General features: G+C 37.7%; 3 protein-coding genes across 4 annotated transcripts; 2 read left to right on the top strand and 1 right to left on the bottom strand.

Annotated features, from left to right (window-relative positions):
* Positions 1–66,133: 66,133 nt before the first annotated feature.
* LOC108720044 (unconventional myosin-X) lies at positions 66,134–203,258 on the top strand. The gene is made up of 41 exons (XM_018269415.2): positions 66,134–66,535; positions 97,126–97,224; positions 119,914–120,072; positions 136,131–136,318; positions 140,379–140,513; positions 141,127–141,251; positions 142,053–142,066; positions 142,156–142,240; positions 143,418–143,521; positions 145,053–145,182; positions 145,923–146,041; positions 146,904–147,050; positions 148,025–148,125; positions 149,289–149,355; positions 151,201–151,293; positions 151,511–151,579; positions 154,236–154,318; positions 155,960–156,068; positions 159,321–159,401; positions 172,895–173,019; positions 174,397–174,511; positions 175,607–175,713; positions 176,778–177,086; positions 177,234–177,273; positions 178,494–179,360; positions 180,432–180,555; positions 180,988–181,231; positions 182,665–182,760; positions 187,618–187,711; positions 188,831–188,886; positions 190,440–190,582; positions 191,233–191,427; positions 192,451–192,608; positions 192,861–192,984; positions 194,106–194,403; positions 194,837–195,044; positions 196,450–196,586; positions 197,187–197,307; positions 199,565–200,020; positions 201,061–201,252; positions 202,268–203,258. Exons 1-41 carry the CDS (start codon positions 66,515–66,517, stop codon positions 202,367–202,369), a joined length of 6,240 nt encoding a protein of 2,079 aa, XP_018124904.1. The 5' UTR covers positions 66,134–66,514; the 3' UTR covers positions 202,370–203,258.
* Positions 203,259–214,204: 10,946 nt separating this feature from the next.
* retreg1.S (reticulophagy regulator 1 S homeolog) lies at positions 214,205–275,490 on the bottom strand. Of its 2 annotated transcripts, XM_018269414.2 has the most exons (9): positions 275,169–275,490; positions 262,463–262,569; positions 261,189–261,219; positions 226,450–226,573; positions 223,068–223,152; positions 222,095–222,232; positions 220,591–220,655; positions 218,967–219,093; positions 214,205–215,864 (listed from the first exon to the last, which is right to left on the bottom strand). In XM_018269414.2, exons 1-9 carry the CDS (start codon positions 275,333–275,335, stop codon positions 215,392–215,394), a joined length of 1,317 nt encoding a protein of 438 aa, XP_018124903.1. In that variant the 5' UTR covers positions 275,336–275,490; the 3' UTR covers positions 214,205–215,391. The 2 variants fall into 2 exon arrangements, with proteins under 2 accessions (XP_018124903.1, XP_041423577.1); XM_041567643.1 differs by lacking the exons at positions 261,189–261,219; positions 262,463–262,569; positions 275,169–275,490 and adding an exon at positions 235,757–235,928.
* Positions 275,491–278,228: 2,738 nt separating this feature from the next.
* znf622.S (zinc finger protein 622 S homeolog) lies at positions 278,229–287,462 on the top strand (the record flags this gene model as incomplete). Its single annotated transcript, NM_001086032.1, is given in 6 exon segments — positions 278,229–278,857; positions 279,185–279,451; positions 280,924–281,086; positions 283,507–283,619; positions 283,992–284,135; positions 287,013–287,462. Coding segments are annotated over 6 exon segments (1,416 nt in total). The 3' UTR covers positions 287,141–287,462.
* Positions 287,463–288,358: the final 896 nt, after the last annotated feature.

The following is a 288,358-nucleotide window of genomic DNA, read 5'->3' as shown; positions in this document are numbered from 1 at the left end:
GGTATGTTGTGCATAAAAGTTTGCATATTAAAAAGAAAAATGCAGCAAGAGAGTGAGTGAAAGTGAGAGGTTAGGCCAGAGAGTCATAGCTCCCATAATATAGCATACTTACTTCAGAGTGTTCCCAAAAATAAAATAGCAGAAATCGTTCAGAAAATGTACAAGTCAACTGGTACTGAAAGGGTTAAACAAAGGAACAACTAACTATGATAAATTCATACTGGAAACTACCCTTGTGCTTGTGGCAACGCACCTTTACATATGGTAATACAAAGACTTTCAAAAATGCAAAAATAACATTGACAGTAACTTAAATTCACAATTTGCTAAAAAAAAAATTCCAATTCTGTTTGCATTCACTGTGCAAACCAATCTGACCCAGTACGTTTAATAGTTAAAAGTGGATTATTGTAATTACCACATATGGTCACTAGATGTCAGTGTTGGACACAACATACCTGTAATACAGAAGGTTCTAGAAAAGGTGGTCTCAGAATGGAATGGAATGGAGGGGACAGGGACGGAGAGAAAATTATATGAGAAGGCATTAAAAGGACAGGAAGGAAAAAGTGCCCAAAGTCTCTTTGTAGTCATAAAGTTACAAAGTTACCACGCATCTTGTGATATTATCAATTGTAGGGATGCACTGAATCCACTATTTTGGATTCAGCCAAACCCCTGAACCCTTCACGAAAGATTCGGCCGAATACCGAACCAAATCCGAATCCTAATTTGCATATGGGAAGGGGGAAACATTTTTTGCTTTGTGACAAAAAGTCACGCAAATTAGGATTCGGATTCGTCCAAATCCGAATCCTGCTGAAAAAGCCCAAATTCTGGCCGAGTCCCGAACCGAATTCAGGATTCAGTGCATCCCTAATCAATTGACAATGATTGACACAGATTGGAGACTGTGCAGATTTTCCTGTAAGTGACAAATAATTAACAATACAGAAGTCACCCTACAATCGCCTTAATTTGGTTAAAGTGATATTGACACTAAAAATTTTCTTTTCAAAATATTAATCTACATTAAAAGTTACATTTAGGTCACGTTGATTGTTTTTTGCTGATATTCTACTTTTGTAAGTAATTGTTACCTGAAGTTCCTAAACCTGACTGTCCCATCTCAGTCTTGTCAATTAGAGTTTCTAATGCTAACCGGTTACTGCTGCACAAATATGGCAGCCCCCTCATAGAGAAACATGGGGCTAAGAAAGGTAATGTAAAAGCATCAGCCAAATACTTTAATGGCAAAATTATAAATAGCATTAGATAATGTTATGATATAAAAAAAGGTTATTTTCTGGTGTCAGTAACTCTTTAATACTGCCAGAGAGAATAGCAGTTTCAGTATCATTGCTTTTAGCTGCAAGAATGTTTCTCTGGTAACACTAATAGGTTTCTGCAACTATGTGGAATGTACCTGATACACAGAAGGGCAGGGACAAAAGTAAATGAACTATTTTGTATGCTTTGGAACTAAAACACAACATATATTTGTGCAACACACTTTGTTTGCGAGGTTTGTAGGAAATCTTCTGACTCTCTAATTTCTAGGTCAAGAAGACAAACTGTTACAAAACACATTTTTTTCCCCATCTGCCAACTTGACTTTTGATATATCTGCATGTTAGTAATCAATCAGCAGGGAGCAAGTACTGGTTACTAGAACAAAGCTATTTTGCCATTGGGGTCACTCGAGATGGGTTAATTCAGCCCTACATCTGGAGCACTAAGGACTAGGCACACAGGCAATTTTGCCTGTTATTTAAATCTACATGTGCCCTGTGCCCCTATGCTTTTTCTTAGGAACAAAGGATGCTCATGCACGTAATCCTGGGAGGTGGAGGCAGTATGGGTGGTGTTACAGAGGATGCCAGCCTCCAGGAGGCCTAAGAAGAAACTAATTCTTTATTTGTAGTGCTGTATGTTTACCTGGCCGACTGGCCAGGCCTCCCTGCACAAAAACCTCAGGGGGGCCTGACACACATTTGACCCCCTTCCAGAGCCAGGCCAAGCGGGCAGGTGCCGGCTGGTTGCACGCTTCTGCGCATGCGCGAAAAGACGCTTCTGCACATAAAGACGCTTTGGTGCATAAAGATGATTCGGGCATATGCGAAACTAAGCTTCTGCACCTGCACGAATTGACGCATGCGTACTAGCGTACTCGCACAGATGGGAACAAGTGGGCAGTCGGCAGAGAAGGCACCGGACTAGGGGTAGGCGTAAGTACGTGCCTGGCGCCCCTCCACCTTTGCACACTAGGCACGTGCCTACTCTGCCTACCCCTATTTCTGGCCCTGCCCCCTTCCCCAGCAGTGGTGCAACTACCATGCAGCAGACCTTCTCTGTGATAGTTAGGCCACTGCACTTTGGTTGCACTGCACAGTTGGTACAATAACCACTAAATAGTCACTGTAAAAAGCTGTTGAAAATAAATGGCGACAGTGTGTGTAATTTTACACCATGCGAACACCAGATTTTTCATTGTTATTTTACACCGTTTTTTACATGGCGAAGTGTGGCGATGTGTGATATATTATCTTACTGTTTTTTTAAACACCATAATAAATGTGCCCCATAATCCAAAGCATAAATAGAGTACATTAAGTTTACATACTCATTAATAAGTGCCACTAAACCTTTCTTTCTCCTATTGATTGTATGCAGAGTTATCTTTGGTTTTTGATGTTTTTGCACTAATAAAAAATCTGAAACTGAAAGTAAAGTTACCTTCTAAACTTAAGACTTGCAAACTTTGGCAGTATAAGAGAATGTCTATATATTAACCTGAAAAGAGGGGCTTTTTTATACAGAGGTTTCTCTGAATTGCTGATTTGTTTTGATTAAGCTTATACAACCAAGAATCTTTAGTTTAATTTTCAGGTTTTGCCCTGTTTAGTACAATAGATATCAAACACCATATAAATTTCAGACAATGGTCAAAAATATGCCTGACACACATTTGACCCCCTCCCCCAGCAGTGGTGCAACTACCATGCAGCAGATCTTCTCTGTGGTAGTTAGGCCACTGCACTTTGGTTGCACTGCACAGTTGGTACAATAACCACGATATAGTCACTTCAACGATACTCCTGACAATTGAATCACCTGGATGGTATTCATACAGGCATAGTGATGGCAACAATGGGTAGTACTCACTGAACTGGTCCCCAGCGTAACAGATGCTAATAGCGGTGCTTTATTGAGTACTGAGCTATTACAGATCTTTCCTCACACTAACATCTCCTACTGAGGTCTACCAACCATCTAGCCTGTGAGGTCTAAAGAGAGCCTGTGGTGACTTCTCTTTTTAAAGACTAGAGAAACCTGACACCCCTAGACAACTACAGAACTGCCAGAAAAACACTTAAAAAAGTGAAGCAGCTCCCTCACTACTGTAAAACAGGCCCAACCATGGCTGGCTTAACCCTCATGGGGACTGCTACAATTAATGGTGAATAAAGCCTTTACCCTCCTATATTAGAGATGCAGCTACTTTGTACCTGTTAATAAGTAACCCTTTTGTACCTTTATTTAACACTCACTTTACACTAAATAACAATTAGTCCTCATTTTACAGTATAAGTAGAGCAGCCCTCACAGCAGTTTTCTAACTAATAAATGGTCACTGCTGTAATCTCTTAATAAGAAAACCACACCCTAACTTGCAGGTCAATAGAAATGTAACACCTTCAATTAAAGTAGACATTTACTGTTATACTTACTAATATTCCTAGTGTTTTAAGTGAGTAATAGAAAACAACAATATTTTAAAATTAGAGCTCCAGTTAAACATAGGAAGAAAGACAGAGATATTCAACAGCATAACTGCATCAGAGTGAAAGTAATTGCACTTGTTTGTCTACATGTGTATACGATCACCAGACTATCTGGAACAAACGCTGGTTCTGCAATACAAGTCATTGCCTAAAGTGACAATGACTTGGTTGATCAGTACCCAAGAAATGGAGTCAGTCAGTCCTTTGCAAGTTTTTATAATCAACCAATTTGATTTACCAAACTCATGGTCCATGTGGAGCAATCTTAAAGAGTTCTAAATCCAAAAATCTATTGAATTCCACTTGCTCATGGTGCTACTCTGAGCACTTATACAATATACATTAATGCAATACACATTAATTTTCTATTTTTAGTGGTTTCTAAAAATATTTTAGACTGTTAATAGCAGGTTTTTAGCTCAACTGAAAGTCAGCGACCCAAGGGTTAACTAAATCCAAGCAGTGAATAAAAAGTGCATAGACATTATTTATTGTGCTGTGTAAAAAGTTGAGTACAACATTACCAGTGATGCTGCCATTAGCAACCAATCAACAATGAGATTTCAACAGTTAGAAAAAAAAACAAAGATCTGATTGGTTGCTGTGAGCACCAGTAATGGTTTACTCCACATTTAACACAATATGATACATAGGCCCCTTATAGTTTCTGACACTCTTGGCCTTCCAAAAGCTGTTGAACTGATACCTGCCTATTAGTTTGAATATATGTAAAACTTTGCTAATGTCTCTGAAACTTCTTAAAATAGAAAATGAATGTAAATTACAAAAGTTCTCTTAAGACAGCTATAAATAACTTTACACAATTTGTTTGGGGGGGAGTTTAGATTCCCTATAAACATAACATCAAACCTATATGTGTAAGACTGAAAGACAGAATGCTGCACTCTGCAGACCTCAGGCTGTAGTATCAGGAGGTACTGACAAGTACTATCCTTACCCCTTGACATAAGGGCAGGGCCCAATTGCGTCTTGTACATCTGTATGATGGGTAGGTAGCTGGCGGGGGGGTCACCTATATGCCTCCCCACCTACCCCTTACCAATACAGGGATAACTAATGCAGTCAGCACTGAATTTATGGAAAAAAAACACCATGTATCGGTCCAATTTTGTTTACCCTAGTGAATTTTGAACGTTTTTTGCTTACAGATACCTTTGCAATAAAACATTTAGCCAGGGTCCATAAAACTTATCTTGTTACAGAGATATAAAACAATTGCTGCATAAGTAATAGCTCATAAAATAAGAGCTTGTCCAAAATCTTCTCTTAGTGGACCTTCAAGGTATGCTTCCAGAACTAAGAAAACAGGCATTATCCCCAAACACCTTAACAGGCCTTCCCTACACAGGGTCTCCAAAGTTTGGGGATCTTTGCTATAGTTGAATACAGAAAAAAATAGAACACAATAAATGCAGTGGAAGAGGGCTGAGCTCAAAGGGAGAACAACATGTAGAAAATATAAAAGAAGGAACTTCATTTTCACATGACCAGAGAAAGGGGACTGATTATGAGACAGAAAATAGGAAATATAACATTGAGGCGACAAGAGGGGAACAGAATATGCAGATGGTAACAGAAAAGGATATACATTTACTACATTTAATATTATTTTTTAATATTTGTATGCTTACAGTTTCAGAATTATGCCACAATATTTTCAAGAGTGTTCTTATATGACAGGAGTACAGAAACAGATGCCTAATAAGATTACATTATTATAATATTGTTTAAACATCTTAAATTGGTTAAACACTATGGGGCAAATTCACTAAGATGCGAAGTTGCGCCAGGCGCAACTTCGCCGCACTTCGCCAGGCGTAGTTTCGGCAGCGCTCCGCAAATTCACTAAAATCCGAAGTTGCGCACAGGAGTAGCGTAAGGTTGCGAAGTTGCGCTAGCATTGATTCGCTATATAAAGCGAAGTTACGCTAGCGAAGGCTAATTTGCATACGGCGCGAAATTCAAATTTCAATGGAGGAACACGTATCTGCACTACAAATGCCTAGAAAACCTACAAATCAGCAAATAAAATTTTTATTTTGCCCTACACATGTGCCCACTGTCTAGGTAAGTTGCCATGAGTCAGGAAATGTAGGGGGGAGGAAGGGGAGCCCCAAAAAATTTTCGATCTTTTTCAGCCTATCAGCCATCATGTAGAAAACACGCCAGCGTTTTTTTGGGACTTAGAAAAAAAATTGACTTTTTTTTAAACAATCCCTATCTACTCTATTGCGCATCGCCAGGTCTGAGGTGGCGAAGGAAGTCTAGCGTAAAAGGTAGCGTTCGGTACACTGCGCAAGTTAGTGAATTTGCGTAGTTTCGTCGCTAGCGAAAATTCGCCTGGCGTAAGGTTGCGAAGTAACACTAGCAAAACTACGCCAGCGTTCGTTAGTGAATTTGCGCAGTAGCGAAAATGCCAAACGCTAGCGAATTAACGCTAGCGTTCGGCGCTTCGCGCCTTAGTGAATTTGCCCCTAAATGTCCTAGATTCACATTGGCAAAGATTGTTATTCAGCATGTTCAAAGCTTTAAGATATTTTAGGTAAAGAGACACTAAGTGCATTTTTTTTGTCAGGCGAGGAGTCATTGGGGCTCATGAAATGAAAATTTTATTAAAAAACTTATTGTTAGCATTGTCACCAAGCCATAGGATATAAAGCCAGTTCAACCAAAAGTGGAATTTGTACATTAAATTGCATTACTCGCTGCCGCTGACAGTTATAGTTTCTATGTTTTAAGAGCTGTAATAAAATACATTTAGCTATTCATGAAGGCAGTTGTGACTTTAAGTAATGTCTGCAAAATTAGCCAGTTTAATTAAAGCTATTAAAAAAGGATTATTGATTTGACATTAAATGACAGGTGTTTAAGATGCAAAGGAAATTATACAGTGATGAACTAACTTTGAATAATAAAATAAAACACAGGTATAGGGAGAATTTTAGCAGTCCAATTAGATTAAAAACTTTGTATAGAGAAACTAACAAATGAGGCAAGGGGGACTTTGTCCCTCCCTTTATATTTGTGTACATGTATGTACTTATTTAATATATATATATATATATATATATATATATATATATATATATATATATATATATATATATATATATATATATATATATATATATATTTATATATACACAGAACACTTCTACAGAATTACATTATTCCTCTGTTTGCATAGTTATCTGATGAATGCCATAGGACTGAATTATTGACTCACTTCTGAATTAAGTTTTTGGTCAGGGCAGGACATTCTCAATGTTTTTTTGCAGGTTATGGATCCTGCCTAGCCTTCTTGTGATAATGGAGAATGAAGAGCTGTTACCACTGAAATGACTTCAGGATTCTGGGTTTTCCTTGACGTGGTATGTTGGCATGGCAATTTTATCATCAGAATTCTGTAAATAGAAACCAGTTTTTAAGATGGTAATTGAATATAGATATATTGTGTTAAACAATTATAATAAGCAAAATGTGGGGTTTATGCTATTCTGATATAGATTATATTTCGGCCACAAGATGGCGCATGCACTGCTAAAATGCATTATACTGCTAAAAGGCTCCATATATCACAAGTCTTGGCAGTTCCTTCTAAAGTACAAGGGACAAGGATATAATGAACCTCTGCTTATAGCATGCATTGTAAGATTCTGATTACAGAGTTGCCCATCCAGTAGGAAGCCTGGTCATCCATGTCATTACTGTAAAGTCTGTAGACTACTGGTTGCTGTGTGCTACAGCTTCTGGACTCACCAGCACCTAAAGGATTTTCGAACTTCAACTCACAGCAGAAGGGAGCAGTATATTTAACTTCACTGCTATCAATTAACAAAAAGTTTTAGATTTTGCAAACTACTAGTATCATTATACAAAAGTCTCAAAATATAAATGATCATTTGTGTTATGTAAAGGTCTAAAAGTTATGTATAATCCATAGAAACAAAAAAAGACAGAACCAGACCAGACATGTTTTAATCATATATTTTACCTATTTATTATAATGCTTGCCCTATTCGTGTGTACTTTTCTATACTGGAAAATTGCACAGCCCTGTATATATCTCAGTAACATTGTATAAATAAACGTACCGGTATACATGTATTCTCGTTCACTGAGCCTTCATGTGTTCAGTGATATCCTTTAATCTTTTTTTAACTTCATTTTTATATTATGGTAAATATGTTTTTTAACACATAAACATAAAAGAAAATTATATTGTAAACCAATACAAATGTAAAAGGCACACAATAAAATGTTTCTGCAACTAAAGATGTCTAACAATGTATTATATGATACTTATTGACATTAGAAAAAATAGTGAATCTCAGACATAAATCTTAAATTACATTCTGATCCCTGTAGGGCAACCAGATTCAAGTTTGAGAAGTAGCGGGGGAGGGGTATTAGGAAGTATATGTGCTTGAACTTTATTTTGCACTTGTGCAATTGCATCTTCAAATTTTAAAATTCATATAACTAATCAATCCCCTATGCACTTCTATTATTGGTGGAGGCTTAGAGCTTGTCCAGTTTGCTGCTATAGCTATTCAAGCAGATGTTAGAACTTGATAATTTAATGCTTCAATAATGCAAATACTTTTATTCTCTATAGTAATTTTGTGCATCAGTGAAATTACATACCTGTTAAACACATAAGCCCCAATGCAAAGTAAAGTTTTAGGAGGGATATAAAACTTTTCAACATGCAAATTTGCTATTCACCCACAGATGACACTATCTGACTTACCTAATGAACCTTTGCCTCTTGCCAGCAGTTTTAGAAGTGTAATTCTTTGGATTCCCAACTCAAAGGTGACACAGCACAGGTCCAAATGAACACTGGGCACTAGAGTTAAAAATCAATCTTATTGTTTATCATAATACAATAGAACTGAATGCTCATGCATTTCTATGCATCTTAATATGTATATATTTGTATAACCTGGATATGTTGTCATACTGGTTGCTCAAATGGATATATTCTATATTCTATAAACTATAATGAAAAAGCAACGTCCAGGGAACAAATTGTCATGAAAAGTAGGGTGCTTGCCTGACTTTATCTAGTTATGGATGGGGCTTGGCTCAGACAAGAAAAAGTACAACTTTAATCAGCAAGAAAAGTCATACAAAACAATTATTGTTGTCTAAATCATAATTGTTTGTACAATTTTCCTTTAAATAACAGGATGCTGGGAGCACTATCTGATTAACTGCTGGACAGTGTCCTAGCTGTGTTATACTTTGGGCTAGGGACACAGATCTTTGTGGCTTTATTTCGGTATGTGTCTAGTGTCTGTGGGCCAAAAAAGAAAAGAAAAATATTGCTTTTTAAAAAAGTTATTTTTTTATAACTTTTCATATTATTTGCTTGAATTTTTTCGTGACAAAATGCAGTACATTGCTTGTGAAATGTACAAACAGGAAACAGCAGTAAACAGATAAGTTTAAAAATAACTGAGCCAGATGAAAAATGCCATGAAGTGTGCTTAGCGTCACAAATACAGAATTCCACATGTCTCCAAAAGGAAATGCTTTGAAGAAACATTCTATAGATTGCACTGTACACTCACACAATTGTGAAACGTCGAACATTATACATTTGTGCACAAATGCCATTTCATTAGTAATGACATTCACAGTGGGTGCACTGGGTTCAGTTATCTTTATACTGATTACACGTTTGATTTCATTTATATACTCTACCAAACCATACCTTCTTGCATTTCTCACACTAGAGCTGGCCTTTGAGATCTGCTAATTTTTTTAAGGATCTTTGCCTGATTTGTGCTCCTATACTCTCAACCCTATCGTGTTGATCCGGGCAAATGATCAAATCATACGTCAGGTCTTGGTAAATACTGTATACCAATGCACTGCACATTTTTTGTTGTACAGAATTTCAAACCTGCCCATTAAACAGTTGGCCCCATACTCTGGACTCCAAACTGAGTCAGCAACTTTTACCAGCCTGGGTATGGCTGCATTGACTGCATTCTCAAGAGTAAGTTTCTAGAGGAAGTATATCCATGGCCGGATTTACATAGTGGGCGCCCCTAGGCCCACTGCCATTCATCGCCCCTGTCCCGACCCCTTTATTCGCGCACATTTTTATCATCGGGACCGGAGCAATGGCCATTGGCGCACAGGCAATTTAAAAAACAATTGTATCTCCTGCGCATCCCCAGTGCTTTTAAGCCAATGTGGGTGTGGCTGGGCAGCATGCAGCCCCCTAAAATCCTGCTGCCAGAGGCCCGGGCCTTGGTGGCCTTTCCACAAATCCAGGCCTGAGTATATCAGTAGTCTTCTTCTGCAACAACACATCGCTGAAATATGCATTTATTCCCCTCCACATTTTCTTTCTGTCTCCTCTTCCTCATAGAGTGTAAGCTTTTAAGCACATGAACCTCATTCAAACTGTATTTGTTTTCACTTTTTACTTTAGCAAGGCATTTGTGGGGCTATATAAATAATATAAAATAACTAATGAATATAATACAATTCTTTTATGGCCATTTTACAATGAACCAACTTGTAAGTCATGTCACTCTATAAGTGAAAGACACTATAAGGCATTATTTAATGAATTGCCAGAGGCTCAGACGAGGAGGCCAGGAGGGTTACTACCCTGCAGTGACAAGGCCACCAGTTTAGGGACTCAAGTGGTTAGGCTCAGGGATAGAGAGATCTGTGGGACCCCTGTGAGATTCACCTTCAGTGAGGATTGTGCACCTCAAAAAATCAGTGCTGGATTTCTTACAGTAGCAGAAAATGGCTACACATCCATAGAAGTACCTGTCAGTGGCATAACTATAGAGGAAAGTCAATGCAGGGGATGCAGGTATATGGCACTGGCCTAGCCACACGCCACTAGTGAATTCAAATTGAAAAAAATGCCAATACCTGTGGTTGCAGCAAACGGGGTGATCCCAAATTTATTCCATGGTGCTATACGACACTTTTGAAATGATCAAACGTTCCTTTGGCCCTTCCTCAGTGATACCCAACTAAAGAGATTGTGCACATTTATAGACAATTAAACAGCGACCTCTAGTGGTGGTAAATGATATACAATTCTTAAAGCAATTGTGTAACAATGTTCTTTTCCTAATAATGTATCAATGTCCATTTTGCAACGGAAGTCCATGTACAAATTTAACACGGTTAATCACCTCCTACTAAGAAAAATATTTATAAAAATAAAAATCGCCTACATTTTTACCTCTTTTATAAGCAAACAAGGGAAACTAACTGAAGACCCTCAACGTGGTGGGATCATTCATTAAGTATTTTCTGACCACTTTTCTTACCCTTTTTGAGTGTGTGTCATAGGTGGTAACAAAAGGTATCCTTTGGTAACTTTCTTCCTTTTTCTTAATGGACAGCAATGTTTCCCATGATAGCTTATCAACTTCATCTTTGGCTTTTTGTAGGACAGACCTGGGGTAACCTTTCTTTCTGAACATGTCTAACATCTTTTCCTTACTGTTCAAGTAATTATCATTGGTAGAGGTAATGCGCTTACAACGCATCAATTGGCTTTTCGGGAGGCCTGACATCATGTTAGGAGGGTGAAAGCTGTCAAATCTTAACATACTATTTTTATCCACAGTGTCAGACTTACCGAACCAGGAGGAACCACGGATGTTGAGGAAGACAACCCCTACAGCTCCCCCACCAGTGCACCCTCGACTGGATACAAAGGGAAACTAGTGAAGGCGTAGTATGGGAGCCTGTGATTACTAGCAGGATGCGCCGACCTGTGGAGGAGCGGGTCTTGTGGCTGTAAATACAGGAAGATATGGCGTCAGCTGTGGAAGTAGTTGAGGGCAAGGAGGACTTCGCAGGATACTAGCACGGCAGTCACCTTAGCGTCAGCTGCAGGCAGATGTTGAAGAATAATCAGCAGATATGACAGTTAGCGCAGGTGATGCAATTAGCCGATTCACTCCGTAACACTGGTGGTTCAGGTGGCGTCTAGTTGAAAGTAGTTGTTCACAGGATGAAGGTTCCCAAAGAAGTAGCTGAGGCGTAGTCGGGTAAGGCAAAACTGGTCGCATCGGTAATCAAGAGTTCAAACAAGTAACAGTGGTCAAGGCAGGGAAGCGTAAACCAAAACAAGCAAAGTTCGGCAACATGTAGTCAAATCCGAGCAGGGTTCCAAAGGTTAAACATAGAAGCGTAGTCAAATAGGCAAGCAGAGTTTGGCAACAGGAATTCAATATCAAGCGGAGTTCCAAGGGTTAAACACAGAAGTGTAATCAGACAGGCAAGCAGAGTTTGGCAACAAGAATTCAATATCAAGCGGGGTTCCAAAGGGCATAATTGCCCAGGCGGCACATCGCGCATGCGCAAATGGAGCTAGGCACGCATGCGTAAACGGCGCTCCGCGCGCATGCGCAAACGGCGCTGCGATGCGCCGAATTTTTTTTTATTTTTTTAAAAAAAACTGGTTGGGAGAGGGGGTCTGGCCCGGCGGGGGCCCACTAGGGTCGGGGCCCACCGGGTATTTTCCCGGTATCCCGTCCGGGCCAGTCCGACACTGCCCTGTTAACATAGTCTGCAAATTGTTGTAATTATACTCTTGAGCTTTTCCACCCATAGAATATATCATCCACGTAACGGCAGTACCAAAAAATATACTGGGAAAACAGTGTGGTCTGTAACACAATTTGCTCCTCGTGATCATATATGAATATGTTAGCATAGTTAGGTGCCATATTAGCACCCATACTGGTACCTTGTTTTTGTAGATAATATTGTGTACCAAACCTGAAATAATTCCTAGTCAGGACTATCTCTAATGTGGAGCATAGCAACTGCACCAGTAGTGGATCCTGTGCATGTTTTCTGTGTAATTATTTTCTCACTGCCTCTATAGCTTCCATGTGTGGAATACATGTATATAAACTTGATACATTCATTGTGCAAAGGAATACCTCCTCGTCTGTGGTGTCTCTAAGGCACATGGGTAATTCCTGTACATTGGGCTCAAGTAGCTGTCTATGAAGATCGCCAGTGATTGCAATAGTGAGTCATTCCCTGAGACGATGGGCCTACCTGGAGGCTTAAATGGATGCTTATGGATTTTGGGCAGTAGGTAAAAAATGGGAACCCTTGGATGTGTCACTGTTAAGGCTGCCTTTATTTCTGGGGTTAAAATCCCTTCCAATTCTGCCTCATATAGAAGACTATCTATTTCTTTCTTGTATTTGAAAGTTGGATCCTCTGTTAATGACTCGTAATGTTCCTCATTGTTTAACTGATTGTTTGCTTCCTGTACATACATTGTCTTGTCCATAACCTCCGTAGCACCTCCTTTATCTGCTCTTTTGATGACATGCTCTGATCTTTACTTAGAGCTGTTAAAGCCATTTGCTCAGATTTGGAGAGGTTACGGTTGGTATTAGGCAGAGTTCTATTATCCCATAATTTCTGACATTCAGTTGTAACCAAGCTTTGAAACATGTTAAGTGCCCTATTTTCAACAGATGGATCATAAGTACTTTTTTTTGTACAATTTTTTGGGGGCAATAAGTTTGGTGGATTGCTGCCCTTATCCTGAAACTACAATTCCAAACGTAAGTTACGCATGAATTTGAAAATATCAACTTGGAAGTCAAATAAACCAACACTGTGTGTGGGTACAAAAGATAGTCCTCTATTGAGTACACGTTGTTCTGTAGGAGACAGTTCCCTTGAGGAAATATTGTGTATTAGCTTCTCACCTATTACTTGTGCTTCCTCCAGGTTACTGGGGTCTGCAATGCGTTGTCCAGTTGATGTGTCTTGTAAGTGCTGCGCGTGCCTCCTTTCTCCCCGGCCTGTGATGAGTCCTCGTTGCTTATTCTGTTTCTTCTGTTCTCTTCCTCTCTTGTGGATTCTTGACCCTCGCTCTACGGTATGCTCGTGGCTAAAAAAAAACTTTTCTTCTCCTCGAGGTGCCAGAAGAGGCTGTGGAAGATAGCATGCGCTGGTCTCTGGTGCTGGTCATTGGAGTGCTCAGTCCTCGGCGCCATCGCTCCTGGGTCCTAGTGCGCTTCCTTTCTGCTGCCCAAGTACCGTATATACTCGAGTATAAGCCGAGTTTTCAGCCCCCAAAATATGCTGGAAAACTCTACCTCGGCTTATACTCGGGTCAAGCGCAAAAACGGTCGTCGCCGGCGTCTAAGAATAGTCGCCGGCGTCTAAGAATAGTCGCCGGCGTCCAAGAATAGTCTCCAAGAATATTCGCCGGCGTCCAAGAATGGTCGCCGGCATCCAAAAACGAGACGCCGGCACCTCCGATGGGAGCAGAAACCCTCAATTTTTTGATTGAAACTTACCAGAAGCTGCTGCATTTCTCACCCTCGGCTTATACTCGAGTCAATAAGCTTTCCCAGTTTTGGAGGTAAAATTAGGTACCTCGGCTTATACTCGGGACGGCTTATACTCGAGTATATACGGTATACACACAATCAGATTCGTAATCAAGGGTGTCATGCTTATACTTCTGCAGCTTCTTTTGCACAAGATCGGTCCGGAAGTCATCGAGGGAGACTTGTAGTTCGGTGTTGAACTTGTTGAATTCTTCAGAGGTAATTCTTGATTTCAATTCAGGTGTTGCACTCATAAACTCTTGCTGAGTATTCTTGACACTTTCGCATATTCGGCTAGTGTACTGCAATGTAGATTGAGGCTTATTTCCTTTTTTGCCAATGATTTAATCCTCCTCCTTACATCTTTATCAGGAGTAACGAAGACTTCTTGCAAATCTGTAGGGATTCACTTACAGACAATAGAATCTCTGCTTTTTCTTGTTGGGAGAAGCTAAAAGTGTCAGCACTCTTTCTTGTAATAGTGTTAATATCTTCAAAATACATTGTTTGTAGTTCAAATCCCCAATGTGGCAATGTTACTGAAATCATGCAAAGTCAATGCAGGGTATGCAGGTATATGGCACTGGCCTAGCCACACGCCAGTAGTAAATCCAAATTAAAGAAAATGCCAATACCTGTGGTTGCAGCAAACGGGGTGATCCCGAAATTATTCCATGGTGCTATACAACACTTTTGAAATAATCAAATGTTTCAGGACCGCATGACCCAACCAAAGAGATTGTGCACATTTATAGACAATTAAACAGTGACCTCTAGTGGTGGTAGTTGATAAACAATTCTTAAAGCAATTGTGTAATATACCCCCTACTAAAATAACTAAAATATAAAAGTTACCTTGGATTTCTATGACCTTTATAAAAGCACTATCAATGCTGCTATTGGCACTGCTCTTAGCACACCCAATGCCTGATCTGTAAGTGTTGCTATAGGTACTGGTCTCTCATAACCATAGGAGCTATAGCCACTGGCTGAGCTTGTAGATTATAAACGATAATACACAAATCAATAAATGTAAATAGTTATTTAGACATAACGTTGTGTCTTCAACCTTGTGTGAGTTTAGATTGAACAATAAGGTCAAGTGCATACAGAGTTGTTGTAGTTATAAATGTTAATCAATGATTAATCAGAAGGATGCAGTGATTGTTTTAAGACAGGCGGTATCCCGTGACAGCACTACTGTAAAGACAGGCTGTATTATGAGGGTTATAGAGTAAGAATTTTCTCTTTTTTTTTTTTAGAATGTTTTTGTCCAGTAGTTACATAGTTAAGTATACCATGTTTAACCAACTATTTAAAACTCAGGGCCACTGTGTACAGTTCTACACACCTGGAATCACTCTGTGGCACCAGTCTCTGTTTGAAAACATCTTTGAAGTTTCCCCTTTACCATTACATTTACAGAGGGTAAATGAGATAAATGATTCTTCCTATGCCCCTAGTGTACACACCACATTCAATGATCCTTTAATCTGTTACTTCAGGAAATTTAGGAGTTGTATTTCTTCCTTCATTGTGATAGAAGTTTAATTGAACCATGCATCTTATTCACTTTTTCAGTCTTCAAGCATGTACTTTGCACCAGTTGAAATAGTATATGTTCAATTTCAGGCTTCTGATAATTTTAACCTTTAATATATAACTGATTGTTCTCTATTACTGACCTGTCTAGAAAAAAGCAGTAACACCAACCAATAAATACATTTCAACTGGCATATTTTCTTTCTTTTTGAAAATGGTCTTAATTTTATGTCAGTAAGTTTGTTATTAACTCTGCTTTTTACAGACATCATTTGTCTGTTGTCCAAACAAAGCCCTGCTCAATCATCTTCTGTATTTTGTGGAGTAAGTGAGACCTGGAATAACCATCAGTCATGACTAATGGTGTTTTTGACTTCATGCACAGGATGATGCCATTACCACACAAAAGCATTAAGAAAAACAGGTGGCAAATTTGCATGCAATTAAGATAACCAGATAGTAATTTGGGTCCACATTGATGAGTCACAATGCAAGAAGCACACATCTGATGCTAACATTCTACAAGTCAGTAGCAGTCAATAGTTTGGTTTAAAGGGATACTGTCATGGCAAAAAAAATTTTTTTTCAAAATGAATCAGTTAATAGTGCTGCTCCAGCAGAATTCTGCACCGAAATCCGTTTCTCAAAAGAGCAAACAGATTTTTTTATATACAATTTTGAAATCTGACACGGGGCTAGACATTTTGTCAATTTCCCAGCTGCCCCAAGTCATATGACTTGTGCTCTGATAAACTTCAATCACTCTTTACTGCTGTACTGCAAGTTGGAGAGATATCACCCCCTCCCTTTTCCCCCCAGCAGCCAAACAACAGAACAATGGGAAGGTAACCAGATATCAGCTCCCTAACACAAGATAACAGCTGCCTGGTAGATCTAAGAACAACACTCAATAGTAAAAACCCATGTCCCACTGAGACGCATTCAGTTACATTGAGTAGGAAAAATAGCAGCCTGCCAGAAAGCATTTCTCTCCTAAAGTGCAGTCACAAGTCACATGACCAGGGGCAGCTGGGAAATTGACAAAATGTCTAGACCCATGTCAGATTTCAAAATTGAATATAAAAAAATGTTTGCTCTTTCAGTGCAGAATTTTTTGAATTTTTTTTTTTCCCATGACAGTATCCCTTTAATTCTCTAAATTGCAGTTGACTTTAACATAAGAGTAAAAAAAACTAAGCAAAGTAGGAAGGAAGGGGGGGGAGATGGTTTTGGAGTGAATACAAAGTTGGGATGTCCAGTTGTATTAAAAGTTGCCTGGTCTCGGGCAGTGATGTGATAAGCTGTCCATAACCCTCAAACTTTATGGAATTTGTCAAGACAACCCCTGCTTAGGTTGGTAAGTGTGTAAAAGATTTTTCCCACTCTAATCCTCTGGATCCTCTGGGAGTGAGGTGTTACTGTACTTTGTATACTGTTCTGAACAGGACATTTTTTTGTGTATTGACAGAGCCGGCTTCTTCTGTTGAAATGGAGAAACCAGTGTTCTAAGCCAAGGGGGAAAACCGCCTTACCATGTATGCCAGCTATAATGCCGGGTAAAACAAGAAGTATGGGTGCGCCAGACCACTTTTGTACTTAGGAACAGTGAGCGTTTAAGGCTACTCTCTGGTTGATCATGGAGTGCAACTTGCGAAGACACTGAGCGGATGAGCAGCAGTTATGGAAGCTATATTATAGTGTCGTTTTGGCAGTACCAGCATTTTTAACACATTAATTCACTAGAGAAACTAAACCTGGAATCCATCATCCACACCAGCAGATCCATATTCATATTTATAAATTCGCTATGGTTCCCAGCAATGGGCCCAGATCCCAAGGTGCTTTATTGATTTCACTGGCTTTAGATCAGTCTGGCACATTGTTGGCAGAGAAATAGAGCAGCTATTTGGCGTAACTGTGGATTGTTGCCAGTTCACCTGACATCTGCAAATTGATCCACTATCTTTGATATGCTGAGAGTAACTGTTTTGCATCCAGATATATCAGTGTACCTCTTCACTTGCCCATCTATAGATATGGTCCCCACTAATCCACACTTATATCAGGGTTACCTGGTCTTTTATAGCTATTATGAAAAGCCAAGGGAAAAGTAAACATCCCTTTTGTGTGTCTCTGCCTAGTCCAAACCATTATTTTCCTTACCTTGGGAACTGGTGCCTCTCAACTGCTCCCAACCAAACCCATTTCAACCTCAGTGAGATTAATTTCTGCTTAAACTTAGCATCAATCTTACATCTGCCAGAAGTCTGTAAACTAGACAAGATCCATAAAAAATCCCTAAGTCCATGGATACCTAAAGCACTGCATGTAGTTGTATGGAGTCGCTACCTTCCTCCCCATGGTATCATTGCAAAATATATAATAGAATAAAAATAAAATGTATAACAAAACCTAATGTCCATATTGTTTTTTAACAGCATAAAACATTTATTAAAAGTTCAATCAATGTAAATATAAGAGAAAAGAGGAAATTACAGTTAATTCGTAGTTAGTGAAGCCATCTGGAATACATTCTTCTTTTGTATAAGATTAATGGGAAACTTTAATTTTTGTTAATATTGCACCAGGTAGCATATTCCTCCCAGTCTCCATAACTATTCCAACAATAACATCCAGATCCAGTATTTTCAAATTTACTGTAATGGCTTCATGTTCTGTAACTTTATAAGAACCAGAAGAGTAATTTGTATATTGCTTTTAAATTGCAAATGTTTAATGACAAGTGATTGGCTTAAGTACTCGTTAAAACCACATCTGACAATGCTGACTCTTTACCTTGCTTCTTGTTGAAGATGAAAGATTTTATGAAGGCTGGACCACACAGAAGACCTCTAGCTTTTTTATTTCCCATGCAGGGGATGTAATTCTAAGCAACTTTTCATTATATATTCATTAAATGTAGGATTTAAAAGTTATTTGGAGCTTAAATTGCAACTGAAAACTGTTTCTGTCTCTCTCGTCCACTTCCCTCCTCTCTCTTTCACTGACTGCTCATATCAACCTCACTTGCATCACAGTTTTTAGTCCTACAGCTAAGACTCCCACAATGCCATGCATGCAATCTCATAAAACAGGATGTAAACCCAAAAATAAACCTTGGTCCAAATTGTCCATATAAGAAGCAACTTTCCAATATACATTCAATAGAAAGTGTTAATGGCTTAACGTTACTTGTAAATCAAAATGCTGTTGAAAACTGCATTTGCTTATCTCTTTCTGGCTTTGACAGTTCCTTTATACCAAATATTTGATTGTTAAGCTGGCCATAGACACAAAGATCCAATCACTCGAATTCTCGCACAATCGGACTTCCCCAACGCCAGACCTGCCACTAACATTCAGTTTAAATAAAGTAGTTCTGCCCCTGACAGCAATTGTACGAAAGTTTATGTCCAACAAAGCACTGAAAATCATCTGATCGGCAATACAGGTGGAGATATTATCAGCAGCCAACAGAAATCCTTTACCTGTCCGATCATCCAAACAACCGATCTCCGTGGGACGAAAAATGTCGGGACTCTCCAAACATGGTCCAAAAATCATACGCATCGAGGATTCGTACGGTCAGATCTTTGCGTCTATGGCCTGCTTTAATCAGCTGACTTCTGCTATTTTGTTTATCTTGTAGAGATTTAGACAGAGGTTTTTAGTACTGCAACTCTCATAAAATGATTACACTAATTTCCTGCATATCACCTAGTAAAGGGTATTTTTCTGCCCCTATCTGCTTGGCACATCAAGTCATCGATACACATATATGTCATTTGTATGCTTCGTGTAAACACCCTTCTATTATTATTATAACAATAATGAAAAAAACTTGATGTTATGATTTGATTAGGTTATAGAAAAACCAACTGATTGTTATATTTAAATGCTTTAGTCATTTTAAATAGCCCAAAAAAATTTGCTCAGAGGGGTTAAGTGTTAAAGCAATGACTACTGCAGAGAAAGTCATTTGGCATGTGATTTCTCATTAACATTATCTTAAATCCATCAACTGCCAAAAATTCCAATATATGTTAATTGTGATTCTTCTGAGAAGGCAGGATTTCACCCTTAAATGAAAATGCCCAGAGGTATAACAGCTGTTGGCACCATGTTAAATAATTTAAAGGGAACTCCACCCACAAACAGTTTTTTACATAAAAAAGAAACGTTAAAATATACACTGAATATAAAGTGGTTTTAAAGTTATTTATAAATATAATTGCAGTTTTATTTTGAATTTGTTTTCTTCTTCTCTTCTGGTTCCATTCTTTTCCAGGTCTGTTAATCACCTAGCTTCTGATACATTGTTTTATGAGCCAAAAAAAATAAAAGCGATGTGAAAAAAAAGTAATGTGATTTCTGTAATTTGTGGACCTGAACTGATTTAAACTTTTTTCATCAATAAATTCCCACATATCACCCATACCCCCATCTAGTAGTAAATCCTAACCGAGAAAGGCTGGGGATCAGTATTTATTTTTCATACTTTTGGATGAAACATTATGTTTGCTGAAATTTATTTTATTTATGTATTATGATTAATGCTTGACATCCTATCAAATCAATCATTGAAGCTTCTTGTGACCTTGTGACAAATTACTCAATTTCCTGGTGTCTGTAGATATCATCTCCTAATGGCAGTATCCCATCTGGCTGATCCAAATTCCTTGTTAGCATGATATTTAGAATTATATAATTTACATGTCCATTAAATTAAACTAATTACATACCTGGTTACAGGCATGTAGATGGTATTTAAACTCCCTCCTGAGGCTGTCTCTTTGCATTGACACTTTCAAGCAACATTCTGTCACCTAAAATTTGCATTTCAGTAGAAAATTCTAAAATCAGTTCAGCCTTTATAACATCCTTTTACTGTCACTGTCAGAATCACGTGACCGCAAGCCCCAAAACATAGTTAGTATTCTCATAAAAGGCAGTATAAAAATGGCCACCTAGCTACCAAACTGTCAATTCCGAAAATAATGCCAATTCCCAAAGCAATTCCATTAACTTTTAATTGTTTGGTCTCCTGTTAAAATCATTGTATAGTTCAACTTCTAATAACAAAGTTCTTAGGTCACCCTCATCAGTGGGAGATAAACAGTAAATTACCTGCAAATATTATACCTGCCTTATTCTCACTCTGCAAAGGACCATCTGCATGTGGTGCCTTAAACCCCTATATCCAGTACATTTCTTGTGCTGCATGTACCATCTCGAATTCCCCAGAGCAGTCTTTTAGGGTGATATTAGTGGGAAGTTTCCTCAAATTAGTGGAAAGTACCTACAAAGGGGGATATTACTAGTTAAAGCCAACAATATCATAAAAGTAGAATAAACACAAATGGCTTTTATATGCTGTCTGTGTAGATATAGGTGAATATCTTTATAGTTACCCATACTAACAGTAGCCTGTTAGCCATTTCCTGTTATCAAAATTTTTTAAAGAAGCTTACTGCAGCTTTTCCAAAAAATTCGCCCATCCCTAATCAAGATCACCTCTCTCATGACTTTTAATGTTTCCAAAAGACACTATCATATTTAAATTTTTTGTTAAATTTGCTTTCTTTTGTATAGCAATACAAAATAAGTTTATTATTTAGAAATAATGGATTGCAGTAAAATATTTAGCCTGCACACCAGCTATTAGACTGGCAATACAATATCTATGTGTTAGATCAGCACTGCCTACCAACTAAGAGTATGAAATAGAACATCAATAAAGCATCGGAATTCAAAGTATTCACCCTTGTTAAGGACTACTACCCCAAAGGTTGGATGCAAGAAAGGAGGAAGTAAGAACTAGAATACAGATGAGACAAGTACATGAAAACAGAATACCAGGTTTGGTACCAGAACAGTACAACAGAACAGGGTAACCAAGGTGGGCTGACTGGCAATAGCTGGCAGAACTTCACAAAATGGCACCAGAGGGTTTTATAAGTGAGAATTGAGGACAGGCAGGCTAGCATACTAAGAAGGTAACCATGAATATGTTTCATTGTGGAGTTTGCTACAGGGACTGCTGTAAAGGGACCAATAAGAAGCACATATCTATGATGGTCCAAGAGAAGCTTTGTTAAACTGTTGAGCAGGCCACTAGTCTAATATCTTTCTTTAAGGTGCCAAACACACCATATGAATATGGCAAGGTGAAAATGATAGTACATTACTAATTTTCTTGTGTCATGTTAAGAGGAACTCCTCTGTACATACTGTAGTTATAAAGTCCACAGTACTTCAGCATTGGTATTTCCATGCACAATTCAGCAAGGGCATGCTTGCTTACTTTGGCCTTTTATTTACTCATATTCATTACTGCATAAGAAATGGGTAAAATACAATGCTTGTCTCACAAGGAAACATATTTTTATAAACATGATCAAAACCCCATTCATATGCAGATTGCCTAGTCTTTATTTAGCAGCAGACAGCCAAACCAGTCACATTTTGCGGCTAAGCAGCTGTTCAATTGAGCACAGTCCCTGCTTTTAATGTTTTCTTTATTGTTAGTGCTACAATATGTCATTGTGGGTACTAAAAATATGTGTCCCAAGGAATTTTCTTTACATACAACATAATTATTAGCCATAAGTCATCTTGAAAAAAAAATAATCCTTATGTGACTAATTTCTACTGCTTGGCAATTTTTTTGCTTTTTCTGGGCAAATATGTCACACTACAGTATAGTCCTGACGCTGTGTTGTATTCAGTTGCCTGTTATAAGTAATGCTCGTTTAAATTAAACTCTGGCACTTAGTCAGTGGGAATCAAGGAGAACAGGATTCCGGAACAGGTGGACTATACACAGTACATTCCCTCAATATATAGTATTGTAAACTTTTTGTTTATTTACAGCTAATATTCATAAGGAAACATTTTAAGCTGAATGCTATTCCTGTTTATAGATACTGTACACTGCATCTGCCCTGGGTGCAAGGTAAAACTGTGACCCCCTGCCATGTGACTAAACAATTAAACCTGAGGCTATAGATCAAAAACTCCTATGTGAGATTGCACATGGGAGTGCAAGTCTTTAATTGCCACAGGACTATAAATGCATGCAGTTGCAGTCAATATTCCACCTTTGATAAATGCTCGTCAACAGCTTAGCAGAATAAGACAGGGTTTGGTAAAATGTTCTCTATTGGGAAATTCCCCATATATGTACTGAACTCTTCTAAGTGAAATGTAAATTACTAAGTCAAATGAACTAAATGAAGGGATGGGGATGTTTTCCTTATGAAACCGGTTGCGTTCCTTAGGCAAACAGGCAGAGTAGTTAGACCAACTGTTTTATCTGCTGCCAGATACTATTGTTCTGTAGATGCAGGTGCACCCAGACACTGTAAGAGGCAGGGAGCCCTATGTAACTGTTAAACTTCAAGCTGCACTAAAAGAGCTCTGTCGCATTAAAGGATGAATGGAAATGTCAACTGTTTAAATGCAAAAAACATGAATCAGAATACTCCATCATTTTCAGTGTACAGCCTCCTCTGTTTCCTATTGGCAGTAGAATCGTTAGGTTCAAGACACATATTTTTCTCTACATGCTGGCTAGAGATTACAAGTAATGCTTTTAATGAAAAATATTATGTACAGTGTGATACCAAGTAGGTAAAAAATATTAAATCCAATATGCAAATGAACAGGAAAATGCCAGGCAGACCCAGACTATTCTGGCAAATACCTGAGGGCTGGTATACAATGCCATAGGCAGTCACTATTTATTGGGTATGTTTGGGCCTCTGTGTATCTGAAATGTCAGGGCCTTTTTTAATCTCAGCCTGGATCTGATGTAAGAAGAACTATCATTGTATTCAAAATACAAGGGATGTAACGGTGTAATGATAATGGGCAAAAGTCCAAGGTCTGACAATACTATCATATATGTGAATTATACAGAAAATGGATTTGGCAGTGACAGTGTATACTTTAGTGAGAATTCCCCCATTGGGTACCCTGTGAGTAGCCCAGCATCCCTTGGTAAACAGCCCCAGTGTCCTGATATGAGCTTGTGCAGGAGGACCCAGATATCTCTACATAAAAAACAAAAAAAAATTGGGCCCTCTACAGCAATCCTGGCATTTCCCTATGATTCAAGCACTACCTTAAAGGCAAACTAAACCCTAAAAACCAGTATATGGCTAGAAATGCCATATTTTATATATTGAACCAGCTTAAATGTTCAGCTTCTCTATAGTAGCAATTAAAGTTATCACAGGAATTTCCCATCTTGGATTTGTGTCTGTGTCACACACATGCTCAGTGGGCTTTGAGCGGCTGTTGAGAAGCTAAGCTTAGGGAGCTTCACAAATAATAAAGCAAAAAATGAAGTTTGCCTGTCATATAAGCTGAAGCTATTATTAAATTCTTATGTCAATTGTTCTGCTTTCTGAGCTGCCATGAACCAATAATTATTTAGTAATACGCCTTATATTGTTACATTCATATTATATAAATATTCAGTATCTTGTCTGTCAGTCCCTAAGCTCAGTAACTGACAGCAGCACAGAGCATGTCCAGTGAATCAGCAGAAAGAAGATGGGGAGCTACAGGGGCATCTTTGAAGGCACAGATCTTTACTACTAAAGGGAAGTGGTTGCCCTGGGTTGGTATAGAAGCCCACAACAATGTTCAACATTTTTTCCTTACTTCTATAGTTAAAGGAAAACTATACCCCCCAAACAATGTAGGTCTCCATTAAAAGATACTGAGTAAAACAGCTCATATGTAAAACCCTGCTTCATGTAAATGAACCATTATCATAATAATATAGTTTTAGTAGTATGTGCCATTGGGTAATCATAAATAGAAAATTGCCATTTTAAAAAATAAGGGCCGCCCCTGAGATCGTAAGATTCACTGTGCACACATAAAAACCACATGTAAGGTCACATGAGCCAATTAACAGACAGAGTTCTCCTCACTTCTTCCTGTTACAGTTAGTGTTTCTGGTCAGGTGATCTCTGAGGCAGCACAGATAGAGTCACGAAATGGTGGTTCAAGGCAAGAGATGTAAAAGGGCAATATTTATGTAAATATATATTCCAGTTTGGTAAGATTCTTTAATATGTCATTCAGTTTGATATAAACTATCTGTTGCTTAAGTATTCATTTTGGGGGTATAGTTTTCCTTCATTTTGGGGGTATAGTTTTCCTTTAAGCTTTAGTCCTCCTTTAAAAACATGGTGGTAGTGGAGAGGGTGATGTAATAATACTGTCTGACTGTGGCCAGAAGTGAATTTTAGGATTGAGCTAATACTTTCATATAGTAAATAGATAGGCTAGTCAAGTTTTTTGGTTGAGATGTTTAGATACATGTGTCAGCTGTCAAAATGAAAACAGTGCCAGGTGGCTAAAGGTAGGCAAAAGGATATGTTTACATCTCTTTTGGTAGAAAATACACTTTTAGGGCAAGTGGATACATAAACCATTTTTGTTTTTTTAGCCTCTTTATTATCATGGCAGCAACATTACAAGGGCAGATGAACCAACTATTTGCATTTGTTCTGCACTCATTCATATCTTAAATGTATGACAAGCCCCAGTCAAAAGCAGCACAATAAACTTTTCATGTTTCTTTTATTGAATGGATAAGTTGCAGTGTGACATGTTTGTGCAGCTGCCTAACTGTGTTTAGCAACATGTCTGGAATTATTCAACACTTCCTAAAACCATATTGCTAAAGCCACTTTAGAGTTTCTTAATTATGCCTGAATGAATTGATTGTTTGTTTACTGTATGCAATGTAACAATTTTTAAGCACATGTATTAAACACATGAAAAAAGTCTGGTTTTTATGTTTAGACTATTTTAAAAAATTTGGAATTGGTAAATCTTGCAGATTTGGTGAATATATACCATATACATCCATGTGATATAATGTTATTTAAGCAGATACCATTTTCATGGTCACCAGATTACTGACATCAGAAAAAACATTTTAAAAACTTGTTTAGTAAATTTAAGCCCAGTTTAAATCCCATGCCTGCAGATAGATCTCCATGTGAAAATGGCAGATGGTGTTTTTCATACGCAGGGATTATTTAAGTATCAATAGGACAATTAATAGTTTTTCTGCGTTTTGTAATTTCAGCCCTTTCATAATTAAATAATATTGATCACTGGCAGGCAAATACAGGTCACATAATTCCAATGCAAAGGAGGAAAAGGATGTTAATCCATATGGCAGTCCTGTTCAGTAGACAGGGGGGGATATCATCCCAACAGATTCCCAAGTCAGTCAGGCACTGAAAAATAACACTATTATTTATTACTATTATTACAATAATTTATTAGGGGCATGTTTCTGTATGTGTCAGTATCCCTTTAATGTAATTGTTACATATTCTTTGTTGTTACCACTTATTATTATGCATACATATGAAATGAAACAATATCTAAACATTCCTTTATAGAGAATGAATTGTAAAAGAATACGTGGAAAGCATGCTCGGAATGTAATGTCTGCATTCCTCTGTTTGTAACTGAAGATTTGGGTTTAAATAAAACACTCTGTGCCAGCAGGACAGATGGTAACAATACACTGGAATATGTCAGCAATTCACCATAGAATGGAGAACTGTGCATGAGATGTGAGAATGCTGCATGTTACATACATGCAATAAATATATGTCAGCTGAAAAATAACTAAAGGTGCAGCAACTTTAAATATGAAATATATCTAATATAGATCTCTCTTTTGTGTAGTCAATTGAATTCACTTATGGCCCAGAGATTATTTTACAATTATCTATAATTTCATTTTTTAATATTTTCAAATGGAATTTGAAAAATGCACTAAAGAAAGCTCAACCTTTATAGTCATTTCATTTGTTTCAAAACATAAAACAATTAAAAGTAGCACATTTTTTTTTCACTGGTTATGTGCAAATATCGATGTGCAGTTAAAATTTTAGTTCATTTTAGATCTGAATCCCAGAATAATGGATTGTTAATTGACTACATGCCAATGGTAAAATATTGAAAAAGGCATTATACAGAAATATTATAGGAGATTTCCATACACATTCGTGGTCAGAATACTGAAGTTCCAAACACAAAAGTCCATCACGTTCCACAAACTAAACCTATTAGAAAATAATCCACAGGATTACTTAGTGACCCTATAAGAATTCTGCTTTTTTTTCTTTTTTGTTGAACAAACCTTTTCACTTTTCTCACAGCCAATCTCTGCCGTTTAAATATAACATACTAAAATTTACCTAAAAGGTGCCTTTTAGGTAAATTTTGTATGTTATATTTAAAGGGGTGAACATGTCATTTTAAGAGGCTTATTTACTAAGGAAAAAGCACAAAAACCTTTATGTCTGATGCAGGCTACAATGTTTACCATATTTGTGCATTATTTACATAGCTAGTCTTACATGTGTCAATGTTAGTACTTACAGCTATCTATGGGTATTCAAAATGTTTTTGCCAAAATGTAAATATAATGAGTCGACAATAATTAATAACAATTGCATTTGTATACAATTTCCAATATTTAGATCCGTAATATGGCACAGAACCAACAGAAAGTGATTGGTACAACTGCCAATTTGTATAGTAAAAAAACTTGGGACATTAGAGACCAGCATTCTACGGAAAACATGTATCAATCTATAATAAAAGGGAGAGAGATGACTAGACTTAGTCTGAATTTCTGGGGTCCTATCTGCACTATATATCCTGGTACAGCTAGACAGTGACATGCATGCTAAGGGGTACTTTCTGATCAGTCATAGCAGTGCCGTAACAACACTGTTTGACCTTAGAACTTCATAGTTCTAAGGTCAAACAGTGTTGTTACGGCACTGCTATGACTGATCAGAAAGTACCCCTTAGCAAGTGTCTGGCTAGTTTTAGGGTTGTGTCATAAAGTAAGCCCACGTTTTGTGGGATTATTATTCATTTATCAGATTAATGGTTGCTATGAACCCAGTAAAATTAACAACCAAAGTGTTTGTAAAGACACTAAAGATCTTGTTTACAAGTCATTCTGAATTGAGAAAGCCAGTCGTATGACTGGTGAAAAATCTTCAAGAAAAACACATCAAGTCCAGTTGATTTGACTTATTACAGATACTGTATAACAAGCAAGGTATTTCAGCAATGGATTATCAATTATTACAGGTCAGTAATATACTAGAATCTCATAAATTAAAAATCTGTGTTGAACCATATCAGATGGAATAAAAATGTAATCAATTTTAATTGGGGAGTGGAAAGAGTTTGCTGATTATAGGTGTCATTCGCTACTTGATTTTAGATATATAATTGGCCTGTAAACCCCCATTATTTATCATATAAAAACTATTAAAGTGTAGGCAGCTGCAAAATTCACAGTCAAACTTGAGAATCTGTAGATTTGAGCATACACAGAGTTAGCACAAGTTGACCAATGCAGTAGGTGTAGAAGATTGTAGTGGTCCAAGGCAACATAGATTTGCATAGTGGTCAACATTTTTTTGTATATAACCTGCCTAACTGGTAGTTGATCCAGAGGAAGGCAAAAAAAACCAATTTGAAGCCTCTCCAATTTGCCTCAGAGGGAGAAAAAATTCATCCTGACTCCAAGATGGCAATCAGACTAGTCCCTGGATCAACTTGTACTATGAGCTATCTTTCATAACCCTGTATTCCCTCACTTGCTAAAAAGCCATCCAACCCCTTTTTGAAGCTATCTAATGTATCAGCCTGTATGACTGATTCAGGGAGAGAATTCCACATCTTCACAGCTCTCACTGTAAAAAAAACCTTTCGTATTAATTAAGAAGGAACTTCCTTTCTTCTAATTGGAATGGGTGACCTCACATCAGCTGGAAAGACCTACTGGTAAATAAAGCATTAGAGAGATTATTATATGATCCCCTTATATATTTATACATAGTTATCATATCTCCCCTTAAGCGCCTCTTCTCCAGCATGAACAACCCCAACTTGGCCATTCTTTCCTCATAGCTAAGATTTTCCATAACTTTAACTATCACTATAGCCTTGGATATTATGCTTGACCAAGCCCCTCTTAATAGATGTGAGTGAGTGCAGTGTCAGACTGGCAGACCGGAACACACCGGGAAAAATCCCTGTGGGCCCCAGTCCATGTGGGCCCCTGCCCCCCCCACAACTACTTGACCACTTACTACGCTATTTTTTTTTTTTTTAATTTTTTTTCTGGGCTCGGATTGTGTACTCCGGTTTTGTGCACAGTGCACTCCCACAGCTTTATGGCCCCCTTCCCCCCACTGGAACTAGTTGGCCCTGCTGCACTGCTCCACCTGGGCTGGCATCTGCTCAATGCTGTTATTCTTCCAGATACCTGAGTCCCTGCTGTGCTCTGGATTGGTTGTGCGCATGCTTTCAGTTGTGCCTGATGATGTCACTTCCAGGCAAGTGAGAGGAGCCAGAGAGCTGCGTGTCAGGGAGGTAACAGCTGCATAGATATAGCACTACTAGTGTGGTGGTTCCTGGCTGTTCATCTGTGCTGAATCGATCTGCTGGGCAAGTTTGGCTCCTGGATTGACTTCTCCACTGCCAGTTTGCTCCAGCTGAATTTGATCTGCATCTGCCCCTGGCTCCTACTGTGGTTAGCAAACAATCTGGGGAGGGGAGATTATATGGAACATGTGGCCCTTAAATACTAGTGATGCAAATTTTGCACGAAATTCGCAAAACGGCTAAAAATTCACAAAACTTTTTTTGACGCCGGCATCTGTGCCGCCGTCCATTTTTTTTACGCCGTTGAATTTTCCATGGTGAATTTTCACTGCCGTATGGTGAATTTATTCGCCGGTGGCGAATGGCGGAAATTGTCACCTGCCGAAAAAATTCGCCCATCACTATTAATTATCCCTATCACCCACATGGACTGAGTGCCACCACCAACTTATTTAATTAAATTTTACATGTAACCCATGAGGTCTCTTTTTCTCCACCACAGTCACAAAAAATACAAATACAAGCTTCCTCCTATATATACATTTACATGGCTTATCCAACCAATTATTCTCTTGTGCCTATTTAATGAATTTTGTACCCCCTACTGTAACTGATAAGGATAGTAGAAGTCACTAATGGGTTCTGTGAACATATAAAGGGGGGAGGGTGGTTACATGGAATATGTGGCCCTTAATTACCCCCTCACCCACATGGACTGTATAACCCTGAGTGCCACCAACAACTTCTTTAAAGGGATTGTTCACCTTTCATTTAACTTTTAGTATGTTATAGAATGGCCAATACTAAGAAACTTTTCAATTGGTCCTCGTTGTTTATTTTTTATAGTTTTTGAATTATTTGCCTTCTTCTTCTGACTCTTTCCAGCTTTCAAATGGGGGTCACTGACCCCATCTAAAAACCAAATGCTCTGTAAGGCTAAAAATGTATTGTTATTGCTACTTTTTATTACTCATCTTTCTATACAGACCTCTCCTATTCATATTCCAATATCTTATTTAAATCGGTGCATGGTTGCTAGGATATTTTGGTATTTTGTTTAAATAGCAATCTGGTGACCATAACTTTTATTTAGGATTACACATTGTTTTTGAGAATGAATGCATTTTTTATTATAGAATCCATTTAGGGTTTGTATTGTAGCAAGCTGACCTTACAGCCACATGAATCTATAACTGACAGACAAACCAAGCAGGTTAAGCTAATTGCAACAACTATGAATTTCTAGTCCCCAGTACACGAGCCCTACATTTTTATTTGTATCTGTTATTTAAGCTATTATTATAATAAACTGAAATAAAATAACAGGAAAAGGAGGAATGATGTCATGATTTCTTTGAAGGCTCAGAAGCAGGAGTGCCCTTAACACAAGTACCAGCCTAAATTGATACATACCTAATGTAGAAACAAATTACAACTTTGAAATTTCTGTTTGTTCCTTAAGGCCTCAGATCAAATAAATAAACAGACGATTTAGACATAACAATCCATTGAAACTAGAGAACTCATTTGCTCAGAGTTAATGGGAGTGGATGCATTATGTTTGGTAACAAGCACAGGAAGGCACAGCCAAGGAATTATTCACAAAAGACAATTTTGTGAATGGTGCTGGTGGATCTAAAGGAAGGAAATCTTGTTTCCCCTCTGTGCTGATTAAACGTCTAATGCTTGGGCCATTAATAGTAAGGGAAGGAAAAGAGATTGTATCACAGTTCTTGTAAAGTATCCAAGTGTTCTAACAGTAAATCAAACTCTCAGAAAAGTCAAACTACTCTTTTTGGTCTGGTTTATGTTAGCACATTGTTTCCTAATTGTCAGTTATTAAAAGCCCCCTTTCTGGAAGTCTGCAAGTCTGGAAATGGGGATATAATTTTACTGGATGTTATTTAGTTGTAGTCACATTTTAAACTGTGTACAGTATGATACCGAACAGTATTTTGGAGAGCAGCAAATGTCTGCCTTTGCAATACATAGGGTCTGCCTTTATCTAGTTGAGAGTACCGACAGAAATGCTTTCAAACCTAATATAATTAAAATGAACGAACCTAGGGTGAATTCAGTGTGCTCTTAAGATAGTTTCAGATGGGAAGTATTTCCATAAAAATTAATTACTGTGGGGAAATTGAGCTATAGTGCCTCTTAGGTGGTATTGCTTGGAAGCATCATGCTCATGTGTACACATACTAAGTTTGTGGCTTGCACACAACCAATTATGTGCAAATATTTGCATTTACTTTCCTTGCTGTCTACTTACTATTGTCAACTTAAGATTGTTCCTGAGTTAGGTGGGAAAGTCCCAAATTGCAGTCCAAAAAGGCACATGCTTTCTAGGAAAATGGACACGATTTATGGGTTTACATCAAACAGCAAAGGACCCATTTCAATATTCTAAATCACATTTATTTCAGGCCTTGCAGTAGTACCAAGTTTTGTCAAATACTGGACTTAAGTCAAACAAATAATCAGATTTGCCTGGCACAGCCTTGCCTGGAATGCTTCATTTTGTTTGATTGTGTATTTTTTCTTGTAAGTAATTATTTTGAGTTTTCCTGAAGATCTTTATGTGAATTTGTACCACATTAGCTGTTCTCAAGTTTATTATGTACTACTACTTTCAGAATATATCTGTTCATATACTGTATCTATTATTGATTTGGAAGCAGGTATTCAACAGTCTAGGCATGGTATACTGAAACATATAATTATAACATCATTCTTTATAGACATTTCAGCAATTCTGGAGGCCTAAAGATTACCACTGTCTAGAAATAAAAACATAATGTCTACATTTCTAGATGTCTAGAAGTACAAAAGTATTTTTATGGTTTCAGTAGATCGGTAGTTTATTAAAGTAGATTATTATACCATGTCATTGGCACTAATTGGCATTTCTTTAATTCTCTGTGCATGAACATGTATAGTTTAAAATAGATAGAAAATATTTTTATAGGTTGTTGCCCTAGCAGGAAGCCTCTTTGACTTGTGTATCAATTTTTGTATGTAATTTGTATGTTTCATATATACCTTTTTATTTAAAGCCACTACCTCATAACTACCTCAACTCAGTGCTGGTCTAGTGACTCTACACCATGGTCTGTGGGAGGTAATGATACCTTGTATGTACTAGCATATATATTATCTTTACCAATAGTCAGAAATGGAAACAGTAGAAATCTTAATAGTGGCCATACAAACAGAGATTTGGTAGGGCATTTGTGCTACCAAAAATGACCGGGACATGTATGGCAATTTGGGGGTTCGTTTTAACAGACCCTTCTGCTCTGTCTTGATTTTGATTTGTATCCTGTGAGTTATGAACCAGGGTCATCTGGCTGTTCATGTTGATGCTCCGATCTGACATTACAATATACTACAGCCTGCAGCTTGATTTGTCAGGGAACAGATACTTCAGCCCATGTATGGCAACTCTATAAACCTGCTATCTAATCAACACAATTTGGTTGAGTTTAGACAATTACATAAACCTATTCAGTTGCCACTGTAATTCCTAGTTACATCATCTTTGGGTTTGAGGTTTATTCCTTCATGTCAGGATTGATATAAATTAGCCTGCACATTCACAATAAGATCTAGTATTTGCTTCTATAGTTCATCAGCAAAAGGTCTGACTTACTCGGCTTAACAATTTCCAAGGATACAAAACAAGAGCTTGGACCAATTGAATTCCTGGGTTTTGTTTTAGCCACTAAACTTTATCATGCCTGGACTAGAGCCTCACTACCCACACCGTCTTGCCATAATCTATTAGCTCAGTTGCTAAGAGCTATATTCATTTGGGGGTTCTTTTAACAAGAGAAAAGGGTTATGTTCTGTTTCTTGGCAACACATTAAAAGGCCACTCGTTGCTCTCACTGACAAATAATGACACCCTGAAGCAGTTAAATCACAAATGTATCTGGTTACTATTTCTTTAAGTATCCCTTTGTAAGAAAATTCCAACCTCCAGTAAGCCCACTATGCTGCTGTTGCAAATACCAAACAGGAGGAAATGACTTCCAGCCTAGGCATTGTGGTCCTTTAAAAGGGGCACACTCCTGCCTGCTGCTTACCAGATGCTGAACTAGTAATATGACACACAGTCCATTCTGGAGAAACTATTTCTCTAATAGTCTCATTGGGCACACAGCCTGCCAACCAACGTTTGAGTCCTGAATAAGAAGTCCCTTCAAATGTCGGTCAGAGTCAGCAATTTGATATGAGCAGTTTTGACTGCTGTTCATGATCTGGTTCCTTTCAGAGAAAATGATAATTGCTTCTGTGTTGTTTTCTAAAATGGGTAGAAAAATCAGAAGTGCAGGCATTATAACTGCAAATCTTTTTTTTTTCTTTTGACTAGTGTTGACTGGTGTTCAGTTATATAGGCATGCAAGATATGTTTTCATACAAAAAGGTTATAAAAAAGGAAGAAAAAACAATCCACCTTATTTTCTTGATAGAGTTTTTGAACACCTGATTCATTTTTCCAACCCAGGCAATCTCTCTTTTTCTCATGAGAATTCTTTTTTTTTTTATAAATAAAGCAGTTAACTTTTAAGGACAAGGAAACCTCAGATCCCACTGCTCTTCTTTGTTGAAAAATGCACCAGCCTAGGGTACTTGCACTACCTTGTGCTGATGCGCAATGGAGTAAATGTTTGGAGTTTACTGCAAAAGTTCTGTTTTTACTTTGATGTGCATGTACAAAGGCAGCTGCAAAGAATGCTTGTCCTTTAAATTAACTTTAAATACAGCATGCTATAGAATTTACTTCAGTTTAGGTTTCTTAAACATTTCATTTGCTCCTCATTTTTTATTTTTTTTAGATTTTGAATTATATCCAGAAACTCACTGCACAAAAAGCTTTGAGAAACGAGAATGCCATTCTTACTGTTTGACTAATAAAACAGTTACTGGTATTGATGGCAATTAATGGAAAACATAAGGTAGAATCGGTAATAGGGGCCAAGCAACCCCCCCCAGATTGAACAAATATATATAGAGAAATAAATATATATAGAGCTTCTTTCAACGTCTGTTTCAGGTGACATGATCAAGAGCTTTGGTTATCTAAGGCTTAAGGTGGACGTGTAGATTTACCTTCACAATGAACGAACGATCATTCGGTGCCATCTCCCGACCTGCCACTAACCATTCAGATCAAATAAAGTAGTAAAAGTTCTGCCCCTAACAGCAATGGTGCGTAAATGTCCGATAAAAGCTGGTGACAGTCTCCCACTGATATCATCACATCAGCAATACACGCAGAGATATTATCGGTAGCCGACAGAAATTTTCTAACCTGTCCGATCGTCTGAACAACTAATGCCATGGCCTGAAAAATGTTGAGACATTCCATACACAGGCCAAAAATCACACGGAACGGAGATTCATACGATCAAATCTTTGCATCTATGGCCAGCTTAACTAAGTAATTTCTAGCACTTTCTAGTGCCCCATCATTTTCTCTCTCCAGCAGAGGGGTACAAAACTCCACCAATTCCCCCTATTTAAACTGAATGATAAGCACCACAAAAGGACTGGTTCTTTATATTGACACTTGCTTCTCCACTGGTAAATGTAAATGCCTGATTGGCGATTGTCTTTGTGCAGGAAAGATTTTGCACGACTTTTGATTCCAAGCGATTTATATCCCATAGTGCTTTGCGATACATTCTCCTCCCACGCAAGTTGTCTCGGTGTACATTCTCTCTGTGTATTGTCTCCACGTCATTACGCCAGCTCAAGAATTTACATACTATCATGGCTACTAATCCCTGTGTGTGTGTGCTTGTAGGAGATTTCAGTACTTCTCTATGTACATGCTATTTCTGACAAATTGCTCCAACAAGGGCCTCTGTGCGTTCTGGAGCTACAGGCGATCTCAAATCTCAAATCTCTGTGTGCATAATAGCTGTCGATTTTCATGTAGCTGCATGCAAAGACAAAACTAACGACTTGTCACTAGAACTCACTTTTAAAAATCTTGGACCGCTAATCTCCCCATGTGCCCCTACCCTTACAGAATGAGAAGAAAGAATAAATTAGAATCTGCATGAGCCCTAACATGCAGCCTATTGATTTTCTAAAATGTGAGCCAACAAGATAAAGTGATCTTATCACTTAACAGATTTTCTTCACTGAAACCAGAGTCAGCGATATTCAGTGCTGCCCTTAAGTTCAAGAGTTAATTATCTGAAATCTAACAGAATCGTGGGTTGGTTTCCTGTTAGGAATTCTGCATAAACTCCTTGTGGAAAGTGGAAAGTCACTTAAAGAGGCAGTATACCCTTGTTCAACCCAAGTTTAGTGAATAAAAAATTGTTGTTATTACTTGAGTATACCAGGGCAAAACAGTGCATCTGTGCACTGTAAGGACCAAACATGGGTCCAGTGCATGAGCAGCTTCAATTTCACTTTTTGGCATGTTTATCTTAAGAATAAAAAACATTAGACCATTAGAACACAGGCTTTATGGTGCATTATCTCGCAACTTTCCTTGAGCCAAAATGCAAAGAGTTGCTCCTAATAGAAGTATTTATAAGCAAACATTACCTCCAACAAAGATATCAATATTTCCAGTTGCATTCCGCTTGTGTGTGCCACACACCAGTTTTTGACAGGATTCTGTTCAACGCACTCTGTGCCATAACCCCTTTCAACAAAAACAGATAATATAGCAAACAAGAATGAAATAAATTGTATTCATATTACATATGTACACATTTTGTTACACTTACAAGTATTTTGTACAATGTATTCTGCTGGGACGTAAATGTTCTTATTTTAGTCACTTTGTTACGCTTACAAGTATTATGTAGAATGTAATCTGCTGGGACGTAAATGTTCTTATTTTAGTAATTTTTTTTATCCATTGTGTTACTTTGCTTTACATTTCTTTTCTATTTGTTCACTCAATAAGTGAAAAATACAGGACCTAAAAGTTTGCAATGTAGAGTTCCACTCTATATATCCTGAAAGCTAGACAAAATGCATGCTTATAAAACCAGTATATACATTGAACCTAAAAGATTACATGCAAAAACAACCAATAACTGATAGTAAAGAGGGACCTGTCCAAAAGAGCTTTTATATGTTCCATTTAACTTTGAATTGTATTAATGCACAATTACAAATTTGGACTTTCTAAAGAGTCTTTCTCAAAGAAGTTTAAAGGGATACTGTCATGGGAAGAATTTTTTTTTCAAAATGAATCAGTTAATAGTGCTGCTCCAGCAGAATTCTGCACTGAAATCCATTTCTCAAAAGAGCAAACAGATTTTTTTATATTCAATTTTGAAATCTGACATGGGGCTAGACATATTGTCAATTTCCCAGCTGCCCCAAGTCATGTGACTTGTGCTCTGATAAACTTCAATCACTCTTTACTTCTGTACTGCAAGTTGGAGTGATATCACCCCCTCCCTTCCCCCCCCAGCAGCCAAACAAAAGAACAATGCAATGGGAAGGTAACCAGATAACATCTCCCTAACACAAGATAACAGCTGCCTGGTAGATCTAAGAACAACATTCAATAGTAAAAACCCATGTCTCACTGAGACACATTCAGTTACATTGAGAAAGAAAAACAACAGCCTGCCAGAAAGCATTTCTCTCCTAAAGTGCAGACACAAGTCACATGACCAGGGGCAGCTGGGAAATTGACAAAATTTCTAGCCCCATGTCAGATTTCAAAACTGAATATAAAAAAATCTGTTTGCTCTTTTGAGAAATGGATTTCAGTGCAGAATTCTGCTGGAGCAGCACTATTAACTGATTCATTTTGAAATTTTTTTTTTTTCCCATGACAGTATCCCTTTAATGTATACTGTGAGCTATAGGTCCGAAACTGGGTGCACAGTAAGGGTTATGGCACACTGCCTGCAAGGCCCTTTTCTCTCTGCCTGCATTTTGTAGACAGGTAAAGAGAAGCAGATTTGCTTTTTGCCTATATGCTTTTGTGTGTAGCTGCATTGACAGGCACAGTGTCAGTCTGAATGTGTGAATTTTGGCCCAATCTCCACTACGTGTAGCTGCCTGTCCATGCAACTAGACTCAGAAGTGTATAGGACCAGAGAGGCAGGTATGGAGAAGCTGACCATATGCCCAGTGTGCCCTCACCCATTAAGTTGACCATGCTTTTGTTAAGATCTTAGGCAAGCAGGGCAACATTAGCCAACCAATATTCATGGAACAGGATTCAGGCCAGGATCATCTTCCCAAAAAACACATATCAAAATTAACATCAGACTTCATTTTGTACAATTGTATTGGCATGTTTATGGCTAGCTTAATTTTGCTTTTTTGCCACAAAAAGGCTAGACTCTGTCATTTCATATAAATTTGCACGTGTGTTTCAGGAGATGTTTGCTCCTAGGCAAGGGGCCCTATCACGAACATCTGTTTATCATTATTTTGCTAATAAAAGGCATACTTTATCTTAAAGAGCCGTTATTGTGGCACATTGTGAATCTTCTCAACTCTGAAGGAACCAGGTATGCATGTCTGTACATCCAAGGCAATGATTAAAGGAAAAGAAGACAAAAAAGGGCGAAACAGCTGACAATTTGTGACAAATGTTTCAGGTTCTCTGAACCTCTGCTCTAAACTGCAAACATATATAACTGTTATTAAACTGTTATTATTTCCTGAGCTCTGTTGGTTCCAACTTGCAATTCTATGTCTAGAATTCATTTCAGAAAAGAAGGTTCAGGGTACTCAACACTTCCAAATACTAACAGGTGGGGACTTTTATCCACCTCTACCACCCATAAGGATTGCAAATAAAATCAATAAGAACAGTTTATCAGTATTCAGAATTAATGCTGTTATACAATCATTAAAAACTGGCCAGTCGGCCTACCTTTTCATATACCTTACATCTTAAAACAATAAATAGCTGTATTAAAAAAGTTGCATCAAAAAACTAAAACCATTAAATTATAAATCAACTATATTGTACATATATCAACATTGATTGTATTTAGTTTAAAATTCATGTGTGGAGTTTGACAATTTAAAAGTCCAGTACCATTAAAGTTAATAACTGGAATTTATGCGGATTAATAGAGCTGCACAGTCCCAGGTCACGTATTCATTTTTAGGAGCTGAATCCAGGGCAGGATGTTTAGCCAGAAATAAAGGCACACCTTGTTAATATTCAATAGCACCAGCAACCTGCACAGGGCGTCCCCTTGTTACTATATCCATGCAAACAATTCAGGGTAAATTAGAAACGATCTCGCCCACATCCAAGGTTAGAACTGTGCTCCTTCTCCTGTATATTCAGCGACCTTTCTCCACTCTGCACCTCATTCTGCCGATCCACAATCACCGATGCACAATTAAATTACTTTGATACCTTACATTAATGCAACACAGTTAGAGCACAATACAGAGAAACACACAGAGGAGAACAATGTACTGTGCACCATGCCAAATGGAATCTTGACATCTGCTCTACAGATGCCACCAGCAGCTAAGTCTCCCATCTTTAAATGGCTGATGCATGTTTTCTATCTACATGATTCTCTATTATTGTTCAACAATTGCTAGCTTAAAATGTTGGCATGACAACTGCCTGTCTGCTTCTTTGGTGATATAACATCTGCAAAAGTAATTTTGTATTATTTACCTTTCTACATCCCCTCTGTTTCCATTAGCAGATTGACGGCTGACACACTATAGCTGCCCTCTTGTCCCACCTGCAGAATGTCATTAGGCAAACAGTACCAGGTGTCTGCATAGAAAACAGGGAAGGCCTTGTACCTGCAACTGTTTTGTTAATTCACTTTGCACAATTTGTTCTGAAACAGAAGGGGCCTTCATAACAAGCATACAGAGCCTGCTGTTATCTTAAACCCGTCAGTTAGTTAATCTCCCTCAGTGGATAAAATTATAGTATAATTCACAAAGGAAACCAAGAGTAAAAGTGCCAATGGCAGGGTAACATTTTGGCCACATAGAAAACAAATTTGCTAAAGGAATATAATATTTGAATACATAAATTGTAAAACATGATGTTTTCCAGAATGGGTGGTTTGTTATAAGAAAGGCCCATAAAGAAGGGTTGGCTGGATTTTGTTCTGTGCTCCCCTGCACACCCATGGTAGCACAGATTTAACTGCGGGAAACAAATCTTACTGTGTGCAATCACTCTAAGGGGCAGATTTGCTAAAGGGCGAAGTGACTAACGCTGGCGAAAATTTGCATGCGTGATGTCATTCAGCCACTTCGCTGATTTACTAATGAGTGCAGGAGAAACTTGACTAGCAAAAGAGACAGACGCTAGCGATCATTCGCACTCTATCTGCAGGCTAATTTTCGCTCCGGCGAATGGACGTAACTCCACCAATTCACTAAGATGCGGATTTTACTGAACATTACCTCTTTTGCCAGACTTGACTTTGCCAGTTCAGACCAGAACTTGTGTAATGTAATGTATTTGCTGCAACATATACGTCCATATAACTTTATCATTTCCCGGTGCATGCAAATTAGGCAATGTTAGTGCATTTTCGCTTTGATTCGCAACTTCGCATTTTATTGCCCTAGCAAATTTATGCCTGGCAAAGTGTTGCGATGGCTGCAAAGCCGTCACTGGCGAATTTTCACCAGTTAGGGAATTCGCCCCTAAGAGTTAAGGCCAGGTGTGCAATAAGCTAATTAAAAGCAACATGGATTGTTTGTTGATGAGCCCATAACTGAGCATCTAAGCCAAACCTCAAAGTTTTTACATCAAAAGAGTTGAAGGCCAATTTCTCAGAAGTATGATTATATGTACCTGTTAATTATATGATGTCAAACATTTATATACAAGCCAATAAACAGAAGTGAAACAGTATATGTGTGGGGTTGTTTTCTTTTAGGATAGCCATGTGCTGGCCTATGTGTTTTTGTTACTTTTTTCTGGATGAAGCCACAAAACAGAATTATATGCTTTCAGTCTAACATCAGCTTTCATTAGAGATGTTCAGGCCCTCCTGCTGCTGTAAACTTTGAGTACAATAGTACTTATGTAACACCTACTTGGGCCACTCGGGGTTAATTCACCAGCTAGAACACTAGAGCATGGGTTACACGCGACTTACACCCAGGGCAGGGCCTTCGCTAAGTGGAAGTGTTCCCTCTATGGTGTAGTGCAACTACATCCCCCAGGCTACTGTGCACACAAAAACAACTTGGGCGCCAGGAGGTTCTTAACAATCAGGAACGGTTTATTATGCCAAAAAGGGCAAATAACCACAGGTTTCAGTACTCACGCAGGAGCTTGAGGAAAACAGCATATTGAGAGTTCACACAGATCAAACGCAGGCTCACACAGAGAGTACACAGGCAAATGCAGTACAACCTTTCCCTCCTGGAAGTTGTCAGGCAAGCAGCTTCTACCCTACAGTCCCTCCTCACTGAGGTCCCTGACTGGAGGCAACACACAGAGCCTCTGGGAAGCTACTCCCTTACTGCAAATCCTTGTTGGAGCTTCAGCTGCTCTTTCTCTCTATCCTATCTACCTTTCTCTCCTAGAGAGACTATGACAAGTCTGCCCTAGTATATCTGTTCCTCATTCACGGGGTTGCCTGGTCCCCGACTTGGACACATGCCTTCTTCTGGGCCTATTGCACTCAGTCCCCCTGAGCACATCCAGCTGGAATCACATCCAGAGGCGGAGGAGGCCACTCCCTGCTCACACTATATGTATATGTATATAGTGTGTCAGAGCAATGTCATCAAATCTCTCAGCCTATCACTGTAAAGGTAATTCTGTAACAGGGATTCTGCCCAATAACCCAAGGAAATGGTGAAAAGATTAACTCTATAGGGCCTGTATCCCTAAAGGGCCCTACACTTATACTGTATATATACATACACAGGCCCGGACTGGCTATCTGTGAACTCGGGCAATTGCCCGTGGGGCCGCTCTGTTTCCTGTTCAAGTGGGCCGCTCCTGAACAGAGAAATCAGTGTGTTTCCCCCTCCGTCGCGTTGAATGAAGGCAAGACCAATAGGGCAGCTTCAATGTGGCCCAGCTTGAAGCACTCGGTTGCCGTATAATCAGGAGGGAGAGAGAGACTCTGCTGCTGTGCTCTGTTACAGCACGCCTCCTCCCCCCTCGCAGCTTCGCTGGCCTGGCTGGACTGTGCGGTTGAATAGGAGACGTCACAGCTCGTCATGTGACTCGTCTCGTCTAGACCTGCCTCTCTGCATTGTGATCCGTCGGCATGTCAGCTCCTAGTAAGAGGTACTGCTCAGTAGGGGAGGTTAAAGCTATAGACACGGGAAGGGAGCGTGTGAGAGGGATCGCTGACTGTTTATTGCTAAAAATATACTAGCCACAATCTGATACAATCTGGACTGTTGAGGAGGGGGGGGGTTGGGGAGTTCTAGTTCAACAAGTGCTTTGTTTTTTAGTTTAACTGTTTATTGCTAAGAGTGTTTCGTGCTGCGCAGGTACCAGCCACAATCTAGACTTTGGGGGGGGGGGACTTTGTGAGTTCTAGTTCAGCGAGTGCTTTCTTTTTTGGTTTAATAGTCATTAAACCAAAAAACAAAGCACTCGTTGAACTAGAACTCACCAAGTCCCCCCCCCCCAGATTGTGGCTGGTACCTGCGCAGCACAAAACATTCTTAGCAATAAACAGTTAACCTGAAAAACAAAGCACTTGTTGAACTAGAACTCCCCAACCCCCCCCAACAGTCCAGATTGTATCACTTGCATATCACGTATCACTTATTATTATTATTATACTTAGCATATTATAAGAAGTAATATACCCCATACTATAATGGTGAACTATTGAATTCTTGTAATTTTTAAATAAAATGTTCAAGGCTTATAAATAAATGGCAAATCAACAAAGTGGTTAATATAGACACACTCGATTTATGTGGTGCCATTACATATTTTACTGTACTATAATGTAATAATAATAATAATTAATGAATAACCATAATATTTTACATTAATTACAGTTAAGTGAAAAAAAGGCAGCCCTATATGCACATCACCTATAACCATTTTTGCAGTTTTACCCCAATATACTGTATGTGTGGATGAGTGCAAAACATAGTGTCTTTACATGTGGGCTGCTTTGATTATTTTGCCCGGGCTGCTTTTTACTCCCAGTCCGGCCCAGTACATACACAATAAGTATAAAAAAGTATATACACAATAAAAGTTGCAGCACTTTAAGTCACAAGTCTTAAAAGAGTGCTGTCATTCTTTTAATTTACCAAGTATCCCGGCCCAGTACATACACAATAAGTATAAAAAAGTATATACACAATAAAAGTTGCAGCACTTTAAGTCACAAGTCTTAAAAGAGTGCTGTCATTCTTTTAATTTACCAAGTATCCCAACTTTTCAGTCACAGATAGTGACCTTTCACTTTTTCTCTGAGTTCTGTACTTGTACTTCTGTCTGGACTTTTATCAATGCTTTTTACCAGCAACCAGTCTATTATCCTATTTCTAGTATGCTCCTTTTTGCAATATATATGGGTGAAAATTCTAACTGTATCAAATAACTCTCTGAACTTGTTTTAAAATAAGCAAAACTGCAGTTCACTTGATCGAAATTTCATATACAGTCTCATACTTCTGATTACATGTACCATTGAAACAGCGTTAACTATAACCAAGACTCCATTTCCCAAAATACCCTGCAAACAGGTAATTCACTTTTACAGGTCTGCTAATCATAGAACATGTATGCAATTGCAGGATTTCAAATGTTGGCTGGAGGTTTGGTAACTGGCATCTGGTTTCTAATACTGTTGCCCAACTATTCATTGATAGTGGGGGGGAAGTAGGGGGTTGGGTGGGGACAGGGGTCCTCTGTGGAGGGATACATTAATAATGGGTGGTAGAGGTATTGTTTCCTGTGATTTTTAAATCACTAAAAATATAAAAAGTTGATTAGAACTTATTTTGCTTTTATTATACAAAATTCATCTTGACCTTAGTGGTGCTCTCAACGAGAACTTATTTTCCCATCTGCCACCACCTCTCATTCAAAAGAAGCACTTCTTATTTCTGTCCTAGTTTTTTTTAGCATTATATTAGGGTAAGTTTCTTCTTATAGCCATTTTATATACAGTATCTGTAACCTTATTTAAGAGTGCTTGGCAAAAAAATCTGACTGCAAAGGGTGCATAACAAGTCAGGCATCAACTGGTGTAATTTAAGACCCTTAACGGCACACAGAGACACTCTGAGCACTTTTACAAAAATACTCAGACCTCCTCCCTATGCAACAAGTCCTGGAACTGAGACTGTCCTGTCTCCGTGGGGGTCTCACTGTCTATAAATAAAGATTTCAATTTCCATTTTCTTTCAAGAGCTGGGTCAACATGAATAGCTTCAACCATATAAATATATATAAACCTAACCTTGATCCCCAATATAATACTCTGTTTTTAAGAGGAATCTTATGAGAAGACAGCTTCAAGCTGAGCATGTTTTAGACATTCTTCACAAAGAAAAAAAGACAATATCCTCTTTGTGTTGTATTTCACAAACCGAAAGTCATCATGTCTGACTGTTTCCTGCCAGCATACTCTCTGACACTCAATTGTTTCTTTGTTAAGTTAAGAAATCAGGCATGCATCATGGATAAAATCTGTGAATAAATCCAATGTGGTTTGGACAAAAGACGATTTGAGTTGATGTTGAGTTAATGCTTTTGGGTGGGGAAAAGGAAGTTCAGTTGAAAAAGAAAAACCTTTAATCCAAGCCATGATATAACATACTGTAGTAATGATGTCAACTATGCATAAATGCTAATGAATTTCCTTTGCATTTGTGAAGAAGAATTTTAGAGCAACCAGTTCAGCTTTTTTTATTAGTAAATCAGATGGTAGCATACTGTATGTGTTAAACTGTACATTATTGATACTAAGAATGATATGATGATGCTCAGCATATTGCACATAATGCTGGCAAAAAAAACGTACTGGCTTGCTGTCACGGCTAATTCAAGACATCTGATGCTAAAGAAATGTTTCATGATTTATTTAATGATACAACATTCAGTCTTTGAATACGGTTAGCACAACTGCACATTTAATCACTGTAAAAGCCCTAAACATAACATTACAGCTGAACATATCATTATATGGTGTCTTGTGTTTTCTAAACTTAAAGTGTACCCTTGCTCCCAACAACCACCACCCCTCGCATTTACATTCAATTCTGGCACAGGGAGTGAGGCATCCTGGTGTGGGAGGCAGAGTGTCTGTTAGTATGGGTGGCAGGGGGACTTTTTTTGCAGTTTATGCCACAAGCCTCTTATTTGTTTCACTGGACAAGTAGAGTTCATGTACTGTTACTAATTATGTACCATCCATCACTAACATTGGATACCCTCACTCACTGTATGTCTCACTTCCACTCCCTCTTAAAATATAAGCTCTCGCAAGCAGGGCTCTATCCTTACTGTCTCCTAATAATATTCACTTGTACCTGTGAATCAGTTCTGATGAAACTGTAAAAAAAAACTATGGGGAATGATGGTGCTATATAAATAATATTTTTTTTTGTGGTCCCACCACTTTATAATGCATTTAAATGGGTGGTTTTCCTTGATTTCACATAATGTTTTCCCTTACTTTACACATAGGGGCACATTCACTAAGCTCGGGTGAATGAATAGAGGGGAAAAAACTCGCATTTCGAGGAGTTTTTTGTGCGCCTCGACTATCAAATTGGTGTAAATTCGTCTGAGTAGAATGATTCGAATAGATTGAGCGAAAAAACGCTTGGACTATTCGTCCATTCGATAGTCGAAGTACTGTCTCTTTTAAAAATCATTCGACTGCCTACTTCGCCAGATTAAACCTACCGAATTGCTTTAAAAGCCTATGGGAAAGTCCCATAGGCTTTTTTTCTACGTTTTTGATCGAATAAAAAGGCATTCGATCGATCATTCGATCAAATGAAAATCCTTTGATCGAATATTCGATCGCTCGACTATTCGCCGGGCAAATATTCGCCTATTCGACTATTCGCCAGCGCATAAATTCGCCCGAATTCCCTATTCGATTCTATTCCCCAGTCGAATTTCGAGGTCTTTAACCCCTCGAAATTCGACCCTTGATACATCTGCCCCCAAATGTTGTCCTGATGTTCCCAATAATGGCTGTTTGACCTCAATGTTATTATTAGTACAATATTATTAGCACAATTAAGAGGTTTATAATACTAACCAGATGCATATTTTGCAATGGTTCTGTCTGTAAATAGTACATTTCAATTATTCTGTACCTAATACAGCCATGTACAAATCACAAATCAGGTTGCCCATAGTGTTATTTTAATGCCGCCACCCCATAGTGTAACATTAATGCTGTAATAGTTAACCCTTGTCATTAACACAGTAAATATTGTATTTCAAAATTAAACAGGCTCCCGTACTTATATTCTTTGAATACTTGAAGGTTTCAACACATTTCCCCTATTTTACAATATTTACAGATTTTACACTGTTTTTTCCTGGTCCCCTGAGAAATGGAAAAAAGGGGTTCTACTTTATGTTATTTGTTAACCAAATAATTTTTGAACTATAATCTAGTTTTCACATCAGTATTTTATTTAATATGGTTATAATTAGTTGTAATTGCAGTTTGGCTGGACATAGTGCCCCTCAGTTTTGTTAAAAATAAAGCAAGTGTAACTGAAACAATAAATTCCTCCATCTTACCTGAGCTGCACATTATACTTTTACTGCTGGAAGTCTAATGGAGATTTCATGAGACAAAAGTTTAAAATGATACTAAACTTCTAGTATTTTAATCCCCTGACAAGTATAAAAGAAGCATTTACTGTACTAAGAACACTTAACTGCTAAAACTTACAAAGCTGTATCCCACAAAACAATGCTTTTATATATAACTATATAGTCCATTAGATTGGATCAGAACACAGGCTATGACTAAAGGTTTATAGTCAAAACATCATGCTACTGTGTATACAAGGAACATTCTTCAAAAAATACAACATTCCTTCCTAAACATGGGGTTTTGATTCACATAAGCTCCAGGTGCATGTGCTGGAGCATGAAGGGACACAACCATGGGGGGATGCATCCATGGCCCACTTCTCATAAATATGGCACTGCTGAACATAGGTAGAGCTGTATTCATGTGAGTGTACAGATCCCTGCACTTGATTTTAGAGTACAAAGACCTGCAACTATAGGTTTATCCACAGTGCAGGATGCAAAATGCAAAAACCATGACCACTTGAACCTGTTATTTTCACTTTGCACCCTGTTTTGGCCAAAATAAATTACCCCTGTGCTGTTTTGCATAAGTAACATGGGTGAAATGGTTTTCACAGTTTGTGCTCTACCATCAGGCACCCCATTCAGTTTACTTAACAACTGACTAAGTGGTTTTGCACAAATGAGTAAGGGCTGAAGCAATCTGCAAACTAAAAAAAAAAAATGATTTCACTTCCAAGTCCCAGCAACTTCAAAGCTTATACTCAGCTTATTTGCTGATCTTAAATAAGATTGGGTCAGAAGGTCTTTGCGCTGATGTTTTTTTTATTAAAGGAGGGTACTGTTTAGCACATGCCCCAGTTATTTTTCAAAACACTTGTGTTTTCACACTGATTGCAAGGAATATTGAAATAAATTGTGACGTATGGTATCACAAAACCCAGAGTAAACCCCAAGGTCCCAGTCTAGGCTCAGACTTCTGCCGTTAGCAGCCACCTTTGGCTTCAGAAGGAGCCCTCCGCTTCTCAGATGCCGCCAGGACTTAACATGAGAGGACCAAGGGGAAAGCTCTGGGCAGCAAGGGAACTGGAATGTATAACTGGAATGAAGAACAAGGAGTGTGGTCAAGGGACAGGCCGAATCAGGAAGCTGAAGTGTAGTCGAGGTCACAAGCCAAGGTCAAACACACCGATATCGAGGTACAAAGCAGGATCCGAAGGAATAGTCAAAGTTCAGGCAAGGGTCAGGACAGGTAGCAGACAATTCAGGAACAGGGACAGACAAGGTCACACACAGCTTAAACAATAACAGATCACACCCAGAAACTACCAAAATGGACCTATAATGAGTCAGGGGTTTTTATAACCAGTCAAATGGCTTACACAAATCACCTGTGGCCAAATTGGCCACAGGTGAAACAAGCCATTCTTCCTAGCAATAGCAAGCATAGGCATAGGAGTTAGCCTCGTATAGAGAAATGGTAACTACGGATGGTGGAATTCTTTCACCTTGTTTTGATACGGAAATGACGCCCATAGACTTGATGGTGTTGCGCGTCAATAAAAAATGACGAGTCAAAAAAAAAGACTTTAATGGGTGCCGTCGACATTTTTGGCGAAATGAAACAGGTCAAATGTGTCTGTCCCTAATGGTAACACAGACAATGTAGATAAAGTGTGCTTCAAAAGCGGATTAGGCTGTTTGCAGCCCCGGGTGCACGCCGTACCCCCTGCCAGGGCAAAGTATACATGTAGCAAATAAAGCAGCAGCACTCCGGTATTTTTGAAAAATTTGTAAAACTTTACTCAAATGCCATAGGCAACGTTTCGGGCTACGCAGGCCCTTTGTCAAGCCATGAAATGAAAAAAAATGACGAGTCAAAAAAAAGACTTTAATGGGTGCCGTCGACATTTTTGGCGAAATGAAACAGGTCAAATGTGTCCGTCCCTAATGGTAACACAGACAGCACAAGAACACTAGGTCCCTGGTTCAACTCCAGGCAGGTTATCACATTACTCCCCTCTCTAAGGGGGGGGGGGGGCACTGGACACCTTAAACCTGCCAGAGAATCCCGCCTGAAATAGTCAGCATGGATAACAGAGGCTGGTACCCAAGATCTTTCCTCATAACCAAAGCCTTTCCAGTGTACCAGATATTGTAATTTACCTCTGGAAATGTGAGAATCCACTAACCTCTGTACCAAACAAACAAGCTGACCTTCAACAGAAATAGGAGGAGGAGAATTCTGTAGAGCAGGTGTGGCTGGCTGACACTTGGGAAATACTTTATGATGCTTACCAGCAGCTCTCTTTTGGGCAGCTACCGCAGAAGAAAAGGGGCTTTGAACCTTCTGACAAATCTTATAAAATTTACTGTGGCCCGGAACAAATAACTTGTCTGGAGGCATATTAGATGGTAAATTTATCTGGGCTTCAGACAACTCTGGAAACTCTGGGCTCAGTGCTGCCACCATTACTCCCCCCAAGACAGCGGGATCAGACACAGATTTCTCCTGAGGACTAGAGTCAAAACTCCTCGGAAGAGTATCTGCCTTAAGATTCCTTTTCCCCCGGCCTATAGGTTTTGTAATGACACAATCCACTTGGGGATTGAGTTTGGGTAACCTGGGGCAGCCTGAATAGCATGAAGATAACTCTTCTACAGACAAATGTCTTAGACCAGAAGCCTCACAGCCATCTCGCCATTGAAGTATCTTATTAAAAAAAAACAATCCACTTGGGGAATGTGTTTCTGTAACCAGGGAAGGCTTAAGATCACAGGAGTATGAGGACAATCAATAATGAAAAAGAAAATTTGTGGTTTGTAATTAGAACTCATGGACATAGAACAATTTTGCAGACTTGAAAGACACTAGTCCACATATCATGGAGCTTCCAAATACGTTGACCAATGGGACCAGGGGTAGTATGGTATGCCGTGTCTTTGGGCACAATTAATATCTAGAAAGTTCCCCTCTGCCTCAGAATCTAAATAAGCAGAATTTTCCTTATCCCACTTTAAGCAGACCAGGAAAAGTACTTTAGAGTAAAGTGATTGGGGACTAGAAACAGCAGGACCTAAACAGAACTCCCCAGAACTGATTAGGTTTCGCTGTGTTGCTGGTCTCTTGGGACAGGTATAATGAAAATGCCCTTTATCCCCACAATATAAGCACAACCCATTAGCCCACCTATGACCCATTTCTGCAGAGGACAAATGGGTAAAGACAATTGCATTGATTCCTCTGAAGGCCTAGGGGCTAAGACTTCAGGTTTGGGTGCTAATTCTAAGGGATATCATGAGGGGTAAAAAAGAATGTTCTCTCCTGGCACCTCTCCCTATGCCTCCTATCAATTTGAATAGCAAGGTGCATTAGGGAATCAAGGGGGGAAGGAGCAGGAAATTAACAAGGCTATCTTTAATAGCATCTGAAAGGCCCACTCTGAACTGACTGCATCAGGGAGTATCGTTCCAGTCCATCTCTACTGCGCAAGGGTTGAATTCAGTACAATAATCCTCAACCATCCATTTGCCTTGCATGAGGTTGTGGATTGCGGCATCGGCAGAGGTGGACGGTCAGGATCATCATTAATAATCACCATTGCCATGAAGAAGGCCTCTAGAGAGAGACGGCTGGGTCATAAGGGGATAGACTAAATGCCCATAGCTGAGGATCCCCCTGGACAAGGGTGATAACAAAATTTACCTGTGATTCCTCAGTAGGAAAGGAGTGGGGTAGGAACCCAAAATGTAACTTGCATGCCTTCTGGAAAGCAAAAAACCTGCGGGGAAATGAATCTTGGGTTCTACTGAATAGTTACCCGAGAGGAAAGCTGGAGCAGGAGTGCCTGGAGAGGCTGGAGCAGACGGTTGCTGCGGAATAACATCCAGCGTTGCAACCAATTGTTGGAGACATTAAACAACTTGTTCCTGCTTGGATTCTTGTTCCCCGACACGTTGGAGGAGATATTGGCCACAGGTGAAACAAACCATTCTCCCTAGCAATAGCAAGCATAGGCATAGGAGTGAATCAGGGCCTTAGCTGTCTGCTTGTATAGAGCAATGGTAACACAGACAGCATAAGAAACACCTGGTCCCTGATTCAACTCCAGGCAGGTTATCACATAAATGCTGTACAAATGGGCATAATTAAGGTTAAAAATAGCACCATACTTCATCAGATGCAAAATTACAGCTCCCTGTTTTATTATAGCATATAATCAGAGGATGAAAATAAAGCAAACTTTTATTTCATATTTTAATTTATTTTTTGAAAATTATCCACCTAAAATTCCTATATCAGTGAATCTGGGGTATCCCACTCTAGTAAACTTTGGTGCACTTTGATGTTCATTAAAATATGACCTGCTGATCATATGGTATTGCTTGATGGCAACTGCAGTCCTTCTATATAATACAACCCTACACTATGCTTTCTTTTTGTTACAAGTATTTATTGTTCCCTATGTTTATGTTAACAGATCACACCAGTATACCTGTGGGAGGAGGAAAGTGTTGACCTAAATGTTAAGTGATCAGCTTTTGAGTCCCATGGGAGAAAAGCACTATGTAAAAATAATTTCCCTTTCCCTAATTGTGACCATCTTTAGTGGGTATTGCTCACAGTATTTTCGAGCGTGTGCTGTGGAATAAATGGAGGAGCAAATGACTGCCTGATACATATACTGCCTTACAAACTGATTAAAAGCAACAAAGTGCCTGTCTGCATAAAAAAAAACTATAAATGGTCACGTTAAAGGATTATCAAGGATTGTTGCAAATTCCTGGTATAAAATGGATCACATGCAACACTTTTGTATTGGACAGAAAATGCTTTCCAAATTCCATAATAATTTAGGCCACATGAAAAATATTAGACTGAGGGATCAAAGCATTTAAGTCTTATAGTCACCCTTAGACTGCCTGTGACTTTCCTGTGGGATTCATTGAATCCATATGTCAGCAGATCCATACTTCTTAACCAGTAAAATGCTGAATACAGTTACTCCAAATAATAGGGCATAGTCACACAAACAGACACATTATTAAATCACTGTATATGTTATTCTAGCACTGGCATACAGCTTTATGAACAATTATCATTAGTGACAATATTATGACCCATTTATTGTTGTCTGGTATGAGACTAATACTATATGATGGAGCAAAGAGTAGAGAGCGACACAAACCCCAATATGTAATAATAGGCATTAAGTTTGCTCAGGAGCAGTACGCCATAGCAAGAAATAAGAGGTTGGCTTCTAAACAGGTGAGCAGAAAAATGCTGACTGCTTTGAGTTACCGTACCTGCCCAAAGTTTTTTGAAAGATTGTCTTTATTGCATTTTTTTGCATTATTGATTAGCTTTTTCCAGAAGCTTTAAGTCGGGGTGCTGTTGCTTTCCAGGTCATCAGAATTGCTTTTTTGGCAAAATGAAGAAGTTGCAGAAAGCATACCCGTTGGCTGGAGCTCAGGAGATAATCCTTCAGTTATTCCCAATAGAGTTCAGGGGAACATACGCATTGTAATGGTGGATCCTAGAAGGTAAGAGACAAGATCGAAGGAGGTACTGTCTTCCAAGGCACAAAGCATTGCAACCCTTTGCCATAATAGGACCTGAAATAGCCTTCCTGATACTCACAGATGGAACATTTTACAAAATATTGTTGTTAGCAGGTGATGAAAAATTATGTTTGCATTGAATTCTTTGGGCTGAGATTTTGTATCCCATAACAAGGCAAAAGGAATGGAACATAATTTGTTTTATCAGTTTGCCCTCTGTCTGTAAATGTCCTTCCTAAACTCAAAACACAACTATTACAGACTTAAAAAAGAATAATTTATGAAATGGAGTGTGAAGTGTTTTTCGGGTAAGATCTTTTTGTAACGTAGTCTATAAACACAGGCCTCTCTAATTCCAGTCTAATTAAATGCAAGTGTTTCATGTTGAGAAAAAGCTATAAAGGAAGGCTGCAAGTGTCGTGGAAGATGAAATGTCTATGGTTTTCTGAGAAGAATTTTACTTGTGAGGGAAGGCTATTATAATCCTTGCTTGCTAAATCATTTGTAAAGAAGAGATTTGCTCAGACTTAGGTACAAAATAAATTAGTAACTACAGACATAAACTATCCACCCCTATGAGAACAACCTTATGTACAGGGTATGTAATGTTTCAGCAGATTTCACTATTGCAAAATTGGCCACTTGTTTTAGAGCATACCTATTGACTGTTGGAAGTGTAATGCCCTTGATATGGTGCAAAAACACAACTAGCTAAATACAATCTGAAGTTTGTATAAGTTTGTATAACTATTGTTCACAAAGTACAGCCATGGTTTTAAAACTGTGAGGCTTGCTTGCCAATCAGAAAAGCTCTTATACATGGCAACAAATGCTCGTACACAAAATATTAAAAATGGCAATGCAAAATATTCAGGATTTAACAGTATTATAACAGATAAAATATAGTCCAAATTGTAATTTTGGGTGTGAAAGTGAAGATTGGCTGCTAGATATGTAAAGTGTGGGACAGGGGTAAACATTTCCAAATTAAAATAATTTAACTTAAAGAGTTGTTCACCTTTACATTAACTTTAGTATGATGTATACAGTGATATTCAGAGACAATGTGCAATTGTTGTACATGTTTTATTATTTGAGGTATTTAAATTATTTACCTTTTTATTCAGGAACTCTCCTTATTATCCTAGCAATCAGGGGGTAGTTTGAATGATAGGCTGAAGAATGAATGGGAGAGGCCTGATTGGCAATATACAGTACTGTAATACAATAATAATAATAATAATAATAATAATAATAATAAAAAGTAACAATAATAATACAATTGTAGTCTCAGAGAGCAACAAATGATCCTAATTTGAAAGCTAGAAAAAATCAGAAAAAGATATAATAGATAATTATAAAAGGTTAAAAATTAAGACCAAGATGCTTAGAATTGGCCATTCTATAACAAAGGTAAAGTTTAGGGGGAACTATCGCAAACATTTTATATTAGCGTCAGCATACTGAAATAAGAAACTTTCTAAATACAATTAATTTAAAATTCTGTACAGTTTCTGAGATAATCAACTTTATCTTCACTGTTCCTCTCTATCTGTTTCTCTTCATTTTGTCTTCATGCAGGAGTTGGGTGTCAGATATTCATTGACAGTTAGATCCAATATATCTTATAGGGGGGCTCCTTTTACCTATAGGATGTATTAGGGCTCACTCTTTTAAAATCACCAGACATCATGCCTCTCTACATGCAGAATTTGTGCAAAAAGCAGTTACAGTATTTTGTTAGATTTTGTTTGTACTGGAATTGGTTATTTGAGTGAGCTCTAATACATCTGCTATGAAAGGGACTCCCCCCTATAAGATATATTGAATCATTCATCTGACACACTGTAAGGGAAACTATTCACCAACGCTATTCTCTTCGCCATTCCTCGATCCAAGATGGCGGCGTCCAGTCCTCCTATGTGGTTCCTCCTGGTCGCAGCGCTGTGATGCCAGCGCCTTCTCGCCCGCTGATTGGACGCCAGCGCCGGAATGGACGCCAGCGTCAGAATGGGCGCCGGCGTCAGAACACCAGCGTCATGATGCCACTGCGTCCGTTTTGGCGCCAAAGGATGCCTATTTAAGGAGCCTGAGGACTACAAACATCACCCAATTATAGGTTCTACTTCGTGTGTACCTGTGTTATTGTGTATTGATTCTGATCTTGACCCTTGCCTGTTTATCATCTATTGAACCCTTGCAGCCTGTACTGACCTTATTGCCTGGACTTTGACCATTCTTTTGCCTAATCCTATTGTACCTCGAACTGTGCTGGTGTGCAGCTTCCTCTTTGGTCCGCTACTCCAGTTTGAGCTTTCGGGCCCTTACACACTCAACTCCTGAATGAAGACAAACAGATGCTGAGAGTGGAATAGTGAATGTAAACTTGATTATTTCAGAAACAATGCAAAATTCTTTAATTGATTGTATTTAGAAAGTTTCTTATTTCAGTATGAGGAAGCTTATATTAAATTTATAAATCATTTTCGCGATAGTTCCCCTTTAAAGGTGAGCTACCCCTTTAATATGGCTACCCTTTTTATGTGGTGAGCAGAAGTGCACAAGTGCAACAGTCCTAAGGGCACCACCAGGATTTGTTGCAAAGTGCAACAGATTAAGGCATTCCCTAGTGTTTTGCCAAATGCAGGCAGAGCTGCATACATGGAAATTCTCATACGATAAATAAATAAGCTCTTTTGTTTTGCTTATTGGGAATGCAGAATGAATTCACTGAAAGTGAATGAGGTGATTTTTGACATGGGGTAAAGGTGCGCATTAAAACACAATGCAAAACATTACTAAATAAATACAAGAAAATACACTCATGGAATATATAAAAGTCAGTATTTAAATTCCCTTTCTCAATTTCAGTTTCACTCCAAGAAAATCTTAAACCGTTAATTTTCTCTGCCAATCAAATACAGATTTCTGAGGCATCTAGAAACCAAAGGAAAGTGCCTGTGGTTATTATTGCTAAATATTCCGCAGATTTAACTTCAAGGAATGTAGTAAAAAAACACATAGAAAAGTGAAACATTCTTTCTGTTGATAGGCTGTGCTTTACTGTGAGAGTCCTTTCCTTTCCAAATTGTTTGAAGCTCAGAACATGCTACATTTTATGCAGGGGGAGTAGTAAGAAAAGGGAAGAGATGTACATGCAGAAACAAAATGCCAGGATAATCTGTTTGAAAAAGCAATGGCTGTAAAACAAAAATTGTAAAACAAGGAGCATGAGGAAAAAAGGAGCTCTAAATCACACTGAGCCCAGGTGGAGAGGCTGCGTGACATCAACCTTGATGCAATACCTATATTAAAAGTTTTATTTTGACATAGACTAGGGTTGCCAATCTGAAAGCCAAGGAAACTGTTCTTTAGTGATGTTTTAAGTGTCCCAGTCTGCTTAGAGTCGAATTTTGAATTTGAAATACTTTGAAATTCGAATTCAAAAAGACCAAAAAAGACCAAAAAATAGTTGTTGTTTTTGGCTGAATAGGTGTGTTTTCGATCGAATAGGTCAGTTTTCAATCTAATTTGAATTGTACGAATCTAAGTAATAGGGCATTCGATCGATTGATTATATGTTTTCCAAAAAAAACCTGAAAAATTTACTCCAAATAGGTGCTAGGAGGTTCCCCATGGCTAAAACAGCAATTGGCCAAGTTTTAGATGGCGAATGGTCGAAGTTGAATTTTTAAAGAGACAGTACAATTTTTTTTTTCAAATTCAAATCTAATTTGGACTATTCCCTAGTTGAAGTACACAAAAACAAGCTTGAAATTCAAATTTTATAAATCTGAATTTTCACTTCGACCTTTGACAAATCTGCCCCTAAAAGTGAGGGGAAGGGTGCAAAAGTGCAAAAATGATTGTGTCATGGTGGATTGCACTTTGCACACTCCCCTGCATTTTGTAAATGTTTTTCTATATCAGCCTATATCTATTCACAGCTTGGTTTACTGCACAGCAGTTGCAATCTCATATTCATAAAAAAAGAAAATAACTGCTAACTTTGATCAAATCCTTCAAAGAGTCACAGTGAGTTTTCATTATTCCCTATATGGCAGTCTCCTGAGATACTTGTTCCAGTGTGCTATAATCAAAGCAATTCCCATACCATATAATGGGAAGCAGCTGTCATTGGTTCCAGCATTCTGATTGTAGTGGTCTTTAAGACTTTGTTAATTAAAACACCTTGTGCAGTATAAGCAGGAAGTAATTACTTTCTTCCCTCAGACTCTGAAAAATAAATAGAATGTATTTTTTTCCCTTGCAATAATATAATCTTTTTTAAAAGTAACAATCTTAAGGTCCTTTAAGGGCTCAAACTGGCAAGAATCTGTACCTGTGTTCCCCTGTGGTTAGTTTTAACGATTCCCACCACAGGGGAGCACAGGTCGAAACACAATCTATTCTTTCTTGTTGGGCTGTACTCACACAGACTCATGTAAATGCCAAGCGCAGGTACAACGCAGACATGCTATAACAGAGCATCATACGAGTTGCAGATCAATGAAAAGTATGATACTTCTAGCTTGCCTGTCATGTAAAGGTGAATGCCTGATTGAAAGGTAGTGATATGTGATTCATTATCCAGATTGCTAGGACCCTTCAGATTTTGACCAAATTGGATGACCATTAATAAAGTAACAGAGAAAAAGCATAAGATAAAGATTAAAAATTATAAGCTAAGGCAAACCATTAATGGCATCACCTTAGATACGATGAACAATTTCCAGAAAATATGGGATCAATGGACAGTGTCGGATTGGCCCACCGGGATACCAGGAAAACAACCTAGTGGGCCATCCTGCTCCTAAACATTTCATAGTAATTTCTGTATTAGAACAAAGGTGATATGTCCAGGGCTGGAAGAAGCATGTGCTGGGGTAGGCAGAAGAAGCACATGGCTAAGGTGCAAAACTGGGGGGGGGGGTGCCAGGCACATACCTTCTCTGTTGCCTTCCTCTAATCAAGTCCCATGTTCCCTCACCATGTCCTGTTCTGCTCCTGAGAGAGTGTATGGGCCTATTCACGCATGTGTTGGTTCGTTGGGCACCCTGTTGGCCTGGTCCAGCACTGGATGGTGCACACATGAACAGTGGCAAATCAGGGGCTTACTTCCCTTCAGTTGCACCAGTAAACCAACCAGGTGGCCACAATAGACACATGAGCCTGAGGCCTAACCAGAGTCAATCTGAAATTTTCTGGTGCCTAGGTTGGCCAGTATAACCATGCATAGTATTCCTGGTGTTTTCCACATTATTTGACCCCTGCTGCAATAGAAGTTGCAGTGCAGAAGTAAAGACTGAAGTGTATCAGAGCACAAGCCACATGATTGGGGACACCTGGAAAACTAACATCATGTCTAACCCCATGTCAAATTTCAAAATTAAATATAAAAATATGTTTGCTCTTTTTTTTCATTCGTTTTCCGAAGCCGTCCAAAGTTTCCTCGTGAGGCAACTTCGGGCAACTTCGGAAAATGAATCGCCGCGTGTGATTAGCGCCGGTGATTTTTCATTTTAGCCAGGCGCAGAGTGAGGGAAGGCATCAGGGAGATTGGTCGCCGCAAAGTCAAGGCGATTAGTCGCCAGGCAACTAAATCTCCCCGAATCGCCCAGTGTGCCCTTACCCTTAAGGTGGCCATAGACTCAAAGATCCGCTCGTTTGGCGACATCGCCAAACGAGCGGATCTTTCCCCAATATGCCACTAACGGCATGGCTATATCGGGGGTAATTTGAACGTTCGGCCGTATGGCCGAACGATCGAATTACGATGCACCAAGGGGCTCCGATGGGTCGGTCGGTTAAAAATCCAACCTTCCCGATCGATATCGTGGCCAGATATCGATCAGGAAGACCCGTCGGAAGCCCCCCATACACGGGCAGATAAGCTGTCAAATCGGTCCAAACGACCGATATCGGCAGCTTTATCTGCCCGTGTATGGCCACCTTTAGACTCTTGGTAAGAAACAATTTAATCTAGCCTCGGGGAACTCAGAGATAACTCTTTCTGGTAAGATGCTTATAAGCCATTATCATATGTTAAAAAGTTTAGTCTCAACTTGTTGGATAATATATCAACTGATAAATGTGCCAGTGTTTTGGACCTATGTTCTTTGGTCTGTAAGAAGCATATAAAAGCAGTTCATTAGATATGCATCACTGTGTGAACAATGCCTGTGGTATAGATCTTGTGATACAAAAAGAATGCATGCTATGTACATTGTTTAACAAATAAACCTAAACCCATTTCCATAGGCTTATTTAGGCTTGAAAGTTATAAATGGCAACGAAATGAATGGATACTCTACTGTACAGCAATTTAGATAATCTCTACCGCTGGCAGTTTCTGCAAGAGTACTGTTTATGCCACAGTGTCCTTTAAATCATTGGGCCATCACCATCAATAACATTAGACAGCACTTTCAAAATATTTGTAATACCTTTAATAAGCTCAATAAAAAACTGCACATGACTTGGGAGAAATAATGGTGGTGTCAACTAGCAGTTAGGCATGTTATATATATATAGACAAAAAAGGTTGAATTTGATGGACAAGGGTCTTTTTTTCAACCTCACTTATTATGTAACTATGTCATACTTGCAACTATATTGGCACAGCTAATAATAGCCTTTAAGGGAGGGCAGCAGGGGTATGCCAGAAAACGAATTCCAAGGAAGCCATTACAGATATTCCATGTGGATATTCCATTGGGTTGGGTTTTCAAGTCTGACACTGAGAAAGATATCGTACTCTGAGTTATACTTTATATGTTTTGAGAATTTTTTTTATAATTACTTTGTCCCACAATGAGATTGGCAACAATTTTTTCATATGAAGTTCTGTTTCTGTTGGTAGACAAAGAGCTACGGCAACGTAAACCTATATTCAATACATGCAAATTGATAGTGGTTGCTTTGTGCACTTTTTTTCTGTTTACAACTTCTATCACACCCCACCCCCCAATATATTCATTGTACTTGTCAGATCTTATTTGTGTTTCCAGATGACCTTAGGAACTATAGTCTTTGCTGAAGGCCCCATCATCTTGTATGCCAAGAATGCTTTGAAAAGAGAAGCAACTCTTTTGCATACATAAATTTTAGTGTGTTGGGCCCTGACTGCCAGTCCCAAGGTTACTAATAATTAAGTGGAAGTCTTCCCCCCCCCCACGTCTAAATAATAAATAAATAAATACCATTTGAATTGTTTCTTTCAGATAGGATTTAAAGGGGACCCGTCACCCAAAAAAATTATTCAAAATCCTATTTTATCACATTAGTCAAGCAAAATGAACTTTAATTACACTATATCAATTATTTGAATCTTGCTTCCTTCAGTCTGGGATTTCAAAATTATAGCAAACAGGCAGCAGCCATTTTGTGGACACTGTTATTAAGACAGGCCTTGCATCATCTCAGAATCTTGTTTGTGCACCAGAATGGGGGACCCGATGTCCATCCCCATGCCCTGGCTACACAATTAAATGGTAAAAAAAACCGGGGGGAATATATGGAGAGCAGTGACATCTAAGAAGTGCTGAATGGAAAGTGAAAGTAATTGTCTGCCCCGCCTCTATGCCACGGGCATAGAGGAGGGGCAGACAATATTTGATTGACAGCTGAGATTTTTAAATGAGTTTACAACAGCTAGGAATGCTTTAATAAAAAATAGAAATTGGATTTCATGTTTAATTTGAAAAATACTTTTATTATACAGATTTTTGTGTCTGGGTGACAGGTCCACTTTAAAGGGCCTAAGTCACTTCATCAACCCTGATTAGGGGATAGGCAGCAGCTAACCAAAAGTAACCTTCAGAAACATGGAAGGTTTCAGGTAAAGTTTTTTTGTACACATTAGCCAGCTGAAAATGTTATAGGGTAAAACTTTTTATATAAAGCACAACAATAGTGGTGTAAGGTGATATTGATAGTGGTGTAAGGTGATATTGGCTAACTAAGATGATAATTACAAGAAGCTTTCAGAAAATTTCAGTTCCTTTTTCAAAGTTGATTACCTGGAACATAGAAGGTAAATCTAGCCTTACTGTTTTTTCTAGAACATGGAAGGTAAATCTAGTTTAATGTTGTTTGTGTTTTTTGAGATGGATTGATCCCACAAAACTGAAAACTTCTAATATTTGTCCCTGCTTTCATGTGACAGAGTTGCTCTTCCTGTGGAGTGACAATAACTGATAAAAATAATTATGTATATATAATTATGTGGATATATGTATTAAAATAGTATTTTTTTTATTTATGCTGTTAAAATGTCGTAATTGACCCCATTATTTTAAACCACCTTAAGACATGGAGTAATCTATGCAAGTCAATGGGTAAAATTAAAGGTAGAAAATCCTGTATTAGAAAAAGGTGTTACAAATAGCATATAGATATTATGTTGGAAAACAGAATTTTCACAACCGCTAATTCTAAAATTTGACTTTATGTATGCTTAAAATCAACGCACAACTGGATTTTAAACTGGCGAAATTATTTTATGCACCTTTGGAGAAGTTGTAAATCCAAAAATAAAATTTTGCACAATGAAAAGAAAATTAATTCTAAGCAACTTTCCCATATACATTCACTGTGTAGCAGTGAAGCCAGCTAATTAAAAGATCTGTAACAAAGTAAACATGCAAGGAATTGTGGGAAATTGAATCTTGGCTAAAGGATTGGTGGATTCTGCTGGATTATTTTAATAGTGTGAACCAATGTTTCGAATAAGGTGCACATGCACACAAATTTTGAGGCCACCACACACAACAAATTGTGATGCGCATTAAGAATGTTTTTTGAAAATACAAATTCTGACCTGTGCACACAGTTTTTAAAAATGCACTCACAAGTTTAAAATGTGCACACAAAATAATTATTTTGTGCACATAGTCAAGAAAGAATTAGAGGGAACACTGGCCTGAACCAGCAGGAGAGAAAGGGAACAGAGGAAATCAAATACATATTTCAATTGCAATTACATTTACAAATTTATATTGCAAACAAATTACAATATCTTATTTAGTCAATATTTTATGTTTGAGTTAATGTCCGCATTAATAATTAGGCAACTCAGAAAATAAGGACCAATGGTCCAACAAGTTGTTTGATTTCTTTTAAACACAATGGGAAGCAACAGTGGGTGTTTTCCAGGCATTTTGAAAACTGATGTCTACTAAAGATTACATTTAGTCATGACCTTCAAAAGACTACCATATGTGTGGTTTCCTGAACGAGTTTAGCATAGAGTAACAATGCACTAAAACAATTAGGAGCCAGACACTCGTGTAGTTAACACAATACAAAAACACATTGATTATATACATATCGGTAATACAAAAACTTGCTATACTTGTTGTTGCAGAATCTTACTGGTTTCATGATTCCTAGAATAATTGATTAAAAGCTAAGTACATTTTCTATAATGAACCCCACTCCATGATTTGCTGTGATACATTTGACAACTTTGATAGTTGCAGTGCTCAGGGTTTCCCCCATTGTCAAAATGTCATTGATTAGACCCATGAATGCCAAGTCATCATTCCTATACAGTGCCCAACTGTCACAGCAAGGGTTTGCCACAACAGAAAATGTCTCTTTGTTTTTAGAATAGAAGCAGCATTTCAGCCTGCATGGTTCTTCCTGAGAGCACCACAGCACCACTGCCCTGAATGCATCATATGTGCCATAGAACTAACAAAACTATTAATCCTTAGTTAATCCTTAGAAAATAACCTGTGCTGTGGATCATACTCAAGCTGATTATAACTGTTTCTGTGCAATCAGTGGCATAACTACCAGGGGTCTACTACGCGGGGTCTGCTGGAGCCATGGAAAAGCTAAATTGCAGGCCAGAGATATTTTGCATAAGCACATGTGCTGCACAAGGGCAACAAGAGGGCTCCAGCCAGCGAGCATGGGTGGCTATACTGCACCTGAGCGGCTACAGGCTACATTAGTTAACAGGAAAGAACAGGGCTATCCGGCACTCAGAGGAATCCACAGGGCCAAAAAAATCTGTTAAAAAATGGGTTTATATTAATCAAAGTTAAAAATGAACATATATCTCCTAGGGCCCTATGCGTTCCATACCTCTGAGGTACTTAATCATGGGCCCTAGAGGTACGAAACTGGGGCTGGTGCACCTGGACCACATCATCAACTTGGTGAGCTATCTACATTGCGATATTCTGGACAGACCCAATTTTGATAGCTCAGCCCGCAGTCCTGGATTGTTACTGAAATGTCCTTACTTTCTCTTTGATCTCCTGCACTGAACAGCCAGAAAAAGATACAACGTTTCATAATAGGATTTTGGCAGAGAGCCCAGAATACATGACAGGTGCACTTAGATACTTTTGTAACAATTTAAGGTAAGCAAAGAAACAGTTGTAACAATTTAAGATAAGCAGGTCTCTTGGATGCACAGCACTGACCTTTTACAGGAATCTATAGTGGCATGCATCACATACAATAGTGTGCACCTGCTAACAGCATAATACACAGTGGGAGCCTTTATGCACAGCTTACATTTCTGTAATCAGAGAAATGTTATACCTTAAATATATTTGAAAATATATGTCAACAATTCTCAAGCCCTCATTGTAAGATATGTAAACTACAGACTTGCATGCAATTCTGGTTTCAAGGTGGCCATACAGGACACAATTCCTATGGTGTCCCAAGAGACAGATAAAGTGGACCTTTAGCCTTGGGCTGTGCACAAGACATGGACCCACCTAGCCTTCCAGAAGTGACCACTGTAACACAAGATTGATACTGTGCTACAAGCTTTACTTTGCCCTTTGCTGTAGGAACAGATAAGCAGGAAAATGCAGGCACTACCAAAAACATTACATTACAGTGCTGTTAGGTTAAATGCATACAAAGGAATGAGTTACACAGCGAGATATTGCAGTACAGGTGTGGAACCTGTTATCCAGAATGCTCGAGACCTGAGGATTTCTGGATAACCGATCTTTCCGTAATTTGGATCTTCATACTAGATTTTCGTCTACTAGAAAATATTGTAAACATTAAATAAACCCAATGGGCTGGTTTTGCTTCCAATAAGGATTAATAATATCTTTTTGGATCAATTACAAGGTATTGTTTTATTATTACAGAGAAAAATGAAATCATTTTTAAAAATTTGGATTATTTAGATAAAATGAAGTCTATGGGAGATGGGCATTCCGTAATTCAGAACTTTTTGGATAATGGGTTTCCCTGTACAAATATTATACGACAAGAAAAGAGGTCTCAACAAGAAGAATATACCCAAGTATATTATATTGTAGGCATTGGCACCACAACCAGTCTAACACTGCTGGCAATTCAAGTACAAGATGGAGTGCCAGTGGCTTATTGGCATCACAGATACATGATGCGCTATGAAAGAAAACAGTGATCACTTAATACTTGTCAACAGTTCTAAAGTACTTTTTAAAGATTTTTGATGTTAAAATTTTAATTTCAAATTTCCAAGATTGTATTATAATATTATAAATTAAAATGTTATATACAAAAAGAGCTTCAGTGAATTGGTCTCAACAGAAAATATTTGCTGCAAAGGGTTGGTTCAGCCAAAGAGATTTGCAGCTTGTCACTCTCACCCAGCAAAGAGCTGCTGCAATGTGTGGGGTCCAGCAAAGAGAGCTGCAATGAATCAATTCTGGCAGAAGCTTCTGGCACAAAGCAATGCAGCGTGTCTAGTCCACAAATTTTTAATATTTTAAAAATTGATGTTATCCTTTTTTTATGAGTCTTTAATGAGCAATGATCTTTTTTTGGCCAATTTTATTATTTATCAAGATTATTTCAATTTTTCTCAAAGGGAAAAGTTTTTTCCCCCTTTTTGTCTCCTTTTTTTCTTTGTTTAATGAGTCATTCCAATATTTTTTCTTTTTTACTTTCTCAATAGTTATTCTGATGAGATTAAGGGCAGAACTTCACGGGGCAATGTTATCCGTTTTGTCACTCTGAGAGGAAACGCAGTCGACCAGTCTGAAAGCGAGAATATAATGTAAGTTATAGAAACATTGCAGCTACAAACTACATGTATCCTACTGTCGGATGAAGACGCAGCATGTGGCATTCATATCTGACAGTCATGTAGTATGCATGTAGTTTGTAGCTGCGATGTTTCTATAACTTACATTATATTTGGCGCCTTCCGACTGGTCTCCTGTGTTTCTTCTCAGCGAAACGAATCGGATAACATCGTCCTGTGGAGTTCTGACCTAAGATATCACCTTAATCCAGGACAATTTTCTGACTGCGACCAAGGACTATCACACCATTGTTGTTTTAACAACCATGGTGCTGTCAAAGAAAATAAGTTCTAAGTCATAAAGTTCTCCCTTAAAGCACAACTGTGGGAGAGCCATAGCCTTTAGGACTCAAAAAGGTTTTCCCCAGTTTTGACAAATTGTGGCGTTTTTACCCTTCCTCTAGATAAAAAGACAAAGGTTGTTGCAGGATATATCTATACAGGCATGGGGTCAGTTATCCGGAAACCCATTATCCAGAAAGCTCTGAATTGCAGAAAGGCTCTCTCACATAGACACCATTTTGTCCAAATAATCCAATTTTTTTTATAATTATTTCCTTTTTCTTTGTAATGTAATAAAAAAAACAGTATCTTGTACTTGATTCCAACTAAGATATAATTAATCCTTATTGGAAGCTAAATCAGCCTATTGGGTAAATGTAATGTTTACATGATTTTCTAATAGACTTAAGGTATAAATATCCAAATTATGGAAAGATCCATTTTCCGGAAAACTCCAGGTCCCAAGCATTCTGGATAACAGGTCCCTTACCTGTATTAGAGCATTTGGACCCCTGAAGCAGGGCAACTTTACCATATATTATCCATGTTTTCTGCTCAGGAAACTTATTGAGGCTCTTCTTTTTTTCTTTTTTTTTAAGAAAAAGTGTTACTTAATTTATTACAACTTTGAATATTGTTTATGTGGACTATATGAAAACTACTATGCCTAAAATCATATGGATTCTTTATACCAGAAAGTTTCAACGTCTTTGCAGAGATCCTGTCACAAACCTGGGTTTTTTTTTAAATTACTCGGTCAATTATTTGACTTGCCAGATGTTTGTGCTGCATTGTATTAAACAATAATGTTACACAAAAAAAGTCTATGGAGCCTGAGAAAAAAGTTCAAACTAGGGGGGAGGCAGAAGAGGCACTTATTTCTACCTCCCCCTAGTCTTGGACCTTGTGCCCTTGCCCTGTGCTGGATCTGTCTGATGAGCATCCCTCCACCGCCTGCTCACTTCATCCCCCCATTGCAGTCCTCACTGCGCATATGTGTTTGGTGAGGGCGAGGTTGTTGGCCAGATTGCCTAGGGTACCCCATCATCTTGGCCCACTACTGCCTAATAAAGAGGCTGGCAGCCAAGCCCATAACAATAAACCCTGGAGAGCCACATTCAGGTCAATGACCTTCAGTTGGACAGTTCTACCCTCCAAGAAAGAATAGTATGAAAAATAAAAATGGAACGCGGTTGGCAACCCTGCAGATAATCACCTTTATCTTAGATGCATTAACAAACTTATTCATCAATCAAGTTGTATTTAAATTATTGGGATCTGCCAACTTCCTCAGTTGCAATAAGGTGAACTCTGTTTTATTCTGCTCAGCTCAAGGAAATCAAATAAAAATATATATTTAGTCATAGGCATCTCTATATATTGTATATGCACACACACTATATATATATATATATATATATATATATATATATATATATATATATATATATATATATATATATATATATATACCTGTATATATATATATATATTGAATAAAGTACCCCCATATAAAAACACGAGGCCGACAGGTCATGGACAGGTCATGGAACTCCGAGGTAACTTCTAATATCCTCATATTTTGCAACTGGAGGTACTTTGTTTATTATAATACACACATTTCAGTGAGTCATGTGACAGAAATGAAATAACTACTCACCGTTTATAAGGATATAATTTACAAGATATTCTTGTTTTTTACAAGATATTCATGTTTTTATACAGGTCATGGAGCTCCGAGGTAACTTCTAATATCCTCATATTTTGCAACTGGGGGTACTTTGTTTATTATAATACACACGTTTCAGTGAGTCATGTGACAGAAATGACATCACTACTCACCGTTTATAACTGATGACATCAGAACTCATCGTTTATAAGGATATAATTTACAAGATATTCATGGCTTTTGTGTATGATTTATATATATATATATATATATATATATATATATATATATATATATATATATATATATATATATATTGTACTTTTAGTACAGTTGTAGTGCAAGCAGTATAATTTAGTAGTTGGTGTGCCTCTCCAAATGAGCTCATGAAAGCAGAAATGTGGAAATTAGATAACGTTTTATAAGCAGAAGGCACGATATAGGTGTACATACTAACCTCTAAAAGTGATTTAAGCTCCCACGTCTAATTACAAATAATTGTCAGTAACTAGAAATGTCAATCTTAAAGGGCATCAAATCATGGTTGAAGAATTCTAGTAAAGGGTTAATCCCCTCGCAGCATGCACTGTATGCACAAGGTAGAAGAGAGCACTAAGCAGTCCAGTAAGGAGCAGATGGGGGAGGGATTTAGAGCTGGAAAGAGTTGCACTGTTGTTAGCAGCAGTCAGAAAGTGTTGTACTCCGAAGTCACAACTGTCTGGCACGGAGCGGTGGCTACTAATGTGAGAAGGGCACTTGCACTTTCACTCTAACCACTAGCCCCAGCCTGGCACAGACCTCTCCTGTCACACACACGCACACAAACAACTCCTTTGGATTTTTAGCTCCGATCTACCTGGTTCCATGTGCAGCTGCTCGCTAAGGACTAACTACAGATGTGAGCCGGTGAAACAAAGGCTTGGCTGAGGTGTCCAGTAGTTGATTGTATGCTGAGATGGATTAACCCCACCGTGATAAGGAGCCACCCATAGGTTTAACATATAGTTGGATTAGAACACTCTAGCCTGAATTCCACTTAGTACAATGGATCATTTCTACAGTGAGGTGAGTTATTACAGTGTTTATTGTGTTGGATACCTTGCTGGGAATGGGACGTGTTGAGAGCTTTTTATCACGGATTTGCATTTCCCATGTGCCTTTGCTTTCTACGTACCTTGGGATGGTCCCATTGCAGCCTTACATAAAAGCTGAGGGCAGTCAGTCAGTATGAATGGAGCTGCTTGCTGTGGTCACATGGTAGGTGAGCATTTGAGCCTGGTATCCTGTTTGGGCTCAAGCTCACACACTCCTGTCAGGGGGATGGCAAGTGATGCATTCAATGGTGATAGCAGAGCAAATCAGTACTCCCAATTCCCTATTTATAATCGTATCTCTTAGTTTCTGTTGAGATCTGACTTGAGTCAGGAGTAATGAATTTATTAACTAGTGATTTCTCCAAAGGGGAAATGAAAGCACCCCACAGAAACTTAAATCTTAAATCTATAGTCACACGTTACCTTCTCCTCTACCCACCACTATGATACATACAAATTGGGGATTAGTGTTTTATATTGCGGCCTAAACCGTGGTGTATATAATTAACTAAAGAATAATAGTTTTCCTTTTATACAGTGTGGTGTAACTTGTATGATTTCCTTAATAGGAAACCGACGATGATTCTCTAATAATAAAGTGCAGTGGTAATAAGTGAATAACCCAAAATTAATTATAAACTTAAGAAGTACAATTTAATTATTGCTTATTATACAAGTTCATCCCCAAATTCATCCGTATAAAGTGCAGTGCAATAAATACGCATATAATAAAAATCCCCAATTAAAAATACAAATGGTAGTAGAAGAATAAATATATCAATGTGACCAGCACCAATATGAGATATATGAGATACAACTACCACTTGCTCCAGTTCATGAAAATAGATTGGAAATGGAAAAGAAAGAGAGGTGAAGTTGTCCCAAAGTTAAACCACCTGTATTTTTTCTATCAAGGGACATCACAAAGCAAAGGCAGGCAGGATAACCATGACTGTGGTCTCAAATGTTAACACTAATCTATGCTAGAATGAGACTGTCTAAGGCTACAAAAACACAAATCAGGGCCCCTTGTAAATTCAGTGCAGTAAGGACAAGGATTAGAGCTGAGCAATAGGTTATAAAAAAAGCCCCCCCACAAGACTGGTTACAAGACCGACTGGGCATGAGGAAACTGTCACTACAAACATTTTGTGCACTTTTCTTGGGAGTATCCTGCAAAGTTAATTCCTGTTGCTTTTCCTGTTTTTTCCCCTCATGCAACAAAGAAATGACACCACTTTTGCTCTAGGGAGGATGTAATAAAATTTGCTAATGCAAATACTTATGTACATAAAGCATTTTTGACTGGCGGCCCTTCAACTGTTGATGAACTAGTCATTCCACCACACAGCTTTTAGGCAATCTGGGAATTGTAGTTTGACAACAGCTAGAGGGGCCACAGGTTGGACATACAGTACAGTATTTGTTTTGCATGGTCATTTTCAAGTCTTTCTGATTACATACCACCACTTGTTCCTGCTTTAGTCATGCTACTTATTACTTGTTTATTGTGGTTCAAGTAATAATTTCTGGTTTTGCGTGACAGTGCTTCCTCCATTTGGACTAGCAATAATTGATTGCTGTTGTGTACATACACAAATATGCAAATGCATTATGTACACAATAACACACACGTTTGCTGTGTCTAAAACAAGGACATGGCACTATGCCTAATCTCACACAGAGAGGTCTGGTATTTCCTTTGAACAACATTTGGTTTTCCTGTGAGGGGTACCTTGGTGGCTGAAAGCTGCGTATGGGATCTGTTTCAGACCATGCAGTAAGATGATCCATGTTTAGCAAAAAAAAAAAAACTGAATGGCTGGAAGAGAAGATGATTTTCCCCCTTTTGTTGCTGTACCTTACACTCTGCATCCAGATAGAACACTCAGCGTGAGTCCAGGTCAGAACTTATAGTGAGAAAAGGATCAGATGAAAGTTACCTCATTTACTTAGAACAGTTCTTTCAGAATCTCTACAGAATGCCATAGAACTGAGAGCTCTGGTCTAGAGCAGTAGTAAATTTCAGTTCCATGGGGCTAGTAATTGCTATGGTCAGATGATTTCATGCTTTTCATGCTGTACAGAGATAATTACATTCCCATGACTTAGAGAGGGTGCAAACTGTTAGATATTCCACAGAATTTTGGAGCAAATACGACTGGCCCGGTCTGGTACATACTGTATGAAAGTGTTTTTCACACAGCAAGCAAAGCAACTGTACTTGTGACCAGAGGCAACTGGAGCATCACATTTGGGATCGTAGGCCTTTTTCTTATTCTGCACATCTTCTAAAGACCCTCTTGCAAATTATATCTATGTAGCAGGGTGTTGACTAATAAAAATAAGAGAATTAAAGACATCTGTTATAATAAGTTATAGGCAAGTTGAAGCCCTCACTATTTTGTACTACAACTCTATGTATTCACATTGAATGCTATCGAGAGTGGTGTTGGTTGTAGTTCAACAAAATCTTGATGGCGTCCACCTCACCATCACTGTTTTATAGCAAAGCAAACAAATTGACAGTATATGTAAAATGAAAACAGTCTGATTGCTTGCGTTGGGAAGTCCCTTTGAGGGAATTACCATTTCAAAGTGACCGGTGGAGCAACCCATCATGGCAGAACACATTTATGCACACAGGCATGAGGTATGATTATTTTTCATGCATTTGGGGGAGCAGCAGATCCCCCCACATGCCTTGACTATTAAAGTCATTGGTACTTGAATGAAAATCTTTCTTTTAGATAAATCTTTCTTTTTTTCTTTAATATAAATCTGGAGATATTTGATTCTAGAATACTTTGCTGTTGCTTCATTTTTTTTTTAAATCTATGTTCAGCATAATGTTTATGTAACACCCTACAGTTTAAAAGAGTCCCCTCAAGTGCAGTTTCAGGTTGTCCTTCTTATATATAAAAGCTAGTGAATATGTCAAACATATTTACTCTGGGGGCTGAAAACTCTTTATATTTCTTTACATTGCATTCTTTAAATTATGTAACACCCTACAGTTTAAAAGAGTCCCCTCAAGTGCAGTTTCAGGTTGTCCTTCTTATATATAAAAGCTAGTGAATATGTCAAACATATTTACTCTGGGGGCTGAAAACTCTTTATATTTCTTTACATTGGTGTAAAAGGGATGCTTTTATGTTATTTCCATTGGTGTTATATTTGTAAGTTATTTTGTTATACTAGAACAGAGCTGTCAAGTTGAGGCCTAGGAACTGTATGTGACCTTCAAAGTCATTTTTATAACATCAGCCCTTCTACTGTTTACCTGGGGGAGAATATCCCCGTTTTTAGGATTAGCTTATTCTACTTTTATTTTACAACAAAATAGTACATGGATGAATATGTTGTCGGTGAAGCTGAATTAAACTCTCCCGGGTGCCTGAGGCATGCAAAACAAGGGTTGAATACCCAACAGATATAGCTAATTTTTTGCATGTATGGAATAGCATATAAAATAAGTTAAAGGGATACTGTCATGGGAAAAATTTTTTTTTTCCAAAATGAATCAGTTAATAGTGCTGCTCCAGCAGAATTTTGCACTGAAATCCATTTCTCTAAAGAGCAAACAGATGTTGACATATTGTCAATTTCCCAGCTGTCCCAAGTCATGTGACTTGTGCTCTGATAAACTTCAATCACTCTTTACTGCTGTACTGCAAGTTGGAATGATATCACCCCCTCCCTTCCCCCCCCCCCCCCCAGCAGCCAAACAAAAGAACAATGGGAAGGTAACCAGATAACAGCTCCCTAACACGAGATAACAGTTGCCTGGTAGATCTAAGAACAACACTCAATAGTAAAAACCCATGTCCCACTGAGACTCCTTCAGTTACATTGATAAGGAAAAACAGCAGCCTGCCAGAAAGCATTTCTCTCCTAAAGTACAGGCACAAATCACATGACCAGGGGCAGCTGGGAAATTAACAAAATGTCTAGCCCCATGTCAGATTTCAAAATTGAATATAAAAAAATCTGTTTGCTCTTTTGATAAATGGATTTCAGTGCAAAAGTCTGCTGGAGTAGCACTATTAACTTATGCATTTTGAAAAAAAAACATATTTTCCGATGACAGGATCCCTTTAAAGGAAAACTATACCCCAAAAAGAGCAACAGATAGTTTATATCATATTAAGTGGCATATTAAAAAACTTACCAAACTGAGATATATATTTAAGTTAACATTGTCCTTTTACATCTCTTTTACATCTTGCCTTGAACCCCCATTTCGTGATAGTCTGTGTGCTGCCTCAGAGATAACCTGACCAGAAATACTACAACTCTAACTGTAACAGGAAGAAGTGTTGAAGCAAAAGTCAAAACTCTGTCTGTTAATTGGCTCACGTGACCTAACAATTGTAGTTTGTTTGATTTGTTTGTGTGCACAGTGAATCATACAATCCCAGGGGGCGGGCCTTATTTTTTAAAATGGCAATTTTTTATTTATGATTACACAATGGCACATACTAATAGAAAAGTATATAATTATGAAAATGGTTTGTTTACATGAAGCAGGGTTTTACATATGAGCTGTTTTATGCAATATCTTTTTATATAGACCTACGTTGTTTGGGGGGTATAGTTTTCCTTTAAGGTGGTGGCTGTAAAATAATGGATTTAAAATAATTATATATTTTTTTGCCCCAGCCCTTCCATCACTAAGAAAAGCCAAGTTCAAAATATTCTGTTTATTGGAGTAGAATGGGAGTTGCCATAATGCTTGTTAAGACCAGGGTCTGGTGTGCCCTCAGTAACACCTTTCACTATAACAATGACATTGGCACTGGCACTATAGAATTGCAATTGGAAAAACATTTGCTACAGTGCACTTATGTTGGTGCCAACCTCTACTTTGCAAAACTTTGCCACTCTGATGTGGTGTCTTTATTTTATTACTTTGATTTGGGTTTACATATTTTGGCACAGTGTGCGAATGACTGCACATTTATATATAACTTCTAAGGGTGTTTTTTTTTCCTAGATGGTCACAAAAACTGTGAAGAGTAATGTAAATGTAAGCAGATTTGTTTTCAGATCAAAGGACAAAAACTGGCTAGTTTAGCAATCTTTGTTATTTTGCACTTTTATTTCCAAGTGTTTCTTTCTTTGAAAATGGAAATGCAAAGGCCCAGGATGTAGACATTTACTAGTCATCATTTTCTTTATACAAAGTTATACATGCTGTACACTACTATGCAGTGCTAAAAACTGCTAATAATGCAGAAGGTTTGGCAATTTTTTTAGTTTATTATTAGAGGTAAAGACAATCGGCCAGATCTTAGTTGGCCAAACACGTATGGGACTATCTTTCTTTTGTTTGTAAGAAGGGTGGTCCCTGCATTGTAGATGTGCCTGATAAACCTGCTGAAATATATCAATTGCTGGCTATGCACGGGCCGATAAAAGCTGCCGACAGACCATGTCCGCAGCTTATTGGCCCATGTGTGGGGCCCTCCGACGGGCTTCCCCGTTCAACATCTGGCCGGAATTTGGCCAGAAGTCGATCGGGGAGGGCTAAAAATGTAGTTGGATTGAGGACCCATCTCTTCGTTGATGCAGTCCCTCGATCTGACTGCATATTGCCTGCATTAGAATTTGATCGTTGGGCCCTAGGCGTATTTCTGTGTATGACCACCTTTTTTTTGTAAGGTCTGGCTAATCAGTTTGGTGAAATTAAGGTTGATCAGCCATGCAGCTAAGTAGAAGGACACTCATGTACTGAAGGTTGATTAAAGTTAATGTGTATAGAAATATATTTGGTAAATGTTTCTCTCTCAAGATTGATATGTTAATTACCTTTGCTCAGGAAGAATTAAAGGCAAGGGCGCAAAAATATATATAGCCCTTCTCTCTGCCTGCGGATTTTATGGCTATGGGCACAGGCTGTTGGCTCTGGCTGTTGTCAGCCGGCATATCTTTGCAGGCTGGGAAAAGCAGATCTGCTCCTTGCCCCTGCTCCATTGATTTGAATCTGATCAGCCTGTGTGCAGTCACACACAGCAGAGCTGAAGCTGAGGTCAGTATTTATCTCTGCCTGTGTGTGACTGCAGCTCCCATAGGTATTAAAAAGAGATGTACAAAAAAACAGATTTTACTGTAGAGAAAGAACATAAATGAACATAACATAAATACATATACAAATATAGGACAAACAATTTGCTGAATCATCTCCTCCAGACCAAATCAGCAGCTTCCAACAGCATACTGGACTGAATTTGGCTAAACATCAGGCAGATATTTATAAGGCAGGTTTAAAAATCCTGTCAGGTAGGCATAAGGATCCGACCTTAGTTAGTAAATGTTTATTACTTCACACAAAGGTTGATAAAATACACATGTCCATCGAAACTTTAATGTCTATACAGGTATGGGATCAGTTATCTGGAAACCCATTATCCAGAAAGCTCCAAATTACGGGAATGCCATCTCCATTATAATGGAGTATATAGGAGACGGTCTTTCGGAGCTTTCTGGATAACGGATTTCCAGATAACGGATCTCATACCTGCATATATATATATATATAGGTATAGGATCCTTTATCCGGAAACCCGATATCCAGAAAGCTCCGAATTACGGAATGGCTGTCTCCCGTAGATTTTATCCAAATAATCCAAATTATTTGTAATAATAATAAGTGTAATAATAAAACAGTAGCTTGTACTTGATCCAAACTAAGATATAATTAATCCTTATTGGAAGCAAAACCAGCCTACTGGGTTTATTTAATGTTTAAATGAATTTCTAGTAGATTTAAGGCATGAAGACCCAAATTACAGAAAGATCCGTTATCTGGAAAACCCCAGATCCCGAGCATTCTGGATAACAGGTCCCATACCTGTGTATATATATATATATAAATAAATAAATATATATATATATATATATATATATATATATATATATATATATATATAGCAAACCAGTGCCTTGTACTACATTGTAAATGTATAAAACCATGTTGGTTCCAAAGCAATGCTCTGATTTTAATACATGTATGGGATCCGTTATCTGGAATCCCATTATCCGAAAAGCTCATAGACCCAATTTTAATTAAATAATTAAACATGTTAAAACATATTCCATTTTCATCTGTAATAACAAAATAATATCTTGTACTTGATCCCAATTAAGATATAATTAATCCTTATTGGTGGAAAACAATCCTATTGGATTAATTTTATGTTTAAATGACTTTTAGCAGATTTAAAGGGGACCCGTCACCCAAAAAAATTATTCAAAATCCTATTTTATCAGATTAGTCAAGGATAATGAACTTTAATTACACTATATAAATTATTTGAATATTGTTTCCTTCAGTCTGGGATTTCAAAATTACAGCAAGCAGGCAGCAGCCATTTTGTGGACACTGTTATTAAGACAAGCCTTGCATCATCTCAGAATTTTGTTTTTGCACCAGAATGGGGGACCCAATGTCCATCCCCATGCCCTGGCCACACAGTTATATGGTAAAGAGAACGGGGGAATGTGTGGGGAGCAGTGACATCTAAGAAGTGCTGAATTGAAAGTGAAAGTAATTGTCTGCCCCGCCTCTATGCCACGGGCATAGAGGAGGGGCAGACAATATTTGATTGACAGCTGAGATTTTTAAATCAGCTTACAACAGCTATGAATGCTTAAATAAAATATAGAAATTGGATTTCATGTTTAATTTGAAAAGGACTTTTATTATACAGATTTTTGTGTCTGGGTGACAGGTCCACTTTAAGGCATAAAATTACAGAAGGACCCCTTATCGGAAAACCCCTGGAATAACAGGTCCCATACGTGTACAAGGTTGTAATGTTTTAGTAGATTTAAGGTATGGTGATTCAAGTTATGGAAAAAAAAATATATATATATATATAATCTCCCATATATAGTGTTTATGAGGCTGCCATTAAGTTTTGCATTCCTGCTAAATCCTTAGGCTAAATGAACCCTGCTTTCTGTTAAATTCATATAGAATGCTTATCTTTTTAGCTATCCCTTTTATGGAAATGCATAACCTGACTGATGTTTGCTTAGTATTCTGTTGTGCAGGTGAGAGCAGTGCATGCTGTTATTTTAATGCATATCAAGCCAAAATAGTCTATGAACTCTTTTATTCAATAGTCAGACACTTTGTATGTAGGTCAGAAAGCACATTTGTTCAAAAGAAACTGTTTAGTCACAGAATCACCTTGCTGTTTTTTCCAAACAAGTTGACTTAGAACGAATTAGTAATGATTAACTCATTGGCGTGATGTTGAGCAATGGAGCATGCCGCCAGCTTGTAGTGAAACTCAGCCTGTTGGTTCTTGCTTTTATTTAAAAATTCTGACATCACATATTACGAATGCAAATCAGCTAACTACTACCTGTACTACTCATCTCACTTTAGCAAACACACCGGGAAATGCTAGAGGCACGCACTCTTGCTTTATTGCTTTATTGCTTGAAGCTTTGTTGATCTTATGCATCTTAAAGGAACAGTTCAGTGAAAAATAAAAACTGGGTGAATGTTTCCAATATAATTAGTTAGCCACAAATGTAATCTACTGTATATAGTCTGTATCAGTGGAAACCAAGAGTGTTCTAGCTATAATGTTAGAAATCCAGTCACTCACTTTATTACCTTTGTGTCTAACTATAGTAAAAACATTATTTATTTTGCACAGCCTACCTATTTACCCAGTTTTTATTTCTATACTAAATAATTCCTTTAATGTTCACCAGTTAAAGGTCAGCATTCTTTTCAGCCCTGGGTTTAAACTTGTACTTTTTGAATGAGATGAATTAAACAATATGCAGGTTCTTATTCACTCAGAGTTTTTTTGTTTTACTTATACATAGTAGATAAGGTTGAAAAAAAGAGACATATTCACCAAGTTCAACCTTTTTATCAAAGTGAAACCTGCATAACTACTTAGATGAGGAAATGTAATAAACATTTTTACAGATGCCAGGTCAATGTGCATTCCAGCGAGTACAAGGAGATTGTGCTGGAGAAGTCTGATTCGGTAACAGTGTAGCTAGTATATAACATTTTGTTATACTACACATTTTTCTAAAAAATGGAATGGAATCAGAATTATTCAGCGTGATCTCCTTGCGCTGGCTGGAATGCTAGGAAGCGCACACAGTGACATGGCATCTGTAAAAATAACCGCCTACTGTTTTTTTATCGGTCGGCGGGCAGGTCAGGCAGAAGAGACGACCGCTGTCCGCAAAGGTTTTCTGCACATGTGAACTGAGCAGATGTGTGGGGGAATACATTGAGCGGCAAGGTAACGGCTATTAAATGGGTAACAAAAAAAAATATATATAAAAATATAATTCCCCAAAGCCTAAGAAAGATTATAGATTTTGACCATAGATCCCCTTTAACTTATTGGGTCCCAACAAGACTTGGGTTTCAGTTTGATTATTTTTCTGTCAATCAAGAGCTAAAGTAGAAAATGCAGTGGCTACTAAACTGTAAAAGATACTTGTAGAAGGGATTTTTTAAAATTGTTTTGATGATATTAACGTGTGTTTTCCCTGTTACAGATATGGGATATGTCATCCAGAATGCTTAGGGCCTGGGGCATTCTGGATAAGGGATCTTTCTATAATTTGGATCTCCATGTCTTATGTCCACTGGAAAATCATCAACATTAAATAAACCCAATAGGCTGGTTTTGCTTCCAATAAGGATTAATTATAACTTAGATTGTAGCAAGTACAAGGTACTGTTTTATTATTACAGAGAAAAAGGAAATCACTTTAAAATATTTGGATAAAATGGAGTCTATGGGAGAAGGCCTTTCCGTAATTTATGGATGAGGGGTTTCCGGATAAATGCACAAAGTGCATTTTCATTGCAAAATTAGCTGTGTGTGCAATAACTGACAGAACCTGTAAAATGCAAGCGAGTGACCTGTTTGCCATTAGCCTTATGGTAGGAATTCTTGATATGCATTTGCTTGCTTACCCTATTTCTGAAATATAGGGTATAGCATAGTGAATTAAACTTTGAACACAGCAAATTTTAACATGTTACATTCTACATGTTATTCGTCACTGCCTGATATTCAAAGTCAAAGTAAACTTTATTGTCATCTCAGCAGTATACGAATTTACAGTAAGACGAGGCGACGTGGCTCCAGCTAGTGCATATCACAAAATGGCACTTAAAAATACACAATAAATATGTAAACATGAAATGTGCTTTATATAGTCAGAAATTTGATATATACATGTGTAAACCTTTAGAATTGTGCAAATAAATTAACAGTTCACAAAGTGGCTCCATTGTTGAATAAAGGCTCTATACAACCTGTGCATTTTCCCATTGCAAAACAGTTATGGATGGGGAATTCTTGGCTTGCTTAGAGGTTTACATTTCATTTTTAACATAAAATGCTCAGCTTGCCAATGCTCATATTTCCAAAGACATATTGAAATATCATATATCCCAGCCAGCATATCCATTCCTGGGCATTTCATACAACATTTCACATTCATCTATGTTAGGTTCTAATTTCATGAACTAATTTCATTTGAGGGGAAGGTTTGTACCCTTTTAGAAGCGAAAGCACAAGATATATGATTACATTAAAACAACTATAAAATCTCAGTGCTGTAGAACTGATTACTGATCAGTACAGATCCTTAAAGGGGACCCGTCACCCAAAAAAAATATTCAAAATCCTATTTTATCACATCAGTCAAGCAAAATGAACTTTAATTACACTATATAAATTATTTTAATCTTGTTTCCTTTAGTCTGGGAATTCAAAATGATAGCAAGCAGGCAGCAGCCATTTTGTGGCCACTGTTATTAAGACAAGCCTTGCATCATCTCAGAATCTTGTTTGTGCACCAGAATGGGACCCGATGTCCATTTCTATGCACTGGCTACACATTTTAATGTTAAAGAGAAGAGGGGAATGTGGGGAGAACAGTGACATCTAGGAAGTGCTGAATGGAAAGTGAAAGTAATTGCCTGCCCCGCCTCTATGCCCATGGCATAGAGGAGGGGCAGACAATATTTGATTGACAGCTGAGATTTTTAAATGAGCTTACAACGGCCATGAATGCTTTAATAAAAAATAGAAATTGGATTTCATGTTTAATTTGAAAAGGACTTTTATTATACAGATTTTTGTGTCTGGGTGACAGGTCCACTTTAAAGGACAAAACTCTGAGGACCCCCATCATTATCCTATTCATTGAGACTGAAAGTGAGCTAATAGCTGAAGAGTTAGCACTTCAACAGCCAAGTTATGACAGCCTGCACTGTTAGGGGGGTCTAAAAACAGAACACTCTGAAAAGTACACAGACGTTTGTTACTTGGAGTTCATTATAAAATAGTTCTACAACTGTGCAATTCCAACGATACTATCCAGCTGTACTATACTATACTATCCCACTATACTGTCCAGCTGTTATTGGTTATACAACCAATGCTGAATTCAAGATCCAGCCAATGGATTTTTAAAAGTGTTCTAAAGAAAATGTTTGGAACCTTAGACTTAAGGGGTCATTTACTGACACCCTATATAGAATTGCACTAAGAGAAGCAAATAAGCTACACTTACTACTCTTTTAAAAGACACTTGCATCCATGATCTGGCTGCGTTCTGCTAATTGCATTGGATAAAAAAATGATTGAGGTGCAAAGCACAGCACCTGTGGGCACAATGCAGCTCTGTCCTTAGCCCCTGCCATTGGTTTATTGCTTTGCTCATATCTTTATTAAATTCTCCCATTTGTATGAAGAATCCTTTTTATACAGAACCTCTTGTATTCAAGCAGCAACATTAAACAAGTCAGGACTTTAAGTTACCATCCCCATTAACTCCTAATCCCCGCTGACTCCTTCCTAATCCCTGATTTAATACCCATTAGCCATTTGTGGTGTATTTTTCATCTCGCCAGGACCATTTAGAAGAATACCGCTGGGAAATGCCACGTTCTGTGTATTTTTTTTATCCATCACATAGGCAAATGGATTAAGGATTGGCTACAGTGGAAGCTATTAATTAATATCATGCATTATATGTGTGCTAGTGCCTTCAACCTGACTTTTATATTATTTCTGGTATATAGAAATGCAATACAAAGGTCCTGCTTTGTCTATTATATGTATAGTTTCTAGTGTTCGATATACTGTTATAAATGATCAATGAAAAATATTGGCCATTTTGATGAACTATTATTCATAAAAAAAACATATAAATAACTCTTCTCTTGTAAGTACCAGTTACTAAGGAGTTTTAATTTTCATGCCAAAGCAATACTATATGGCATAGGGCCCTACACCCCACTCCATTCCTATGGCAGAATTGCCTCTATTTCTCAGTCTGCACAAACTCCCCACTGCCCACTTGCTGCCCCCCTACTGCTCTCCACTTGCTCCTTCCCTCTGTCACTTAACCCTTTTATTGTGCCTTCTCACTACCAGTTCCATAGACATGTGCCTCTTCAGCCTACTTATAGTTTTGGCCATGCAAACATTTATAAATATATATAACCAAATCCATGTGTTGTTAATGCCTTATTAAGAAACAGCATAAATGATAATGTCACCAATAGTATTCATATTAAATATGCCACCTGTTTATATATATGTTTATATTTTTTTATATAGTTTATTATATATTAATTTTAATATTTGTTTCAGAAAATTTGGCTACTGCACCAGCGTCATTGCCTATAACAACCAATCAGATCTTTGCATTTTCTAACTTGTAGTGGACAAAACTTAATTACTAACCGGTTGCTATGAGCACTTACGCAGTTTAGCACTCATATTAGTAAATCAGCCACAGGGTATTTTAGATAAGTGACAAGTTACATAAAAAGAGCTAGGTTCATAAGATATTGCTTTCTAGGAGGAGTTCCAAGAGACTTTTTATTTGGCTTTATTTGGCTTTTTTTCCCCTCGCTTATCAAGAGGCATTTGAGATTTAAAGAACTGTCAGTGAGGGAGTCCAGTAGAAAGATCTACAAACTTATTCTTCCCTGAATTGCTGTTTGGGGAAGGTGTGCAGCATTTACATTGGGTGAATCATACTGGTAAATCACAATTCATTTGTACTCTTGAAACTCACTTAGTAGATTTAAATGATGTAATTGTGTCAGATCTAGAGCTGAAATGGTCGGGAGTCAGCAAAAATGTGATTTTCTATGATTCGTCATCACAACCTGAAACTAAGATCAGTATCTCCGTGTTTAACAGGTATGAACAGGGAGAGTCCCCACTGTCACTGGCTCATGTAAATGTTGTTTTTATCTAGTACTTCTCCCAGTTGGGATAGTTCTTACAGGAGCCTAACATGTAACTAATCCAGAACAGAAATAACTCATTGAAAGGGCAGTGTTTCTGAGCACTGCAAGTCTAGCATAAGAATCAGTTCATTATGCTTAGGCAGGAACTATTCTGTGAAGTTTTGGCAAGGGTGTTTCAAGTTTTTTTCATAATTTGAGCTGAGTGGACAATAGGTTATTTATACTTTTTGTTAGGGGCTGTTATGTTTTCATAAACAAAAAAGGAGTCATAGATGGTTTCTAGCAGATTTGGATGAGATTTTGGTATTTCCTATTTTTGTTTAAATATACAAAAATAGTTCATTAAGTACATTCTTTTCTGGCAGAATAGTGAATTATGCTAAATAGAGAAAGGTCTCAGTACACAGTAGGCTTGTAAAAGTCAGAGAGTCATCCTGTTATGTGCTACAACTCCCGAAACCTCCGAGAGCACTGCTATGAATTACATGGGTTTGTCTTTCTGGGAAAGTAACCTGGTGAACATGATTGTGGCTGTTAGGGTTATCAGAAGAGTGCTAGTGAGGATAAGGGCCCCTGGGAGGTCAGCATTCCCTTGAGATTTGTGTTCCTGCAATGCTAATCAGTGGTTTACAAACCATAGGGCAGGCCCCAGCTCAAAGGCACTATTAGGGATTGTGTCGATGAGACACTAAAAAACGACTTTTTAAAATATAAGTGTACATTAAAAGTTACCTATAGGTCATGCTTAGAGGTTTGTTTTTGTAAATAATTGTTAATTGAAGTTCCTAAACTTGACTGTTTTTCCAACCTGACTGTCCCACCTCAGCCTGTCAGTTAAAGTTTCTAATGCTAACGGGCTCCTGCTACACAAATATGGCAGGCTCCTCATAGACTAAACAGGGAGTCAGATAGGTAATTTAAAAGCATTGGGCAAATACTTTATGGCAAAATTAAAAGTAGCATGCAAAGTCAATTTTATGATAGATGTAAAAAAGGCATAATCTTTGGTGTCAGTATCTCTAAGTTTTAATGTGTTCCACCGTAGGGGAGTACAGGATGGATCACACAGACCCATACCTCCCAACATTTGAAAAATGTAAAGTGGGGCAAATGTATCTGTCATGTGATGTGTGGTGACGTTTTTTGACCATGCCCATTTTATCATCACACCCCCTAATTACCATGTCCATTTTACAAAATTTGGCAGGTTTGAACACATTTGCTAATGAATACAGTTCAGTTTTGGACTCCAGTCCTTAAGAGGGATATAAATGAGCTGGAGAGAGTGCAGAGACGTACAACTAAATTGGTTAGAGGGACGGAAGACTTAAATTATGAGGGTAGACTGTCAAGGTTGGGGTTGTTTTCTCTTGAAAAAAGGCGCTTGCGAGGGGACATGATTACACTTTACAAGTACATTAGAGGACATTATAGACAAATGGCAGGGGACCTTTTTACCCATAAAGTGGATCACCGTACCAGAGGCCACCCCTTTAGACTAGAAGAAAAGAACTTTCATTTGAAGCAACTTTCTTCACAGTCAGGACAGTGAGGTTGTGGAATGCACTGATGTTGTGATGGCTGATTCAGTTAATGCCTTTAAGAATGGCTTGGATGATTTTTTGGACAGACAATATCAAAGGCTATTGTGATACTAAGCTCTATAGTTAGTATAGGTATGGGTATATAGAATTTAATTAAAAGTAGGGAGGGGTGTATGTATGGATGCTGGGTTTTCATTTGGAGGGGTTGAACTTGATGGACTTTGTCTTTTTTCAACCCAATTTAACTATGTAACTATGTAAATATAAAATTGTCCTTTAAGCTGCTAGACTCTCAAGAGGCTTGCGTATCTTAAATTGTTACAATTGTATCTTTGCTTATCTTAAAACTTTACAAATGTATCGAAGGGCAGCTCAGTGTTCTTTGCCAAAAAGACTCTTATTTTAATTAAGTTTCAGAAACTTTGTATGTTTTTCTGGCGTCAGTGCAGGAGATCACTCAAGAGAAACTCAAGACATTTCAGGAAGAAACCTGGGACTGCGGGCTGAGCTGTCAGAAAACAGGATAGTTGGGAGGTATGCGGACACATGTAAGTTCCAAACACAGGTGGAACACAGCATGTTGCCTACCACCTTTGTTCAGCACTTACATGCACCTGTGTGAGTACGTGCCCTTAGATCTCATCTAGGTTCTAATAGATACACCTGAAACTCATCTAGAGAGTCAATTTGGGTGTGATTTGGGAGAAAACATTTGTTGTCCTAAATATTCTTGGAACTCTGGCTGACTGATTGATACACCAATGTTTTTTATAGGTAACCTTGTTATGAGCTAAGCCCTTGGGGACCCTGAACAAAGGTTAAATCTGCAAGTGGGGCATGAACCAAAAAACAACCACTGGCTTTAAAGGGGCTGTTCACCTTAAAAAATGCTATTCTTAGGCAATTTGCAATTGATCTTTATTTTTTATTATATATAGTTTTTGATTTGTTTTTGAATTTTTTGTTCAGCAACTCTCCAATTTGGAATTGTAGCAGCTATACTGGGAAATGATTAGTGCTTTTTCCCACTGGATTGTTGTCAAGGAGTGTAGTTTTCAGATAGGGAACACCCTAGTCCACAACAAGTTGCACAGACATATACTATACTTCTTAATAGGGTATTTTTGTTGTTTCTATAGTTGTTCATCAAAATGCAAGATTATTCTACACAGAGATGCATATTTGCTTGCATAATTCTATTTATTAATTTGCGTGAGAGCTGCCATATTTTATATTGTGACAAGGTTGATTTTGAATGTTGATTGTTAGGATCAATAATATAGCCAACTCCAGTACCCAGCCTCTCATGAAGAAATAGAATGGTGCACTAAAGAGTCATGTGAATTTCTTAATTTGACTAGAAATGCCATTTACTGCATATAATGCTTTTGAAATACAAATGGTCATTATAATGCACTAAAGTGTGCCAGACTCTGTACAACATTTCCATGTTCCAGTATTTTCTTAAATGCATGATTACTATGTGTTACAGCAAAACAATACTGATAGCAATTTACTGTCTTGGCAACATTCTACAGTACATACGTGTTAAGCTCGAAACAAGCCATACTAAACAAGCAGCAGCAGTTAAAAAAAGGCAGACATGTACTGTAATATTAGTGTGTTGGCTCATTATGTAGGGGGAAAGTTTCATTCTGTCTGGAAGGAAAAAAGATTGGTAGTTAAAAATACAGCTCTTACTCATTTGGAAGTCTGGGTGGGCAGAGAGGGAAAGGATGAATACGATTTTAATTTGCTTTGTGGCAACGAAAAACATTTTCAGAAACCGGTGTGGCACAACAAAGATGAATCATGAAACACCATCTGTATTTTAAAAAGTTTATGAGGTCTTAAAACACAGAACTGATGCATTAATGTGTTTTTATAAAAAGCCCACCCACCATTAAATTGATTGGTGAAGAAGCTATCACATGAGCTATGCATGATTACTATATCCACACTCCCACTAGTGTGTGTGTTTATTTAATATGCCCCATAGCCTCTAAATGTATGTACTGTATATACATGTAGCATTCAAAAAGACCAGATGTTAGTGAAACAAAAAAAATATTGTATTCATGAGTGCATATACAGCTAACATGACGTTTCTCAAGGCAACCACACCCCACACTTCATCAAATGGTGCCAAATCAATTAGGGAAGTGACACAATCCGGGCCACATTGGATCCTAAACCGAAGTAGAACACCAAACCAAAGACATATCAAACCGAATATGCACTTGTGAATACAATGGTGTTTTTAAATGCTATATATATATATATATATATATATATATATATATATATATATATATATATATATATATATATATATATCAGATTCAGTTTGATAAGAATTACTTATCTTCTGGTATATATATTTTGAAAACCCTAAGGTTTTAGGAAGATCTGAAACTGATTTCTGAAACTGCAGTCCCAGGGAATAAACTGCCCCTGGCAAGCACAAAGAAAGTGACTTTAACACATAGTTTTCAATCATGCTATGTATTGGATAACTGGCCCACAACTTGGAAAAAGAGAAATACTGAGTTAATCTGTTAAATACTTGGCACTTGATGCATGTTAGATTATATATCCAGGAACCCTCTACTGGTTATAATCATATGTGTGGATTATGCTTTTTTTTAACCACAACCTTAACACAGTGTATTCCAGTGTACCCCAATAGTTTTGACAAACCATACCCTAATACCTATTTGCAGATATATATTTTTTTGTACGCTGGCTGTGCTTCAGATATAGTGCGTATATGATAGGGTCCAGTTACAGTATTAAGTGTGCCTGACCACAGAAGCATACGTTGGGTGGAGATGTAAAACGCATATTTAATCTAAGCAAGTAATATTTCTGTTTTTGTATTTTCTTTTGTGATTTTTGAAAATGTTTCTAGAACAAATAACAGCCTTCAGATAAACTTGTGCAATTTAATTACAATAACAGGGGGTTTCTTCATAAACTTTGGCATTCTAAGTAAAATGAATCTGATATTCTCATTCATCAGTAGCATTTTGTTAGCAGATGTTTAAACACTGATGTAAGAAGTTTAAGTTTATTGAGGTCTGTGGATTAACGGATGATCTTTGGAGGACACAACCATCTGCAGTCTGCCATCACTATAAAGCTTGGATCTGTTACTGTTAATTCCAGGATGGAAGCTGCTTTCTTGGGACTTGGATTAATAACCTTGTTTCTAGTAGGATTATATGCATTACAATACAATACAATACAATATGTATGTGTATATATATATATATATATATATATATATATATATATATATATATATATATATATATATATATATATATATATAGTCCAATCAAGTAAAAACCAAGGGTCTTTGAAATGAAAAGTTTGTATTATAACATGATATGTTATATGTATGATACATATCATGTTATAATACAAACTTTTTCATTTCAAAGACCCTTGGTGCTGGTTTTTCTTGATTGGACTCTATACTAATTGTGTCCGTGCACAGGGGCAGCCACAGCATGGCTTGTCTGATATGAAGTGCTGTCTGATACTCAAGCTTATATATCTATATATATGAAAATAAGGGAATATATATATATAAAATTTCAAATGCCCCCCAGTACTCTCAGCAGTGTATCCAGTGTGAATCTGGGTGCACGCTCCTGTTGGGGACCTCGTCACGTCCCCACATGATATACAAAAGTAGAAAAGTGAAGCAGCACAGGATTCTTTGCAAAAGTGTATATGACATATCAAAACATCAGTACAGCTGTACTGATGGTTTGATATGTAATATACACTAACAATGGAATGTGTATATACACTGAACAAATGTCTGGCTGTCCGAGTTAGAAAGTTAGTATGCTAGGTTGAAAAAAGACGTGTCCATCAAGTTCAACCTTTTAAAGGGGTTGTTTACCTTTCAATAAACTTTTAGTATAATGTAGAGAGTGATATTCTGAGACAATTTGCAATTGGTTTTCATGTTTTATTTGTTGTGGTTTTTGAGTAATTTAACATTATTCAGGAGCTCTCTATTTTGCAGGTTCAGAAATCTGGTTGCTAGGGCCCAAATTACCCTAGCAACCATGCATTGATTTGAATAAAAGGCTAGAATATGAACAGTAGAGGCCTGAATAGAAAGATGAGTAATAAAAAGTAGCAATAACAATAAATGTGTAGCCTTACACGGCAATTTTTGTAATGGGATTAGTGACCCCCTTTCAAAGCTGGAAAGAGTCAGAAGAAGAAGGTGAACAATTAAAAAAACTATAAAAAAAATAATGAGGCCAATTCAAGAGTTGCTTATAATTGGCCATTCTGTAACATACTAAAAGTTAACTGCAAGTTGAACCACCCCTTCAAGTATATATAGCCTGCCTAATTGCTAGTTGATCCAGAGGAAGGCAAAAAAACATTTGAAGCCTCAGAGGGGGGAAAATTCCTTCCTGACTTCAAGATGGCAAGTCCCTGGATCAAATTATGAGCTATCTTTCATAACCCTGTATTCCCTCCCTTGCTAAAAAGCCATCCAACCCCTTCTTAAAGCTATCTAATGTATCAGCCAGTACTACTTTTTATTGTAGTGTTACATGCAGTGTATTTACTGTTACTGTTTCCCAACACCTCTTCTATGCTTTGCTAGTTTAGTCTTCTGTAGTGCTGTTGTCAAAATATTTACATACATATTAGTGATGAGGTCACTTTGCAAATGAATAGGAAAGGCTGGTCCTGCCTGACATTAAAAGGTCAGCTCCTGCCCTGGTTCTTGGGTGAAAGCTTCCTGCGAGTTGCACATTGAGACATCCTGGGTTTATGGAGACATTCCATTTTTACAGTCTTACTGACTGTACAGCTGTTTTATAATGACTGCTGATTTATTCTGCTAATAGATCTACAAAGGGACCCTGTAGTGCTTCTCATCTTTGTATTTTGCTTTTTTTAAACAATAGAAAAAGCTAAAGGCTAATATTATTTTTATAACAGTCTTTCATAAACTAATTTAGACCAGCATATTTTCGGGTTGCCTCCTAGCTAATAACAATTAAAAATAGCTAATTAAAAATATATGAAAAGATGAATGTATCTTAATCCATAATTATAATTCCAAGATTATAGGAGAGTAAATAAGTGATAACCCCAAATCTCCCTATGACTAATCTCCAGACAGCAGAAATATCTAATAGCGCAAATGCTCATTCACCCCAAATCTTGCCTTACTTGGCCTATAGATTACTGCCATCATCCAAAACTCTGTGCCACCCTAGGAGCCAATCCTTTAGAGCACTCCTCCACTGCACTTGTACACTTTGATGCTGGGATATCTGGAGCTTGCTTTGTAGACTAGTGTAGCTAGTGTTCTTTAATATGTTGTGTTTACTACATTACTCTTTTTGAAAATCCAAATTATAAATTATACATTAAGTAGCTTTTCATATTTCAAATAGTTTTTGTTCAGTGTAAATGTCCATCAGAGTAAAACCATCCCTGCTGATCTGGGCACAGGTTGGGGTCATATTGGCTTATGTACAGGGTCAGAATAATAGCCTCCACAGTCATTCTGTCATTATAGCTCAGTGATCTACTGATCAGACTGGCTTGGAAACACCATTAAACAGTGGTTCACCTTTAAATTAACTTTTAGTATGATATAGACTGTGGTATTTAGAGACAATTTGCAGTTGGTCTTCATTTTTCATGGATATGGTTTTTTAATTATTTAGCTTTTTGTTCAGCAGCTCTCTATTTTTGAAATTCAACAGCTATCTGGTCACCTAGATTCCAATTTACCATAGCAACCAGGTAGTGGTTTGAATGAAAGACTAGAAGATGAATAGTAGAGGGCCTGCATAAAAAGATGAGCAATAAAAAAGATGCAATAGGAATGCACCGAATCCACTATTTTTATAGTGGGTCTTTCATAAGGGACTAATCAGAACCCTAATTGGGGTTTGGACAGACACCTTGATTTGAACAAATCCTACTGAAAAAGGATAAATCCTGAACCAAATCCTGTATTTAGTGCATCCCTAGAATTTAGTGACCCCTGTTTGAAAGCCGGAAGAATTCAGAAAAAGTTGTAAAATAATAAACAAACATGGTCAGCTTAATTGTTGAATAAGGTTATTTAAATTGACTCTTACTTAGCTTTATTCACGCTTCATTCACTCTGCAATTTTGTTAGTCCAAGAAGTTGATCTTCATGAAGAGAATTTGCATGTCATACTCATAGTCATGTAGTCATGCAGCAACAATCTAAAATCAAAATACAATAAATCTTCATTTAACAGACATTGGAACTATGGGGTGCAGCAATTGTTCTTACAATTCATATGCTCTAAGTAAAATGTCTAAATTCTAGAATTTCTCTCGTGTTACGGAAGTCGCTCTAAGAAAAATATGTTTAAAATATTTATGCCATTTTTTACATTGTGAAACCTAGCGATATGTGGCAAATTTTGTTTTTACAACACAATAAATCTGCCCCTATCTTTAGCACAGCCTCTCAGGCGTGCATTTGTGGAAAGGCCACCAAGGCCTGGGCCTAGGGTGGCAGGATTTTAGGGGGCGGCATGAAGCCCAACCACACCCGCATTGGATTGGAAGCTCTGGAGCTGATCATGAGATACGATAGTTTTTTAAATTTCCCATTCACCAATCCCCAGATTTCCCGATGATCAAAATATGTGCATCTGCACAAATGAAGGGGAGGGGAAAGGGCTAAGGAAAGGCAGCGGGCCATGGGGTGCCCGCTATATAAATCTGGCCCTGCAGCCTCTTAAGAAATGGTAATGAAATCAAGCTCATAGAACTAACTAAAACAACAAAAATGTATTATACTTTTAATTTATTCCCGTAATATTATAATACAAAGTAAATTATCATTGTAAATCTGTTGTGGTAGATATAAATATATACTGTTCTGCTATGTCATAGGTATTAACTTCAGATGCAATGGTGCTATTCAGTTTACTCTTTGGAATTTTCCATTTGAGTAAGTTTTAGACTGAGGTGAAAGATTCCAAATAGCCACATGGATATACCAGCCTGTTTTTACTTGAAATATTGAAATGTGTTGTATGATTTTTCCAGCAAAATGGAATCCATTAACCACCAAGGACATTTTTCTATTTTTTACATTTGTTACTGTTTACCCTGTAGTTCTTCCAGAAAAGGAAGTAAATTTACAGCATGAAAGCTCACTTTGTCTTATAAGCATATTCTAACCACAAAAATTCTTTTTATTTTTCTGTACGCACAAAATACTGCTGCGTCGATTTTTTTTTTGCTGATGATATCCAGGCCTCATAAAAATTACATATTTTAAAACTACTATGATTGTGGTTTGTATTCTACTTAAGTCTTCATGTTTTCTCTAACCAGCAACAATATAAACTATATTATTTGCTAATCTGTTAGACTGACCAATTCTCAATTACATACCTCCCGTTTTATTGTGGGACATTCCCGATTTTGACAGCTCAGCCCACAATCCAAGATTGTTACTAATATGTCCTGACTTTCTCTTTGATCTCCTGCATTGAACAGCCAGAAAAAGATACAACATTTATAAAATTGAGGCTTTTGGCAGAGAGCCCAGAATGGCATAAATAGATTTGTAACAATTTAAGATAAGCAAAAAAGAATCATACCTATTTAAGATAAGCAAGCCTCTTGGGGAAACTGTGACTTGCAGCTTAAAGGGCAATTCATCTTCATTAGCAAAACTGTAATTACACATAAAACCTGAACCCTAAAATGTGTTCAAACTTTTCATAAACTGCCAAATTTTGTAAAATGGACATGGTATTTAGGGGACATAGCCATAAAATGGGAGTGGTGCAAACACGGCAAATTTTTTTGTCCCTCTATCTATTTTCCAAATGTTGGGAGGTATGTATTTATAGTAATGGGATGGAGCTTGTCAGCATCTTTTTCTGGGAGACATTAGGGCTCATTTAAAAGCTCAACTGCAGTGTGCAAAGTGCAGCAAATTTGCATGTTTTCTACCCACAACGCAGCTTTTTTACTACACTTGCAGTGCAATGCAACCATCCATAATTGTCACCGGCAACAAATTTCCTCTTTTTCGGGCTCCTAATGTCCTCCAAATTCTTTCTAACTGGCAATAAAGTGAATCACTGGTGATAAAACATATGCCTTGCATAGTTTTTCTGAAGTTGTGGCAACTAATGTGTCATTGTCCTTAAAATTAATGCAATCATGCTGCAAGTTGTGGCTAAAACTTTTGTAGAGGCTAAACTTTTTGTTTAGAGCTTGGGATCCCTGGAACTATTGTCACATTCAGGGTGGCCAATGTTCCATTGCATCAATGGGTGCACTTGAGCACAAATCTTCATAAGAGGCATGTGAATGAATGTGCCCTCAATACAACCATGATGGATTGTAAGGAGTGTCTTTGGACACAAGAACCTTTCATGAATAGCTTCAATGGCAGCAACATTTGGATATGTTTTAGCACAACTGTACTTGCACTTGGTTTGTAAACAAGCCCTATTGAGGGTACAAAAGAGTCAGTAGCTATGCAGCGATTAAACTTAACTTGAACCAAAGTATAAACGATATCAACCAAAACAGATTACAGGTTTTATAGGTCATTGATTTAGAATCTGTTGGAAATCAATATTATATACATTATATATGTATAGTGTATATATTATATACACTGATTCATTTAAAGGAACAGTAACATCAAAAAATGAAAGTGTTTTAAAGTAATACAAATATAATGCAGTGTTGCCCTGCACTGGTAAAACTGGTGTGTTTGTGTCAGAAACACTACTATTGTTTAAATAAATAAGCTGCTGTGTAGCAATGGGGGCAGCCATTCAAAGGAAAAAAGACTCAGGTTACACAGCAGATAGCAGATAAGCTCTGTAGAACATAATAGTATTATCTGTTATCCACTATTTAACCTGTGCCATATAGCTTTTTTCAGTTTCCTCCATTGCTACACAAGCAGCTTGTTTATATGAACTATAATAGTGTTTCTGAAGCAAACATCAGTTTTACCAGTGCTGAGCAACAGGACATGATATTTTCATTACTTTAAAACACTTTATTTTTCTGGTGTTACTGTTCCTTTAACTAGTAGTTCCAACCTAATGCTCTTTGGGGCAGATACACTAACGGGCGAATTTTCACCAGTGTCAGCTTTGCACCCATAATACCACTTTGCCAGGCGCAAATGCTCTACGAATACGCTAATTCACTAAAATGTGAAGTTACGTCCTGGGCGCCGAAATGCTGGTGACTTTCCGCTAGCGTTACTTCGGCTGTGCAAGCATTTCATAGCAAAGATGCGCTAGCATTCATTTGTGCCTAGCGAAACTTCACTATTGATCTTGCGCTTAGGTCAATTTGCATAGGGCAGGGAATTTAAAGTTGTATGGACGTCTTTATTATAAATGTTGCCGCAAATATTTTAAGTTACGGGTTTATATTACACATGTCCAGGGAACCTTAATAAAGACAAGAGAGTTAATATAATGCCCTACACATGAGCCTACAGTAAAATTAAAAATGTTTAAATGTTTTTATTAATGTTTAAAAAATGTGTAGAAAACCGCCTACCTAAAAAAGTAAGCAGGATTGACTTTTGCAGCTAATCCCGCTTTAAAAAAGGAAAAGTCTCCAGCATTTTTTGAACTTTAATGCATTTTTAGCACACGGGATATGATGTTAGTGATAGAAGATTGAGGAAGATCTAGCTTCTTTTTAGCACTTCAAAAGAGGTAACATTCAGTAAAATCCACACCATAGTTAACTAGCCGAGTAACGATCGTTCACCAGAGCGAAAAGTTGCCTGGCGTTTGAGTGCGAATGAACGCTAGCGACGGTCCCGTTCACTAGCGAATTGGCTCCTGTGCCTGTTAGTGAATTGGTGATGTTCCTGTGGGTGGCAACGTTGGTGAAAAGTTAATAGCGTTAGCCACTTCGCTCTTTAGTAAATTTGCCCCACAATTTACCCAACAACTGAAGGCTCACAAAAAAATGCTGGGAATAGTTGTTTAGCAATAGCTGACAAGTGCCAGGTTTAAAAAGTATAAATGTGAAATCTGTATTAGGTAAACAAGTAATTGAAGCATGCACACATGCAATTTTGCAGGATTACTTAGCAAATAAGCATACAAACTTTAACATATTTTTATATATCTATGTATGAAAAGAGGAGGAAATATGTAGTTGTAAAATGTTTCTATTGATTGGAAGCCTCTTCACACCTACTCTTGCTCAGTAGTAGTAAAAAATCTTTATGCCACTCAGTGATTTGACTTCATTATGGTAGCTGGATCCATAAAATATTGTGGCAATTCCACTGTATCCTTCTTTTGTCCAAATAAAGTCCTGGTGATTTTGGTCTTTGTGTGATCTCTGAATGTTACACTGCTGAGTTAGAGGGGCAGTATATCTGCTTGTTCAACATGTGCAATGAATAGGGCATGTGATGAGCAAATATTTTGCATATTGTTTTAATCATGAAAAAAATCTGTTTTTTTTTTAATTTCTTGAGCTAAATAGGAAAAGCAAAGTTGACTCCATGTTTGTTCCTTTAAAGTTCCTTTCAAGTTGGATAATCAGATTCTGCTAACATATGAGTCTTATTATCCACATTGAAAGGACCAAACATGGAGTAGCTTCAATTTCTTTGTTTGCCCTCTAAAGCTTGCCATAGATGCAAAGATCCGATCGTACGAATCATCGTACGATCGGACTTTCCCATCTCCCGACCCGCCACTAACCATTCAGATCAAAGTCTTACCAGTCAGATTAGTTAAAGAACAGATCAGCAATTTTCTGCCCCTGACAGCAATCATACGATATCTATGTCCAACCAAAGCTAGTGACAGTCTCCCACTGAAAATCGTACGATCTGCAAAACACGCAGAGATATTATCGGCAGCCGACAGAAATTTTCTAACCTGTCCGATCGACCAAACGACCGATCTCCGCCGGACGAAAAATGTCAGGACTCTCCACACACGGTCCGAAAATCGTACGAATCGAGGATTCGTATGATCAGATCTTTGCGTCTATGGCCAGCTTTATGCTCAAGGAATTAACAAAAACACAAGTAGTTGGTGACATATATTATGAACTATTACTCCAACTTCATAACATTAGCTCCCATAAAACCTATATAATGCCAAATTACAAAATGTCTTATTCACTACCTGTGTGTGTGACTGTCCCTATTGTGACAGTTTTACTTTACAAAGAAAGGCAGAATGACCAAGAAGTGCCATGTACCTTCAGCCATTTTTACTTCAGAGCCCCTCTGCTTCCAAAAATGCACAGGCTTGGGCAATTATCTTCTGCTGCTACAGTGTTACAGTGCCACAGTATCTAGTGTACTCTTGGGCAATTACATGCATGGCACATGATTGTTGGTCATCTAGTGCACTGAATATATGCATAGGAAACTGGGACACTGGAACCACTCTGAACCTGTGCATATTTGGAAGAAAAAAAGTGCTGGCCCTGGGATCAGAAGTAAGCAATTATAGTTCCTCTGCGTTATAAAAACCAAGGTAATTATTTCAACAACATGGCACCCTCCAGTGAGCTAAACTCCACCAAATAACACATTAAAAGTGTTTCTAAAGCCTGCAGGCCAAATGGTTGGCTGCTTTCTGTTCATGTTCTTACCCAGGTGATCAGATGTGCAGGGAGTGAAACAAAGATGTGCCTCCTATTCACTTAATTTCACCTGAATGATGGAACAGTCAGGATAGGTCCATTCACCTGGATCACAGGAAACAGCATACCATACATCCTGAGATAGTTGGGCAGCATGGGTTTAAATAGTCCAGGCTAACCTACCAAATCTAGGCACATATACAGTAGAACCCCCATTTTACATTTTTAAGGGGACCAGAAAAAAATGGTGTAAAATCCAGGAAGATGTAAAATCAGGGAAATGTATAATGCATAAGAACCACAAAAAAACAATGTAAAATGAGGGGAAACTTAAAATCAGGGAATGTAAAATTGAGGTTCCACTGTAGTTAGCTTTACATATGAATGCTCGTTTCTCTGGACTTTCATTTATGTAGCACATTTAAGTTTGTCACAACAAGTGTGTCACAGTCGGACCAAAAGCCATGACTCTGTTTAAACTTATTTTACCCATAACATTGGAGGATGTCTACGTGAAAGCATAATCAGTAAATAAAGGAACACCCATGATTCCTTCATTTATACCATGTTCCTTTCCTTTCTTACTTTTTTATACATACATACATTTGGCAAATTATTTTTCTTCATGTTCCCATGTTGTTCTCAGATACAGACCTGTTTATTTATTATTGCAGAGCATGCACTCTGGTAAATGACAGACAACTGCCATCTCGTCAGATGCAGCAGAACCTCAACTTCCATTATTCAACTAGCGTCAACTGCCATTATTCAACTAGCTCAACTATTGCAAACAACTAAACATGGATGTGAATGTGAACCCCCAGAAAGTTTTTGCATGCTTTTTTTTACATTTTAATGTGGCTCACGGATAAAAAAAAAAGGTTGGGCACCCCTGTTCTAGTTCCTGTTTGTCTGTTTTTATTGTTTAAGTAAGACTCATTTTTCATGTTGTATGTTCTCTTATTAGTCCTGGCTTTGACCTACAGTACAGTGTACTGCATTCCTTCAGTATACCAAGGTGCCCATTTACCTCTCTTTGTTCAAATCCAAGCAGGCCAATAAATCGAGAAATGTTTATCAGTAGCCTCAGCCAGCCATACGTCTGTTCCATCCTGCCTTATCACCGGCAACTTACACCTTTATTTGAAGTTGTTGGATTATAACAGCTGGTGTGGCTAGTTTCTTTAACGATTAGCATGGTTTATATTACAGTTATCACATATCTAAATATAATACAGCAGAAGGAATTTCCGCACCCACAGGTCTTATGTAGTGAAAAAACTTTTATTAAAGGAAGACTAACGTTTTGGCTCGCAATCTAGCCTTTATCAAAGTGAAAAGCATTAAAACAGAAGTGTCTAATAAGTACCAAACTGTGAGAGTGCTGGGAGTGGTGTCATGACACGTAATGACATATCAGCAAATAAAACATAAAAAAAGATTAAGGTGCCAATGTCTGTGACAAATGTTACATGTTTGTGAAAAAAAACAAAACATGGGAAAAACAGGGTAACAAAAATAAATATAACACAGTGTATCCATATAGGAAATAAATGAAGGAAACATTGTTATAACACAAACATGTACTTCTGTACAATGGAAATGTCTATTTAGGTGTTGCAGCAACTAACAGGTATGGGACTGGTTATACAGAATGCTTGGGACCTGGAAATTTCCAGATAAATTTGGATCTTCATATTTTAAAATCCTTTAACATAAAGTAAACCTAATAGACTGGTTTTACCTCCAAAAATTATTAATTATATCTTATATATTATTATTATCTAAGAAAAAAAGGAAATATTTTCTTAAAAGTTTAGATAGTTTGGATAAAATACAACTTGCACCAGAGGAAGGACCTTTGGGGTCCAAAACATGTAGTGCGTCTATAAAAAACCACATTATTCACATTTGAGTACTCTCCAGTTTTCTTCATGATCCACCATCAATCACATGTATCACTGTAAATTATATGTTAGCAAATCAGAAAATGAACTAAAAATATGAAAAAACATATATCATTCCCTGAAAGTGCTACAAAATATCTATACAAAATAGAGGGGTTAGTTAGGAGAACTCTGATCAAGCTGTACATTCCAAGGCAGTACAAGCAAATGTACGTTTAGATAACGACATGGGGAGGGGCCATATGTGGTAGGTGTAATAACATTATGTAAGTGACAAAAAGCTTTTGTTGAGATAAATGTATGAAAGCTTCTGTAGTGTATTTCAAGAATTTTACTTAGGGACCTGCTTACTGATATAAAATATTCATATGGCTTCTGGCTTTGCTTGTCTCCTTGAATACCTGCTTTATGTTTACTTGTCTATTGTCAAAGGTTGGTATTTGTTGTTTAGCCTTTCCCAAGAACTCAGGGATCATATCATCATGCAACACTTCCACTTGACGTAGGCTCATGGTGCTCAGGATAAAGTAAACAGTAACTTTCTTAGCAACTGAACAACTTCCATTCAGCGGAAATGAGAACCTGTTAAAAGCTTTGCAAATGTGCTGATAAATGTTAAAGCAAACACTGGAGTGACTATTATAGAGAAGCAGTTGGTAGACTCATGGAGCAGCCTGCCAAATTTACAGGGAAAGCAGCTGTCCAGCAATAACTGAATTGGCAGCTGCAAGTGTCAGTTTTATCTTTTCAACTACTGTTCTTTCTTTTATAATGCTACAGACAAGAGCTTTCAGGTTCCAAGGTTTCACATTATTTTTAAACATGCATGTTTCAGGTCTTTATTGTCTTGCTAGAGTAAACGTTCATCGGTGTACCAGCACACACATGGTTAACATGCCTTTGAGTCTGTTGTGATTATCCTACTTTTATTCCACAACATTTAACTCTTTAAGCAAATGTAGACTGCTTTTATGGCAATTAACTCATTTATTACATGCATAGGTTTTTTGAGAATGGTGAAGCACTACAAGCTGCTGCACCTGTGTGCAAATATATGGGGTAATTATGCTAAAGGCTTGACTTTTCTTTTGCTGCTTGTATATATATTTGGTTTTCCTGCATCTACAGGGTGCACAGCACCACATTTACTGTATTTAACAAATGGGTAATCAGCAATCCAGTGTATGCTCCATTTATGCCTGGCCTCACAAAGGGAAAAATGCTGTAATAACCTCAAAGGAGGTAATACATAAGCAGGTGCGAAAGTGAGAAGTGTCTTTGTCTGTTTCCTTGCCTGCAATTTTATATCAGGTTTCATGAATTATTATGTTGATACAAAGCAATGGGATTTTCTTTGCACAGCTGAAGGGGATGGAGATTCAGAAGCTTTCCCAATAAGGTTGCAAGTTTATAATGTAACATAGACAGACTGAAAGATAATAGCTGAGCAGACAATGCAGACATTAGAACTACTCTTAGCACTAGTACAAAAATATAAATAAATGGTATGGTGCCATTCAGGTGCTGGGACCTTAGTTGCCTGTGAATTAATACCCAGAAAGCTCTGAGCTGAGCGCCTTAATAAAACAAACAGTGCAGCATTCCCGCCTGGAATTTATAATTATTGCTTGCTTGGTAATAGATACCAGATTGTATTCCCTTGCTGATGTTGCAAATGAATGCAGAGTAGCAAAGTAAATAGGCCAGCTTGTTCAAATGTAGAACGGATAACAGCTCTTGAAGTGAGATTTACTCACTGTATAGTGTTGATACACAAAAGCCCTGAACTGTCCATGATGCCACATTATATAAAGACTGCTGCTTTATATTACTAATTTGGGATTGCAGGAGGATGTCATTCAGAACCTGCCCAGGTTTCAGTATAACAGGAGAAGAGATACATGGAAAGGCAGAATATATTTCCTTGTGTGATCAGAATCTAAACGTGATTCTAAAGTGACTAAAGGTTTCTTTTTTACTTATTAGAAACACGAGTATCGTAACTTTGTCAGTTCTAACCTTTACTATAGGTTTTGAGAACTAACAATCATATTAAGCCTGGCTACCAAAGATCAATAAACCTGTAGAATTTAAATAATATTTTTTTTCCTGCTGAGTTTTTTCTATTCAGTCTACCCCTCATTACTTAATCAAATGTATCATTTTGTATTTTTTACAGGGAACACAAGTTTGGTTACGAGAAAATGGTCAGCACTATCCGAGCTTTGTTCAGTCCTGTGCAGGAGGGGTTGTCGTCTTCAAAACATATTATGGGCAGGTAAAAGAACTCGCTTCGAATTCCAATTTTTACAGAGAGAGTAATTTAAAGGCCCTGGTATATCATTAGACATATCTACTATTGCCAATCTTTAGCACATCAGCAGAGATACCCAAGGAACAATTCAACATAAGTTGGACAGTGTTTTTGATTTGTGTGTAGAATGTAACCATCTCAAATTAATTAGAAAAAAAAGAAGAAATAAAGCTAATGATGTGTATTCTCTGTAAAGCACATGGCTTGCATATTTAAGATGACCCTGATAGTCTGGAATTTGGGAAAATAACCAAAAGTCATAACAAAGTCATTACAACCTGTCACCCAAATCCATGTATCCATAAATCTGTGTCAATAAGGAGCCATGCATTACCACAACAGGTTTTATACAAAAATAGATAATCCTGATGCAGGTGTTGCCAGACCCCCCTTTCTTCATACTAGATTTAAGTCTCTCCAATTTGCCTCAGAGGGGGAAAATTCCTTCCTGAGTCCCTGGATTAACTTGTACTATAAGATATCTTCCATTAAGCTATCTAATGTCTCAGTCATCATGCCTGATTAAGGGAGAAAATTCCACATCTTCACTTTCACTGTAAAAAAACCCATTCCTAATATTTATCCGGAAGTTCCTTTCTTCTAATCGGAATGTGTGATCTCATATCAGCTGGAAGCACCTACTGGTAAATAAAGCTTTAGAGAGATTATTATATGGCCCCCTTATATATTTATACATCGTTATCCCTATCACCCCTCAAGAGCCTTTTCTGCAGTGTGAACAACCCCAAAAAAATGTTGAAAGGTGCTTAGAATAAAGGTGGCCGTAGATGTAGAGATCCACTCATGGGCGATATTGGGCTGCTCCGATCATGAGCCCTAGGGCCCAAAGATTGGATCATAATGCAGGAGAATGGGGCGGTCAGAGCGCGGGACTGCATACACACAGAGATGCGGCCGCAATCCGAAGGGATTTTTTAACCCATCCGATCGAGATCTGCCCGACTTTTGGCCAGATATCGATTGGGAAAGCCCGTCGATGGCCCCACACACGGGCCAATAAGCTGCCGACTTTGTCTGTCAGCAGCTTTTTATCTGCCCATGTATGGGGGCCTTACATGTTAACATAATAAAAGTTAACTTAAAAGTAAACCACCCCTTCCATTCCTTCAAGTTGTAAAGTCAGTTTGGTACTCACCATAGATAGTAACATAAGACATACAGGACAAGGTGCGTAAGGTGAGCAGGTAAGTAGGATGTCTTCTATTTACTGTCCAAACAAAGCATCAGATGCGATATGTCACTAACCAAGCCTAATGTATCGGTGCATGCAATTCCTTTCAACTTCAGGAAGTTTAGCACCTTGTATAGATGCTCTTTTAATGTTTACCCACACCTTTTTTACAGCCAATTTAAATTTTCCCTTATTTCTGGAAAAACAAGTTTTCATAACAAAAAGGAGTGTAAAAATAGGGGAAGAATATGGGTGTCCTGGTTTATAATCTATTCATTCTTAGAGTATTCATGAATAAGCTCTATTTAGATGCATTCAGAACACAGTTTTTAGCATGCTTTGAAGCTACTGCAGGCATCAGACTGTGTGAGATAAGAATCCTGTTATACAAAGCATCTAATATTTCCTTGAAAAACATGTGGTTCTCGTGCCTTTTCATATGAGAAATGGTTGGACTGCATATTGTATATAATGGCTTTGCACAAAACATAAAATCATAAACACAAGATAAACAGCTTCCCCAGCCAGTACAGAAGTCGGTTTCACACAGCTATATTTAGTTTTTTTTTCGAGTGTAATCTAGAACTACTTTGTATGCAAATACCCTATATTAAATGTAATATAGCAATTATGGACTTAAGTGGGACCTATATAGACACTCATGGGTCCATGTCTAGTGCAGCAGCTTTTAGGGGGTAGCCTTTAGGTGCCTGTATGGTGAATTAAAACGTTCCTGTGAAAAATGCCAAGGGACCGACGGATACTTCCTGGCTAAATCTAATGGGAGGAAAGGGGTATCTGAAACTTAGCAATCGGCTCATGCACAGTTTACCAGGTCCTTCAGTGCATGTGCCAGTCGAAGCCTCAGGGGGCAGACTGAGGTCTGGCTTTTAAGTTGCAAGATAAAGGTACTTTTGGGTAATGTACCGTATATCTGCCCTAATCCGTGCTTTCTGATTGTTTTCTGTTATAGTGAACTATATACAGTAAATGTGCATTTTACTAATGACAATGACAAATTTAGAATATAATCTATTTCCTTGACTTTACCATACTGTAAATATAGTTCTTTTGGCAAACAAAGGATAAGTGTTTTCTTATAAAATAAAAATAAATAAACAGTATTAACCAGGAGTACTCCTAGTGAGGTTGACATCAGTTACAAAATAAACATTAGATGTCACCAGACTTGAGCAGTACTCATACTGGCCTTGAGAAAAAAATGTAATTAATTGTGTTTCTAAACCGGTTCTACTGTTTATATTATAATGGTAAAAGGTTGTGAGAACTGGAAAGAAATATGTTAGCAGAGATAAGGAGAACAGAATTCTCACACCTTCTAAACTCAATACAGATGAAACAGTTCCAAGAACCCTGCCAACATAATCACATATATGTTTTGTTATGATATGCTTTTCACAGCAGGGGGTATTTAAATCACCCCCATATTGTGGGCATAATGTTTTTTTTTTTTAAAGTTTAAAAGCTGTCCAGTTTGTGTGAGAAAATCAGAAGATCCCAGAGAATGCCACTTCTCTTTAAGACTTAGTACCGTATATACTCGCGTATAAGCCGAGTTTTTCAGCACCCAAAATGTGCTGAAAAACTCGACCTCGGCTTATACGCGGGTCATACGCCAATCCCTCACCGGATCCCTGTCATATAGACAGCCCTGCTGAGAATAAGGATTGCACTTCCCCAAGCAAACAGCGTATAAGAAATTCAAATCCCGTGCCGGCGCCTCTACCCACGTGGCGGCCATGGGCGCCGCCATTTTGGAAGGACGCCGGCAGGGAAGGACGCGCCGCCCGGAGCTCCTGGACCTGCTCCGGGCGGCGATCGTCAGTCACAGAGTCCTGATGCGCTATGGGAGAGGGAGGTGAGGGATCCGATATTACGGGATTTGAATTTCTTATACGCTGTTTGCTTGGGGAAGTGCAATCCTTATTCTCAGCAGGGCTGTCTATATGACTAGAGGAGCGTTCCTGTACAAAGTACAGATTGATTTTCAATCAGCCCCTAGGCTTATACACGAGTCAATACATTTTTCCAGTTTTCTTAGGTAAATTAGGTACCTCGGCTTATACACGGGTCGGCTTATACACGAGTATATACGGTATTAATATCTTGCATACATAGTTTTTGAGGCTGAAGAAGAATTCAGACCTTTTCACATATATCAGAGGCATGCGATCTTTCTGGATAAAGATTCTTGTCTCCAATGTGAATTCATGTTTTATCAGCTGTGATTAAGTACAAGGTGCTGTTTTATGATTACAAAAAAAGGAAATCTTTTTAAAAAGGAAATCATTTTTAAAATTTTAATTATATGTTTAAAATTGAGTATATGGGAGATAGACTTCCTGTAATTTGGCACTATCTGGATAACGGATTTCCGGATAACGGATACCAGTATTATATTTTTAGCATATGCTACTGTATATATAGTCATGTTTCATAATTAAGTGCAGAACACTGCATTGTAGGTAATACATATGGCAAATTGCACACCGTTTGAACAAACAATATTAAATGGTATAAAACAGTAGCTGAACTACAAGGAAGCGCACAACATGGAAACAATATATAGTGTAGTAAATTAATATAAAAATGAGAAGTAAAATGAAGTAGAAAAGAAACACACCACCCTCACACTGGGTGACTGTGAAAGGTGAAAATCGGTCCAAGTGAAAAATTGCTCCAAACACAAAAAATCTCACTGGACTAAGGACAAATCTGAACAATCTATCAAAACTCAAAAGGATGTGCCACACAGAAACACTTTGCAGCATAATTTGAAAGGACTTGATCCATTGGTCACATATGAAAAGCAATCATCCAGATATAGTGTAATGAAAGCACAAAAAATGGCTACTTACAAATGTTCACTACAATGTACACAATATAGAGCAACTAAAAATCCAATGTGTTCTGCGTGGTCACTGCACCACACTTCCTCAGGGAGCCATTGCTAAAAATCAATATCACAGTATGAAGCTATAAGTAGGGCATTTTCACAAACCATTGCACATTCATGGGTGATGCTGTGCGCACCCAGCACTCACGTCCTACGTCATACATGTGTGTAAATGTGCGCATTTTCTGTGCATCTGTGCAATAGACTTCAGTGCACGCTCAGTACTTAGAGAAGCCCAAACAGACTGGATTAACTATGTAACTATGTAACAAAAAAATCAAATATACAGGATAAACTAGGGCCTATTTTTCTACAAATTGCAGATGAGTACTTTGAATATTCAGCATTCAATAACTTCTGTTTTAAAGTCATCTCAGAAATGAATTGCACTCTTAGAGGAAGACGCATTCTTTCAATTTTATCATTCTTAGGCCATTCTTAGGCCATTTCCTACCAGAGTGGTACATTGCTGGCTGTTCCAAAAACTGAATGAAAATTTCCTTTTGTAACAGGTTGGTTGTAACCTATCATATAGTGCCTAGTTGAGAAGAATGCAATTACACATTTGGCAAGATTTTGACAATATCAAAGTCTTGTTTAGAGATTAAAAATTGGACAGTGAAGGATTTTTTGTGCATACTTGCTGCAAGCAGGCTTTGATGTTGCTTTTTTTTCAACAAGCATCAAATCTTCTCTAGTATAGATTACATTGGGAGAAGAAGGAAGGCCTGAAACTGCTTTATAGTGCGTTGACTAGATGGGCCCTTCTAAAATTTGTAAGTCTGCACTCTACAGCAGCTAGATTGGAACCCTTTGGCTGCATGTTCTACAGAAAAATTATCTGAGGCACTGACCCTGTACTTATTCCACAGGGAAGTAAAAGATCAAAGTACCTGACAGTTACACCTGCCGGGAACTACAATGACAATATCAGCCAGTGAAGTGGTCCACCTGTAGGACATATGTCTTGCCACTCCAATTGCATAGCCAGAAATGTCTGATGCGTTGTACACTGAATCATGTGGACAGTAAAGTATGATTCAGGGCATAGTTATCGAGGGTTAGATGTTATTTGGGCATTCATGGGAATCATTGTGAATGTAGTTCATTTGAACAGAAGTACAGCAGCTGCAGAAATGCACTGAAGGAATGTTCTACACAAGTAATTAGCTATGTCCTCTTATATTTGTTACTAAATAAAAGGAAGGAAAACGTTAATTCTGTATTGTAGTATAATGGTATGAAATGTTTTGTACAATCACATAATTTACAAATAATCATAGCTGTTGTAAAGTTTTTTTTTAAATAAAATCACCTTGAAATATATTTGTATAATAATGAGAACTAAGTGCGCTTTGTCCTGGAGCTAAGCATCTGCCAGAACCCTTTGTAAGACCTAGTGACAGATGTTCAGTGGCCAGGAGTAGTAGTTTTATATTCCATGTAACAATGCACAATAGCATATGCTGACTCTGTTGCCCATTCACCAACCAATATTATTTTGCCTGTTGTCATAATGAATGGCCAAGCACTATGTTTGTGCTTAGATCAAGATAGTATTTCACTGGCAGGGTTTTTATAATGATACTTGATTTAATGTGTTTTGTATCCTGTAGCAATGTAGATGCTTAGGGGCAATATAGTTCCCAGCATCCTATGGGAGCTACAGTACAGTACAGTTACAAATAATATGGATTTAAAGACTTCCAGTACTTTTCATAATAATACAGGTGGCACAAGTAAAAATTTTTCCATTTGCAGGTTTCTTTCTGTTATTCTGTTATGCTGTGGGGATTCACTTGTATAGGCTCAATATGCTAAAGGAAACCTGGAAATAGCACATTACTGTGGCTGGGATTAATTCCAAAGCAACTTTGTGACCGTGAGACTTGTGCTTTGCATCTTCTGATCAATATCTTTCTGATCGTTCTTTGACTGCCTTTCTGCTGTCTCCTCCTGGATTTCTCAATGCCACCTGAAACTGAATCTTTCTAAAACAGAACTCATCTTCCCCGTACCTTGAGAATTTACTCATAGTTAATAATATCACCTTTTATTTGACCACACACACACACACACTGCCTAGGAATTATCTAAGACTCTCACCTGTATTTTTCACCACACATCGAAACACTTGTAATATCTTGTCGTATTCAGCTGCGCAATATTGCCTGAATGCGATCATATCGCAATTCAGACACAACCAAAACACTTATCCAGTCTCTTATTATCTCCCAACTTGATTACTGCAACCTACTCCTCGCAGGTATTCCAACATGTCGCCTTTCATAACTCCAGTCTGTTCTAAATGCTGCTGCTAGACTCATTCAGCTATCCCACCACTCAACACCAGTTGCTTTCTTATGCATATCCCTTCACTGGCTTCTAATCTCCTCTAGAATCAATTTCCTTACACTTACATTCAAGGCCCTTAACATTGAAGCCCCTTCATGTCTGATCTCAAAATACACCCCTTCACGGCAATCTTTTCTCTGTTTCTGACCTTCGCTTCTCTTCTCCTCTCATCACTTCAGCCCATTCTCATCTACAACACTTCTCTTGAGCTTTTGCTTTTATCTGGAACTCTCTGCCTTGAAGTAATAAAATCTTACCCTGGTGGTCTAGTGGGGGGATGGCACGGACGCCTGCCGCCCCCTCGGCGGGGACGCCCCCCGCGCCGAACTGCTTCCTTGCAGGCGCCAGTCTGTTAGGGCGCGCGCACCTCTTCCTGGTTTTCTGCGCATGCGCGATAACGTGATAAAGTCAGCGTGCAGTGGCACGAAATTCAAACTGTATTTAAAGGGACTTCAGTTTGTATTCAGTGCCCGTGATAGGATTGTATTTCCTGGTGCTCCTGAGCCTTGTGCTATTTGTCTGCTATCTTCTGAACCTGTTTGATTCCTGTTGTGACCCATGCCTGGCTATTTTGACTATTCTGACTTCTCGATCCTGACGTTTGCCTGCCTACGACAACTCTTCTGTTTAACCCTTTGATTGATCAACCAGTTTTGACCCTTTGCGCCTGCCTCGACCCAGCCTGCCTAACTACGATTCTGTCTAATCCCGTTGTACCGTGACCTTCGGCCTAAAAGACTCTGCTAACAGCCGTGCCTCTTTGCCAGCCAAAACATCTCACCTTGCACCCCTCGTTAAGTCCAGGTGGCACCCAAGTAAGCTGAGAGCTCCACCCGAAGCCCAACTGTGGTCACACTACTGGTGAAGCCCAGACCAGGGTGCTTGACACTTGTTCTGGTATTGGGTGCCGGCCGTGACACTTGAGCTGTCAAACTGTCTTCTTCTTTCCAAACGCTTCTTAAAGACCAACCTGTTTAGGGAAGTGTATTCAGTGTACCTTATCACTGTATACTGTATCAGTCATTGCTGTATCACAAATTACAAATTTGTTTCTAAAATCCTTATGTCTCATTTGTACCCTAACCTTTAGTTGTAAACTCTTTTGTGTAGGTCCCTCTACGCCTATTGTACTCTGTAAACTCTTTTTGTTATTAACCATTTGTTCCCTGTTCATTATAAAAGGTATAGCACTGTGTAACTTGTCTGCGCTATATAAATAAATGGTGATGATGATGGACACTTGTATGCATTTATTCAGAGCTAGCTAAATATGCAAATTGCTGCACGGAACCATTGTTATTCCTGCTAAAATACACAAAAGTACCCCATTTTTGTAATGAGCCTTAGTTAGCAGGGTATTTAGGGAAGAACATTTCCAGTATCCTCATCACTGTCTGTGTAGCAAGCTGGACGCAGCACCTGTATGAAATATCTTAAGTCCTGCAAAGGTATTAAATCTTTTTGATTGTTTGATCAACTGATTGATGCTGAATAGCTTTTATGCCATAGAATGAGGCCCTGGTGTACCTATAACAGTGTCTGGGAAGGAAAGCTATTGAGAAATGTGCACTTTATTATGACTGGATTGCAGTGAACAAAGTTGGGCCTCTTCTCACAGGTCAGTAAGGGCCATAAATGCCCTTTAACCTTTGAACTAGCCCTAAAAGCGTAAATCAAAGTGATGTATGGTAGCATTATATGTAACTATGGAGCTCCAGCATCATTCTGATAAGACATACAAAGCATCATTTGAGAGCTACAAGACAGGCATGTCCTTGCATTTTAAAAGACATAGAAATACTGTTGTGCTTTGTCAATTTGCTGGCTACTGACAATTCTCCAGAAACCAATGAACTACAGATGTCAACTGTAGTCAAGATTCCAAAAGAGCAGACACAAGTCTGGAGAAGACTGCCTCTTTTGTGTGCCTGCTTTGTGTTTTTGCTGCTCCGTGTTAATGTCTTTCTTCTGAATTTATTGAGGGTTAATATTGAGTTTGCTTTGCTCTTTAATTTCTCTTCAACTTGTTAAATATTGAACACATAACCATACTCATCAAGCGGAGAACAATCTTTTAAATTTTTCAATCCACCATACACTGATTACTTGTGACAAACCAATTATTATGTATGCTGTTGTTGTTTAAACCCTTCACTGTGTGTGTGTTAAAAAAATGGCAGGACAATCACGGAGAAGGAATGTATCATCATTTGGACCATACTATTACCAAACAGTAGATTTATACAGCATAATTTATTGCACCCTTTGTCAGGTGCTATTATTAGGGGGTTAAACAAGGCATACTGGGTAATATAAAAGCACCAACAAGCAGAATAATAACATGCATTTAGAATGGGGACATACATAGAATTTACAAATAGACAGATCAATCACTGATTGCTAATTGTCCAAGATCAAATTTTATAGCTGAGCCCAAAGGTGTGGCTGATAGCAGTTATAGACATATTTGGTTTCTAATAAATGGTACAATATTATTAGCTTTACTCTCAATGAATATTACACGGTTGAATGTAAAAAATCTGTAATAATCTTTTTGCTGTGGCCCTCCAGATGTTGTTGACCTACAACTTCCAGCACCTTCAGCAAATATGGGAGATTGGTTCAACAAAATCTGGAGATCTGCAGGTTTAGTATCCTTGGAATCAAGCATTCCAATGCTGCGCTCGTGGATATTCTGGTAGTATTTTTTTCTTTTGAAGTTTGAGGTCTACTGGGTGTGAACATGAACTCCGATCACTGCTTCCTTGGGTTGTGCTCAGCTGCCCTGGATAGACCACTAGGTACCAAGCCATTTTATTAACCATAATTGGGGGGGGTTGCCATTGTTAAATTACAGTAGCAACTCAGAACTATACAGATTTACAGATTCCTGTTGTCCATTGTCAATTATTTGCAGTTATTTTTATGATGGCAGCAGGTGAAGAACAAGCTGTATAGCAATGGCGGAAACTGAGAAAAGGCTATATGGTACAGGTTAAATAGTGGATAACAGATAACACTATTATGTTCTACAGAGCTTATCTGCTATATGCTGTGTAACCTGTGCCTTTTCTCCTTTGAATGGCTGCCCCCATTGCTACAAAGTAGCAACACTACATTATATTTTTATTCCTTTGAAATACTTTTTTTGATGTTACTGTTCCTTTAACCTTATATCTGTGCTTTACAATGTAAAAACAGTGTTTCGTATCACTGTGATATACTGTAGCTTTCTGTAGCTGTAGCATTATGTAGCTAACACCCAACACTTAATATACCCATTCATTTCTTTAACAGATGAAAGAATTAGAGCTAACCAGGGTGTGATAAACATTCCTCTGGCATTGATGACACAATAGTGTTTTAATAGCATTGTAAAAATCATTATTGTGCATATTTAAAGCCAAGCCAAGCCAAAAGGAGAAACAGAGACTAAATTAAATAGAAATTATAAATAAAAGGCAGCTTTCCCTTATGTTTATTAGAATAGTCATCTTGCATTTAATTCAGCTGTGCTATAAGAATGTAGCTGTACTAAAAGAACAGCTAGTAGGGTAAGTCAACTCCAAAATAAGAATTTGGCTAAAAAGAAAAAACATAATTCTATGCAACTTGTCAATATACATTAATTAAATATGTTTTAGTGCTTTAAAATTTATTTGTAAAAACAATTGCTATTAAAAGCAATCAAACGTGGCACTTCTTAAACAATGTTGCAAAAGTTAACCAGCCAAGACAGGTCTGTTAATCAGCTAGTTTGTCTTACAACAGTCTGAGCCACCAGGGCTGATAATAGACAGGGACATTGCTTTCAGTAGCATTATATACACAAGTAACTTTAAAAGCATAGAAAAATATTAACAAATGCATATTGCAAAGTTCCTTAGAATTATGTTTTATTTTATTAGGAAAAATATATTTTGTGTTGGCATTCCCTTTAAGTATAATATAATACATTATTGCAAACATTTCCTATTTGTCAAGACACCCTTGCAAAACATTAACTTACTTGCCGTTATATATCATTTTTATATTACCCATGTACCGTATATACTCGAGTATAAGCCGAGTTTTTCAGCAGCCAAAATAAGCTGAAAAAGTCTACCTCGGCTTATACTCGGGTCATTACGGTACCTAGTTGATCAACGCGACGTTCCCCCGGCAGCTCGCACACTTCCTGATTATGCGCATCTCCTAGCACAGCAGCCTCCTATAGCACCGCCCTCTACTCGAAGAGCCGCTCCTTAGCGACCCGTGATTGACTGCCTACGACGACGTCTGTCATCACTCAGTCCCGCCGTCAGCCGCACGTCAGGGAAGGGCGGATCGCTTAGCTTGTTCGATTGCGATCGCTTAGCCTGTTCGATTGGCTCGTACCCCTGCAGGGCAAATAATAACAGCAAGCCCCATCATGTTGCTGTGCAGCGTCAATGCAGCTGCAAGGAACACTTTATGCTGCGCAATGAGGGAGCTGCCTTATTAAAAAGGGAATGACAGGCAACAAAAGTGTATCTACTAAGGAACGTATAAGCCAATGATTTTCTGCTGGATTCATTGCAGTCATCTCCTGGAAAGCCTACACCGTGCCCTCACCTCCCTCCCTTTCCTCTACTGCATGGATGTAAGTTATTCACCTACTGTATTCTCCCTTGCTGTGAACTGCTGGAGCAGGCATCCTCACCCTATGGCCTATATGTACTACAACTCCCAGCACTGTGTAATCTGTCTGTGCCACTGCTTTGGCCTCAGTCTTTTGGGCTGTGTGTAGAATAAAGTGCATGGAATTGCTATTTAAATATATATGGAGAGGACTGCTTGTTTTTCCATATGTAGCATGGGAGGAAAATTACCAGTAGCTGCTGCATTTCTCACCCTAGGGTTATACAAGAGTCAATAAATGTTCCCAGTTTTTGTAGGTAAAATTAGGTACCTCGGCTTATACTTGGGTCGGCTTATACACGAGTATATACGGTAATATACAAACGGAGAATCTTCCATCACATCATTCTCCTAAAGCCCCAGTAGCACATTACACTGACTTCAAGTAGTGTCCATGCAGAAAATGTCATATTAGCCTAGCTATTCTTTTTATACAGTTCAATCAACCACTATTGAGGGTTCAATAGATGTTCAACTGTATGGTGCAATGCTTCCACATGCTTTGTAAAATCTGCATAAGAACATTTTTAATTTAGCCTGACATCCCATCCACAACCCATCCACAATTTTACTTTACTTATCAATTAATTAACTTGAAAAAAACTGTTGCAGGAAATGATTTGAAAAAAAGTGGTGCGGGAAATGACTTGAAAAAATTATGAAAAAATTCATATGATTTTTTCGGATTTGATGCCCGAAAACCAGGTATCTGGATTGTCTTATGAAACAGATCATGATATCTTCCAATTGTAAAATGGACATCTGGTATTAACTTCTACATGACCTCAGCAGGGTTGAGATGGAGCATTTTGTTTTGGACTTTTAGCAGCTTTAGCTCAGTATTTTTCTGTCTTTTATTTGACCATTCAGCAATGGATTTACAGATCAGTTGAATAATGATAGTGCTGTGGTGTATTTTCTAAGTGCATTTAAAAATATAAAAGTATTATTGCTGCTTATACATCTGCTACTACCCCCAAGCTAGGGCACACACCTAGCCTTAATGACTGGTTTCCCTTAAAGAATGATACACTTGCAATACTTTTCATGTTAACAAGGGATTTATTAAAATTTAACCAGCAGTCATCATGTGCTTTTACAGTGAAAAACAGTTTGCATAAAGTACATTGTAGCAGTTAAATATAGGGTCCATTATTTATAGGGATGATAGCTTGCTCTGCACTTTTTGTCGATGGATTTACCTCACAAAAACTGATTAAAGAGTTTTGGAAGAGTTTAAACATTATGTAATGATACCTTTTTTCAGACTTCACTAACTCATGTTGAATATCTCTTACACATGTATAAAAATCAGTAGGTCACCTTACACCACACAGTATAGTTTGCCATACTTGAAAAAGGTCATAGCCCGAGCCATGTTGTGTAACTCTATTCCCCAACAAAGAATACTGCAGTCAAGTTTGCTGCCCTGGATTTGTTCCACAACAACGCAAATTTATTGACTTATCAAATCGGGATATCAAACACAGGATAGCCTGTGGAATAAACCAACAAGAAACCTTGGTGAGCCGCACTTATTTTCCAATTTGCATCGTTGGCCAGTGTGGACCATTTCTGATGAAAATGCCTGTGTTGGAGGCAGATTTTCAGTTTCAGGTAAACCTGGTAAGAAAAATGTAGATGACTTCCATTGATACACATACAGGACATTGACTACACCAAAATAAACCTCTAATCTGCTTGTTAGCCCAGTGAAAAAATGAGAATATTCATTTATTTGTGACCAAATCACACATAGTTCTTTTGGGTAGCCCAGATTACTTAGAATCAATACGAGCACGTCTCTCTTAATAAACCTCATGTTGGTTGTTAGTCTTATAGTCCTCAAGATCTTCTCCAGGAATTAAAAGTAGATTGGAGGAGCAAATGTAGAATCATTTTTGGTTAATTGAGGACTGTTGTACCTAGAATGCTGTATGCTAAGCTCTTATGTCTCAATATGTATGCTGTTTTGTCTTTTATACACTCTCCACTATGACTGCAGAAAATGCCTTTATAGCAGAACAATTTTTATGTGGGTTTAATATCGCTGCCTGTGTTTTTGAAAACTTACATTGAATACAGAAGGCAAGCATGTAAATGCCAGGGATAATTTGGAACTCCAATTCCCTTTAGAACTACTGGCACCCAGGGATATTTGTCACCCGCATTTGAATCATTGCTGCATCTGGCGAGATATATCTCCCATTGGCAATAATGTAAATCAGTGGTGGGAAAACATACAAGACACATTGTTTTGAACTTGCCTAAAATTTCCTTACAAGTATGAATCTGAAGCATGTAAAAACAACATTTTGTAATACTGTATTGTATTAAATAACATTTTTAAAAAAAAAACATTCTCAATTTATGAATTCAGTTTATTACATTTTGTGTTATTGTTGAAACTAGAGATTTGAGAGCCTATGGACTGCAAGAGATCGACCTCCCTAGAATATGTGAACTGAAGCAAATTCTTTTAAGGTTTCTCTGGAGGCTCCAAGGAATTAAACACATGCTTCAAATGACACAACTTGTGAGGGTATTTTAGAAAACAATGCAATACAAATTGCTTCACAGAAACCTTACTACATTTGTTTTGGTACATAAAGCAAAAACCATCTGTGCCAGAGTTCCATGATAAGGAAAGAAATTGCCAGGCTACCATGGGTCTCAGGATCCAGCAGATGTCACACACAAGCTCACTTTCTTCATTCCTCTTTGTGTGGAACATAATTCATTTCAGCTGTTTGGAGGGAAACTGATCCTTCCTGCAAATTTACTTGTAAACTGAGAAAATGTTAGCAGCATCAAAAGAAAATTATTTGTCATGAGAATATTTATTGGGTTCACATTCTAAAAAAAGCAGCATGTGAATCAAAGTGCCGGTCCAGTTGCACAGAAGTATCTGACCACAAGTATTAGGCCTCAGGAGGCGAATGGAAATCAAGAGAACAGATTCTGCACATAGCTGGTTTTGTATTTTTAAATGCATTTCTTACAAGTGACTTTTATAGTGTGATTGAGTTTTGTGCATTATTTTTTTAAACAACATGCTATATTTTTTAATTCCATACAATATAGCACATGTGTAAAAGTAATAGTTGTAGAAATTGATAAAAGTGTCAGTTAGTATTATTCACTATGAACTTGAAGCATCTTAAAACTGCACCAAACCACCCCAGCCCCCCACCAAATAACAAGGCAGTGATACAGAAAGAGACACTTTAGTTGCTATGGGTTGCGATTGGTATAATAATTACAATATTGCACCTGTTTAGCTAGTCTGAATGGTAATGGTAAATCAACTTACCCTATTCATACATGCAGAGTTTTTAGGAAAATGTCCTAAACACTATCTTAAGTGTAAATGAGCCTTTCACAGAGTATTGAATTCAGCAGTGCAAGAGGTTTATAAAGTCAATTCTTTTTCAATTCTTAATCATGAATATTTCAATAGAGAGTAATTTTGCACTAATAAACTACTAAATTTTTGATTTGTATTTAAAGAGGTATGTAGAGATTTATATGTCTATATTATAATAAGCTTTGAATATACTTTCTAAAGGATAGTCATAGTTTGTTATTATGTTTTGTTTGATTTTTCTAGCTGACACCATTTTCTGCTGGTTTTACATCTCCTTGCCTTTCTCCAGCAGTATAAAATTAGGACATTTTTGTGAGAAGGTGTTTGGAAAGAATATAAAACCACTGAATTCCTTCTAACCAACTAACGTTTATAAGTTTCTATAAATAAAACCAAAACATGCCATTTTGCAGCAAAAGAAATGTAAGACCACGGTAATTGGTTTGGAGCCTGCTATTAAAAATTCTCTAAGCTCAGGCAAACCTCAGCTGAGCGTTTCTAAAAAAAATGTAGGGAACAAACTGAAACAGAGTAGTCAAGCACTGTTAGCTAGCTGCCAGAACATCTCAACAGATCATAAGGGACATGCATGTAGGAAATTTCCTGCAAACAACAAAATACACAGTCTTATTATAAAACTGATCGATTTACTTTGTTTCATGTAAAATAAGCTTAGCTTAGATTTTGTTCTGGTTTTCTGCAGTTGGTTCTATTGGTATTGCTTGGCTAAACAATTGATCTAAACCTGTGAATGTTCTAACTCTTTAATGCTGTAGATTTCAGGTTGGTTGGTTGGATCCCATATATATTTAGACCCATATATGTTTATTACATGATTACATGCATAAGCACTTCCCCATGTCCAAAGAAGCTACATTTTTAGGTTGACATATTCAATTGGTATGTTCAGAGGTGACCTTCACATGTGCAGTGATGTTGCACGTGTGGGGGAGCACACAGTGACAAGCAGGAGGAGCGGTAGGTAGAAGACTTGTTTTCTCAGTTGTCTCTTCTGCCTACCCCTAGATCCATGGGTGTGGAATGTCAGAATAAAAGTTACAATATTTGCACCAGGTCTACCTATAGCAACCAGTCAGCAGTTAGCATTCACTGATCTTCCTGTCAGCAGATGGTTGCTTTTGACCTGGTGCAAATTTTTGTCACTTTTAATACTTTACTATATAAAGATGTGAAAGACAATGTGACAATATGGTTATAGAATTATTATTATGCTACTCTGTACTTACAGTGGATAGCATCAGGGATTGTTGTTATTTTGGTGGACTGCCATTCTCACTTTGTGCTGTATCCAATATACTTCACTACCGTATATTTTGCTTGGTAAGAAATCAAAACCTTTCAAAAGTGTCTTTCAAAAAGAGCAATCAGTTTACTCCTATTCATAGACTCTAAAGAAGAGAAAATGGTGAAATGTTTGTGAAAATGGTAGAATGCTTGTATGGGTTACTGGGCGTTAGCACCTTACCATGTTTGAGGCAAGCAGACTTTCTATTTGAATTTAAACACTGCAATAAAGTTTACAAAAGTGCCCTGCATGGCTGCAGACTAATGAGTGTTGTCACTGAGTGTGCCTGCACTCTCCTGCACCCCATAGAAACTGAATGCTAGGAAAAAAGTGCCTATCTTGTCAATAGATACCATCAGTTATAGCCATACTTTGAAACTTAGCAGCAAACTGAGACAGCGAGGTACCTTTGTTTTACTCAGCAAGAAAATTAATTTTTAAAAAATTAATTATATTGTTTTTAGACTTAATAGTTGACAGCAGTGATGTAAGTAACTTTTCAGTAATGAAACCCATAACGTGTTTACCCAGACCCACACTGACTGCTGTATTTTTATTGGCCACAAAGTACAGGATATCATGGCGACCCAATTTTATGCACAGTCTTTGGAGTCGACTGCCAAAAGCTATTTGACTGTTGCCTGGCTTCAGTGAAACAGTCATTAGCTTAAAAGGCATAAAGGACAAACATAAACCCTAAAGCCACCTGTTCTGCTTATTAATAATAAAACACCAACAAGTCTGTAACATGTGAATTGCATTCTCTTTTTACTTTTTGGGGCTCTTTTTAATTGAAATGTAAAGTACTGTACACTACTTTCAACTTGAGCATAATTTCATTAAAAAATATGTATAACTTTTCTTAAACTGACACTTTTGTTCCGCCACTCCATGTAATTACAGATTCAAAAACATTCTTAAGTGAGACTAATACCTATTAGCACTGAAAATATTGAATGTTTTAAAATTAATAAATTAATGAAATTGCTTTTACAATTCCTGCTGAGGTTTCAGAAAATAATTTTGTAAATGAGTATTTTTTCTCAAATCAAGATATTTTTAAATATCACAGTTAGGGGCACATTTACTAAGGGTCGAACATCGGGGGTTAATTAACCTTTGATGTTCGACCATTGAAGTAAAATCCTTAGACTTCGAATATTGAAGTATGGAGTTGCAATTAACTTAAAAGGCAAAAAGAATGCTCTTGGGATCCTAAGGTCTCTTCTTCACATTTGACAAAGACAGAAACAGAGTGGTATGTAGTTTACTCAAGAACTAGTACTGTATCTTATCATTAGGTGGACTGAGTCATAGTTTAGTGGATGGTGGGGCAACACCTTATGCTGGAAATTTGTTGTGTTTGATGGGTAATTTGCAACTGTATGTTTTGGTTTTATTGGACTTCCAAAAATACAGCACAAACATTGAAATGTCTGCATTATAACCAGTGCTCTGGTGTTTTTTCAGCCAGTAAATTGTAGGAACACTAACTGCATTGGTAATTTTGTTCCTAGCTTAATGGAAGAGAGAAATTTGCCTTAAGCTATGAAACGAGTGCATTCCCTGCCAGTGGATGATTTATTGGCTGATACATTAGACAACTTCAGTAATATTACATACTTCATATTCTGAAGCAAGATGCCCAGGTCCATAAAAAGGTAAAAACAAGAATTCATAAAAATTATGGATTTTGAAAACAGGGAATTTTTTTTGAAGAATTAAAACATAGATATTTTCATGTCGCTAAAGCAAAATAAACCTAGCTTTCTTTTTTTATGTTATTCTCTTACTGAGGGTACCGTTCCCATGGATTTTATAAATGATATTCATTTTACCTAGCCAATGGAAACTCCAACTTATATTAGCAAAATAAGTATAGAGGACTCTGTGTATGAAATTACTTATAACCAAATATATTACTATACATATTAGGTAATTCTTAAAAAGTGGCCATAATTTCACTTTAATTAAATTTTTTTAACTGACAGAATACAAATCCTTCAATAAAAATCAGAATAGATTTGCCACACCATTCTTTATTGTTTTCTTATTTTGCTAATATTGCCACTTTCAGCAAATGGTAAAATCTATGACCTTTTGTTTCTGGTGGCAGAATGAGTCAAGGATGCAGATCAGATCACTCAGATTAATTTTGAGTCAAATCTTAAGATCTTAGCAATAAATCCTGCAGATTGCTTGTATTTAACAATTATCTCTCTATGTTCAAAAGCAGTCAAAGCACTACAAGGTGATTCATAAAAATTAGTTTAAATAGAAGAAAACAAGGTTTGAAAACCAGGGCCGGATTTACATAGTAAGTGCTCCTTGGCCTACGAATGTTTGTCGCCCCTGTCCCCTCCCCTTTATTTGTGTAAATTTTCATCATCGGGACCTGAGCAATGGGAAGTGGCACACGGGAAATTAAAAAAATGATTGTATCTCCTGCAAATTCCCAGTGTTTGTGAACCAATGTGTGTGTGGTTGGGCAGCATGCCTTGGTGGCCTCTCCACAAATCTAGGCCTGTTGAAAACCCTTACTGCAAAAAATAGATCATATAAAAGTAGAATAAAATCTGTGCAAACAATTCAATTAGATATAGCCTCTCAGGCCTAGTGGTCTATTTATTAAACCCCGAATGTTTATGGTCGAGTTTTTAAAGTGAAAAAAACTAGAGTTTCTCGAGATTTATTGTGCTCCAAAGCTGCTAAAAATTGGAATCCAAAAATACTGTCAAAATCATGTAAAAATCAATGACAGATGTCTCTTTAACAAGAGACAAAATTTCATAATCTTCAAGGGTTTTGGGCTGGTTTTCGTTTGATAATCCGAAAAAGGTGAGTTTTCAGACGACAACTCGAAGTTGCACAATGCCAGCTTCAAATTGAAAAGAAATGTGGCCATAGACGCAAAATTCTGATCGTACGAATCCTCTACATTTTTCGTCCAGTCAGTGGTTTGGTCGATCGCCAAAATTAAAAGATTTCTGTCGGCTGCTGATAATTTCTCTGCATGTATTGCCGATTGGACGATTTTCGATGGGAGACTGTCACCAGCTTTGTCGGACATAACTTTCGTACAATTGCTGTCAGGGGCAGAACATCAGCTGATCTGTTCTTTTACTACTTTATTTGATCTGAATGGTTAGTGGCAGGTCGGGAGATGGGGAAGTTCGATCGTTCGTGGATTTGAACGATCGGATCTTTGCATCTATGGCCAGCTTAACATGATTTGATGCAACTTTACTCGATTTAACTCGATTAGATTTATTGATAAATTAAGGGGATTTGGATTAGGGAGTTTGGTTGAATTTTTTTCTATTATAGTGAGAAAAAGTCGAGTGTTAGTAAATACCCCCCCCCAGAGTCAGTAAGGATACTGAATAATAATAAATATACTGAGCTATGTTTACTGATAACATTATGAGTTCTTATACACTCCTCACTTGTAGTAGAAGGAGTAAATGGATGTTAAAGGGGATTTAAAATGCATTATTTTAAAATAATATATTACCTAATCAAAGAAATTATAGTTCTAAGCAACTTTCCTATATGCTTTAATTAGAAATCTTTGTTAAATTACTGTATTGGTATTTGTAAATTTGATTGCAATTGCAAGTAGTAGTAGTAAAGCAGTATTTATCTGCCCTTTTTTTACTCTTGAAACGATGTAGCAGAAGTCATCTTCTAATGCTTCTTTACAGGTCAGTTAATCAGCTGCCTTCTGCTACATCATTTCAAAAGTCATCCACCAGGCAGAGAACAGAAAGGCACAGACAGATAGTGATTTCCGAAGCAGTTGCACAGATTTTCTGTGGAGAAGGGGAACATCTAGTCACAGTGGCTAGCATCTAAACATGAAAAAAGCAAAGTGTTAAATGACTTCCCTGAATGCCAGCCTTAGGGTCTGGCCACACGGGTAGATTCGGGGAGATTAGTTGCCAGACGATAAATCTCCTCTTCTTCGCAGCGACTAATCTCCCTGAACTGCCTTCCGCCGGCTAAAATCACCTGGGGGCAAGCTGACAGAAAGCTTTGTTTTCCAAAGTCGCCAGTAATTGCCTCACGAGGAAACTTGGGGCGATGTCAGAAAACGAAGTGCTCTGTGTGCCTGCCCCCAGGCGATTTACATTTTAGCCTGCGGAAGGCAGATTGAGGAGATTAGTTGCGGTGAAGAAGAGGAGATTTATTGCCTGGTGACTAATCTCCCCGAACCTGCCCGTGTGGCCAGACCCTTAAGGTCCCCTTAGACGCAAAGATTTCTCTTGCCGAACGACTGTTTTTATCTTAGTCCGACCAATCCTTCGAAATTATCGTGCGGTTAGTGGGATTTGAATGATCATACATCTTATGATTTTTCGGCCGACATCTGTAAGAAAATTGATCAGTCAGGTTTAAAAATATTTATCGGTCCCAGTGCAATCTATCTATGTTTGCAGGGACAAGCAGGCAGCTACCCTTTTTTTCCTGGCAATATCGCCTGAAATGGTCTTTTTAGTTGATGGGCAATTCGTACGATCGTACGATTGTTTCGAGATAATTGTGGTCTCACCATGACGATCGGATCTTTTAAAAATCTTTACATCAATGGCCAGCTTTAGGCTTGTGACCTGCATTTAATCTGTGGTGAAAAAACATCAGAATATACCTCTGCATTGGTTTCAGTGTGGATTGCCGATGGTAGAGTATATTAATCTTATAAACACCAAAATTTGCCTTCTCCTGCATGTGATACGATTCAAACTTGCACAACTGCAGGTAAACACTGATACCAGTATATGCTACATTTCCCTAATCACGTGTAACTTGGTTTTAAATTTTCTTTATTGAAACAGTTGTAACAATTAGATGTTACACATGTTAAAGAGTGTATCTTTGTTTTACATTAAAGAAATTATAATTTTCATGTTGAAGAGAAATCCACTGTTTATGTGCACACAATGCTAGACACTTCAGTCATCATTGCAAACACTTTGCTCCAGGATGTGCTGACCATATATAGCAGTTATAGACTTCTTACTAGACTGATAACGTGATGTGAATCATTTGTTCTAGGACTTCAACCTGTCAACAACTCATATATAGGTGGTAGACCAGTGTCCCTTTCTTTCTACACCAATTACCCGTATGTCTGAATGAAGAGAATTATATTTGATGATCTTTGTTTATTAGTAGGAAACTCCTTAAAATAATTAAATAACTATGTAAATATATATATATATATATATATATATATATATATATATATATATATATATATATATACTGTATATATATGAAAATACAAAATTAAAATATATTTACATATTTGCTATAATAAACTATATAAGGATCGCTGATATATTTCATTATACAATATGCAAATGTTCATACAGTTTTAAAACGGTAAAATACAGGATACAACTTGAAATAAGCTTCTAAATTAAATGTTTGTGAGAGGTTTGCTTGGTCAGTGGTATGTTTTTTTCATTCACAGGATAACAATTTAATAAGTCAACATGTTAAACCCTTAGAGACAAAATAGCCCATGGTGTTTTCGAGCTGACAGGACGAAAAATATTCTCCACTGATTTAGTCCTGCAGTGTTAGCAATACTTGAAATAGAAAGGTGATGGCTAGAACGAGTCAGCTTTTCTCTGACCTGTTGGGCCAAAGAGAGCTCTGTGCAGCCACAAGTAGTTCATGAAAGTTTATAGTATTTTGAGTTGTGGAGAAAGAGAATAGTGGGAGTCAGCACATTTTCCCCATATGACACTGTTGGAGCCTGCTGAAGCAGTGAATTAAAAAATCTACTGAAACACAGTTAAAGGAAATGTAAAGCTTTGACTGCCCTGAGCTTTTGTTTCTAGATTTCAACATATAACTAATTGGTACACTGCCATTATAATGAAACTGATACAATACCACCTGTTGGTACTTTCTGCCAACTGGACTACAGTTGGGAGAAACTTTTTAGAAAAAGAGGGACAAGCTGGGAAATTGACAATATGTCTATCCCCATGTCAGATTTCAAAATTAAATATAAAAAAATCAGTTTGCTCTTTTGGAAAATAGATTTCAGTGCAGAATTCTGCTGAAGCAGCACTATTAACTGATTCGTTTTGAAAAAAACATGTTTTCCCATGACAGTATCCCTTTAAGAATATCATATGTAGAAATGCATTTGAGACAAACCACACCATGTCAAGGACAATTTATTCTTTTGGAAGGGCACCAGGTGCTGTTCATAGGGATAAATATTTAGATGTGAGTTTATAATAATAGTGAAAGTTAATGAGATACTAATATAGTGTCCCTGAACTGCTGAAATTCCCTGGTTCTTGGCTGTCTCCTCACAGGATGTCACATTCCACAGAATGAAATGTGAGAACAGGGCCTCAAGCCCCCCCAGAGGGTGAAGTCTGAAGAGCTAGTGCAGGTTTAAGGTGTATGTTATCCTCCGTTAAAACAAGCCTTTGGGAGGTTTCTTAATATAGTTTTCAGCTGTGTTTCTTTTAGTCAGTGTCTTATACAACAACAATAATGTAATCTAGGAATACAAAGCTTAAGTTTTATATTAAAGACCTGATAATGTTGCTGTAAACAGCTAATTATTTTATTGTCTGTTGAGTGCCAGAAATTCTAATAAAGGTGCTTAGAAATTTGGGCTTAATGAAGGGGTAATATATAAGAACTGTCTTGCTTCTGTTCAAGACCTTATATGATGAAATATGATGTTATTCTGTGGTGCTAAACATTTAACATAGACAGCATGTATTTCTCTGGCCCTGGAGGCAGAATTGCTGTAAAAAAACAACTGTAAACAAAGGGTTCTTTGCCTACTATATGGATATTTATGGATATTATCTTTTTTTTAGGTTTTCACTTATAAACAAAGCACAATTACTTGCCAAAAGGTGACATCTATGCATCCAACTAGTGCTGATGGTGTAGAAGACATGGCAGCACTGAGTGACCTGCACAAGGGATCAATCATGTACAATCTTCTCCAACGATACCAACAGAACAAAATCTATGTAAGTCTCAACTCTACGAGCTTTCTATCTATGTGTGCTCCTGTTAACAACATGGCACTATGCAGAGAATTAATTTCCACAGATTTTTTATTTTTTCTTGTGAGGCAGGATGTCTCTTAACTGCCTTGGAAATCTGGTACATGTGGACTTCTTATTCATCATCATACAAGTAGCACTGTGTTGGAATATTGTGTTCCAGTGGTTCTTACTGCTTCTGTTGCTAAAATATGTCAAAATATGCACACTAATGGTATCAGTTATCCCATTTCCTTAGTGATGCTTATGAAATAGTGTGGGAATGGAAGCACACTTCACTAGCATTTTTATAGAATCCCCATAAGCTGCAGTAGTGGTGATTGGAGATGTTTTGAGGTTGCATTTTGTGCATCGTGTGCCTTTGATAAAACTGGTAGTAGTAATGATTAAAATGATGTAGACCGTGGTGTTTGACTGAGATAACATTGTTAGGCCCTGGTGAAATTTCTGTCATACAAACCTCAGACCCCCAGTGTATAGCCACTTTAAAGCTACAGGGCTCATTTAGTAATGCCAGACAAAATCAATGTGATTAATGTATGGCACTAGTACAGCTTAGCCACATTTTGTGCCATATTGTTGTTTATGTCTTCAAGATTGCATTAGGCAAACAAAGGCCACAAAGAGTAAAAGGATGTAGCTTCTCTATATTCTTTGTGCACATGTGTGTATGGAAATCTGCTCCATAAATATCTGCACACCATATAGTTCCTCGCAACTTTCCAATATACAGCAATTAAGCTTTCCCACTGGGTTTAAAGTTTTTTTATAAATATTCTTGCTAATAAAAGTAGGATCTGACCCTTTGAATCTTATGCTCTTGAGTGTACCCAGAGTGAAACTGATTTCTACTACAATGTTTTAAAAGTTAGACCCAGAGAACAGAAAGGCAAACAAAGTAATGTTGTTTTCAATGGCATTTATAAATATCTTCAAAACCCCTTTAGGGTAGGGGCACACTGAGCGATTCGGGGAGATTTAGTCGCCTGGCGACTAATCGCCTCGTCTTTGCGGCAACCAATCTCCCACGAGCGCCTTCACCAGGCAACTAAATCTCCCCGAATTGCCCAGTGTGCCTCTACCCTAAAATTACATAGCTGAATAGAAGCCTCATTATATTTATGTGATAAATACAGTACAATTTATTTTAACCACATGACCAATTTAAAGACTAAAAAAAAAAAAAAAAGTTTTGCTGACTGTGAATGATCAAGCAATTTTGGTATCAGCTGTCCCAAATAGAATAAATAAAAAGCATCTCATTGAAAATTTTAGAGCTCTTTTTATGCAGAGTTACCTAAAAACTGCTCTGCTCTCTTTGTCCCTCATGGTTTTTCTGCAGCAGAACACACACAACCATCACAGCAAAAACTCCAGCTTCCTTTCTAAACCTGACCTCGTCTTCTTACCATGCGAACATTTCATAGATCATTTAGCTTTCAGTTAATTTCCCACAATTTGTTGTTATGTTGCCCTGACATAATGCATACCCAGTTTGTCAGCAAGAATCAATATGCATAAATGGAAATATTTTTGGGTGGAAAAAGGGTTTTCTTATTGCAATGTTATGTTAGAAAAGCAAACTGCATATGAAGGAGTGGGTTCTGCAGTGTCTGTCTGCTTTATAATAGTTTTTCCAGTGTAGCTGTCACGGTCGGCACCCTAAACCAGAACTAGTGCCATGCTCCCTGGTCTCGGCTCGACTTCACCAGTAGTGTGACCGCCTTTGGCTTCGGGAGGAGCCCTCAGCGTACTCGGATGCCACCTGGACTTTTTGAGAGGAGCAAGGCGAATAGTTCTGGCAAGCAAAGGGGCACGACAATTGTTAAAGTCAGTAAGGCCGAAGGTCGCGGTACAACAGGAAAGACAGATTCGTGGTCAGACAGGCTGGGTCGAGGCAGGCAGATAGCTAGAATCGTCAGGCAGGCAAGGGTCAAAACCGGGTAATCAATCAGATGGGATGAGGCAGAATCTGAGTCAAATAACAGGCAAGGGTCAGATTCCAGAGATCAGAGTAGTAAAACAGCCAGGCAGGGTCAAACACAGGAATCAAACAGACTAGAAGCTTATCAGCACAAAGTACAAGGCACCAGGAACAAAACCTATCATGGGCACTGAATACAGACTGAAGTCCCTTTAAATTCAGTTTGAATTTCGCACCACTGCATGCGCAGAAAACCAGGAAGAGGTGTGCGTGCCCTAACAGACCGGCGCCTGCAAGGAAGCAGTTTGGCGCTGCGGACGTCCCCGCCGAGGGGGCGGCAGGCGTCCCTGCCGTCCTCCCACTAGACCACCAGGGTAAGATTTTATTACATTACCCCCCTCTCTAGGGGGGGCCACTGGACCCCCAGGCTTCTCAGGAAACTTAGCATGGTATTGCTTCTTGAGGCAGTCAGCCTTAATGTCATCAACTGAGACCCAAGAGTTCTCCTCAGGACCGAAGCCCTTAAACCTAGTAAGATATTGTAGCTTACCTCGCACAAGGCGGGAATCGAGGAACTCTTGGATCTCATATTCAGGCTGACCTTCAACCAACACTGGGGGAGGAACAGACAAATGACGAACATAAGTGGCAGGTTTTAAAAGAGAAACATGGAAGGAATTAGAAATTTTAAAATTAGCGGGTAATTGAAGACGTACAGAGGAAGGATTGATTATTGCAATGATGGGGTATGGACCAATGAACTTGGGACTTAATTTGGGAGAGGGAACCTTCAGCTTGATGTTCTTTGTAGACAACCATACTAAGTCCCCCACCTTGTACTGGGGTGCTTCCCTACGGGATTTGTCAGCAGCTTTTTTCTGAACTAGGGAAGCTGCGGACAAAGAATTGTGCACTTGAGACCAAATTTCAGAAAATTTAAAGGGAAACTGTCATGGGAAAAACATTTTTTTTTCAAAATGAATCAGTTAAAAGTGCTGCTCCAGCAGAATTCTGCAGTGAAATCCATTTCTCAAAAGAGCAAACAGATTTTTTTATATTTAATTTTGAAATCGGACATGGGGCTAGACATATTGTCAATTTCCCAGCTGCCCCAAGTCATGTGACTTGTGCTCTGATAAACTTCAATCACTCTTTACTGCTGTACTGCAAGTTGGAGTGATATCACCCCCTCCCTTTCCCCCCCCCCCAGCAGCCAAACAAAAGAACAATGGGAAGGTAACCAGATAGCAGTTCCCTAACACAAGATAACAGCTGCCTGGTAGATCTAAGAACAACACTCAATAGTAAAAACCCATGTCCCACTGAGACACATTCAGTTACATTGAGAAGGAAAAACAGCAGCCTGCCAGAAAGTATTTCTCTTCTAAAGTGCAGGTACAAGTCACATGACCTGGGGCAGCTGGGAAATTGACAAAATGTCTAGCCCCATGTCAGATTTCAAAATTGAATATAAAAAAATCTGTTTGCTCTTTTGGGAAATGGATTTCAGTGCAGAATTCTGCTGGAGCAGCACTCTTAACTGATTCATTTTGAAAAAAAATGTTTTTCCCATGACCGTATCCCTTTAACAACAGAGGAATTGGCAGAGGGTAAAGGGGAATTAGAGCCAGAAAAAGAAAACGCTTTGGGATGCAAGCCATTGACAATAAAGAAAGGAGACTCTCCTGAGGAGGAATGGGTAGCATTATTGTATGCAAATTCTGCCCAGGGTAACAGCTCGGACCGTGTAGACTGATTATCGGACACATAGCACCTAAGATATTGTTCAAGGGACTGGTTTACCCTTTCGGTTTGACCATTCGTTTGGGGGTGTTAGGCAGAGGAAAAAGACAATTCAGTTCCAACCAGAGAACAGAAAGCACACCAAAATTTTGAAACAAAGTGAACCCCCCTGTCAGAAACAATATTTTCAGGAAAACCATGAAATTTAAAAACATGAGTAATGAATAAGTCAGCAAGGGATTTAGCAGAAGGGAGATGTGGAAGAGGAATAAAGTGAGCCATTTTACTGAACCTATCAACCACCACCCAAATCACAGTCTTACCCTGAGAAGGGGGCAACTCAACAATAAAATCCATGGAAATGTGGGAGCAAGGTTTCTCTGGAATGGGTAAGGGATTTAACAGACCCTGGGACATGATGAGATGACTTAGACCTTTGACAGATTGGACAGGAGTTGACAAAAGTTTTGGTATCTTGTTTGAGAGAAGGCCACCAAACATGAACAAAAGAGAAACAGTCTTAGTAACCCCCGGGTGTCCCGCAATTATAGAATCGTGAACCTCCTTCTAAACTTGCTCCCTAAGCTCCTCAGGGACAAACCATCTCCCAGAGGGAGTATCAGTAGGGACAGATGTTTGTAAGGGAAGTAACAGGGAGGAAAGGTCTATTGTAAAATATAAGAATATTAGAAATCATTCAGGATTGCCATGGCCATGTTAAAGCACAAAATCACAAGCAAATAGAAATCACTGAGCAGTTGTATGACCGTATAAAAGAAAATGGTACAATTTTAACAATTTTATTCAAGTTGTGGAACTCCAAGGAGACTCTATTAAAACATAAGTTCCAGTAAGAAATGGGACAGAGGTGATATCACATAGTACATATTATAAAATGACATTAAGGGGGTTATTTATCAAAATCCTAAATTTTCTCACTATTTTCTAAAAACAACTCCGACCAAATCTGCATGGGCTTTCCCCCCTATTTATCAATAAATTTTCACATATAATTTTGGGAAGACTCAATAAAATCATAAAAAAAATCTGAATCACATTTTTTTGTATTTGACACCCGATACTTCTGACTTTTTCGGATTTGACTACCAAAACCACAAAATCTTCGGATTATTGAACTGAAACCCAGCGCAGATCAGGAAATCTTCAAAATGTCAACAGGACATCTAATAAGGACCAATAAGATTGACATTATGGAGTGATCAGCCCAATCCCTGACCTTAGTCCAACAGAAAAAGAAGAATGCAGTCAATTTTTTTAAGATTATTCCTTTTTCTTCACTTTCTGTAAAGGAATAGCACAAATTTCATACATTTTTCTTCATGTTTTGAATTGGAATAGAATGTGCAGTATTCCCAATGCATTTGCTTGTATGATGTATATTATAAAGATTTTGAGCTTTTTTCAATTTTTAAACACACTGCTATTATTCTTATGGTCTTCCAGTACTTTATGGGATATGCTTGGAATGCAAAGCTTTAGGATCAGGAAACCTCAACCCTGATTTAAAACCAAGGATGACTCTATCTTTAGAATAAGACACTTTTTCAATTGAGCTAAAAGCAGCATACAGGTGCAAAGTATAAAAATAGAAGCAGTGAAGGGAAAGTGACAATCAGCTGTGCTTGAACATGCATTGTTGATAGCTAACCTATTATGGCCTTCAAAACTGATCGGATTTCTCCTGCGAATGTTTTGCTCTTTCAAGAATTCCATACATCCAACCCCCTTGGCAGAGAGAATATACCATGTATTTATAGGGTATAGCTGTACCACGTGACCTTGATATGCTTGCAGATTCTGGAAGGCAATGTGCAAAATGCTAAAATATGGGCACAGTTTATGCAGTTTGCACACTGCATAAATGACCCCTCAAGTGTTGCTAACACTGTTTCAATTCCTGGTAGATATCCTGACTTTTAATGTGACCCTTAGAATTTCAGCACATTTGTTGTTTATGGTTCAGACCTTGTCTGCATGTAATTAAGAGATTTCTTTTGCTGACTGCAATATATTTTCAACTGAGAATAAGCAACTAGACCTTACTGAGCCACAAAAAAGACAAAAAAAGGTTTAGCTAAGAGCAGTAATGAAGTAAGATAATTTTGTTAAAGGAACAATGACAATAAAATGTACTGTTGCGCTGCACTAGTAAAAATGGTGTGTTGCTTCAGGAACACAAATATAGTTTATATAAACAAGCTGCTGTGTTGCTCTGGGGGCAGCCATTCAAGCACAGGATACACAGTAGATAACAGATAAGTTCTAAAGAATCCCATTGTACATTACAGAGCTTATCTGTTATCAGATTTTTATCCTGTGCCTTTACTCCTTTTTCAGCTTTGAATGTTTGCCCCATGACTACACAGCAGCTTGTTTATATAAGCTATAGTAGAGTTTCTGAAGCAAATTTAAAGGGATACTGTCATGGGGAAAAATTTTTTTTCAAAATGAATCAGTTAATAGTGCTGCTCCAGCAGAATTCTGCACCGAAATCCATTTCTCAAAAGAGCAAACAGATTTTTTTATATTCAATTTTGAAATCTGACATGGGGCTAGACATTTTTCAATTTCCCAGCTGCCCCTGGTCATGTGACTTGTGCCTGCACTGTAGGAGAGAAATGCTTTCTGGCAGGCTGCTGTTTTTCCTTCTCAATGTAACTGAATGTGTCTCAGTGGGACATGGGTTTTTACTATTGAGTGCTGTTCTTAGATCTACCAGGTGCTGTTATCTTGTGTTAGGGGGCTGCTATCTGGTTACCTTCCCATTGTTCTTTTGTTTGGCTGCTGAGGGAAAAGGGAGGGGGGTGATATCACTCCAACTTGCAGTACAGCAGTAAAGAGTGATTGAAGTTTATCAGAGCACAAGTCACATGACTTGGGGCAGCTGGGAAATTGACAATATGTCTAGCCCCATGTCAGATTTCAAAATCGAATATAAAAAAATCAGTTTGCTCTTTTGAGAAATGGATTTCAGTGCAGAATTCTGCTGGAACAGCACTATTAACTGATTCATTTTTGTAAAAAAAAAATTTTCCCATGACAGTATCCCTTTAACAGCTTTACAAGTGCATGGCAACAGGACATCATATTTTACTATTTTAAAACACTTAAATTTTTTTTGGTATTATTGTTCCTTTAAGCCTGTGAACATGCAAATAAATATGTTGTGCAGTTCATTTTAATGCATGACCTCTGTTTGGTTTGCAATGTCACAGTCCTCAGCTTTTGCAGCAGTCATGCAAGATAATGCTGCCTCTGGCCAGATACAAGCATGTCTGCTCATTTGTCTGGTTGTGTGTTCAGTCTTTATCTCTTTATTATGCCTTTATAAAGGAAAGGTTGAAGACCAGGGAATAAATGTAGTGAAAGAGTATGTATAAGATTTTATTTATATGTAAAAAGAGTTAGCAAAGGCAACACTATACACTGAACGCAATAAATCAATTGACCAATCATATTTGGTAAAAAGATGCTTCTTCCACCCCTTCTAGTGCTGCTGTGCAATACAAAGAGCTAAAAGAGGGAATTTTGCTTATCTATGTTTCAGCAGTTTTGGATTGACCGGATAATCTCCTTATTCTGTTGTGCAAACATATGCATGTGGGAGACTTGCTAAGCCAAGGCAAAGCTTCTTACCAATTAAGAACTAAACCCATATTATAATGGATTTTTCTTCAGGGTTGTGTAAAGTGGCTGTGTAACATTGGTGCACTAGAATTGAGCGCTGAAGAGATCAGTGGGAGCTGATTTAAATTCAGACTTTTAAAAATGTTCTTATTATTTGCTCTTATTATTTGCTCTCTTGTAAGAAACAAGTGTAACAATTTAACATAAGCAGGTATCTTGGGGAAACTGTGATTTTCAGCTTAAGGCTTGTGACACACAGGCAGATTCGGGGAGATTTAGTCGCCTGGCCACTAATCGCCTCTTTTTCTGGCCGACAATCTCCCCAAACTGCCTTTTCGTGCCTTCCCGTCCGCTATAATGAAAAGTCACCAGCTCTAAAGAACATGCGGCGCACCGTTTTTCAAAGTCGCCTGTAGTTGCCTCAAGACAAAACTTCAGGCGACTTCTGAAAATGTAGCGCCGCGTGTGCTTTAGCGCAGGCAACTTTTCATTATAGCAGTTCGGGGAGATTGTAAGCAATGAAAATGTATGTCACAGTAATAAATATTGGAGTTTGTTAGTTAACTGGTACTTCTCTGTAATTTCTAACATTGTGCTTTATGGTATGCATGGAAATAGTGCCTTGAGATTAACTGGGACTTCAATAGACAAAACAACAAACATGTCTTTTTAATCTTCGCTTTCAGTGAAAAACACAGCATCTTCATTTAGTATAAAGGAAAAATAAAGTGAAGTAGCTGTTAAATTATAATAATATATATATATATATATATATATATATATATATATATATATATATATATATATATATATATATATATATATATATATAATGTATTTGATCCAAGCTAAACCAGTTAAATCTATATTAGTGGAAAAACCTATTGGTTTTAATTAATGTTTTTCGTAGACTTAGGGGCAGATTTATTAATGGTCGAATTGAAAATTCGAATTTTCTAATTTGACCCTTAATAAAATGTCAAATTCAACTAGGGAATTATCCAAATTCGTTTTGAGTTTTTTTTTAAAAAAAATGTAATTCGATTTTGAAGATTTATCATACTCTGGCCCTTTAAGAATTAGAATTTGACTATTCGCCACCTAAAACCTGCCAAAGTACTGTTTAAATCAATGGGAGAGGTGCAGGGATCAATTTGGCAGCCTTCCTGACATTCAAGGTTTTTTTTGAGAAAAAATTCAAATTGAGTTTGATTGAATTCTATTCAAGTTTTCGAGTATTAAAAATTTGATTTTATTAATACATTTTGACTAGTTGAATTTCGAATTTATGACAGTTTGTGGGAGTTTTAAAAAAACTCACATGAATTTGAAATTCGACAATTCGACAATTTACCAAGTATGGTGATCCAAATTACAGATAACCCAAGGTCCCAAGATTATAGATCCCAAAACTGTTTAGTTTGTTATACTGAATTGGTCTCCAACTTCGGGAACTTTTATATATATATATATATATATATATATATATATATATATATATATATATATATATATATATATATATATATATATATATATATATATATATATATATATATATATATATATATATATTAGGGATGCACCGAATCCAGAATTCGGTTCGGGATTCAACCAGGATTTAGGCTTTTTCAGCAGGATTCGGATTCAGCCAAATCCATCTGCCTGGTCGAACCGAATCAGAATCCAATATGCAAATTAGGGGCGGAGAGGGAAATTGCATGACTTCTTGTCACAAAACAAGGAAGTAAAAAATGTTTCCCCTTCTCACCCCTAATTCACATATGCTGATTCTGATTTGGTATTCGGCCGAATCTTTTGCGAAGGATTAGGGGGTTCAGCCATTCCTAATATATACTTTTTTTATTATTGCAGAGAACAAGAAAATCAATTTTAAAAATCTGAATTAGTTGATTAAAATAGAGTCTAATTCTGGACTTTCTGGATAACTGGTTTCCAGATAAAAGATTAGACTTTTAAATTTTATCAGGGGTACAATTTCTATTTCAATTTTGGAAAAATGAAATACCATTCATTTATTTTCATCATTCTCTAATATGATGATTAGTCAATTATAATAAGATCATTTACATGAGGTTGCAGATAATAATTTGTCTACAGTTTCTTTTTAAACTTCAGAGCAGTGCAACATATCCTTTGGATAATACGGACCTGGAAACTTCAGAACAGGCAAGACCACAAAACAGAAAATGTAACCTTAGAAGCACAGCTTATAATTAAGGCAAAAACAGGATAAAGTCCAGTACAAATTAGTGAGAATAAAGATAAAATAGTGATTATATGCACCACAAGCCCAGATTTTCAGTCCAGGAGCTAAAACAAGAGCATTAATTATCTTTTTCTTTGTTTATGGTGGATCCGCAACTGCATTCCTAAAGTCATGTGCTCTGTATGGCCTGTTCCACACTTGTCTGGGAACCACCAGATACACAGTGAAGACATCCAGCTGCTCCACACAGCTGCTTGATATCTGAGTTTGGAGTTTCACACTTTACTGTTGTAAAGTAACGTATCTTTTAGTGGTAAAAAAAAACCGATAAAACTCTATAAATCTATAGAGATAGATATTTCTCTAAAATTAGCATTCCTACTTCCATAAGGGCAGAGACAGACGAGAAGATTCAGGGAGATTAGTCACCCCACGAGAAATCGCCTCTTCTTTAGGTGACTAATCTCCCCAATTGCTTCATTTTCCGGAGTCGCCCAAAGTTTCCTTGTAAGGCAATTTCGGGCAACTTCGGAAAATGAAGCGCTCCGAGTGCCATCCCGTCGGTGATTTCGATTCTAGCCAGCAGGGAGGCAATTCAGGGAGATTAGTCACCCGAAGAAGAGGCGATTTGTGCGGGCGACTAAATCTCCCGAATCTTCACGTCTGTCTCTGCCCTTAGAAATTAAGATGCAAGTTAGTTCATATGGAGGCAAATGCTGTGTGCATTGCTGGTTTAAAATCTGTGAATCCTTGGCTATGAATCCCTTAATAAAGGTGACAGTGAGTCTTTATGACAGTGTATCTCTTTATGTGAGCAAAAAAAAAAATGGATTTATTGTGCATGTTATTATTTCCAGCATGTGCCTTTATTAATATTACACTTTATTTAAAATTGACTTTAACATTACTTTTACATTTTTACCTCTTGTATTGGTTATCTGTCCCATTTTATGATGTTATCAATGTACATGCATTGAACAGTGCTGCCAAATATGTTTATAAATACATGTTTGAAATAATAATGATAATCATATTGAGGTTGTGTGTATAAATATGAGAATGCACCTGCATGGGTAGACAGAAGTGTGTGAGTATACCTGTTCTAAATAATGAAAGAATGTTTCATGATATAGTGGAGTAATCCAGATGTCAGTCTGACCATCTGAAACAAAAGAAAATTCACTGGCACACAGGTACTGCTAGCAGGGTAAACCCTTGCTAATTTATTAAATGGTTTGCAGCATGCAACATTTCGGGGTAACCCCCTTTATCAAGCGGATGCTTGATGCTTGATAAAGGGGGTTACCCCGAAACGTTGCATGCTGCAAACCATTTAATAAATTAGCAAGGGTTTACCCTGCTAGCAGTACCTGTGTGCCAGTGAATTTTCTTTTGATTCGTCATTACAAGGTGGGACGCCGATTCCACCATTGCTGTGCACCAGGGATTATCCTCAATTGAAGGCCTGGGTGTGCGAGGGCAACTCGCTAATTTTCCAGTCTGACCAACTGCTCTCACCTTGAGAAAAATGCTAGTTTAAGAGAAATATTTTTTTCTAGCCCATAAAAAGAAGAAATGCTCATAGCAACTTTTAATCAGTTTGAGCCTGACTTCAAATAATTAATTACATGTAAAATAATAATTTTCTTAAGTTTTGATATAAATATAATATACAGAGTACCATGAATTGCCAGATCTGTGGTTCTGTATCATTTTGCCAAGGCAATAGGTGACGTGATAAAAATAGTAATTGTTCTACAATGCGATTGCAGGCTTTTAGATGTATAGAATAACGTTGCATATTCTCTAATTTCTTTTTAAAACTGTTCTCAAAGGGAGTGAAACACTAGCCCATTGATGTGAACCGATGTAAGGAAATGATGCAGCTTGCACCTGTTTTCAGCATATCACTTCAGCAAGACTTGATATTAGATAGTGTCCATCTGAACAGTCTAGCTGTGGTTCACCAGCTGTTGCTCAGCTAAATTGCCAGACCAAGTGTATGCTGGGACTTGTAGTTTAGCAGCAGCTGAAAATCCACAAGACAAGCAATCATTCAGATATCAGTTTTTAATTTTGGCACCATTGCCCCAGTACAATATTTTTGTGTGTGTGTGTATATATATATATATATATATGTGTGTGTGTGTGTGTGTATGTGATTGTATGAAGAGGTGTTAATTACATAAGGAATAATGTCCCCATTCTGTAAAATATAAGGGCATCTGGAATCTATTATTCATAATAATTTTTGAATTATAGATAATTAGTTTAAATGGACTCTGTTTCACCATATTCAGATTAAATATTTTTATTTTTCATTTAGTTCTGCTTTGAATTAATCCAGTACATTAATACAAAAATGACAAATAAACTTTTTCAAACATTTTAATGAAATCTGTCCATGGCAGAACTGGCAAAAAACATAAATTCCTGTGCGATTGAACTGTATAAAATAACAGGATTTCAGTCACCTTAACATTTTTCCATGTAACTTCCATTCCCATATCAATAACGTTGATACCAATGCCAATTTCACTTTATCAGATGAACAATTTTTTTTTCTTGTTAGGGGATAATTATTGTACTTTATATGTTCCCTGTATTATCCAGTTTGTAGCAGTTTATCAATTTGTGGTGCCTGTTTATGAAATACCTGCGGCTGGGTTGGGGAGCGAGTCCAGTGTAGTTATCAAACAAAAAATTGAGTGTGAGAATCATCAAAAATAAAGGCAGTAGTGAATGAATGTAAAAATAAAAAGTCACGTAGTAGGACAAAAACAGCCTAACCTGTTTTGTGCCTAGCAGGGCACTTATAGGTGCATTCTAGGCTCTGCTAAATGTGTAAGGCTATTATTTTTAAATCGATTTCCTACTGCATTCATATTTGATGATTCTTACACTCATTGTTAACTACCAGCAAACCATAGACTGGGCTTTAGTTGTGAGACCCTCTGTTACTTAAACAATTTGGCATTATTTTGGACATTGTTTGTTATTAATTTAACCCAACTGCACAAGCAACACACACCAGTTATTCCTTGTGAGTACAATGTAGCCCAAATATTTGGATTTGTGTTGCAGTATATCTTGCAACACATGCAGAGAGTGTTACAAATCAGTGTATATATTCTGGTTATTTGCATTATTTTATGTGAATCTGTGTATTACTAGGTCATAAAATATGTTGGTTTAAAATGTGATATGTTCAATGTGAACAGAAACTTCCAAAAATGGAAAAAAAGCCCACATTTGTTTTTCCATAGTTTGGTAAAAGGAATTTGCTGCTTCAAACAAAATGAAAGAACTGGCAAAGCAACCATGATTCATTCAGCCCATAGCAAAGAAACAGCAGCACAACTGGGTGTGTGTATGGATGCTGGGTTTTCATTTGGAGGGGTTGAACTTGATGGACTTTGTCTTTTTTCAACCCAATTTAACTATGTAACTATGTAACTATGTAACTGGGAGTCCCATAATGCCAGCAGTTGTAATTTCTGGTAATTCATAGCACTCATTTTTGTTGCTGCAGTAAAGAAGGCCAAGTACTGTTTGCCAAAGTATAGGTGTGTGTGTGTGTTCAGGTTGTCAGTGTTTGAGTCAACGGTCTCCACCAGTAATACAAATTTACGTTTATTAAACATTTATAGTTACAAAGTTAGTTGTAAATGTAGCTTCTATTAAAACCAGTATATGTCTGGCTTTATTTAATCTCAGCAATTCTGGTTTTGACTCCTGAAACAGTAGCAAAAGCCAGCTTATTAACAGACATGTTTATTTTTAATGCTCAGTAAAGAATGTTAATTTAAAATTATAGTAAAGGTATGGGACCTTTTATCAAGAATGAGTGGGACCTGGGGTTTTCCAGATTACAGATCTTTCCATAATTTGGATCTTTATGAGGGTTTCCACCTTTTCAGCCCATGGTATCCGGGCAAGGGCGGGGCTGTGATGCAGCGGGGGTGGGCTGTAATGTGGTGTGCAGGGCTTGACGTCAGGGGCGGGTTATGATCGCTGATTGGCTTGTCGCCGCGTCAATCATAGGAAATCCTGCCCGGTTTTCCTATTATGGGAAACCGGGCAGGCAGTTTTGACCCAGTCAAAACCGGGCAGGTGGCAACCCTAATCTTCATACCTTAAGTGTACTAGAAAATCATGAAACATGAAATAAACCCAATAAGCACTTTTTGTTCCAATAAGGATTAATTATATCTTAGTTGAGAACAAGTATAAGGTACTGTTTTATTATTTCAGAGAAAAAGCAATGGCATTTTTCCAGTACAGTATGAGAAGCAAGGAGCCCTTACCGCCCTTCTCCAGACTTGTAGTGATCCGCACAGTTTGAGAATTTCTTTAATAAATAGTGATGAGCGAAATATTTTGCAATGAAAAAATGGCCATAGCCTCTAATGTAAAGTAAAAAAAATTGTCACAAACGCCCTATTGACTTTTGGCGACTTTTTAATTGTTTCATGAAATTTTGGCAAAACAAGTCAAATTCTTCATCACTACAGGGCTCCTTGGTAAGCATGTATTAAATTTGTACAAGGAAAATACTGGAGCACGCACAATGTACTGTGGACATAAATCAAATGAATTGCAAGGTTTAGCTCCTTTATCAAGTGTACATTTTCCCAAATGCCATTTTGTGATATGCTGAACACAAACCCATCTTCCTGGAGGGACCAGTTGTGTGTATATATAATCCTAAGTGCTGTTTATAGCTACATAAGTGTAATCATATGTGTTCAATAATAGTTATATCAAAATTAAGACACATGCACAGTTTGGACTTTATGATCCAGGTATGGGATCCGTTATCCAGAATGCTCTGAATTACAGAAAGGCTATTTCCCATATATTCATTGTAATAAAATAATCCAAATGTTTAAAAATGATTTCCTTTTTCTCTGTAATAATAAAGCTGTACCGTGTACTTGATCCCAACTAAGATTATATAATATATAATAATTATATAAGATAATTAATCCTTGTTGGAAACAGAATCAGCCTATTGGATTTATTTAATGTTTACATGATTTTCTAGTAGAGTTAAGGTATGTAGATCCAAATTATGGAAAGATCCGTTATCCAGAAAACCCTAGGTTTTTCTGGATATCAACTATCTATGCTGTATAGACTGTATCTATGGACTTTTTATGATTGTTGTTCCAGAGCATGGTATGGAAAAAGTTGAGACAGAAAAGACTGTGGGAAAGGGCTGTTAAATTATAGACACTTTGGAGCATGAATGTGATTTGTTTATCATGAACTGATGAGATGCCAAAACCATGTTGTGCATGACACTTCAAAATAAATTCTTCACTTGTGCTTTATTCAGTGCTCACCCTGGTCACCTTTGTGTCCATGTAAGTATAAAGAGTGCAGCTACTGTAATGGGTTGATGCATTGTGGCATATTGCAGAATGAACTATTCAGGCATGGACAGGAATGTCTCATACAACCAAATATATCATCTATGCCACCAATAGTAGTTACATCCAACTTGATGTTCATTATTATGGTTTCAAAATAATATGTTGGATCTGTTATTTCTGTCTGAATACTATATTCCATATTATCTGCACAATCAAAATGCTACAATAATGTATTGACTCTTTAAGGGTAAAACAGAAATGCTCAGTTTAGGATTACTGATATATAAAAGATCCTCATAGATATATTATTTTACAAGCTTCATAGAAGTGCACTGTCTTTCCCAATAAATAATAAGCAATGCAGAGTTGTGGTTAGCGGCCTGTATTTAACTATAACTTTCCCTAAACATTTCTGCTTAATCTTTTCCCTGTTAAACATGCCGTCAATCCTCATTTTCCCTCCTACCTGTAAACTCAGTATCACAGGGGCTTCATGTTATTATGTTTTTTACTTGTCAAAAGAACAACAACAGCAAAATAAATGAAACTCCTGTTTGAGAGCTACCAGTCTCTTGGCATGTACTTGATATATAGAGACATGTAGTTGACAGGGCAACTAGAAAATGGTTATATGTTACCAGAGTTTGAGGTATAATTAGTGTTTAGAAACATGCTACTAGGCTTTACCATCCTAAAAGATAAATTACTAGTGTACAGTACTCTTTTTCTCTATACATACAGTATGTGTACATATTGGTGTGCACTGCCATTTTGCTTGTTCAGCTGAGGTATCTATACAACAATACAATTGATGTTTGATCCTTCATTCTGTCTATAAAGAGCAGCTCTGCCAGAGCAGCCAGTGTGTCTGTTCTACTCATGTAGAAATACAATTATTCTGAGAAATAGTATTCCGTATACATTTAAACTGTGCCCTCATTCATCACATCTGTTTAAACAAAAATATATTTTGCTATTACTGTTCTAGGAGCCAGAAGTAGAGCATGTGAAAAATAACATTGCTATCATACAGTACTGATCTGCTTTAGCGTACACACACAATTACAGTTTCGGTAATGGCTGCATATATTTTTTTCAGACATATATTGGCTCCATCCTGGCATCTGTCAACCCTTACAAGATGATTGCCGGATTATATGACAGTAATACGGTAGAACTGTACAGCAGGCATCATATGGGAGAGATACCGCCTCATATATTTGCTGTAGCCAATGAATGTTACCGTTGCCTGTGGAAGCGTCATGACAATCAGTGTGTTCTGATCAGGTAATTAGCCACTCTGCAAATAATCAATCAGTTTGTCCCTAACTGAATAGATTGTGGATATTTCAGCTAATCTAAAGTGACAGGAGAATAAAAGTAACAGATGTAAAATGTTCTCTGAGCCTTTCTATACAAGAGTATGCTGATGTCAGACTGCAGATTGCCTCTCAGGCTTGCCCTACAAATACTAAACTACAGCTCCCAGCATCCTCCACAACACAGAATGCCTTTTGGAAAGTGTAAGAGATAAGGCAACAACTAGATAATGAACATTATTGTGTGTTGAAATCCAACTAACATTTTTTTGTTTTATTTTTACAGGGGTGGTTCATCTTAAAGTTAATGTTTAGTGTGTTATATAATGGCCAATTTGTAAGCAATTTTTAATTGGCCTTCATTATTTATTTGTTATAGTTTTTTAATAATTTGCCTTCTTCTTCTGACGCTTTCCAGCTTTCAAACAGGGGTCACTAAAAAACAAATGCATCTAAAAAACAAATGCTCTATAAGTCTAAAAATGTAACATTATTGCTACTTTTGTTACTAGTTTTTCTATTCGGACCTTCTCCTTTTCATATTCCAGTCTCTTATTTAAATCAGATAAGTAAACTTAACCGATCTGACTCACCACATGTGCCGGAAAAAGGGCTCTCCGCTTTTGAATGTATAATCGGGTGCTTGATTCCTTCGGCGTCCCACGCTGCACAATATGGAAGACAAAACGAGGTGGTTCTGCACTCCAAAGTATTAAAAGTCAAGTGTGGATCCACCTCTTTTTGTCTTCTTGTTGAAATCAGTGCATGGTTGCTAGGGTAATTTGGACCTTACCAACCAGATTGCTGAAATTGCAAACTAGAGATCTGCTGAATAAAAAGCTAAATTACTCAAAAACTGCAAATAATAAAACATGAAAACTGTCTCAGGATATCTCTATCTACATCACACTAAAAGTTAACACAAAAGTGAACAACCCCCCCCGTAATTAGATATCTTAAACAGTGTAGCAGTTCCAATTTACAGTATAGGAATAAATTAGGGATGCACCGAATCCAGGATTCGTTTCGGGATTCGGCCAGAATTCGGCCTTTTTCAGCAGGAATCCTTCTGCCTGGCTGAACATAATCCTAATTTGTATATGCAAATTAGGGCAGGGAGGGAAATTGCGTCAATTTTTTTACAATTCTAAAAGAGTATCTGGTAGAAAACTGGTCAGAAAAGCACAGGCACACTGACACACCGGGAGATTTGTCCCAACCCCCACACCCCATCCAGTTTCAATCTGCACTACCACGCGTGACAAATTTCCCTGAAATGCTTATACTTTTGGGAAGAGAAGCTTCACCAGGCAACATTGGGCGACTTCATAAAACGTATTGCCACAAATGTTGTTCCATTTTACTTAATTGAAAGCATTTTGTGTTTTCTCCCATGGTAGTACAGCTTTAAAGGTGAGTACCTTTAAATCTGCTTACTGACTAGCTATATTTTTCTAGACAGGCCATTGTCTATTGGCATTAGAAAGAATGCCAAAAACAATTTTGTATGCACCTTGCTCATATTTCACAACAAACATGAATCATATATAGATATATTTTTTAAGTAAAAAGCTTGAGACAAGGTTGCATGAATCTATATAATACGTGTGCTACAACTTATTATAAATTTCATGCTTATTACAACTAAAATTTATAGTAGATACAAATGCTTTTAATTATTTTTAACTGAAATAACTTGCAAGTATGAACACCAGAGTGTGATTTCTGAATTTGTTTATTCGGTTTGCATGCAGTCATTCAGAGCCATAATGATTTTCCCTTGGGAGTGGTTGTCCTAAGATAACACTGGAGAGGCAATTTTGCAGGAGAACTGAGATTAGTCAAGAAAGCAATTGGATATATTTAGTTCATGATGTCATCATTTAAGAAAGTTGTTCCTCTTAACTGAATGTGAAGACTTTTTTTTTTTTTTTTTTACAGACCAGCAATGCATTAATCAATATTTCATATTTATTGGCTCAAAATTCTTAAACTAGCTGGCACCATCTTGTGGTCATCAGGCATCAGATTAAATAGCATGCTACAGTAAGCCAGTATTGGGTATATAAAAGACTAATTTGCAACAATAATGTGCATTTATTGTAAAGTTCATACCCTAAAAAACATCAAGACAAATATACAATTTTAAAAGTGACTATAGGAACAGCAGCTATATTACAAAGGTGATAAAGGTAATAATGATATTTATGATAGATTTATGCATCTTTCATATAAAGACTATATACTGGTTTAGGTCCATTATACGGAAAACACATTATACATAAAGTTCTGAATTAGGAAAATGCGTCTCCCATGCTGACTCCATTTTAATCAATTTAAAATTTTAAAAATGAAACCCATTTTTTCTTTAATAATAAAATAGTACATTGTACTTGATCCCAAGAAAAGTATACTTAATCCTTATTGCTGGAAAAACAATCCTACTACGGTTAATGAATGTCTAAATTATATTTTAGTAGACTTAAGGTAGAGTCCTGCAGCGAGTCGGGTACCCGCAAAAACCTGGTGGTACCCTTTGGGTTGCGGGTAGAAGCTCCGGGTATAGATGCGGTTTCGCGGGTCGGTTCGCGGGTCTTCTCAATATCGATTTTTACTCCCTTTTTCTGATGATGTCTACTTCCGATGATGTTACTTCCGGTTCACAGTTACAACACTTCCTGTTTCTTGATGGTCAGCGGGTTGCGAGTCCGGGTTGCGTAAAATTTACTTGCGGGTAGTGGGTCCAAGCTGGTAAGAATGTGGATTGCGGTTCCGGGTTGCAGATTGCAGGTTGCTGGTACGGGTTCTAAAAAATGGACTCACGCAGGACTCTAACTTAAGGTATAGATATCCAAATTACATTTGTCCCCAGTAAACTACCTAAACCTTTATTTTGGTCTCTGGATAAAATTCACAAGAGCTGCCAGTGTGCTGCTGCTGTGACCAGTGTCACACAAATGCTGGCAATTAAATGCTGCTACTCTTAGGGGCAGATTCACTAACTTCGAGTGAAGGATTCGAATGAAAAAAATTCGAATTTCGAAGTATTTTTTGGGTACTTCGACCATCGAATTGGTTAAATTCGTTCGAATTCGAACGAAATCGAACGATTCGAACGAAAAATCGTTCGACTATTCGACCATTCGATAGTCGAAGTACTTTCCCTTTAAAAAAAACTTTGACCCCCTACTTCGGCAGATAAAACCTACCGAAGTCAATGTTAGCCTATGGGGAAGTTCCCCATAGGCTTGCTAAACTTTTTTTGATCGAAGGATATTCATTCGATCGTTTGATTAAAATCCTTCGAATCGTTCGATTCGAAGGATTTAATTGTTCGATCAAACGAAAAATCCTTCGATCGTTCGATCGAACGTTTAGCGCTAAATCCTTCGACTTCGATATTCGAAGTCGAAGGATTTCAATTCGAGGGTCGAATTTCGAAGTATTTTTAACTTCGAAATTCGACCCTTAGTGAATCTGCCCCTTAATGGTAATGGCACATGATGACGCATAATCACCTGACCCACAGTTGCACCAGTGTGATTACCATTATTGCAAATGGTATTTTCCAGCATTTTCCCACCTATATGCAAGCCGGAAATCATGTGGGCAAACCACATGTTGTGTGCTACTTACGTTCTAAAGCTATGAGATATAAATTAATCATATGGTCCTGTACTCTGCTACTTGACTTGTACTTGACTTGAGTTGCCTTGTATTCTGCTAATTTATTTAACCAACAAGAATAAATGTCACCTGTGAAGGACACAGAGTTTTCCATGCTTCCTGTTCTTAACAAAAATAGCGATTTTAAAACACACACCCTCTACTATTAATTGGCTGGCTACAAATGATGGGAGTTGTCATTTGCAATATCTAGAAGCCATAAAATTGACATATGTGCCATACATGAATTGTAACGTTGAAGGAAAGATGTCATTTTGAAATTCCACATCATGTTGTTTTATCGTTCTGTCTCACCCTAAAATGAATATATTTTTATTACAATGTTCTGTTGTGTTTGTCAGTGGTGAGAGCGGAGCAGGCAAGACAGAAAGCACAAAACTCATTCTGAAGTTCTTATCTGCTATGAGCCAGCATTCCCTAGAAGTTTCTTCTAAAGAAAAGACAGCAAGTGTAGAACAAGCCATTTTGGAAAGCAGGTAAAATACCCTTTTTATCCTAAAAATAATGTAACCCCTTTATTTCTTTTAAGTGTTAAACACCAGCATTCATGTTAATGCAAATGGGGTGACATAACCGAGATAAAGGTTTGAGGCTCCCACACAATGACCACAATGATTTTTAGAGCGAAAGGAAGGGCACTGTGTAGAGTAAATGAAGGGTACAGTGGGGCTCATTTATCAACACTGCCCATTGGCAGTTACCTATAGCAACCTATCAGTGATTAGCTTTTTAAAGCCAGCTGCAAGTAAAACAATGAATGCAACAATTTGATGAGTTGCCATGGGTTACTGCCCATTGGCATATTTGCCCAGTGTTGATTAATGACCCCCAGTGTGTTCTGAAAGCTCATACTTGCACACCAGAGTGGTCCCAGGGGGCAATTGATCAGCTCAGCCCAATCTTGCCCTACACATTTGTAGGCAAAATCTGGCAGAAATCCATTTATTTTACAGTTCAATGTTAATAGGTAATAGGTTAATGAATTATAGGCAGTTTTAATAAACATCAACCAATGGAAGCCTTAATTTGTTGTGTTTTCTTCCTGGTGTTTTTCTGTAACATATTTTCCATTTTCTATTGTTTTCACAGCCCAATTATGGAAGCCTTTGGGAATGCAAAAACTGTTTACAATAATAACTCAAGTCGTTTTGGGAAGTTTATTCAATTGAATATATGCCAAAAAGGACACATTCAGGGAGGCCGAATTGTAGACTGTATCCTATTTCCTCTATTTGGTGCTCATCAACATCATTGTGTGTGTTCTTGAAATATTTAGCTTTATACTTATACTGTATATTAATAAAAATTCAAACAGAGAACTAAGGACCTTAGAGGAGTCAGGTTTATTCTGCCTGGTTGAAACCATGAGCATTTACCATAGATATGTGTTTTAGAACAGTCACATTCCTATGCATTCTGTTTTAATGCAACCCATGTTTTGTGATAAGCAAAAGTCAAAACAAATAGAATAAAATAGATAAATAGAATATAATAAAGAATTGCATGCTGAAAACAAATACTTTTACTTGTGTTTAAATGATTGCATATTAACGCAATGTGTTTTGATACATTCAGCATGAATTTGAAAAGAATCACGTTCATTCACTTATAATTCATCAGTTTGTTTAAATCTATGTATTAGCTCCAAACGTGCAGCCTTGTAATTTCCTGATGATTAATTCTTCTTTTCCCATAAAAAGAATATGAACTAAAGAGAAAAACAGCATTTGCAAAACCTGTATAGGACTTGGCCTAGTGTCTTGATGTGCCATTCAGTGTGTGTATAGTAAGATGACAGGTATCACTATATGGTGATATTGTTTGCACTGAAAAGACTGTACCAGTCAGTGTGTGTGTGTGTGTGTGTGTGTGTGTGTGTGTGTGTTGTATCATGGCAGGCATCACCATATGTCGATACTAGTGCCAATATGAATGTAAGGTGAAAGCTACTTCTTTGAAATTGCAGTTTACATACACTGAACATTTACCTTGACTGCTGTACTTTTCTGATGAAGATTTATTAGAAAAAGTAAGTAAACATTACTGTTTCTTTATTTCTTGTTGTGAATGATTGTTCTGTAAATTAAAGAGTTAAATCTGAGGTTTTCCATTATACAGAACCGCGTGGTACGTCAGAATCCCGAGGAGAGGAACTACCACATATTTTATGCACTGCTGGAGGGAGCAGGAAAGGAGGAAAAAGGTAATTAGAGAAAAAAAAAGGCACAGATTACTTAGCTAATGCCACTCAGGCAACGTTTACAGACTTTTAGGGGAATGTAATAAAAGTCGTAAAGCGCAAAACAATTTGCACAAAGAAGAATAATTATAATCTTTTGGAGCAAACATAACTTTTTCAGTAATAAGCTTTATTACATTCACTGTGCACTAGAGTGAACTTTAAAATTTGCAAATCTTCTTCCACTTTAGGAAGTGATCGCTAAACAGTATAGCAAAAGTTATATTAAATTTGTGCAAAGCCAGAATGGTAGATCTAAAAGAGAAAGGGCCAGACAAGAAAATAAAAATGACTATAACAATAAAATTGAACACTTAGGGAGTTATTTATTGAAGTCCGATTTTTTCTGGTCTGAGTTCTAAAGGGGAAAACATAACTTTTTCAGAGAAAAAAAACCAAACCTTGAATTTTTCTTGATTTATTAAACCCGGAGGCTGTTAAAAAAGTACTTCATCTCAAACCTGCTGAGGTCATGTCAAAGTCAATGGCAAAAGGCCCTTTTACAATTGGAAGATAAGATCTGTGCTGGGTTTCGTACAATAATCGGAATAATTTGTGGTTTTTGGGTGTGGTTTTTCAAATCCGAATCGTACAATTCAGATTTTTTTTTTCAAGGTTTAATCAAGTCTTCATATTTTTTCTTGTAACTTTATTGATAAATATGGTAAAAATGTGCATGGGAGTTTGGTCAAAGTGGTTTTAAGAAAATTAGAAATTTTCGGATTTTAGTAAATAACCCCCTTACAGTTGATCAGTGATTCTGACAACCAGTGCTGCAGGATATGTTAAATGTGATAATAATAATAATAATTTTCAGTTTCTGGGTAGAAATAGGCAGAACACAAAAATGTTTAATAAAAAAAAAAAAAATACAATAAATAATAAAGACCAACTGAGTAGTTGTTTGAGTAGGTAACCTTGTAACATGCTAAAGCCTTGGATGAACACCCCCTTAAAGCTTTTTGGTTTGATTAAAGTTACTGTATAAATACAATATAAATCTTGAGTAATATATTTAAATACATGGGATATAGCCATTAACTGGAGTTGCCGTACTTGAATTAGGTTTCTGCATTCTTTAGGTTTGAATACAACTCACACACGGTAACTATTTCTTTTTCATTCAAATCCTTTTTCCTAGATGCATTTTATTTATTACAAGCGGAGAAGTACCACTATTTGAATCAGTCTGGATGCATCCTAGATGAGACTCTCAGTGACCATGAGACTTTTCAAGAAGTCAAAGTAAGACAGCACAAACCACATTATTTTTATCCAGAAAAAAGAATGGGACAGTTTTAAATAAATTCTGTCTGAATTGCTGAATTCTAACACCCCACCAAATCTATATAAATTAACTTTGCATGCCCTCCAGACAAAACACACACACCAGTTTGCCTCCATTAACCTGTCCATTTTCCACATTTTCCAGTTGAGCAAAAGCAGAGCAGTTTATCATGGTTAAACTTTTAAATTGAGTATACACAGTTGTAGGTGATCTGGACTGGGTTCCTGCTACACCTGGTATATGTCTGCAATCACTTGCAAAAGAAGATTCAGCTGATACTCTTCAAGCCCACTTTGCATGTTAACACTGATATGTCTGTAAGCTATAGATATCTATAAAAATAAATGTGGAAGGGCACACTGACATAAGGATATATCCAATGCTGTAAATGAGGCTGCCTCGGTTTGCTTCTGATAAAAGACATTGCACTTTTTAATAACTGTTACATAAATCTACTGATTTTTTTTCCATAGACATTTGCTGGAGTTTGTGTGACTGTACTGCCATGTGCTTTTGCTGGCTGTGGTACTTTCTTTTATACAAATTAAGATATAATTGCCATGAATTTTTAGATGTTATTACAATTGGCAATAGAACTCTTACAGCAGAGTAAATAATGGTAGGAATATACTGGATAATTTATGCAGATTTGCTCAGGACCAAAAGATTATTATTCTTGCTGCTAAATCAACATAGATGCTCTCTTTTATGCACTTCAAAATGCCTACAAATTATTTTATACAGTTTACAATAGTTTCGAAACATTTGTAGATAAATATTGAGTAGACTTCAGAGGCACAGGACACTCTGTACATCATACATAATTTCTCTCAGAATGCAGAAAAAGTCCCTCAAGGAACCAAGTACATATAGTATGAAAGGAGAAGTCTGAAGGCATGTTCTGTACGTGGTAGCTCACATAGTGAACTCATCTGTACATGATTAGAAAAGCTGACAAGGACTGTGCTTTGCCAAATAACTGTGCATTAAATACATATGCTTGCTTAACCAAATAACTGAAATATAGTTGCTCTATTTTTGCTATTTTTCTATGTATGTATGGTAAAACATTGCCACAGGATATCTTTAAAATATATGTGTCCAGGGGAAGTGTACACCTAAAACCAACTTTCCTAAAAATGGGCACAATAAATAGGACTTGTGTTTAAGTTATATTCTGCCTATTGATTTTATTTAGTTCAGTAAATATTTTCATCAGCTCCTTTTAAAGTTCTCTGGGGCCAGATATGACAGGAAGTACTAAAGTGAAACTGGTTCCATAATCTTGTTCAGTGACAGAAATAACAGAAACCATAGTTCAGTCCTCCTATGACAATGGCACACATTCTGCCATGTAAAAGTTCACCCCTTTAACACCGCCTTCTTTTCTGGTATTTCAATTATCTGGGCCACGAGGCTTTCCAGGAAATTCCATGCACTTTTATCTCAGGAGACCTCCTTATATTGATTCCTTAATTCCTCCTATAGGCTGCCATGGAAGTTATGAAATTTTCTAGAGAGGAGGTCAGAGAAATCTTTCGTCTGCTTGCTGGTATTTTGCACCTGGGAAACATAGAATTTGTAACTGCTGGTGGGGCACAAATCTCTTCCAAGACAGGTAAGAATTTCAAATTTTCAGAATGTGAATTCTTATTTGATAGAAAGCTATGTTCTTCAGCAATTGTGTTCTCAACATTTGAATTACTTTTCAAGCTGAGACAATTAAAGGGCAACTAAATGTGGGCATAAGACCACTGATTCATATCATAGGGCTTCTGCAGATGTACACAGCAAAGCAGCTTGAATGGTTCAAAAAGAGCCATCTCTGTATTTTCTCTAACTGTATCCTGTATTTTGTTATTCTTTAGCTTTTGAAACCTTTGATATGTTTGCAACCTATAGCAGAAAATTTACTTTCAAACATCTTTACTCTTAGAAAAGCATGACAGTTTACAAATACACCTTTTTTATTCATGGTCTTCAATAAAATGATGCATTTACTGCGTTAATAAAGGACAGTTAGAATTGAATATATATTATAAAATGTATTTATGACCTTGGTTTACAAATTTAATAATTTCCTATCAAACATGCTACGTTGTCCTAATGCATTAACTCATGTAAACCAGTTGGGAATTAGCTCTGATCAGTCTACTGTTAGTTACACAACGGCAGCAAATTTCTGGTTATCAGTTACTGGACGGGTGCAAATTACTACCTATATTAGTAAATGAGGTTCAGAATTTTTCATCAGCATACTGGCTACCAATGTTTTACATTCCAAATTCCCAGTGATAGGTTCACCTCTTAGCCAATGAAATTAGTTATGATTTTGCTATCTACATTCTTTTTTTGTAGCACTAGGAAGATCTTCTGAATTGCTTGGGCTGGACTCAGAGCAGATGGCAGAAGCACTAACACAGAGGTCTATGATCCTCAGAGGGGAGGAGATATCTACACCACTCACTGTAGAGCAGGTTGTCTATTTAATTATCTTTATTGAAACATGTTCTCACAGGTGATAAAGTGTGAAGAAGTAGTGTGTCAGCTCCTATTAGGGAAGAAATGTTTAGTTGTATAATATAGCAGAATGTGAGACAGGATAGCCATTTTTCTGCCAATTAAAGCTGCGCAAGATATGCCACCAGCAACTCTGGCATGCAGTGTTCCCCACAGCAACACTTGTGTTTGCTGAGATAGAGTACACACACAATCATTTAAAGGCACTTTCCCCTTTGGTTATCTGTTATTATTCCAGTACTATTTCATGGCTAACAGGGCATAGTCAACATGCTCCTTGCAACAATCACTAAAGTATCAAAGTTAATGGCCATGTGTCCATAGAGGTCTCTAGCAATAGACTTTCTCACAGTTTTAAACACTTGAAAATTGGAATCAATTTAAAAAAAAAAAAAAAAAAGGAGATATAAACCCCCAAAATGAATTTATAGAAATGTATTCAGGTTCTCTGGGCACTTCTGCAATTTACATTCATTTTTTATTAGTTGCAGCTTATGAAATATTTAAAGTTTTAACCTCTATTAACAATAACAAATCACAAGCATTGTTCAGGTACAGTAACCAATGGTAATAAATAAAATGTTTGCTTTTAATCAAGAGACCGGTAAATTGGTTGCTATTAGTTCCCCTTTAATAGAAGTGTTTTAATAAAGGCAGTGGCAACACATTATTAGTAGTTCATTCTGTAACTTTCACAATCCACTCTGTACTGGAAACTGTGAGCACTGTGCTCCTTTGCTAGGACTGTGAGATTTTATTTCAAATGTTAAAGTCTTTATTCAGTTGTATTTAAGGCCCTTTTTATCACTATTACCATAGGCAGTGGATAGTAGAGATTCAGTGGCCATGGCACTGTACTCACAATGCTTTGCATGGGTCATTAAGAAGATCAATAGTCGGATCAAAGGGAAAGATGATTTCAAATCCATTGGAATCCTTGACATTTTTGGCTTTGAAAACTTTGAGGTAATTACATTTTCATCTTTTGGAACAACTTTACAAACTTTGTTATTAAAAAATATACACAGATATTAGAATGAAGAAATGGTGCAGAGCTCTTAGAGCTGATTTATCAAATATCAAACTAAGGAATACTGTAGGATTATATGTAGTTCAATATTTTCATTTATATCATATAATGTATCTATCAGATACAATTTCTTGACAATCAGGAATGTGTTTAATGCATTGACACATTTATCAAAGCTGAGACTTGTGTGTAGTTGTGCCTTAAAAAGTGCATGCTGAAACTGTCACTTGTTGTGTATATGTGTATTCTCATATGTTCTCCGTGCCTGCAGCTGAATCTGAAACTATTAAGTACAGGTTTTCTTTTTAGCAAGTAAAAATGTTTCATTACAGTATAGTACTGCAAATGGGAAATCTTCACGTCAGAACAAACAACAAGATGACATGGAGCTGGAAAGCAGTATTCTCGTTGGTTAATTATTTAGCATTCATAATTGTTTGACCTGCTGGTTTAGAGAGCATGGGGTGAAGTTGGGATGTTAAAGTCAATTACAGTATGCCCTCTAGTGTTGGCTTATACTTTTGCAGTGTAGCCAAATCAAAGATATAAGTAGAGAAAAAATAACCCATACTGTCTTAACAAGCATATAATTTTACTTACTCTTGAAAAGTTGCAAAAAAATGAAAACATTACTTGTAATGCATTTTTCGCAGAACATTACATTTCTTGCAGTACATACCATGTACAGTCCTCGCTGTAGACTCCTTGTAGAATATTCCTTTGCAGAATAAATATTTGTATTTAAGATAAGAAGATAAAGGAATATACATTTTCAAACACCAATCAGACTTGTATGTGTTCTAGAAAAGTCATTTTTAGACTTACTTTCAAGATCCTGTATAGGGGCCAGACCCAACACATTTTATACATAACAGAACAATAAAAATGGTTTTATTTGGTTTTTGTTCAGGTTAATCGCTTCGAACAGTTTAACATTAACTATGCCAATGAAAAGCTGCAAGAATATTTCAACAAGCACATATTCTCACTGGAACAGTTGGAATACAGCAGGTACTGATTGGGGAATATTTTTTATTTTTTGTTATCTTTTAGTTTATTCCTTGCATCATGATAAACAGTCCTGAGGTACAAGAAGCTTTGTTCCAAATTAGCAGAAGTGAAACTTTTTGCTATGTAAGATTTATATGAGCCTCAGGGGCAGATTTACTAAAGGGCAAGTGACTAACGTTAGTGAAAATTCGCCAGCATGACGTTGTTTCATTACTTTGCCGATTTACTAATGGGCGCAGGTGTAACTTTGCTTGCGAAGGATATAGATTCTAGCGGTAATTTGCTTCCTTACGCCTGGCGAAGTTGCGCTCTGGCGAATGGATGTAACTACGCAAATTCACTAAGATGCAGATTTTACTGAACGTTACCTCTTGCGCCAGACTTGCCTTCACCACCTCAGACCAGGCGAAGTGCAATAGAGTAGATAGGACTTCCTCAAAAAATAGTTTAAGATGTTTCTTAGTCCCAAAAAATGCTGGCGACTTTTCATTTTTCAGGGTGATAGACTGCAAAAGATCGTAAATTTTTTCTGGGGTACCCAGCTTCCCCAGCACATAAACTATACACTGGGCTCATGTATAGGGCAATATAACAACTCTATTTTATTTCATTAACGTTTCCCGGGCTTGTGTAGTGTAATGTATTGGCTGCAACATATACGTCCATTCAACTTTAACTTTCCAGGGTATGCAAATTAGGCAACGCTAGCGAAACTTCGCTTCGCTTGCCGCAGTAATGCTAGCGCTACTTCGCCAGTGTTCGGCGCCCTGGACGCAAATTTGGATTTTAGTGAATTAGTGTTGTCCTGGTGAATTTACACCTGGCGAAGTGTTGCGATGTGAGCAAAGAGTACGCTAGCGCAAATTCAGCGAATCTGCCCCTTCATGTCCATAAATACTGTAGCAGACTTTGGAAGCTGGTTCAGTTTCTCTTGACCAGTTTGTAGCCCTCTGTTTTAAGTGGGAGCAAATATATATCCTTCTTCATAGGGACTTCATATATTGGCAATAATTGGCAGAAAATGTGTTTGGTTGCGGACTACTCTGTAGCAATTGTGGTCGGTTATTGATCTGTGGGTCAAATGTAAGAACCATCTACCACATGTTTAATAATATTTAATATTTATTTAATATTTATTTAATATTTATTTTATTTTATTTCAGAGAAGGACTTGAATGGAATGCTATTGACTGGATAGATAATGGAGAATGCTTGGACTTGATAGAAAAAGTAAGCTATTATCTTGTAAACTATTAGCAAATAACATGTATGTAAATCTTCAAAGCCTCACTATACTCTAAAGTAACAAATCAGGTTTATATTTACTGTATTATAGTTCAGCTACAGCAGTGCTGTTCAATTTTTCAAGACATAAAGTGCTATTTATTACCAGACCCAGTTGTTGGAGGGCTGACCCCAGGGATGTGGAGTCGGTACATAAATCTTCGACTCCTCAGTTTATGGTGCCTCGGACTCCTCTGTTTTTAAAGGAACCGTAACACCAAAAACTCAAAGTGTATTAAAGTAATAAAAATATATATATACTGTTGCTCTGTTTGCTTAAGAAAAACTACTATAGTGCTGTTTAGTCATGGGGGGCAGCCATTCAGGCTGGAATAAAAAAGAAAAGGCCCAGTTTTCATAGCAGAACTGATAAAACACTATTGTATTAGACAGGGTTTATCTGTTAAGTGCTATGTAACCTGTGCCTTTTCTCATTTTTTTTCCAGCATGAATGAATGCTACACAGCCTCTTATTTATAAACTATAGTAGTCTTTCTGCAACAAACACATATATTTTACCAGTACAACAGTTATATGTTAAAATAATGTTTTCATTTTTGGTGTCCCTGGCATAAGCTCTCTTTATCCAGCAGCCCTCCAGTTTGCAATTTCAGCAGTCTGGTTGCTAGAGTCCAAATTACCCTAGCAACCATGCACTGTTTTGAAAAAGAGACTATAATATGAATAAGAGAGTACCTGAATAGAAAGATGAGTGACAGAAAGTAGCAATAACAATACATTTGTAGCCTTAGAGAGCATTTGTTTTTTATATGGGGTCAGTGATCCTTATTTGAAAGCTGAAAATAATTAGGAGAAGGCAAATATTTCAAAAACTATAACAAAAAATAATTGATGAAGACCAATTGAAAAGTTGCTTAGAATTAGCTATTCTATGAACCACCCGTTCAACTACAGTCCAAAATTAATTAAAGTATTGTTTTTAGAAACAGAATTGCTTCTGTCAAGTCCTCCTTCATAGAAGCTATTAAATCTGATTTGATTATTTTCAGTGCTTGTATGCTAAAATTTAATTGATGTATGAATGTTGGGTTGCATAATAGTTCAGCTACAAACTGGGTTTATTCTTATAGCAGAGAAGTACTTTATTATGGCTATTATCTGTGAAATAGAACATTGTGTATTGTATTTTTTTACTTGCAATTTAAAGCTATGAGGAGTCTGTGCTTTTTTTGGTACTCTGACTCTAAGGGCAGAGACAGATGCGAAAATTCAGGGAGATTTAGTCACCCGGCAATTAATCGCTTCTTCTTCGGGCAACCTAATACCCAAATTGCATTCAACCTCGACTCAAAAGCCTTGGCTGACCCACACAAGATCTGATTATTCTCAGATTTTTTTAAACCATATATATAGCAAGGACCCCCAGTATTTAAGGCCTAAATAATTGGGGAGATAGGTGTCCTTTTATAGGTAAGTGCAAAAACACACTTCCACTATATATCCTATATATAATACAGTATATGGTTTATATATAAACAGCCTCCCTCTTTCCTCTCATGTACTCATGTGACTTTCTCTTTTCTCCCTTCCCTTTACTTTTCTTCTCAAATGTGCTCTTACATAAAGTTTTTCTCTAGTTTGATATGTTTTTCTCTAGTTTTATTCATATTAAATCCTTTTATGGAAGATTATGAAAGGAGATGCTAGGATGTTGAGCATTTTCAGAGGGCTTAAAACAATCCTGCTTTATGAAATTTCTGTTTACTTGGTCACATCAGATACACTGATTCTATTCTGCCATTATACTTAACATTCTTATTTTTGTTACAGAAACTTGGGTTGCTTGCACTCATGAATGAAGAAAGCTACTTTCCTCAAGCTACAGATAATACGCTGCTGGAAAAGCTCCATAACCAACATGCGGTATGTGATTAGCTTTTTTGACACTGACTTTTCAAGTACACAGAGGTCCAAACAGCCCCTCACAGGCCCAATAAATAGTGACTGTGTGGTATCTTAAATCATAAATGTAATCAGTTACTAATTATGTACATGTACTATTTCCAAAATAATGTAACATAATAATAATAATAATAATAATAATACAATTAATCAACAATGAGTTGTTATTTCTTTTTAGAATAATCATTTCTACGTGAAGCCACGTGTTGCTGTTCACAACTTTGGAGTAAAGCATTACGCTGGAGAGGTAATTGCTTAAGAATTCCAATTCTGTAAATATTAGGTTCTGATATAATTAAGTAATTACCTTGTGAGATTAAAAAGAGACATTAAGGGGCAGATTTACTAAGGGTCGAATATCGAGGGTTAATTAACCCTCGATATTCGACCAGGAACTAAAATCGTTCGACTTCGAATATCGAAGTCGAACGATTTAGCGCAAATCCTGCGATCGAACGATCGAAGGATTTTAATCCAACGATCGAAGGAATATCCTTCGATCAAAAAAACGCAGGCAAGCCTATGGGGACCTTCCCCATAGGCTAACATTGAGTTCGGTAGCTTTTAGCTGCCGAACTAGGGGGTCGAAGTTTTTCTTAAAGAGACAGTACTTCGATTATCGAATGGTCGAATAGTCGAACGATTTTTAGTTCGAATCGTTCGATTCAAAGTCGAAGTAGTAGTCGAAGGTCAAGTAGCCCATTCGATGGTCGAAGTAGCCAAAAAAACACTTCGAAATTCGAAGTTTTTTTAATTCGAATCCTTCACTCGAGCTTTGTAAATGTGGCCCTTAGTCAACAATCTAAATGCAAAAGCAAAGAAAATCTACAAGAGACCAATGGATATGTCTAGATGAAGATATAAACCTTTCTGACATGAGCATGGCAAATCTATAAAACCCTGGGCCAAAACTGTAATAACTTCATATAAACATGAAATTTATATACAAGAATTGGGACTCAACCCCCACACCATGTGCCCAAGAAATACTGTGATATTGTAAATAATCAAACATAAACTTAAAAAGGCAATATTTATTCACCACAATGCCATAATACTCTGGTTAAAATCAACTTAAAAACAAGCAACGCTGCATGTGGAAAGAGGGATCCATCTATTATAGATACTTTACCCCATCCACCGATTCTGTGAATGAGGTGTAAAGAAATTGCATGCAAACAAGATAAATTAAATGCTGTTCTATCTACATATAAGAGACAGAATAGTAAGTCGACCTACAAAATGTCATATATATATTGTGAACACATAACTAATGAAATAAAATGCAAGCAAACTATATTGAGGTAAATGAGTCCTTAATAATCATGTACGGAAAATGAATCCCAGGATTTGTGGTGCGCAAAGTCCCCAGTAGCATAGAGAACCAAAAAAAAAAGAAGTTCTTTATGCTACTTGGGACTTTGGGGCGCACCACAAATCCTGGGATTCATTCTCCCTACATGATTACTAAGGACTCATTTACCTCAATATAGGTTGCTTGCTTTTTATTGCATTAGTTATGTGTTCATAATATATATTAGGGATGCACCGAATCCAGGATTAGGGATGCACCGAATCCTTCTGCCCGGCCGAATCCTAATTTGCATATGCAAATTAGGGATGGGGAGGGATCTTGCGTAATTTTTTGTAACAAAACAAGGAATTAAAAAAATTTCCCCTTTCCCACCCATAATTTGCATAAGCAAATTAGGGTTCAGATTAGTTTCGGTATTCGGCCGAATCTTTCGCAAAGGATTCGGGGGTTCGGCCGAATCCAAAATAGTGGATTCGGTGCATCCCTAATATATATCACATTGTGTAGGTCGCTTAACTTTCTGTCTCTTATATGCAGATAGAACAGCATTTAATTTATCTTGTTTGAATGCAATTTCTTTACACCTGATTCACAGAATAGGTCGATGGGGTAAAGTATCTATAATAGAGTGATCCCTCTTTCCACATGCAGAGCTGCTTGTTTTAAAGTTCATTTTAACCAGAGTATTATGTTTGATTATTTACAATATCACAGTATTTCTTGGGCACATGGTGTGGGGGTTGAGTCCCAATTCTTGTATATAAATTTCAGTTGGTTTGTTTGTGGACACCCCAACCCATTTGGCCCATTATAATTGTTATTAATATATATATACCTCGCTTGAGCCATTTTGTTACTATTCATATAATCATGCTTACTAAAAAGAGATCCAAAGTATTTTCAACCCCTCCTATGAACCATACTTCACTACTACTACTGGTGGATTTCTGAAACTGGAATACTTTGTAGCAAATAAGCCCTTTCTGTATTGATGGTGAAACCACCAACATAATTTGGTACTTGCCATGTATTGTATATATTAGCAATTTTCTTTATTGACTTCATATATTTGTACACAAAGCATTCTGTGCTCCTTCTATCTCTTGATTGCATGACAACTGCCATTGCTAGTTCAGTTCATGAAATCACTTATAGCTTTACCATGACAATGGCTTTGAGTTTAACTGCTTCCTTGATCTTTCAAGACATACAGTGTCACTGTCACTTCTTTCTAGCCTTCAGCTAGCATTTGTTGTTTAAGTCTTTCACCTTCTACCAGTAACGTAAATACCCATCTCTGGGCTCGGGTGCAGACCGTGCAACCTGGCCCCCCACTTCCTGACATAATCTGTGCAGTGGATTTGCATGTGCGTGAACCGCCTGCCTGCCTTGGGTGCAATTGAACCCAGCCACTGCCTTATACTTTATTGGAAAATTGAAACTGGCAACAATGTGATTCACATTCCCAGTATCCTCAGGCATTGTGACATATGCTTCTTATATTTGCTTTTGAATTTAAATTATTCTCTTTGCAGTTTTTATTATATTTGCATTACTTTACATTGCAGTCCTTTGTTTCTGTGTAAAGGTTTCGTATGATGTAAGAGGTACTCTTGAAAAGAACCGAGACACATTTCGGGATGACCTTCTGAATCTTTTACGTGAAAGCAGGTAGGAACCAAATTAATTGCCCATGCAGAAATTCATTAAATTCTACAAATCACGGCAAAATATGGTTATGGTATATTCTTTTAGCACTGTTTTTAATGTCACAGTCATTTGCTGGACATGATATGAAACCCTTATACAGTATCGAGGTATGTTTTGCCTGATTCTTAGATCTAAGATCATAGAACTGGCATAGGCAGCACTTTACAGTCGAAAAAACGCCATGTTTTTACCACCTAAGAATGGAGTTTTAAATGCATGAAATATTCCCCTGCCAACTCCCAAATGGGAATAGAGTTAAAATCAGTAAAACAGCACTTGCACTCTTAAGTGATTCTCAGCTGAAAACCTACCTTAAAGCAAATTTAAGGGGCAGATGTAAGAAGGGTCGAATATCGAGGGTTAATTAACCCTCGATATTCGACTAGGAACTAAAATCGTTCGACTTCGAATATCGAAGTCAAATGATTTAGCGCAAATCCTGCGATCGAACGATCAAAGGATTATTCGTTCGATCGAACGATTAAATCCTTCGAATCGAAGGATTTTAATACAACGATCGAAGGAATATCCTTCGATCAAAAAATCACAGGCAAGCCTATGGGGACCTTCCCCATAGGCTAACATTGACTTCGGTAGCTTTTAGCTGCCGAAGTAGGGGGTCGAAGTTTTTCTTAAAGAGACAGTACTTCGACTATCGAATGGTCGAATAGTCGAACGATTTTTAGTTCGAAACGTTCGATTCGAAGTCAAAGTAGTAGTCGAAGGTCGAAGTAGCCCATTCGATGGTCGAAGTAGCCCAAAAAACACTTCGAAATTCGAAGTTTTTTTAATTCGAATCCTTCACTCGAGCTTTGTAAATCTGCCCCTAGGTGTTTGGACACCAGAACTAGTCAGACAAAGTTCCAAGTATCACCCAGTATACAATAGGTCAAGATGTTGCACAATTATATCTTCCAGTACAATGACAATGGCAAATGATGTAGTGTGGGGCACATATCCATGAAGCCCATTCAATTAACTGTGTGGATTTCAATATCAGGTATTTCGGGGAGTTGGTACTCCTCCAACGGGCTGTTATGTCACCACCAGGGGCAGGCACTCGGATCTTTGCCATTAATATGCTCTATAGTCTACATGTTACTAAAGGCAACATGTGGATTCCATGTTTGCTCTCAGTGCAGGAGTTCCCACACATCTTCTCATACACGATGCTTAGGGCTGTTTCCCCTATTTACAACCCCCTAAGGAAGTTTTGTGTGCTCCTGCAACATCTGGAGCACAAAGGTGCCTTTCCCTCTTTAAGATCATGCATACAATAATTTGGAATGAGTGTAAGTGAATACCCATGTCAAAACAAATGTAAAACTGAGCAATCAGGCAATGTAATAATAGGCGGTCATTTTTTTATGAACTGATTACAAACTTTAAATAGTTTTCAAACTGCAAAATACAAAATGCTGTATTAGTTACTATAGGCTTTTAAACCCAAAGCAAACATATCATATTAGTTCCACCATATTGTTGATCAAGATAATTCTATAAATGGAAATCTTTCATGATCAGAAACACTAATATTTTTTTAGCATTGATGGCATAGTTACAGAGTACTTATTTTGTGTCTTTTCTTTTTACCTTCATTAGGCTTGATTACATATATGATTTGTTTGAACATGTTTCAAGTAGACATAATCAAGAAACGTTTAAATCTGGAAACAAGCATAAAAAGCCCACTGTCAGCCTGCAGTTTAAGGTATGTTTATAGTTGACCAAATAAATTAATCAAATTAGAAACAGATACTGTATGCTGCTTTTTTGTTCCTTAAATTGCTTGTTATATCTACTTTGTATACATAGTAACTGGCATCTGAGATAAAAGATTGTTCAAAGAGCAGCATAAGGGGGGGGGGGTTGCCCAGATATACCCAATCATAGAGACTCATTATAGTCATATAATATAACTGTATCTAATATATGTATGGTTAGCTAAACACGATTATTTAGTTTACACTTTTCATGTATAGTTGCTGTTAAAGGGGTTGATCACCCTTAAATTAAAATTTAGTATGATGTAGGGAGTGATATTCTGAGACAATTTGCAATTCTATAACATACTAAAAGTTAACTTAAAGGTGAACTGCCCCTTTAAGTTCCAACTGCTACTATTTTGTCATACTTGGCAGCTTAAGAGGCCTGTTTAGTACGCTGTGTAAAATTAAATTTACTGGGGAAAAAAGCGGTGCAAAAAGCTGTGTAAAATAAATGGTGAATTTAGCAAGGTGTGTTTTATTGTATGCCGTGCAAATTACAGATTTTCCACCATTATTTTAAAGCGCTTCAGACTTTTCCAGCCGAAGTCATTAAAAGAAAATTATGCCATTTTTATACCATTGTTATGATGCCTGCCAATTTGTGTTGAAGTATTACTCAGTTTTTTTACACCACATAATAAATCTGCACATAAGTCATCTAAAATCACCTCTCAATAGTCACTTGGTTAAATGCCTGTAGATGCTAAGAGCCACACTAGAAGCTGCTGGTTGCTGATTAAAGCAGCACTCAAATAATAACTTCTTATGATAGTACGGGAGGCTCCTGAATTACACCGAATATAAAATCCTTTCACATTGACACAACCTGTATTTAAGTTATATGTGCTATTAAGTTCAGCTTTACTCATTATGTAGGTATAAACATATGTACGTTGCAGGCCTGAGCTAAATAAACCAAAGGATAAGAATACCGCAAGGGGCTTAAGTGCTATGGGCTGGGAAACACACAGAGCCAATGTTACTGGTGTGCTGTCTAAACTCCCTCACAGTGTGGGCTTATGAGTGACCCCTATTGGTGGGACTTTGAATATATAAATCAACTTTAAAACTTGTCTAGACTGATGTGCACAGACATAGTCATATGAACAAGTTTGGGACCCCTCTCAGCCTGCATAATAATTTACTCCACTTTCAACAAAAAAAGATAACAGTGGTATGTTTTTCATTTCCAAGGAACATCTGGTGTGTTTTCTGAACAAATTTTTTTAGTGAAGCAGTATTCAGTTGTATGGTTCAAAAATTTGAGTATTTAAGGTGGCCAATTGCAAGTCGTGCTTCTGTTTGACTCTCCTTTGAAGAGTGACAGCATGGGATCCTCAAAGCAACTCTCAAAAGATCTGAAAACAAAGATTATTCAGTATCATGGTTTAGGGGAAGGCTACAAAAAATCTCAGAGATTTAAACTGTCCGTTTCAACTGTAAGGAATGTAATCAGGAAATGGAAGGCCACAGGCACAGTTCCTGTAAAACCCAGGTCTGGCAGGCCAAGGAATGGATTGTGAGAATAGTTACAGACAATCCAAAGATCACAGTCATTTTGGAACAAAGTGCTTTGGACTGATGAGACAAAAATTTAGTTATTTTGTCATAACAAAAAGCGCTTCGCATGACAGAAGAAGAACACAGCATTCCAAGAAAAAACACCTGCTACCTACTTTAAGGTGGCCAATTTCAAGGTGTGCTTCTGTTTGACTCTCCTCTGAAGAGTGACAGCATGGGATCCTCAAAGCAACTCTCAAAAGATCTGAATACAAAGATTATTCAGTATCAAGGTTTAGTGGAAGGCTACGAAAGAGATATAAACTGTCCGTTTCAACTGTAATGAATGTAATCAGGAAATGGAAGGCCACAGGCACAGTTGCTGTAAAACTCAGGTCTGGCAGGCCAAGGAATGGATTGTGAGAGTAGTTACAGACAATCCATAGATCACAGTCATTTGGAACAAAGTGCTTTGTACTGATGAGACAACAATTTAGTTATTTAGTCATAACAAAAAGTACTTTGCATGGCAGAAGAAGAACACACCATTCCAAGAAAAACACCTGCTACCTACTTTCAAATTTGCTGGAGGTTCCATCATGCTGTGGGTTTGTGTGGCTAGTTCAGGGACTGGGGCCCTTGTTAAAGTCAAGGGTCGGATGAATTCAACCCAATATCAACAAATTCTTCAGGATAATGTTCAAGTATCAGTTACAAAGTTGAAGGCAGGGGTTGGATATTCCAACAAGACAATGGCCCTAAACACACTTCGAAATCTACAAAGGCATTTATGCACAGGGAGAAGCACAATATTCTGGAATGGCCGTCACAGCCTCTGACTTGAATATCATTGAAAATCCATGGGATGATATGAAGCAGGCTGTCCATGCTCGGCAGCCATCAAATTTAACTGAACTGGAGACGAATGTATGGACGAATGGTCAAAAATACCAACATCCTGAATCCAGACACTCATCAAAGGGTATAGGAGGCATCTAGAGGCTGTTACATTTGCAAATGGAGGCTCAACTAAATATTGATGTAATATCTCTGTTGGGGTGGCCAAATTTATGCACCTGTCTAATTTTGTTATAATGCATATTTTCTGTTAATCCAATAAACTTTATGTCACTGCTGAAATACTACTGTTTCCATAAGGCATGTTATATATTAAAAGGAAGTTGCTACTTTGAAAGTTCAGCCAATGATAAACAAAACTCCAAAGAATTAAGAGGGGTTCCCAAACGTTTTCATTTGATTGTATATTCACATAAATGTGACCTCATATTTACTGGGGTAACAAAACCATTACATGTAACTTTTGAATTGGCTTTAGAATATAGACTGATTTGGTTTACTGACCAATGAAACTTATGAGATATTTGCCTACAAGCAGGTGACCAGTAAATGCTTTGCTATGCTATGGGTTGTAATACTTTACCATTGTAATGGGAGAATGTATATGTTTAGTTGACTGATAACAGACCTCCTCGACTTCCTCGCACAGCTTGCGACCAATGGCTTTTGCAAACATTTGCAGTGTATGTTCCATTCCAAACATTACATTCCTTATGTCATTAAAATGATGTGCTGCACATCTAATCACCACCAGAGGGTACTGGTGCAAAATGTTTTATATGAAGTTTCTTTTGTACGATTTTAGATTTTGCATGACATTCACTCATTTTTTTTAGAACTCTCTTCATTCCTTAATGGCAACACTGAGTACATCAAATCCATTTTTTGTTCGCTGCATCAAGCCAAACATACACAAGGTAAGATATCTTTCTGCCTGGTTACTTTTAAAATGCAATCAGCTGCATGCGTAGCATGTGTCATTAGATGTGGTCCTGTTTTATGCACTAGGTATTCAGTTATAAATAAAACATACATACAATGAAATACACTAAGCTTGCCCAGGTACAGTAACCTGTGGTAACCAATAAGTTGTTTGCTCTTAAACAGATGACTAGTCGCTACATAATGATCAGTTGCTATACGTTACTGTACCTGGGCAAGGTAGCCCCATTTGTGAAAATCGTTCATCTTGCCTTTCTTGGGATTGCTTCGTTGATGGCAAGCAGGGACGAGTCCAAGCAACAAAGCTTCTCCCAGTCACTTCTTTTACCTGTAACCTGCATTTTAAATATTCAAACCCCAACAATTGAAAAGGTTGAAAACTATATGCAGAACAGGAAGCAACATCATTGGATGGTCATGGGCAGGACAGGGCATGGTCAGTGGGCAATTTACACAAGAGTAACCTTCAAAGGGCCACAGCACTGTGGAGAAGGGGCAGGGCCATGGTGAAACACTGGTGGAGCTAAGTTGCAGTGAAGATGGGGGCAAAGCCTGGTGCCAATACAATGTGAGTGGGGGGTAGATTCTGATAAGAGCAGAACTATCCTTCTAAGATATTCACATATTAATTGGGGTTTTCAAACCCATTTGCCTTGGTATATACAAACTACAATAAGGTTAACGGGTTATGTGAAATGTTGGGGAGAATCCAGCTAGAAAGATTGCCCTGAGGGAAAAATCTAAAAGAGCTCTCAGACATGATCACCATTGCTGTCTGTCCTACAACAGCTGTGATATACCTGTGCTGCTGTTGCAAATGGAAGTAGTATAGCACAGCAGGCAAAGTGTTGCACTGCAACAGGTGTGCTCTCTCACTGTTTTAAGAATCATTGAGCCAGTGCTGTTTCTCTCACCCACAAAACTCAGACATGAAAACATTTGATTATCTTAAGATACGTGGCCGTTTTGAAAACATGCTTTGTTGGGCCTAGTGATCTCTTAATAAACCAGGAAACATTACAAATAAATTAACTCACTATGGTCTTCGGTCATTGTAGTGCTATTTGTACATGGATGCAGAACTGACTAAAGAAATGTACTTTGTACTTAAGTTAACTGTATTGGAGTGCTATTCCTTTGGTCTACTCTTTATTCTATTATTAATGACTTTGGAGGGGCATTTTTAAAAAATCTGTGTTTTCAATACAAAACTATGTTGGAGAGTTGAATTCTTTGAGGGTTCATTGGTAGATGAGATTCAGTGTTGGTAACTGTGGGTTATGTATTTCAGATTTAAAAATATATAAAAAGTATATAAAAGATACTCATACCTTTAATGAGACGAAAATAGAATAATATTAAACTAAGATAAACTGTAGCATCAATGTCAGTGAATAGCAGCAAGGGCCCTCAATAAACTGTCCTGAATTTAAACTGTCCTGTGTACATTTAAAGGCAGAGAGGGCAATTCTTCCACTTTACAAAGCACTGGTAATGCCATCTAGAGTTGTGCCTGGATATCACAACATACAGTATGGGGGTTATTTATCAAAATCCGATTTTATCTCAACATTTCCACTCGGATTTTTTATGCTTATTTATTATTACATTTACATTTTGGATTTTTCACCCGAAAACTCAGATTTCTTTTGCCCGAAAACTTTGGGGTATTGCACGAAACCCAGTAGTACATCAAAAAATCATTGGGATTTTTCTCATTGACTTATATGCAACCTCGACAGGTCTCAGATGCCGGATTTTTTGATTCTGACTTTTCCATCCTCTAGGTTTAATAAATTCTGAAAACTTTGGGATTTTTTAAAAGTCAGATTTCTTAAAAAAAAGTCACAATCACAAAATCACCCCCTACGTTTTGAATGCCTTACTCTCCAGTAGGTCTTTACAGAAGACACAAGGGAATTATTTGTGATAAGATGAATGGAGGCTTCATGTAAATGGTTAAAAACTGTTTTTATACAGTGAGAGCTGTAAAATTATTGAATTCTCTTCATGAAAGATTGTACTGTCAGATACCTAAGATATGTTCCTAAACTGGGAGCAGGGATGAACGCAAAAATCAGCTATCAAGGGCGGTGCAGTGTACAACTAAGCTGTCCACTGTTCACCAGTGGAACTTTAGAAGTGCAAAGTGTGGAATTTAGCTCTGCATGTGGCACTAGATTCCCCATTGCTTCTAAAGACTCCATATGTACGTTTCCAATACATCTGGAGAGAAGAAAACCACAGGTTCAGGAGAAACACTGTATGGGGCTACAGATCACAGACATCAACAATTTAAGGTCAGATGTGGTGACTGCAATGCTGCCTTGGAGATGCTTTCTAAAACTACATGGGATGGATTAAATATTACCATGGATCTGGGTAACATGCACTGATCCACAAAGTAATAGAGCTTGGCAGAGGTTGATTAAGCATGTCTCTCTTCAAATCTGTTTTGTGCCTCTGCACTGTGACATATGTTGCTGATACAACTGTCATGTATTTTTAGGTTATTTTGTGACATCTTGCTGCCCCAGTCTTATGAAATGCTGTGACATACAATGCAGGGGCCCTATGGTATAAAATGCTGCAAATTACCGTAATGAAAGTAGGAAATTGTGAACATTACTTAAAATGTAGGTGATCCTTCAAGTTGATGGTGCTAAAATAGGTAGGTGTGGTTTAAAAATGGATCACCGCATGAGATCACTCCAACCTTTCAAGCTACATGCATTAGTAGCTCATAAATAAAAAACATTTTGAAACCCTTACATTAGATAGGTGGCTGCCTTGCCAGGATATTAAAAAATATACAGTGTTGCACAATATATATCCAGGGACATCACAACCAGTCTATAATTACAATAAACTATATCTCTGTTCCCTGGCACAGCCTTGCTTCTTTGAGGCTGCAGCATTTTAGGGTGTCAGGCTTCTTTTAAACTTTAACATTGAAGGAGAACAAGGCTTCCTCCTATACCACCGGTCACTGTCAAAGGTGCTGACCTTTTGGGTTGACAAACACTGCTTTGGATCATGCCAGTTGAAGATAGGTCCAGATTGGCTTCAACTACCTATTCTCCTGCATATTCATTGTTGCCATACTGACAGAAGTGGATCCAAAATGGCACAAGATGATCTCTGACAACCCTGGTGTGCAACTGCATTTTTATAGCAGGTACAAAGATAGGGCCACTTTTGACAGTAACCAGTGGTGCTGTAAAGGGCAAGGAAAAGGGCCTCAGAGGGGAAGTTTTGGTTGTCATTTGAAATGTAGTATGTGTGTGTCTTCCATTTTATGTTTTAAATTGTAAAATTGTTTCAGCGAAAAATTGCTTGACCCATAACTTCAATGGCAATTACCATTAAAGTCAACAGAGGAGCAACCCAGCCTGTGGTACCTGCAAAATTTCTAGTTCAGCGGGTGGGTTCAAAATGCTGGTAACTAGCCCGTGTATCATTGCCCTTAAAAATACAGTACACAACTCCTTGTGATACCTAACAAACTTATATGGTGTTGGATACATTATCCCCTTTGTACTGAATGTTCATTGACTTTGCCAGTGTCAAAGAGTCTTATAATTCATTTATGTATGGGAATAAAGATGAAAATATGCATAGTGTTTTTTTATTAATTCCTACATCCAATGCTGTTTAACAAAACATATCATTTTTTTCACCTGCTCCCTCTTAACATTCTTTTGTTCATCATCCCACTGTGCTTTGGCTTTTATTCTAAAGTGCTAAATTGCAAGTTATAAAGTGTGACAAAGACATTCCTGGCGTGTTTTAATTCCACTGTTTTCGTTACTATGGGGTGTTTTTTTTTTTTATTGGTAATTCTTGTCCGTCTTTCTTGCTGCTGTAGAATTGTATGTGAAGGAAAACTTTAAGGAATTATGGAATGTCATTGAACCTGCATTGAATCCTCTGTTGATTCTATAAATACAGCAGTGCAACCTACAGCACTTCTTAGAGTTGTTGTTGGGAAGTGATCTGTGGTGATTTATGTGACATTGCCCCAAGAAACAATGGCTGATAAACAAAGCATTAGGTGCCTATACATGCAGAGAATTAGACAGCTTACAAAAAAGACTTTTCCCACCCAATCAGCAAACATTTCTTGCCCTGTGAAAAACCTTTAGCAAAATATATATGAATGTAATAAAAAGCACATGAGATACTTGGCTCCCAAATCTATCAACCTGTATATTGGGAGTTGTAGGTTAATGGAATGTTTGTAAAGTTTGGAACTATGTTCAATATGTACAATATGTGTTTCCATTTATTTTTATAGTAAAACATTTAGTTTGTGCTGTATTATTGTGAGTATTTATAAATGCATAGACCTTATATAGAAAGAAGGTAACCCTGCCTCATTAATATCCAGTTAACTAGGTCTCCTTGGTGATGACCTAGGGGAGCAACACAATGCTCATTACATAAAGGAATCATGCAGGCCCCAGTAAATTAGAGCTGCAGCCAGGGTGCACTTGCAACAGGTTGCCCTCCTCAAAACTGCCCATTCTGAAGAATTATTTGTTTCTAAACTGCAGGGATTCTCCTCACAATTCAAAATATCTTAAAGCTGAGTCTTTATAGAATGAACCCATGCTTAATTAACTCCAGACATTGTATAGTTTTAACAGCACCAATTACAGTTTTGTTCAGAGAACTGCTGTCCTTTAAAGATGCTTATAAGAAACAAAAGAGATTTTAATTAGGCTTTGGACAGAAAATATGTGCAGAATTTAAGATGCCAAGCCCCTGCACCCCCTAAAACAGTTTTATGTAAGGTCAAATTGTAAAGTGTGCTAACAGTGTCATGTGAAATCATGCTGAAGTATCAATTGACTCTTTGGTGGAATAGGCAGACTACATGGAGCTCATACTGTCTGATTCAACTCAGTGCAGAATATGCAAGGTCTCCTTTACAAATACCCCAGGCTCAAGAACTAGAGCAATAAGGAGAGCAATATTGCATTCTTCAGTGCTCATTCAATAAGCATGTGTGCCTGGGGTCTTACAGTGCAAAGAGTACATGGTATCTCTGTCCTTACCAATTTGCTATAGGGCAGCCAGTAAATATAGGGTTCCAATCCACCCTACACCTGCTGGCACAACTTGTACAGTTATGGGGTAGGGGAGTGGACACCTACATGCCTCTCTCAGTCTACCCCTCATGAATGCAGCACTGGCTAAAACAGGCAGAACTGTATTCACAAGAAAAGCTCAGGTCCCTCAGGACCTGGTGACAAGGCACAGTGCAAAGTGTGGAAAATGTGCCAGCTTGCACTGATCTACCAATACATTTTTAGATTGAAGCTCTTGAGTGGAAAGTTTAGTACTCTGCTAATCCAAGTGGAGTGTTCACTGGATACATGTAAAAAATCAGGTTGTATGTTGCTTTAGTTTTCCATTCGGGAAAACGGGTTGATCTGCAATAGGTTGATCTACAAATATGCTTGCAGGGTGCAACAAACATGCACCTTTCAACTATATAAAAACATTGGTGCTTGTTAATGGTAGCAAGAATTAAAGGAACTGTAACACCAAAATATGAAAGTGTTTTAAAGTAATGAAAATATCATGTAGTGTTGTCCTGCGCTGGTTAAACTGATCTGTTTGCTTCAGAAACACTACTATAGTTCATATAAACAAGCTGATGTGTAGCAATGGCAGAAACTAAAAAAACGGCTATATGGCACAGCTTAAATAGTGAATAACAGATAACACCATTATGTTTTACAGAGCTTATCTGCTGTGTAACCTGAGCATTTCTCCTTTGATTGGTGCCATTGCTACACAGCAGAGTTTTTATATAAACAATTGTAGTGTTTCTGAAGCAAACACAGCCGTTTTACTAGTGCAGGGCAACACTGTATTATATTTTTATAACTCTAAAAAACTTTTTAGAGTAACACATTTTTTGATGTTACTGTTCCTTTAATCAGGCAGCCATTGATCATTCTCAAATAAGATTCATTCAGCTCTGGTAGCAGCACAGGCTAAACACACTGAGGATGAAGAATTCATTATTCTATGCATTTCAATTAATCATAATCTATTGGGATATTACAATATAAAAATTGTAAAATTTGCTACAAGTGTAATAACCAATACCAGGTACAATTTACTGATCAGCTGTTTAAAAGCAAACATCTTATTTGGTGCTATGAGTTGCTGTAGCTGTGCAAACGTTGTTCATTTTATTACACATGGGGGTAATGTAATAAAAGGGGCAACATTTGCCACTAGTCGAGCAACTCATAACAGCCATTCAGCAAGTAGCATTTAGTGGTCAGGTGTTTGAAAACAAACATTTAATCTTGTCATCCTTTACTAGACCTGGGCTAACTTTACCCTTATTGCATTACCCTGTATTGCTCATATGTATTAAATGCTGGAAAAAAAAGAGCTTGAAATGGTTTGCTAGAGGGATATTACATAGATATCTGTTCCCTAATATCGGATTCTGGGTTGCTGCACTTATTTTATTTTAGCCCCTTAATAAATGTCCCTACATGTAATCCTATACAGGTGAATAAAGATCTGTGGACAAGCTTTTTACCCTTTGGTAACTTAATGCCTAAAAATGATCATACGAGAAGGCTTAGCAAGAGTTTTTCAGGCCAATTTCAGGGTGTGTTTTTGATTTAAACCTGTACCTCCAGCTTTTTTTCTTACTGTGCACAAACTTGCTGGGCTGTCCTTTCCCAAGAGTGACTTTCCTTTACTAAAGGAATGAATTAAACAAGCTCAGCCAGATATCACATGGGAGACTTGAAATACCAGCCTGCAGAAGAAAGCCTTTTTTGTGTGCTTGCACTGTGACTGCAAGCAACTCAGAGAGGCAACTTGCCTGTCTGAGAGGAAACAAACTGAAGGAGAGAGCTAGGTGAAAGGAAGGTAGGTTCCTCATTCATTTTTTGTTCATGTCTCAGACAGGATTTTATAAGGTAGGAGCCAGTGCAACCTGTACTGAGAACAACGAGCAGTAGAAAAGACATTACCTAAATTCATATCTGGATGATTTACATGGGGCTCCTTTTGTACAATGCTGCAGTAGCAGATACAGAGCACTAATCACAGTTACTTGCATGTGTTTAATTTGATATAGAGTCCCTAGTTTTGCTCTTAATGTGCCATAACAAACAAGATTATTAATACCATACCGGCAACAGCGACAGATTCTGTTACATATCTATGTGAGTAATTCCATAACACTTGGCACAAGTAGGATATTACAGCTTATAGAATTTCATGTGATTTTAGTAGGCTTGATATGTTACAATTTATCAGTATTAAATTGTTTGTAAAAATAATAATACATGCTGTTATGATATATGATCATGCTATAGCATATCCCCAATAAAATATATAGAGAAATCTCTTAATTCTATATGTGCTGTCAAACTGTTAGCACTTATCTTGCTTAATTTGCAGACATATGTTTTTCTAACCTTTCAAGCGGCATTTTATTAAGTATCAAATATCATTTTAGTATGCCCTCCTTCCTCTGAGCCATGAAATCTAAATAACTTAAAACTCTTTCTATGGGGGAGGGGGATATATATATATATATATATATATATATATATATATATATATATATATATATATATATATATATATATATATATGCAAGGTGACTGTACACCATGGACATCTCAGCAACAAAAACCTCCACTTTTTTGAAAACATTGACTTTGTTGCTGAGCTGTCCATGGTGTGCCGTCACCTTGCATTTGCTGGGGGTTTTTTTATATAAAATTCAACGGCACTCACCATTCAGTTAATGAATTGCCGGGTGCTAACCAAAATATCAACAACAGTCCACTAAAGCACTCACGGCCACGATCATCAAACATATAGCAAAAAGTTTTTATTCATGTATGGTGTATCAACATGTTTCGGCTCACAAGGAGCCTTTGTCATCGTGGCCGTGAGTGCTTTCGTGGACTGTTTTTTATATATATATATATATATATATATATATATATATATATATATATCATGAATAAAGTACCCCCTTTTGTAAAATATAAGGATATTATAAGTTACCGAGGAGTTTCATGACCATATACCATATACAGGTCATGGAACTCCGAGGTAACTACTAATATCCTCATATTTTGCAACTGGGGGTACTTTATTTATTATAATACACAAATTTCAGTGAGTCATGTGACAGAAATGACATCAGAACTCACCGTTTATAACTGATAACAAAACTGTTTATAAGGATATAATTTACAAGATATTCCTGGCTTTTGTGTATTATATATATATATATATATATATATATATATTAGTAGGTGGTTTCTCTTGCTAGTGAGTGACTGTGGTTGCTGCACTAGTTTTGATATTATTAGTTACCCACATTTTGCAAGATTAATTGATAGATTTGATATAAAATGCAGATACATTGTAAAATGTTTACCATGTAGGATATTGCGCTTTGCTTTTATTTCTCTTGAATGTTCCTAACCATGTTTGTGTGCTTTTGCCTGTAGTTGTGTTAGTGCTGGGGTGCGGAGTGTATTTTTCTTTTCAATCTGTTTTTCGGCATTATGAGGACGATGGGTTGCACTAGACCTGGAGAAGAAATGTAGACTAGCCATCTATATACAGTAGATGGCTAGTCAAATCATACATTCTCACTTGTACATGAAAATTATAATGCAAAATGTTGAATGCACACACTAACATCACCTCCTGGCGTATCCAATTTTCTTTCAACTAGCAATTCCGCTTTGTACATGTACAGTGAATTGGAAATCTACAGTGTTGGGACTCTGTAACTCTAACTGCATTGAATATGACCACTAGCAATGAAAAATTTGGCCAGACAATGATTTTGGTCTGTTTTGTATTTAGTTTCCAGGATTTTGCACTGTATCTCTACAATGTTTACTTCCACTGTTTCCTTAGCCCACAGGCTGAGCAATTATGTGAGTGGGGCAGGGGTCCTTACTGTTTGTGGTCACCAAAAGAGACAATTTTTCTTATCTGATTGTTGGGCCCAAGTGTGACCCCTAGATACGGTCCTCACTCTGACAAGATTTTTAAACCGACCAATAAGCTGCTGACTCAGTTGGCCTGTTTATGCCAACCTTTAGTTAGCTAAAATGTAGCCTTCTGACTAGTGATATAAAGCTTGGTTCCAGCAGCTGCCACATTGCTTATTTAGCTTATTTAAATTCATTCAATTGTAAACTGCACTTATTAATAAGGATGCAGTCATGCCGGTTGACATTAGTTCTATAGATGTTATCGTTTACACCTTTCCAGATGTGTCTGCATAGGCCCACAGTATGATCCAATAAGTTGATTATTCCATATGTGCTATAACTGGCAACGATCAGCTGTTAAGGTAGCCTCACCAAACTAGCAGATGTTTTATATATGCGCAGATCAAATACAGGAGTGCCAATAGAATGGGGCCCCACTGTTTACTGATAAGAGTGAAATTCATGAAACTGGCAACTGGGTTTTTTTTTTGTGTTTCACATTACAGTTCAGCCCAGAGTCCTGCATAAGGTCGGATTCCCAATGTAATACCCACAAAGCAGTCAGGTTTCAGGCACTGAGAGAGAGAAGTATATATTGAGTCAGCATCAGCAGGTCTGAGTCGGGTTATAAGTCAGTGGGTATGGGTTGAGCACAGAACTGCCCGACTGGACCCAGCATGGACTTCAACCTTTTTCCAATTAGCATCTACTATCCTCTGTTCAGGGCACATATAGTGCTAAGAGAATCTGGGTTAGTAGAGCCCTCCAGTTAGACAGCCCTATTGTAGGATTTTTGAGCTTTAATATAATATACTCACCTTTCCCAGAACCAGACCAGAGTTTCTGTACTGAAGAAAGAAGCATAAGATTTAGAACACTTTAGAGCACCTTTGTGGCCAAAGTATCGATTAATTGTTGGTCTTTTTAAGAATACAAAATTGCTAGGAGTTTATTTCTAAGTACATTTATGAGATGTCAGGTTAGAAATATTTTCACAAGATTGCTTTCTAGTTCTGTAGTCATAAAAAGGATTTTTTTGACTAGCCTTTGCATTTGTTTTCCCTAGATAGGCCTATATGAGCAGTTTTATGATTTTATAGTATTACATTAATTAAAGCAAGGCTGCAGGAGCTAATTCCTCTTTTACATGACAGCAAACAGATTTCTCAAGATCTTCAGTTATTTGTAAAGCTATTTATTTAGTAGTGAGAGCTTTGTGTGGATCCCATAGTATCGTAGCAACCTGATGGCAGTGGTGTTCGAAGGAAGTCTTTTATTGTGTCCCTATTTTCCACATATCAAGTGCTGTCTACAGTCTGTAGCTTTCCCATTTACTATTAAACAAACACTGTCACAATAAGAGTTTAATAGCATTTCAAGCTTGGCTTGATCTTTGGCTTGCTGTTTTAGACTGAACTTTTATAAACAAAACTCTCTAAAATGGCATAAACCTTATTTATCAACTTTCTAATTTTAATGGTTTTAAAGGTTTTTGAAACCACAGATGGAATTTATTAAAACATCCGTAAAGTAAGAAAGAAAAAAACGCTGAATGATGCACGAAAATATACAAATACCTATAAAATCTCAAAAAAATCCCCTAAAACCCCCTAAAATTTTGGATTGATTAAAGTGTTCCAATGAGATCAGCCATTGATTTCTTATAGGACCTTGACAACTTTTATTTGGCAAGGTTAAAGAAATTTTTGTGGTTTTTAAACTTAATAAATCTCAAATTTTTAGAGCTTTAAGAAATATAGGAAACCCATATTTTTTTATTTGTGTAAAAAATGGAAACTTGATTGTTAATAAATGAGCCCCAAGACTTTTATCTACTGAGTATTTGTGTTTATTATAAATACACTGCTTAGTTCATAGAACATGCATTTTGCAAGACCATAATGACTGCCTGTGATCAGTTGCATAACACATTACTATATCTGCTTTGCCCATTGTAATGGAAAAGACCCATAGAAGAACAGATGTCATGTAATAAGCATGCTCCTGTTTATAGGGATAATTCTTTCTCTATCCAAGAGCTTGGTGGATTAATGGGAAAGTGATGATCAATGACAATGGGTGCAGACAGATGACAGGCGTGGTAGAACAGTGTTGCAATTCAACTTCTCGAGAATTAATTGGCTTAACACCATACCATATTAATAGCACTTTACTAGAAGTATCACTTCCAGTGCCTTATAGGCTTCCAGTTGTAAGTCAGTATGTTTAAGGGTCACGCTGCCTTTGACCCGTGTCCTACATTAAGGCTAGACAGCATAATAAGATTCTCATTAGTAATGCCTTAGATGTTATCTGTGAGGAGCATCTGCTAAATATAAAGACAATATTTATATGTATTAAAAAAGAAAGGGTTTGTAATACCATAACATGATTATTCTTTTTTACAGTTTGTATGCACTTACAATAAACTTTTTATTGGCAACAGCATGTTCTATTTTATATGAGAAATGTTTTATTCACTAGGTCTGTAGAAAACCTTGAATGACATTTGACTCATGTTAAGCTATATAGAATACAATGATTTTTAGACTGGAAGATTACCTGTTATCTGCTAATTGTGCCCTATAACCAAATTCAGTTAGAGTGGCTGCCCCATTGGCTACACACTATCCTATGTATATAAAATGTAACAGTGTTTACATGTTATTACATTTAAATGCATATGAAACCCTTTAATTTTTTGGTGTTACTAAAATAATAGATTAAAATAATTATTGTGTTGTTAATATCAATGTAAAATTTGTAATTGTTACTAATAAAACATATTTTCCTTCCTCTCGCACAATAGCATATTTCAGGTTTAATGCTATAAACCTCTGTCCAATTTATGTAATGTTGAAAAATATTGCGTATGTTAAAATTGTGATAAGTCCACTGATTGGATTGTCATATGTATTATTTTATAATGAATGCTACAATTATGGAAATACACATCATACAGAAAACCCCAGGTCCTGAACATTTTGAATAACAGGTCCCATACCTGTAAAGGGTTTTGGTAGGATCTAGAGATAAAAGCTAACACAAATTTTTGCTATATATATATATATATATATATATATATATATATATATATATATATATATATATATATATATATATATATATATATATATATATATATATATATATATATATATATATAGAATTATTTCTAATAACAAGAAATATTTATGGAAAAGCATTATATGATTTCACATGTTCTCTCCTTAACTTGGGCAGCATGGCTGTTATGTAAGCGTAGCACTCCCACTTCAAACAAAGGCAATTGTAGAAGGCAAACAAATCCACTTTGTCAATAAGCTTAAGATATAAATTCAGATGTTCAATTGCTTTTATATTTTGCCAGACAGTTGTATAAACTCTAAGCTCTCTCCTGCTGGTACAGTATGTGAAGCACTAAGTGGTGCCTCTGAAGTAGAGAGATCTAATTTTCTGACTTCATCAACGTGCCAGAAACCTGTAGCAAATGGCACCGCTCAGTAGTGAGCACAGGTTTTTCAGTCTCTCTAGCTAATCCTGGTTTATACACTAGATTTTTTTTTTTGGGCTGAAGTTCCCTAATTAAGTTCAAATAATTCAACAACTTAAATATAATTTTGGATATCAGCTAATTTTCTATTAATCATAAATTATTTTTACATAATTAATCTAATTTAGAAAACTGGTATAGCCTGGACTTGTCCAGCAAGTAAGCTCATGTGTCAACTAATCACTGCTGGTTCAGTGAAGAAATTAATTTCTGTTTTCTTCATCTCTTTTAATGCAAAAAACACAAACGTGCTCTCTGAAATAATCATGCAACTCACCCCTCCCTTCAGGAGACAACAGCCCCAGAATCAAGGGCCGTATGTACCATATACTGTACATTATACATGACCTGTGCCTAGGGCACCAGCTTTTTGGGGGTTGCCCTTGGATGCCTCTATGGTAAAATTTATTTTGCAAAAAATATATTCACACAAAATCCATTGGCAGAGGTGGGGGGAGGGGGTATCCGGTGGGGGTTGTGAGTAGAAGTCACCTCACACGCATGCTAATATAATTTCAGCATCATTTGGCATGTACCTATGGGTGCAAAGAAGTCCTGTGCTTAGGGCAGCGCCAGACCTGTGTACAGCACTCACGCCAAGAGTTTGGGTATCATTTATACAGCTCGATTTTTGGGGTGCGCTATTGAATATGCAAGTTTCACTGACTCATGAATTACAAATAACATCACTTCATATGTAAACATAATTAACAAGGATATCATTTACAGTTTATTGATGGATTGGGTACATTCTTTTTTTTAATACATACACGTTAGTGAATTACATGACACAAATTACATCACTAATCACCATTTATAAAAAAAACATTTTACTATTTAGTGATGGATTTGGCGTATTTTATCTTTATTAATCAAGTTACTGACCTACCTTCTTTTGCAGATGCCAGACCAGTTTGATGACACGGTTGTTCTCAATCAGTTGAGGTACTCTGGGATGCTAGAGACCGTCAGAATACGGAAGGCTGGGTTTCCTGTGAGGAGGCTCTTTCAGGACTTCTGTTTTAGGTAAGAATATAAGAATCCTTTATTTTTATTGCTATAGGTAAAAAATTAACAATGTGATGATGCCATGAACAGAATGTTCAAAACTTTGCTGACTGTATTTGTGACTCTGACATGAAAAATATTTTTCAGTTGTTTTTTAAGTATATTCTGTGCATTTTTGTAATTCATATTTTCAGACTATGAGATGAACACTAGTGGGCAGATTTATCAAGAGTCGAATTTTGAAGTAGAAAATACTTCGAAATCCGACCATCAAATTGAAATACTTCTACTTCGAATATCGAAGTCGAAGTATTTTTCAGCAAAATTGGCCATGCTGCGATCGAAGTAAAATCGCTCAATCAAACAATTAAGTCGTTCGAATTGAACGATTCAAACGATTTTAGCGTACGATCGAACCATTTTACTTCGATGTGTGAAGACTTAGAAAAATGGTCTAGAAGGTCCCTATAGGCTAATATAGCATTTCAGCAGGTTTAATTTGGCAAAGTATTGAAGTTGAAGTTTTTTTAAAGAGATAGTACTTCGATTGGTCGAATATTCGAATATTTTTACTTCAAATCTAAGTCGAAGTAAATTCAAAGTCATAGTATCCTATTCGATGGTCGAAGTATCCAAAAAATTACTTTGAATTTCGAATTTTTTAACTTTTAAAATTCCCTCAAATTCACTTCGACTCTTGATAAATTTAAAAGGAGCCAGAATGCAGCTATAAAAAGAAACCATCCATACTACTAATGTTTGTATGTCCAAAACCATATGATGTTTACATATTATCATTCCCCACATTTACCCTAATTTTTCTCTTTTCTCAGTTTTAAATTTCCCTGAATATACCATGCTCAACTATGAGCCCATTGCCCTCTCCCCCCCTCTTCTTATACTCTAATACCAATTTAGCCCACACCAGAGGTTTACAGCTCAGGATGGCATAGTGCTTCTCTAACATATAATTGGAGGCATCTTTGAACCATAAAACACACATACTCTTTCAAGGGGATTTTTAAGAAAGGAAACCATCTCTTATTATGTAATATTATATTGTATCTATTATCCAGAAGTATACACTACATATTCACAGAGTGATATAGCATAAACACAAACTTGTTTACACATTAAAAATTAAAGATTGAGCATAAATAGGTAAATGCTAAGAGTTTCCCTGTCGCTGTATGTGAAGATCATTGTAGCCTTTAAATGTAGCCGTTGACAATAGTTTAAACTGTTTATTTCTTGTTTCTTGGTGCATAATATAACATTTCTCCTCATTAAGGGCAGGGCAGTAGTACTTGTAAACTGATTGTATTTAAAGTGCATCAATGAAATAGTAATGTCAAATATTTAAACTACAAGCATGTCTCTATTTGTGATAAACAGATATAAAGTGTTAATGAAAAATCTGTCCCTTCCTGAGGATATGAAGGGCAAGTGTGAGATTCTGCTTCACCTTCATGACAACACAAACACTGAATGGCAGATTGGAAAGACTAAGGTAACATCTATAGTTCATTCTTCTTTTCAGTTTTATATATAGTATAGGGAAAATAGTGAAAATATGTATATACAATCATGAAGGTCATGAACAAAACCATATTACGGCACCTGCATATTAGGCACTTGAATGGATAACTCTATGGCTGCCTAGAGCACTGGAGTAGGTATGAGACCTGTTATCCAGAATGCTTGGGTACTGGGGCTTTCCGTAATTTCGATCTTCATTTCTTAAGTCTACTAGGAAGTTATGTAAAAATCACAGCAAGCCTCAGCCAGGAAAAGCCTGATGAATTCTGGGATTTAAGGGTAGGGTGGTATGAACTCTGAACACCACTGACCTAGGTTATCATCAAATAATACACTTATTGTTTAAGGGGCAGTATACCCCATTATCAACATGATAAATTAATGTTTATTGAACAGGGCTTATGTGGCAAATTCTTTTGTCTTATTGTTTTAATTAGGAAATATGTTTTTTTGTCAGTTCTTGAATTAGTCTTCATAAATAAGCCATCCGGTTGTTTTAGCCAGTTCAGGTGCATGATGGAGCTTATTTACTAACATTAATGATATTCAAAAGGACAGATGGGTACATTAACCCATGGTAAAAACAATCTATAATATTTGATGTGTATAGGGTAGGTAAATAATAAAATACATGCATTATAGGTATACTATGTGTTAACTACATGCACCCTTTATGGATACCATAGTTATTCTTTCTGTGCATATTAGGAACCTTTTGTAAAGTGAAAATGATCTTGGTGTCCATTTATGTGCAATGCAGATTTCCACTGATTATTAGGAATCAAGTTACTATACTTGGTGATAGATGCAGAGGTACAAGCTGAAGATGCGAGAATTGTAAGTGATATTAGTGCATTGGCATAACAATAGAGGAAGAAAATGCCTCACAGCTGCATAACCCAGGAGCTAACTGGACCATCTGTCCAAAGCTTTGGAGGCCCAGTAATATCTAGTTAAGCCAGATCTATAATGCATTGTCTGTAGTACTAAACTATTTGTAAGTTAATATACATGACCAAGAACGTGACAGAAGGCATTGCTAAGTATTCCTCATTTTTGAGAACAGGTCTTTCTAAGAGAGTCTCTGGAACACAAGCTGGAGAAACAACGAGAGATAGAAGTGTGTAAGGCAGCTCTGATAATACAAGCACACATCATGGGATTTGTGGCACGGTAGGTACAGTAGTCTTTTACCATCTGTTCTTTTGCACTGGGCATTGCTTCTTACATTCTCTTTGCTAAAAGTGTAATGTTTTACATTATAAGCCTCAGTTACAAACATGGAGCAATATACAAAGGGTACATTTTCTTATGCAAATAGCCATGTTTTTTTACCGACAATGCAAGCCCATAGTAGTCTAGCAAGTTAAAAAAATAACATCTCATCTATAATTTAAACACGCTATATGACAATATTATTCTAAAAATAAATTTTTGGCCATGATAATATTTTTCTTTTAATTCTTGTCAAGAAAGGTTATAAAGTACAACAATCATATTGTCGCGGCACTCCCATGTTTCAGAGTTTCATTATTAACAGAACTTATTGCTTGCTAAAGTGAAGCAACATTGTAGCAGAACGTTTCACTATAATTTGCCCACTAGGGCAATATTGCAGGGAGTGTGGCATCTCTCATACATATTAATAACTATAAATAAACTATAAAACTATAAATATTAAGATAAATAATGCTCTCTGTGTGTAATAGACTTTTGCAGTAAACAGTTGTTATAAATATGTTAAATTTCTCGTTTAGCCAATTATCTTACATTATACATTCAATCCAGGGCTGTCCACACATCTGTTTACTTTTGTAGTGCCTTGAAAAAGTCAATACTAGCCCATTCAAGAGCTGTTTGCATAATGAGGTAATCTCTTTTCATGTGCATATGAGCACTATCTATACATACAGGACAATATGCAACGCAAAAAGGCACCCCACTGCGTGTAATTACTTTTCTGTAAGCAGGGCATATATCAGAGCTTTCTATTTCTAAAGTACTTGGTGACTGCATAAATAAAGATAGTGCAGTGTTAAACATTAGCTTAGCTGGGACACAGAACCTGCAGTGCTTATTTCCAGGGCTGTTGTAAACCATTCTTGCCACAATGGTGTCTGGATGCTGAAATGACACCTTGGTACATTTTGTTTACTGCTACATTGTCAGCATTAGCAAAATTGCTATTGCTTTGTGCAGCTTTATTTGCAAACTGAACCTCTCCTTTGTTTATGCAGTAAGCAGTACAAGAAAGTCCTTCACTGTGTGGTGCTTATACAGAAAAACTACAGAGCATTTCTTTGGAGGAGAAAGTTTCTGCGTCTTAAAAAAGCTGCAGTGACCTTCCAGAGGCAGCTGCGTGGGCAAATAGCCCGCCGTATATTCAAACAGCTGAGGGAGCAGAAACAAAGAGAAGAGGAAGAGCGGAGACGGCAAGAGGAGGAAGAGAAGAAAAGAAAAGAGGAGGAAGAGCGTAGAAGGCGAGAGGAGGAAGAGAGGTTGAGGAAAGAAAAGGAAGAACAAAGAAAGAAAGAGACAGAGGAAAGGTATGCTGAAAACCTTTGTGCTTGTCAGCCCAAACAGAGGGGCAATGGGGCAATCGGAATTCATGCTTGCTGTATTGTTTTCTGATTTATGCTTAACATTAAACATTCTTGCTAATGACAGTGCTAATTCATTTTTTTTATTTTCAGGGAAAGACAGAGACAGGAAGAAGAAGTAGTAGCTAAACAGGTATAACTATTGGTTCAGAATCCTTTAACTAGTGTTGCCTCTAACTAACCACAATTCCCAACAGCATGAGGACTGCAGGCTAGCTATCTATATAACATAATGAATAGACATGCATTTAAACATATGATTATATGTTTAAATGCATGTCTATTCATTATGTTATATAGATAGCTAGCCTGCAGTCCTCATGCTGTTGGGAATTGTGGTTAGTTAGAGGCAACACTAGTTAAAGGATCACAGCATGTTCCGGTACTTTAATTAATTCTTTATTAAATCATTTCCTCGGGCTTATCTTGCCTGTGTGTATTACAATGCATGAGCTTTCACATATCCTTGATTGGCTAGACTGTGATAGGATAAGCACAAAGCATTATATTTATACAAGCTAAGTGCCCAAGATTCCTACCCTAAGAAGATTAGCAGATAGGCACAAATTAACAGTTTTACATTCCTGGGTATGTGACCTGACTTTTCTTAGCTGGGAGAGAGTCAATCTTTGGAAAAAAGAAACACAGTTCAGCAGGTTTTAATGAACATCTTATCAATATTTCTTATCTACTAATTTTGTGGCTGGCTAATATACTTTGGTGATAAGAATTTATTAATTTGCTTAAGCAAGCAGTGAGATCCTGTTTACAGTTAGTCCAACAAATCAGCATTGTACACCTTTAAATATTCGCATGTGTATTTATACATTTTAATATCAATATTCATGCATATCATAAACATTTTAAATCAAGACTTGCACAGACGTGCTCACTTGTGTGAGTCACGTGTGTTTGCAATTGCACATGTTGCTGGTTTGCAGTATTTTAAAAAGAAATTTTTAAATTTTCATTTGCTTTCACCTGAATAATTTTTGTTTAATAATTCCACCCCCTTTAAATCTGTACAATTCTTTGGCATAATTATAATCTAAACCTTCTTTGCTGCTTGTGCACTCAGGGATGAAAAGGAGTCCATTATTAAAAAAGCAATTAACTGAAAGGGATGATTCCCCCTTTATTCCCCCTTCCAAGCTGACTTTACAAAGTCAAGGGGAGAAAGAGTAAATACAGTCTTCTTTTGAACTCAGTCGGAGGTTAAGGGATTACGAGTCCCAATCATCCCCACAAAGTACTAACAAGTGTAATATCAGTGATATGCAAATATATAAGTTAAATGCTTTTTCAAATGTGTACAATTAGGATCCAACTTCTTTTTATTTTATGCAAATTAAGGCTGAAGAAGCAAGGAAACAACAGGAACTCACTGCCATGCTGGAAGCCCAAAATTTCACAGAGTTCGAAAACCTAAAGGAAAACAAACAAGTGGAAGATATTCTTCGCTTGGAGAAAGAAATTGATGACCTGCAACGCAAAAAGGAAAAACAGGAACTATCACTTACAGAGGCTTCTTTATTGAGGCTGCAAGAGCTTCGGGACAATGAGTTGAAACGACTAGAGGAGGAGGCTTGCAGAGCTGCTCAAGAGTTTCTTGAGTCGCTGAACTTTGATGAGATTGATGAATGTGTAAAGAATATTGAGATGTCTCTTTCTGCAAGTGATATGCCTGGTGTCTCAAGCTGTAAAATACCAAGCTTCAATTTCAGTCAGCCTTACCCTGAAGAAGAGGTAGATGAAGGGTTTGACGCAGATGATGAAGCTTTTAAGGACTCTCCAAATCCAAGTGAGCATGGGCATTCAGACCAGAGAACTAGCGGCATTAGGACAAGTGATGATTCTTCAGAAGAGGATCCTTACATGAATTATGCTGTGGGAGGTTTACCTCATACTGCTACCAATAATACACTACTTTCTTTGGATGAAGACAAAGCAAACATTAAGAAATCAGCTATTGGAGAGTCTACGTATTGTGTGCCAGAAAATGTACCATGTGCACCTCAAAATCCTGGGAGCATCATCATTCCAGATGGAGACTATGACTATGACCATGATGATTATGAAGATGGAGCAATCACCTCTGGGAGCAGTGTAACATTTTCTAACTCAGTCAGCAGCCAGTGGTCTCCTGATTATAACTTTTCTATAGGAACATACAATGGATCTTCAGCATACAGATTTAGCTCGGAAGGGGCACAGTCATCTGTAAGTTTCTTTTGCAATTTATTTTCTTTCTTATCATCAGTGTATATATATATACATAATCTTTTATAATGTATTAACACTCTGTGAACAATGTACATTTAAGTAACATGTTATATGAAAATATTTAACTGCAACTGGCAATTATCAGCTGGCTATTAAATAGTTACATCATTAAATCAGGTTTAAAAAAGACCAAAGTCCATCAAGTTCAACCCCTCCAAATGAAACCCAACATCCATCCATACACGCACTCACACTGACCCCCTCTATACACTCACATAACTATATATATATATATATCCATATATCCATACCTATACTAAATATAGATTTTAGTATCACGATAGTCTTGGATATTATGCGTGTCCAAGAAATAATACAACAGGCATTAACAGAATCAGCCATGATCCGGCAGTGCATTCCACAACCTCACTGTCCTCACTGTGAAGAACCACCTATGCTGTTTCAAATGAAAATTCTTTTCCTCTAGTCTGAAGGGGTGTCCTCTGGTACAGTGATATTTTTATGGGTAAAAAGGTCCCCTGTTATTTGTTAATGGTAAAGTGTAACCATATCCCCTCTCAAGCATCTTTTTTCCAGAGAAAACAACCCCAACCTTGACAGTCTGCCTCATAATTCTTCCATCCCTCTAACCAGTTTAGTTGCACCCTGCCCAGCTCATTTATATCCCTCTTCTGGACAGAACGACATTAAATTCTCCACAATATACAGTCCAGTATTTGTTGTGATTGAAAACTTTTATAGGATGAGTGGCTTGCTTTTTCTTTATCATTCATTTATACAGTGACAGAAAGTTAAACAGTGGTTTACAATAAAAACTAATATCACAGAAGGTAAATTAAGAATTAAGGGTTCCTGCCTGCAAGTGTATATTTTTTTTAATAACATCAAGTAAAATACATACTCTAATTCATGGTGAGTTGATATTGTTTATTATCATTTAATTATTGTTTATTATCTGTTTTTTTTATTTCGACATTTTAAACAAATAATGTTCTGTTCCATGCATATATAAAGTTTCAGCTGACCTCTGCTGTATTGCATTTGCAGTTTGAAGACAGTGAAGAAGAATTTGATTCCAGGTTTGACACAGACGATGAACTTTCCTACAGAAGAGATTCTGTCTATAGTTGTGTCAGTTTGCCCTATTTTCACAGCTATTTGTATATGAAAGGTAGGTCACAACATCTTAGGCAGTGGTTTTCATGGTTTTGGTGTCAAGCCTTCTTTTGTAGTCCAGCATTTGGTGTGGCATCAGTCACAAACATATCAAGGCCAAGAAAAAATTGTTGATCCAAAAATCTCACTCGAGCTGGCCTTCAGACTATGTTGTAATTATTAATAATTGACAAGGACAGCAAATAAACAACTTACCTTCAGGTTGGTCCTACATATTTTCCACAACTTCACAGCCTCACATTTTGGAACCTATATAATAAAGCTTTTGTCTCATTTGTCTCAAAAGTATGACTGTACTAGCTTTTTAAATGTATAGATGCAAATTGCTTCAATTAAGTAATTAATTCAAGTCCATTAATTAATGAGAAACTAATTTATAATTTAAAAAAATGACAAAAACTATCTGAATTTTGTTAACACTTTGCAGGTGGAATGATGAATTCATGGAAGAAGCGATGGTGTGTTTTGAAGGATGAGACATTTCTATGGTTCCGTTCTAAGCAGGAAGCTTTGAAGCAAGGATGGCTTCACAAAAAGGGCGGTGGATCATCTACACTCTCCAGAAGAAACTGGAAGAAACGTTGGTTTGTTCTTCGCCAATCTAAGCTGATGTACTTTGAAAATGATAGTGAAGACAGACAGAAGGGAACAATTGAGCTTCGAGATGCCAAGTATGAAACTTTTAAGTCAAAATATACAAAATGCTGCACAAATAGATCACTGACAATACATTTAGCTCCATATACAATGTTTTTCCTAATTTTATGATTTGCTTTGATGAGAAGTTGACTCATTTCGAACAGAGGCAGATGTTAAACCAGTTTGCCTTGCTATGTATCAATCTTAATTCTCCTTTTAATTAACTTTTAATTTGATGAAGACATTGATATCCTGAGACTATTTGCAATTTGACATCATTTTTGTAGTTTTTTCAATTATTTGGTTTATGTTCAACTGCTCTCCAGTTTGGCACTTCAACATCTGGTTGTTAGTGTCTTATTTACCCTAGCAACCAGGCAGTGGTTTGACTGAGAGACTGCAATATGAATAATCAAGCAACTGAATAGGAAGTTAAGTAATAAAAAATAATAACAATAAAATAGCAGCTGCACAGAATGAAAGCTTCTTGGCTGCCCCTCCAAAGCTGGAAAGTGGCAGAAGCAGGAGACAAATAATTCAAAAACTATAAAAAATAAATAATGACATCTAATGGCAAAGTTTCTAGAAAAAGATCAGTCTATAACATACTAAAAGTTAACTTGAAGTTAAGCTAGCCCTTTAAGCAAAGAGATCTATGCATTCCCGTAGTAGCTTCCTTCAGATTTTCTCTCTCACTCTCTCACTATAGGCTCCATTTAATGAAATTGCAAATTTTTTCAACGAATCACAAAAAAGTTGTGGTTTTCCTACATTTCTAAAAAGCTCTAAAAATTCAAAATGTATTAAGTGACAAAACCACAAAAGCCATTAATGCCAAATTCACATTCCCTTGTCCCCTGTTTCATAAGTAATTCATTATAAATGCAGGTGCATGTGTTTACAAAAACAGGGGTTTTTAGTTACTACGTCAAGGTAAACCCTACACGGTGGTCCCTAACTTAACTAATTGAAAACATTTTTTTCCAGTGCGTTGTACTTTTTTAATCTGAACATTTAATAAATTCAATGACAATCATGGTTTTAGAGTTTGTGAGTTTAGTCGTAGTTCTAAAAAATCTTTAAAACCAGTAAAATCCAACCTTTAATAAATAAGCCTCCTTGTGTGGGTGTCAAGTCAAATCACCTATAGCACCGACTCAGCAGGTTGCAATTACTAGTTATGAAAGCAAATGCTTTATTGGTTGCTATAAGTTACTAGACCTAGCCGTAACTTACAATTTTTATTGCACCCATTCGAAAGTTTCATCTGATATCGAATTACTTTGGACCAAGTTAATACAGCTAGACAGATTGCAACTGCAGACTTAAAGAACAGATTGGAATGAATCTCCGGTTTTCAAGGAGATGTCATTTAATATTAAATATTCTATCTTTTGGTATCATATCCAGGGATTTGTGTTAATGTATTGTCAGTATAGTTAATAATAAATATTTTTTTTTATAGAGAGATCATTGATAATACTGGCAAAGAAAACGGAATGGATATAATAATGGAAAATAGGACATATCACTTAATTGCCGAGTCTCCTGAGGATGCAAGGTATGGAAAAGTAGATTTTATGCAAGCATGTTATGAGCAGCTTCTTCCACAGAGTCCTTAATACTATCTGTGCTATGCAAATAATACATACATACAATCATAGTTAGATCATAATCAGATAAGTCACCTATTCCACTGACGCCCCAAACATAGATCTGCTATAAGTCATGACCTGGTAAAAGTAGATTGTTAACTAGAGTTAGCTGCCTTAAATTTCTGTTCAGTTTATGAATAATACGTACAGGGATGAGCGGTGTTCATTTAATCCTAACTGTAGTATAAAAGAGTGTATTGTAAATAAAGGGCAAATATCTAAATAAATGCATTTTGCAAAAATCTCAACATTTCTGTAAAACGTAAAAAATTTGAGATTATTAAGGGGCAGATTCATTAAGGGTCGAATTTCGAAGTTAAAAATACTTCGAAATTCGACCCTCGAATTGAAATCCTTCGACTTCGAATATCGAAGTCGAAGGATTTAGCGCTAATCCTGCGATCGATCGATCGAAGGATTTTTCGTTCGATCGAACGATTAAATCCTTCGATTCGAAGGATTTTAATCCAACGATCGAAGGAAAATCCTTCGATCAAAAAATCACAGGCAAGCCTATGGGGACCTTCCCCATAGGCTAACATTGACTTCGGTAGGTTTTACCTGCCGAAGTAGAGGGTCGAAGTTTTTTTTAAAGGGGAAGTACTTCGACTATCGAATGGTCGAATAGTCGAACGATTTTTACTTCGATTCGTTCGATTTCGTTCGAATTCGAACGAATTTAACCAATTCGATGGTCGAAGTACCAAAAAAATACTTCGAAATTCGAATTTTTTTCATTCGAATCCTTCACTCGAATCGGCCCCTAAGTGTGAAAACCACAAAAAACCCTAATACAAAAATTTGCGAAATAAGAGTTGTCGAGGTCCTATAGAAGTCAATGGGAGCTGCACTTATTGGACTGTTTTTAATCAATTCGAACTTTTAGAGGTTTTCGGATTTTTTTTGCAAGTAATTGTCCAATAAAACTTAATTTTTAGAGGTATTCGTGCAATTTTTTTGAATCGTTTTAATCCATGCTTTTTAAAGTTGGATCTTTTAATAAATTTCACAACATTCGTGGTTTTAGAGTCAGTGGGGCATTTCAAAAATCCCATAGATATTAATTGAGAGTGGTGGAATTTCACTCATGTGGACTGTGGTGATCTCTAACTTCACTCTGATAAATATACCCCATGGTTTCAAAAACCTCTAAAACCACTAAAATGAGAATGTTGATTAAAAAAGCCTCCATGTGTTCAGCAGAACCAAATCCAATCAACTAAAGTTATGTAACTTTAAATCTGTGGACAACAAAATGAGCCAGTGGTTGGTTAATTTTTTTTACCTTTTAATATGCAAACAAGGATTTGGATTTGTTTGGTATTTGGCCAAATCTTTTGCTGATAATGGATCTGCTTCATCGCTGATTTAGCAACCATGTGACAAAAAATTTGTGGTATAACAGAAAATTATTTTTGTCCTTTTGGTAATCCCCCATAGACAAACATTGCCTTTTAATTAAAGCAATGCTTGTTTTGTTCTTTTAAGAGTGAGCACTGCCATCAAACTATTTACACAGCTCAGTGATACAAGTACATAATATCTGCTGGTGGAATGTAGTCCTTCCACCAGAGAAAATGTCTAGGCCCCCACCTCTCTTACCTGCCCCCATATGTCCTCAGCCACATCATCACTCACTACCCACTCACTTGCAGCAATTAGCAAGAGTTGGAGGATGTGTAATTATACGACAGACTCCACAACCATCCAGGCCCCCCCCTCTACTCCAGATTGGCTGTATTGTAGATACAGTATGCCAGTGATCTGTATATTCCACATTACTTGACCTGGAATAAAACAGTATGCCTGCTCCTTAGTGCCCTATATAGTGTTGGGATCTTTAAGTAACAATATTTTAGGGGGTACCTTATTTTTTACATACTGGCTCTGTACAAACTGCATTACTCAAGTACAACTAAAGACATCCAAATTGTATTTACAGACATAGAGAAAGAGGCAACAAATAAAATGTAAAGAATAAGTTGTAAACCTAAAAAATTCTGTTACTGTGTGGCTATGTACCCAGGAATGGAACATGAAAATCTGAAGGGCTAAAAAAACAAACAAACTTGTGTTTAATATACTTTGAGATATTCCTCACTGTCAGTTTAGTGTTAATTTATTCAGATATTGCAAGCAATACAGAAGTAAAAGAGATGTCAACACAGATGTGTGTGTTATAGCCATTCACTGGCTCATGACTAACTTTTCCAAAACAGTAGTGGAGGGGGTAGTATGTTGTGGGTAAATACACTCAAAGAGTCATGTAAATACTCATTGCACGTCCACACCACATTTGAACAGGACACAGTGCCTGGTTGCTGAATACAGAACAACATGCAGATATCTTTAGAGTCTTTAACCATCACATACTTTTTTTCAAGTCATAGACAGATAAAGCATTCTACATTATATTCAAATATACTTTTTTGCCTCCATATATGATAAAAGGCATAAGTTTGCCCATGTGCAGTAACCCATAGCAACCAATGAGATTTTTGCATTTCAGCAGGACATCAGTAAATGGTACCCGCTTATTGGTTACCAATGATGCGGCAAACCTTGTTCCTTATATTTCATAACTCATTTGGAGTTGTTGTTAGTGTCTGTTAAGTTTGAGAAAAAGATCATCACTCATTCAGCCCATAATAATATTGAGAAAGGGCAGATGCTTAAGGCTGCTGTTAATAAAATTATTATGGCTAACAAAGACTGTGTTAACTATAATTTGGAACTGTTTCTCGCAGCATGGGATTTTAATTTAAAAAACTACTATTTGCTTTCCTTGTTTTGCCCATGTGGTGCCAAAACCAGTTTGCCAGAAAAAGCAATGAAGAAGAAAAAGGGCTTCTAATTGCATATAGCATTGCCGTAGGTGGAGTGTAAGTTCCTTCCACTGGGCTACATGTAGTCTTACTGCTCATGGATCTCTGAAGTTGGAAACACTGACTCATCTACAGTATATACCCAGCCACTTTGTCTCACTAAGTGCATGCACACTTTTAAATGGTATTCCAAACGTATTTTAAGCACACTTTGAATTCTCTATAAATGCAGGGCTTATTCTTCTATAGGTGAACAGAGTTTGGTGCATTGAAGGGTCAAGGCAAAATATTGCATTTGTACAAATCTATATGTATAACGTAAGTGCACAACTTTTCAGCTAACCCCTGACTTGGACACTAGAACTGTACTTTGAATTGCACACATTCAAACATCAGTTTTATGATCCTATAAAAGATAAAGTTTTCAAGCATTAAGCTAGCCATACACGCAAAGATATAGCAATTTTTCGACCATGTTTGGGCTCTAAATAGTCATCCCATGACTATTATCATGATGATTGGTCATTTAGTCAGTCGGATAGGTTCGAAAATTTCAGTTAGGTAACGATAATATCATTGCATGTATTGCCTTTTAGATGATATCCACAAGTTACTGTCACTACTATTTCTGGGACATAATTTCCGTATGATTGCTGTCTTGATTAACGGCCATGACATTATCCAATTTGTTATTTTTCCAACGTTAATGCTATAATTTAAATCTGAATGTTTAATTAAAACTTGCAAACAATATCCGAACGTCGTTGTAGGACAAATAAAATCTGAACATGTATGGCCAGCTTTTCCTCTAAAGTATTTTACCTTTGCCTAATGAACCGAGCAGTTTACTACATTCATATAACATTATTTCACTATAGATTGTAACTGCCATGTTGCTTGGCTTATTATGTCATTCAAATGTTGAATTAGGGGTGTGGTGATAAATCTACTTTAGAAAACGTTATCATCGATAGTACAGTCATGGGACCTGTTATCCAGAATGCTCGGGGACCTGGGGTTTTCTGGATAACGGATCTTTCCATAATTTGAACCTAAGTCTTAAATCTACTAGAAAATCATGTAAACATTAAATAAACCCAATGAGCTGGTTTTGCTTCCAATAAGGATTAATTATATCTTAGTTTGGATCAAGTACAAGGTACAGTTTTATAATTACAGGGAAAAAGGTAATCATTTTTAAAAATGTAGATTATTTGGATAAAATGGAGTCTATGGAAGACAGGTATTCTGTAATTCGGAAATTTCTGGATAACGAGTTTCCAGATAACGGATCCCATACCTGTACCATTGTGTGAATTTGTTGACAGAGGCAACAGCATATTGTTATACAGATATTAATATTGTTCTATGAATACAGTAGCTCTCATATTGTTTATTTATAGGAAAATAATCAGATATTCCATTTCTATTAACAATGTTGTTATGTTATCAAATGCTAAGTTTTATACTCCAGAGCATACAACATCTCTACTACTGTACCTGTCATATGAACAGTTGGTGCAACCTCCCAAGATTGATCACAATTAGCTAGTTATGGTCTGGATAGTAATTTAACATGACCTAGCTAGTGCTCTATTTTATTGTAAATAAAAAGCTGACCTCTAATCAAATTACTCTGAAATGTAATCGATCTCCATATGGATTGCTAAGTAAAGGGAACTTTTAATTTCTTGCTTGTCAGTTCATCTTTACTTGAAAGCCTGGAGCTAAATTAAACAAATTCTTTAAAAACAGGAGTGTGTTGCAATAATTTCAATTGGCAAGAAAACAAGAAAAAAGTGAGTAGGAGGTACTTATGTATATACAGTAGCTGGAGCATCTTGCTTAAACCTGTCTCACAAACAGGATCTGAGGAGTGACTTGCAGGACTTTCTAACCTGCTATGTCTTTTTTCTCCCACCTTTGTTCCCTCTCCAGTCAGTGGTTCAGTGTAATGAGCCAGGTTCACTCTTCCACAGAACAGGAAATTCGGGAGATGCATGATGAACAAGCCAATCCGCAGAACGCTGTGGTAAGTGGAAATCTTTTTCATGGACCCTAGGGGTATCCTATACCTCTATGCTCAAGTATTTTTTGAGCGTCTACTTTTCTATGTGTATTAAAATGTGTGTGCCTGAAACCTTTTGAAAGGGGTTGTTCACCTTTAAATTAACTTTCAGTATGACGTAGAGCAGGAATCCCCAACATTTTTCACCTGTGAGCCACATTCAAATGTAAAAAAAAAACCAAAACACAAGTATGCCAAATGTTACTGGGGGCACCAATTCCAAATTACCCTAGCAGCCATCATTGATTTGAATAAGAGACTGAAATCTGAATAGTAGAGGGCCTGAATACAAACACTTAAATACTTGAATACTTAAAAGTAGCAATAACAATAAATCTATAGCCTTGCAGAGCATCTGTTTTTGAGATGGGGTCCCCCATTTGAATGCTGGAAAGAGTCAGAAAAAGAAGAAGAAGGCAAATATTTAAAAAACTATAAAATATAAAAAATAAATATCAATTTATATTTATAAAATACTAACGTTAACTTAACCACCCCTTTATGCAAGTCATTATGGGTAGGACTTATAAAACCAATGGCAATATACAGTATATTGTTTAGTTTTGTCTTTAGTGTTAGATAGCCGATGGCCAAGTATTCAGGGCATTTCACAACCTCAGTCAAAATTCATTTAGCATGCTTTGTCCTGCATCTAAATAGTAGTACTCCCCTTGAGTAATAAAAATAAACAATTTAATTTTCAAGTTACATTAGCTATTTCTGCACTGGTAACTGCAGTTTAAACCTTTATTTTGACAAAACAAAAACAGTTTGACATATCGCTAAATCACTTTCCTCCTATATTATGTTCTTTTCAGATCCTGTATTAAACATAATGTCAAAATGTTTTTGGGCAAAATTTAGGTTGTTTCAAAATTGTCCCAGGGAGACAAAAGGCAACATTTGACATTATCCCAAGTCTGATGGTGCATGTACTGTGTTCAGTGCTGCAGCATTTCCCAGGAAAGCTTAGACATTCAGTTATTACATTTCATTCATGTCATTACAGGTTTATAATAAAGCTTTTGGAGCTGGAATGCTTATTATGCTATTATAGTCGTTACCTTTTGTTTTTATTAACAGGGCACTTTGGATGTTGGAATGATTGATGCTGTGTGTGCTTCAGATAACCCAGATAGGTAAGCTAGTACTTATAATCAGAAGTATATTTTTGTTTTTGTGTTAAGCATTGAGGTCTTCATAGAGGTCCCGCAACAAGTCTAAAGTGCCATATTTCTGTGTCCTGATTTAAAACACTCTGGGAAAGTCCAAGAGATTTCATATTCTTCAGATGCACACATAGGAATGTGTTTCCAACTATACTGATTGACCTTCTTGTAGCCCCACAGAGTGCTGTTTAGATAAACTATATGTACAGCAACTCTTTAGATTAATGCAAGCCAAACTGGTATGATATTTAATGTCACCTTTCCTTTACCTATGATCACCTTCCAGTGCATTCAGTTGTAATTAAATAGAAAAACTATGCATACATACAGTACATTCCAGTACATTCCAATCCTAGTCAAAGTAAACTAGGGCTCATTTATTATGTTTAGCAAGATACAAAGTACAAAAAATAGGAACAAAAGTCCATGTCCATGCAACATACAGGTTTGAAACACAATTTAGCACCTCTAAAGGTGACCACAGACATTAAGATTTTTCTCTCCCTAACTACTGATTTTAGTGTGATCCATCAAATCTGTCAAATTATCGTGAGTTTAGTGGGCACCAAATGATTGTGCATCTAACGATTTTTCGTCCGACATCGGTCAGAAAATCAATTGGTCAGGTTAGAAAATGTTCAACGTTTACAATGAAATGTATCCATTGTACAATTGTTTGCAGGGCCAAGCAGAAAGCTACCCACAGTTTTCCTGGCTTCAATAGACACTTGAAAAAGCGACAAATTGTACATTTAAACGATCATTTCAGAATATGCTCGGTCTTAAGATAACGAAAGGATCTTAAAAATCGTAATGTCTATGGCCACCTTTAGTGTTGAGCAGGGACTGAAGTGTAAGATATTGCAAATTTTGCCCACATACAGATGCAGCCACTTTGGTTTGTCTGTTTGACACAGAATAACTAAACACAGATATCCCATTTATCTCATTTAACACAGAAAACTGCGTCACAACATCCCATCTAATTAAGGCATTCACCATTGTTCACAATGGTGCTTTGGTATGCTAATGGAAAGGTTAAATGCATTAAATGAGTTAAGATGACTTTAGATAACGCAGTTTCTTCAATTAACCATGAGTCATGACGCATTTATCTCACAAATCCAAGTGGCTTCATCTGTACAGTAAATGGCTGAATAGTGCTGATCCGACTAACCAGGTCTATATACAGTGGCTCCATAATTTCTCTGTTGGATAATGACCCCAAATATTGTATGTGCCAGTGGGCTCATTGACCAATGCACGTTCCTTTTTGGCCTGTCATGCCAGTTTTGTCATCAAAAAAACTTACTGGGGGCAGAAAAGCAGATAAATGAGTAACTCCACTCATACTGGAGATTTACAGTAAATAATTCCATCGTTTTAAATCTACTTATAGTAACTGTCCTATCAACAAGCATCAATGCCCAGACAAATAATAGGAGGGCCTGGGTTTGTTTGCCAAACATAGCTCATGTTTGCATGATAACTAACAGTTTTTTCCATTACGTTTTTGCCTCCAGACCAAATTCATTTGTTATCATTACTGCAAACCGCGTCTTCCACTGTAATACAGATACCCCTGAAGAGATGCACCACTGGATAACTTTACTGCAAAGGTCAAAGGGAGACACGAGGGTGGAAGGACAGGAATTCATTGTTCGAGGTAAAATACGCAGAGTTACATTATAATATACTGTATGTCGAAAAAGTTGAGAACAAGCGATTCCGTATTAAAAAGGCACTTCTCCATATTTTTAAAAGTACGCCATACTATTATTGTTTATTATTATTATTTACGGTACCCAGTAATATTATTATTGTTTATTATTATTTACCCAGTAGTACAGATGGGAGATAATGAGAGCACAGTGGGCACAGACATTGCTGCTTGGAATATCTGCATTTATATACCTCTATATGGGTTGGATTTGCTATTCCCTTGCTTTAGTTGAACAATAGCTGGAGTTAATGCTGGTGTAGCTATACGGGTTGACCAAGGAAAAACAGGGGCATTGTTTTGGTTCAAAAATAATTTATAGTAAAATGTACTTTTCAAAAATACGGTTGCCTCACTCTGTTGTCCAACAAGCCACGCCACAGAGCCTTATGGGCACGCATGTTTGCAGCTCAATAAGTACTAAATATAAAACTATATTTAGTCATGAGTAGCGGTTTTATTTTCTTTTTTTAATTTTCATAAGTAACAGCTAATAAATTGTTTTGATTAAAAGTATGTATCCATAACTGCACTTCTCTAGTGGAATTCGTAATTTGATATTAGATATAATCACAATTTCCTTTGGCATTTTAAAGGTTGGTTACACAAGGAAGTGAAAAACAGTCCCAAGATGTCCTCTCTGAAGCTGAAGAAACGTTGGTTTGTCCTCACTCACAACTCTCTTGATTATTATAAGAGCTCTGAGAAAAGTGCAATGAAATTGGGCACTGTGGTGCTTAACAGCCTCTGCTCTGTAGTGCAACCCGAAGAGAAGATCTTTAAGGAGACAGGTAAAGCCTGTGGCAATTACATAATTTTTATAATATCTCAACTTACTGACACAGCTCAGGAGATTCCAAATCGCACCGCCAGGGCCATGCTTAGGTCCAGTCAGGCCTGGATTTGTGGAGAGGCCACCAAGACCTGGGCCTAAGGCGTCAGGATTTTAGGGGGCGGCATGATGCCCAGCCACACCCACATTGGTTCAGATACACTGGGGATACAAAGGAGATATAAATTTCCTGTGTGCCCATCCCCATTGCTCCGTTCCTGATGATGAAAATTTGAACACATAAAATGGAGGGGACGGGGGCGACAAACGACAGTGGGCCTAGGGCTGCCCACTATGTAAATCCAGCCCTGGGTCCGGTGCCTGCCCCCTTCATTGCCTATTGGCACATGTGCATGAAAGAAAAGTTATAAGTACTGTTTCAGTAGATTTATTAAATAAAATATATAAGCCCTCTATTTTAAAATGTCAGATAAAATATCTCTAAAGTAGAACTAACAAAAATGTAACTATGTAGGCTACGTTCGACAACATTTTTCATTAACTGAATGTAAAGAATCATTGTGGGAAATTTCTAAATACATTTATCCTTTCACACTTACACATACTTTCTCTAAGTACAGTACATTGGAACTTTTCAAAAAAATAAGATGTACAGTATATGTGGCAAAAAACATGTGACGGTAGTTAACAGAGATTTAAGATTCATATATATATATATATATATATATATATATATATATATATATATATATATATATATATATATATATATATATATATATATATATATATATATATATATATATATATATATATATTATTATTTTTTTTTTTATTGACCCTGAAACAGCTTCTGTTTATATAGACAAGACCATTTGTATACACTATCTTTCTTTCTACAAACAGGACAGTATCCAATAATGCAGCAACATAATAATTTCTAAAATCATTTGCTTCTAGTGAATTTAGGGTTTGTTATTGGTGCAGCAGTGCTTCTGATTAATCCTAAAATTCTTTTTAGGGTACTGGAATGTGACAGTATATGGACGCAAGCATTGCTACCGCTTATACACCAAACTGCTCAATGAAGCTACGAGATGGTCTAGTGCCATTCAGAACGTAATCGATACAAAGGCCCCAATAGACACACCAACACAACAACTGATTCATGATATCAAGGTATATCACAAATTTTGTATGTTTCTGGAGGAAGGCATTTGCCCCATATATGGATGGGGGTACATATTCTGTGTTGCAACGTGACTTCCCTTTGAATATATTTGTGTTTGGGCAACACAGCTGTAAAGGGAAATACATATTGCCCAAGCATTTGAATTCTGAACCCCAGAAGTAGTTTTTGGGGCACTCTACCTCTTGACCTATTGTTTATTTGTTTAATGGTTTCATATTGGCTGTTGGTGTCTTTTATAGGAAAACTGCTTAAACAGTGAAGTGGTGGAACAGATTTACAAGAGAAATCCAATTTTGCGTTATACTCATCATCCCTTGCATTCACCCTTACTGCCACTACCCTATGGAGACATTAACCTCAACCGTAAGTGCACCTTACATAAAGAAGCCTGAAAAGAATTTGGCTTCAAAATCCTCTAGTACTTTTAGAAGAATCCTCTATCCATTATCTATGTAGTGCTCCATATATAAGTTGTCTGCATTAGCAAACCCCTCTTTCTTAACTGGATAACACTCCACATGCTTAGTATTAGCTGGGCTATTGTTTAAAATCGAAACTGATAAGCGCAATCATCAAAATATTTGCAGAAAAAGAAGTTACATCTGTAAAGGAATCAAATTTGTTTTGCCATATCTGCTTATGTAGCAAGTCCCTGGACACTTTGTGGCAGATATCGGTTGGGTAGGCACATTGATGTGCCCCATACACGGGCAAGTAAGCTACTTGGAGGAAGAACGTCTACATCTTTTATTGGCTTATGTGTATATATATATGTCCCCATATGTAATAAAATGCACGGAGTTTGCCAAGGTTGCAGTAACCCATAGAAACGTTAAGTTGTTTGTTTTTAAACATTGCAGAAATGTGAGGTTAGGTGATACCTTTTATTGCCTAATCGAGTAAGTAAAAAATGTAAGCTTTCAAGATGATAGTATTACGTCTTCTTCAAGCTTAAAGATGTTATAACGTAACATAAAAGGTATTACCTAACCTCACATTTCTGCAGTTTTCACTGGCTAACACGGTACAACACCTTACTATCATGTTTTTAAACATGTGACTATCAAATGCCATCTGCTGATTGGTTTCTATAGGTGATTAGCTCAATAGAATACCTCTAAAATATAAACACTGGTGAATGATTAGTTAATAGATGAGCTTCAATTAATGCAGTCTGACTACTAGTCAACCATGAAGACTTTTTAAGAGTAAGTTTAAGATAGCATATTTCATGAATGAACCCAGGCACAAGTGCCAGAGGATATGGGTGGAAAATCATTTAGTCAGCATTTGCATGTGGGGCACTGCCACACTCTGCACCAGACACAGCATGATAGGAACACTGTTAAAATTTACCCAGCAACCCAGCAGGGCAGCAGCATTTACTTTACATAAACTACAACATTTTTAATGGATAAAATATATAAAAAAAACTATTATAATGTATTTTTACTTAATTTACGTTAAATATTTGTTCTATCTAGTGCTGAAAGACAAAGGCTATACAACTCTCCAAGATGAAGCCATCAAGATTTTTAATTCCCTGCAGCAACTTGAATCTCTCTCCGATCCCGTCCCAATAATTCAGGGAATCCTTCAAACAGGCCATGATTTGCGACCTCTGAGAGATGAACTCTACTGCCAACTCATCAAGCAAACAAATACAGTGCCTAATTCAGGGAGCACAGGGAATCTGTATCATTGGCAAATACTTACCTGTTTGAGCTGCACCTTCCCACCAAGCCGAAGGATTGTAAAGTATCTAAAATTTCACCTTAAGAGGTAGGAATTCAATAGCTTTATGTCGTTGTCTGGAGTTTGTCTGGAGTGTTAAATAATTTCCCGTGAGAAGGGTATTGGTCCTTTGGCTACTTGTCCATAAATCTATGTGGGTTAAGCAGGAACCTAATTTAAATGGTCCTTTGAACCCTACCGTGCAGCCAATTTTGATCTACAATATGAGTAGAGTTTTCTTTTCAGTGAGTAGGTTGTTTTTCATGTTTGCCACTATAGTTTCAGCTACCAAACAGCAGAGTTGAAAATATCCTACCATATAGGACTTTAGGGTGAAATTTTGACAACTTCCCAAGTCCCATCACGTAAGGTGTCCACACACCTTGTGATATACAGTACTTGCTTTATCATCCGGCAACAAATGTGGCCTCACCTTTGGTTGAATGGAGGTTCAGTCTTTTTTTTAACTTCCTTCCTATAGAACACGAGAACAATATCAAGGCTCAGAAATGGAAAAATATGCAGTGTTTATTTATGAATCTCTAAAGAAATCCAAATGCCGGGAGTTTGTTCCATCTAGAGCTGAAATAGAAGCTTTAATTATCCGCCAAGAAATTACAACCACTGTGTACTGCCATGGAGGGGGAGCGTGCAAGATCGCTATCAACTCACACACCACAGCAGGAGAGGTGAGCCTAGAAGGTTCATAATAAAGCACGTATTACAGATCACCAGAACTAATATCTGCTTTTGGCCTTGTTTTTCTGTGTGCTGTCTTTCCTTTTATTTCAGTTGGTCTTTTAAATGGAAAGTGTCTTCAGTACAAAATACATGTTCATTGAGATCAATAACAGCCAAGCTAACGTTTTGTAGATTAGGTACGAATGTCCTTTCCATATCGTAACCATTTACAGAAAATGCTTACATTTCCGAAGTACATATAAACAGATGGGAATAGAATTTCATAAATGTTTATATTTAAAAATCAGTGTAATACCCCCTACTCTCATCAGGTTATGGAGGACCTTTTTCAACAATCTGTCACCCAAAGTGGGAGAACCATATGCTTCTATACAGGGGCTACACACCCCAGTCTTTGTGGCTATGATATACAGAGCAATTTGGCTGCAATGGAGAACCACAACTTTTAAAACACCCTGAACATTGCAGGTCTCTGTAAAAAAAAAATATCACATCAAACAGCTCATACAGTATGCACCGCTTTATCTAAATAAAATATTTTCATAAAAATATAGTTTTATAGTAGTATTTGCCATTGGATAATCCTAAATAGAATTACAGGTATGGGACCTGTTATCCAGAATGCTCGGGACCTGAGGTTTTCCAGATAACGGATCTTTCTGTAATTTGGGTCTGCTTGCCTTATGTCTATTAGAAATTCATTTAAACATTAAATAAACCCAATAGGCTGGTTTTGCTTCCAAAAAGCATTAATTATATCTTAGTTGGGATCAAGTACAAGCTACTGTAAAAATTTGGATTATTTGGATAAAATGGAGTCTATGTGAGACTGTAATTCTGTAATTCGGAGCTTTCTGGATATCGGGTTTCCGGATAAGGGATCCTATACCTGTACCGCTAATTTAAGTACTAAGTACCGCCCCTGGCTTTGATTCATTGTGCTCACACATAAACCAAGGAACACATTACTCAAGGCAATCCTGCTTAATCATCAGAAAATGCCTGTTTTCATTGTGCCTTATACTGTATGTGGCAATCCAAATGTTAGACAAGGGAAGTTACTTCTAGGAGATTTGTTTCACACAGTAGCACAAATATACCGTGGTTGACAAATATTCGGGTCTGCCATGGGCCGAAGGGTGTTTTCATTACCATGGTGTTACCCCCCTGAGAGTACAGTCGCAGTCATAATGTCTCATGTATCATAGCACACATTGTTAGGCTTCATTTTAGCCCCTTTTATTATGATAATTGTTATGTGCACTATATAGATATCAACAAGATTGCAGTGAGTTAATATACTAGATATAGACATATTGGGGAAAGACACATGTGAAAATATTTCTTATTTCTTCCTGTGAATTTTTTAAAACAATTTACATGTCATTCTAGGTTGTTGAAAAGCTAATTAGGGGTCTGGCTATGGAGGACAGCAGAAACATGTTTGCACTGTTTGAATACAATGGGATCGATGATAAAGCCATTGAAAGCAGAACTGTTGTAGCTGATGTTTTAGCTAAATTCGAAAAGTAAGCAACATTCATTTGTTTTTGTTTTTTTACTGTGATGTAGTGTTTGGGTTTTTCTTCATTAGTAACATTGACGTCAAGCTAAATGGCCAGGTGGTTTCCCTAAGTAAAATATTTTAAATAATTAAAAACAGTCCACTGGTACCTCCAGCCAATTATAACTTGCCCAGGCAGTTGCCAAACTGTCTGTAACAACAGCCGCTAGGTCTCCTTTATCTGTGTTCTTCTATCGGACTTCTTCGGGTCATGCTGTCTGTGAAGGCATTCTGCTACAATGTGTTGTTGAAGACTGATGTCATTATTCTTTGAAGCCTTTGCAATGGTATTTCCAGGAAAATTAAGCTTCAATTATAAGTTATGGATTGAAATTTAGATATAAATTATATGATTAAAAATAACTTCATAAAGTATAGTGTGCCCCTTAGCTTTAAATTATTTACACTTTGCCGATTGAACTGGTCTGTTTTGATAGGTATTTGCATTTTACCAATTTGCATGTAGATTTGCTATTCTTACTTGGTTTCCTTTATAGCATATGTGCAATTACTGATGACAACTGGTTTAGATAAAATAATAAGTGTGTTTTTTTATTCTCTGCAGACTGGCTGTGAGTTCAGAAGCAGGAGATAAGCCCTGGAAATTTTACTTTAAGCTTTACTGCTTCCTAGACACAGAACATGTTCCAAAGGACAGCGTGGAATATGTATTTATGTTTGAGCAGGTGAGACACAAATCCAGAACAATTCTTCCTCTGTTACAGCTAAAATGTAACTAAAATGACCCAGTTTCCTGCTTCCTAAAACTAAGGCTTTAGGCACAATACAGATTTTGGCCAGATTGCCTGGAGAGTAATAAGGAAAAAAGTGCACAGCTCTTATGTGACTTCTGAGAATGTGACCTGACATGGTCGGATTCACCACTGGAACACTAAGGGGCAGATTTATCAAGGGTCGAATTTCGAAGTGTAAAAAACTTGACCATCGAATGTCATTACTTCGATATTCGAAGTCGAAGGATTTTTTTATCGAATTTGGCCATATTCGGTCGAAGTAAAATCGTTCGATCGTACAATGAAATCCTTTGAATCGAACGATTTAATCGATCGATCGAACAATTTTACTTCGACTTTTAAAAACATAGCCAAATGTTGGCTATAGGTTCTAGGAGGTCCCCATAGGCTAACATAGCAATTCGGCAGGTTTAAGGTGGCGAAGTCGAACTTTTTTAAAGAGATAGTACTTCGATTTTCGAAGTCAAACCTTTTTTTACTTCGAATCGAAGTCGAATTTAGGCCTATTCGATGGTCGAAGTACCCAAAAATTAGTTCGAAATTTGAAGTTTTTAAATTTGAAAATTCACTTCAACCCTCAGTAAATGTGCCCCTAACTGTGGCATTCTTCTGACATTCACATGGAAATTCAAAATAATATGACACCATCTAGCAGTCTGACTTTCTTGTCCATGGCATATGTGATCCAGCTGTCCCAGTGGTTGAGAAGAAATAAAACTGTGTAACATATGTTACACAGCCATGACGCAGTGTGCCTTTATGTGACCTCATTCTCTGTGACTGTCATGTGGTAAAAAAAAAGAAGAAAGAAAAATTAGCCTAAATATAGGGAGCACATTATACTTCTCAACACACAGTGTTAGTTGAATTTGTATTCTTAAAATGTTTATATGTTTGCTAAATTTAGTTTGTATTTGGATCCATGATTTGCATTCTCACTTAGACCTCATGCACACAAATGTTTTTGCTTGACTGCAGAAGGCCTACAAAACACAAAGGTGGCAGCCATTGGTACCTATTAATTCCCAATTACATTTTGCTTGTATACTGGGTAAATAGATAGACTGTGCAAAATAAAAAATGTTTCTTATATAGTTAGGCATAAATGTAATGTATAAAGGCTGGAGTAACTGGGTGTCTAACATAATAGCCTGAACACTACTTCCTGCTTTTCAGCTCTCTTGGTTTACACTGACTGGTTACCAGGCAGTAACTAATCAGAGACTTGATGGGGGGGGCACATGGGTCATATCTGTTGCTTTTGAATCTGAGCTGAATGCTGAGGATCAATTGGAAACTCACTGAACAGATATGTACCATGTGGCTCCCCTTCAAGTCACTGACTAACAGAGTTATAGAGCTGAAAAGCAAGAAGTAGTGTTCAGGCTATTATGTTAGACACCCAGTCACTCCAGCCTTTATACATTACATTTGTGGCTAACTAACTATATCAGAAACATTTTTTATTATTTATCTATTTACCCAGTTTTTGTTTTCACACTGAACTGTTCCTTTAAAACATCCACACCTGTTCCTTTAAAACACCCACACCTGTTATAAAGGTGTTTAAATATCTGAGCTGTCAATCAATCATTGTCTGCCTGAGGCATAGAGGTGGGGCAGTCAATTACTTTCATTTTCCATTCAGCAATCTTACTGCCCTCTTCACATTTCTCTTTTCTTCCTTATGCTCTATAGTTGTGTAGGGCACTGCACATGGGAATGATTGTGTAATTCCAAGACTGAAGGAAATAAAATGTAAATGCCTTACTTATGTATATAATTGCAAATAGGTCACTGACAGCCTTTGATTATGTGTCCTGTAAGCATTAAATGCTTAAATGCAAAAAAAAAGGCTTCTGTTTGTATTAAATGTTTGTGGAGTGACTTTTTTTACATTCCACATTATTGTGTCTCTTTTTTGGTGGTTCCAGTTCAGTGTTAAACCTGTTAATTTCAAGAGGTATATGCTGAAGGTCTGAAGCTTAGGCACCTGGACCCCGTTTACCTTTGTAAGGTATCATCACTTCACCATATGTTAATAACTGCTGAACTCATTTTATACCCATCAAAGTTCAGCCAACTGAAATACAGTATACCAAGGGGCATGAAGGCCTTAGAAGTCAATGTGATCATAGTCTTTACTTGTAAAGCTGCAACTTACTGAAGTTATCACTCTTTCCATTAGGCTCATGAAGCTGTTATCCAAGGCCACTATCCTGCACCTGAGGAAACACTGCAAAGCCTAGCTGCTTTGAGATTGCAGTACACGCAAGGAGATTATAGTCTACATACCAATGTGCCAGAGATGGAGGAATTCTACCCCTTGCAAAAACTAAAGGCCCGAATTACTCAGTCCACCAAGGTGTCCTCTACATCAGAAAGATGTGAAAGGAAGAGATCTAGCTTCTTGGATGGAACTTTAAGAAGGAGCTTCAGAAGTGGATCTGTTAGCAAACAGAAACAACTGGAAGAGGAGCAGATGCAGGAAATGTGGGTGAAAGAGGAGGTGCTTTCAACTAGAACCAATATTATTGACAAATGGAAAAGGTTTCAAGGCATGAATAATGACCAGTGTATGACCAAATACATGTCTCTGATAAAGGAGTGGCCTGGTTATGGATCAACCCTCTTTGATGTAGAGGTAAGGAAAAAATGCTAGCCCAATTTCTAAGGCAATATTTTTTAAGAATGTTGACATTAATGCATTTTAATAGGAAGCTCCAACATCTTCTTGAATACAATGTATGTCTTAAAATAAGGTATTGACTTCCTTCTGCCCTTCAGCTGTTGCATAGCATAGAGATAGATTGGTACAATATACATTTCTCCACAAAGCAAAGCTCACTCCCACTGCACTAGCCAAAATGTCCCCAACCTATGCAAATGAGTGCCCCTGGTGCCATCAAACACCTGCTAATTTCATTCATATGGTTTGGCCATGTGCCAGGATACAAAGGTTTTGGAGGGCAATAGCACAATATACTTCTGACATGATGGATACTCCAATTACTGTCAATCCCCTGGGGATGGTATTGAAACAAGTTACTGATCTGGCCCCAACGACAGCTGAAAGAGCACTGAAAGAGCACTCATCTCTATTTTGTTTGCTTATGCTCGTAAATCTATTACCATGAAATGGAAGGCACAAATTGCCCCAACTATACAATTTTGGGAAACCAGATTAACCAATCGGTGCTCATGTACAAACGCCTCTACATAAAGATAGGTTGCCCTGCATAATTTAAAAAAAATGGTCCCCATGGTTAGATATTCACAATCTAGATGGTTAAGCATCAAGGCACCAGCCCTGGAACGTCCCAGTAATGGTCAAATAGGTATTGTTATAAGATTCCCTGCCCCCCCCCCATGTAGAGTCAGTAAAACTAAATGGAAGCAATGAACACTTTTGTGATGGGTTTATAAAGTTTTTTTTTTTATTAAGCAAGTTAGTTCCAACATAATTATAGCGTTAAAGTGCAGATGAACAAACATACAGATTGTGTAGATTTACTGTGGAATATAAATGGCCACATGTACTACAACAATAGTAACTCCCAGACCCTTATGTGATAACTTATACGTTACAATGTCCATATACTATACCTAAATAAAGTTTTGTTTAAAAACAAATGTGCATAAGACATTACAGACATGTTATAGTTTTCTCTTGTGTTGGTCTAGTGTAAAGAAGGCGGATTTCCACAGGAACTGTGGTTAGGTGTCTGTGTTGAAGCTGTTTCCGTTTACAAAAGAGGGGAAGGAAGACCCCTGGAAGTGTTTCACTATGAACATATTTTGTCTTTTGGTGCACCATATGCCAATACCTACAAGATAATTGTAGATGAGCGTGAACTGCTGTTTGAAACAAGTGCGGTAAGTATTGTCTCATGTCATTTAAGAATATGTACAGTAGTTGAGTTTTAAAAAGACTTCACAGTGGGCATGTATTGTTGAGAGAAATTTCATGTACTCCTGTATTATTGGTCATACATAGATCTAGTGTTAAGGTCAAGCCTTCAAGTACAAAGGGGATGTCAGCTGCAAGAGTATTGCATGCAAGAAAACAGATCTAGGCACCAGAGTATCTCTTTGTTCTGTTCTACCATATACATGAACAGATCCTTTATTTATGGACCAACAACTTATAGAATTAGTTAGTGATTATACTTTAAGGTGGATTAGGGTGGTTTCACATTCTAACCAATTAGAAGAAAGTATTTTAGCTTCCATTACATCAGGTATGGATTGACCATTCACCTAGTCCCGTGTAGGAGTGTACCCCTGAGCAAAAGGCTTAATTAAACAGTGATATTTACTAAATTAGAGATAAACGTGGATGGTGCTTTCCAAAGCTCATGTCATAATGTAGCTTCTGCTGAAAGGAAAGATCTTACTTAAAGTGATACTAGTATATTAGATATGAAATATGTGATTATCATAAAGGCAACCTTATCACTAGTGATCTAGGTGCAATCAATAATTCATGTGTCCTAATTTATATAAAAATATATATTTTGATAACCTGTGTCTCTGCGTTTTACTAAACGTACAAAGGTTCAAAACCAAAGGAAAAACAACACATATAAGCACAGTATATTACAGAGCCACTTGTTCAATAAAGACCAGGACACGGACCTCACAAAGACCAGGTTTAATACAACTCAAGGGGCATATTTATAAAACATCGAAGGCAGAAGGACGTTTCTGTGTCATTTCAATAAATTAAGTAGCTTTTCAACAATGGTATTTTTAAGGGAAATGAAATACTGGTGACATCTTCTCTCACTTGATTGATGTATATCATCTTCCCCCGTGAAATGTTGATCACATTCTGCATGGTGACACATATATTTATGTACATCTCTCTTTGCTTCTCTATCCCAATAAGGTGGTTGAGATAGCCAAGCTAATGAAGGCCTACATCAGCATGATTGTGAAGAAACGGTTCAGCACCAGTCGCTCTGAAAGCAGTCAGGGCAGCTCCAGGTGAAAGCTTTGCCTGCTGATCATATATCGGAAGCCTGAAGCATATGGATAATTGGTGCTAGAGTAAATAGACATCAAGGGATCTTCAGCAAATAGTTGGAACTTAAGCCAGATGGTTGAGTGTCTTATGCTGGAAGATCCAGAGCCTAAAATCTGCCAGCAAGATTTCCAAAGCATCACCATTACTTGATATTGACTGATGCCTTAGACTCTAACTCACTGCCTATCCTGCAGTGTTAAAGTGCCTTCAGACTTGAGCAGGCCTCAAAATCTGCCAGTTGGATTTTGTTCATTATTAAACAGCAGTTGTATTCCTGGAATGCTGCAGGCAGTCTTCTTGTGAAACTAATGGCGTGCTCATTGGGCAGCACATTAATGTTTATTTTAGCTTGTGTGACTATTTGGCCTTTGTAAATTCTAATTGTATTACAATATTTACACAAATCAGTGGAAAGGGAATCATAGCGTGCAATGATGTCTGTCCAGAGCCGTGCTTTGAACTGTCTCTCAGCAGTTAAAATGTTACACATCCCATTCGACTTTGTATTTCCTGTTGCCAGTCTGCATTTTCTACCTACTAGATTCTAAATTAAGTGATTGCATCGCTTTAGAACAATATACAGTATTTATAAACAACCTTATTATATAAATACATTAATATTATGGTAAGCACTTGCCTTAGAAATGTTTCTTCAGCCATTTGGCACTGGAACGCCGTGAAAGTGCTTGTAAATAGATATTCATTTTGAGTGCTCTATTTTTATATGGAAATTTTTAATATGAAGAAAACATCACACACAACTTTTAGTTATTATAAGGTGAAAACTTGGCTTCATGTTATATGAAAATGTTACCTGTGTTCAATGATAAATAAACGTTTGTCCCAAAACCAAGATCTTGTGTTTAATGAAAGCGGGTTCTCTGCAGGAACAAGGGCCTGCATGTATTTTTTACAGTTTTTTATTTTATTGACAAAAGGGGACATAAAAGAACAACCAGTAACAAACAAAGTAGTTTGACAGAATATTATGCCAGAGCTTGGTCTAACCCACAATCTGGAGTTGTCCAGTTGCTACAGTATAAATGATAAAAAGCCAATATTTGTACACAAAGATAAATAGAAAAATTGCCAGAGCACAATTTGCCTTTAAAAATAATTATTACAAAAAAATCAGGTGTTAATACCATACTTTAGGCAAACTATGTAAGCTCACGTGCCACGTCAAGGCCCCTCATTGTACGTGAGTCCTACACTATCCATTAGCATTTGTTTGTAGTGCATTTAAAATCAAGTCCCCCAGCAAACTGTGACTGAATAGTAAGACTAACAGTGCACTTACCCTTAACGCAGAAGCTCTAGTGAGAAAGCAGGGAGTTTTTAAGCTCCAGCCCATTAACATATAGCTGTAAATAATTCCCCATGTTCATTAAGGTCAGCAGTGGCAGAGGTATTGATCCAGTCAGTATTCTTTATTTAAGAACAACTCCTGATCTTGTTAAGGAAAGAGGCTCCTTGATCCCCCCCATTGTGGTTCTTACCTGTTCGCTTTAATGTAAGCGGGGTGATATATTTGTATGGTGAAATTGAACTGAATTCAAGCACTATGCAGTATATTTGAGAGCTCCTTAAATCTCCTGCACATCTAATACCCAGTTGCTTCAGCAGAAACCTGCACACGTCCAAGCTTTTGAGCCGCAGGATTGTTTTTTGTTGGGTATGGGGAGGATGCTCTGGCTTAGAGGCATCCAAATAATAAATCCAGGTCTGATTGACTGAATGTATCTCCAAGAGAAATAAGATAATCATAACAGGAGCCATAAGCTCTTTCCTATTGCTCCTTAGTTTAAGTAGAAGGGACAACCATTTATTATAGGCTCTCTCAGTTAGGTTGCAAGCAATGTTCCTTTTAATTCTTTCTTGGCTATACTTACACTTGGGAACGCACAGGGTGTGTCAAATCTGAAAACTCTGTTGTTCATGCGTAAGTCTACGGTGCACATTTAGGAGGTTATTTTGCCTCACTGAGGTAAACTTCGGGCGACTATTGAAAACGCATCGCTGCGTGTGCATTAGCTTTTCATTGTAGCCTATGGGGAAAAATGCTGAGGCAGTTCGGGGAGATAGTCGCTCAAAAGACGAGGCAATTAGTCGCTAGGTGACAAAATCTCCCCGAATCTCCTCGTGTGGACTAGCCCTAAAAACCCAAATTCCCCAGAATTCCCCAGTTCGAAGACATACAGTTAATAAGTTACTGTGTTATTAGACTTTGTGCAGAGCAACTTTGCAGTCATTTTTTTTATAAGGATTCCATTTCCTTTAAGGAGGACAAACAATATATGGTTCAATGTGGTATGTTCTTAGACCAATTGGACCATGGGTTGAATGGACCCCAATGGATTATACAGGACCATATATTGGTGAGCCTAATGGTGTGCCTAATTCTGCCTATTGGCCTTCCTGCTGATGATATCATTCCTCTACCCAGCCCTCTCCTACATCACTCCCTGAGCTTAGTCCTAACTCTGCCCTGCCGCTTTCTTTTATAAACTTGCACTCACCCTGCCCCTCCTGCATGCTATCAAGATGGGTTCAGTGGGACAAACTAGGTTAGGTGCAGGCTGACAAGTTGTTGGCTGCCATCTCCGTTATCTACCTATTGTAATTATTGCAGCATTATAGGCCGATTGCTAGTCCATTTCAGCAATAAAGGTGAAGCCACTAGTAGCAGCTATTTGTCATGGCTACAACATAGACAATAGTGATAACTAGCTTTGCTAAGACACTACAGGGGTTATTTATTAAAGTCTTAATGACAAAAACTCGAAAAAATTAAATGTTTTAACTATAAAATCCAAATTTTTAGTATATTTTATTCTACCCCAAGGATGGAAAAAAACAGAATAAAAAAGTCCAGCATCTCGGACCTGCCGAGGTTGTATATAAATCAATGGGAGAAGTCCCGAAGATATGCGCTGGGTTTTGTGCAATAATCTGAAGATTTAGTGGATTTCGGGCAAAAATTTAAAAAAAAACATCTGAGTTTTCAGGTGGAAAATTTGTACAATTCAATTTCTTTCACGTTTTTTTCGAGTTTTTTCCCGCACAGGAAATTTATTGGAAAAATGAATTGATAAATAAGGGGGGAAATTCCATGCGGATTTGGTCGGAATCGTTTTCAGAAAATACTTAGATATTTTTGAATCTTTATAAATAACCCCCTTCGTGTTTAGCAGAGGCAATTATCAGTATTGACTGTGGCAGAGTATTTTGTAGCCACAAGAAGTAGCTGCTACTAGTCGCTTAGAGAGTTGCACACACCAGACTGATGATGAATGCAGCACATCTGAAGATAGAGAGAAAATAGGGAGAATAAATGCAGCTAAAATAATCCATCGGTTTACGTTGGCAGTTTCTTTATCCATTTAACAATAGCATAGGAAAATGGAACAAAAGGTGGTGTTTGCTCCAATCGGAATAACCAGAAACTACCACCCTGACCTTAAATATATGTCCAGCCTGTGAAACAGTTGGGAGTATTTGTCCATACCCTGTGGATTCATTACTGCACATCCTATACTGTACTGGATTATTTTTTGTGGAAAACGTTGCTGCTGCTGCCCTCTAGAGGCTGCCAATGAGCAGTGACAAACGCATCTTTTCCACTTGCTCAGGGTTATTAACAACATTTTGAGGGGGTCTCTTGTTAATCAAACTGCATTATCTCAAGGACCCTAAACAATTACATAATTAAACAATGCAGAAATAAACCTTAGAATATATATATATGTATAGGGACATGTATAATATCTCTCTCTCTCTATATATATATATATATATATATATATATATATATATATATATATATATATATATATATATATATATACATATATATGAAATATGCTCTTGGATCCTTCCTCTCTGTAAATGTGCGACTTCTCTCTCCTAGTGTAAATTTCAAACACACATAATGAGAATTGGGGAACTACAAATCGAGATATGCCGAACAAAAAATAAATACCCAAAAAAACACAATATACGAAAAATGAAATCTAATTGCATTCAATTGCCTCTGAATATCATTGTCCATATTGTACCTAAAATGAATTTAAAGTTTAACTACCACTTTAACAATAAAATTATATTAAGACAAGACAAGAGAAAGTATTTTAAATATTAGTTATAGAATGCATTTGTATTTTTGCCCCAGTGCACAAAGTAGCTTGTTTTTTTAATTTAACATGTTTTAACGCTATGAGCCCATAAATATAAATATAATATAAATATAAGTGCCCATATCTTATAAACCAGGGCAGCTGGGAATTCTAAGCCAACCACAAAGCCAGGCTTCTTTACTAAAACGGACACATGTTGGCAGGTTTTGCTTCCTAATGAGCAAGTTTTCTTTGCAGGCATTCTATCTTTGTGTCCATCTGATTTTTATAGGTATGGGATCCATTATCCAGAAAGCTCTAAATTATGGAATCTAGAGCTTCACTGTAGTCTCCCATAAACTTTATTTTAACCAAATACAGTAATTTCTATTTTAAAAGTGATTTTATTTGTCGATGTAATTATAAAACAGTACCTTGTATTTGATCCCAGCTAAGATATAATTGATCCTTATTAGAGGCAAAACAATCCTATTGGGTTTATTTAATGTTTAAATTAATTTTAAATAGAATTAATGCATGGATATCCATTTACAGAAAGAGCAAACAGATTTTTTGTATGTTTAAATTTGAAAATTGGCATGATGTCCATTTCCCAGGTGCCCCCAACCATGTAACTTGTGCTTTAGTGGTAGACATGATGATAGCACCCAAGCTATGGTGTTATTCTCATGCCTACAATTAGATGGGACTAGGGAACACAACTTGGGTCATATTGAAGTACAATGAGAAGGGAATCAATAGCTGTCTCAAAGCAGTTCCATCCTGAAGTGCTGGCTCCTTCGCAAAGGTTAGAAACCAGGACACAATGAATTGAAATGGCTACATACACACTAATATTACAGCTAAAAAACATACATTTGTTGGTTCAAGAATACCATTTTAAATGGTAGAGTGAATTATATTCTATGTAAACAGTGTAATATAGAAATAAAATGTAAACCATAAAAATCATGACAGAATCCCTTTAATATTCCTGGACTTCAGCATGTTGCTCCCCTTGAATTTCTTTAGATCTACTCACCCTCTGCCTTTCTTTTTCCAGCTATTGCTCTTCACCTTACACACTACATACATTTCTAAATATTTTTATCTCCGAAATATGTGCATTATCTCTCTACCTGTTTTTTTTTTACAATGGAATAACATACATATTTTATTCTCCATTTAAGTGTGATGTCAGACAAAAAGATTGTTGACCAAATTGCACATTTCTTGGTTTCACCGAATCACACTTCCAGTGTATATCAGCCAAATTAATGTGAGCTGCACTTCATTGAGCCCAGGGTAAGGCCTAGCTTTGCATTTAGACACAGTGGTGTACCTAGATGTCATTGGGCCCCAAAGTAAATATTGATGTTTGTTTATTCTACCAAGATATATTAAAATTGCTCATTAATTATCAATCACAGGGTCTGCTTCCTCTATAGTTATGCCCATGTTTAGAGAGCTGTGATAGAATTTCCACAGAGAAACCTTTAGCTCTGTGCTTTTTATTTTAAACACTGATTTTTTTTCTGTTATTTTAGAATGTGCTACTTTGGAGCACACTGGTGCTTGCACATGAATGCACGAGGAGGGGGAGACGTAGTCTTTATTAATCTCAATAACTTAGAACATAATCGATGTAAGACTTCTCCCAACATCAAGATATCTTACTTTCCCTTTTCTCAGAATTCACAGTTTTTCACTGAGATCTGTTCTTGTCTAATAGGTTAGGAAAGACAAATGGAAACCATTATCCGTGGTGGAGATTCTGTGAAGAAAACTGGACTACGTATGAAAATAAGTGTCCTATAATAATAATAATAATAATGTGTCCAAATTTTAAATGTGTTTGCTCCACTACCTAAAGTTGTTGGGGTGGTTGGGGAATTAATAGCATATTAGGATTGCTCAACTGAAGTGACCATGCCAGTTTTTCTTCTAAATCCATCGAATGTGTTATTTCCAGAGCAAAGTGAATAATGAATAATTAAGAAAGAAGCCACTCTGTGAGGAACTGAAGCTTTAGGTGAGTATAAAGGTGAGTATAATTGTCCTCTCCATATGATCTAGCTTGGGTTGCTGCCTTTGTGCCTCGTGTACTGGTGCTGTGATTTTCTGCCTCCTTGCGCTTATCACCAGTACTTTAACACGTAGACAATGAGCGCTGTTAGCCCTCGGATTTGTTACTTTGCCCTTATCTCGTTTTGTGGCTGCTGCGGGTGAAACTGCAACTAAGGGTAAGTGACATACTCTTCTATATCACCTAGCATAGACTATTTCCAATAGGCTTATACATTCTACATTTGATCTGTTGTATGGCAAATAAAAGTTACACAATACTAATTAGGACTTTATACAATTAGGACATTGTATAAGAGGGTACACTAAAATGTTACCATAAGTTTGCATTATAGTAAATAAAACCATATTTCATAGATATAATATTTAAAACCTAGGACTTCATTGTCCCATAAAAAAGGTAACAATTTTAAGCACAAAAGCCCAGACCAAAGTCACCAAACAGTGAATACAGTGAAGAATCATAAATATGTCTATTATAGATATAAAAAGGGGAGTGCAATGTAAAAAAATACGTTATTAGAGGGATGAGGACATCAAAAGGTGCCTAGTAAGTTCTAGTAAGCCCATTAAACAAAGAGTACTTAGAGGATGAAGGAGGAGGAGGATTTATCACCAACATTGTACTTTCCTATTTCAAGACAAACGTAACATGTTCGTGCACCATTTCAGTGTAGGTAAAAGTAAAGTGCCAATCGGAAGAAACGTTTTCAACTTGAAAATTGAACGGTTTCCCCAAAACCAACATGCTAAGAAAAACGAAAGAGGTGAAATTAGCAACAAAACTAAGCACTGGCATTAAAAGAAGAATGTAACATGGATGTAAACTGTTCATATAAATAGTCACCTAAATATATATTATTTATTGTGTGAATTTATTGTACATTTGAGACTTAAATGTTATTCATATATTACCATACACATATAGTATACAGAGCACGCCCAAATAGTAAAGTAACAAAGTGCATTTTGTTTATTTGATTTATGCAGAAAGCATTCTGTAGCAAAATGTACATTATACAATTAAAACAAAAAACACGAAAACATCACACTTCTAGCTGAATTACTGCTTTCAGACCAGAACCATATTTGTTGCAATTAAAATGGCCGTGAAATTATTTATTTATTTTTAAATAAAAGGAAAAATGTAAATAAAGTGCATTGGTTTTCCTCTTACAATTTCATTTGGATGTACTTTGCTATGTAGAAACCTTCATTACAAATCACTGATTTGCCTATCGAAGCAATTTTGCAGTTTGGTTTGTCTTGGTATAGAAATGCCCAAACAAATGTCATCTTTTACTACTAACTCCAAATCTATTTATATGCAACGGTAACACGTGCCCTGGAAGTAATTGTGTGCTCTTATGGTCTGGATATGAGTAAGGCTACATTTAGGCATAGGGGCAAATTTACTTACCTGCACAAATTCGCCAGCGCTGGCTTTGCGCACATCGCAACACTTCACCAGGCGTAAATTCGCCTGGACAACGCTAATTCACGAAGATCTGAAGCTGCGCACAGGGTAACGAACACTGGCGAAGTTGCGCTAGTGAAAATACGATCAGCAGTTCGAAGGTACGCTTGCGTTGGCTAATTTGCATACGGCGTGCAGTTAAAGTACAATGGCCGTATATGCTGCAGCAAATACATTACACTACACAAGGCCAGGGAAACCTTAATAAAATCATATAGATGTGTTATATTGCCCTACACATGTGCCCACAGTATAGTTTAGGTGCCATATGTTATCAAATATAGGGGGGAAGGAGGGTACACCCCAACATTTTTTCGATCTCTTTCAGCCTATCACCCTGTAAAATGGAAAAGACGTCAACTTTGTTTTGAGGAACTCCTATCTACTCTATTGTACTTTGCCTGGTCTGAGGTGGCGAAGGCAAGTCTGGCTATAGAGGTAAGAGTAAAATCAAAAACTTAGTGAAATAGCGTAGTAACGCTCTTTCGCCAGAGCGAAAATTTGCCTGGCCTTAAGAGTGCGAAGTTGTGCCAGAGTCTATCTCCATGGCGAAATTACACCAGCGACTGTTAGTAAATCGGATTTTCGCCAGCGTTAGCCCCCATAGTGTTAGTAGAAATCCATGCACCCTAATAAAGCTGACCTTCTGGTATAGGAATAGCAAACTGAAATGATCCAAGGCCACCATCCAAGGCTTGCTCTGAAGAACAAATTAGATAAACTTTGCACTGTTTGTTATTGTCTCAATTAAAGTCAGCAGTTTTGATTAGAATTATGAATACACATCAAAATGGTAGAGACATGAAAATAAAATAGATGCCCGAAAAAGTTGTGATCTTTGGTTTGTACAATACTAAAAAAAATGGTACCCATTACAATATTAGGGACGTTATGTTCTTGATAACGGGGGCATTTAACCAGACAACCCCAATGTTCTATATAAAACATAACTGTGTAACGACAGCTACAAACAATAAAATTGTGTTGGTTGTAACAGTGTGATTGTAACTGTAGCAGTAATCTGGGTTTTTAGGCATTTGAAAGTTCCCTGTGATTTTCAGAGCATGACGCCAGTGACAAAAAAACAAATCAATGCTCATTTAGTACAGAATCACTACTTCTTCTAATACATAAGTATCCACACAAATATTTATTTCTAAAGTTATTCTTTAACACCGGAAACTAATGCTTATTTTTGCCCTCAACCTCAACCTCAACCTTCTGCTAATATCACGAAAATATGCTACTCCGCAAAATGTTTCCAAGAACAAATGTTATAAACTCTGGCTGTTTCTCTCTCTCCCACAAACTGTGCAGTGTTTTATTCTATTGGCATTTAACTTTGAAGTTAACCTAATAATCAACATAAATTACAAGCAGATTGCAGATTAAAAAGAATTATATTTTTTGCTTAAAGGAACAGGGACACAGCATTGCTCTGAGTGCTGCTCTGGCAGTACAAGTGCCTTTCTAAACTGCTATTGACCCTAACATGGGTGTGCTGTCATAACAGTGCCTGTATGAATGCTGAACAGCAATACCAAGTTTCTTGTGACCCTGCTTAGAAAGAAAGTCCGTGTCGTGCCTATCAGAGCTGCTATTGGCATAGGCAGAGATATGTAGCAACAAGCAAGCCATAGAAGCTTCTCTATTAGCACTCTTCTTGGTGCTGCAGAAAGAAAGCCCATGTTGCTGCCTGTTACCTTTGCTGAGGCCAAAGACAATGTATATATATATATATATATATATATATATATATATATATATATATATATATATATATATATATATATATATATATATATATATATATATATATATATATATATATATATATATATGAGAAAGAACTATTTTGAAAACTGGAAAATAGTTGGAAACTGTTATATTCTATATCATAAATATTAATGAAGATAGAGTAGACAACCCATATATATATTAAAGCCATAACAAATAAAACAAAAGAGAGACCACAAGAGGCAAATTTCAACGCTTCTCTCGTCCAACTCCAAAGTTTTTGGTTACTTATAGTTTGTTACTTCTCTCCTTCCTAATGGAATCAATTGGAAGTCTGTAATTTGGAAGTTAAGAGGTAAATTACTATCATTTAGGTATTGGGGTCCCAGACTAGCTGATCTGTACCTGACTTGGCCATTCAGTCGGAGGCACAAACTGGACTGATGACAACCAACCAATCGGATTATGTAAATGTCCTCACTGGTTGAGGCCTATGTCCACAGCCTAATGTTGTCCTTGCTCAACAGGAATTTCTAGTCAGCCTAATCAATAACCAGCACTGTAAATTGCAGATCTATGGCAAAAACAGACAAAACAAGTTTAAGGAATATTTCTTACATAAAGTATATGCCGGCCAAATATTCTGAGCATGCAAATAATCTAGCAGGGAGGTGCCAAAACACTCATCAATCAACACCATTGTAGTGCAGCCCGGGACAACAGTGTGCATTATACGTTCTTTAGTGCAAGGGTCCACAACCTTTTTTGGCCGAAAAAAAGAGGGACCAAAAAAAGAGCCAATTTTTTTTCCAAGGACCGGGGGTTGGGGGTTGGGAAGGGTCGGAGGGGTCAGAGGGGGTTGGGGAGGTTTTCAGAGGGGGTCTGCACCCACTGAGCTTTTCAATGCTTAAAGGGGTTGTTCACCTTTCAAACACTTTTTTCCGTTGACTTTTTTTCGGATTGTTCACCATAAACAAAGACTTTTTTCGGTTGCTTTCACTCTATTATTTTTTACTGTTTTCCCAAAACTGAAGTTTAATGTTTGTTTCTCTGGGGTTTCAGTTTGGCAGCTCAGTAATCCAAATGCAGATTCTGAACTATTACAATTTGCTACATTTAGTTGATACAATTCATTGATACATTGATTACAATTGATATATACAGTATCATCTCTGGAGTATTAGCAACTATTGTATCAATTCTAACAGCCGCCTTTAATGACACCTAGGGATTCTGCTCAGCAGTGCTACAGATAATAAATGTATCAACTCAGGGGCCCATTTACTTAGTTTGAGTGAAGGAATAGAGGAAAAAAATTTCAAATTTCGAATGGTCGAATATGGCTACTTCGACCATCGAATGGACTACTTCGACCTTCGACTACGAATCGAACGATTCGAACTAAAAATCGTTCGACTATTCGAAAGTGAAGTACTGTCTCTTTAAAAAATTATTCGACCCCCTATTTCGCCACCTAAAACCTACCGAGGCCAATGTTAGCCTATGGGGAAGGTCCCCATAGTCTTGCCAAGGTTTTTTTGATCGAAGGGATTTCGTTCGATCGATGGATTAAAATTCGAAGGATTTAATTGTTCGATCAAACGAATTGCGCTAAATCCTTCGACTTCGATATTCGAAGTCAAAGGATTTAAATTCGGCAGTCGAATATCGAGGGTTAATTTTAACCCTCGATATTCAACCCTAGGTATATTTGCCCCTCAATGTATGAATTTAAAACAGTTAAAGAGTCGGCGACCCCCCCCCCCCCCAAGCTGCTTTAGAAGGTGAAAAATGGAACTTCAATATTAGAAAAATGATCAAAAATAAAAAGTAAAAAGTAATTGGAAAAAGTCTTTCTGGTGAACATCTGAACTTAAAAAAGAGTTTGAACAACCTATTTAAAGGCTGTTGGAGGAAGGGGAAAAGCTTTTTGTATGGGTACAAGAATTAGTGTCATGGTAGAGATTTTAATATTTTAAAAATAAACAAATGAAGGTGCATGTATATTCAAATAGTTTTGGTTTATTTATTTAAATGGTGTGTAAGGCAATAATAGCTTACATTTCTGGATGTGGTGTTTTTCCTATAAACATCTATTAATTTATTTATGTTTAGTACTAGACATCGTGTTGTATTTGATTAACTGGAATTTAATTATAGTTATAGGATCTATTATGCTTGGGCCCTGGGGGTTTCCAGATATGGGATCTTTCTGTAGTTTGGATCTCCATACCTTAGGTCTGCTAAAAATCATTTAAATGTTAAATAAACCTTATATAATGTAATTAAATTAAAATGTAAATAATTTTATTAGAATGGTTTCTATAGTGATGGGCTTTCTGTAATTCAGAGCTTTCTGGATAACAGATTAACAAATAAGGGATCTGTAGGTACCGGTATTTTATTAATTGGAATTAGAAAACACATCACATGAACTGTGTTTTGGACAGTGTATATTCTTTTGATATGTATATTCTATACACTTTTCTAAGAGGTTTATTGAAATCATTTATATTTTCTCTTAATCTGGTGTATAGTATTGATGAGAAAATAAATGCAAATAATCCAGAGTTTCCCATTCTCTGTAACATAGTAAGTTAGGTTGAAAAAAAAGACATGTCCATCAAGTTCAACCTTTTAACTCTATTTTAACCTGCCTAACTGCTAGTTGATCCAGAGGAAGGCAAAAAAAAAAAACCCTTTCAAGTACTGGTGAAGTCACACAAAAGGAGGCAATTAAGTTACAGTTTAGAGAACATACATTTTTTTCTTTTACTGTTTTGAGTAACATTCTCTGAGATAACTTCTAAATAAGACCTCCATTGACAAACCCCATAAACGATCGAACTAAAAATCATTTGACTATTCGACCATTCAATAGTCGAAGTACTGTCTCTTTAAGAAAACACTTCGCCACCTAAAAGCTTCCGAACTCAATGTTAGCCTATGGGGAAGGTCCCCATAGGCTTGGCTAACTTTTTTTGGTCGAAGGATAATCCTGACCAATCTGACCAATCAAGCTGTTTTATAAAGAAAGCAACTCAGAGTTCTAGTATGCTCTGTATTTAAGAATCTCCATAAACTTTCCCATACAGTGTTTTTGGACATACCAACTCTTGTCAGATTTGAAATCCTGACAATAGTATAGTGTCTTATATTATATATTTTAATCAATGTCAAATTTTAAAGTGCAAACTATGAGGGCACGGACAGCTAATTAGCAAAAGGTACAATATATAGCAACTTCTATGACGGAGTATCTCTTTGTTTTAGATATATGATTGAGCTGTGAATTTGTAGGCCTTAATTTCTATACATCATTGTACTATACCATCTAAGGCTCATAACTGTAAAAGTACATAAACAGTAAGTCAACTCCATGCAACAATGTCAAAGTGCAAAGGGAATACAATCAGTGAGACAACTGCTAGGCATTCAGAACAGTTCACTGCGGCCTAAAATAACAATTTATAAATGGAAATATTTCCCAAGAACTTCCTACTTCATTTTGTTGCCTTTAAATTGCAATAATTGTTTTTTTTTTTTTGTTTTGTTCTGGAAACGAGTATGTGTTAATGGCCCCCTAGAAGACTGGATAGAAACCCAGAAGATGGCTTCTTTTCGTTTGGATGCTGTTTTTTCTCCGGTCCCTCATCTAAGTCCTCCAGTTCTGACTGATCTAGAAGTTCAAAATCATCAGCTTCTTCTGTATCTGTATCTTCAGTGAAGCTTGCAGCTGGAGGAGGGGATGAAAGCAGGGATGACTGCAACTGCTCTGTGATAGCTGCAGACACTGCCATTGTTATGGCTTCCCCAGCCATGTCACTGATTAAATTAAAGGATTGCTCACTGCCAAGGGCAAGTGACAGGGCTGCCGCTGAATACTTATCATTTAATTTGCTACTTTTTCCATGCTTGCTCATGGGCACAGTGGGTAGGCCTATGCTGGAGTCATCATCATTAGATCCAGAACCATTCTCAAGAGAGGGGAATTCTGTCAGGTCTCTGGAAAAGGCTTCTTCTTGGTCACTTCGATGGTCAAAATCTGTTAAAAAAAAGGCAAGAGAAGAAGGCTGCTAACTGAACCAAACATTGAATGAATAACAAATACAATATACCACTATGGCTTACAAAGAATAAATGAATAACAACAAAAAATGTGTATGAGGGAAATTCTTTAAAATATTTAACTTGGAAAAGCAAACATAGAACATGTAGAGTTGTGTTCAGAATAATAGCAGCATGTTTAAAAAAGTGAATAAAGTTCAAAATCCTCATAATAGCTTTTTATTTCCATACACACAAATGCATTGGGAACACTGCACATTCTATTCCAAATCAAAACATGAAGAAAATTTATCAAATTTGTGTTATTCCTTTACAGAAAGTGAAGAAAATGGAATATTAGGCTGTTCCAAAAAATAGCAGTGTCTGCAATCTTCTTTACAAACTCAAACATTCTCTGTATAAACTTAGATCTTGCTTTCCTTTGAATCACTGAACTAATATTTAGTTGTATATCCATTGTTTCTGAGAACTGCTGCACATCTGTGTTGTATGGAGTTCACCAACGTCTGGCACCTGTTTCATTCCACAACTATTCTGCATCTCTTCATGCTCAGAAACAACATGTTTTAATGTTAAACCACAAATTTTCTAGTGGATTAAGGTCCGGGGATTGGGCTGGCCATCAATTTTATTGGTCTGGAATCAAAATGTTGCTCATTTACTGGTGTGTTTGGGGTTGTTGTCTTGTTGAAACTCCCATTTCAAGGACATTTCTTCTTCAGCATAAGGCAACATGACTTCTTCAAGTACTTTGATGGATTAAAACTGATCCACGATCCCTGGTATGCAATAAATAGGCCCAACGCATAGTATGTGAAACATCAAGAAGGCGGGTGCTTCTTGCAGACAGTATTCACAGGTAACTTTAGACCTTCTTTGATCATCCTGGAGCTGATCATTGAGTCTTTGCCATTTTGGCTATTCTTCTATCCATTCGAATGGTAGCTACACTTTCCTCTATGAGCAGCCTATAGTTTTCTGCACTTCTTTATGTTTTCCCCTCTCCAATCAACTTTTTAATTAAAGTACACTGTTCTTCTAAATAATGTCTGGAACAACCCATTTTTCTCAAAATGCACTATAACCAGCGTGCATAACATTTGCTGCCTTTCTTCCTTAAATAAGGGCCACAACTGACACCTGTTTTTTCACATAATGAATGACCTCACTAATTGAACTATTACTGTATGATCAAGTCTCAATTAATGATTCAATTACACAGAATCAGCAGCATGCATGTCATGACTGTTGGTCATGGTTTTCTATTACTCTACTACACCTACTAGTAAATTATTTGCCATTTAGAAATATATATCCTACCAAATACTGTGACTGATCAGGTCAGTGATGTCGAACTGCTATTATTCTGAACACAACTGTATATACATAGGCAATGGATCCATTATGCTTTGGGTTGTGTGGCAGCCAGTGGTACAGGAAGAATTGTACCTGCAGGGGAATGGATTCTGTTCAATATCAGCACATTCTTGATGCCAATTTGAAACAGTCAGCCAAGAAGCTGAAAAGGGAATCGGCTCCAACAACAAGCCAATGATCCTAACATACCTATAAAGCCACCATGAGCTACTGCCAGAAATGCAGGCTGGATGTTTTGATATGAACGGCACAGTCCCCTGACTTAAACATCATTTAACATCTGTGGGTAGTTCTTAAACATGTGAGCCATACCAGGAAGATCTCGGAATTAAAAGCCAACTGCAAGGAAGAGTGGGCAAAAATTCCTACTACATAAATTGAAAGACTCCTAGCTGTATACAAAAGGCATTTGCAAGCAATGATCTTTGCCAAAGGGGTGTTCATAAATACTGACTTACTAGGCAGTCAAAACCTTTGCACAATTACTATTTTCTTGTGACGTTGGTGAAATAAAATGTAACTCTGCATTATAGAACTAAATCCTAGCCCATTTTAACCCCCATTCAACCCCTCTCTAAACTCCCTCCCCGTAACATCTATTCTGCTGAAGTTCACCTGTGTGCCAACCTGCCATATAACTGCAAAGCTGCGCAGCAGAGTTCAAAGGTGCCATTTTCCCCTGTCTTTGGATCCTCATCTGTAATTACTCAGATACAGATCTTGCAGGGCCATGAGCAGCTGAAGCTGATTGAGGACATATGTTTAACTGTGCATGCTCCTACAAGATCCATGTCAGCAGGCTAACAGAAGACTATCAGAAGACAGGGGAAGATGGTATCTTTGAACTCCGCTGCACAGCTCTGCAGATTTATGGGAGGTTGGTGCACAGGGGAACTTTTCAACAAAAGAGATATTGCTGGGAAGGAGCTTAGAGGGGAGACTGTGGAAGCAGTTGGAGGGTGATGAGCTAGGGTTTAGTTCTCCTTTAACGCTAGCTAATTTGTGTTTTTTTAAACAGTGATTCCTGCAGTAGTTGCTTCCTGCTTTTCACTTAAGAAATTAGCTAAAGATGTAATTTTGCAAGGGGTGCCCATTTCAACTTTATAGATTTTTTATACAATTTTGTATACAATTTATTCATATACAATTTTCATAAGTTTATAAGTGATTGCTTCTGTGTATAGTCCCCATCCATATACTGATTACTCCAAAGCTCATAGGCCAAAACAAACTAATCAACAACCCAGCAATTTGGTCAATGCAAAACTGTACAGACAAGCTGCAGAAATATAATGAAAGCAAACATTTGATTTTTCATGGGTTACTGCACAAGTGCCGTTCCTCCTATCAAACAGGACTGCAGGCAGATTTTCCAGATTAAAGCAGTTTGATCTTACTTACTTACCCCCTCAATTAGACACAGTGAAACAGAGAAATCTGTGCTTATTTTCTAGTGAGGGCTGCCAAACAGATTATTCTTTGTGTGGCTGACGATAAAAGGTTATTACTCATTGGATCCCAAGGCTTACTGCCCAGGTGTACATTTGCCCAGTGTAAACAAATGAGCTTGATTGGGCATCTAGCATAAGTAATAATAGCAAATTACGTGTTATTTCTACATATATTCATGCAACTGGCAGATTTATGTAGCCTTTCAACTTTATAAGGAGGGTTTGGGTAATAGTTTTTGTTCATGTCCTACCATCTGAGGTGTCCGTCTGTGGAGTGTACCCTTCTGATAAATTGAAGGTCCCATTATCTGTCCAGGACACGTCTGATGGCTCTGTGTCAGAAACAGAAAGCTCCTTGCCTACTGTTGCAGGATTAATCTAAAGAAAAAAACAGAGTAAATCATTTTAGCAAATCACTATGGGGAAAACATCAGTTACATACATTCTGCAACTTGAGGTGCTATATACAGTTGTGTTCAGAATAATAGCAGTCCGATATCACTAACCTGATCAATTATTATTTTTGGTCGAAATTATATTTCACATGTCAAATAATTTACTAGTAGGTGTAATAGAGTAATAGAAAACAGTCATGATATGCATCAGTCATGAAATTCTGTGACATTGAATCATTAATTGAGGCTTGTTCAAAATAATAATAGCTTCTTCCAAATAATAGTAGTGGGGAGTTCATTCTTCATTCTTCTGTGATGAATTACAGCCCTTAATCCAGGAAGGAAGGCAGCAACTGTTGTGTATGCCGGTTATAGTGCAAAATCTGAGTAAAATGGGTTGTTCTAGACATGTTCAGTGTACTGCAATTAAAAAGTTGATTGGAAACGGGAATGATAGGCTGCTCAGCTAAAATGATCTCAAATGCTTTAAAATGGCAACCAAAACCTGAAAAAGAATAAAGAATAGCCAAAATGGCAATGATCAGCTCAAGGAAGACCAAAGGTCTAAAATTACCTGTGAGTACTGTTACAATTAAAAGTTGCCTATGTGACGACAAGATATTGGCAAGAATTCCCTGCAAAGTCCCATTGCTGAAAAAAAGACATGCTGAAGAAATTACAATTTGCCAAAGAACACACTGACTGGCCTAAAGAGAAATGGTGCAACATTTTGTGGACTGATGAAAGCAAGATTGTTCTTCTTTGGTCTAGGGGCTACAGATAGTTTGTCAGATGACCCCCAAACATTGAATTCAAGCCACAGTACACTGTGAAGACAATGAAGCAAAATGGCGCAAGCATCATGATATGGGGATGTTTCTCATACTATGGTGTTGGACCTATTTATTGCATACCAGGCATCATTTTCCGTTTAAATACATCAAACTACTTGAAGAGGTCATGTTGTCTTATGCATAGAGCATATGAGTGTTTTAACAAGACAATGACCCCAAACATAACTGTAAATGAGAAACATCTTAGTTCCAGACCCAATCCCCGGACCGTAATCCAATAGAAAAACTTGTGGGTTAACATCAAAACATGCTGTTTCTGAGCATAAAGAGATGCAGAAGTATTGTGGAATGAAACAGGTGCCAGAAGTTGGTTGACTCTATGCACTACAGATGTGCAGCAGTTCTCAGAAACAGTGGTTATACAACTAAATATAAGTTCAGTGATTCAATGGAAAGCAACATCTTGAAACATTTTTCAGTTTTTACAGTGAATGTTTGAGTTTGTAAAGAAGAATGCGTTCTGATTTGAAGTAGAATGTGCAGTGTTCCCAATGCATTAGCATGTATGGAAATAAAAGCTATTATAAGGATTTTGAGCTTTTTCACTTTTTAAACACACTGCTATTATTCTGAACACAACAGTAACATGTGGTATAATAGTTTTATAGAATTTGATAAAGTAGCACCTGAGGACATAATGCCGACAAATCCAGTTCACTTTCATCTCCTTGTATAGTCTCTGCTTCTTTCTCTGTAAAATAAGAAAAAAATTTCCTGCAGTAAAGATTACGATCTGATCCATTAAATTTAAAAATGCCTTCTCAATCTTTAAGTTCTCATTAACTTGCATTGCTTTAATTTTAATACAATGCTCATTCATTTCCATGTAAATAGGGAACTAGACTGTGGTAGATTCATATTTACATGGAAATGTCCCAAATTTTAGCATCAACAATTCTTAGCGGAAGACTTATCAAAATTCCAATTTTCGAGATCTTTTACTCTTAAAAATTTGTAAAAAACAAGTCTAGAATGTGTGCATATTTATAAACAAAGTAAAAACTTGAAAACTTGATAATTTAAAAACTTAAAACAACTTGAATGAAGTGAATTTACATTGTACCCTTCTTTTCAACTAGTGCCAAATTTTGAAGAAATCTCGAAAACACAAATAGAAAAACAGGTTGAACTTTGAAAATATACCTCCCATTGACTTCTACATGAACTGGCCAGCTTTTTGTGGTATAAAAGCAAATTGCTGTAAATCTCAAATTTGACAGTTGATATATGTGCCCCTTAGCTACACTAGTGATCCTATATGTCTGTCTGGAGCTTAAGTAAATGACCCCTTAAGTCTGTAAAGTGTACTAATGCTCCCAGAGCAGCTTTTCAATCTATAAACAAATAAAAAAAAAAGCTATTAAAGGAACAGGGGATCTCACTAGTGGAGGTAATATTATAAAGACACATTTATTGATACGATAAAAAACATACATATTAAAAACCCTTTATACCAGCAGTGTAGTAAGGTGAGTACATAAATGTGTTATCCCCCATGTTTTCTAGTACCAAGGAACTGAATGAGGAATCAAAATGATTCCTTCTTACATAATCAGACATTCAAAAGCCCATATTTAGTTTTAATACAATAATGACAATGAGATGACAGTAAGCACGCAGGTAAATCACTTTTCAAACCTATAAAATACAAGTAGCCTACTACTATTACAATCTAAGGCCTAACACAATTCTCAGTTCCTCACCTCTTAGGGTGGTGGCAGACAGGGAGATTAGTCGCCCAGCGACAAACCTTCTCTACTGCGGGTGACTAATTTGCCAGAATTTACCTTACCGTCGGCAAGAATTAAAAATCGCTTTGAATTTCGCCCTGATGTACATTTCACCCAAAGTTTAATTAAAGCTTGTGTTGTGTCTGAGGTTGTTAGTGCCTACTAATAGGCTACTCGTAATTTATATGGTTTGAAAAGTAATTTACGTGCATGCTCTTACTGTCATTATTCTATTAAGACTAAATAAGGGCTGTTGAATGTCTGATTATGTAATAAAAAATCGTTTTGATTCCCCATTCAGTACCCTGGTACTAGAACACATGGAAGACTACAAATTTATATACTTACTACACTGCTGTTTTGTTTTTTTTTGTCTTCTTCAATAATATGAGACACTCACTGGATTTTGCTTTTATCCACTGGATCACATAGGCTCGGAATCCAAGATTTAGTTTCTGCAGAACTGTCTTGACTTTGAAGCACATTCTCTTTCCAAATTCATTGCATTTCAAAAATGGACACAGAAATGCAAATAGTACTGCATTGAAAATAAAATTAGAATGGGTTTAAAGTGATTTAATCCACAGAATTTTCATGGCATAATTTTTAGAGAATGTACATTTTTATACAATTTTTTATTGCCATCTTTGTTTGGATCTAAATGTTTCTCTACCCTTAATATAAATAATTTGCCTGTTGTATTTTCAAATCTTCTCAGCTTACTGAAACCTCCAGCAAAGGGGCATACTTACCAAAGAATAAATTTAGAGCCTTCCAGACAGATTCTGATGAACTCTAATATCATTCATTGATAAATAAACTCCAATTTGTATTCTTATCTGATTCATTCTTAATGTACATGTTTAACCTAAAGAACTTCTGCTCAACTACAACGCCAATGCAGTGGCGGCTGTTAAAAGCAGTACTTTTAAAAACCAAAATATACTTAAATACATAAAATATTTACAAATAAGTGAGACCAATTTCCCCAATGCCATTTATATCAAACCCACTGGCACAATTAGGCAGCCTGTATAGCAGTTTATTCAATGCCCATATGCAGTCCAGCAAAATAGTATAATTGCAAATACCATGCAATTAGATGGAGGCTACCCTGACCCCTGCTAATAACAGATAAAACAGTATATACATTGCATGGTATTACCATGTTTTGAGCTCATCCCTGCAATATATTATGCAATAGGGAACTAATTGACAAGTAATTATTCTTGGGAAAACTCCCTGCAGCATTCACCAAAAAAGTGCTTTAGCTGAAACTTACTTGTGCCCCTGTGGGTCCTGCACAGCTTGTTTGAGGATAGATTGCTCTGCCTGGCACAAAGCATTGAACAATAACTGCATTGCATACTTACACAATAAATAGGAGAGTACAACTCCAGGAATGTAGCTTCCCATAATAGTGAAAAAAAAGCACACACTGCAGACCAGCAGGCAGAACTGTAGGAACAAATATTAAATATTTATTGATTAAAATATCTATCAATTAAACAACATACCACCCCCATCAATATCAGTATGTTTTATAACTACTGACAATTATAAAAAAAAATAAGAATGGGGATATCAAAATAAACAGTTCTGTAGAACTTTTACTTAATCTTTGCTGATTATCTTGAGGTCTGGCAAAGTACACTGCCAAATTGCTAAATTCGTGCCATTATTCAAAAAATTATTCTCAACCAAGCAACTAGTGGCCAGTTAGTTTATACAATGTCAAAATAAATCATTGGAATGCTTTTGGAACTCTTAAGGGATACGATATTGGAATACATTTTGTGTCAGTATGGTTCTATGTGCTATAGATGTTGCCAAAATATAATTGTCTGCTATAAAAGTGAGCAGAAAAAAAAAAGTTAGATGTGGTCTACTTAGGGGCCTATTTATTATGCTGTGTAAAACTAAATTCTCTGGAAAAACCATGTAAAAAGCTGTGTAAAATAAATGGAAAATTTATTGAGGTGTGTGATATTTTATGCCATGCAAATGCCAGATTTTCCGCCGTTATTTTACATTGCTTCAGACCTTTGTAAGTAAGTTCTGGCGGAAGTTGCTCAAAGAAAAAGTGCGTAAAAAATGACGCTGTTTTTTTAAGCCCTTTTTAATATCACATAATAAATCCGTCCATAAGAGTTTGCTAAAACATTCATTCATGTAGGGTTATACTGAGACAGTAATTTTTCTTTTGCAGAAAAGTTATTTCCAGAGAGCTATACTGTATATTTGAGTATTTCCTAAAGTTAAAAACTGTATCTGGGTTCCAGCTCCAAAGACTCCAGACTGTCTCTAACTGTAATTGCTGAAATATGTAATCAGGGCCAACTGATATTTTGGCACTATCAAAAAGGGCATATGTGCAGTGCTGTCATATGCTGACAAGTATGATTTAGTATCCGATATTCCTGGTTGTCAAGTTTATGTAAAGCAAGGCATTAATCTCCTCCAGGAAATAAATATGTTACAAGTTTCCAGGAGTTTGTCCTGATCATCTAGTTCCAAGAACTTGACAACAGTTTAAATTTATATTTTAAACCCAAAATATTGCCAGGCACCAACTCATGACTTCTTTACTTTTTAAAAACATTAAGCAGGGGTGCAATGAGGCCGTGACCACAAAATATATATAGACAATATGTCTATATGTATTTTGTGGTAACAACCTCATTGCACTTGATGTTTGTAAAAATTAGTGGTGAGCACAACTTTCACTTATTTGTTATAGTTTATACAGGAGCAGTGGCCTGCTCCATGTTGTAGCTCCCACCCTTTCCAGCTTTCCAGTATATTTTATTGGTTTATATTTAGAAAAGTATGATAAAGTTTATATTAAATTTTCATTTTTGCGATAGCGCCCCTTTAAAGGTAAAATTAATTGGATATAACTCCTATTTAGGAATTTTGTATAATGTAACTCACTGAGTGGCAATATTATTAACAGGTATTTTAAAATAGGTCACAAAATGACAAAGCAATTTCTGGCATAATTCAGATGCCTGGTTGCTAAATACAATTCATAATAACGTCACATAGCTTCCAGTGTAAACGGTTTTAAGTATTAGGTGTGAAGACAAATCGTGATCCACCCACCTAGATAAAGTTTTACACTGCCAAAAATTCAGACACAGGAATTCAATTCCTTTCCACATATATCAGCTGTCATTATGTGCTAGAATATATGCTTATAAATAATGATAGTAAAATGTGCATGCAATCATTTTTAACCACACTAGACAGGAGTCATACAAAATATGCTACATAGGCATTTAGCCTAGGTACATCCATGTTAAAAAGCATTACTGCATGCATCTCAATTCTTGTAACGCTGCATCTTCCACTCTGCCTGCCTAGACAGCCAGAAACTTTTTAGTACAGAGGTTTTGAGGATATATGTGTTTGTCCCCCATTTTCTGGTCCAGCATATGATCACATGACAAGATTTCAGATATATAAAATATATCTAGGACAATACCTAAGTTTTGGCCTAAAATTTCTGTCTAATTGACATTCATGCTGAACTTCTAACAAGACGGGGATTTTTTTGGCAGAAATAAGTGGAGAAGGTTCCTTGTAGAAAGAGCCAGCCAGTTAGTTTCCAGGTAAATTACATTAAAGGGCAACTGTTTGCTGAAAATATTTTCCCCAATCAAAGATATGGGCTAATACCTGCACCAACTCCTGTTGGGAGTAACTACTTCTCTTTTTATGCCCACCGTCAGCGCTAGAACACCTGCACCAGGAGGGAGTTTCTGGTTCAAGCGACCATGTTGGGGCACACGCATGTGCATAATGAGCAAATGCCGCAACTTTCTCATTATGCACATGCACACTGCTAAGCATGGCTGCTCGGACTAGGAGCTCCCTCCCGATGTGAGTGTCCTATTGCTGCCAGGGCCGATTTTGTTTTTAAGAAAAAACTACTGCTTCCCCCAACCGGAGTGTAGGCTCTATTAGCCCACACCTTTGGTTGAGAATAATATTTCTGGCCAACAGCTGCCCTATAATGAATAGGTAAGGTAAAACTCTTATTAAGTTGGAATTTAAAAACACTGTATGATGTTATGTTAAGAATGTGGGTTGCTTAGAACAATTTCCCAATTGTTAAAAATCAATTATTGAGGTGTAGCAGGGGACTTAGCATATGCTCTTACGGTTACTGTATATGGATAATGCTAAGTACTTAGCATACACATGGCAAAATAAATTTGCACAGTGGCAGCATAGGCTGAATAAGTTAATGCGATATACTATGATTGGTGGTTCTAGCAACAGGATGAATTGCCAGCAGGAGATACAGCATACCCTCTGCATTGGTCACTGGATGAGGGGGAGGGGCAGTTTAACAGGCAGAAGAGACACAGCATGTTAGTCTTCGTGATGCAGACGTATTTGGTCTCCTAGCTGTTTTCTTAGCCTTAACCTGGGTCTTAAAGATGCAGACTTTATCTTGGAATCATGGGACATGCAAAGCACACAAGACAGGAGACAGCACAGAAGGAACCACTGTGCTTAACACAGGTATTAAGAATAGAGCCCCAATGACCAAGCCAGTGCTGTGTACCCTTATACTTCACTACATGCACCCCTGCTCATTGTAAATTAATCTTATAGTACACAAGGGCAGACAAATATCTGATAAAACTTGGTTATATCACATGGAAATCTTTTCTTTTATTCTACTGGTAACATGCATAATAACTGAAGTAGAGATACACAGCTCTAAGTGGGTTTCCGACATACCTTGCCAGGGTTTTGTTGTTTAAAATGAAGTAACTCTTGCAGAAATGCACTATAACTGGACCAGGACTCTGAAATGCACTGGCCAAGCCTTGGTTTGCATTCCGAAGAGGTCATCATTTCCCACCTGAATAATACACAAAAAAATAACATGTTTATTTTCTTTGGTACTGCTGTCATTAGAGGAACACAATTTCTGGAGATTATGAAAGGCATTGTTTAGGAACATCATGGGTAGCAAAAACTTTTTTCTGTTTTCCTGTACTGATCTCCACACTGAACAATGCTTTTGACACCAATTGTGTCAGACATGAAACAAGAATAGTTACATAGTAAATTAGGTTGAAAAAAGGCATCACATCCATCAAGTTCAAGACATTATTTATATATAGTAGCCACAGAATAACACTGCCTGGATTTAGACAACTTGCTATTTACAAAACTCCAGAGATCCTTTCCAATTTATGAAACCTCCAACACAGTATAATGTATAACTTGCATTTATATTATTTATAAATAAAGAACATAAGTTTTCATTTCTCAACATTGAACCTCATTTTCAGTTTGCAGCAAAGTTTTCCAATTTAGTCAAATCACTCTGCAAAGTGGCAGCATCCTGCATGGAACTTATAGCTCTGCACAATTTAGTATTAACAGCAAAAAAAAAAATAGAAACAGTACTCAATGCCCACCTCCAGGTCATTAATAAATATGTTTTATCAACTTTTTTATCAACTGATAAGTGTCATTAACATCCAGTTTTGTATATAAAAACCGTTGTTTTATATAGAATATATATAAAAATAAAGAAGTATACAATTTTGAAGGGTGGAGTTTTAATTGATCAATAAGGCATACCTCGTTCTTTCTTTCTTGCATCAGCTATAAAAATACTGACAAAGTCAGATCCCTTTTTTGATCATTCCAATCTATATTTACCAATAGATAGATCTTCTTTACTAATTTGGGCTTCATTCTTGTCACTTATACAAGGTGGTTTGTAGCATATACTAATGATAATTTCCTTTGTTACCTTTTGGCCAATTGAAATCTCTACCCAAAGGGATTAAACAGTTGTCATTTAACAGTTTCACAGTTTTACTGAAATACTGTTTTCAATTTAATAATGGACAATGCCTACTTAAAACTCAACATTTGCTATACTTATCTGCCATAATATTAAATGAAAAGTTAACCCCAAAATAACAATTTGCCTAATGAAAGAAAACATCATTCTAAGCAACAATACATTATTAAAATATTTCAGTGCTTGTAGTGAATGTACAATGAATGTGTGCCACCCCCTTTACCCTTTCAACTAGTATTCGCTATATATAAAGTATTATCATATGATGCATATACAAAAGAAAACAGTGCACTTAGATCAGGCAAACGCCATTATTTTCAACTTTTTTTATAACCTATTTGCAAAGTGGTCAGGGGTATATTTGGCAAAATGAGAATAGCAGATCCTAAGAATCCTGTTAATATAAGATCACAATTAATAGGGAACACACAAATGATTATATATAGAGATCATGTGAAAATACATATTTGGATATTAATTACAGATGACATCTGTTGGAGATTTGTAACTTTGTTCCTGACAGATTCTCTCTCTGCATTATATAGCTTAAAGATCTCTAGAAAAAGAAAGGCTTGAATGTCAGGACCAACAAGGAATGTAACTACTCTGAGCCTGAGAAATGCAGAGGCTCTCTTCAGATTATAGATGTTCCAGGCATTACTTGTGACACTTTCCATGCTGTCTATTATTAATTTAGTAGTGAATAAAGGATACAAATAGGAAACAGAGCACAGAAGTGCAATACCTAATGTATACCTGGTAGTTCCCCATAGTGAGCTTATATCTGTCAAAAATAAATCCACAAGCGGCAGGGCTGATTAGAAGTTATTTGTCACGATCGGCACCCAGAACCAATGCTAGGCTCCCTGGTCTGGTCTCGGGAGGAGCCCTCGGCTAATTGGATGCCGCCAGGTCTTAATAAGAGAGGAGCCAAGCGAAGGGTTCTGGACGAGCAGAGGGGCACGATCTTTGGGCAGAAGAATAGACATAAAGGAATAGACATAAAACGTAGTCAAGCGTCGTCAAACAGGCTCTGGACGAGCAGAGGGGCAAACAGGCATGGGTTGGAATACGGATAGCAGAATAGTCGGTTTACCGGGCAGAGGTCGGGATCACAGAAATCAGGAAAGTCAGGCAGGCAGGGTCAAAACAGGAATCATAACACAGGATTACTCAGGATAGCACCTAGGAACTCACACAAGATGAACCTAACAACGGGCAAAGATTACAGTGTAAAGGCCCCTTTAATACTATTTGAATTTCGAGCCATTGCGCGCTGACGTAATCACGCCAGCGTCAATGCGCATAGGAAACCAGGAAGTGCGCGCCGCACGGCCTAAGGAAATTCATTAGTGAACGGCTGCAAATGTACAAGACATGTTACTTAGTAGTAAGAGAGGCAGGGAGCAGTACTACACGCGCACAAGAGAAGCTACATGGCAGTAGGCGAGAGTGGCAACAGTACTACACACTCACAAGAGAAGTTACTTGGCAGTAGGTGAGAGAGGCAGCAGTACTACACACGCACAAGAGAAGTTATGTGGCAGTAGGTGAGAGAGGCAGCAGTACTACAGATGCACAAGATAAGTTACTTGGCAGTAGGTGAGAGAGGCAGCAATACTACAGATGTACAAGAGAAGTTACTTGGCAGTAGGCGAGGGAGGCAGCAGTACTACACATGTATAAGAGAAGTTACTTGGCAGTAGGTGAGGGAGGCAGCAGTTCTACACATGTACAAGAGAAGTTACTTGGCAGTAGATGAGAGAGGCAGCAGTATTACACACGCACACAAGAGAAGTTACTTGGCAGTAGGTGAAAGAGGCAGCAGTACTACACATGTACAAGAGAAGTTACTTGGCAGTAGAGAAGATTTGTCTCTTGCCAACAAATCTCCCTGTGTGCCGCCACCCTTAAAGGAACATTAATACCAAAAATGAAAGTGTTTTGAAGTAATGGAAATGTGAGGGAGGCAGCAACACTACACACACACAAGAGAAGTTACTTGGCAGTAGGTGAGGGAGGCAGCAGCACCATACACAAACAAGAGAAGTTACTTGGCAGTAGGTGAGAGAGGCAGCAGTACTACACATGTACAAAAGAAGTTACTTGGCAGTAGGTGAGAGAGGCAGCAGTACTACACATGCACAAGAGAAGTTACTTGGCAGTAGGTGAGAGAGGCAGCAAGAGTACATACGCACAAGAGAAGTTACTTGGCAGTAGGTGAGACAGGCAGCAGTACTACACATGTACAAGAGAAGTTACTTGGCAGTAGAGAAGATTTGTCTCTTGCCAACAAATCTCCCTGTGTGCCGCCACCCTTAAAGGAACATTAATACCAAAAATGAAAGTGTTTTGAAGTAATGGAAATATAATGTACTGTTGTGTTGCAATAGTATAACTGGTGTATTTGCTTAAGATACTCTACTATAGTTTATATAAACAAACTGCTGTCTAGTTATGGGGGTAGACAGAGCAGAAACAGGCTAAACAGCAGATAACTGATAAGCTCTGTGGTACACAATGGGATTCTTTAGAGCTTATTTATCTACTGTGTATCCTGTGCTTGAATGGCTGCCCCCATGGCGATTTAGATAAACTACAGTTGTGTTTCTGAAGTAAACACACCCGTTTAACCTGTGTTATCTGTAATAACTTCTGATTACTCGTATTCCCACCCATTCCTTCCATTCTTCAGAGTCAGGTAACTCATGGTACCCAGAGTTGCACTGAAATCTTGTGTTTTCCATCATACAGCACCCACACTATGGAACTTCCTGCCATACTTAGGGTTGCCATTTGGCAGGTGTTTATATAAAAATTATGACAATATTATTAATAGGAAAAACAGATAAAGCTATAGGAATGGCAGTGTTGCAGTTTTTTTGTCCAGAAAAGGTGGCAACCCCAGCCATACAGTGCACGGCATTTACTTTGGATGTTTTAAAAAGCCAGTTCACCCAGGCTTTTTGAGTACAATAAAAAGTATCTCATCAATAAGTGATTTGTGTTGCACAGGGGAAAAACAATATAAAAATATTATTGTAACTGCGGTGCTTTGAGGTTCCTGTGCTTTCCATCACAACGTCACATGCCCAAATGAAGTATCATACAACACATCAGGACACCACTGTAACCTACAAACTCCAGAACCCTTTTTTATATGTGCAGAAATTGGAGTGGATAGTTAAAGGGATTATGCCATGATTTTTATGGTGTTGTTTTTTTATTTCTAAATTACACAGTTTACACTGCAAATAATTCACTCCACCATGTAAAATGTTATTCCTAACCCAACAACTGTATTTTTACAAAAACAGTAATTTTGGTGTGTAGGTAGCCATCTCAGGTCATTTTACCTGATCATGTGCTTTCAGAAAGAGCCAGTGCTGCAATATGGAACTGCTTTCTGACAAGCTATTGTTTCTCCTACTCAATGTAACTGAAGGAGTCACAGTGGGACATGGACTTTTACTTATATTTACCTGGGAGCCCTTATCTAGTTACCCGCCCATTGTTTTGCTGATGGGCTGATGGGGGGGGGGTGGAGGGAGGGGATGATATCACTCCAACTTGCAGTGCATCAGTAAAGAGTGACTGAAGTTTATCAGAACACAAGTTACATGACTAGGAACACCTGGGAAACTGACAATATGTCTAGCCCCATGTTCAAATTTCAAAATTAAATATAAAAAAATCAGTTTGATTACAATGCAGAAATCTGCTGGAGCAGCACTATTAACTGATTTTGAAAAAAAATAAGTTTTCCAATGACAGTATCCCTTTAAACCCATAAGATCTTGGCCCTACATTTCCTTTCAGAACAAGCAAGCACTGATCAACTTTACTGCTTCTTTTCACAAAAACATCTAAAACTTAAAAAATAGCTTTACCATAAGGAATGTGAGGCATCAAGCAACAGTAAATTAAATGTTTGTTGTTTCACTAGTTATTCAGATTTCAAAAATACAGCTTTATCTAGTAGGGCTTCCAGGTTGGTATTTTTCCAAATGACTGGATCTAATCTGGTCTATAACACAAACACGGATAAACTTAAACAGCCCGAGGACAGCCACCTGCCATCTGGCTCCCACAGCTGCCCTTTCTCATCATAGTATAAAAAAACTCTTCTATTACTGGCACCAGTGAAGGTCCCATTCTGAGGGGATGACTAATGTTCTCGTGCTCTTGTATAGTGATTTGTGGTGAGGCAATCATCTCTTCTCTGTGTTTTCAGTGACAAGCCTCTGCCCCACCTCTGAAAGCTTTTCTCAGAAATGCCCCTTCAGTCGGGTAAGCTGATTTCAAAACCTCTCACTATGAGCTGCTGGAGCATTCTAATTATGTGAGACTATCAACATGTGCATCAGTAGTAAATACCATATGGTCATCCCTGTAAACTGATAAAATGAACGAATTTTGTGAACTGCAAAACAACTGAAAACAAATAGTCCATAAAAAATCTACACTGTGAAACCCCCAATAATTTCTATATCTAAAACCATATTTTTAACATTTAAAGAATACTGGGAACCAATCGTATAAATTCTAATTAAATCAATTTTAATTAGAATTTACTGGCTTCAATCTGCACAGCCTTAATCCCCAAAATGTGGAAAATGGCAAACCCTCCCTCTGAGGTTGATTGGATAAACCTAGTAGAGGATACTAGGAATTTAGAGAAAATAACTAGTTTTTTACAGAATAATATATCCCAGTTTTAGACAACTAGGGAACACTGGCTGAACGCAATACACAATCAAACCAAAGTATAAAAATAACCTGCTACTTTATACTTTTCACTTCTTAATGAAGTGTACTCTTAACAACTTCTGAGAGTAAAGTATTTAACTTCGTGGCTTCTGAATTGTTGGTATCCATTGTTCTTTGAAAATTTTACATATTTGTGGCTTATCATGGGAAAAGTTTTGTGGTACCCCTTCCTTCTTTTATTTAGGACCCCTTCTCTGTTTATTAATATTCAATAAAAGAAAGATTTACCAAAAAAATCCAATTTAATTTCAGTTTGTAACAGAACAAAACGTGTAAAAATCAAAGAGGGAGCAATAAAATACTGTGACGATATTTTAATACAATAGCACTAATCTTTAGATCTTTATGAAAATATGAGTACAGTACTAACATAATAATGTCTTGCTTAAAACTTGTTTGTTTACTTTTGCACATGAACAAGTTATGAACAGGTTTTCACTTACTGTTCCACACCACAAAGGAGCATATCAGCTGCCACTTAGGCAATTGGTTGACCTGAACCTCTCCAATGATTTGTCATACATTTTCAACACAAGTTCCATTTATTTTTCTTACAATTACAGGTATATAAAGGCATGTAGTGCCCCTTAAAAATCAGTTGATAATTCTAATTGCAAAAGAAATATAATACAGGTATGGGAACTGTTATCCAGAATGCTCGGAACCTGGGGTTTTCCACATAATGGATAGTTCCATAATTTGGATCTCTATACCTTAAGTCTAGTAGAAAACAATGTAAATACTAAATACGCCCAATAGCATTGTTTTGCTTCCAATAAAGATAAATTATATCTTAGTTTGGATGAAGGTCAAGTTACGGTTTATTATAGAGAAAAAGGAAATCATTTTTAAAAATGTGGACTATTCGATTATAATGGAGTCTATGGTAGATGCTCTTCCATATCTGAGCTTTCTGGATAATGGTTTCTGGATAACAGAACCCACACCTGTATACCTGAAAATAATGTATACTCAGACCACTGGAATAATGGAAATTCCCATGGGGTAACTTTGTAATAGTATAGTGCCCCATAGAAACCAATATGATACGAGCTTTCTTTGTAAGAGTGGACTAGAATGAGGAAAACAAATTGCTAACTAATTGTTATGGTTTAGTAGTTTGTTGCAGTATAGTTAAACAGTACATGCACAGTTATGTTTGCAGTTATATTTGTATGAACACATAGTGCAGCCTTCAGTTGTTATGATATTGTTAGGAACTCTCTGGTTTCACACCAGGGACATAGAAGATATTGAATTTCAGGCTGTCGCCACACTGCCTGCTATGGCTCAATCAGGAGGAGCAGTGCCTGGAATGCAACATGTCCCTGGTTTCGAAACCAGGGACCTGTTTCAACCAAGCACTGCTCCTCCTGCTTGAGGCATAGGAGGCAGTGTGGCAACAGCCTGAAATACAATATCTTCTATGACACTACCTCCATCTTCCAGGAATCGACGCCCTCTATCGAGCTGTGGGCAATTGCTCATTTAAGGGCTATTTAAGACTGCATCCCAGACTCCTCTGTGCTGGATTAATAAACCAGCCTTTCAAAAAAGGAGCCTGCTGGTAATTTAATATGCCGTGCATTGCTGAACTGCAGCACTCTGCTGCTGGGTGGTTCTCTGCAATTGAAAAATCTGCAGGGCAAAGAGACCTGGTTGTGGACTTTTTACTTTTGTGCAAAGGACTTTCAACCAATCCCTTTTCTGAACAGTCTACCATGTCCATGAGAAGCAGATCATTTTACAGCTTATAGAGGGTGTGGATTCCTGGAAGATGGAGACAGTGCCATGAAAGATATTGTATTTCAGGCTATTGCCACACTGTCTCCTGTGGCTGAAGCAGGAGGAGCAGTGCCTGCAATACAACAGGTCTCTGGTTCGCAACCAGGGAGATCCTAACAGATATGCAAGATGATTCCTAATCTTTCATCCTTTACACTTCCATGGTGATCGTCAACTGTTAAGCTTCAACGCTGTTTCCCGTGAATATAAGGCTGTAACTTACATCTGTCTTTTAGATTGATTGGTGAACATTAGTCATGTAACTCAACTAACATTACTAAGAACCAGTTCTAAATAATAATTTTGCACAATTTATAGAGATATATTTTACAGGTTATTCATAGCTTACAATTAACCTGTGCTATGTGGCTTCTGGATTTTTATGTCAAGGAACACCTTTGCGGTTTCTAATATCCTTATATTTCACATTCAGATTTAGTCCCTCATCTGAGACAAAGCAGAGGGGCTTAAGTCTGGGTGGAACCAAGTGCAAGAGTGTAGCCAAAAAATAAAATCACCCATAATTTTATCTGGTGAGGCGGATATTTGATGTTTTACAACAGTGAGTACATTCTTCCCAGTAATACAGGGAAATACAGCCATGAAACTATCTGACTAAACAGTAGATGGGTATATCTAAATGTTATGCTGAACATACTGTAGGTCCTTGTGCCCAAGTTTCATGCCATCCAGCTATAGCTGTGTTGCAATTCACATGGCTTTCTGGTGCCCAAGTAGGGACCTCAGTGGCAACATAACAGAACAGAACTAGCATTAATATCCTACAGCTTGGAATCTAATTTGAAGCCAATTTCACAATTACCTTCTTTACCCTTGGGTTAGTTCCCATGATAATAAGGAACTAACAGGCCATCAGGAGAAAAAAAATTTAATTACCACAAATATTACTTAAAAAGGGGTAATTTGCAAAACCTGTTTTGCTTAATGTTGACAGTGATATTCTAAAGTAATATGCAGCTTATTTCTTTGTTGTTATTGATTTATTGAGCTTTTTGTACAGCAGGTCTTTGGTTTGTCACTTTTTCTGTTTGCTAGTCCAATTAATTCTGCTTTAATTGCCATTTAATTTCTATGTACCATTATACTGGGTATACTTAAGGAATACCTAACCTAAAAGCAACTCAAAAATGCAATCACAAAAGCGTTGAACTCCAAATGTCAGTCCAACCAAATGTCCTTATAGCAGAATCTAATTGACTCTCTGAATCTGACAGGAATGTACCCTTTATGGGAATGCAGATGACCACTCCGGGTGGGGGGGGGGGGACTGGGTGCAAATCTAAAAACATACGGAAATCTTCTTAGGAAAATAAGGGGCATGTTTACAAATATTGGCGATAACTATCTGGAGAGATTTCTGGACATGTTGCCCATAGCAACCAATCAGCATCAACATCTCCAGAAATCTCTCCAGATATTTATATCCAATGTTAGTAAACATGTTTTTTAGTATGTTATTGGGACAAGACATCTGAAAAAAATTTTTATGCTATTTAGATTACAGTTACATTAGTACTGAATAACAGGAGAAATTAACTCGTCATAAAAACAGTAGCAACACACAGTAACTTACAACACACTTCAAGAACAAGTTTTTTGTATATATTACTGCATTAAACTCCGCAAGGCACATCAACTTTCCAATACCTTTTATGTGGATCGGAGTCTTCTCCTTCAGGCATTTCTGCCTTCAACAAAAATGCTTGTGCCAAAAAAGTAATCCGAGTACAGATGTGCCTTTTGAACTTGGCCACGACTGTAAGGAGAACTGAGGAAGTCTGAACAAGCTGAGTCTGTGTTTATGATTCCGTGTGTGTGTGTGTGTGTGTGTCAGCTTGTCTTGAATGGAGCAGACAGAGTGAGAGCAACGATTGGCTGTTATAAATAAAGCAAACAGAGCCTTGGATCTCATGGGTTGTTTTGCAGTCCCAACTTGCTGACAAGTTAACTCACAGAGTGATTAGATAACACCCTTTTTAACACTTCTATTACAGCAACTTCTGATTTCAGAAGTACTGTATCTTAGTTCATACAACAAAAACAAACGAGGAACAACAAAAAGCTATTTCCTTAAAGAATTGAAAGTGTTGAAGTTAAGCAAACTGCTTAGCAAAACATTTGTTTTCAATAACTTACACAAGAAAATAGAGACAATAGGCCCCATTTAGTATTGTTAGGTGCAACATTTATCACAATATTAAATCACCATACACAAGGCACTCACCTATACAAGCGCCACCCTTCAATTTGCAGTTTACACCTACTATGGTGCATGAGGTTCAAGGCACAGTGTTCTCTAGTACAAAAGAGCCCTGCCTTTACCAGGTATTTGAAGGCATTTATGCCCATGTCCATAATTCATACATATTTTGATTATTCTGAGATGCCCATCTGGTGTAGTATGTCTCTGATTATATTGACTAATTTATTTTTACCCCAAACTATCCCAACGGGGAGGGGGGTGTGTGTATATATATATATATATATATATATAATGGTATATATACATATGACAAATTTGGGAACCCCTCTCAGCCTTCATAATAATTTACTCCAATTTCAACAAAAAGATAACAGTGATATGTCTTTCATTTCCCAGGAACATCTGAGTACTAGGGTGTTTTCTGAACAAAGATTTTAGAGAAGCAGTATTCAGTTGTATGAAATTAAATCAAATGTGAAAAATTGGATGTGCAAAAATGTGGGTACCCTTGTAATTTTGTTAATTTGAATGTATGTAATACTGATTACTGTCAACACCAAATTGGTTGGATTAGCGCGTTCAAAATTAATCAGTTAATAGTGCTGCTCCAGCAGAATTCTGCACTGAAATCCATTTCTCAAAAGAGCAAACAGATTTTTTTCTATTTAATTTTGAAATCTGACATGGGGCTAGACATATTGTCAATTTCCCAGCTGCCCCAAGTCATGTGACTTCAATCACTCTTTACTGCTGTACTGCAAGTTGGAGTGATATCACCACCCTCCCTTTTCCCCCCAGCAGCCAAACAAAAGAACAATGGCAAGGTAACCAGATAGCAACTCCCTAACACAAGATAACAGCTGCCTGGTAGATCTAAGAACAGCACTCAATAGTAAAAACCCATGTCTCACTGAGACACATTCAGTTACATTGAGAAGGAAAAACAGCAGCCTGCCAGAAAGCATTTCTCTCCTAAAGTGCAGGCACAAGTCACATGACCAGGGGCAGCTGGGAAATTGACAAAATGTCTAGCCCCATGTCAGATTTCAAAATTGAATATAAAAAAATTCTGTTTGCTCTTTTGAGAAATGGATTTCAGTGCTGGAGTAGCACTATTAACTGATGCGTTTTGAAAAAAAACACGTTTTCCGATGACAGGATCCCTTTAAATTCCAATTTAGTAAAACATCCTTGGAGAATGAATAAAATTGTATTATATTCTGAATCGTCAGCCCCCTTGATCCAAAAAAATCTGAAAGATTATTTCCTAATTAATGATAATAATGAGGTAGGTAAATCTACACTATGGAATGCCCATAAGGCCTTTATAAGAGGAATCTTTATAAAACATAGCTCCATCCTTAAGAAGAAAAGGAAAGAAAAAACAGATTTCCTTCTGAAAGAAATTAAACTATTAGAATACACAATTTATAATAATAAAAAAACTGAATTAATACCCAAATTAGAAGAATTCAGACAAGAATTGAAAGAGACATTATATCAACAATATGATAGATGGCATACTATATTGAAAGAAAATTGGTATGCAGATAGAAACAAGGCAGGGAAGGTTATGGCCCAAAAAATAATAGGACAGAGAATTGCCAGAAGAATATTGAAACTAAAACGCCCACAAACTGGTATAACGGTTCATCACCCAAAAGAGATTGTCGACACTTTGGCAACATTTTATGAAAATTTATATAACTTAGATAAACACCCGGATACTCACATACCCACCAAACAAGAAATTGATCAATATTTAGAAAGTATAAACCTCTCATCCCTATCTGAATTCGAACAAAAACAGACAAATACTCCCTTCCGACAACAGGAGATAGAAATAGCCATTAAAACCCTTAAAAGTGACAAGGCCCCTGGGATAGATGGCTTCATTAACGATTACTACAAAAAAATTGTTGATATCTTATCTAAGCCCCTTACACAAATGTTTAATGAGGTAGCTACCCTTGGCAAATTTCCCAAAGAATCCTTATGCGCTGTCATCACAACAATTCCTAAAGAAGGCAAAGACCCCAGTGACCCAGGTAATTATAGGCCTATTTCCCTACTTAACACCGATTTAAAAATTTACGCGAAGGTAATTGCAAATAGATTAGCCCCTTTAATTCCCCAATTAATACATTTTGATCAGGTGGGATTTGTAAAGGGAAGAATGACTTATGACGCAACTAGAAAGGTGTTAGCTCTCTTACATGAAGTTGGTGTTTGTCGAACGCCTTCTCTGTTTGTCTCTTTGGACGCAGAGAAGGCGTTTGATAGAGTAAACTGGAACTATTTGTCATGTGTGTTGGAAAAATTTGGCTGTGTGGGTTACTTACATAAGGCAATAATGGCGCTATATTCACAGCCTTCTGCTTTGGTTATGTCATCAGGTACCTTATCATCTCCTTTTAATATAACTAACGGAACTCGTCAGGGATGCCCCACTCTCACCAATTATTTTTATATTAACACTTGAACCCCTAGCACAAAAAATAAGAAATAATAATCTGATAAAGGGTATCAAGCTTGGTGGATCTGAGTATAAATTGGGATTATATGCAGATGACATATTATTATATCTACAAGATCCCCAGGTATCACTGCCAAATCTAAGATCTGAATTAAGTTCTTTCTCCAAAATATCTTATTATAAACTGAATGAAAACAAAACAGTCATCCTACCATGCAACCTTGATCCAGATACAACACAGTCTCTTAAAAACTCATCCCCATATTTCTGGACTATTAAGTACATAAAATATTTAGGAGTATACATTACACCTTCCTTATCCTTACTATACAAAGAGAATTATGAGCCTTGGATCTCTAAACTTAAAAATCAATTAGAAGCCCTCTCTAAATTTGAATTCTCCTGGCTTGGCAGGAGTGCCGCCTTTAAAATGATGATACTACCCCAACTATTATACCTATTTCGTAACCTTCCCATAAAAGTCCCTAAATCATTTTTCACTAGCTTACAAAAATTGATTAACAAATTTGTTCTGATTAACAAAACCTCCAGATTTTCCAATAAAATATTAACGCAACATCAAACAGAACTTGGTCTTGGAGTTCCGGATATAGAACTTTACTACAAAGCAACCATCCTAGAACAATCCAGATCTATCTGGACAAATGACACATCAAAACAATGGATAGTTCTAGAGCAAAACCAATCCTCTTACTCATCTTACAAAAACTTCTTAGAATCCAATCTAATCTGGGAAATTCCAAAACCAACATCTAATCCAGTCACTAAGCATACATTGAAAATCTGGAAGGAACTGACTAAACTCTGTAATAATAACCCGTTAGCTACTAATTTACCCATCCCCTTCATCAATATCTCAAATGTAGTAAAGAAGGTTTCATTTGATAACTGGGTAGAATTGGGTTTGGATACAATTGATAAACTCTTTGGAGAGTCAGGCCAAAAATCCTTTGAGGAGTTGTCTGATCTGTATAACATACCTAGATCGGAGGCTCATAAATACTCTAAAATACAAAAATATTTCTCAAGACATACTCCTCTTACAATTTCTTTACCCCCACAAATTAATAAACTATTGTCACCTGATAAAACTTATATGAAAGGTACTGCCTTGTTTTATAGAACATTATTAACTAACAAAGAGGGCATCCCTAAATGGCAGCTAAGAAGCTGGCAGGAACACTTTCAAACAGATATAGAACAGGGTGACTGGGAATTAGCTATTAAATCTGTAAAGAAATCTTCCCACTGTATTTCTCATCAGGAAAATTTACTTAAAATGATCTGGCGGTGGTACCTCACACCTGAAAAAATCTCCAAGTTTGATTCCCAGGTTTCACCACTTTGCTGGAGGAAATGCAATCAAGTGGGTTCCTTGGCATTGTCCAAGGATTCAACCTTTATGGAAAAAAGTGGAAGTCTGTCTCAAAAAATTACCAGTAAACCTTGTCCATATTCCCCCATATATGTCATTACTGCATATAAAAACAATTGAATTACCCCCCAAAGAGAGAATCTTATTTAATCATATATTTATAGCAACGAGAATGCAGATAGTAGATAACTGGAAATCTGAACATATACCAAGATTTGAAGACATCCTTAAGATGGTGGAGTTCAACCTACGAGCAGAAAAGTCCTGGGCAATGAAATCAGACAACTTACAACCATTCCTCAATAGAACTAGCTTATGGTCCTCATTATATCCTCAGTCAAAATTATTTGAGATATAGCTTCTTGAAGCACTGAATTCTTGACCTCCCACAGTCCTATATTTTCTAGTTGACTCTGTGTAATATTTCCATCAGACAGAGAAAAATGAATAACTAAGTCTTAAGCAATTTGTCCGGTTGGATAATTTCCTTTTTCTTTAGTTCCCCCTTAGATTTAGGTTTAGATAATTTAAAAACAGTTACCTGATGACCATGGGGTAAAATAGTTTATTTAATAAAAATGTATCATTAAGTAATAAAAATATAGTATTCCACAAGTTTATTGTTAAGTGTCACACATCTTATGATACATATTAATATAAAGATGTGGATGCATCTTCCGGAGGTTGCCAGGGAGACTCTGCTCCACTTTGATAACACTGTTTTACAGTTAGTGGAATATTGGTAATTTGTTTATTATGCTGCGATGCTGATGTTGGTCCGCTGCATATATGTACAACCTTTAATGTAAACATATTACTTATTTACAACATGCCTATTTTTTCTTTCCCTTTCCAATGGCTGTAATAATTTTCTTGAAAAACCCCAATAAAAAACATTGAAACATAAATTCCAATTTAGCATAGGAACACCTACAGAGAATGAGAATGGGATTTTAAAGTTCACTTTAGTATATTTACCAGAGGAAGGGAGGTGTGAACCCCCTTAAAGGAGAAGGAAAGGTTAAAACTAAGTAAGCCTTATCAGAAAGGTCCATCTAAATATACCAGTAAACCCCCAAAGTAATGCTGCTCTGAGTCCTATGTCAAAAGAAACACTGCATTTCTTTCCTTCTGTTGTGTACTCATGGGCTTCTGTATCAGACTTCCTGCCTTCAGCTTAAACCTCATTGCCCTGGGCAAGAGCATGCTCAGTTTGCTCCTCTTCCCCACCCCCTCCCTTTTCTACTGTAATCTGAGCCCAGAGCAGGGAGAGACTCAGGCAGGAAGTGATGTCACACCATGTTAATACTGCAGCTCCTATCCTAAACAAACAGAGAGTTTCTAGAGCTTTTTACTCAGGTATGGTAAAACATTCTACAGAATAAATATAGCATTCTAGCTTGCACTATTGCAGCTAATCTATTGGCAATAAAATGCCTCCGTAGCTTTCCTTCTCCTTTAAAATGTTATGCATGCCACACACTGTTTCCACAGTATAATGTACAATAAAAGATTACAGTATAATGGAAGGTATGTAAGCCCTGATTAAAAATGTTGGTGTGTTTGCCTCTAACTATTGGATCCCTCTTCTACTTGCCCATAGCAACGAATAAGGAAATAGCTTTGACAGGTCTAATGTAGTTCAAATATTGAAAACAAATGGATGTTTAGTTGCTGTGGCATCTGGATGGATTTGCACACCCATGCAGTCCCCAAAGACCAGGAGGATCAATCATCAACATTTATTTGAAGACGCTAATAGCAGAATTATCCAGACTTTCATCTTTATATTTAAATAATGAGTCCGCATAGATTATAGAGGCAATATGCTAAGTCATTTGTTAGGAGCTGAAATGGAGCATGGGTACAGAGACAATTGACAAGATAAACTAGAGAAGATAAATTAGATTCACTCTCAAGTGACAGTGAAGACTGACCTGAAAGCATCTGTTTTGCTGTTTTCTGTTAACAGTTCATCATGACAGGACGCAGAGACTACTGAAAAGCATACAACCATGAATAACAATTTAAGGTGCTATAAATAAAGCCTCGTCAGGTTTAGAATCTGGCTGCTTAAGTGTACTGTACAGTGCATGATCACAGCCCAAGTCTAGGATCAAAGAAAATATGGTTTCGGGGAGATCTGAAAGCGGATCCAAAGTCTTGATTATTTCAGAAATGGTACAGAAGGCACTTGGTATTAAAAAGATAGTTAAGAAACATTGGTTTAGATATAGAAAAAATAGATCAATTGCTAGTTACGTATCTCCAAGTATACTCCCATATAAGAAAGAACGTAGGCGGTCAAATTGGTTAAACTATATTGGGACATATAGACGTGAAGCTAAAATTTGTAAGGCATGTAGCTATATTAATGTATCCAGAGGATTCAAAATATACGGTTACAGGTAAAGAATATGACTGTAGATTGTATATAAATTGTAGAATTAGAAATGTTATATATTTGGCCACGTGTAATTGTGGTTGTCAGTACGTTGGTCGAACTATACGGAGATAGAAGGATAGAATCCAAGCCTGGACTGGGAATCAAAATAGGCCCTGCCATTCCAAGTACGCAGAGGCCCAAATAGCCCCCTACCAGCCCAAACAGCCCCCAATCAGCCCACTCTATGGTAACTTTCTATGAAACCATACAGCAGCCCCTCTGGCATTTGCCAGAACCCACAGATAGCCAGTCCGGTATGGTATATTATAAAATAAATTGTTTTTTAGGTTTTATATTACAAGTGTATGAAATGAAAATTTTAGTAATTTCCCTTTAAGACTAAGTCCTTGAGAATTGTCTGTAATTGTGGATAGTTATAAAGTTGTAGGGGCAAATTCACTAAAGCGCGAAGCACCTAATGTTAGTGCAAATTCGCTAGCGCCAATTTACTAAAGGGAGCTGCTGTAAATTCGCTAACGAAGTGGACCTACTCTAGCGCTACTTCGCACCCTTACGCCAGGCAAAGTTGCGCTATGGCGAAGGGTCAATGTAACTAGGCTAATTCACTAACTTGCGCATTTTACTGAACGTTACCTCTTGCGCCAGACTTGCCTTCGCCACCTCAGACCAGGTGAAGTGCAATAGAGTAGATAGGATATCCTAGCCAAAAAACGCTGGCGTCTTTTCCTTTTTTTAAGGCTGATAGTCTGAAAAAGATCGTACATTTTTTTGGGGGCACCCTCCTTCCCCCCTACATTTCCTAACATATGGCACCTAAACTATACAGTGGGCACATGAATAGGACAAAATATCAACTCTATTTTATTTAATGAAGCTTTCCCAGCCTTGTGTAGTGTAATGTATTTGCTGCTACAAACATGTCCATTCAAATTTAACTTTAAGCCGTATGCAAATTAGGCATCGCTAGCGTAACTTCGCTTTGTTTGACGAATTAATGCTAGCGCAAATTCGCTACCGTTCGCCTCCCTGAGCGCAACTTCGGATTTTAGTGAATTAGCGGCGTCCTGTCAAAACTTCGCCTGGCAAAGTGCGGTGAAGGCGTCGCTATCGCATTTATCGCTTAGTGAATTTGCCCCTTATACTGTAAATAAAATGGTACACTGAGGAAGTGCCATGGGGCACGAAACGCGTCACTAGTAGCTATATGCACTAAGCCAAAGTATTTTAACAAATAAAGAAGAATTTATTTATCCTGATTTCACGTGTCACAGAAGTCCGTATTTGCAATTTTGAAAAGGTTCCATTGCCGAGAAGTTGGATGCATGGACACGTGATCGCCTGGAACCGGTGAGCTCCACATTAGTGGAAAAAATGCTTTGAATCTAGGACCAGGTGGGTTCATTGATGCAGTCCTCCCTCCAAACGGTGTGCACTTTCTACTAGCAAGTGGGGATAAAAGATGGACTCACCCAAGTGCTGTTTCAGCCACTCCGTGAAGAAGGCCTCTGGTTCTTTCCCTCCATTGCCTCCAGTAGGCCCACCACTCTGATGTTCTCCTCTATATGCGCAGCCAATTGCTTACTTTGAATGCAAAGCTGTTGTATTTCATCACGTAGTGTCTTCCAGGTTACTGATTTGGGATTCCGCCGTTGTAGTCAGCTCCCCTGATATTCTGTGTATCTTGTGTAGCACACTTAATGTTTGCACCTATAAAACTGCTGGGTAATGTAGTCCCCTGTGCCTTCCACTACAGTACAGAGGAACTAGTTAATGCTTCAGCCTGCAGGAAGGAAGGGATTTTCTCCAGCCAATGATAAAGGAGACAGTCTGTGCCCTGCCCTCTCAGCCAGGAACAGGAATCAGCCTGGAACAGGAGGAGGAGAGACCAGCCAGCATGGAGAGATGTGCTGGGAGATCTAGAGACTGGGGGTTTGTGTTCCAGGAGAGAGAGAGAGAGAGAGAGAGAGAGAGAGAGAGAGAGAGAGAGAGAGAGAAGAGAGAGAAGAGAGAGAAGAGAGAGAAGAGAGAGAAGAGAGAGAGAGAGAGAGAGAGAGAGAGAGAGAGAGAGAGAGAGAGAGAGAGAGAGAGAGAGAGAGAGAGAGAGAGAGAGAGAGAGAGAGAGAGACTGCTATTAACCTGCAAGGGGAGAACACAAGTGTGCAACCTGCTTGAAGCTGTGTGCTGCTGTTCACTGGAGGATGTTTTGTTGTCAGCGCCCACTGTGATCCAGGAGTACAACAGTCAGCCATCTTGATAAAGTGAAAGCTACAGTGTGGAGAGAAGCAAGGTGCCTTGTCAACTGTAAGTTATTAACTCGTGCTACCAGTTTAAGGAACATTGGGAGTTATATTAACAGACATTATCCTGCTAGTCCATTGGATGGTGAGACATATTGTGCAAGGAGAGCTGACAGCATTGCTGCACACTTCCAACAGCACCAGAGGGAGCACCATCTATACCCTTAGCAAGGGACACATCACCAGTTCTTTTAATGTGGTTACATCTAGGGATGGGCGAATTCGCCACCGGCTAATTGTCGCCGACACCCATTTAAGTATATGGGTGTCAAAAAAATTTTGTTGAGCGCTGAATTTTTTTTGACGTGCGTCTTTTTTTTTGTCGCACGACACCATACAAGTCTATGGGCATCATTTCCGTGGCGAAACAAGGCGAAAAAATCCGCCCATCCCTAGTTACGTCCAGGGAGATAATCCAGTTGCACAGTTCAGCAGCTACCTAAAGTGGAATTTGCCATTCATTTAGACTGCTGTGCTATTTGCAGCCCATCCAGTACTTTCAACCCAGTAAAGGGGGCCCCCCATCGGTACACAACGGTTTCGGAACTTAGGTGTGCACACCGGGGTTTGAAGGGTTTTACAGGGGCTGTTTTTGTTAGCAGAATACTAATTGTCATAATATTGTTCAATTTCTAATCAATCCTCTCTTACAGCTGCAGCTGTTTAATAAAGTCAGGTTGTGCCTGTTGCACTGCCATCTTATGTGCCTGGTTACTGGGACCTTGAGGTGTCACCTGGTTAAGGAAAGCAGACTCATATATACAGCTGCCAACAGTACGGGTGCGCTACACTTGCCTTGACAGTTCAATATTGAGTTTTTCTATTTATTGATAAAGGTGGACATTATAGTTGCCTGGCAGTCCGATATACCTAGGTTGCGGGAAGGTTTTTCAGTATTAGGGATAGAGGACGGTGCCGCCATCTTGGCCTGCGTCTCTAGCATACGCACTAAGTTTTTGTGCTATTTCTGCGAGTTCTTGCCTCCCATCGGATTGGTGGAGTCTTACTTTGGTTTACTGACACATTTTTAAGGTTCCGGAGCTGGGTGAGGATAGTTTAATTTTTTTATTCTACACACAGCTCTTAGGCTGTCAGGCCACACACAACCCAACACAAGCTCCTTTTTAATAACGTCAGATTGCTACAAATTCAAATAGTAATAAAAATAATGTGTTAACAAGTAATTTTGGCCTGAATGATAAGTTAAGAACACTGGTTTAAGTGTTGGGACCCAATATTGTTGAGGGTAGGTCATTAAGCACAATGAATTTTCCTTCTGCTAAAGACAATTATACATATGGAGATACATAATGACCTCCAGCATTATTTCAGAAAAAAATATTGAAAAAAAAAGTATTTCATTATAAATCTGTGTTTTATCGCTACATTACTGTAAGCACTTGTACCAACTCATGCCTGGTTATGTCAATAAAGCTGCAAAGAAATAAACATGTTATTGTGGTGATTTCTTAGATAAGGAATCAGCTAAAGGACTTTCTGCTGAAGACTCAAAAACCAATAGGAAAAGAGAGTAAGTAGCACACCCCCTAGTTTTAAATTACTCAGGATGAATGTATACCCCTCTAATGATACACTAGCATTTGTTTTGTCTAAATTGAAGATACAAATTACAGAGCAACTAAACAAATAATTCATCTTTTCATATGGTCTCCCGAGAACCAGAATACCGTAATTTTAGTCTCGTCTGAATTCAAATACATATCTAACAAAATCGAAAATGTATAGATTTATTAATCAATAAGCCACAGTAAGGGTACAGTATGTGTCAGAAACATTGGTACATTGCCATGAATACAGCAGTAGAGACTGTTGTGCCTAAAGATGGCCATGTATGTAAAGGAACAACTTGTACAAAACAATTTTTTGTGCTTCCCAACATTTGCAGAAACATGTGCCACGGAAGCCAGTTTGGTTCTGGCTTTCAGTGTGCATGCTTCTCATCATCAGCACCAGAGACCCGCCATGATGCTGCCTGTGAGGCTCTGCCTCTAAAAATCATATATATATATATATATATAACTTTATTTATTTCACATACATCTCATGCAGTTCCAACATTTCGGTCCTCTTTGGGACCTTTTTGAAGGATTCTGTGTTATGTGCAAAAAACATTTAAATACTCTAACAGTGCCAAAAGGTGCCAACATGGTGTCATAGTGCCAATAGGCTTCAACCAATCAGAACACATCTAATTTACATATAATTCATTCATTTTCTCTCTGGATCTAAGGCTGCACGTATACTCGCCCTGTGCATGCTAATCCTATCTTTGAGTTGCCGTATGGTCGTACCACAATACACTAGTCCACACGGGCACTTAATAATATACACTACCATGGCCGTCTCACATGTCATTCTCTGCTTGATTGTATACTTTTTTCCTGTATGTGGGTGTGTGAAATGCGTTCCTAATATAAGGCTCCCACACATAACACACCCCCCGCATCTACATACCCCTGGGCGTGGCTCAAAAAATGCTCCCGTGTATCACTCCACGGGTCTGATGGACTCAGTTGCTCCTTGAGGTTACGTGCCCTTGAGAAACAAAATCTTGGTTTCTTTGGTACTATGTGTGCCAACTGTTCATCGGTACTGATGATTTTCCAGTTCTCCATAATAGTTTGTTTAATTCTCCAACTGTTGGGATCGTATTGACTTACGTAATATACATCCTGACTGGTTTTATCTCTATGGGATTTATTATCCTTGTCCTGCAACACTTGCCCCCGATCAACTTGTTTAGCCCACTCTATAACCTCCATGATTAATTTACGGGGATAACCTCTTTCAATTAATTTCTTACCCATCACCTGCAAATCCTCACATCTTTTAGCCATCTCACTGTCTATATGGACTACGCATAACATCTGCGACTTGAATCTAATAGATGTCTAGGGTGGTGCCTTTTTTAATGTAGCAGCGTGTTCCTGTCAGTGGGCTTAGAGTATATACAAGTTTGCAAACCACCCATATTCTTATATATGGTTACGTCCAAAAAATTAATCTCCTGATCACTGTAGTTTGCCCCCAATTTTACTGCTGTATCAAGGGTATTAAGCTCTTCTATTAGCTGCAATAGCTCCTCTTCCGAGCCCAACTAAATAAAGAAAATATCATCTATATAGCGCATGTAGAAGGAGCCATATTGTTTGAATAACTCATTGCAAAATTAATTCACTCTCTCGTATTCCCACATATAGGCATTAGTGTATGCAGGGGCCACTCGTGAACCCATACCGTCCCATTACATTGTATATAATATTGTTTCTCGAACTTGAAATAACTTTTGTACAGGAAAAATTCTAACAAGGACAACGTGAATTCCACAGGTGGCCCCACATATTTCGCATTCCCCGTGATCAGCTTCTGCACTGACTCCAAACCTTCACAATGTGTTATACATGTGTACAAGCTTTGCACATCCATGGTAACCAGTGTCATCCTCTCCAAAGGCACATGTATACTCGATATCACTTTCAAGAAATCTTTCGTGTCTTGCAGATAACTCCCTATATCTTTTATACAGGGCTGCAGTAAATAATCAACGTATTGAGCAATATTCTCATTAAGGGAGCCTCTCAAAGAAATGATCGGCCTCCCAGGTGGCTTTTCGAGATGTTTGTGCACCTTTGGATGTGTATAGATCACTGGTACCACTGGATGCGCAGGCAATAAATAGTCTAACATGTCTGATGTTATCCAACCCTGTGCCATTGCCATCTTAAGATGCGTTTCCAAAGCCTTTATAAAATTATTGGTAGCATTAATCAACAATTTCTTATAACTATTCGTATCTGACAGTTGTGACAGTAATTCATTCCGATAATAGCTATAGTCCAAGACAACTTTCCCCCCACCTTTAGCTGCATTTCGTATAAGAATGTCTCTGTTGTTTTTCAAGGTTTTTATGGCTTCTTTCTTGGCACTGGTCAAATTGCCTCTCCATTTCAAGTCAAGTCAAGACGTCAAGAGTGAGTTTGTTATTTCATCCATATACGTTTGTACAGTACACAGTGAAACGAAACAACGTTCCTCTAGGACCATGGTGCTACACAACACAACATATATGTAACGGGCAACAGACAAAAAGTGCAAGTGCAAAAATATGCAACTCCTGCAAGACAGGTCAGCACAGTGCAGGGACAGGACAAGACTCAGAAGATGTAATATGTGCACACTCAGGAGATGTAATATGTTCACTATCTTGTCGATTTAGGTCTCTCTTTGTGTAGGGACAACATGTCATTAATAATAAGATGATGAAATGTTTTTATCGAGGGATTAGTACTCCCTGGGTCGTATATGCTTTTTCTTTTAAAGGTGCGGGCCAAATCCTGTGTTATGTGCGCCCCTTGTGGCTCTCCCCTTAACCCTCTGTTGACTCCCGTTGTCTTAACATCATAACCAAAATGTTCCTTAAAACAAATCTGTCGGGTGAATTTGTAATTGTCTACAACAGGGCTGTCCAACAGGCGGCCCGCAGGCCACATGCTGCCTGCACCCCCCCTTGTGTGGCTCTCCATATCAAAGTCTGCCTGCTGTCTCTGCTTACCATATGTAAACTTTAAAAGGTATAACTACAGAGATTAACTGGCCCCTGCATTGTTTGAACCTAAAATTCACACAGTAATCCCCTGTATTGTTCACACATGTAATTCCCCTTGCATTGTTCACACCCCTAAAGCCCTGTACTGTTCACACTTGAGACCCAGACTGAAACTGCCCACATTGTTCACCTGTTCACACTTTATACAAAATGGTAATGGGGCACCAGCACTGTGTCACTGTATGTAGTACATTTTAGAGTGGTCCTGATTTTCCTGTCTCCTGCTCTGTTCTGTCTTCCCTATGCTCCCTGTGTGTGTCATACTTTGCCTGCCCCATGCACCCTGACCTATGAACCTATGGAACATAAGCCTGGTATTTGTTCTGGGGGTTTGTTAGCATTTGAAAATTATTGTTAGGGGTCCCTAAGGAGTTTAATCATATGCTGGCGTTCTGTATTATACACAGGGGAGGAGGAGGCATGTAGATTTAAGGGTAGGTTTTAATATGACAACTTTTTTCACATATTAGTGGCATCCCTGCCAGTGCCGGGCCAAGGTAGTTTGGCACCCCAGGCAAGAGCTTCAATCAGCGCCCTCCTTATCCTGCATTACCATTTCCCTTCTTACCATGATGGTTTTTAAATAAAGAAAGCAAGAAAATGTACAACACTTTTTCATTTATATTACTGCCACCTGTACCTGTACCAGCAAGCCCAGCAGCCATCCATAATACAGCCCACCTGTACCTATGCCAGTAGCCATCCATCAGACTGCCCCCCATACCTGTGCCAGTAGCCATCCATGATACTGTCCCCCATACCTGTGCCAGCAGCCATCCATCATACTGCCTCCCCATACCTGTAACAGTAGCCATCCATTATACTGCCCCCCATACCTGTACCAGCAAGCTCAGCAGCCACCCATCATACAGCCCTCCAGCAGCCATCATATTTCCCCCAATCTTTACCTGTGCCAGCAGCAGCCAAAAATAAGTCTGATCACATCATATTGCCCCCAAGTATTTATGTACCTGTGCCAGCGCCCAGCCCAGTAGCAACAGCAAACATGGCCCGGCCCAAATCTTTACCTGGCTGTGCCAGAAGGAAGGTTCACACTTTCACAGTAATAGGAAGAATGTCTTCAGTTCAGTGCAACTGTGCATAGCTGAGAGCAGCAAGCGCCAGCTCTCTGCCTCTCTCTGCCACCCAACCGCATCAGTAACACCATTGACGCATATACGCACATTGCGCTGCACTGCCGCACTGCACAAAAGGAGCTATTACTTGCTGGCAAGAGGGAGAAGGTGAAGGAGGGGGATTCCACCCGACTGAGTGACCATGATTACTGAAACAAAATATTAAATAAATGCTTGAAAAAAAGAAAACAAAAACATTAAAAGTGCGCCCCTCAATTGTGGCGTCCTAGACAGCCGCCTACTCTGCCTACCCCTAGTTCCGGTCCTCATTCCTGCAGTGAGCACAAACCATCTGTTTTTTTGGTGTGCTATTAATGTGGACATGGTCTTGCGGTAACATGGGTGTGGTTTACAGTGGGTGTGTTCTAAAACAGGGAGTGGCTAATACTGGCTTCTATTACCGGTCCTTCATCATGTAGATTAGAAAAATTCCGTCCCTCTGTACCATAGAAGTGGTACAGCACTACAACATGGGAGAAAGATAGGCCACTCACCACCGGAGCGAATCCCAGCTCTCTGCGTAGTACTGACATCTCAGATGCATTCGATTGATAGGAAGACAGATTAAAGATTATATCTTCTGATATTGCCTCCTCTGCTGCGGTTTTTGGCTTTTGGCACTGTTAGAGTATTTAAATGTTTTTTGCACATAACACAGAATCCTTGAAAAAGGTCCCAAAGAAGACCGAAACGTTGGAACTGCATGAGATGTATGTGAAATAATAAAAGTACACTGAGGGTAGTGCTGGTCCCTGGATTTCTTTCCAATACAGACAACATGAATTGAAATTGACCGTGCACCCTGCTAATATCTATATGTGTGTATGGACAGCACCTCTCTCCCAACGGCTTGATTATATCTACCCCTGTGCACAGAACCAATTTCATATTCAAAAAGAACAAAAATGCCAGCACAAAGGGTCTTGTGTCAAAATAACTTGTATTAAGACATGGTATGTAAAAACCGACGTTTCGGTCCCTCTTGGGACCTTTTTCAAGGTACAAATACACACATGATTAGTTCATTAAATAACCTCCACCCACATCACGTGACTGTGTTTCCTTGTGCATTTAACCTCTTGTATGGCTATTTTCAGCAATATAGCAAAACATTTTTTAATATAATACATGGAAAAGTATTTCATATTAAAAATACAGTACTAAAAAACTTTTTTAAAAAAATGTAAGCATTCTAAAAAAGTGCTGAGTGCCTAAAATAGTGTAAAAAGCTTTTGCCACACAAAATGTATCACCTACTGGATATATAAAAAAAATCCTATGTACTCCCTTTAGAAACATAGTAAAGAATGTTATGTATCTCAATTACACTGAGATAAATATTTGCATAAGTGGGCACTACATTCGACCCCATGGCAGTCCCCAGTATATTTATATGTACAAATATGAGTGTGAGCACATATTGTGTCATCCAATGTTTCGTCGATTTGGAGCTTACTATAGGCACTACATCGACGATTTATTCTTTATTTGGTATGGTACCCCAGAGGATTTGTTACAGTTCACCAACGACCTTAATTCAACATTGTCTCCAGTTAGATTGACATTAAATTTTGATCAAACATCGATTCATTATCTGGATGTTACAGTGTATAAAGATGTGATGAACAATAAATTACAAACCAGAATCTATCGGAAATTAACGGATATGAATACCTTACTCCATTATAAAAGTAGTCACCCCAGGCACTTGTTGCACTCGCTGCCCAGATCACAGTTGCTTCGGGTGGCTAGGATCACAAGTGATACCGAGGAAAGGCAGAAGACCTGTTCTATATGAATACTTATGGCCCTTGTTCCCCAATCATTAAAAAGTCTCTTTTACAGCACTGGCCTCTAATCAGCACGGATCCGGATATGTCGAAGTTGGTGGACAAGAGACCTCATATGGGCATTACGGACACCGGCTGATCCAATCAACAAGTATGTACAATCAACAGGAGGGGGCTCAGTGAAAGCAGGGGTGTTTAAATGCAATAACTGTGTTATGTGCAATACACTTATACTTGGGGATAAATTTTACAATCCACATAGTGGATGCCGATCGGAGAATGTCGTTTATATCATCAAATGCCCATGCGGGCTTTTGTATTGTGGTAAAACCACAAGGCAGCTGAGAGACAGGATCAGCATGCACGTTCCACAATAAGAGCGGCACTGGATTCGGATTATGACACCAAAAGGGGTAAACAGGATATATCTAAGCAACCTATTGCACAACACTGACTGAAGGTGAAGCATTCTATCTCATCATTTAAATGCATCCCCATTGACTATGTGAAACCTCCACGTAGAGGTGGGGACATTAATCAAATTATACTTCAGAAAGAGGCATTCTGGACTTTTGAATTGGGGTGCGTGGCCCCGAAAGGACTGAACTCTACCCTCCAACTTAATGTTTTTTTGAACAAGAGATGATGTCCTTAGGTATAGGATTAGTGAAACAATATAACTTTTTTTCCTAGTACTTCCAGATTGAATGACTATGTAACCATTATGTCAATATTGGCAACAGTGTAATTGAGATACACAATTTTCTTTACTATGTTTCTAAAGGAAGTATATAGGATTTTTTTTATATATCCAGGAGGCGATACACTTTGTGTGGCAAAAGCTTTTTACACTATTTTAGGCACTCAGCACTTTTTTAGAATGCTTACATTTTTTTAAAAAAGTTTTTTAGTATTTTTAATATGAAATACTTTTACATGTATTATATTTAAAAAAAAATTATATTGCTGAAAATAGCCATACAAGAGGTTAAATGCACAAGGAAACACAGGCACAGTCACGTGATGTGGGTGGATGTTATTTAATGAACTAATCATGTGTGTGTTTGTACCTTGAAAAAGGTCAAGACCCTTGGTGCTGGTATTTTCGTTCTTTATATATATATATATATATATATATATATATAGAAGAAACGATATTGGAACGCACTCCATGAGCGGGTCGAAGCCTGGGTGCCAGTTGAGTATAGATAATACGTATTTCGCCAAGTAACAGCACTCCAAGGAAGGAAGTAAATAACGCCAAGAAAGATTAATAATATGCCAGGTTTATTAGTTCCAACGTTTCGGCTCCCTGACGAAGGCTCCAACATGGAGCCGAAACGTTGGAACTAATAAACCTGGCATATTATTAATCTTTCTTGGCGTTATTTACTTCCTTCCTTGGAGTGCTGTTACTTGGCGAAATATATATATATATATATATATATATATATATATATATATATATATATATATATATATATATATATATATATATATATATATATATATATATCAAAGCGACAGCACATCCAAGGAATTTATAACAAGGTTTCAGTGTCAAAAAAGGTTGGTTTTATTGATTCCGACGTTTCAGTTCCATCTTGGAACTTTCATCAGGGAGAAAGCATTTTCTCCCTGATGAAAGTATATATATATATACCAAATCATAGTCTTTGGCAATGTCAAGGTAAATGGCCTTCAAACTGAGTTTCCCCAAAGCTCCTCCCTGCTTTGAGTCACACTAGATGGTGAACAGTTACCTGAAAATCACTCTTATTAAAACAAATCAATGAGATGCACAGTATTAATTTAGATTATTCTTTGAAAAAAAATAAAGCCTTCCATTTCATGAGTTTTGTCTTATTTCTTGTCTTATGACCACCAATAGTTGCCATGCCATATGATTAAAGTTGCTCTTGGGACAGATTAATATATGAGTTGTTATACTAACAGTTTAACCTCTTTTCCAGTGCATTAATGTCACCAGATACTGTATATTGTTCAGGGATAAATAATTCTGTACTAAAAAAAACCAAAAAGTTTAAAAAAATGTATATGGTTAGATCACCTGCTTATTTATGCTGCCCTTTTGCATAATTAATGACTGTAATTACACTTCCACAGCAAATTTCCAGAATAAAATGATTGTCCCCTGCTTTCTAGCAATCATCTTGTGATTTCCAAAGTTTTTTAAAAAAAAATAGATAAAATGAAGCAGCTCCACTCCAATTCAATGTGGCATGTTATCTTTCCAGTTTGATTTCAAGTGCTAGTAAAGGAATGTGGCAATAGGAAAATATTACACAGAGCACATTATTTGCTAATTAAAAGGCAGATGTATCAAGGGTCAAAGTGAAAATTAGAATTAAAAAAATAAATCGAATTTCTAGCTATTTTTTGTGTACTTAGACTAGGGAATATTCCAAATTCGATAGAGATTCAAAAACTCGAATATCGAAATGTATGCACTATCTCTTTAAAAATTCAACTTTGACCATTCACCATCTAAAACCTGCTGAATTGCTGTTTTAGCCTATGGGGGGCCTCCTAGAACATATTTGGAGTCAAATGGTGGACTTTGGAAAATCAAAGTTTTTTTTTTAGGAAAAGCTTTGAATCGAATTTGATCGAATACGATGTTACTTTGATTTGTACGATTCGAATTCGAGTGAAAAAGGCCTATTCACCGAAAAATAAATAATACATTTCTGTTTGTCTTTTTTATTCGAAATTCAACCCTTGATAAATCTGCCCCCCATATTATTTAGAACCACTTGTCTCCTTGTTCTATGTCCAGTTTGCTTAATGTTCATTCTGATGCCAGAAATTATCTGCAGTTAAAAGTAGCATTTCTTGTGCCAAGCTTAGAGGGGCTGTCATAGTCCTCTGACAGCTAAAGAATCTTCCCCATGACATGCTAATCCATCTTGGAACTTAAGAAAAGTATTCAAGCCCTGCTAAAGCATGACTTTGTGCTGGGCATGACTCAGTAAATAAATCTTTTTAAAAGCATTGAGAGTGATCATGAGAAAAAAATTTACATTTCTAAATAATGGGCTGAATCAAATTACTAGATCAAGTATCCCTTTAATAAAGTAGCCAAACAAAGAAGGCTACTTCTTTGTTAAAGGGATACTGAAAAGGTCATATTAATGTAATGAATAGGTTATTATTGTTAACAGTGCAACATTGATTTTGCAATAAACCTCCCCTAATCTGCCTCCACCCGAACACCCCAACCAGGCTGCCATGTGGTTCCATATAGGTGACAGACAGGTTGGGGGGGGCAGAGAGAGAGTATAAAAACTATACCCCCAAAATGAATACTTGAGCAACAGATAGTTTCTAGTTTTATAGAGATCTACATTGTTTGAGGGGTATAGTTTTCCTTTAAGAAACAAAATAGAAAAAGACAGAGAGAAGCACTGAAAAGAGGATAAATAGAACAGCAATTTCAGGAGAGTAAAGGAAGAAAATAAGGAGTGGATGAGCCCCTGTAATATTTTAGCAGTTGTGGAACTGAACCATTTACTCAGCTGATTTAGTATGTAAGCTTTTTTTGATAGGTAATGTCAGGGTCAGCTTGATACCAAACATTCAGTAATATTTCATTAAAGGGATAGTCATGGCAAAACATGTTTTTTTCAAAATGCATCAGTTTAAAGCGCTGTTCCAGCAGACATCTGCACTGAAGTCCATTTTTATATTTAATTTTGAAATCTGACATGGGGCTAGACATATTTTCAGTTTCCCAGGTGCCCCTAGTAATGTGACTTGATGTGCTCTGATAAACTTCAGCCACTCTCTACTGCTACACTGCCTTCTCCCCCCAGCAGTCCAGAACAATGGAAAGGTAACCAGATAACAGCTCCCTGATAGATATAATAGTAAAAATCCATGTCCCCCTGCAACACCTTCAGTTACATTGAGTAGAAGAAACCAGTTCCATTCTGAAGAGCTGGCTTGTTCTGAAAGCACATGACCATGTAAAACTACCTAAGATGGCTGCCTACACACCAATATTACAACAACAACAAAAAATACACTTGTTGGGTGAGGAATTAAACTTTACATGGTTGAATGAATTATCTGCAGTGTAAACAGTGTAATTTAGAAATAAAAACTACACTATAAAAATCATGACAGAATTCCTTTAATATTGGTATAATATAACACACTTTTAAAATCTGGCATAGCAAGGAATTTCTTTTAGTTTAAAACAAACACAAAGCCTATCCCAGTATGTAATACTCCATGCAGACAAGGGTTTCTGTAAAATGATATTCTTATATAAACAATCTCATATTTACTCATCCATAGCTCAGTATGCACCTGCCCAGGCAACTCAAATGACTGGCATCACATGGAACTTCACTGTTATGTCTGGAACATATTTACTTACTTTGAAGCTGCAGCTCACATTAACAATGGTAACTCAAAACACAATGGCAACTGTCAGTTGTGCCAGTACTGCAAATGGGCATCACATAAGCTTATAAATGTTTATCAGCTTAAAAACTAGAACAAAGTAGTATAATTATATTGCACAATAGATCCAATGCCTGGCAGAAAGAACAATATTAAGATTTATTTATAAGGGGTGGTTCATCTTTTATAAATGTTATAGAATGGATTCTACGCAACTTTTCAATTGATCTTCATTATTTATTTCTTATATATTTTTTTTTTAATTATTTGCCTTTTTCTTCTGACTCTTTCTAGCTGTCAATTACTTGACCTAAAAAACAAATGCTCTGTAAGGCTACAAAAGTATTGTTATTGCTACTTTTTACTACTAAGCTTTCTATTCCTATTCCAATAAATATATGGTTGCTAGGTTAATTTGGACCCTAGCAACCAGACTGCTGAACTTGCAAACTGGAAAGCTGCTGAATAAAAAGCGAATTAACTCAAAAATCACATATAAAAAAAAATGCAAATTGTCTCAGAATATCACTCCCTACATCATATTAAAAGTTAACAACCCCTTTAAAGGAGAAGGAAAGGTCAAAAATAAGTAAGCTTTATCAGAAAGGTCTATATAAATACACCAGTAAACCCTCAAAGTAATGCTGCTCTGAATCCTCTGTCAAAAGAAACACTGCATTTCTTTCCTTCTACTGAAACATTACAGCAACCCATAATTATATGCGACCTACCCAAAAGAGTGAAATGTGAGTATAATTTTTTTTAAAGAAATATTTTTAATAAAATTGTATTACACTATATTTGGATTTTATCTCCATTTTGAAGGAGAGGTGTGTATGTGGATTAACCACTAGATGGAGAGGTGGGGGGTTTAAAAAGTGTGTTGAAGATTGTCAGTTAAGCTTGACAAAGTGTCAGATGCGACCTGAAACATTGCTGTAATGCCCTAAAGGGTTCCAATAAAGGCATTTTTATTTTATGAAGAAGTGGTGCTGTTTCATCTTGAAAGCTAACATTTTATTACTTACAAGTATATTTCTGCCCTCACCTATTCATCTACCACTCTCATTTAAACAATCACCTTGTTGCTAGGGTAGATTGGATGATAGCAACCAGATAAACCGGAAAGCTGCTAAATAAAAAGCAAAATAATTAAAAAGCACAAAAAAAAAAAAAAAGACTCATTTCAAATAGTCAGAATACTGAAATGTTAATTTAAGGGTAAAAACAGTTCCCCAAATTGCAAGCTAGTTTTCTTACAGTATGATGAAATAGAAGCTGTATTGCGGAGATTAACAGCGTTATGAAGCTCTGAGACTTTAGTAAAAACTATGGCACAGAACTACAACAACACAGTTCACCATACCTATCATGCTCACTTCAACTTTTCTCTTCTTCTAATGTACCTGGTCTCTAATTTTCTCTTCTGATCTTTCAATTCCTATACATTTTTTTTATCATTTATTACTTTTTTCATACTTTTCGCATCCTGCTGCCACGTTTGCTTTGGTTTATTTTTCGAAACCTAAATCTGTTCTTGTGCCATTGCCTGTACTTTAACATGAGCTTTTTCCAACATCTCCTTTGAGTGCCCTTTTTCCTTTCCACTAGATACAACACCCGCTTTGGCCAGTTAAAAAGTGCTACGCCGTAACATTGGGGAAAATATGTATGTAAAAATATGATTCATACAGAAACAAATATCTTAGCAAATGTCAGAAAAAGTGTCATGAAACAGAAAATGGAGCTGTATTATCCCTAGAACTTTAGATATGGAATATGTACCTACATGCAACATGGAAAAAATAGATTTGTAGACAAAAATGGTAAAGAAAAGAAAATTAATGGAAAATTTATCTGTGCAATAAAATGTGTCATTTATATGTCAACATGTGAATGCAATGTTGTCTATACTTGCCATACTACCCACTAGATTAAATTAAAGACCCATTTGAGAGCACTATGGAGCAATTAAAAATAAGTGCTGCAAATACTCTGTACTAAAACATATCTCTTCTACTCAGTGGTGAAATGAGTAAAATCGAAATTATGGGTCTCTACAAGAAAACTTGGAATAAAAAATAAAATAAATAATATAATAATTTTAGCAATGCAACATTGTTGTTCCTGAATGAAAAAATAAAATTCTCTAACTTTTGGGAATATGACTAAATAGTACTGATGGTGGTAATCTGGAAAGTAAGTAGGAACAGGCAATAAAGTTGCAGAATTTCCCAGTGCTATGTGCCATACTCTTGATTGACATATTGTATATACAGGTATGGGACCTATTATACAGAATGCTCGGGACCTGGGGCTTTCCGGATAACGTTTCTTTCCGTAATATGGCTCTTCATACATTGTCTACTAGAAAATCATGTAAACATTAAATCAACCCAATAAGCTGGTTTTGCTTCCAATAAGGATTAATTATATCTTAGTTGGGATCAAGTACAAGCTACTGTTTTATTATTACAGAGAAAAAGGAAATCATTTTTAAAAATTTGGATTATTTCATTATAATGGAGTCTATGGGAGGCAGCCTTTCCGTAATTCGGAACTTTCTGGATAACGGGTTTCCGGATGACGGATCCCATACATGTACTGTAAGATTGTGGCGTGTACCAATGACATTTTCTTCACTTTAAGGCAATTTATTAATGCACAGGGGTGACCATTTTAGCATGAAAAAACACAAATTAAAAAAATAAATCTTGCACTCTGGGCAATACCTATACACATTTGCTGAGTTTACACACTACATGGTTTTTGTTTTGTGCACTACCAGTAGCAAGATACATGATGGTGGCACCGCTGTGCCCACAATACTTCTTGGGGGGATTGCTCAGTCTCCTGGCTTTCATCTCAGTTCCTAAAACCCTCAATCTCTGAGTCACTTGGACATGCTCCCTCGGCTCGTAGCAGCCCTGCACCTCTGGGAGTTCCTAACACAGGCAGGAAGCCTTCCAGCTCAGCAAGATCTTGGTAACATTTTTCACAACAAATACCTTTTCACTGGACAGTCTTCCTGTGGATAATCTGCTCCAATATGTGAGCTGGACCAGTGGAACAGAATATCTGACTTTGCCTGTTTTTTTTTCAGAACACTTCTTGGACCTCACAGCAGTATTCTTTAAACAGATAAAACATTCTCTGTATAGCAACACCTCTACTGAAGCTTGCATTTTCTTACTATGCAAAAACTTAAAGGGAAAACTTAACATACAGTAGTATATTGCTGTTTAAGGTGTTGGAAGTACTGTTAAGATGGTTTTAGCTGACTTACTCCTATATACACTGAATATATCCAGCACAGTGTTGAAGCATATTTCATTGTCATGACAGAGTATGTCTGCATGTAGACACTGGCGAGAGGAAATCTTCATCTCCCTATCATTGAATATAATTTGTACAATTCTATTGGATCCTATGATCTGGAGGAGGGTATTGAAAGTACTGTTTCTATTTTTGCTGATGATTCAAAATTGTGCAGAACTATAGGTTCCATGCAGGATGCTGCCACTTTGCAGAGTAATTTGACTAAATTAGAAAACTGGGCAGCAAGTGCAAGGTTATGCACTTTGGCAGAAATTATATAAATGCAAGTTATACACTAAATGGCAGTGTGTTGGGGGCTTCCTTAATTGAGAAGGATCTACGTTTTTTTTTTAGGTAAGTTGTTTAATTCCAGGCAGTGTCATTCTGTGGCTACTAAAGCAAATAAGGTACTGTCTCGCATAAATATTGGCATTAACTCAAGGGATGAAAATATAATTTTTATTGTATATATGTCTCTGGTTAGGCCTCCCCTTGAGTATGCAGTGCAGTTTTGGGCTCCAGTCCTTAAGGGAATATAAATGTGCTAGAGAAAGTACAGAGACATGCAACTGAACTGGTTAGAGATGGAAGACTTAAATTATGAGGGTAGACTGTCAAGGTTGAGGTTGCTTTCTCTGGAAAAAAGACACTTGCGTGGGGACATGATTTCACTTTACAAGTACATTATAGACAAATAGCAGAGAACCTTTTTTCCAAATAAAGAGGATTGCCACACAAGAGGCCACCCCTTTAGACCAGAGGAAAAGAACTTTCATTTGAAGAAGTGTAGGCGGTTCTTCACAGTGAGGGCAGTGAGGTTGTGGAATTTCCTGCTGTATGATATTGTGATGGCTGATTCTGTTTGAGATCACTCAAACTTCATTGTGAAAATTTTGATACCCTGTATATAGATGTGTATTATCCATACAAATATTTAAACACAAAGAAACTATGTAGTGAAAAAGGCTTAATTTGACCAGTAAAAGTACAGATCTTACCTTATAGACATTTTCCTCCACAGGTGTATCCCTGGAAGAAAAAAGTGAGATGAAAAAGTTGCCTTTTTGTGTTCTTTTTCAAAGTTGTAATTCTTAAATATACTCTTACGTTTTACACCCACTGAAAGGAATTTGTAAAATAAATATTTGAAGCAACTTTCTAATATACATTATGTCAATATTTTTTTAAATCTACTTTCTAATGAAGTGTATTATCCATTTCTGTTCTCTGGGTCATACTCTGAAAACAGTGTTACTAGAGTCTGTTGTCTTCTGCCAGGAATGTTATAAAATCTGCAAAGAGAACAAATTTGCAAATAAAATTTGTAAGTCGCAATGAATATTCTTTGTTGTGTTTTATGGCATTGGGAATCTCATTGCAAACCTTTCACACCTGTTTGAAGGTGGCCTAAACTTTTGGAGCAAAACATACCAATTCTTTCGTTAAAGGAGAACTAGACCCCCCCCCCATTGTGATAAGTCCCCATTGGCGCCTCCGCTGGCCCCCCTCCCTGCACCCCACTCCACTCTAGAAATAGAGACCGGAACATTGCTCCAATTGCGCATGCGACATTACGACGCTCACTTCACGAAGATTACCGAAGAGAAGAACATGGCACCCGTGAGCTCCGCTGCGCTCACTCTGCATTTGTGGTTGCTATTTCTAGAGGGTCTTAAATGAATGGGTCTGATCTCAGAATGCAAAAATACTTAAGCTGAGAGCAGCAGAACCTACAATAACCTGTGCCCATGCCTTTAGGCTAATTCCAGATGGGGCTTACTCTATGCCTGCAGATAAACCTGTGTTTATCCACAGACCGAGAACAAGCTGATCCACTGGCCTATGCTGGCTATTGCATGAAAAGTTTGTCTGCTAAAGTCCCCTCCATGTGTCTGCCCCGAGGCCAACACAGTGCCTTTTGGTGCAAACACAGGAACCAGCTTAGGTCAGCAAATCAGCTGGTTCTCAAAGAATCCTCCCCTTGTTGCTGTAGCCTTAGCTTTTGTCCCATGACTTTACAGTCCCACGCCTTTACTATCAATTATCCCCTAATGCTTGGCTGCAATTCTAATAGGCCTGAATACTGCCTGACATTCTTTGTCTTAGGCCACACTGTTAGTATTAAAACAGTCTTGTTATATGCAGCATGGTTTAATACATTAACAACAGGGCAAAAAGTTTTGATCCACCGCAGCACAGTGCCACACAATTCCCTTAAGGTAAGTTGATGGTGCGCAGTCAAGTAATCAGTAAATATAACATGCAAGCTAACCTTTACTTCTGGACAGTATAACATGATGGAGAATCTGAAGCATAACAACACCAAGCAGAATAAGTGAGATTAAGTGGTACATTCTCCAAGGAGTCAGGGCAAGAAACCTAAAAATATAAAAACAGTGTCACATAAATTACAGCAAGAAGAATTTTTACAGACAGTCAGTTCAAAAGTGAGAGTGCCTCCCATTCCATGTATGATAAATTAACCCACTTATCTCTTTCACTCTCATGGCTAAAAATACATTTGCACTTATTGTGATTGCATATCTAGAATGTGTTATACAGTTAGAGATTACTTTTATATTCAGGGCACCTACAAATTCTCCACCAAACAACTACAATATAATTTTTTAGTTAAATTATTTTAGTCCAAAACAGCATTACTTATTATCATTGTTTCGCTCTTTTTAATAGTGTAACATTCATTGGATTTGATTGAAATCATGTCATGAAGGTTGACATGTAAAAATATGTCGCTGTGTAAGGTAGTTGAGTTGGCAAATATATCTTTATATTTTTATATAGTACAGGTATGGGACCTGTTGTTCAGAATGACTGGGAACTGGGCATTGAGTTTTCCATATGAGGGGTCTTTCCATAATTTGGAACAGCAAAACTAAATTTTGCTCAGAATAACTTAAACATTTAATATATTGAATGAATTGAATAATGGGTTTCTGGATCCCAGACCTGTAAGTAGAATAAACATTATATACTTGATGTGGACAGCTTGCTGTACTTGCAGTATCTGGGCTGTACATATTGCTATGATGTACATATTTTAAGAGGCAGTTCAAAACAGCCACAAAGCTGAAAGCAATCCTAAGGAAGGAAACAGTTTCTCCCTGTGGGTAGTAAGAGAAAAAAAAAAAAAGAGTATTTTGACAATGTTGACCAGGATACATCATATATGTATTGTAGAGTAGTGGAGTGGTGGGCTCCATCTTGCCCCACTTCAGATCCTCGTCTGTGTGATTGCCTACACAGGTCTCCTTTAAATGCATTTGTTGTGTAGTGTGGATCTATGCATTTTGCTACTCCACAACAAATTGGTTTATGTTCCCCAAGGTTGCACTGAGTATGGTGGGAACCCATATAGTTACATAGTTAAACTGGGTTGAAAAAAGACCAAAGTCCATCAAGTTCAACCCCTCCAAAAGAAACCCAGCATCCATACGTACACACACTGACCCCTCCATAAACTCACATAAACTACAGTATATATATATATATATATATATATATATATATATATATATATATATATATATACCCCATATCTATACTAACTATAGAATTTAGTTTCACAATAGCCTTGTCTACAATGCCTGTCCAAAACATCATCAAGGCCACTCTTAACAGAAGCAGCCATCACAACATCAGGCAGTGCATTCCACAACCTCGCTTGCCCTCAATGTGAAGAACCACCTACGATGCTTCAAATGAAAGTTCTTTTCTTCTAGTCTGAAGGGGTGTCCTCTGGTGTGGTGATCCTCTTTATGGGTAAAAAGGTCCCCTGCTATTTGTCTATAATGTCTAATGTAGTTGTAAAGTGTAAATATGTCTCCTCACAAGACCCTTTTTTCCCCAGAGAAAATAACCCCAACTTTGACAGTCTACTCTCATAATTTTAGTCTTCCGTTCCAACCAGTCTCTGCACTCTCTCCAGCTCATTTATATTACCTATAAAGAGGCAAAATTATGTTTTTATTCCTTGAGTTTATGGCCATTTTTATTCAAGACAGTATTTTATTTGCTTTAATATCAGCAGAATGACGCTGCCTGGAATTAGACAACTTGTTATCTGCATAAATCCCCAAATCCTTCTCAATTAAGGTAACCCCCCACACTCCGCCATTTAGTGTATAACTGGCATACATATTATTTTTGCCAAAGTGCATAACATTTATCAACACTACACCTCATTTTCCAGTTTGCTGCCCAGTTTTCCAATTTAATCAAATCACTCTGCAAAGTGGCAGCATCCTGCATGGAACCTATAGTTCTGCACAATTTAGTATCATCAGCAAAAATAGAAACAACACTTTTAATGCCCACAGCCAGATCAATAATAAACAAGGTGAAAAGCAAAGGACCTAGTACAGAGCCCTGCGGCACTCCACTAACAACACTGGTCCAATTAGAAAATGTTCCATTTACCACCAGTAACCTTCTGTGTGGCACTGTATCAAAAGCTTTAGCAAAGTCTAAGTAGATTACTTCCACTGCCATCCCAGAATTGAGGTCCCTGCTCACCTTCTCATAAAAAGAAATTAAGATAGTCTGGCAAGCTCTATTACGCATAAAACCATGCTGGCACAAACTCATAGTATTATGATTTGCAATGATGTCCAGTATCTTATCCCTTAATACTCCTTCAAAAAGCTTTCCTACCACTGATGTCAGACTAACAGGCCTATAGTTTTGAGGCTGAAACTTGATCCCTTTTTGAATAGCGGCACCACATAACCAATTCGCCAGTCTCTCTGCATCGTGCCAGACCTCATTTTATCCTGAAAAAAAGTAGAGGTTTGGCAATCACAGAGCTAAGCCCGCTAAGTACAGTACCCTAGGAAGTATACCATCCGGTCCCAGACCTCTGTTTATCTTAAAGGAATTGTTCCGTGTAAAAATAAAAACTGGGTAAATATATAGGCTGTGCAAAATAGAAAATGTTAATATAGTTAGTAAGCCAAAAATTTAATGTATAAAGGCTAGAGTGACTGGATGTCAGAACAGAACACTACGTCCTGCTTTTCAGCTCTCTTGGTTTTCACTGACTGGTTATCCTGGTGACCAAGCAGTAACCAATCTGTGACTTGATTGGGGGGCACAGGGGCCATAACTGTTGCTTTTAAATCTGAGCTGCATGCTGAGGATCAATTGCAAAGTCACTGAAAAGTTATGTCCCATGTGGCCCCCCTTCAAGTTGCTGTTAGTGAGCTGAAAATCAGGAAGTAGTGTTCTGGCTATTATATTAGAGATCCAGTCACTTCAGCCTTAATAGATTACATTTTGCCTAACTAACTATATTAGAAACATTTTTTATTTTGTATAGCTTATCTATTTATCCAGTTTTTATTTTCACACTGAACTGTTCCTTTAAGTCTCTTGAATTTCATCATGCGTGAACCATGCATCACTATTAGTATTAGTAGAATTGGGACTACTAAGAAGGAAACCTTAATTAACTGGTTCCTCATTTGTGTAGACAGATGAAAAATAACAGTTCAGAATCTCTGCTTTTTTTCTGTTCCCATCACCCAGCTAGCCCCCTTTGAAATTAAAGGGGTGGTTCACTTTAGTAAACTTTTAGTATGTTATAGAATTCTAAACTTTTCAATTGGTCTGTATTAATTTTTTTGTATCGTTTTTCAATTATTTGCTTTCTTCTGACTCTTTCCAGCTTTCAAATGGGTGTCACTGGCCCCATCTAAACAACAAATGCTCTGTAAGGCTACAAATGTATTGTTATACATTATTACTTTCTATTCAGGCCTCTTCTATTCATATTCCAGTCTCTTATTCAAATCAATGCATGGTTGCTAGGGTAATTTGGACCCTAGCAACCAGATTGCTGAAATTGCAAACTGGAGAGCTGCAGAATAAAAAGCTAAATAACTCAGAAACCACAAATAATAAAAACCAATTGCAAATTATCTCAGAATATCACTCGCTACATTATACTAAAAGTTTATTTAAAGGTGAACAACCCCTTTAGGTGTCCTACCCTTTCTTGCTTCATTTTTTTACTACTTACATATTATATATTACAATACCTTTTCCATACTGATTTTCGTTTGTCTTATAGCTTTTTTTTGCATGATTTATTGGCCTCCTTGTATCTGATAAATGTTTTGGCTCTCCCAGCTAACTTGAAAGACTTAAAAGCACATTTTTTTCTTAACTCCAACACTTCAATTGAACCACAAAAGTTTTGTTTTGCAATAACGTTCCTTGCTTACAATGGGAAAATACTGACATGTAATGAAGAAGTCGGCTGTTTTGTTCTACTGAGCATGCGCCTGCCCTAGGAAACTTGAAGAAAGAAGAAGGAAATACCTGGACTGGTGCAGTTTTCTCCTGATTGGAGCAGCGGCCCAGGGTGTCAGGTAAGACACCTTCGGCCTCGTGTTTTTTATATGGTCATGAAACTCCTCGGTAACTTTTAATATCCTTATATTTTACAAGAGGGGGTACTTTATTCACTATATATTGTCAAACTTTGCACATCTAAAATTTTAGTTGCTCCCTTATAGAATTGGCTCTGCAACATAATCTCAAAGGAGACCATGTTCTGATCATTTTTCCTTAAATGTTCACCCATACAAATATTAGATAAATTTGGTATTATTAGTTATTACAAGATCCAAAAGAGACTGATTCTTAGTGGTTTCTTGAACTACTACTTGTCAGTCAGCATATTTACTCAAGTCAATGTCTGGATAATTGAAGTCACCCATAGTAATAACGACCTAGTTGAGAAGCCACTTTTATTTGTAAAAGTAGTCGGGTTTGATTCTCGTCACTTATACGAGCTGGTTGGTACCATACACTAATAATCATTTTCTTTGTAGCCTTTTGCCCAGTCGAAATCTATACCCAGAGAAAATATACCCCCTCCCCAGTGCCATAAATGGTTATTTCTTTAGTGTATGGCTTTAATCCACGCTTTACTTACAAACACATTTCTCCACCTCTTTAATCCTTCTGTCCCTCCTAAAAATGGTGTACGGTAACCATTTAAATTCACAACCAATCTGCTTATAAACACCCTTTTCATGCACACCCTTTTACATTGGTCTGGACCCTTGATTTGACCGAGTCCCTGTCTCCACCACCTCAGAAAATTAAATGTGATAATAACCTTTTCCTGGTAAGTGTTCAGTGCTGAGTGCTGATGTCTGTACACTCATTGGGAAACAGACAAATAGTGGAATGTAGAAAACAGCATTGCATTTCAATTGCATTTACTAATTGCATGGTGACTGTCATGTATACATATCCTTAAGCTGGCCATACTTGCCCAGATTTGACTAATTGAATTACATTTTATGAGGAGGTGAGCAGGAATTTTTGATTCTATGTTGTTAGTGGAGTAGGTTCAGTGTTGATCAATGCAAGGTTATGCACTTGGACAAAAATAATATAAATGCAAGCTATACATTAATAGGCACATTTAACAAGTGTTCGAATTTTGAATTCATGCGAGTTTTTAAAAACTCCCCTAAACTCCTATAAATTCGAAATTCAACCAATCGAAAGTTATTAAAAAAAAAAAAAATCAGATTTTTTTTTAACTCGGATGAATGGAATCGACCCGAAAACTCGAATCTAATTTTTTTCTCTGAAAAAAACTCGAATGTCAGGAAGGCTGCAAACAACTAAAAATTTGTCTCTGGACCTCTCCAATTGACTTAAACAGCAATTTGGCAGGTTTTAGGGTGGCACATAGTCAATTTTGAGTTCTTAAAGGGCCAGAGTATGATAAATCTCAAAAATAAAATTTGAATTTTTTCTTTAAAAAAAACTCTAATCGAACTTGAATAACTCCCTATTTGAGTTTGACAGTTTTGACCATAAAAAAATTAGAAAATTCAAATTTTCAATTCGACCCTTCATAAATCTGCCCCTAAAAGGTCAGAGTGTTGGGGCTACTAAAGCAAATAAAATACTATCTTGCATATAAAGGTCATAAACTCAAGGAATGAAAACATAATTTTCCCTCTTTATAAGTCCATGGTAAGGCCTCACCTTGAGTATGCAGTGCAGTTGTGGGCTTCAGTCCTTAAAGGAGACATATAGGATAAATGAAAAAACCCTAATTTTTTTGACAATTTTGATTACTATATGGCAGGGATCCCCAACCTTTTGAACCCGTCAGCAACATTCAGAAGAAAAAAGAGTTGGGGAGCAACACTAGAATGAAAAATGTTACTTGAGTGCCAAATAAGTGCTGTGATTGGCCATTTGGTAGCCCCTATGTGGATTGTCAACCTACATTCAGACTCTGTTTGGCAGTACAACTGGTTTTTATACAACCAAAACTTGCCTCCAAGCTTGGAATTTAAAAACAAGCACCTGCTTTGAGACCACTGGGAGCAACATCCAAGGGGTTGGAGAGCAACATGTTGCTCACGAGCTACTGGTTGGGGATCACTGCTATATGGTGTTGCTTTTACATGGTGCTAAACATTTATATTATCTTTAACAAACAGCCCCTTTATTAGAGTTCCTTATAGATTTTTACTGGTCCCTGTTTCAAACGAGGGGTGGGCGTGTCCTAACGGTCCCTGCCAGAAGCACAGTAAGAGGAGGACCACCAATCACAGTCCTGCAGTCACACAAACAAAGACAGGCTTCAGTTCCCTATCAGGTCATGCTAGCTGCTGATTGGTTCCTGTCCTACAGTGCAGTGAGCTGAGTGCCACCGGCTAACCTGCACAGCCTGGGAATTCAAGGAGCATGAAGTGGAAGAGAAGGGAGGAATTATTTGAGTTTTTGCAAAAATATTCAATAAATCAGCCTGAAATACTACTTTTTTAAGCACGAATCTTCTATGTCTAAATGAGTATAATGCACTGGTACGTTCTTATTTTTTACACAAAATGTCTCCTTTAAGAAGGATATTAGTAAGCTGGAGAGAGTTCAGAGAATTGCAACTAAACTGATCAAAGGATGAAATGTTTAAATTATGAGGGTAGACTCAAGATTGAGGTTGTTCTTTCTGGAAAAAAGATGCTTGTGTTGGGGACATGCTTTCTCTTTATAAATACATTAGAGAGCATTATAAACAGATAGCAGGAGATTATTTTTTCCATAAAATGGATCAACGCACCAAAGGCCACACCTTTAGATTAGAGGAAAATAACTTTCATTTGAAGCAATATAGGTGGTTCTTCACAGTGAGCTTGTGGAATGCCCTGCTGGATGAGGTTGTGAGGGCTGACTCTGTCATCTTTCTAGTAAGGTCCTCTCCTATTCATACTCCAGTCTGTTCAAATCAATGCATGGTTACTAGGATAATTTGGACTTTAGCAACCAGATTGTTTATAATGCATATTGAAGAGCTTCTGAATAAAAAGCTAAATAACTCAAAAACTTTAAATAATAAAAAATGAAAACCAAATGCAAATTGTTTCAGAACATTACTCTCTACATCATACTAACAGTCAACACAAAGGTGAATGTCAAGGATTAGGTAGGGGGCGCTGTAGAGTCTGAAGGGAAAGGGCGAGTCCTTGAGGCAGGGGCTGTATGTGCCAAGGGGAAACTTGAAGGGAAGCAGGAACAGGTAGATGAGGGCGAAGAGTCAGACTGGAACAGGACGGATAGGACGACGATCAGGACTGGACAAGACAGGAAGAAGAGGGCGACGACTCAACAGGAAAGGACTGGACGTGGCAGGAGTGGAATGGCTTGGATGGGACAGGACGGTGCGGGCGTAGATCAAACTGGGGGATAGAGTGCAGAGGGAGACTGGAGCAGGAGAGCAAGAGAGGGAGACTGGAGCAGGAGAGCAAGAGAGGGAGACTGGAGCAGGAGAGCAAGAGAGGGAGACTGGAGCAGGAGAGCAAGAGAGGAGTACAAGGTAGGGTTGGAACAAGGTCAAGGCTAGAAAGGTACAAGATAGGAAAGGTAAGCAGGACAAGACAAGGCAGACTAACAAGGGAGAAGGGGCAAGAGCTAGAAACCTAGTTAGGGGCGATGCCGCAGTACTAGAAAACCATGCAATGCTCTGGCAAGGAGTGGTCTGAGAGCTGCCCTTAAATAGGGAAGAGGCAGCCCTGATTGGTTGATTAAGATAGGCAGCAGCTGAGCTGGGGCTGGAGAGGCCAATCAGGCGGCAGCTGGGCTGGGACTGCAGAGGCCAGGTTACACACAGTGAGTAACCCTACAGGCTGCTCACCTGGCCAAATGGTTAGGGTATCGAGCCAGAAACCCAAAGGTCCCCGGCTCGACTCCCAGCAATACCTGACAGTATCCCCCCCCTCACAAGGCGACTCCCAGGCGCCACAGTGACCAACATTTTCGTGCACCTGGGGAACTGGCAATGCTATGGGCAGAACTAACCACATGGGTGCCCAACTAGAAGGTAATGCTATTGTATTAGCCACCCTGGAACTTGGCAGAGCCACCCTGGCGGGTGCCCTGATGCTCGGCAGAGCCACCCTGGCGGGTGCCCTGGGACTCGGAAGAGCCACCCTGGCGGGTGCCCTGGGACTCGGAAGAGCCACCCTGGCGGGTGCTCTGGGACTCGGAAGAGCCACCCTGGCGGGTGCTCTGGGACTCGGAAGAGCCACCCTGGCGGGTGCTCTGGGACCTGGAAGAGCCACCCTCACGGGTGCTCTGATACTTGGTAGAACCACCCTCACGGGTGCTCTGATACTAGGTAGAGCCACCCTGGCGGGTGCTCTGGGACCTGGAGGAGCCACCCTCACGGGTGCTCTGATACTTGGTAGAGCCACCCTGGTGGGTGCTCTGGGACTCGGAAGAGCCACCCTGGCGGGTGCTCTGATACTCGGTAGAGCCACCCTGGCGGGTGCTCTGATACTCGGTTGAGCCACCCTGGCGGGTGCTCTGGGACTCAGAAGAGCCACCCTGGCGGGTGCTCTGGGACTCAGAAGAGCCACCCTGGCGGGTGCTCTGGGACTCAGAAGAGCCACCCTGGCGGGTGCTCTGGGACTCAGAAGAGCCACCCTGGCGGGTGCCCAGGTGTTTGGCAGAGCCACCCATGCGGGTGCCCTGGGACTTGGCAACAGTATAGGCAACTCCACCCTCGCGGGTGCCCTCCACATGAGTGCCTGGGTTTTGAATGTTATTTTAAGGGTTGGTACAGTCACTGTGTTAAGACACTGCAGAAGCCCCACCTCTGAGGGCACAGGACAAGGCAGAAGCCCCCCATCTCGGGGCACAGGATCAGGCAGAAGCCCCACTTCTGGGAGCACAGGATCAGGCAGAAGCCCCACTTCTGGGAGCACAGGATCAGGCAGAAGCCCCACTTCTGGGAGCACAGGATCAGGCAGAAGCCCCACTTCTGGGAGCACAGGATCAGGCAGAAGCCCCACTTCTGGGGGCACAGGATCAGGCAGAAGCCCCACTTCTGGGGGCACAAGATCAGGCAGAAGCCCCACTTCTGGGGGCACAAGATCAGGCAGAAGCCCCACTTCTGGGGGCACAAGATCAGGCAGAAGCCCCACTTCTGGGGGCACAGGATCAGGAATGGGTACAGGAGGCAGCTGCTGTTGAGCCGGCACAAGTGCAGGAGGCAGCCAGTGGGGAGCCAGTCGCCGGGGAAGCCTAGCTGAAGCCATGGGCAGCGGAGGCTGCTGGGGAACCGGCTCTGGAGCTGAAGGCAATGGCGGTTGCAGGGAAGGCCCCACTGGAACTGTAGGCAGCCGATGCTGCTGGGTAGACCCCTTTGGAGCTGTGGCCAGCCGATGCTGCTGGGTAGGCCCCTTTGGAGCTGTGGCCAGCCGATGCTGCTGGGTAGGCCCCTCTGGAGCTGTGGCCAGCCGATGCTGCTGGGTAGGCCCCTCTGGAGCTGTGGCCAGCCGATGCTGCTGGGTAGGCCCCTCTGGAGCTGTGGCCAGCCGATGCTGCTGGGTAGGCCCCTCTGGAGCTGTGGGCAGCCGATGCTGCTGGGTAGGCCCCTCTGGAGCTGTGGGCAGCCGATGCTGCTGGGTAGGCCCCTCTGGAGCTGTGGGCAGCCGATGCTGCTGGGTAGGCCCCTCTGGAGCTGTGGGCAGCCGATGCTGCTGGGTAGGCCCCTCTGGAGCTGTGGGCAGCCGAGGCTGCAGGGGAAGCAGTTGCTGAGGGGTGGCAGGCCCGGGAACCAAAGCAGACTGCGGAGGGATAGCCGGCCCCGGAACTGGAGCAGACTGCGGAGGGATAGCCGGCCCCGGAACTGGAGCAGACTGCGGAGGGATAGCCGGCCCCGGAACTGGAGCAGACTGCGGAGGGATAGCCGGCCCTGGAACTGAGGCAAATTTATCTAGGAATGCCAACAGAAACTGAGCAGTATCGTAGATTATAGGGGATTTACTGCACAGTAAGTTCTCGGCCCAGTAACGAGCTTCACCTTCTAGCAGGAAGAAAATGATTTCCGAAACTTGCTCGACTGGAGGAGCACTTAGAAAGTGTTTTTTCTCTGAAAGGAGCAGGACTTCCTCTAGAAAGATAGGAATTTTACTTGGGGAGCCATCACAGTATCTGCGGGTCAAAATAGAATATTCAGTCTTTTTGGGAATCCGGTCAGAAGGCACAGGAACAGCCCTTGCAGACTCTTTTGGCCAGAGCATTCTGTCAAGGATTAGGTAGGGGGCGCTGTAGAGTCTGAAGGGAAAGGGCGAGTCCTTGAGGCAGGGGCTGTATGTGCCAAGGGGAAACTTGAAGGGAAGCAGGAACAGGTAGATGAGGGCGAAGAGTCAGACTGGAACAGGACGGATAGGACGACGATCAGGACTGGACAAGACAGGAAGAAGAGGGCGACGACTCAACAGGAAAGGACTGGACGTGGCAGGAGTGGAACGGCTTGGATGGGACAGGACGGTGCGGGCGTAGATCAAACTGGGGGATAGAGTGCAGAGGGAGACTGGAGCAGGAGAGCAAGAGAGGGAGACTGGAGCAGGAGAGCAAGAGAGGGAGACTGGAGCAGGAGAGCAAGAGAGGGAGACTGGAGCAGGAGAGCAAGAGAGGGAGACTGGAGCAGGAGAGCAAGAGAGGGAGACTGGAGCAGGAGAGCAAGAGAGGGAGACTGGAGCAGGAGAGCAAGAGAGGGAGACTGGAGCAGGAGAGCAAGAGAGGAGTACAAGGTAGGGTTGGAACAAGGTCAAGGCTAGAAAGGTACAAGATAGGAAAGGTAAGCAGGACAAGACAAGGCAGACTAACAAGGGAGAAGGGGCAAGAGCTAGAAACCTAGTTAGGGGCGATGCCGCAGTACTAGAAAACCATGCAATGCTCTGGCAAGGAGTGGTCTGAGAGCTGCCCTTAGATAGGGAAGAGGCAGCCCTGATTGGTTGATTAAGATAGGCAGCAGCTGAGCTGGGGCTGGAGAGGCCAATCAGGCGGCAGCTGGGCTGGGACTGCAGAGGCCAGGTTACACACAGTGAGTAACCCTACAGGCTGCTCACCTGGCCAAATGGTTAGGGTATCGAGCCAGAAACCCAAAGGTCCCCGGCTCGACTCCCAGCAATACCTGACAGTGAACAACCTAAGGGATACATGTGCTGTTTATTAATATGAATGCATTTTGTTCCAACAGCACCGCCTGCTGGTCAGTTTCCGTCCATTCTGATCACCAAGTAGTCAAGGAAGTTGTCAGGAGAAAGAAAGCGGCTGCTCTGATGGTCGCCAGTTAAGGAAAGATTTGAGAGAGGTTTTTAATTTTTGCCATAAGCAGAAGAACATCAGAGCAACCTCTTTCTCTCTCCGGACAACTTCCTTGACTACTTGGTGATCAGAACGGATGGAAACTGACCAGCAGGTGGTGCTGTTGGAACAAAATGCATTCATATTACAGTACACATATCCCTTAATATCTTGGAATAAATAGAAAACAAATCATGAATGTACATTACATAAGTGCTTAGAATAGCATCATCATCCATTTTACATTCACTTATTTTAAAGATGTACTTATCCTTTAAGAGTGGCTTGGATAATTTCTTGGACAAACATAATATCCAAGGCCATAGTGATACTAAAATTTACAATTAATAAAGATCTTGGTCTATATAGTTTATGTGAGTGTATGGAGGGGTCCGTGTGTGTATGCAAGTGTGCTGAGTTTCATGTGGAGGGGTTAAGCTTGATGGACATTGGCCTTTTTTAACCAAACTTGACTATGTACATACTACCTAACCATCTGACCATGTATATGAGGTCAAGGGGTGATTTCAACAAATTATCCCATGACCCTATTGAATGTTGGCAAATGCACAGTATATCAGCAGTTCTTCTCCACTGTAATTTCTAGTTATATTGGCCTATGGTTGAAATCCTACTGATTTTCTGGGATTTTTTTAAAAGATTTTAATTAACCTACATTTTCAATTAGTGTACTTGAGCTTTGGGAATGGTGCAATTAAGCACTGATGTTAATAAATCAGCCACGTTTGGTTGGTGGTGTGCTTGTATGCAAGCGGGAATTGATTGACGCAGTATATTGTTTGGAGTCTGAGAACTTTTCTCCATGTTTATTTAGCTGTGCTGCAAGGGAATATTTCATGCATTTACAACAATGAGTTTCTGTGGAAAAAAAGTGCCATAAATCGTCTGAATGTGAATGAGGAAACCAGAAACACTCCACACCAGTGACAGCAATGAGCTGCTCTCCAGCTGCTGGACCATGGCAGCTCTCAGTAGAACACACAGCCTCGGGGTGGGGGACACAGACTAAACATACAAATCAACGTGTTGGAGGGCAGAGTTCCCTATACACCCATGTACCATTCTTTCATTTTATATAAATACCAATGATTCAGTTGGTACCATATATAACTGCATCAAATTCAACCTCAGGCGCCATAAAAATACCAACTAATAAATGTAAATGTACAGAATAGAACATCCTTCCTGCCTTGTTTTGCTGAACAAAATCATCCTATAAGATCCTGCCCGTCATCCCTGAAAGAGACACAATGGGACCCTGCGTCATAAAAACTGCCGCTATTCCCCCATTCCCTAGCGCTATGACCTACCAGAAGAGGCAGTTGGCACATAGGAAGGCGACCAGGCTGCGAACCGGCCTGTGCCAAGTCAAAATGTTTCGGAAGCTCACTGCCATGTCATTAGCGGTGCGGCGCCAGGAAGGCAGCTGCTCTTCTTCCTCAGACACCTTGTGGCTGCCCTCCTCCGCCTCTGACATTGTCTATAGTTCACAGCCACCCAAAGCCGCCAAGTCACTGCGTTCAATTCCCGGCCAGCTTTATTTGTAGCATCCACGAATGCTTTCCATAGAAAACCTACAGCGGATACTGATACCCCCGCCTCCCTTGAGATCAGCAGAAGGATGCTGGGCGCTACAAAGTGATTTTCTCTAATTATGTCCTGAAGTGGACACCGTAGTTCTATAGGCTCGATGGTAGCCGCAATGCATTAGTTCGTTTTTCAGAAACCGGATCTTCTCTATGGTAAGAGCGGAACAGGAACAGCAATATATACTAAGAGAAACGTGACAGGAGATCAGCCTGAGTGAGTGTCTTCATTTATGCTTTTTCGTTAAAGACGGAATTTATTCGCCACACTTTTTTTTTTAATTGTCATTTTATTCGCAGGATGTCGATTTCCTCGACCGGCCTTAAATCAGACCTGTTATTCTTATGCGATAATATTTATAATAGGTGCTTAGTGATGTGAAGTGATTCGTGGTCAGGGTTGCAAGGTTTACGTTTCAAAACCAGCCAAAGATATTAAAAACTAGCCAAAAAGTAGCCTAAAAATAGCCCAATTTGTACACTGAAAGATCTTAATAAAATAAAGTGAAACATATCTCCCAACATTTAGGAAACAGAGGGACAAAAAGATTTGGCTCGCCAAAATGTGGTTTTACCCCCCCCCCCTTTTTCATTTTACATAATTTTGCAGGTTATGAAAGTTTGAACACATTTCTGTGGTTTTTATATGTTATTACAGTTTTGCAAATGAAGGTGAATTGCAATTTAAGCTTAGGGTAAGGTCACACTGGGCGATTTGGGTAGATTTAGTCGCATGGCGACTAATTGCCTCGTCTTTGCGGCAACCAATCTCCCCAAATGCCTTACCTCTGTCTTGCGCCGGCTAAAATGAAAAAGGAAACTTCGGGCGATTTCGGTAATACGAAGCAACGCGTGTGCCATGCCGCCGGCGATTTTTCATTATAGCACGGCGCAAGACAGAGGTAAGGCATTTGGGCAGATTGGTCGCTGCAAAGATGACAGGCAACTAAATCTCCCCAAATCGCCCAGTGTGACCTTACCCTTAAAGGAATAGTTCAGTGTGAAAATAAAAACTGGGTAAATAGGCTGTGCAAAATAAAAAATGTTTCTAATATAGTTAGTTAGCCAAAAATGTAATGTATAAAGTCTGGAGTGAACAGATAATAAAACAGCCAGAATCCAACTTCCTGCTTTTAAGCTCTCTAACTCTGAGCTAGTCAGCGACTTGAAGGGGGGCCACATGGTACATTTCTGTTCAGTGGGTTTGTAATCGACCCTCAGTATTCAGCTCAGATTCAAAAGCAACAGTTATGACCCATGTGCCCCCCCCCTTCAAGTCTCTGATTGGTTACTGCCTGGTAGCCAGGGTAACCAGTCAGTGTAAACCAAGAGAGCTGAAAATCAGGAAGTAGTGTCCTGACTGACTTGTTATACATCAAATCACTCCAGCCTTTATACACTACATTTTTGGCTAACTGAGTATATTAGAAACATGTTTTATTTTGCACAGCCTATCTATTTACCCAGTTTTTATTTTTACACTGAACAATTCCTTTAAGTTCTTATCTTATCAAACGGTCACAAAAGAATATCAAGTATGTATTCTGGGCTGTCTGCCAAGACGCAATTAAGTTAGAAACTTTGTATCTGTTTCTGGCTGTTCAGTGCAGCAGGTCAAAGAGAAACCCGGGACTTATCAGTACAAATCCGTGACAACTGGTTGAGCTGTCAAAAGCGGGTCTGTCCCGCTCAAAACAGAACAGTTGGGAGGTATGAGTAAAACACTAAGGGTATCAAATCAAATAAGTGTCTGGAATGTTCTAATAACTTTTCTACATTAAAGAGGACATTATAAAATTTTCCCTGTAAGTTTGGACAAATTTCTAAAGACATGAAAAAGTGCTTATCAATACATTACATATCTAAAACACAGATGCACATCTCTCAATCCCAGCAAACAGGGACACAATATACAATGGATGTACTCACAAATATGCCATGCATTCATACAATTCTAGCTGACAAGGGCACATTTTAAACAAAAAAAAACTGTGCCATTCACACTGTACACAAAACATGCAGGAAAATTAAAAGGGATGTACAGAGAAACACTTACCAAGGACATGTCCACAGTACCTCGGTCTCAGCAACTCCCCCTAATATCTCTGATTTACTCTAGAGTCCAATTCCAGCCGCACAAAATTTGGCAAGTTTTGAAAGTCCAAACCCACTGCAACTTCCAAAAGTAGCCCAAATCCGTACAGTGGCGGGTTTGGACATTTAAAACCCGCCACTACAGTCTCAAAACAGCCCAATTTGGCGGTAAACCTGGCAACCCTGTTCGTGGTCACATGACTCACTGAAACTTGTGTATTATAAATAATGTAAATATTTTGTAAAATATAAAAAAATTTAAGCCACTGAAGAGTTCCATGACCATATAAAATCTGAAGGCATTTTATAATAGCTGTACATGATTTCTTATAATGCAAGTTTCAGTGAGTCATTGGACATAAATTATGACTCATGGTATAGATATAAATGCGAGTGACTAGAAAAGAAAGTAAAGTTGGCAGTAGGGTCGGCAGTACTGGGTATAAAATGATGTGTCATGAGCCCATTAGGACTCTCTTACTAGTCCCTCAGTTGTAGCTTGTACCTTCCTAAACTATTTTATAATAAACTATACTTATCTTTCTAGTTATTTCCTCATAAAAATTTGCCTTTACCGTAGCAGTATATAAACAACATATAGCTATATCAGAATTGCATATGAGTGTATCCCTTATTGTGTAACCTTACCTGTGTTATTTCTATTGTTTTATGAATTTACAGCTACAGGATCCAGACTAAGAACCTGCATGTGCAAGACATGGCTTCTTATACATGCATCTCATGCCGGGTTGCTTTTGCAGACCCTGATATTCAGAGGGCCCATTACAAGACTGACTGGCACAGATACAACCTGAAAAGAAAAGTTGCTGATATGCCTCCAGTCTCTGCTGAGAATTTCCAGGAGAGGGTGCTGGCACAGAGAGCTGTGGTAGAGGAACAGAGTAAAGAGACAGCCACTTACTGCACAGCTTGCAGCAAGAGATTCGCTTCATTTAATACTTATGAAAATCATCTAAAGTCCAAGAAGCACTTGGATTTGGAGAAGAAGGCCACTGAAGCAATCACAAAGAAAGTGGAGCTAATGAATGAAAAGAATATAGAAAAGGGACTTCATCCTGAGAGTGTAGATAAAGATGCAATGAACACAGCTATTCAGCAAGCTATTAAAGCACAGCCCTCTGTGTCTTCAAGAAAGCAGCCAAATGAAGCTTCTGCTGCTGCATCTGGAAAGCAAGATGATGGGCGTGTTAGATCCCGACCAGAAAAACCACCCAGACAACAGTGGTATGAAGTACAAGCCAAGAGACTAGCATTAGAAGAGACTGAACATGATTTAGTAGTGGAGGATGAGGAGGAAGGTAATAAATACAAAATGGGTTAGGTTTGTGTCTTCTTTTGGAACTTTTTCAAAATTCAAAATTGACTTTTTCTGTTATTTACTTTGTAAACATGGGCCTTTGTGCCATATTCAGCTTGAATTGCTACCCTATGGCTAAATAGCAGCTCATTTATATAAACAGAAGTGTTTCTGAAGCAAACAGTATGTGTTTACCAGTTCAGAGTAACTCTACATTATATTGATATTACTGTTGCTTCCGGTTCATTATGCATATTCTGTACAGCTGTTCTTTAGCTAAGTCTGCTTCTGGATCAGTATTTTTGTTTGCCCTCTGTATATTTAATAGAAAGCTGGGATGACATGGAATCAGAAGAGGAGGATGAAGTGGATAGTGATGATGAAATGGAGCACATGAATGGACTAGAGGGAGAGGACGTCACTGCAAATGAGAGTGCATCACCAGTAGGAGCAATTCCTGTCACAGATTGCTTGTTCTGTTTGCACCATTCCCACTCCCTGATGAAAAATATAGCACACATGACCAAGGTTCATAGCTTCTTTATTCCAGATATAGAATATCTCCAGGATCTTCATGGTCTTATTAGGTACTTGGGTGAGTAATTTTGTTGCTAATAATGTTGGACCTAGTGAAAATTTGTTTAGATACTGTAATTTGTCAATGAAAATGTTGACCGAAAAGTTTAAGTCAGATTTATTTGTTACAAATTAATATGTTACTTTTTTAGCTAAAATAAATTAACACTAAGTAGTGTTATAGTTTATGAATAGAAAAATAATATATTTGTAGTATGACTATAGTTCAGGTCTTCTAGTAGGTTATCTGATTCTTATTTCAGTTACTTAAAGTAGCAATATACACTTGTATTCATCAAGAGAGAAAATAGGGTTGTGTGTGTGCTAGAAAGTCATCTATTCCTGTCATCCCAAGCTGTGGGGTCGGCCTCCACTGGGGGTTCTAAAGCTGTGGTGTTTGGGCAGAGTTGGACAGCAGCATGAAGTGTGAGATGTTGGTTCAATACTTAGTTACTTTGCAAGATATTTCAAGGACAGCCTGAAAGCCTTTATAGATTTGGATTAAACCTTTATTTTGCTTTTATGTTTATTTTTGTGATTATGGCAGACTAGTTGTACAATTATATTTCCGATTTCTGTAAATTTCATATTAGGGGTTCAGATTTTGGGACATGCGAAAGTAACAGTTAGATTGAGCAAAAGAGAATAGGAGAGCAGAAGGTGAATTTGTTGAATGAGTTAAGATAGGTATTCACGCACTAATATAAGTTTCTTACGATTTTTGGTATGCTTATGGTAGCTTAAGATTCCAAGTGATGTACTATGGGTATGGGTTGAAATCTTGAGTTCTTCTGGAATCTGCGGGTTTTAAATTTCTGCTTATGTACCATGTCAGACAGTGCATGGTGCATCTGCAGGTGAGCAAGTGAAAAGGAGCTACAGCTCTTTGTATGAACATACCATCTGTAGACTCTTGTACTTTCTTTTAGCAGAAGACAAAAAGAGAAAGGAGGGGACTTAAAAAGAAATGGGCCAGTAAGGGTCTAAGGTGGACACTATTTTTTACTCTACAGAACATAGCAATGTTACATCTGTTTTCTTTCTTTCCTACATAAGAACATTGACACTCATAATTCTTACCTGGTCAGCTAATAAAGGACTGCTCGGGGGGGGGACCCTAAGAAGAGTAAGCAGAAAAGTCAAGTGAATGGATGAATGACTGAGTAGGAGAAAGAAGGGCAGAACAGAGGGAAAACTGGATAAGGGTAGAGGTAAAAATATGCCTGAGGGAGAGAATACATAAACTCTAGGGTTGTGAGTTCCAAAAGTCACCAACACCTGAGTGCTGAAGTGTATATCCTAAAATATTAAGCAAATGTAGTTGACAAAATCCAAATGCTTTGACATCCTCTATATGACCTATGATATTCTATTATTGTTTTATGTATAAGACAGTGGAATAAATTCTGTGTATCATTAAAAAGCTTTTTGGTCCGCAAAGCAAAATACATATGTGTGGTCTGTAATCACAGCTGAATATTACTGTTCCAGGGGAGAAAGTCGGCGTGGGGAAAATTTGCCTCTGGTGTAACGAGAAGGGGAAGTCTTTTTACAGCACAGAATCTGTTCAAGCTCACATGAATGACAAGAGTCACTGTAAACTCTTCACTGATGGAGATGCTGCCCTTGAATTTGCTGATTTCTATGATTTTAGGTAAGAAAGGCAAAAATGGAAGATATATTGTGGTTACTCAATTCATAACATAAATTGCATTATTTTGTTCACTAGCAGATAAAAATACATATGTTAGTGTTCTTTGGAAAAAGATAAAATCAAAGAAAATAAATACCCCTGCATTAGTTTTCCTTGCACTTTTGACTTCTCACTTTGCCTTTAGCATTTAGGGCAGTGACACCTGGTGCATTTTGTCTTGACTGCAAAATGCCAGAAAATAGTATGCCATGGGGAATACAGAGAATCGCCTCTGCTAAAACACTCTAATCATGTAATTGCTCAAAATTGCTTTTGTACACATCTTTTTGTGTTTACTTGATTTGTGATTCCCCCTATCATTGCATGGTATTTTCTTACATGTTGTACCTACAAAATGCTGGAGACAAAAGGTACCATGTGTCATTGCCCTAAAACAGTGTACGGTGTTCTGTGCAGTAAATCATGATTGCCTAATGCTATTGCTTCATCTAAGCGGCTAGAAAGCATATATGTATTTGTTTATGAAATATCATGCAGATAGACTTTGATTTCCCTATTTTAAATCCCTAGTTGTACAGAGTGGCACACCTCAGGTGATTAATAATGCACAGGCAGCATTTATGATACTGGTTGCCCACCAGTCACATATAAAATCTAATTAAAGAACAGTAACACCAAAAAATCTAATGGTTTTTAACGAATGACAATACAATGTACTGTCGCCTAACAGTCCATAAGACTCCTCCTCCCCTTTGGATAACACAGCAACCCCCACCACATAATAAAACACATTAGGACCCCCTAACAATAATTTCCAAATGCTATCAAACCCCCAGAACAAACCCTATCAGGCTCACATCCCACAGCTAGTGTAGGGCAGACAGAGTAGGGCACACAAGGAGCATAGGGCAGGTAGAGTATGGCACACACAGGGAACATAGGGAAGGCAGAGAATGGCACACACGGAGCAAAGGGAAGGCATAGTATGACACACAGAGAGCATAGGGACCGCTGAATGGGTGAACAATGTAGGTACTCAGTCTGGGTCTTAGGTGTGACCAGAATATGGCTTTAGGGGTGTGAACAGTACATGGCATTGTGAACAATGCAGGAATTAATTGTCTGAATTTGAGCTGTAAACAATGAAGGGGCCAGTTAATCTCCGTACCTTTTACATTTTACACAAGGTATACAGACACAGCAGGCCACACAAAGGGGGGGCTGGCCTGAGGGCTGCCAGTTGGACAGCACTGGTTTATATAATCCAGCTGCTGTGTAGCCATTCAAGCACAGGACACACAGTAGAAAACCGATAAGTATTGATGAATCTGATTGTATACTACAGAGCTAATCTGTTATCTGATGGGTATTCTGTGCCTTTTCTTCTTTTTCCAGCTTGAATGGCTTCCCCAATGACCACACAGCAGCTTGTTTATATAAACTATAGTAGTCTTTCTGAAGCAAACACAACAATTTTACCAGTGCAGCATAACACTACATTATATTTACATTACGTTAAAACACTTTATTTTCCTTTAAAGGTGTTAGTAATGCTTGGAATAACTGAGGAATATCATAACAACATTAAATCTTGTTTTAGTTAAAGGAACAGTAACGTAAAAAAATAAGTGTTTTAAAGTAATGAAAATATAATGCAGTGTCAGTTGATTACAGGGCTAGTATGGAGTTGATGGCAGCCAAGAACGAACACAATTACTTGAAGTTCGATAAAATATGGTCTGTCTGGCAGTCTTTCCGAAACCCGGCCCCGCGGGCTACCTCATGACTCTGGAGGGTTGAGTGAATTTGGGTTGATTTGACCACAATCTGTAATAGGCGGACATACCTGGTGACCTGGTTGCTCTAAATGACCTTGTTGACCTAGTTAATAGTTGTACTGTATTCTCAGGTATTGATTGTACATGTGATACTGCTGTATCTTATGACATTTTGTGATGAGACAATACGATTGTAATGTACAATATATGCCTTTATTTTGTATGGAGATATACCGTGAAAAATAAAGAGAAGTTTAAAAAAAAATATATATAATGCAGTGTTGCCCTGCACTGGTAAAACTGCTGTGTTTGCTTAAGAAACACTATTATTGTTTATATAAATAATCCGCTGTGTAGCAATGGGCGCAACCATTCAAAGGAGAAAAGGCTCAAGTTACACAGCATAGATAGCAGATAAGCTCTGTCTGTCTAATGGTGTTATCTGTTATCCATTAGTTAACCTGTGCCATATAGTCGTTTTTCAATTTCCGCCATTGCTCCACAGTAGCTTGTTTATATGAACTATAGTAGTGTTTCTGAAGCAAACAGATCAGTTTTACCAGTGCAGGGCAACAATAAATTTTTTGGTGTTACTGTTCCTTTAACTCCTATTTCATTAAACTCATGTTTTATATTTAACAGGTCCAGCTATCCTGACCACAGAGAAGGAGAAGATATAGAGATGACTGAAAAAGAAGGATCTGATAAAACTCTAGAATATGATGATGACGCTATGGAGTTGATATTGCCCTCAGGTAAGGCACATGGAATGTGAACCTACTGGCTAAAAATGGTCACTTTTCACTTAAATTTTAGTTGCGTTTAGCAATATGTCGCTTGCTACAGTCCTCTCACAGAGAATAACAAATCAAAATTCCTGTTTTACTAAATGGGAATTGTGGTTCCAGTGGCATAGTATAGCACAACTCGCCAACTATCATATTGATATTTTAAAAAGTGGTTCACTGTCCCATGTAAAAATATATAGGCATATAAGTGACCCCATTCAAGAAAGTTACTTGGTTTTTTTTTCATGTTCATGGCAACTCTGGAATCTAACAAAAAAACTAAAATGTAGGACGATCGAGGTTTGGTTTAAATTCTGCATGTCATATTTCTGTATCCAGGTTCTCGAATAGGGCATCGTTCACTGATGAGATATTACAAGCAAAAATTTGGAATATCCAGGGAAGTGGTGGTTTCCAAAAACCAAAAATCTGTGGGACGTTTATTGCAGCAATACAAGGCTCTAGGATGGACAGGTGGGACGGGTAAGTTATCTATTTTCATTATTTACAGAATTGAAACTAATCTAATACTTCACCTTACTGATGATGTCTGATTTATAGAATCAGACATTTTGCATTGGACACAATTGTATTTTAGACTAGCCCTCACCATTTCAGTAACACCTGCTTTGACACCTTAATGGCTCAAACATAGAAACTTAAAATACCTGGAAATGTCAAATATGCAGTGCTGGCTGCCATGTCACTGACAGCCGACGCCATAAAATTCAGGATCTATGATAGGCAACATATACGAAAGCAAATTTGCAATTGGAAAGTAATAATACATTGTCAGCTCTCTGGAATATTGGCGCTTTAATACCTGTTATTAATAATAATGTATAATGAAGCAGTATAATGTATAATGAAGCAGTATAATTCTTAAATAATCAGATTAAAGTTGAGTGTAGGACTGGCCATACCAGGGATGACTTTGACGTAGTTGACCATCTTAAATATATAACAATATATGGACAAACGAGGTAAGGCATTTTTTGGTATCTTAAGGCACAAAATGTCCCAATGCTTTAAATATAGTATTAATGGGTTGAGTGCAGAGGACTCTTGTATTTGTCTGTATAAATTTTGTGGTCGCAGCCTCATTGCACCCTGCTTAATATTTTTAAGAATTAGTGCTGAGCACAACTTTCCCTTGTTTGTTATCATTTATACAGGAGCTGTGGTGAGCTCCATGTTGTAGCTCCCACCCTTTCCAACTATAGTCAGGTGATCCCACTGGTGGCCAATAAAAGGGCAACCAAGTTTGGGAATTTTAACCTTGAAAAGAGCAAGTAAGTTGCAGGTAAAACTTAGTCCCTGTGTAAAATGTATAATGAAGCAATATAATTCGTAATGAATCAGATGCAAATTTGAGTGTAGGAATGGCCAGATACAGGATGACTTTAACGTAGTTTGCCAGCTTAAAGGGCAAGGCATTTTTTGATAGCTTTAAGGTGGCAATAGACACACCGATAATATTGTTCAGAAAAATTTTGGTACAATATTTGGTGCGTGTATTGTGGGAGACAACTGATATTGGTCAGCGTGTCAATCGGGCTGGCCCGAAAATTTTGATCTGGCTCCTTTGATGGCCCTCGAACATCAACCATTGTTAGTGCTGAATCTTCAGATACAGGTAGAATACTATTGTTTCTACCTGTGTATCTGATGATTCAGCTCTACACACGTGTATTGAAATGAACAATCTTTCTTGGAAAGATCATAATTGTAACGTCTATGGCCACCTTATGGCACAAAATGTCTTAATGTCTTAAAAATATTGTTAATGAGTTGAATACAGAGGAATTCTTATATTTGTCTCTATGACACAGCCTTATTGCAATCCTGCTAAATGTTATTTAAAAATTAGTGGTGAGCACAACTTTCCCTTGTGCCATTGGTTCAACAAGGAATCTCCTATATTAGGGACCAAAGTCATTTTTACAAGAAACCGAATGCAGTTCAGATTGACAATTGGGATAGTATAGTGTTGGGGACATTGGATGTCTCCTCATCATACACATTTATACCAAATAGGGATGGAGTCGAAGCTAGTGCCAAGCTATAGAGGGCAAGTCATTTGTATGGAAAAACTGAAATTAACTTTTTTACTGAAACTTTTGGAGATCATCCTAGTGGAGAACTATTTTAGGTTTAAGAGTGATTTTTATTTGTAGTTACAGGGACCTCGGTGGGTTCAAACGTCACCCCTTCATTTGCCAACTCCTTTATGCTCAGGCAAGAGGAGGAACATATATATCGACATGTATCGTTCACTGACCACTGTGTGGTATGGTGGCGCTACATCAATGATGTGTTCATTTTATGGTGAGGCGGCGTTGATTCCTTATCGCGATTCCAATAAGACCTAAATGGAATGCTCCCAAACATTATTTATACATTACACGTGGATGTTGAGTCTATACAATTTTGGGACGTGAAGATTACTAAGGGTTTGAATAGATTCAATATGGGGCTATAATCGAAACCGACTGACAGGAATCAGTTGTTAGTTACACCCTAATCATATTAAAAATTCTATTCCTATTTTCACTAGTTGAAAAGATAGTTAGTGAGCCTGATAGTAGGAACCAACAGTTGAATGAAATCTATAAGAAGGTCAGGACACAGGGTTATCCTCCATACATTTCCTATTCGGGAAATAGGGCATTACCACTTTTCAGACACTAAGGAACATGCTCATACAGGCGAGCAACAAATCTGAGTACTGTCTGCTGTTTTTCAGTATATAAATAAATGTGCGTTTCTGTAGGCTGAGCTGTCAAAGCTTCTGATCACTTAATGAGATACCTAAATCCTACTAAGAGAGAATATTGCTCAGAAGAAAATCTTAAGGGTTTTCTGCTTATCCTGTATCAAGTGCATATAGGTGCAAAGTACTAAATAAACGTTTAACTGAAATGAGCAGCTCTTTGCGCATGCCAAATTGAGTGCACAATAAGAAAGGTTGATTATACCTGACAGGTAGTGATCCCTTACATGTAATGCTTCTTTATACAATTACTATGGTTAAATTTACTTGGTTAGAATTACAATTCTAATGTGTTAAAGAGTTAGTGATGGTTTGGATTTTCTTGTTCTGCTTTTCAAAACCTTATACTGTTTTCAGGATAGTCTTTAAACAAAAAGCACAGCTGGCTCCATCAGTAGCATATAATAATCTATGTAACTCCTTTACTTGCTGAACCACTTGCATTCAAAGTTTCCTATCCTGAAAAAAAGCACATTATTGGAAGTAAAGCAGGTTTCATACCACTGATGTATTGCATTTCTCTTTTCCATTGTAGTCACATTATATCTTTATGAGGTTGTTCATTACAAATTGTTTCCATTCCAAAGGTTCCATCGTTCAGCGTGGGCGTGATATGCAGTATGTGCAAAGGATGAAGTCCAAATGGATACTAAAAACTGGAATGAGTAATAATGCTACAAAGCAGATGCACTACAGACCACAAGTCAGATTTTGATTTTGTGATGACTCTGAGAATGGATATCTGTTTGAACTGAAAGCACTATGCTGTTTAAGCATGTTCATGTACTGTAAAACATGGCAGCTGCTAGAACTACTGCTGGTATGGCTGCACTGTATACAAGATTATCATTCAGAATTATTTTTTAAGCAGTTAGCCCCAATACTGGATGCAGTCAAAATTGGGTTGTTAAAGATGAACATGCTGAATGATAGTGCCAATGTCCGTTGTAACATTTCTGCATCAATGGCGTTTATGAATATTTTTAAATTGTTTGAAAATCCAAAATAATCCAAAATAAACTGAACATGAAGTAAAAGGTTTTAATTAATGCAGTCAATAACATATCATGGCTAAAACTATTGTTAATGCTATGTGCAGCTTGTAATAAATAAACATATCTTCAAAAGAGATTTTTGTTCCCAATATAGTTGAAAGTTTTTTCACAGAAGTTTCAGGCCCAGTTAATCTATTTAGTGTTTAAATGAAAACTGCTCTTTCCAGTTCTTTCTTTTGGGACATCTTCACAAGTACTGGTATTCAAATAACCTCAGGATTATTTCTGAAATAGACAAGTTCTGTGTAATATAGTTTCCCTGTCTGCTGTTTAAGAGTAACAAATAATAAGGAGAATGTAGGAAGCGTAGCTCACCAGTTCAGCGTCTTCGAAGCACGTCTCCCCTCCAGTAGGTGCATACACTCCCAACTCTACACAGGACAGGATGAGTTCAGTACTGCGGCCCTCAGCTGGAAAAAGTAGGAGGCGTATGTTGCTTCATCCAATGTGGCTTTATTAAAGCAAACAGCTTGACATACAGTGGCATACAATAGTGCAGTTCAGCCTATGCCTTTCGTGCCCAGAGCACTTCATCAGAGTACATGATCTTCAAGGGGCACATAACTGGAGAAAGTACAGCCTTTGTTTCATTAATGTAATTCATTATTACTAGAGCTGAATTGTCAGATATACAGGTAGAAACAATAGAATTCTACCTGTCCGTTCAGTAGGTTGATGTTCGGATGCCACAATCAGATTTTCTGACCTGCCCGATGGACAAGCCGACTGATATCCTTGTCTTCTGCCAATATCAGTCCGCTCGTCTCGTGCCATACACGCACAGAAACTTTGTTTTGCACGATATTATCTGTGTGTTAATGGCCACCTTTACACTGATTCCCCAGGAAGATTGAGGGTTGGGTTAGCATCCAACCAGG

The sequence above is a fragment of the Xenopus laevis genome, chromosome 6S (assembly GCF_017654675.1).
Source record: "Xenopus laevis strain J_2021 chromosome 6S, Xenopus_laevis_v10.1, whole genome shotgun sequence".
Classification (NCBI taxonomy): domain Eukaryota; kingdom Metazoa; phylum Chordata; class Amphibia; order Anura; family Pipidae; genus Xenopus; species Xenopus laevis.
This window is presented reverse-complemented; position numbering and strand designations above follow the sequence as displayed.

What these genes read in the sequence shown, in the direction of transcription:
- LOC108720044 (XM_018269415.2), top strand. Translation starts at nt 66,515, where the DNA reads ATGGATCATTTCTACAGTGAG. An exon ending in TGGATCATTTCTACAGTGAG is followed by an intron (nt 66,536 to 97,125) that starts GTGAGTTATTAC and finishes TATTTTTTACAG; the next exon opens with GGAACACAAGTTTGGTTACG. An exon ending in ACAGGAATTCATTGTTCGAG is followed by an intron (nt 190,583 to 191,232) that starts GTAAAATACGCA and finishes GGCATTTTAAAG; the next exon opens with GTTGGTTACACAAGGAAGTG.
- retreg1.S (XM_018269414.2), bottom strand. Translation starts at nt 275,335, where the DNA reads ATGTCAGAGGCGGAGGAGGGCAGCCACAAGGTGTCTGAGGAAGAAGAG. An exon ending in AACAACAAAACCCTGGCAAG is followed by an intron (nt 223,153 to 226,449) that starts GTATGTCGGAAA and finishes TTGTTCCTACAG; the next exon opens with TTCTGCCTGCTGGTCTGCAG. An exon ending in ACAGACGGACACCTCAGATG is followed by an intron (nt 215,865 to 218,966) that starts GTAGGACATGAA and finishes TTTTTTTAACAG; the next exon opens with ATTTTGACCATCGAAGTGAC.